Source organism: Molossus molossus, unplaced genomic scaffold (assembly GCF_014108415.1).
Source record: "Molossus molossus isolate mMolMol1 unplaced genomic scaffold, mMolMol1.p scaffold_m16_p_11, whole genome shotgun sequence".
Classification (NCBI taxonomy): domain Eukaryota; kingdom Metazoa; phylum Chordata; class Mammalia; order Chiroptera; family Molossidae; genus Molossus; species Molossus molossus.
Genome location: NW_023425346.1, coordinates 75,821,696 through 76,065,488, shown reverse-complemented (window position 1 = coordinate 76,065,488; position 243,793 = coordinate 75,821,696). Strand labels below are relative to the sequence as shown.

At 41.5% G+C, this 243,793-nt stretch overlaps 2 protein-coding genes and 1 pseudogene across 5 annotated transcripts; 2 read left to right on the top strand and 1 right to left on the bottom strand.

Annotated features, from left to right (window-relative positions):
* Positions 1-345: 345 nt before the first annotated feature.
* MAP3K20 (mitogen-activated protein kinase kinase kinase 20) lies at positions 346-156,720 on the top strand. Of its 3 annotated transcripts, XM_036253959.1 has the most exons (20): positions 451-506; positions 13,525-13,717; positions 67,807-67,894; positions 77,510-77,611; positions 81,616-81,681; positions 84,864-84,892; positions 85,007-85,144; positions 91,864-91,950; positions 97,422-97,496; positions 102,381-102,487; positions 109,745-109,880; positions 122,335-122,379; positions 124,450-124,480; positions 124,571-124,710; positions 128,940-129,002; positions 129,963-130,055; positions 145,635-145,751; positions 147,740-147,814; positions 150,787-150,937; positions 155,447-156,720. In XM_036253959.1, the coding sequence occupies exons 2-20, from the start codon at positions 13,559-13,561 to the stop codon at positions 156,145-156,147; spliced, it is 2,403 nt and encodes an 800-aa protein (XP_036109852.1). In that variant the 5' UTR covers positions 451-506; positions 13,525-13,558; the 3' UTR covers positions 156,148-156,720. The 3 variants fall into 3 exon arrangements, with proteins under 3 accessions (XP_036109850.1, XP_036109852.1, XP_036109851.1); XM_036253957.1 differs by lacking the exons at positions 122,335-122,379; positions 124,450-124,480; positions 124,571-124,710; ... (4 more) ...; positions 150,787-150,937; positions 155,447-156,720 and adding an exon at positions 113,384-113,805 and having other exon boundaries at positions 346-506; XM_036253958.1 differs by lacking the exons at positions 451-506; positions 122,335-122,379; positions 124,450-124,480; ... (5 more) ...; positions 150,787-150,937; positions 155,447-156,720 and adding exons at positions 13,206-13,351; positions 113,384-116,724.
* Positions 156,721-197,934: 41,214 nt separating this feature from the next.
* CDCA7 (cell division cycle associated 7) lies at positions 197,935-210,567 on the top strand. Of its 2 annotated transcripts, XM_036254110.1 has the most exons (10): positions 197,935-198,032; positions 200,733-200,858; positions 201,277-201,513; positions 204,436-204,672; positions 205,223-205,300; positions 206,151-206,351; positions 207,833-207,970; positions 208,543-208,692; positions 208,955-209,091; positions 209,465-210,567. In XM_036254110.1, the coding sequence occupies exons 1-10, from the start codon at positions 198,012-198,014 to the stop codon at positions 209,493-209,495; spliced, it is 1,356 nt and encodes a 451-aa protein (XP_036110003.1). In that variant the 5' UTR covers positions 197,935-198,011; the 3' UTR covers positions 209,496-210,567. The 2 variants fall into 2 exon arrangements, with proteins under 2 accessions (XP_036110003.1, XP_036110002.1); XM_036254109.1 differs by lacking the exon at positions 201,277-201,513.
* A 5,464-nt stretch (positions 210,568-216,031) lies between these two features.
* Positions 216,032-217,389, bottom strand: LOC118625039 (annotated as a pseudogene).
* Between the last annotated feature and the right edge of the window lie 26,404 nt (positions 217,390-243,793).

The window sequence follows — 243,793 nt, the reverse complement described above, 5'->3', positions numbered from 1 at the left end:
TGTGTTGTTTGTTGATAAGAACTGAGTTGACGGGACGGGTGGTGGTAACTTGTTCAACACAGATGAGAAGGTGCAAAGGGGCGCTGAGGCACAGGCCCTCTCCCCGCGCCCCCGCCACGGGGCAGGTGCCCCCGGCGGAGCGCCCCGGGGCGGCGGCCCGTTGCCTGGCGGGTCCCAGGGCTCCGGGGCGGGTGCCCCTCGGGGTGCAGGCCGGGGGCCCCGATCGCCGCCCCCGCCCCGCTCTCCGGGGAGTCCGAGCGGCGGCGAGGCCGCGGGCTTGCGGGGCGCGGGCGGAGGCCGGGCCGTTCCGCGCTCGGAGGTAGGTGGTGCTGTTGCCGCGACTGCCTTCCTCATTGGCGCGGGAAGCAGAGGCGGAATGTTCAACTCCTGACTGCGGCGGAAGCGTGGGAGCCGCGGGCCGCGTCCTCTCGCCCCGTCGCCGCCCCTGCCCTCGCCGCGGCGGGGCCTCGCCGCCCGGCTCTGCTCGCGTCCGGCCCGGGAGCCAGGTAAGGACCAGGCCGGGCCCGGGAGGGGCAGCGAGGGAGGCCCGTGCGCTCGCGCGTTGTCCCGGCGTCTCCGGCCGCGGCCCAGCCGGGTCGGGCCCGGGAGCCTGGCCGGCGTGCGGCCCCCACGGGGACCCCTCCCCGCCCCGGAGCCCCCCCGGGCGGCGGCGGGAGGAACGCCGGGCTCCCACGGATTCGGCGCCGGACCTCAGCCGCGCCCGCGAGCGGCTCGGGAACTTCGGGCCGGGCCCACGCAGAAGTTGGCGCCGGGAAGAGCGGGGCGCGACCCGGAGCGTCTCGGCTTTCTCGGCCCTGCGCGCGGCGCGAGCGTGGGGCGCGCCCCGGGCCGGTCAGGCAGCGCCGGAGCCCGGGCTCGCAGTGCGTGACCCGGGCCCCTCTCGGGAAACGAAACCCGAGTCTCCCAAATCACGGAGGGTGCAGGCCGCTTGCCAGCAGAGGTCTGTGCGTGCGAGGGAGAACCGCGAACTTCTGCTTTTCGGCCCGGCGGGGCACGGTTCGCCCACTCAGAGCGGCCGCTTCCTGGCCCGCCCTGGGCAGCGTGGAGCTGGCGCCCACCCGCACCCTGCAGCGCCCCCTTTTCCTTCGCGGAAGCCGAGGGTCACCCCTTTGCAAACTCTGGCGTCCCCGGGTTCGTGGGCTCTGAGACCAGCACCAGGCCCGGGGGGGGGGGGGGGGGCGCTAAGGCCGCCGCCACGCCTCGCTTGCCCCTGACAGCTTGCAGAGAAACTTTTACAGAACTGGCGAGAGGACATCGAATTGCCCCAAAAAAGGGAGCAGTTGGGCAATCATTGTTAGAGTGCTGAGAACGGTGTCTCTGATGCGCCTAGACACACTTGCATAAGCACTTGTTTATTGAGAGCTTAATGACTATTTTGTTAGTTTCTTTAATAATGAAAGTAATACAATTTAGTGGCACATTCCAAATAGTTTTACAATAAGCAGCTCTCTCAGTGATAATGGTGTATTAGAATCAACTTGTAGAATTAATTCGAGAATATTTGAGCCAGGGTGGCTGTAAAATATTCATATTTTAACCTTAATGTTTTAGGAGAGTCTTCTTGCTTTTCTGAAGTTAAATTGAATAGCCAGGATTCAGGGGATCTAAACCTACCAACACATTTAGAGACAATAATGAACAAGTGATTCAGGACAGTTAACATCTTCTTTGTAGCAGCCCCATCTCCACAGTGAAATTTCATGGTTTTGATTTTCAAAAAATATGTGATGGCTGCAGTTTGATTATGGTTTTGGTGGTGTGTAGAGCCTTTGTTTTAAATTCCTGCTACAATAGCAAGAGATTTGGGAGATTGCAAATGAATATGAATTTAGTTTGTTTGGAAAGAGAGAATTAAGATAAAGAAAAATGGTCTTTTTGAGCAATGTGTAATGTTTGTTTTAATCTTAAACAATTCCCATGATAACTTCTTTTGAAGTTGTTTTTTAACTGGAAAATATTATTGTTTAAATAAAAAGTTTAGTGGTAATAATTCCAGAGTAAATGACCATAATTTAACTTGGGGGGGGGGGTCTAGGACAACAAATAGGTGATTGATTTTTTTCTTATTCTTTTAGGCACACATAAGGACACAGTGAAGAGAGGGAGAGAGGGAAAGATGGAGAGAGGGAGAGAACGGGAGCCAGAGAGAGAAAGAAATAACCAAATATTAAGCATGAGGATTTGGATCTAAAAATGGATGGTCAAAGATCTTGGGAACTAAGGGACCTTCTTGCCAAATAAGGAAACTTGGCAAGCTGCACTGTGTATTTTAAGTTAGCACAAGAGTGAGTGTTATTGGCAATATATTGGCTGAGTGCCTATCTGGAATGAGCAGTGAAATTGACTTTGATAGGGCTACAAAAGTATAAACAATTATGACATTTATGAGGGGCATGGAGTGAATAATCTAGTCATCAGAGAAAACACTGGCGAAACTACAATGATGTTTCGTAAAAAGGGGTCAGACGTAGAATGAAGCTATTAGTGTGGTGTGAAAGAGAAAAATGGACAGTTGATTTTAGAGATGGATAGATTTGGAGAAAAGAGAGGAAGAAAAAGAAAGAGAAAAATCAATAATTTTTCTTTTTAAACCAGCAAAGGATGTTTGTGCCGATGTTGTACTTTTTGAATAAGACAGCCCGATGTCTACATCCAGAGATGTTGGAAATAAAAATCAATTTGGATCGTTTGTTTTTCATTTTATTTTACCGGGACAGATTGATAGGAAGGGTGCCATGTACTGCTGCAGGGAAGATTTCGGCTACATCTTTCGCAGCTATTAACCTTGCCCTGCCACACACAAATCAGCAGAGTTCCAGCTGTGAAAAGAAAACTGCACCTGTTAAGGAAAGAGAGCTATAAATACAAGAGGTTAGATTGGTTTGACTGATACATGGGTGCTTTTGTGTCAGACCCTCCTACTGGCAGCTCAAGCATCGATTATGCCCTAATAGCAGCTAAATAATCCCAGCATAATAGAAGATTCTGTGGGAACAAAGCAGCCACACATCTGACACCCTAACCCCAGAATCACGATTGTTAATAGGAAGTGAGAGCCTCAGATTGAACTTTAGGTGGATGGTAAGCAATCCAGTAATTACTATAATAAGAAAAAGGTCTGTTTAACGGAAAAAAGAAAAGGCAAATTAGAAGGAGGAAGAATGATAGAGTGGAAAAAAGACGTGGTTTGGTGGGGAAAGGAGTCAGACCCGAGTTTGAATCCCGGTTGTGTCACTTCTAAGTTAAAGTAGTTGGCTTGGGCAGCTTTCATACCCTTGATACTCAGTTTCCTCATATGAAAATTGGGGGCAGTAATACCTGTTTTATAAGCATATGAGACAGCACATGAAAATGCTTGAACCAGTGCCTGAAACTTCCGCTGCAATAACTGAATCATAGAGAAGGGTGTTTATTCACATTCTCAAGTGATACACAGAGATGCCTGTCTCACCTATCCCCAGCTCCCCAGCTAAGGCTTGCTCTTGGTAGCCAGCCCTGTTCCCAGATCACGCTCACATGTGTATGTGGGCTAGGCGGTTTTCATTGCTACTCTCCAGCTTTTTTTTTTTATCCTCACCCGAGGACTTTTTTTTTTCCATTTATCTTCAGATAGAGCCGGAGAGAGAGAGAAACATCAACATGAGAGAGACACGTCGAGTGGTCGCCACCCATACAACCCCAATTCGGGCCAGGGCAAACTGCAACTGAGGTACATGCCCTTAGCGGGAACTGAACCCGGGACTCTCCGGTCCACCGGTCGTCACTCTAACCGCTGAGCAAAACCGGCCAGGGCTCTCCTGCTTTTTGTATAAGGATTTCTAAAGCAGCTTTGTGTACCTCTGTTTATATATAGCTTTGCAATATTCTCAGGGGAGAATCTGAAAATTAATGCACTTAAATATCTATAAGCAGTTTGAAGAATTTGGGGGTTGCATGAATAAAGGAAGGTTATGACCTAGAGACCAAAACCAAAACCATCTAACAGCTAATAGCACAGCTTATCTCCAGGGACCAACGTTCTTTCTGGATTTCCCATATAGGAGAACCAAAGAGAGAAGGTAAGAATCACTGTCTAGCTCTGGCCGATTTGGCTGAGTGGTTACAGCATTGGCCCTTGAACCCAAGAATCGAGGGTGCGATTTTCGGTCAAGAACACATACCTGGGGGTTCGATCCCCAGCCCCAGTTGGGGTCGTGTGGGAGGCAACCAATTGTCTCTCTCACATCTATGTTCCTCCCTCCCTCCCTCCTTTCCTTTCCTTTCCCTTCCTTCCTTCCTTCCTTCCTTCCTTCCTTCCTTCCTTCCTTCCTTCCTTCCTTCCTTCCTTCCTTCCTCCTTGCCTCCCTCCCTTCCCCTCCATCTAAAAATCAATGAAAAAGTATCCTTGGACGAGGATTAACAAAACAAAACAAAAAGGAATCACTGTCTAAAGCTCATGGAGTAAATTTTTGCTTATTAAAATTTTGTACCAAAGTGTCCCATTGTGGGTGGAACAATATATTCCATCAGGGATTTAAATGTAGCCATAAATACCCCCAATGTAAACAAGCATTTTCTTTAAAATCTTGTATTTAATCATGAAAATTCATGTGAGTTTTGCATTCTCTTCTATATTGCTTGATTTTATTGTACAAACCAACACAGATACTAAACATGTTTGTTCCCCCTAGATCTTAAAGTAAAATCAGTGCTGTAGGACCTGTGTTTATTCGTACGCCTTCTGCACAGAACTGGGCACACCACCCCTGAGAATACCCATGTTGAAGGAGCGTGAGTCATTGGTGGGTTCTGATCATTGGTGCTGCGCCGTTAACCTTCACAGCCCAGCCCAATGCATGGGGTACTGCAATTCCATTTTGCTTAGAAAAGAATAGGGGTAGATCATCATCCAAAGAGTTTTCATTTTCTGTGGTTTTACTGTGGTTTTCAAGGTGAAAAGAGCTCTTTGCCTTGGAATTGGAGGGGAGAGGAGAGGCTGTTGTAGGATAGAAGTCTGGCCTGTGTCTTCCACCTTCCCAGCCAGTGTGGGAGGAGAACTTGAAAAGGATAACCCCGTCTTCTCCATTGTTTCCATCACTGATGTTAATCACTGTGCTCTTCCTGTCAGGTTCACTGTCCCTAAGAAGAGAAGAGAGACCATTCATACTCTGCAGCAGGTTAATTAGCCATTGCTTACTCAAAGGGTTGGAGTAGGTTTTAATAAAACATTCATTCTACTCTCTTAGGTGAAATGGGAGTGTCCTACTGTACATACCCACCTCCCATTGAACACTCTCAGCAATGGGGAACTCACTACTAAACAAGTTGGCATATTTTCTTGTTACGCAACTCTAATAACCAGAAATTATTTCCGTAGCTTTTGTCAGCAGGTAACTTTTCCTCTGGGTCAGTGGTGCATAATTTAGTCTTACTTTGGTCTTTTCTAGTTTTAAACCCCCTGTTTCCTTTCATTTCACATCAAGGTCACCATACTTTAACCCTCACATTGACCCTTCTCGGGGAACATTCATTCTAGGTATTAGTCCAAAAATTGTACCTGCTTGTTAGCAGTAACCGGGAAGGTCAGATGCTTTCTACTTGATAGAAAACCAGGTTCAAGGGTAGAAATGAAAGCTGAGTAGCAGCAGGGTCTAGGGAAGTGTGGGCCTACTGACTCCACCCAGACACCTTGGGTCCCTCTTCTCCCAGCGTAGGATGTGCCCTGAGTGCGCTTGTGCTTCATTCAGAGTCTGGCTCGCTGTGCCTCCTGCCTTGCGCCCTTTGCCACAGGAAGCCCCTGCAGGGCCCATGCCGTGGCCTGAGCCTACTTCTGTGCCCTGGTTGGGCCTGGGCTGGAGCACAGATACTTCCACACAGCATGCCTGTGGCACAAGTGCACCTCACATGGGCCTGGGCTGGAGCACAGACACTTCCACACAGCATGCCTGTGGCACAAGTGCACCTCACATTCCTGTCCGCCTGTGTTTTGCCTCTGGTAACGACATTTCTGGCAACGAGGTGTCCTGGAAGTCTGTTTTCATTCATCAAGATGGTAAACTACAAATATGACTGTTTCTTTTAACTAGCTGATTTTTAGTTTAAGCTTTGCTCTAACCAGAGAGCTGGTTACTTACCGAGTAAAGCACAGAAGAAGAAAAAAACAAAAACAATAGTTGTATTTTTAAGATTCTTCAAGCCGAATTCTCTCAGATAGCTGTGACCCAGGACCCTGTTCTCTGAGCCTGACCGGTTCCGGAGGGGGTGTGCTGCTTTCCTCCGCAGCAGCCTGGGAGGGGGGTGGGGGGGTACCTGGGGGAGACAGTGGAGGTGGTGCTAGACCCATACCTAGTCTCCTCGAACTAGTATAGATCGGATCTTTTGAGGGATTGCAAACAGAACCATAGTAGAACAGTAGTCCTGTTCAAGAATAGAAAATTTACATCTTTAACTGTGCTGTTAGAAACACCAAACCAAAGCTTTCCCCATTTTTTTTTTGAAGCTAAGACTCATAGGGAAAAAAATAACTGTGGAGCCATAATCCAAATGGTGTTTCACGACACATGATGATAAAGCACATTTTTATTAGATTATTCACTAATCTATGTTAAGGAGGCTGAAATAAGTATTAGGGCAGAGTCTCAAACATAAGTATTAGGATAGCAAGCTTGGCAAAAGAATTTGTCGAGGACTGTTTCTAAAGCCATTTTTTTTTTTGGTCATATTCAGGTCATAATAAAATTAGTATTTTTATATTGCATTAAAAGTAAATTTGTAACTCTTGTGAAGAAGGAAAAAGGAAAGTATAAATTAGGGATAGAAAAAGATAAAGGATCTGAATTCAGAAATAGGCCCATATAAACCTAAAAGATAGAAAAATCCAAAGACCTATTTTGTAGTAACGTTAATCCTTTTATAAAGTAGATTTAATTTTTTAAAAATTATGATTTGTAGGTACTTCATGAAGCTGGTTGCAGTTTCCTGAGTCTGATTGTTATGCGGTAGGTAAGATAAGAAGACAGTGGCCACCACTGAAAGTAGGTGTATTGCAGGTCCCTCCCAAAGCCAGTGATAATCGAATGAATAGGTCTAGAAACTCTAGTATCTAAAAAAATGTATTGTCTTTTAATAACTTTAATATTCTCCTTTTGAAAAAAAGTTTAAAAGAAAATTATAATTATTTACTAATAAGATAGATCTAGCAAAAATGGCCGAAAGTTAAAAGCAGCAAATAGAGGAGGGAAAAAAATACACAAAGAAACACAGATAGCCCTGGCCGGTTTGGCTCAGCGGTTAGAGTGTTGGCCTGCGGTCCTGAGAGACCCGGGTTTGGTTCCCGCTAAGGGCATGTACCTCGGTTGCAGTTTGTCCCCGGCCCTGGTCGGTTGTGTGGGTGGCAGCCACTCGATGTGTCCCTTTCACATCGATGTTTCTCTCTCTCTCTCTGCTCGTCTCTCTCCCTCCCACTCTACCTGAACAAAAAATGGAAAAATGTCCTCGGGTGAGGATAAAAAAAAAAAAAAAGAAAGAAACACAGATAAAAAGCATTTAGGGATCAATAGCTCATCTATCTATTAATAATTGCTCAGCAAAACTAATGGAGATATAATATAAAGCAATTCTGAAAACGAGAGAGGAAAGCATACCTGACTACAAAGGCTAAAGAAGTAGACGGCCACCTGTGATATCAAGACTTCCTAGAATAATTAGACTGTCATAATTTCCACTTGGTGAGGGTGTGTTGGACACTGTGCAAGGCCCTTTCCCAGCATCTCCCCTTCCCAAAACAGTGCAGAATGGGTGGTATTGCCAGAGAGAAGACTGAGGCCAGAGGGGCTCAGAGCCTTGTCCAAGGCCTAACAGCTCGTAAATGCAGACTTGCTACTAGATCTCTCCATCTGAAAGATTTATCAAGACGTCTAATCATACTGTGAAAACTTGATCACTTTTGGACTATCAATTTTGAGACATTTGATAACAGAATGGAAAAGATTTATAATTTCTTATTTATTGGTTCTGGAAATACCATGATCTGAGAAAAGGTAATTGGTTATTGAGAGGTAGAGGCAGAATTAAATACACATCCATCTAATTCTGAACCTTGTTGTGGTTTTTTTATGTTAGAACTTTTTGTTGTTTTTAGTTCCGAGCAAAAGTCCTTTTTTGGGGGACTAAAGGTTGAAAACTAAAAAGTAAAATAATACTCTCTTTAAGGTTTTGTACCTTCATCTAGTTTCACTCTTGATAATTAGCCAGTGGTGCTATGTTGTGTGTGTGTGTGTGTGTGTGTGCGTGTGTGCGTTCAGCAATTAATAGTTAAATTTTTTAAATTTTAATTTAAGGAAATTTTTAAAAATTAAAAAAAAATTGTCTTACTACAGTACTTGAATGATTGGAGTCAACCACCAAGTTAGTGGTTTTCAACATTTTCGGAGCTGTGACACCCTGTCAGGCTTCAGCTGTGCTCCGCCTCCTCAGCTCCCCTCCAGTGCTGTGGGTCAACATTTACTCATATTTAGAACAGCTCGGAGCGTTTACGAAACAAAAGTGAGAATGCTATAAAATTAGGACTGGGAATTGTTGCATGGAGGAAAATTGCCTTTTGTGTGTAAAAGCAATTATTTTAATATGGTGGGATAAGGACATAGTATTGGATATGCTATGTAAATACATGTGTATATATATGGCACTTTCCAACTTCTGGTGTATTCGCTGGAGAACATAATTTGGTCAGGTAGCAGTCTTCTCCGAGATGCTATAAGTATGATTAATCAGGAGCTCAGAGTTTTAATTCTTCTGGTCGTAAGTTGATCCTCTTAGGATAATGATTTCAAAATGAAAGGAGAGAAAGCTGAAGGGGAAAAATAGATGTATAGGGTCTGACACTCAGTTAGATGGCATGGGAATCTCGGTCTGGCTTTATAGCTAAATCCATGATGCTTTGCCCAGCTCGCTGGAGTTAAAACCTGTTCCCATACACTCCAAAATTGTTAGTCTCTTTGTTAATCAGATGGGACTTAATTTTGTATGGTCTCAGTACAACATTCACATAATTACACAGTTCCATTAATACATAGCCAGTTTCGAAATGGCAGGATGTATCACAAAATGAGTAATAGTGACTCTGGGAAGAACATGACTGGTGCCTCATCTGGGGCGGGGGGGGGGGGGGTGAAGATTGTGGAGATCTCTGCATCTCAGGAGCCCTTAGGCCAGTTTCAAGTGTGATGATCCTGCAGCAGCACTTCTTCCCTGGGCCTGCTCTGCTCCAGAGGGCGCAGGTTTATTCATAAGGCTCTCACCGTGGTTCAGAGCGCTGTGTTTATTTTATTTTTTTTAAAGGATTTCCCTTCGCCTCTCCTCCTTTTTTCTCCTTTGGGCTCAGAGACACCCAATTCTGGAGGTCCCAAACGTCCACCCTTCAGTCTCTCAAGAAGCCTAGGCAGCACGTTCCAAATCAGGATTTGCTTCAGAATCCTCTGGGGTGGGTGGGGGAAGAATTGATGAAAACTCAAGTTTCAGATTGTACTTAATCTGGTTTGAATCTTTTCAGTTGCAAAAGGTATAATGGAAGAGTCGCCAGAGACTGTTTGTTTATGTATTTGTTCATTCATGCATTTACCCAACAAAGATTTTTTAATGGAACAGGTGCAACGTGCCCGGCTGTGTACTAGGTACTGGAGATCCTGCTGTAAACAGAAATGACTTTGCCTTTAGGGAACTTACAGTGTGGGAGCTAAGGGGGCAATGAGGAATGAATCAAGAAAAGGCACAGCAGAAGGAAAATTTAACTGCTCATGAGGGTCAGAGCAGCTAGTTGTGGACAGGAGTTTGTTTTGGAAAAACGGGAGTTTTTCTAAGCAAAGACTCAAGCCTGTGCACAGGTATGAGATAGGAGAGAGAGCGGCGCGTGCTGGGAACTGCGTGTGGTTCCTTGTGTGTGTAGGGGGTGAGAAGACAAGAAGTCAAAGTGGCCGTCAGTGGTAAGGGAAGAACATGAGAAGATGTCCCAGAGCTAGAAGACAGGAGGTACAGACAGAGTTCACCGAGTGCCCTGCCAGTGAATGCAGAAGACTCACCCCTACGCATTTGTTATTAATTTCAGATTCCAGGGATGAATACACGATCCTAAAAGCTTTCAGAAAGGAAGAGATATGTGCAAAGGATTAGTAACCAGAGTGGCATCAGACTGCTCCGCAAACACATTAAAAACTAGACTGTGAAGTAATACTTCCGAAATTATAAGGCAGATTATTTTCTACCTAGAATTATATACCCAGCCAGGCTACCAGTCAAGACATATTAAGACACACAGGTTCTCAAAAAAATTATATTTGCGGCATTCTATTCAGGTGGCTAATGGGAGATGGGCACTGTCAGAACACGAAAGCAAACAGAGAGGGAAGCCAGGACGTCCGAGGACATGGCCCCTCACAGAGGAGGATGGGAGGGAAATCCTTGGGATAATGGTGAAGGGAAGTCCTTGTCCAAGTTGACCTCCAGAGCAACCCCTCCAGCCAGACTGAATCAAGATAAAGGGTCCAGGAGGACTGTCTCCAAGAAAAAAATAGAACAAAAAAATTACCTGATGTTTTTACTTTATTGAGAGTAATTTTGCAGTTCTTAGGAGAGTTGGATGAGGTCAATAAGTGTTTGGTGTATAAATAAGCTAAGCAAACAACAAAAACAAAACAACTAATAACTCTAGAAGAAGCAAAAAGTTCCCAAGAAAGGAAAAGTTATTGAATTCTGCATAGCACTCCTGGGAATAATATTTACTTTGTCAGACTACTGTAAACCCTGAATGCTGACTTAACTACGTGTTATAATGTAATTGGAAGCTCGGAGAACTAGGCGAGTGTGACCTACGGTATTCAAAGAGGTAAAGGGTGGTATGTGAGAACTAAATCCTTATCTTCCACAAGGAGAAATGAGCAGATAATTTCTAAAAGAGAACAACCAAGAAATAGCAATATAAACATTCTTTAGAAATGTGATAAATACCGGGCCCTGGCCAGTTTGGTCCAGCGGTTAGAGTGTCAGCCTGCGGTCCGGAGAGACCCGGGTTCGGTTCCCGCTAAGGGCACGTACTTCGGTTGCAGTTTGTCCCCGGCCCTGGTTGGTCGTGCGGGTGGCAGCCACTCGATGTGTCCCTTCACGTCAATGTTTCTCTCTCTCTCTCCCTTCCTCTCTCTCCCTCCCACTCTATCTGTACAAAAAATGGAAAAATATCCTCGGGTGAGGATAAAAAAAAAAAAGAAAGAAATGTGATAAATACCGGAAGAAAATGCTAAATGAGTTGAAATTAGTTCCCTCTACAGAGAGAATTCCCTCCCCCCCGGGGGGGGAGGGGGGGCAAGGGAGTTCTAATTGTATTCTACGCTTTGTAGTTCTGTTTTATTGTTTATACTTTGATAAAAATAAAAATGATTAATAAAAATACAGAACTAGCATCTGTAACACTGAGGGAATCTTGCAAGTGGTATTTTGCATTTTGTTGAACAAACTGTTTAGCTTGCATATTCTGTGTACCTACCTTGGGCACATTCCTAAATTTTATCCACACCTTTTTTTCTATGATTAACTAATTATGAATAGAAGAAAAGTCAGTAAGGTAAATTATTGACTCAAATATGTGTATGGGCTATACCTGGATACTATGGTTTTTTTTCGCCTGTGTTTTCATGTAGACCCTATGCCCTCTTTCCAACTTTAGAGGATAAAGTCTTCTCTCTTGCCTTTTCCCCAAAGTAGAGCTGAGCTTGACTTCATATAAGAAATCAGCATTCTTGCCCTGGCCGGTTTGGCTCAGTGGTTGGAGCATTGGCCTGGGGACCAGAGAGTCCCAGGTTCGGTTCCTGCAAGGAGCACATACCAAAAAAAAAAAAAAAAAAAAAAGAAATCAGCATTCTTCAGTGACCTGATGTTCCTAAAATGGGATTGCTAGTCAGCTGCACGTTGAGATCTCTGAGCCAACTGTTTACATCACTCAGCAAAGCTGCGTGCTGTTTATAAAGACATTTTGTCAATTTGAATAGATATAAACTGCCCTCTCCCCTTTTTTATTTTGAAAATAACCAAATCCCACAGAAAAATGACAAGTAGTAAAACACCCATAAACTTTCACCTAGATTTGCCAGTTCTTAACATGTTGCCACATTTGCTTCCCCTCTCTCTATACCCACACATTTGGGGGAGGAGGGAGTTGAATCATTTTAAATTAAGGTGTGGATATCACACTTTAGTATGTCTCCCAAGAACAAGTACATCCTCATATAAAACCAAAATACCATTATATTTGCCATAGAGAATATAATATTATCTGATATAAAGTAGATATTCAGATTTCCCTAAAATACCAATAGTACTTTCTGTAGAGTTTTTTTGATCCAGAGTCCAGTGATCACGCATTGCAGTTAGTCGTCATACTCCTTTAAGTCCTCCTTAGGCTAGAAGTTTCCCTGCGTTAAAAAAAAAATCTTTCATGACATGGACCATTGTGAGGAGCTCAGGCCAGCTGTTTTGTAGAGTGTCCTGTACACATGAATTTGTCTTTTGTAAGATGTCTCATTGGAAGATTCTGGTTTATAATTTTGGCAAGCATATGTATACAAACTTTCTTATCCACCTGCTTTTTATGCACGTTCAGAACTGTGGTGTTGTGATTTCTTGTTGGTATGTTTTTGTTTGAGTTTCCTGCTAATCTGTGGTTTGGCATGGGATGTGCAGGGAGGACACTACCTGGTGCATCGTAAACACCTGAGAGTGCAGAAAATGTCACTGTAATAATCTCTGGGAGGGGACATCTGTTCCTCTGGAAACAAGCATAATATTTTTTTAAACATTCTTGGCAGAGGTCTTTGGATGACTTAATATACTGTAATCAGGGCAAGTTTTCTACTCTTTAATTAAGTCTCTGCTACAGTATACAGTCCAGGGAGCCACTTCGGAAAACACTTGGCCAGCTTTCCTATCACCCCTAAGCTGAAGGTTTCTGCTCTTGGACTCCAAACACTGCCTGTGTGTTCAGCGTGCAGCCCCTTGGCTGTCCCTGGCCGGGATGCTCCGTTGCTTAGGTTATGTATATTTTGTGTGAAGTGAGCACAGCGCGGAGAGGTGGCATGCCGCACATGCCCGGCGAGCTATGCAAGCTGGCTGTTGGAGGCACGCTCCCGGCTGTCAGGGCTCCGCGATAGGAGACCTGGTGACACAGTAGCCTTCAGGCAGAGCTCCTGGGATGCGCAGGAAGTGCGGCTACAGGTTTTGTCGGGGGGAAATCTGAGCCATTTCTCTGTGGACAGCTGTGCTGCAGAGTCTGGGCAAGTTGCTGCTGAATTTTGCACGGGCTTCCAGGGTAAGTGTTTTCTTTTGATTTGTTTCTAGTCCTGGTTTTCCTCCTCCTGCGTCATCAAGGATCTTTCTGGAAGTTTCACAGGATTTCTTCTACATTATCTAGAGCAGGATTGATTCAGAGAATTCATTCCAGTACATTCGTAATCCAACTTTTCTTTCTCTTTCTCTCTGCAGAGTTTGTGGAAGTATAATACTTTGTCATTATGCGATGTCGTCTCTCGGTCCCTCCTTTGTGCAAATTAAATTTGATGACTTGCAGTTTTTTGAAAACTGCGGCGGAGGAAGTTTTGGGAGTGTTTATCGAGCCAAATGGATATCACAGGACAAGGAGGTGGCTGTGAAGAAGCTGCTGAAGATAGAGAAAGAGGTAAGGTCGTCTCCTGCTCTCAGAAGTGGTCACAGTGACACTTATGTAAGTTTTTCAAGCTAAAATCCGAGGCCACAGGGTGCCAGGGACCTAGCAGGGCCTTGGGGCTGATCCACAAGGCCCTTTCCCAATTTCCATTCCGGGAGCCCCATAAATAGAAATTAATGCCGCGTGTGCTGTAGGGTTGAGTTCTACTAGGGGTCACCTGAACTGGGAGGATTTCTTTCCGTGGCATGAAAGACCGAATGTTCTCTGAGCAGTCCTGGAGGGGAGGTAAGATTCCAGACCTTTTCCTTTCCCTACGCAGCCAAGAGGGGTCAGTAAAGAGTAATGTGTCAAGTTTGTGTCCCCTTTCCGTTTTCTGTCGTGGATTTGTGGTCCTCAGAAGTTGTCTTTTAATAAACAGAAAGCGTTTCCTACTGAAATATAAGCAATACCAGTTTTTTGGATTTCACCTCTGCTTGAAGCCAAAAGTGATGGACTTTGTTTAGCAAGGAATTAGCAGGTGCCAGACAGAGCTGCCCTACTTGTAAAACCAGAAAAGGCTCTCAGCGTCTGGGACATGTGCTGGTCCTCGTCACACTCAAAGCCCATAGGCCCTTCCTCTTTCTCAGGAATGTGCTGCAACAGCACCCCCAAATTCAGTGTGGTCCCTTGAGAGGAAGGCTGATGGGGGAGCCGGCCTGCAGGGGCTCAGTGGCATTGATACGTTTTAATAGCTGCCCTCTGGAGCTTGTTTTGGTCATTTCTATTTTTTTGTTTCTATTTCTATTAGTCCTGTTTTGACCAACTGTTGTTCTTTTCAGTGTCTTTTTGAAGTGAACTTTTCCATAAATATCTTTTAATCTCCCTGAATGATTTTCCTTCCGTTTTCGTTAATTGCTGCCAGAGAGCTGTGGCATTGCCCCCAGCAGGGCCGTGTGACCGTGTGATCACCAGCCGCGCTTCCAGCTGCGGAAGCCAGGTCAGAGGACCGAGGTGCCTCTGCCTCGGGGTGTCGCCGGGCTGTGGAAAGCGGAGGAAGCGAACACTTGTAGAGCTGACACGAGCGCGGGACAGAAAGGGGCTGTGCAGGACAAGTGTCCTCCTCCTCATTTCCTGATCAACACATTCTAAAACAGTAGCCAAATAATAAAACCACTTCTCACTGTGGACTGAACCTAGCTGCTTTTATCTAGTGAACCCTTAAAGCCATCGTAGGAAGCGTTGTTAGACCCTTTTATAGAGCGGGAGGTAGAGCTTAGAGAAATGTGCTGAGCCTCCCCCCAGGGCGGGCAAGTGACATCCAGGAGATCACATCTCCCGCTCTTTACTTTTCTTAACTCTGAAGCCTCTAGTTGACCAGGTTAAAGAATAGAAAATAGACCAATTCCATCAAATTTTAGTCAAGGAAGAATATAAGTGTGCTAATATTTTTATACATTAGGTCGTGCAACTTTATTACAACAAACACGTCTTTATATGATTGCTCGATGCGAGACTCGATGAGACGTGAAACAGATTTTGATAGGAAAACAATAATTGCAACCCATTCCCAACCCCCCCCCCCCAATCCGTACGTCACACCGTTTTTACTCCCTTTGAGAGAGCCAGGAAAGTGACAGGAAGGCCTGGGGGTGAAACCCGGAATTAGAACTGCCAGGTCCCACTGTGGGGTAGGTTTTGGTCTGGGTGCATAGCCTCTTGGAATTGCGTTGATTACAGTAAACTGCAAGAGCATAACTCATAAGTAACTCATAAACGTGTAAGGAGGGAAAATAGAAATTCTGTTTCTGCTTTGGAGCTTGGCTTAGTCAGTGATTGTCAGTGATAAGGAGAAATGGTAAATTACTGCAGGGCAATATTGCATCCCACACTTACTGAATCAACATGAATTTAAGATGTAGAAAATTTTTGCTAGGGGTTGGCAGTTATTGGAAAGGAAATATGCATTTCTTGTGTAAATATTTGTTATAATTTATGAACTAGGTATGGACTTGCTGGCTAGGTGTTTTCTAAGTGGTAAGATAAAGGTAATTAGCTCTGGGTTTTCTTTTAATTTATAGATTCTGTCTTATGTCACTGGTCATTTTTGCCAATGAGTTTTAGAAGCAGTAGAATAATTAATAATATGTTCATAGCTGATTCATGTAATTCTTTAAGAATGACCAGATTAAATGTATGTTTTGTGAATTTAGTAAAAGATGGAGAGAATATATTCCAAACTCTTGAACCTTGCTTATGAGAAAAGATAAAGACTATTTATTTTCACTTTTATTTGTAGTCCTCTTTTTTAATGAGCATGTATTACTTTCTTCTGCTTTAGTGTGTATGTATTACTTTTCTAATTTAGAAAATAATGAAAAGTGGCATTTACTTAGAATCTTGTTAGATTTTTAAAACTTTATTTTTTTAAAAACTTTTATACCTAGGGAAGAACTATAAGAACTGTACCATGAAGTCCAGCATATCCTTCCCCTAAAATCACCATTTGTTAACATTTTGCAACATTTACTTTTTATATATATTATTCTTTGATTTATACATATTCATATATTTTTTTTACTGAAACATAAGAGTAAATTGCAGATGCTGTGTCCATTTATACCTAAATACTTTAGCATCTTCTAAGAACATACCCATAATACAATGATCAAATTCAGAAAATTTAACATTGATTCAATAACAGTACCTATTATACAGTCTATATTCAAATTTTGCCAATTGTCCCAATAATGGCTTTTTATGATGATTATTTCCCAGCCCAGCATCTAACCCAGGATCCCATATTGCATTTAGTTGATCCGTTCAGTTTGCTTTAATCTGTGACACTTCCTCTACCTTCCTTCATCTTGTAACTTTTGATGTTTTGAAGAGTGCAGGCCAGTTTTGTAGACTTACCAGATTTTAAAACATTTTGGATATATCTGATTTTCCCTCCCTCTTGCCTAGTTGAAGGCTGTGTAGTTTTGGTAGGAATGTTACACAGGTCAAGTGTCCTTGTTGTATCTCAATGCAAGTCCACCCATGTCAGTTTGCCCCATTATTGGTGACATTAATTTTGAACCCTTGATTAAGGGGGCTCACCCAATTCATCCACAGTAAAAATATCTCTTTTCCCTTAGTAATTAATAATTAAACTGTGGGTAGATACTTTGAGGCTATGTAAACATCTTCCTTCAACAAACATCCCATGTTATTAGCATTTGTTGGTGATTCTTGTTTGAATCAAGTATTATTATGATAGTTACTGTGTAGAAAAAAAGTTCTAGCATAAATGAGTCTTCTTCCTCCCCTCCCTCCCTCCCTTCCTTTCCTTATTTATTCATCCATTTATTCATTTATTTTTTGTTTCATTGTAGCTGTCTGGATTCCTTTTCAAACTCAACATGTTGCAGCCCATTTTATTATTTTTCACTTTAATGATTAAATTGTCCTTGATTTAGCAAGTAAGAATCCCTTCATGTTGGCTTTTGTGTCTTTTTGATATGTCTTCATCATTTTTTTTTTAGCATTTCCTTACTTTTTGGCACAAAAAGATGTTCTGAGATCATCTAGTTCCTGCCCCTTTCCTGGGGTCAGCCATTTCTTTAAGAAGCCCTGAGTTGGGGTACATGATTTGGAAGTATGATATTTAGAAGCCAAGATTTGGATATTAGATTTTCTTATTGTAGTCTTTTAAAAAAAGAAGCCTTTATTCTTTTGAGAGAAAGAATGAGTATAGATAAGTTTTATTTATGGAAGCATTTAATTTAAAATTTAGTATCATACATCTAGATAGCTATGATCAGTGATACACTCCTGTTAGAAATATAAATTGGTAAACTTTTTGGAGAACAGTTTAGCAAAATGTATCAAAAAGTCTTAAAATATATAGTACCTTTGAGGGAGAAATTTTACTTCTGGGGCTTTATTCTAGGAAGTAGGTAATAATCAGAGATGTGCAGAAAAATGGATATAGACTGTTGTTCATCTTACATGTATGATGGTGAAGAACTAGAAACAACCCAAGTGCCCTGCAACAAGGTATCTTTCAAATTATGGTACATCTCACACACACAGAGAAGGCAAATACAGGAGGTGATGGATATGCTAATTAATTGTGGGAATCCCTTCACAATATATATGTATTTAACATCATTGTGTTGTACATTTTAAATATGTTACTATTTTATTTGTCAATAAAGCTGAAACAAATTATGCTACATTTGTTTAATGGAAATCCATTGCATTTGGAAGAATATTTAAAGAGTTAGGAAAATGCATATAATATACTGCTAAGTGGTAAAAGCAAGTTCCAAAACATTTTAATATGACCCCAAGTGTCTGTTTGGTGTCTGTATGGTGTTTTTATCTTTCTTATATTTCTTTTATTTTCAGTATTTTTCTATGATGGTCTCATATTTCTTCCATGCCCCCAACATTTTATTATGAAAATTTTCAAAAATAAAGTTGAAAGGGTTTTATAGTGAACATGTGTATATCTACCATCTAGGGTCTGTCATTAATATACATATTTGCTTTATCACATATATATCCAGCTATGTATCCTTCCATTCATCAATTCACTTTGATGCATTTCAAAATATTTTATAGGCATCAATACATTTCCCTTTAAATTTCTTGAAAGCATGCCTGTTATAACCAGAGTTCAGCATGTGTTTGCAGTTTTATTTTCCTTTGAGGTAAAATTAACATACAATGAAATGCACGTATCACTAAGTTTTGACAAATGTGAACACCATGTGATCCATATATTTACTTTTATAACCAGGAAAAATTCAACTAAAAAAAGTATAGTTCTGAAATCTGTGGTACTTTCTAAGGTTGTTCAAATGAGTTGAGTTTTATAAACCTCTTTTGTATGTCACAGATCACTAATTTTCCAATCTCAATATGCGCCTCTAAAATGTTTGGTGTCCACTTTGCCATTGCTTTTCCATAGCAGCACTACAGGGATGTCCATGGTAATTTAGCTTGTTTATGTTAGTTACAGATTTACTTATAGTGCACTATTTATTTTTGTTTTTAAAAAAGTTTTCAACAGGAAAAAAATACATGATGTGAAGAATATATACCAAAGATAAAAGAAGAAACTATTATTGTATCTTTTTTGGTACATTTCAGTTGAGCAGAGATCAAATCAAGTTGCTGAGGCAGAAACTGAAGCAAGGAGTGGCGAGGGCAAAGAAGGACATTGTGGATCACGGTGTCCCCTTCCAGCGACTGCTGACCGAGAGAACAGTCCCACACTGCAAGTGCTCACCAGCCTCACAGCGTGGGCTTCTAGCAAGGGCTGCACTCTGCCCTTGCGATATATTTGATAATATGTAGAAGCAGACCTGTCTGTCCATGGTATTTTTTTCTGTCTGAGAGATGGAAACCTGTGATCATTCGCATTAACTTGAGCTTTATTGATATTCAACTGATGGTAGGAAACCAGATTTAAGTATAAGATATGAAAGAAACAGAATTGCTTTTTGTTTCCTCAAAAGAATGGAAAGGAAGCAGAGTCCTCAAGAGGTAAAATATGAGGCTTTTTCTGCATGTGCCTTGCCTTTCACAAGGCACCACTCCCGTTATTCCAAAACATTTTTCCTTCCAAATTTGACTGTTGTGGAAATGTTGAAAGCCATATAAATTCATATCTCAGAACTGTCGCACATTGTAAATATTTATAGCTAAAGAGAGAAGATCAAAATGTCAGAACTGATCCTAAGAACAGAAGCTATCAGTCACTTTTTATATGAAGGAGGAAATAGCCATGTGCAGTAGAAAACACAAACTTAATATTGACACAAAACTAGGAAAGAACAAAAAGTAAAGGCTTTTGTTATATAAACTGTATCAATAGGATTGCAGTTAGAGCTTTCTAGAAGGCTAATTAATGTTCTTACCACTTTGTTGGTTCATAGGAGACCCTTTTTCCTCTTCTTTGTAGTTCTGTAGCTGATTTTTTATTAATAAATTATTTGCATTTGCTTTAATTGTAGGGATGCTGTTGTAATGTTTTCCCCTGCCCCTGAACACAGTGAAGAAGAATAATACCACACTTACCTTCTTTGTCAATCCTTGCTGCCTCACCTGGCTCACAGTACCGTGTCTGTTCCTCGATGCTTGGTATCATGTCACAGTGGACTTTCCTTTTGTTCTCATTCAGCAAAGCTCTCCTGTATTTAAGTACCTGCATTTCCTTCATTGACTCTGTTGAGCTGTGGAAAGGATAGAACACGTCTGTCCTTCCTGTGTCGCTGGTTGTGACGTGCATCCAGCTACGTAGAACAGAACTCTTGGTTAGTGCCTTTGCTTTACCTGGTGTTGGAGTTTTACAAATGCCCTTGCTTTTGTACCTCTTAGACTGGCATGCCGTTTCCACTTAAAAGAATTTTAAACATTTCCCTGTGCCAGGCTTTGACTCTGTGCTACATGTATGAAATCATCACTTGAATTAGAGAATAAGCAATTTAAAATGACAAGTAATTGCCCTGGCTGGGTGGCTCATTGGTTGGAGTGTCATCCTGTATACCAAAAAGTTGTGAGTTTGATTCCTGGTCAGGGCACATACCTAGGTTGTGGGTTCAATCCCCAGTTGGGGTGTGTACAGGAGGCAACTGATTAATGTTTCTCACATTGAAGTTTCTCTCTCTCTCTCAAAATCAATAAAAACTTATCCTCGGGTGAAGATTTTAAAAAATTAATAAATAATGAATTATTTTATTTGATAATGTATTTATTATACAGAAGTCTATAATGAACAGCTATCTGTCACTTAGCCCTTTTTTGGTTGTTAATCCTCACCCAAGGATATTTTTACACTGATGTTTAGAGAGAGTGGAAGGGAGGGAGGAGAGAGAGAGAGAAACATTGATGTGAAAGACACATTGATTGAATTCCTCCCACGTGACCTACGACTAGGGCCAGAGATCGAACCTACACCCCAAGTACATGCCTTTGACCAGGAATCAACCCACGACCCTTCAATCCATGGGCCAGCACTAACTGCTGAGCCAAACCAGTCAGGGCTACCACTCAGCTCTTTTTTTTTATGAGATATTTCTGTTACTGGGAGCTTATAATCTAAGACATTCCCAACGTGAACTGCTATAAAGAAATATAGAAAATTGGTGGTTACAAAATAGCCATGGGGATATAAAGTACAGCTTAGGGAGTATAGTCAATAATACTCTAATAACTGTGTATAGTGCCAGGTGGGTACTAGGGTTATCAAGGAAATCGCTCTGTAAATTATATAATTGTCGAACTACTATGCTGTATACCTGAAACTAATATAAAATCATACTGAATGTCAACTGTAATTGAAAAAACAAAATGTGAAAACAATAATAAAGTAAAAAAAGTAAAGAGACAGAAAATTGGACACACGTTGAACAACTATGTAAATTAAATGAGTAAGCATGTGTTACTCATATTTCTGAAGGTAACACAAACCTTATGGCAGAGGTTATGAGAAAGCCCTTCAGGAATGGTTTCTTCTGGGACCAAGGAGAGAAAATTACCTGAATTGTAAATAAAGTGCTTACCATGTTATGTGAAGTACAGTTATATTAAAACAGACTTCCCTCTATGGTATTCTTCAGATCGTTGATATGGCCATAAAAAGATTTTATTTGCAAGAGAAAGCCCCTATCCTTCTTATTTTTGCTCCTTAGTCATTTAAAAAATTTTAAATCCTTTCAAAACTTTGTTTAGGTTACTTGTTTACTTGTATGTGAAAGTTATTTTTGGCTTGTCCTATGAAGAACTTTATTGCAACTGTTATTTTAGCTTTCATTAAAGTAGTATTGATCTCGGTTTATTAAGCAATAAACATTTCAGTTAGTTAATATTTGTTCTTCAGCCATGCTCTAAATACTGTGCTGAAATGAAACCAATTAATGTATTGCAGTAAAACTGTTACAGCCTGGCTGACTGGCAGTATACAGCCAGGCTCTGGTTGCTGGGAGAGAAGTAGTGTGAAGCACAAAGTGCATTTCTGAGAAACTCAGAGCCTCACAGCAGACAGTTGAAAAATTGGAGGAGGGGAAGAGCCACCCATGAATACCTCTGATAGTTTCCAAATGGATAGGATTTGCTCTGGGCCTTCAGAATAGAATTACCTCACTTGTGTATTAAAAACGTACCAAGAATTTGCCTCTCTCCTTTCTGGTGTAGACAGGAAGTCACTGACATGACGTTACCCAAGATAGAGACCAGACCATCTTATCAACTTGTTTTCTTTCACGCTTGATTCCTGCTCCTGGTTAGGACACCCAGTTTCTGCTTGAACACTGCTATTGATAACATGTGAGACCAGGCTGTTCAATTTTGGAACAGTTTCATTCAGAGGCTGTTCTTTGCAATGTAGCTTTCAGCCATTGATACTGGTCTGGTCTTCAGGGCTACAACAGAACAAATCTTACCCTCTTCCTTAGGTGCGCTGCTTAGCACAGGGTATATGTGGTAATGACCCTTGTGTATTCTGAGTTCTGCGTTGTACCTGGCCCACCGTAAGCAATCAATAAATGCATAGGGCATAAACAAACAAAGTAATAAACACAGTAATAACCTTAACTTTCTCTTCTTTTGTACGATTTGTATATTGTTTTGCTTATCTGAATCTACAGGAGAGAAACCAGTTTGCCATTCCAAGTCTACTTCAGAGCTTTCTCTTCTCCACATTTGGCTGAAAAAAATTTTTATTTTTGAGTTCTTAATAAATTAGTTTATCTTTGAATGAAAGTTTCTATTCCATAGCAGCTGGGAAGGATTTTCCTGGCCATGTTTCTCAATCTGGTTTGTTTTTTTAATGTGTTTCCAAAAAAGGAATCTAAGATGCTTTTTCTTAGCTCTGTTAATATCAGATGTTCACTGATTCATGACCTGAGAAAAATTAAGGTGTCCTAAATGAAATGAGACTTCTGGAATTTTAATGACTTGAAAATATGACTCCTTTCCCTGATACTGTTCTTCAGAAAAACAGTGCTTGGTAAAATTAGCTACGTTAGAGCAGCTACACTGATAAGGATGAGCTGTCTGGGCAGTGTTTACGCAGGCTCTGTCTAAGGAGGAGGGGACTGGACGGCTGCTCTGCTGGAGAAGAGAGATTATATTAAGCGATTAATGTACAGAATCAGTTCAACTCACTGAACTTTAAAAGCAAGCAGAAGTGCTTCCTCTAGTGGGAAACTGAAGTCCTGTTATTGGAACTATGGTCATGGAGTCTACCTTTAAGGAATATGTGTACATTTTCATTTTAATCACTGGATGGCTGTTTTAAAATATAATGCGTAGTTTACTTAGCATCTAAACTAACTTCTCCAAGACTAGTTAGCTGCTGAGCAAATTTTTAGAATTGTAAAAGTAGAGAACATTTTCTCCTTAAAATTTCAGGAGAGTTTCTTAACCACAAAATAAGGCCTCTAACTGTAACCTACATTCTTCCATGGGACAAACTTTGTACTCAAAGAAATGAAGAGATTTTAGTAAGAGACCACGAAATCAGTGTTAACTGGATTGGGGGACACTATGACCTGACCAGATGACAAGGCAACCTCCTTTTCGGTGTTCGGCCATCCCGATTGGGGGACACTATGACCTGACCAGATGACAAGGCAACCTCCTTTTCGGTGTTCGGCCATCCCGATTGGGGGACACTATGACCTGACCAGATGACAAGGCAACCTCCTTTTCGGTGTTCGGCCATCCCGATTGGGGGACACTATGACCTGACCAGATGACAAGGCAACCTCCTTTTCGGTGTTCGGCCATCCCGATTGGGGGACACTATGACCTGACCAGATGACAAGGCAACCTCCTTTTCGGTGTTCGGCCGTCCCGCAAAGGTATTCCATGCCAGGCACATTCCTGACACTGGAGCCCCTTCGGGAAACAAAATAGACACAAATTCACGTCCTTGTAGAGCTTACCTACACATGTGGGGAATAAAAAAATTAAATGATGTTGTGAAGGCCCTTTCCTCTCTTAAATATGGGCTAAACTTCGTAACTGATGTCCAAAGACTAGCGTATAGAAAAGGAAGAGGCCCTGGCTGGTTTGGCTCAGCGGTTAGAGCGTTGGCTTGTGGTCCAGAGAGTCCCGGGTTTGGTTCCTGCTAAGGGCACGTACCTCGGTTGCAGTTTGTCCCCGGCCCTGGTTGGGTCGTGCGGGTGGCAGCCAGTCGATGTGTCCCTTTCACGTCGATGTTTCTCTCTCTCTTCCTCTCTCTCCCTCCCACTCTATCTGAACAAAAAATGGAAAAATGTCCTCAGGTGAGGATAAAAAAAAAAGAAGAAGAAGAGGTAGTGACTTGATAGCAGACAAACCTGGTGACCACCACCTTACCAAGCGAACAGGGTTACTATCACTAGTGATAAGTCATGTCGATGGCACATGTCCCGATGTGATATGATGAGAGAAGTACTTCATCTTTGTGGTGTTCTTCCCCAGCACCCAGACCCCAGTGTAGTCATGAGGACAACATCAGATATCCCAAACTGATGGGCATTCTACAAAGTACCTGGCCAGTACTCCTCAAGGCTGTTAAGGTCTTAAAAAACAAAAAAAGACTTGAGAAACTGTCATAGTCTAGAAGAGATTAAGGCGGCATGACCACCAAACACAGTGTGGGGTCCCGGATTTAGAGTCTAGAACAGAGAAAAGGACTTGGGTGGGAAAATGGTGAATCCGGATGAAGTCAGAGTTTAGTTCATAGTAATACCAATGCTGGTGTCTTAGTTTCGACAGATCTACCCTGGAAATGCAACAGGTTGACATTAGGGAAAACACGGTGAGAGGAACCATCTGCATGATCTTTTCAACTTTTCTGTAAAACTAAAGTTATTCCAAAATATAAAGTTTATCTTTTTAAAAGTGCAAGGAATAACATAGAGCAGAGTAAGGGAGATCAGGTGTGCCAGAATGGGGCTGGGTTTGCAAATTTAAATAGGTGAGTCAGTTATAGAGAAGGTGATATCTGGGTAAAAAGTTGAAGGGAGGAAGAGAGGGAGCCACACGCATCTGTGAGGGTAAAACATGCCAGGCATAGGGGCCAGGCAAGTGCCAGGTGGGAACAAGCATGTCTGGTGTGTTGGAGAAGCGTCCAGGAAGCCATGTACCGGAATGGAGTGCATGAGAGGAGGAGAAACAGAAAGTGGGACCAGAGACGTAACAAGACCAAATGATATAGGGCCTCGCAGGCAACCATAAGAGCTTCTGATTTAAATTGGGAGGAAATAGTGAGCAATCAAATGATTTGGAATAGAGAAGTGAAATTGTCTGTCTTACGTTTTAATGCGACCACTCTGGACACTGTTGAGAAAAGACTATCTGTGGCAGAAAGACCAGTTAGGATCAGAATCCAGATGAGAGATGTGTGTGGCTGGGGCCAGCCAGGTCGCAGAGGAGGCAGAAGGAAGTGACTGGCTTTGGGCTGTATTTTAAATGTAGAACTAGCCAGATATGCTCACTGGTTGGACATGCTCTGTGAAAGCAGCGGCAGGGAAGTCTCTCCAGGTTTGCCCCAGGAGATGGAAGGACAAATTTGCCATCACATGATACGAAATGGGGAAGAACATGGGTGGAGTAGGTTTGTGAGAATGATCAAGAGTTCATTGTTGATATAAACAATGAACAATTTGAATTAACCATCTAAAAAATACCATTTAGAATGCAACAAAAATATGAAATTGTTGGAAACAACCCAAATGTCCATCCGTGGATGGATGGATAGACAAAACATGGTATATGCTTATAATGATACACTCCAGTGTATGGACAGATCTTGAAAACAGTATGTGAGTGACAGAAGCCCAACACAAAAGGATACATACAGTATGATGTTACCTGTGGGAGGTGCCCAGAATAGGAAGATTCAGATGCAGAAGGTGGAATAGTGGTTGCCAGGACTGGGGGGACAGGGAGTTATTGTTTAATAGGCACAGGGTTTCTGTTTGCAACGATGAACAAATTCTGGAAACGGTGATGGTTGCACAACAACCTGAATGCACTTGATGCACAGTACACTTACAATGGTTTGAATGGTAAGTTTTACATGTACCACAAGTAAAACATAAAGTTTTATGTAAAAAAAAAAAAAAAGAAATACTAAGGGTTAAATTTAATGACTGTACAAAACTGTACACTGACATTGCTGAGAGAAATAAAAGAGGTCATTACTAACTGGAGAGATACTGTGTTCATGGGTCAGAATATACACTATTAAGATGTCAGTTCTGAACTTGTCAATTCAATACGATCCCAGTCATAACACCAGCCAATTTTTGGGGGGTAGAAATTGATAAGCAGATTGTAAAATAGATATGGAGACACAAAGAACCTAAAATAATGTTGAAAAAGAAGAACAGTGTTGGAGGACTGAGCAGTGAAGTAACAGCAGAACCGGAGAGCCGAGGATGGATGCAGGGAGGACTCTGTGGGGTGCCGTGGAGCTGAAGCTGGTGAAGAGGGAGTGGGTCTCAGGGAAGGGACGCGTGATCATAGGTCGAGGGATTGCTGGAGTTCAGGTACTAGAAGGAGGGAGCTGGAAACAGGAATCAGTGGTCAGTAAGTGGGCTGGATGGGTTTTGGATTATGGAGGGTGCCACTGTTGGTATTGCAGGTCTAGGGTGTGACCAAAGGAACGTGCAGCCAAGGTGTAGTGAAGGATTAGATTCAAGGACTTGAGAGGACAAGTGTCAGAGCTCATTTATATGCATGTAAATATTCCCACACTATGATGCAGGAATAGTAATTGGAAAAATAACAGCTAGGAGCTGAAATAATCAAGAAATGAAGAGGGTCCGGCCGGTGTTTCTAACTGGTTGAGCATCGACCTGTGTACCAAGAAGTCGCCAGTTCGATTCCTGGTCAGGGCACATGTCCAGGCTGTGGGCCAGATCTCAGTGGGGGCATGCAGGAGGCAGCCAGTCAGTGTTCTCTCTCATCAATGTCTCTATCTCTCCCTCTTCCTTCTTCTCTCTCTCAAATCAATATAGAAAAAATGTTTTTTTAAATGAAGAGGTAGATGTTGGCGGCCCGGCCTCAGGAGTTGGATGTGAGGGACACCTGTGGAGGAGCATGTTGGCTGTGAAAATCTGTTTAACCACAGCAGAGAGTTTCCTTAAATTTCAGGTTGTGTGATTTGTGTGATCTGGAGTTCGTCAGAAACTCTTAGCAGATAACTGGCTGAGGACAAGGCCATCCTAGAGAAACTAGGAAACAGAAAATGAGGAAAACGTTCCTGCCAGTATGTCCTTAAAGGGGAATCAATCTACTGGCAAAGATAGCAGTCAAAATATTTACGATGACTCTTCATTAGCAGGTTTGAATCAAAGTCTTCTGGCTTGTTGGAAGGGGAGGCCTTACTCCCTCTGATGCAGTGCACCTTGTGTGTGAGCTGGCACTAGCGTCGGGCAGTGCAGTCTCAGGTCCTGCCCCCAGGACTCGTCAGCTGGGTGGGCACATTCCTTAACCAGATCTTAGTTTCCTCTTCTACAAGACGTAGGTAAGAATAGGGACTGCTTCCTAAGGTTGTTGTGAGGACCAAGTGAAGTTATCCAAGTAAGTGCACTTAAAATGCTTCCTGGCACTCGGTCAGCTTTCCGTATGTGTGACCGTTGTTATTACTGTTATTTCAGCGACTTAGAGTCAGAGCACACCCAGTATTGAGACTCTCCTCTGTGGCTTGTTGGCGTGTATTTCAGCATGGCTTTCTCCCTCTCTCTCTTTTTTTTTTTTTCATCCTTACCCAAGGACATTTTTGCGTTTACCTTCAGACAGACAGACGGAGGAAGAGAGAGAGAGAAACATCAATGTGAGAGAGACACATGACTGATTGCCGCCCACAGGACTCTAACCAGGGCCGGGGACAAACTGCAACCAAGGTACGTGCCCTTAGCAGGAACCGAACCCGGGACTCTCTGGTCTGCAGGCTGACACTTCAACCGCTGAGCCAAACTGGACAGGGCATGGCTTTCTCTTTTTAACACTTTCGTATACTTTGCAATGGGCCACAATGCAGTGTGCAGATGATGTTTTGTGTTGTACACTTGAAACCTGTATGGTTTTGTGCACCAATGTCACCCTAATAAATTCAATAAAATAAAATAAAATATTTTAAAAATGCTTACAGATAACTAGCTACTTACATCATTCATATAGGATATGTCCCAGTCTTCTAAAATCCATGGTGTCTTTAATATTTTTTCATCTTATTTTTTATTTTCTCACCACCAACATTATTTTATCATAAAATTTACTGTATTTTGTGTTATGAAGTGGGACATGTTAACCTTTTTTAAAAATTTATTTATTTATTTATTTATCCTTACCCGAGGACATTTTTGCATTTATCTTTATATAGAGCAGGAGGGAGGAAGAGAGAGAGAGAAACATTGATGTGAGAGAGACATATCAACTGATTGCCGCCCACACGACTCCTTGGGGTCTGGGGACAAACTGCAACCGAGGTACGTGCCCTTAGCGGGAACCGAACCCGGGACTCTCTGGTCTGCGGGCTGATACTCTAACTGCTGAGCCAAACCAGCCAGGGTGATGTTAACCCTTTTTAAACTACACACGTCCCTTCCCCTTCCCCTGTCCTCTGGAAAGTGGTCTCTTCTCCCTGCTGGAGAATCCCTGTCCTGTAGGATCCTTATTTGCATAACAGAACAGCGTGGAGACATTTCCCAGGGATGAGACTGGCAGGTGTGGCGTCTCAGTGCGGTGAGGGGTGGAGCAGGGGCACAGTGGCTTTGGTCGATACTGGCAGCGGCAGCGGTGAAGGACAATGACTAGAGCAACCCAGTGACATGCATCAGTGTTTAAGGAGGAAGGACAGCGAGCTGAGTGGAAGCGGGGATGAGAAACAAGGGGGATGGCTTACTCAACTCCAGGCCCGGGGTGGCGGGGGCAGGTGCTGAAAGAGACACACCCGCTGCCACTGAGAAGGGACCTGTAGGGAAGTTTAGATTTTCAGTGGAAGTCTAAAATGGTAGAGTCTTTTGGAGGGCAGTTTGGGAGACTGACATGATTAAAATGAAATGCCATTTGACCCATCACCCTCACTTTAAAAAATTTTTTTCTAGGAAAATAATGGGAAAAATGAACATTCATACATATTAAGAGCTGTGTGTGGCCATGAAAAATCGGAGACAGTGAGCACACGCTACCTTCATAATCAGAAAACAGCAAAGCTGACCGAATGCATGGAATCTTACTTACAGCACATAGATGGGGAAACGTCTTTATAATTTGTCCGCTTCGTGTTCACGGGCAGTTGACCCTCTGTTTAGTTTGGAATCATGCAAAGTAGTTTGAAAGTATATTCATATGCTTTTGATATTTTCTGCTTCAACTCTCCTAGAATATCACTGATGGCCCAGAGTTTTAATCTTCCTATTTATCTTATTCCCCCCCCCCCTTAATTTCTTTGCTTTCACGAAGCTCTGCATACATGTGGTATAAAGTAAACATGAACTCATCTTGTCAACAGTTTCTCCAGGTCTTCGTTTTGTTAGCTGAAGAAACATCGCAGACATTTTAAGTTAAATGTAATTGCATTTCTCTGGGCACTTGGCACCTTCTTTTAGTGTTCTTTAGGAATACAAATAAAACATTTCATTACTAACCAATAATAAGGCTTTAGAATTTTGCCTTGGTTTCTAGCATGCGCTGCATCTGGTAATTAATTATACGAGAGAGAAATCTGCATTTGCTCTGTTGGTGAAAACCTATAAAGAACACCTAACCCAGTACTTGGGTGGTAATTGAAATAATGTCTTTTCCTTTACTTTGTTAGATTATTTGTTCTTTTGTTTGAGCAAACCCATAAAGACTCTGGAATGTTTACCCACAGCCATTTGTCGGGATGAGTTAGGGAGAAATATTCGTTTTTATGATCTGTATATAAATAGAGAAAAACATTTCACACCTGTTTATCTTAGCAGGGCCTGCAGAAGGGGGGGGTAGGTTCTCCATTAAGGCTTCCATTTAGAGAGGAGTTTAGAAGAGAGCACCCAGCGCCCCTGCGCCTTTTGGGTGAGGGCACTCAGAGCCAGAAGGAGGGCCCGCTGCTGTCTGCAGAAACTTCTCCCGAATTCCCCTTGAGCCCATCTGCAGTTCTCTCAGCTCACCTGGCTGAATTGTCTATGTTCGCAAGATGCTTCTATGATACGTTTTCAGAAACACACTTTAGGGTGTAGGGTTTTTTTCTTTAGTGACAACTACCTTTAGTTCTGGTCCCCATTTGAGACAGTAATGTCTGTCTCATCCTAGCCTATTAGAAAATCTAGTCGGAGGCACGACTGTGGATTTGTCTCCTCCAAAGGAATGTCTGATGACCTTCTTTTAAGATATTGTTAATTCAAACAAACAAACAAAAAAGATACTGTTAATTCAGTTCAGTAATAAGTTAGATGACATGAGTAAAATTAGTATCTTTTTTACTTTAAAAAGAAACAAAGTCTTTTTTATACAACTTCTGAATCAAAGTGAATGAATGGTGTCCTCTTTGACTGAATCAGTTCATAAGCCAGAAAAGAAAATTAGTCTGTTTTTTTATCACCACCCCTCATCACTGACTCTCTTCCCACACAGCTGCTTAGCCACAGGCTGCAGCCTCCTGTCTTCATCTTGCAGACATCCCACCTCCTTGACTTCAGTACGTGCCCCCGTTGTGATCTCCATCCTGCATGGATTTGGTGTCCACTTCAAGGACTCTGAGCTGCCTGCAGGCTGGTCTCCCTGCCACTTCTGTGACTTTCAGCTCCAGTTTCCTTCAGCCACTTCTGGGTAAAACCTTCAACATCTCATAGCTTAGACCTGTCCTACCTTCAGCATAGCAAGCCCGAGCGTCCTTGTCTGCGTCATTTATCTTACCCCGTCTTCCAGCAGCTTTGCCTTCTGCTTATCCCGGCATCTAGTTCTTATTCTCCACACTCAGCACTCACTCTGGATTCACTTGTCTCCAAGCCTAGAGGTGCCCCCCATGCACTCATTTCAGTGCTTACCTCTTAATCCTGTTAAACCCTTCTTGTCTCTTTGATCTTCTAGTCCTTGAGGACAAACGGTGGCTTTGTGCATCTGTTTATCACCTGGCTCAGGAGTCATTGTCTTTGTAATGGGCAAGTGAATGTAAACATATCTATTCACAGGTTTAGTTTTAATTATTTTTGTCTGTGTCAAAAATTGAACCAACCATCAGAGGACAAGTGTTTACAACACTAAGGAACCCAATTAATGGAATTACAGGGTCTCTGATTTTAACTCTGGGCTACAAACAGTCTGAAGGAGTCACGTCAACCAGGTATCATGCAGCGGGAAGTGGGAAGAACTGGGGGACGTGGAGAGGGCAGCCTGCACTGGGTACAGCTGTGGTCATTGTTCCAACGTGGCCCAGAGGGTAGCTCGTGCATGCAGACGTCTTCTGTCTGGTCCACACCGTATTTTAATTTTTAAAAATGTATCATCAACATTTAAAACTGTGATGATTTGCCCTGGCCGGTTTGGCTCAGTGGTTGGAGCGTCGGCCTGCGGTCCGGAGAGACCTGGGTTCGGTTTCCGCTGGAGACATGTATCTCAGTTGCGGTTTGTCCCCGGTCCTGGTTGGGTCATGTGGGTGGCAGCCACTCGATGTGTCCCTTTTGCGTCAATGTTTCTCTCTCTTCCTCTCTCTCCCTCCCACTCTATGTGAACAGAAAACGAAAAAACGTCCTCAGGTGAGGATAAAAAATAAATACGTGATGATTTTGCATGGAAATTCAGATTTTTAGCTTCCTTGAAAAAGAAGCACTCTGGATCCCCGTTGTTGAGTGGTAACATCTGACAAGACTTCATTATGAGAGCAAGGCTCCCTTGGAAGTATCCGTTTTAAAAGATCAATAGTATTATAATTTTATAATTATGTCTCATAATTTTATTAGTATTTAACAATGCAATCAATAAAATAAATAAAAGAATTGGTCTTTTAAAAAATTATCTGTGACGTATATTTGAAAGAGGAGGGAATATTACGCTGAATCTCTTAAGAGTGCCCAAAGAGTTCTTTTAATGAAGTAGGGTTATGTTCCTGTAAACTTTTAAACCTCCTCATTGATTTTATAATATGCCTAATAAAACTTACTGCAATTTATTCTTGGATGGGTTTTGGCACAAAAATTTTAAGTAGCAATACAAAAACACAGAACTTAAAAATGTTGAGCCGAAATGTATGTTTAAGCAAGAAGCAGATTTCCAAACTACAATGATTGTGTCCATTATTTCCTGAATTATTTCTGACTTGATAGCAGAAATAATTCAGGAAATTATTCTTCACTTCTGTTCATTTTCCCACAGTAGAGATATGGGTGATGATTTCTATGTGGTGAAAAGTTAATACTGTCATTCTTTTGTTCCAGCCTTACAGTGAAAGTAAAGGAATGAGCCAAAAACCAAGAACAGTGATAATGAAAAGATCATTGTCTCTTTTTCATTTTTTTTTCCCCCATGAGGCCCTCTCTTCTGTCCTCAATTTTCTCTGTGAGGAAAGCTACTCTAAAAAAAACAACTTTTTCTGAAAATTCTGGAATGATCAGGCTGTGCATATTCCTCGTTTTTACTTTTTTTTTTTTCCACTTCTCTGATAGCAAGAGAAATAAAGCATGTAACATTGAATACATAGTAGAAAGTTTTATTACAGACACTTGCATTTAAAGGCTTCTCCCATCGCCACCTCTTTTGGAGGCTCCCCCAAAGTATAAGAAATGTTAAGTGCATTGGCATATTTAATTTTTCATTTATTGAAGACAGAGGTTTTTTTTTTTAAATGATGAAGCTTGTAACAATAAAAAGATAAAATTCTAGATGAACTGATTCCTTGATGATTTACCAATAAATGAAAATCATACCAAGGCTCGTACATACTTCATCAATTTTGCTATTTATTTTCTTAATAAAATTTCACATTTTAGATGGTAACCTAAATATCCTTAATTGCACAAGAAGAATCGGATAGTAATTTCCAAGATTACACAACACAGAACAGAAGAAATGTTAGGATTCTGTAGAGGAGCGCTCATCTAGAAAATGCCTCTGGATGAGTCAAAGAGACATAAATAACTTGGCTACAGAAATTTTTGTTCTCTTCTGGCACTTCATACCAGAGATACTTTCCTCTTTCCACCTAAGGTGTGTTAGAAAAACACTTAAGTTGTATAAAGGCCCTCTCTGTTCGTTAGAGTGGTGTCCCAGGCATTTGTGGAGGGGAGGGGGGGAGGGCGGAGGGCTTGGGGAAGTGTGCGGAGAGCGTGGCAGGCCTGCCTCTCAGTGCCTCTAAGGCCGCGGCAGGGGACAGCCCGCGGCAGGGGACAGCCGCGCTGCTCTGTGCCTTCCAGTCGCAACCAGGCGAGCTGGACCCGAGGACGGTATCCGAGGCCAGCTGTTTGTGCGGCCGTTGTTCTTCAGATGGAGAAATCGAGCCATGTAGACGAATTTAAGATTGTGTTTCGTCTCTTTTCTATTTGTAATGTCATTTTCCTCCAATCAGAGTATTTCCTAGTTTATTGTGTTGTTTCCATTTTAGACAATTCTTTTAATAGATATGCCTGAAGGAATGAGATGTGACGTGAGTAAAATCAATTAGTCCAGTTGGGGGAGCGAGAACTGACCACAGAGTAATACGGACCTGATAATTTTTAAAAATTATTTTCAGGTTCTTATCTCTGTGTTAGCATTCGTGATGGGGGAGCAGTTTGGAAAAGCAGTGAGTAAAATAACGTAACATACGAAGATTTTATGTGTTGGTTACTTGCGTTCACTTGAGTGTGAAAACAGATATTTGACAGTGTAAAGCATGGAAAAGAGAACATATTGAACAAGGAGACTTACCTGGGTGCCCGGAAGGCGAGGGAGTCCCAGCTAGACTTCGGAGTCAGCAGTAACTATCAGCTCACCATCATTTTTTGCATCTACATCATCATGGTATATTGGACTTGATTTCCAACTGACTTCCTTCATTCAAGAAATTACAACTTCTTCCTGTTATTTCCTTAAAATATTATCAAAATAATGATTTTCGAAGTAGCTGCCATTGCGTTGGAAAGATAAACAGTTTGTACAGCTAGTGCATCCGGTCCGATGGGTACTAACCATGATTCAGAAGGTACTTCAGTACGAAGCTGTAGATTATGTTAGGGCCCATTCACGAGACAGGAACCACAGAAGTAATTTGAACAGTGAAAATTCAATATCGCCCTGGCCGGTTTGGCTCAGCGGTTAGAGCGTCGGCCTGCGGTCCAAAGAGACCCGGGTTCGGTTCCCACTAAGGGCACGTTCCTTGGTTGCAGTTTGTCCCCGGCCCTGGTTGGGTCGTGCGGGTGGCAGCCACTCGATGTGTCCCTTTCACGTCGATATTTCTCTCTCTCTCTCTCTCCCTCCTCACTCTATCTGAACAAAAAAATGGAAAAATGTCCTCGGGTGAGGATAACAACAACAACAAAAAATTCAATATAAAAATGATTAACTAGCAGAAGGTCAACTACTATTAACTAGTAAGAGCCTCTAATAGGAATAGCAAATGTAGAGGCAGCTCCCACCTCTAGAGCTTAGAATACAAAGGAAGGAAGACTTGGAAGAGGGCCCCAGGCTCCAGACTTCCCTGGAGAGCATGTGACTGCAGCCTCTGGAAGAGGGGTTTGCTGCGGTGTCACAGGGACTGGTCCACAAGGAGCCATCTGCTGGGGTTCCAGAGGAGTTCTCAGGGGTGCCGTGGGCTGGTGCTGGTGTGCGGGAAGCCACCTGCTGGGGTGCTGGCAGACTGAACAGACTGAAGCTGGTCCACAGGAATCTTCCCACTGAGGTGCCAGCAAAACACTTGCGGGTGAGTGGCATTGGGTCTCACACATGCTTTGGCAACCACAGCCACTTGGGGGGAAATCACACAGGAAACTGGAAGAGAAGTCTCCTCCTCTGCTGTGCCTTGCAGTGTCCCTCCTGTGCCCTTTGTTGACACAGCCTACTATTGTGCCAGCTGGCAAAGGGAACATGTTTATAATGTCTAGCTCCAGTTCACAAGGCAGGGCACAAAACAATAGAGAAGGTGCTAAGAGGCAACACCGTGTGGACTGGCACAGTTCACCCCTTTGCCTACTCACCGTTTGTATATACCCTCTACACGCTTTTGAACTCCCATATAATAAAGAAACCACTCTGCGCTTTTACCAGTCAGCACCAGCTAGCTGTCTCCCATACGATTGGAGAAGTTCTCACCCTGTCCCTAAAATGAGGAGAGGCACCATCCCAACAGTCATTGGGTTCATTGCTGGCTTTGTTCATCTCCCTTCAAATTCTGTTACCGCGCCACTGAATATTCTGTTACCTAAAGACTAAATCATAAAGTTCACCTCTAATAACTTGTATATAAAACATGGAGGAGCTAGTGATTTTTCCCCAAAGAAGATATGCAAACAGCCTCGTCGTCATTTTATGTACTTTGTGGAAGATGTGTTTGTTTAGTCCGCCTTTATATATATCTCTTGTAGAATCTCATGCACATTACCTCCTAAAGGAAGTACTTTCTCAGTGCAGTGAATTCTTATCCCTGTATTTTATTTTCAGATTGTGAATATAGCCATGCATCCTGGGGCAGCAGCTACAGCATGTACGCTGTCCCATGGCTTTCTGTCACCATGGAGCCCTCCTCACAGCACGAGGATCTCAGATTACGTTTAGAGCAGCCTCGCTTCCTGGTGTCTCTCTGCTTAGAGCCTCTGCCTCATAGTTTGAAAATAGAAAATGAAGTGAAATTTCAGATATGTCTTTGAAAACAGAACCTTGCATTATTGAATACAGTACTACTAGTATTTCTTGTCTAACTAAAAAAGTAGACTGAGGAGCGCAAGAGAAGGTGCATTTTATGCCAGAATTTTCTGAGGCTTTTTTGTTTATTTATTTCCTTTTAATTTCCTAAGTTGAGGGATATATACTTTGTATGCTTTTCCAATTCTGTTTTTCAGTAAACTGTACACTGTAAATGAACAGAAAATTATACCACTAGAATGATTCAAAGCAAGTGCTTTGCGGCAGTATAAATTTCTTTACTGAACTTTTTGAATTTTTCTTATTTTTTCCATCACCATTTATCCCCTCTCTGCCCTCTCCCCCCCCCCCCCAGAGATATAGATTTATAGATATAGATTGGAATGGCAGTAGAATTTGGGGTTTGCTCTATAGGTGAGACAGAGAAAAGGATGACCCGCACAGGGCAAGCGGACAGTGCTGTCGTATTCCAGCGGAGAGCTGGGGAGGGCGGCGTCTAGAGTAACAGCATGCTTCTTTACAAAGAGAATATTCATCTCCTTCTTCTTGTCAGTCCCGGGAGAAGGGGAGTGGGAACTGCTCAGTTTGCAGGATGCTCTCACCCTCTCTGGCAGCGAGGCTGTCTTAGAAAAGCAGGGTCGCTCGCACTCAGCGGGGCAGCCGCACACGTTGAACGCCGAGGCTGGCCACGGCAGCGAGCGCCAGGTGTGTTTTCTGGATTGTAGAGAATGAACTGGAGCCTGTAAACACTGTTCCCTTGTGGGACAGCCATGCGGTTTTAGAATGGACATTTATTTTCTCGCCAAACCACAGTCCTGTTTCAGTTGGTTTTGTGGTTTTCTTTGAACATGCAACCAGAAGTAGTGACTGGCGTTATGACTACACAGCACACGCCAGGATTTTCATCGCAAAGTGAATAAAACAAGGAATAAGAAAACCAGTTTCTGTTGCAAAGGACAACCCAGTGGTCCTTCCCCTCTCAATACCTCAGTGAGTTTAAGAAAGAACAAAAAGATGGACAGATAAATACTGACTACAGACTCTCTGAAGGGTAGGCTCCCATCCCATTTCCGACCTCATTTTAACCTTCGCTAATATTTACATAATGTAAATAATCGTTCACTATTTTCTCACCCCTTTTCTTCTTTCTTAAAAATCTTTACCTGAGGATATGTTTTCAAATTGATTTTAGAGACAGAGGAAGGGAGAGGAAGAGAAGAGGGAGAGAGAAACATCGATGTGAGAGAGAAAAGCATCCATCTGTTACTTCCTATACGTGCCCCGACTGGGCATCGAACCCACAACCTGTGTGTGTGCCCTGACAGGGAATCGAACCTGAGACCCTTCAGTGCACAGGTCGACACTCTAACCAGCTGAGCCACACAAGCTAGAGCTCACCCCTTTTCTTAAGACTTGTTCCGCTATCTGTAATGGGAAAAGAGACAAAAAAATACTCTTCTAAGCAGTTTGTTTAGAAAGAGCAAATTTAGGATCCCAAGTAAAAACAAACATGTTTACATCTTGAAGAGTTTTTGACAGAGAAGAAAGACGATGGGAACTGGCATGAGATACTAGAAAAAGCTAAAAGGCACTCCTTTTAGTTAACAACGCAGACCTTTCTTGGGAAAGCTTTTTTACAAATTGCCTAATTCCTGAATGAGATGGGTGTGGGGATGGGGAGGAAGGTGCTGATCCCTGAAATGTATGTGTTGATTTGGAATAATGTTAGTAAAGTGTATCCTAAATTAGGGCAAAAGAATAGATGAAGGCAGAGCCCTGTAATTTACACATGTCAACTAATAATAATGCCTGCAATCCTTTATCGAACTCTTCCCATGCGCCAGTGCTCTGTGTGCATAGGTAACACCCCAGTGAGTTGGGTATTATTACCAACACACAGGTGAAAAAATGGAGAGAAGTTACCTTCTGTGTCTACGGGCACATAGTAAGTGGTAGATGTAGAATCCACACCATCCCGGCTCCCATGTACACATTCTTTCAACAGCACCTCTGTGAACTGAAGCACATCTGGTTGAAGCCTTCCCAAGGTCTAGTTATACATTTCTTTGGACTCTAACAAGTGAAATGAAATGAATTAACTCTGAGACCAAACATTTGTGAAAATTATTAAAATGAGAAGAGAACGTTATTTTTTCTCTGGGACTAGGGTTGTCTCACATTCCTCCTGGACGCCTTCTTTGGTGTTTCTCATGGTAGTTTTCTAGTCACAGTTCCAGGAAGCTGCATTGGTTTGGGTTTATGCACCTGCAGAAGACCCTGCGACAGAGCAGCAGAGGGAAAACATGGTTACATTGACTTTAATTAAAAGTTTCCACACTGTTCTTTGCATTATTTCTCCCATAGCTATATGGAGATCATGATGTTATTGAGCTGATTCTTTCCTGGAAGTACAAAATAATAGATCACTTCCTGTTCAAATAGAATTTTCTTTAAATTCTGTTAAACAAGAGACTTTAAAAAAAATTCTCATGTGAGCCCTGGCCAGTTTTGCTCAGTGGTTAGAGCATCGGCCTGCAGTCCAGCGAGACCTGGGTTCGGTTCCCGCTAAGGGCACGTGCCTCGGTTGCAGTTTGTCCCCGGCCCTGGTTGGGTTGTACGGGTGGCAGCCACTTGATGTGTCCCGTTCACGTCGATGTTTCTCTCTCTCTCTCTTCCACTCTATCTGAACAAAATATCAAAAAATGTCTTCGGGTGAGGATTAAAAAAAAATTCTCATGTGAGGATATGCTCATTGATTTTAGAGGGAAGGGAGGGGGGCGGGGAGAGAGAAAGGAAGGGAGGAAGGAAAGAAAGAAAGAAAAGAAGAAAGGGAGGGAGGGAGGGAGGGAAACATTGATCCATTGTCTCCCAAACCAGGTATGTGCCCTGATGTGGAATGGAACCCTCAACCTTTTGGTGCATGGGACAGTGATCCAAGCAACTGACCATGCTGGCCAGGGCCAAGAACCTGTTTTTCCCTCATTGTGAAAAAATATTTTTTTTGGTTCCTATTATGGTTACTGTATGATTACTTACCACGTGTGTGTCCAAAAGAAGGGCAATCGCCATTTAATTTTTCAGGTATTCAAAATTTGACACAGTTCACCCAGAAGTTTCGAGTTTTGGTTTGTGTGTGGGGAGGGGGCTCTTTCTTTTATTTTTTTCCCATACCTTTCTATTAGTTCTTAGAATTGTTTCAGCAGACAGCAAAGAATTTCCTTCCACTGACACTTCTTTCATGGGCTTTCTAGAGCTTTGCTGGTAGGAGGGTCTTTCTTCATGTCTTTCTTTATTTCTCTTACCTGCTTTGCCTGTGGGCCCTTGGGCTTTGCAGTTCTGTTCCTGGAAGAGCATCTGGTGCGTGAAACGAGACTGGCGCTGAGAGGGAACCTCAGGCTGGTGCTTGTTACTGGTCCTAGAGTAATCATGTCAGGGTCAAGCAGAAACGAACTGCACCAGCATTCAGAGTTTGACGGTTTTAGAACCTGGCAAAATTCTACTGAAGCGTATGGCTGTGACTACAGGATGCTTTCAAAAACAGCTTTCGACTTGTCTCTCAGAACCTTTGAGCACAATATGCGTGTGAGCTCTTAGGTATTATGGTCACTTCACATGGTAGTGGCATTGGTGCAGAGCCTTTGTCTGCCTGGACAAACCCCTCGGCCAGGTCCTCTGACTGGGAGAAAACAGCAGAACCAGCAGCAGCCCAAGGTCTTAGATCATCTTTGGTATACAGTCATTTTGTTTTTCTATTATGGGTTTTATCCAGTAGAGGGGATAATGCATTATCTTCAGAGAATTTAGACTATCCTGTGTGCCTTATAGAATGTAAGGTAGCTTAGTTATACACGCGCATGTAAGGTTACATGTATAGTAATTGACATGAGGTGCTCCATGAAACAATGCAGTGCCACATGTACCAGTTCTTCAGGACATGTTGCCATGGATACCCAGTGTGATGGAGATGGGGAAAGAGTTGCCTAGGAATTCAGCCATTTTATTTTGAGACAGTGGAAAATACACTGTCCAGAAATAGGAACCATTAAACCATTCGTGTAAGGGATACAAATAGTTGTTTTCAAAATTGTCAATTAAAAGGAAAATGTTTCAAAATGAGTATTAATTAATGAAAGTTATTTTCTATTGTCTGTTGTTTTGTAAGCCAAAGGGGCTGTGCAGAATTCTTCCTTTTAGCTAGGAAATTATGTGGCATATAGATATGCTTAAGAAAAAATACTTTAATCAAAGATGAATAAAACCTAGAACATTCAGTGTAGGAACGCAGAAAGTCGAGAGCAGGACAGTAGGAGGCAGGTCCTCCAAGTGTCTGCTCACAGGCCTTCAGGGTTGGGAAGTTGGGAACCCTAAGGTAGAATTTGGATTGATAACAAAGCAAAGATTTGGGAAAGGAGCAAGTTTTAAGAATTAATAAGACTCGACAGAAGCAGTAGTAAGGATGGCAGCTAGTTTGATGTGATGTCACAGCCCCCCCTGTGCCTAGGAGTAGTTTGCAAACAGGACTAATTTCTAATTCTTCGATTTTCTGGGGCTATCCTTGACCTCACCCTCAACCCTCTTCAGTGAAATTCTCATCTCTAACCCAATGGATTCCAAAACAGGGTCCCCGGAATGGAAAGTGAGGACTCGTACGGAAACGGGTGTTCATCTAGCTGGATTCTCAACCACATAAATTTGGTTGGCAAGAGAAAGATGTTTAGAATTGGTACCCCTTTATCTTCATCTCTGCTTCTTGTCATTCACGTCATTATCATCTCTCCTCCTAGTAGCTGGCTATTTCCTCTTTTTGATCATCTGCCATATGTACAGCAACTTGAAAAAGAAAAAGAAAAACAGATCAGATCATGTAATCTCTACACCAGAAACTTGATAGTTTTCCATTATTACCTATTGAATACCTTCTAACTATAATAATGTATTAGACCCTTTAAACAAGTTTACCCCCAACAAAGCTTTGACCCTCTTCTCCTGCTACCTTTCCCTCATGAGAGGACGGAATCTTCTCCCAATGGGCAGCGTGCTTTCCTGCCTCCAGCCGAAATGCATTTCTACCAGCTCCCACAGGTCAGAAGGCTGTTGTCCTTAAAGTTCCCCTCCTCGGCCCTGGCCAGTGTGGCTTACTTGGTTGGAGCATCCAATGCACCAGAAGGTCATGGGTTCGATCCCAGTCAGGGCACCCACCTAGGTTGCCTTTGATTCTGCAGTTGGGGTGCATACGGGAGACAACCAATCAGTGTTTCTCTCTCCCTCTCTCTCTAATATCAATTTTTAAAATTTTAATTTAATTTAAAAATACCCCTCCTTAAAAGCTCTTCCAGCCCTCTGCCTCCCCCCCACCCCCGCAGTCACAGTGAAATGTTCCCTGTGTTTTCACAGACTGCATGTATACCTCTCTCGGTTGCTCTTGTGTAGTGTAGTGGTTAGAAGTCATGCTCAGCACAGCATTTAGCACAGTGCCTCGCACATAGTAAGCATTAAGCAAATGTTAGAAATACACACTGAGTATATTCTTTATCTCTTCTACTTCCCCGCTCCCAGCAGTGCTCACACACATGGCAGCTACACAAAAGTATTTATTGGTTAAACACTGGCTCATTTCTGTAGAGTCCTCAATAACTATTTCTCTACTAAAGCAGGTAATGAAGATATAAAAAATTTAGGGAGCAATATTTTTAAATGCTTTACCTAAATTTTTGTATATCTAAAGTGGGGAATCAAACAAGTGTTGGCGAGGGTGTGGAGAAAAGGGGACTCTAGTGCACTGCTGGTGGGAATGCAGACTGGTGCAGCCACTATGGAAAACAATATGGTGTTACCTCAAAAAGTTAAAAATTAAACTGCCATTTGACCCAGTGATCCCACTTCTAGGAATATACCCTAAGAAACCTGAAACACCAATCAGAAAGAATATAGGTACCCCCATGTTCTTAGCAGCACTATTTACAATAGCTAAGATGGAAACAACTCAAGTGTCCATCAGTAGATGAGTGGATTAAAAAGCTGTGGTACATGTACACATTGGAATACTATGCAGCTGTAAGAAAGAAAGATCTCTTAGCCTTTGAGACGACATGGAGGGACCTGGAGAGCATCAGGCTAAGCAAAACAAGCCAAGCAGAGAAAGACAAATATCACATGATCTCGTTTATTTGTGGAATATAATGAACTAAACAAACTGCTGAACAAAATTAACCCAGAGACATAGAGGTGGGGTACAGACTGACAAGCCTCAGAAGAGGGGGGAGTTTGTGGGGGAAGAGATAAACCACAGAACTTACTTGCATGTATGCATGACCAGTGAACACAGACAACAAAGCTGGGGATGGGGTGGGAGGGAAGGGGAGGAGAGTGTCAGTGGGGAAAAAATTAGGAACATCTGTAACGAAAACAAATTAATAAATAAAAAATTTTAAAAAATAAAGGGGAAATATGGTGAAGAATATCTATTTTATATGTGACCTGCATTTTAGAAGACAGTGTAGCAGCAAAGCAACATAAACTTCTGAGAGTCCTTTACCCACAGAGCTGACGTCATTGTTTTATCCATGGTAATAAAAGTGGACATGATCTGAAAACAGATTGGGTAACCAGAAGGAGATGACGCACAGTTTGGACACTGACTTTCTGGAAGCAGCTCTTTCCCAATAGCACACAGAAAGGACCCAGAGAGGGGAGAGCGAGGCCAGGCTGGATGTGGGGCGTGAGAGTTGTTCGGAACTGTGGCAGCTGTGGTGCTTTAGAATTTTAAATACGGCCATAAAAAGAAGAGACAACTGAGAGCATACCTTCATAAAACCGGAGACATTTCGAGTTGAAAAGGACCGACCTCACAAGTCCAGTTTTTCTCATTTTGGCCACTCATCAGAAAAGCCTGGTTTGTAAAAATGTACATCACCGGCCCAACTTCCACAGATTCAGACTTAGGAGTCCTGGATAGCATCTAGCACGAGTGTGTGCGTGCACATGTGTGTGCATATATATGCATTTTATCATTTATCCCTGATGTAGCAGGTCAGTCGACTGGCATTTAAGTACCAATGATCTACCCCAGCCAGAGATTCTAATATGGGATTCTTTTCAAAGTCGTCTGGTTGTCTGGACACTTGAATACCTCTGGTAATAGGAACCTTAAATAAAGACACCTTTTTCTTTTTGCGTTGCCCTCTTTAATTGGTTTTAGTTAGGATTTGCTATCCTTAAACTCTGCCCATTGGTTCTACTACTGGCCGCTGGAGCCACATAGATCGGGTCTCATACTTTCTCCATCTGGCAGCCTTCAGATATTTGGAGAAGCTTTGATGCCCTTATACCTTCTTTAATTAGGTTGTAGAGCGTTTTCTACCTTATTGTGCTGTGGTTTCCACTTAGTTCAGAAGCTATTTATTAAGGCCTCAATAGTGCCAGAACCGAGCTGGAGCTCGGAGGACCCACACGGATCTTACAGTTCAACTTGTAAATCATTATCTTCAGGACAGAGGCAGTGGTTTGAAGTGCGTGTTCTGTGCTGGAGTCCCTAACTCAGCCGCGTGGCCAGCCTGGTCGTTAGGCAAGCTCTTTGCACCCTGACAACGCCTTTCTAAGGTGACGATACGAACAGGACCTACAGCGGAGTGTCTTTGGGGGAATTACAGGTTTGCTGTGTGATGCTTGGCATACAGTAAGTGCTCACTACATTTGGGGCAAAAAATATACCAAAGTTTATAATAGTGTTAGGAACCAAAAAAGATGGATTACTATTTGGACAGCAACATTTATCTGGTATTGATAGAAAAATATTGAAATAAAGGTTCTGTGTACAAATTAAGTGAATTTGTACACATTTTTGCAAGTACCACAGAGCACTTAATTCTTGTGGAATTAAATAATTTTACTCATATTCTATTTAACACTTACATTAATAATTTAGGTAGCATCTGATCCAATTAATATGATAGTAGGAAAAATAGTTGACATGTCAAAAGGTACAATAAGAAGAAAAAAGAACCTGAAACGATTTCAGCAGATTAGAGCAATGAGCCAATAGATGGAAATGACAAACCTTGGACGCTGGAACCTAAGTGTAGGCAGAAGATGAGGAAGACACGGCTTACCAAAAGGACAGTTTATATTTGGCTTATTATGAGTTAAAATGCGATATACTTGTCAGGAAAGCCATGACTTTCCAGCTGTGATGAGAGAAATTTAGGATCCTGAATGAGGGAGATCACGTCCTGTTCGGCTCTGTTCAAAGTCTCAGTGTGTTTCTGCTTTGCTCTTTATTAACTGGGATGTTGGACACGTCTCTGGAACTTGGTTTCTTCCTCTACAAAATGGAGATAATTCCTGCCCAGTATGTCTCCCTTCTGAAATGTAAAGAGCAAATGTAATGTATGCAAGTGGTATTCACGGTTCAAAACCCTTTTTCCTTGATGTGACTGACATCACTAGTTTTTAGCCATCTAGAATTTTAATTAAGAGAAATTTAAATGAACTAAAATCCTAGAGATTGTAGCATAAAGATTATTTTTCATCTTGCCTTACGTTCAATAAAATGTGGGCATCAAAGTGGTTGATAAATGGTGAATTACTTTTGTGGGTATATTTATTTTTAGTTTGTATATTCCCTGACACGTCTGTGTGCACAGCTGACCCAGGTGCTTTGGAAGCTGTCCTGAAACCCCTCCCGCATCCGTGCTAGGTGGGCAGTGGCACAGGCAGCAAGGTCCACCTCATTGGCTAGGCCTGCGCTCACTTCCAGGGAAGAAGGTGCTCCAATACAGCAAAACGACAGTGGTAGTTTCTTTGACACTCTTTGCTGCTGGTGGCCTGTGCTTTGGGGAGGGAAGGAGGAGAAGTCTCCTTTTCCCAGCCCTGTTGGTCTCTGTCTGTCTGTCTCTTGCTTAATCAACTGTTCTAACAACAAAAATGCGTAATGTGGAGACCCAGATCCTGCAGACTACAGTTCTTTCCAAATATTTTTTAACGCCAAACATGAACATTAGAATCCCTTTACACACAGTGGGACAGTTTCCCGTGATCCTTAAATTGGCATTTTGGAATGTGTTCTCTGTAGTTACTGAGGAGCCTCAATGGAGAAGGAAAGAGACAGAGGGTGAGAAAGAAAGGGTGAGTCTAAATGACAGTCTCTTCCATAGTGTAAGTTCAATCCCTAAAACAAAAGGCAAAATCTCTTTTTCCCCTAAATAATGTGCTCTCCAGCTTCACCTCTCATCCTGAGAAACATGAAAGAGAAAGTAAAAGAGGTGACCCAAATCACAGAGTGCCTTTGATAGGAGAAATTCAGCTGTTTTGAACACTTACAATCAAAGGAAGTGGTTTCCCTAATTACATGAACTATGTGAAATCTCTGAGAATAGCTCTTCCACCCCAGGATCCCTTGCACTTTAGAAGTTTGCATAAAAGCTCACATGGAGAATCAGATGCAAAGTGTTTGATTCAGATTTTATTAGGCAGAAGCATGCCCACATCCGTCCTGCAGTTTGCCAGTTGCTCAGGTTAGGACCACTGGACCTGGTTTTGATGTTGGTGTCTTTCAGACCTGCAACATTAAGATCTTTGTTCTGTCCCTTTCTTGCAGGAGGCACGACTTTTCAGGAGTAGTCGCCATGAAAATATTCAGATTGGTCTTCCCAGTTTCTCTCTCAACCTTAAAGTGTGGACTTTGCATGGGAAAACATGATTTCCCGTGTTTGTTGTCAGACTGAATGAAGCTCTTCATTACGTGTTTTATAGTTTAAATATAATAATGATTTACCATAAAAAAATTGATATGCAGAGTTCCCCATTTACTATGAGAATCTGCCAAAACACTTGGCCTAAAGAATAATAGTGATTATGGCTGTATTCAGTCTTTTGTGCTTTGATAGTCATCTTGTTGCTGAGGCACAGAGTGCAGTGCAGGTGTGTGTAAAGAAGAGAATTATAAATATCTAAGTTTTCCAGGGAGGCAGGTGTCAGTATGAAGGCATAAGAGAAGGCAGAAGCATCCATTTCAATTAAAATGTCATATTGAGAAGATTTTTTTCAGGACAAGTAATTTTATATGTAAGGGAGGTTGTCTAGTAATCAGATATAACAGTAAAAAAAAAAAAGTGTGTGTGTTTCTTTTGTCTCTTTTTTCCTTTCTTTCAGTGAACAAGTATCTTGTTATTACATAGTATATTTTATATACTATGGAAAATGTGGGGTCCTGAGAAAGAAATGGGAATCTATGAGCAGAAACAGGAGATTTTAAATTGTAACCCACATAAAATTTCCTAACACCAGGACTATTGGCTCTTGGACAGCAAGATTTAAGAAATCTTGGTGCTCCTTCACCAAACCACCCTACAAAAACCTATTTAAACAATTACCTGCTGATTTTTTTCTATTTTAAAAATCCTCATTTATTCCTGATAAGTAGCTTATTTGAAAAGATACATAGATTAATACGTACTTGTGCCCTGGCTGGTGTGGCTCTGTTGGTCGGAGTGCCGTCGGTTGCAGATTTGATTCTCAGCGCACTTGCAGGAGGCAACCAACCAATGGATGTTTTTCTCTCTCCCCATCTCGCTTCCTCTCTCTCTAAAAATCAATAAAAACATACCCTCAGGTGAGGATTCAGAAAAATACTTGTAATTTTAGAAAGAACATGTAAAATATAAAAATGTTCATGATTATAAACTATGGGACTTTTTCTTTTGTGTGTTGTGAACTCCTAATTATGTATGGGTCAAGATTTGGCTATTTTGATATCAATATAATAAGAGAAAGGAGATTTGAAAAATGATAAAGAATTGATACGGTTGCCCGGCCAGTGTGGCTCAGTGGTTGAGCGTTGAGCCATGCACCAAGAGGTCACTGGTTTGATTTCTGGTCAGGGCACATGCCCAGGTTGTGGGCCTGATCCCCAGTGGAGGGCATGCAGGAGGTGACCAATCCATGTTCTCTCTCATCGATGTTTCTATCGCTCTCTCCCTTTCTGAAATCAATAAAGAAATAATATTACAAAAAAGAATTGGTACTATGGTAGGTGATTTCCTAAATGGATAGGTTTGTACATAATGATAAAAAGGTCTGTTATCTTAGAAATCTCATACAGTACTCAAAACTGAAATTTTAATAGCTATTTTAGTCCAACAATTCCAAACCCCCATTTAAAAAATTAATCATTTGAACTTCAGAGCAGGAACTTGGGTCGCGGTGAGCCCCGCTGCAGGGCCCAGGTCTGCGGTTTGCCAGTCTGCAGTCTTGTCAGGAGCACACTGGCAAGTCCCTGCTGCGTCTGTTATTTTTAAAATGACATTCGCTGCTACCCTAGGCTTGTTACAAGAGAGAGGTTAAACATGCTTGAATGATAGGCATTTGATAACATTTTAACATGAACGATAAAAGGTCCTTTTGCTTTTTTTCTTCATGGTATTTCTAGCAACTAGGGATAAAGTGTCACATAAATCACAATTCAGCTTCTTGATCTAGATCAAGATTCTATCTGAATCATCCCCAGGTCCTGAGAATTACACATTTCATGTTAAAATTCCACAGCCTCTCTGGAAAAACGGTCTCTATAATTCGTACCATTCAGAAGTCTGCTTAATGGCTGGCTTAAATAAATTCTGTTCAGGTTTTAACCCAGTAGCCTTTGCATTATCCTCAAATTATAATAAATAATATTCAGATAGTGTCTTTGCCATTTACAATGCACTGTTACTTGCATTATGTTCTTTACAAATGCTGAAACAGGTTCAGTACGATTCCCAAAATATACCAGAGAACCAGAGCTTCATCTTAGGTTTTCTGGCTCTGGGTCCAGGGCTCTTTGCCCTTAATAGAATCTCAGCTCTGGAAAAGACCCTAATTGACCACATTTCTGCTGCCTGCATCTCCTCTGCAGCATTCCTGCCGCAAATGGGCAGTTAGTTCCTGTTCGAATCCTAATTATTATTAATGATGGAGAACTCACTAACCTCCTGGAACAATCCATTTCATCTTTGAAAAACTATGATCATAAGAAAGTTCTTCTCCAAGTTATTCTGAGTCTATACCAAATGCCAACAGTACATCTTTGGCCAAGCATAAAAGGAATAATCTAATACTATAATGTGATTTTTTTAAAAACAACACTAAAATTATATTTCTCAGAAAACTTTTATCATATGACATTTATTAAGTGCCTAATTGTCCCCAACTCGTATATATAAGTAATATGATTCCACTATTGTAGCTTTTTAGTTTCTGTGAAATTTTTAAAGTTTTTTTCTTGCTTTTGGAATCTCTTCCTAGTATTAAAAGTGACGAGTTCTTCAGTAAAGGAACCTAATTTGGATATAGTATAGTAGTAATAGAAAAGTAGGTTTCTAAACATTATATTTTATTTTATACACTTCAGATCATGCTTCTTTCCAAGTCCACGTGTTCTCCGTGACCCTGCTGTACTTAAAACCAGATGGTTCCGTGTCACCTTTATTTTCCACATTTTATTTGTTTATATTATAAAAATGATACATGTTCAAACATTATAGCAGTGTGTAAAGTTAAATAAAAAAGCAAAAATTTGCTCCTCCCTGCAATCCTATACCCGAAAACAACAGTTTGTAAAACTTTTTAGATTGATCCTTTTCTCTGTACTTATAACTGTACCAATACTCCCCCTGCCCATAAAAAATGGATTGTGTAATAAGGATAACATGAGGGGAATTTGTGGTAGAACTGTCTGTATCTTCACTGGTGGTGATCACTTGAATACACATATGACAAAATTGTGTGGAACTAGACACACACACGTGCATGTAAAACTGGTGAAATCTGAATAATGTCTGTGGATTGTATCTGTGTCAGTTTCTTGATTATGAAATGGTAATATAGTTATGCAAGATGTTAACATTAGGGTAAACTGAGTAAAGATTATATGGGATCCCTGTATATTTCTTATAGCTGCATGTGAATCTACAGTTATCTTAAAACATTGGACCATGCTATTTTATATATGTATATATAAAATCTTGCATTTGTGTTTTTAACTTAGTATATTGAGGCACCATGTGACTACTTATAGAGCTTCATTGTTCCTTTTTATTGCTTTTACATTTTTGTGTTTAAATAGTATTTATTTGCCCTTAGTTTATTATACTAAATTATACTCTCGCCCAGTGTATGATAAAAAATTACTAGACATATATAGAAACATATGTTTCAAAACAAAATGTTTTGATGGAAACAGTGAGATGAACTGATGTGATTAGCAGACAAAGACTTTAAAGCAACTTTTATAAATATGTTCAAGAACTTAAAGGAAAACATAGCCTAATGAGAGAACAGAATGGGACATTCAGAGATATGGGAACTAAAAATTTTAAACCTGCAAAACTGCAGTCCTGAAATGTAAATTATTTAAATAGAGCTTAACAGCAGATTGTGGAAGACAAAAGGAAGTGTTTTGAATGTGAAGACAGACTAATAGAATATATCGAATCTGAGGAAAACACAAGGAAAAAAAGGCTGAAAAAATTGAATACTGAGTAATATGAGATAAAATGAATCGATCTAACATATGTATACTTGGAGTTCTAGAAGGAAAGGAGAGAGAGGATGTGACTTTGTACATTATAGTCAAAACAAATTTGAAGATGATGACTTAAAAGTCCCCAACTTTGATGGAAAACATACACTTATGGCTCCAAAGAGCTCAGCAAACCCCAGGCAAAATAAATTGAAAACAAGACACCCAGTCACATCATAGCTAAACTGATAAAAATAAAAGGTAAAGAGAAAAATATTAAAAACAGCCAGAAAAAAAAAACACAAAAAACAAACACATTATATAAAGGGGAAAAACAATACAAATTTCTGATAACTTCTCATCAGAAAAAATGGAGGCCAGAGACATCTTTAAAGTGCTTGGGGGACCCTGGCCAGTTTGGCTCAGCGGTTGGATTGTTGGCCCCGGACTGGAGAGTCCTGGGTTTGGTTGCCACTAAGGGTACCTTGGTTGTAGTTTGTCCCCAGCCCGGTTGGGGTCGTGTAGATGGCAACCAGTCAATGCATCTCTCTCACTTCGATGTTCTCTCTCTCTCCCTCCCACTCTATCTGAAGATAAAGGCAAAAATGTCCTCTGGTGAGGATCAAAAAAAAAGGTGCTTGAAGGTGAAAAAGAACTATTTACCATCTACAAGAGAGGTATTTTACATTTATACAGGAAACAAGTTGATTATATTTGTATATACTAGTAGCAAACAATTAAATCACAGAATTCAGAAAATAATTGTATTGCAATAGCAAAACAAAAAAAATACTTAGAAATAAATTTAACAAAAGATATGAAAAAACCTTTATGCTGAAAACTATAAAACATTGTTCAAAGAAATTAAAGATATAAATAATGGAAATATATATCATGTCCATGGATTATAAGATTCACTATTGCTAAGGTCACTTTCCTTGAAAAATTGATTGATAGGAAAACATAGTTGGAGGATTCATACTACTTGATGTCAAGACTTATTACAATGGTCCAATAACCTAGACAGCGTGGCATAGATCAATGAACAGAATTTCAGATTTAGATCCAAATATAGTACATTCAATTGAATTTTAACCAACATGCCAATACAATTACATGCAGAAAGGAAAATGTTACTAATAAATAGTTTGGAATAGTAGGATATAAGTACAAAATATTTACCTTGACTTCTGTACACCACACACAAAAATTTCTTCAAGATCCATTATAAACGTAAATGTAGAAGTTAAAACTGTAAAGCTTCTATAATAAAACAAAGGGAATATTCTATACTCTTATGGTAGCCAAATATTTCTTAGACACACCACAAAAGGTACTAATAATAAAAGCAAAAATTGATAACTAGAGCTTCATCAAATTTAAAATTTCTGCTCATGAAAAGAAATAGTTTAAAAAATAAAGAAGCAATCCATAGACTGGGAAAAAAATTGTTTATAATATATCTATCAAAGGACTTGTATCCAGAATATGTAAAGAACTCCTACAAATCAATATTAAAGAGATAAATGAAATTTTTAAATAGAAGAAGACATATGGATAATCAGTAAGCACGTGTGAAAGTGCTCAACAGCATTGGCTGCTTGGTGCAAATTAAAACCACAGTGAGGTCCATCTTACACCCACTAGAATGGCTAAAATTTTAAAAACCAATAGCACCAAATGTTGGTGAGAATGTGCATGAGCATGAGCACATTTTCATATGTTGTTTAGGGGAGTGTGAAATGACCACTTTGGGATGCTTTTTGGCAGTTTCTTAAAAAATAAACAAATACCTACCCTAGGATTTAGCAATTTAACTTACAGATATTTACCCAAATGGAATGAAAACGTATGTTCAGAAGATTGGTATAAGAATATTTTTATCTGGAGACAACCCAAGTGCCCATCAGTAGATGAGTGGATAAAAAAGCTGTAGGAGTCCGGCCAGTGTGGCTTACTGATTGAGTGTTGACCCAGGCACCAAGAGGTCACCGGTTCGAATCCCAGTCAGTACACATGCCCAGGTTGTGAGCCCGATCCCCAGTGGGGGGCATGCAGGAGGCGGCCAGTCAATGTTCTATCTCATTGATGTTTTTATCTCTCTTTCCCTCTCACTTCCTCTCTCTCTAAAATCAATAAAGGGAGAAAAAAAATTAAAAAAAAAAAAAAAAGCTGTGGTACATTTACACAATGGAATACTGTACAACTGTAAGAAAGAAAGATCTTCTATCTTTTTTTTTTTTTTTTTTATCCTCACCCGAGGACATTTTTCCATTTTTTGTTCAGGTAGAGTGGGAGGGGGAGAGAGGAACAGAGAGAGAGAGAGAAACATCGAAGTGAAAGGAACACATCGAGTGGCTGCCACCCACACGACCGACCAGGGCCAGGGACAAACTGCAACCGAGGTACGCGCCCTTAGCGGGAACCGAACCCGGGTCTCTCTGGACTGCAGGCCAACGCTCTAACCGCTGAGCCAACCCGGCCAGGGCTCTTCCTATCTTTTGAGATGACATGGAGGGACCTGGAGAGTATTATGCTGAGTGAAATAAGTTAGAGAAAGACAAGTACCACATGATCTCACATATTTATGGAACATCATGAACAGAATAAGCTGTTGATCAAAAATAGATCCAGACTCATGGAAGTAGGGAACAGACTGACAAACCTCAAAGGGATGGGAGGTGGAAGAGCTGGGAAGAGATAAACCAAAGAACTTATATTCATTTTGTACAACCAGTGGACACAGACATTAGGTTGAGGAAGGCAGAGGGTGGGGGTGGGAGCAGAGAGGAGGGGGTCAATGGGGGGGAGGGGAACATTTGTAATACTTTCAACAATGAAAATAATAATAATAATAATAAATATTTTAGCTTGTTCATTCATAATAGTAAAAACTTGGGAACAACCCAATGTTCATTAAAAGGAAAATAGATGATTTAAAAAAAATTTTTTTTTCTTTGTTGAATTTTAGAGAGAGAGGAAGGGAGGGATGAGAGAGATTGAACATCAGTGAGAGACAACATCGACTGGCCACCTCTTGCATGCCCCTGAGGATTGGACCTACAACCTGGGCATGTGCCCTGACCCAGAATCAAACCAAACTGGCGTCTTAGTGCACGATCAACGATCAACCACTGAGCCACACCAGCCGGGCAACGATATTATGTTTATAAAATAGAATTCAAATTAACAATAAAAAGAATGAACTACTGATAAATACAACAACATAGATGAATCTCAAAAAACATTATGTTGAGGGAAAAAAAAATCACACACACAGTACTATTCCATCTTTGTGAAGTTCAAGAAAAGAATGTAACTCAGGCCCTGGCTGGTTTGGCTCAGCGGTTAGAGCATCGGCCTGTGATCCAGAGAGATCCAGGTTCAGTTCCTGCTAAGGGCACGTACTTCAGTTGCAGTTTGTCCCCTGCCCTGGTTGGTTGTGCGGTGGCAGCCACTCGATGTGTCCCTTTCACGTGGATGTTTCTCTCTCTCTCTCTCTCTCTCTCTCCCCCTCCCTCCCACTCTGTCTAAATAAAAAATGGAAAAATGTCCCCAGGTGAGGATAAGAAAAAAAAATTGTGTGTGTGTGTGTGTGTGTGTACACACATATATACATATAAAAGAAAAGAATGTAACTCAGAAACAGCCTGATGGAAGAGCTGCATGGGCAGGAGACCTGGGAAGGGGCACTGAGTCCATGCCCTGTCCAGTCATGCTGCTCTCTCAGCACCTCCATGTGTTCTCCAACCCAGAACCTTTCTAACTCTTCCCCTCTGGGTTTTTATGGAGGTGTCATTACATAGGCACAACTGATAAATCCTTGGCCTGTTGGCAGTTGATTCAGCCTTAGCCCCTCTCCCCTCCCTGGAGGTCAGGGAGGTGGGACTGAAAATTCCAACCTTCTCACCGGGTTGGTTCTGCACGGTCAGCCCCCATTCCCAGGTGCTTTCCTAAAGTCGTCTCATTAACATAACAAAAGACCATTTTTATCACTTAGGAAATTCCAAGGGTTTTAGGAGCTTTGTGACAGAAACACGGACAAAGACCATCTGTGTATTTCCTATAAATCACAATATCACATACTTTATTCCTTTTTTATTACCAAACAATATTCTATTGTTTGTGTATACCACGCACATATTATTTACTCATTCATCAGTTGATAGACATTTAGATTGTTTCTAGTTTTGGACTATTATGAATAACACTGTTATGAATATTTGTGTACAGACACGTTTTTAATTTTCTTGGGTATATACCTAGGAGTAGAATTGCTGAATCACGTGGTAACTCTGTGTTTATTGTTCAAGTAACTGTCAGACTTTTCCAAAATGACTGTACCATACAAATCCCTTATCACATATATGATTTAGAAATATATTCCCCCATTCTGTGAGTTGTCTTTTCATTTTCTTTATAGTGTTGTTGAAGTACATAGTTAATTTTGATCAAGTCCAATTTATCTATTTTTCCTCTGTTGCTTGTACTTTGGTGACATATCTAAGAAGGCTTTGCCTATCCCAAGGCCAACAACATTTACTCCTATATTTTCTTCTAAGAGTTTTAGTTTCAGCTCCTTTATGTCTATAACCCATTTTTAGTTCATTTTTGAGTATGGTGTGAGGAAGGGATCCAGTGTAATTTTTCAATGTGAATAATAACTTCTTTTATCATAATAGCCAGAATTGTGTCCGGTGGCCACCTTTAGCTACAAGGTGGGTATGCAGGTGAAAGTTTTGGTTGGGGTCATTGCTACCCTAAACAGTGGCCATAGCATATATAGATTTTACTTTTGACTTAAACTAGTGTACCACCAAACTTCTTGAAGAATTATCCTAATTGCTCAGAAATATAAATTTGATCAAGAACCATTTTATAACTGGCTTCAAAAAAAGTTTTCTGGATTTTGTTCGTTAATATGGTTTTCTTGAAAATAATACTGAAAGCTGAAAGGGCTTGCTATTACAATTAAGAATTTATTTCCCTCTTTCTTATGCCTCCACTAAGCTATTTGCTCATCATCTTTCTCTCCACACATGCACAATGTACTTTTTATCAGCTAATGTTACATTATATTTAATGGGTTTGAAAAATATATCCTTAAGTGGACATGTCTCTACAGAAAAAAAAAAAAAACAAAAAAACCTCTTAGTATTCTCCCTGGTTTTGGGGTCATAAAAACTTTTGAACACTTAGTAAATTGTTATGCTATTGGAGTATTAGAAGCAGGGTGTTTAGTGACTTTCAGTACAGGTTCAGCTCCAGGGCTTTTCCTTCATTTTATTCTTCTAAAGCAACTTGGAATATGAGCACTATTTCCTGATCTTGTTAGGATGCGTTGTGTGAGTATCTGGATTCTGGTTGAGCTTTCTCCCGGGCAAGTTAACAAGGTCATGGAACTGAGGAATAAAGAAAAGCATCTCTTGGCTGCCTCTCCATCATCTAAGATGTGTACAGATTGTTTAGCAGGAAATGTGTAGATACTGGTTACTAGGCTGGTTTCTATGGAATAGTCCCCCTTGAATTGCACGATGTCCCTGTCTGTAGCTCTGAGACACAAGATTGATGTTAGATGATGAAGTGAAACCTGGGTGGCCTCTGGGGTTCCATTAATGCCTCTGCCAAAACTCGATCTTCTTGTCTTTCTTGCTTCCCTAGATTGAGCTGCTTTTACTGACTCATTTGGTTAAAGCAAGGTGTTTTTCAAGATTTGGTCAAAGACTAACTCTGTAAAGCTGACTACAGAGAAAATAAAGTCGATAGTTGTAGAATTCCGAACCCCAAGCAGCTGTCGAAGACGTAGACTTGGTCCTAATGTAGGATAGGTATAAATATTTATAACACTAATAACCAATAATTTGAGCTTAATGCATTCCAGGCAGTTTTCTTGGTGCTTTACAGGCATGAACTCATTTAATGCATAACAATAGTAAATTATATGCTAATGCTCCTTTTTATTTTATAAAGTGTTTTCACACTTACTTGATTCTTATCAAAATCCTTTGCTATGAGGTCGGAGGAGACTCAGGAGACATGACAACTCAGTGCCATGTGGTACCTGGAGTAGATGTTAGAACACAAAGAGGACATTATGGGGACACTAGTGAAATGCAAACCATGCCTGGAATTTCATTAACAGCAATGCACTGCAGTAGCACAAGATATTAACTGGGTGAGGACTGGACAGTCCTTTTAATCTAAAACCCAGCTTTTCTCTAAGTCTAAAAAGTATTTCAAAATAAATTAATTTTTTTTAAGTTCATTGAATAGTTTTTATTATCCCCATTGCACCTGTTTCTAATGAAAGACTAAGACTTGCATAGCATACAGGAGAGGCGGTGAAAACCGCAGCTGAAACCCCAGTCTGCAGTCCTCATTCAGTGCCTGCGTTCACTGCTGCCCCAGTAAGACCCATTGCCTTTCACGTCATCCTCCAATAGCCTTTTGAGATTTGGGAGATGATAGTCTCATTTAATAGGTAATAGATCATTGTGATCCATGTTCACTATTGGAAAAATAACTCAAAAATATTTTCTCATTGACTTCATGTCAGTAGTCCTTCTATATTAGAGTGGGCTCATATTTGAGGGCTCACTTGATTTAACCAATACAACAGAAACCTCATTATGATAAATGATAGCCAGGGCCAAAGGGAGTTGTTTTGAAGAAGAATGGTGGTGTGGTGTGGTGTGGTCCTCTGTGATCTCTGACCCAAAACTCTAAGAATGGGTAGGAAATAGAAAGGCAAGAGCTGCCCCATCAAATTCCGATTCCCCATCCAGTGCAATAATTGTGGGGCTCATGGGGAGCCAGGTTCCTTACCCTGCAAGTGGAAAAGAGAAATAAGGTTCACTTTTTTTTTTCAGCGTGGCACTTGATTTTAGAAATAGTGGGCCACATTAACAGGTCTATTTAGAAGTTTGAAGAAGCAGGCTTAACAACTATGGTCACCTGGTGTATTTTGATCTTTGAATTTAGAGACTTCCCCCAGCCTTGGTACCCCCTGAGTGTGCAGGATAAGACGGGCCTTCCCTCTTTCCCGATGCTGCGTTCAGTAGCTTCGCTCTGGTCTGTGGTCTGGTCCTGCCCAGACCTGCGTTTTGGAATCTTCTCGTCACCGTGCATTGTACTGTGCTCTTGCTGTCAGCCTTTGGATCTGTTTTCCAGCAGTTCATAGTTCTGAGGTTCTGTATATCTGAGTTCAGTTCTTTGTATCTTTCTAAAAATGTTTTCTTTGCTCACTCTAGGTACAGCTGCTAGCAGCTAACATTTATGGGGGGAAACCACGTGCCTAGCATGTACTTTCCATGTAAATAAATTTAGTTCTTATAGCTGTTTTAAGTAGATACTGGTTTTCTTATTTTATAGATGAAGAGTGAGTGAACTCCGTGACATTGAGACTTGCAAGGGCCACTCAGCTCGTACATAATAGAGCCGAAACAGCCCCAGGGTTGTCTGACTGCAGAGCAGCGAGGCTGCAGTTTAGCTGCCACACAGCCACTCCAGGCCAGCGGGGCTGAATCCTGGCTGCGCCTCACATTCACCTGGGAAGCTTCTAAGATGCTCCCAGGCCTGGGCCCCACCCCATACCAGTTAAGATTTAAGTCAGAATGTTAGAGTGGAAGAGACTTTTTAGATCACTCACTCTTTCATGTCTGCCTCCACATTTGGGTGGTTTATCAGTAGGTAAGCTGAGGCCCCCAACTCACGTAGCCATCAAGTGTCAGAACCAAGAGGAGGATGCAGGTCTCTTGATTCTGATTCTGGAGTCCCTTCCATACTGAGATCAAATAAACGTTAGAATGTTTGCTGTGTACAAAGTCTTAGGCGTGTGTATAGTCACGGGTGAGTTTGTTTATCTGTATGGAATATATAGAACTGTATGTGCATGTACATATGTGTGCGTGTATAGACATGTACGCCTATGTGATTTGAAAATCGATACTCATTTGTGAGAGGAGCAATATTGCATCATAGTTGAAATCATAGGCTTTATAGCCAGACTGCCTGGTTTGAATCTTGGCTTCACTGCTTCTTAGCTATCTGATCATGGGCAAATTGCTTTACTTTTCTGGTCTTTAGTTTCTTAGAGATAAATTGGGGATGATAATAATAGTGCTTACTTCATGGGTTAATGAGTTAATAATATGTGTAAAGTGATGAGACAGTGTTGAAACACAGGAAGGTCTCATCAGTGTTAGCTAATATATGAGTGAGGGTGTACTCAGCTTACAAGTTTTGAAATTCAGGAGTTACCACATTCATTGATTGCAAAAGAATGGTGATATTTATGTGGTCTGGTTCATCTGTATCAAATCCCTTTCTCCCAGCCTTAAGGACATCTGTATACCTTTCTGTAGGCCCGTAACAGGGTCTACACTCTCATTCATGCTTCATAGCCCACAATCTGTCCGTCTCCTAGAAAACATGCTGATGTTCTAATTTATGTTCTTCTTTATCTCTGAGCTCACTACTGGACCTCATTATTTAGTGAGACCCTTCTCTCTGGGCTCACTGTTACCTTCCAGCAGGATTCAGCAGTGACTGTCTGTGTGTTTTGTTAATAAATATGTGGGCTTCAGACACGTCACTGTGATGCTGGTTGGTATGTGGCACCAGCCATCTGCAGGCTTATATTTTTTTTACATGCAGAACGATTCTTGAGGGTCATAGGAGTTGACAAATGGTTTTGATAGAGAAAATCTTGAATTGTTTTCTCTGGGACTTTTAGTAATGGTGATAGTTGTGTGAGAAGAATTCCACCTAGAGAACTCAAAATAGAAACTGAGGCCTGTGTCTGATCTCTCCAGGGTTGCTGCATGAAATCAGAGGAATATGTTACACAGACACGAATGCAGTCAGCAGGCACAGAACAGACCCAGTAACGTTTTCATTAAGTACCATTCAGCAAATGCTGTTAAAGGGGCTTTTTTTCTTTCTTTCTGCTTATAAGTATGAAGGTGTTAAGTCGAGCTCACAGTCAAATTAAGGATACCCAATGACTCTTCAAGCAAACAGAAAAATGGGCATTTGGGGTGAGGCAGGGTTTGGAAACGAGATAAAAATCTGAGCTGAAATGGACGCAGCAAGCAAGATCGCATCAGGAACACAGGAAGTTACATAGGTCAACTCAAATAATTTGAGACAATAGAATGGGCTGTCTTGAAAAGTAGTTTCCTGCTATAGGAGATCTAAGACTCCCAAGGATACAGTGAAGGCACCTCCTAAGGAAAGCTGCCCGCTGCCCAGATAGGTCCCTGGTGTGGTCGCTTCTGCTCTCTGTGTTCAGAAATTTTGTCTTAAGAGTTCAGAGTTGAGTGAACTCAGGATGCTCATATATTTGATTTAAGACTGAAGAATAAAATCAACTTGCTAAATTTTAAACTTTCTATTTGTAGGTGAGTTATATGCAAAACAAACTTATAAAGAGATTGCTTCATGAGAGTGGATTCAGAATAAAAGGAGTTAGTGATGGGATTTGAATATGTTCTGATACTACATTCTGCCGATAATCTGATTAATCTACTCTTCACCGGGAGGACCTCACTGGGGAGGTTATTATGCCTTCAAACACCCCATCCCACCTCTTCTCCCCGCCAGTCCTTATTATTGCTTTATTTTTTACTCTAGGCCATAATGGCTGACCATCCCTAATCACCACTAAACACACATATGTGTGCGTGCATACACACACACACACACACACACACACACAACTTTACTAAATATGTTCATACTTTCGATCAAGTTATCTCCCATCCTCTAGATTATTTTTACTGTATATTTGTTAGGGTTTGCTACTTTTTAGAAATCGGTAGTCTGGCAAATGTCCCACACATGTCTTTGTCGTTAGCTATTGTTTGAGTATGCTGACAGAACCCAGAAATAGTAAAATCATTAATTTAGTTGAAGAATCCAGGTATTCAAGATCCTCTCTAATTGGAGTCTACAGGATGTTAAAGGACTTTTCAGACTATTTTAAAATTAAATTTGCGTGAATTCTTCTAAATGATTTTGCAGATTTCCATAATAGATGTAGCAAACATTTCTCTTATGGGATGTAAATAATCAAACTCTGTTGCACTGTAGAGTAATATTATAAAGCACTTAGCTAATCAGATTGTGAGAGTCGCTCGAAATCCCTAACCATGTAATTTTTGCTTAGAGAGAGGGCGCCTCATGCTGTGCAATTACCTGGTTTTATCAGCTGTAAACTCGGTTGCTGTTAGCTGGCCTATGGCCTGGGGACTATGGAGAATTAGACCCTGGTTCCTGACATGATCCTGGGCAGTTGCGTGCTAGGCAGGCAGGGCAGTCCTGCGGTGGGGGCGGTGGCTGCGGCCCGAAGGGGGGGTTGATGAGGAATTGTTTCTGATGTTCCTGTAACTAAAGGGAGCTTTGGAATTTTCAAGGCATATTGCTGTTTTAGGATGTTCTGTAAACTGACTTGCCACTCTGTATTCAAATTAGGTGTGAAAAGGAAGGTGGGATGGTTCAGTGGTTATAAGCAGGGCTTAGACATCACCTACCTGTGTTTAAAACCTGGCTTTGCCATTCGCTGTGCTCTTGGGCACGTTTTTAAATCTCTCCGGGCCCAGGGTTTTTTCCCTGTGAAAGGGAGATAATAGTAGACCCAAGCTCATGGTTTGCTGTGAGGATTTAAAGGGTCAATCTCCATGAAGTTCTTGGCCTTCCTGATAGTAGGCATTGAATAAATATTAGCTATTATTATAGAGGAGTCTGTAAATTGGAATCACTTTGAGCAAGGGAGGCTTTTAATAAAAAATGTGTAGATGAAAGGACTCATATTTTTATTGGAATTTTCCTTTAAAGAGAAGGGGGGAGGGGGGAGAGAACATATAAAAGAGGCAGAGATAGGAGACCTTGATTAAAATTTTATTACTCACATTTACTAAGCTCCTGCATAGTGAGCTTGAACAAATCAAATCAAAGACCTAGTTTTTAAAAATCTTATATATGATAAAATAACTTATTTGTGAAAGTCAACTAAAATAAGTGCTTTGGAATGTTAAAGTGCTATATTTAGGTTAAAAACACACACACACACACCATAAATAAACATAGAAGGTCAAATATAATAAATACACAAAGCTAATTAAAATAACCAAAACAGCTCGGCCGGTGTGGCCCAGTGGTTGAGCATCAACCCATGCACCACGAGTTTGCCAGTTCAATTCCCAGTCAGGGCACATGCCCAGGTTGTGGGCCAAATCCCCAGTGTGGGGGGGCATGCAGGAGGCGGCCAATCCATGTTCTCTCTCATCAATGTTTCTCTCTCTCTCTCTTTCTCCCTTCCTCTTTCTCTCAAATCAAGAAAGAAAAAAATTTTTTTTAATTAAATAAGCAAAGCATGAAGCTAGAATCCACTGCTAGAAGAGATCTGGATTTTCCCATAAGCTTGACTTCACTCTGAGTGATAAACTGATTATAAAAGAAGAGGTGAACTGTCAGAGAAAGGAATGGGGGTGGGCTGAGCACCTGGCATGTGCTGGGCACTGGAGTAGGATTACGGTCCCCATCTTACAGATGAGGAGACCGAGGCCCAAAGAGGTTAAATAACTTCCTCAAAGTCACCTAGCATGTAGAAGTGGCAGAGCTAAGACTCTTGCTGGAGCCTGTTTGACTCCAGAGGATATCCTAATGCACCAAGGTTCATTTTCTCAGTTCAGCTTATCAGATATTTACTGAGTACTCATTCTGTGTAAAGTACTGTTAATAATATATATATTTTTTACAGAAATGGATAGAAATGTAAAGCATAAAGGAATCTGGAAGACAATTTTATCCAACCAAGTCATTATCTAGGAAAACAAGGTCCAGAGTGACCAGGACCAGGCTTTAGGGTCATCTATTTTGGAACTAGAATTTAAATTTCCACTCAGTGTAGTTTAGTATTTGATTATATTGTGTTGCTATTCAGTTTTTGTAAAAGCTTAATCCTTCATTAGTTTATACTTTAGGACTAATTAACAGGCTTCCTTTGGGGAGGTTTTCCGTGTAATTTTAGCAAGTTATCTTTTTGACCAAGTTACCTAAGTTGTTTAGTGGAAGGCTGGGGTTTTGTGTATGCTTTTGTCACCCAGACTGAATACAGGTTGTTTACAACATATTTGACTTTTTCATATCATCACAGTGCCATTCTGTTGTGAGCATGAAGAATGTGAAATCTGTTAGCCTTTTGATGATTTGGAGATATCGCTCAAATCCCTGTTCTTAAATCTTTGCTATTTGTTTCATTCGGCTCTAGCCACGCTTCCATCCTGCCAGGCTAGTCTGCCCTGAGTTGGGCATGCACTTAACTAGAGAGCAGCCCGATTTCCTGGAGGGGAGCCCAGGCTGCTCGGGGTGACCACGTGCGGTGAGTTTGCTGCAGCCCACCAGGAAAACCACTGAGCACTAGAGACTTCCCAGCAGTGGGGATGTTCGTAATAAATCCCACATGGCTCCATCTCACTTGTTCATCAGGAGTGAACGGAATGACTGGTTTATTTTTTTCCTTAGCATTTCTAGCTGTTTTCCTTCCCTAAAAAAGTTTTCATGACATGAAACATATAGGCTGTTTTATATTTCAGAACCTGAATTCAGTTCATTTGTCCTTCATTTCCCTGAACACCTAATGGGCAGCATTTGAAAGAGGACCTACAGAATTGTGAGGGTTGCTGCTTGTCACGTGACCGTATTCGTGACTGGGTCTCATTAAGCCTAAAGTGACTCAAAGAGCATGACCTGTGTTTGACACTCTGGTGATTAAATACAGGATTGAAAATCAAGCCTACTTTTCAAGCTGTTCTTGTAGCACTGCATTTCTAGGAGGAGAAGGGCTGGTTTTCCATCTTGTCATACATGTAAGAATCAAGTTTTTATTTTAGAAAAATGCCCCTACCATGATACACTCGGGAGTAAAAACACAATGAATTAAATAGCCTTTTCTTGTTTTGATTCTGGTTTTTGTGATCTGGTACATATAAATCTTTTGATGACTGAGATTGAGCATTCTACCTCCATAATCTTTATAATCAGAGCCTGAAACAGAATGGAGGGGAAGGGAAGTTCTACCCACATCCTGCCTGAAAGAGCTAGGTGTTTTGGCCTTATAGATTTATAAACACTGTTTTAAATCAAAAATGTCCCCCTGTCCTTGATAATCCCGCTTCTAAGTGCAGTAGTTCTGGGCTCTGTGGTGACAAAGATAAGACACACTGTACTAGAAGACCTATTGCCTTTTGAACCTGTCCTGTTCATAAGAGGCCTAGTTCAGTTGCTGTGGACTTTTATGATACTGGCCCAGCTGTAGGCAGAGGGCTGTCGTAGTCCATTTGCACTGCTCGAACAGAATACTGAAGACGGGATGGCTTATAGACAACAAACATTTCTTCCTCACAGTTCTGGAGGCTGGGGAGTCCAAGATCAAGGCATTGGTTTCTGGTTCGAAACCCACTTCCTGATTCAGAGATGCTGTCTTCTTGCTGTTTCCTCGTGTGGTGGAAGAGGCTAGAGAGCAATCTGGGGTCTCTTATAAGAGCACTGATACCATTCATGGGGCTCCAGCCTCAAGATGTCCACCTCCCAGAGGCCCCAACTCCAGTACAATCCCATTGAGGCTTAGGTTTCAACATGTCCATTTTAGGGGAACACATTGAGCCTATAGCAAGGAGCCTGCTTTAAGTGTAGCCCCACTGCTGAGAATCAGGTCCTTTCTCAGTGCAGGGCAGAGGAGCACTGTCGCAGTGGGGATGACACTGTGGACTGACAATGGCTGGCTTACCTGCAGCGGTGATTTTGGAAATATATGCTAAAATATCCTGGGTGGAAAATTGGAAATGGAAGGTTTAAGCCAAAGCAATCCTCTGCATTCTGAATCTGAAAAAGTACAGTGCCAAGGCAAGGGCATGCTTGGAGAATAGCCAAAGCAGGAAAAGGCTGTCAAGAAACTGTGCTCATTTAATTGCCATGGACTGCAGCGCCTGCGGCAGGGAAAGGCTTCATTCTGAACGTTTAAATAGCGATGAGCTGGTGAGCACACATTTCAAATGTAGCGTCTACTGTGGTTATATAATTGGTTGACTGTCATTCTTATGAAGGAATGGCCTTAGTAACCCCTATGCATGTAAAAGAACAGAATGAATGCTGAAGCAAACCCACACCCAACAGCATTTCCTCTTCTCACTGCACTGTTCAGAGTAAACATCTGCTAACATGGCCCCCTATAGCAATTATGTCAACGCACTAAATATCATTATCATCAAATACTGTTTGTCCGTCCCTCCTTCAGAGAGTATTGAGTGCTGCCTGTATAGAAAGCACCTGACCTTTCTCTCGTGTGGTATTCACTCTGCACAATGAGAAAGTGGGAAAGGCCCCGGTCAAGGGCAGCAGGCCATAGGAGCAAATGTAAGGGAAGAGAACATCGTTTGCTACAACACTGAGCGGGCTGAGATCAATCTAGAGCGCACTCAGTTTCCAGCACCTGCAGCTCTGGTCTCGTGCCCCTGAGAACCTATGGCCTTCCCAAGAATAACCCAGGTGAGCACTACTTTGTTCTGGAACCGTGTCGGGAGAAACTCATAGCTCAGTGATGAACTAAACTCGTTTTTATGTGCCATGGGTAGTCCTGGGGCGGTAAGGAAAGAGTTTTGCTTCTTCCTGGTTCAGTCCTAGGGAAAATCAGAATTTCCATGCAATTAAATATTGTTAATTTTATATTTATGTATTCTAGTCATATTTATTAGATATATACAATCATGTGTTACTTTTTCTAATTAAAAAATTACATAGGCCCTGGCCAGGTAGCTGAGCTGGTTAAAGCATCATCCCAATATATCAAGGTTGCAGGTTCTAGCCCCAGCCAGGGCAGATGCAAGAATCAACCAGTGAATGCATAAATAAGTAGAACAACAAACCAATCTCTCCCTCTCTCTCTCTCTCTCTCAAATCAATAAAGTTTGTAAAAGTTTTTATAGGCTTGTTATAAGAATTTGGGAATATATAAACATTTAAAATCACTTATGATCTTTCTGCTACCTAGAGATAGCCACAATAAATATTTTGTTTTATTTCCTCCCAGTTTCTCGCCTATGTGTATAATTTTAACTTTTATAAAATGTGGGATCATCTCATATCTTCTTGAGCTTTTGGGGAATAGACTGACCCTGGCTCATATTGGTACTGTAGAGACAGAGCCGTCTTCGGAGAGGGCCTTCGACCTTGAATACCCAGTGTGATAGGAGACCGCTTCCTCTGGACGATGGCACGAGCCACTTGTCGTTCTTTTGCTCTCATATTCTCATGGAATCATAGAGTCTTGGAATCAGTAAGGACCTCAGAGATCAGGGTCCATGGAGTAGTGTTTTAAATAGCACACATACCAAAGGGCAAGGAGGAACATTTGATACTCGTGGGGAGTACAGGTGGACCATGGGTTTTAAGCTTACTGTCTTGGTCGTCAGCACCACGTCCCAGGCAGAAGCGTGGGCCCTGTGAGACAGAATCCTGTTGCTGTGTAGATGGCTGTAGACAACAAGGGAGAAAAGCTTTTTCCTAATATAAAATATGAATGGAGCCAGCCAGCCGACCAACAGGGATTTTCATAAACTATTGCTTTCATTCTGTAGTGATCAATAGTGCACTCAGTATCTTACTTTCTTTCACAAAAGGAAGTGAACTCAATTTTATTTTTAATATATTTATCACATTAATATAGACCGTATCAATGGAATATTAAAAAGTATAAAACAAGTTTTTAAAATCACAGAATCTTTAAGGATTCTATGGCAGCTCTCTAGAATTAAAGAAATTTTTTAATTGGGTATTAGGTTGAAAAGAGTTTTGAATTGAGGGAAAGGGGTTGCTCTAGGATGAAGATGCTAATTAATTTAAAATCTTATAAAACTGGTGAAAGTAATTTAAAGGAAGGGAATTAAAATTTCCCTTAAACTTAAATTGAGTTGGAGATACCACTTTTTTATTTGGTCTACCTCTGATTATTATTAGCCCGCTTCCATGAAACTAGTACAATAGTACTCTCAAGTTCTACGTTGTTTTCATGGTAGTAAATCAAATTCTTAGTTTATTAAATGAGAACCTGAAGTCTTATTCCATAAAAATGTCTTATGCTTGCAAATTATACTGGAAGAGTATAGTTTCTCATAACTGTAAAAAATTAAAATGTGAGCACAGCAATAAGACACGAGGGTTGTTATATTGACATTTACATAGTCCTACTCAAGAGCTGTTAGACTTGCTTACCAATACTTGAAAAGATCAATTCTGTCTCTCCAAGGTATCACTTGGCAATCTTAACTGTGTACATAGAAACAAGCTGGAATGCTGAAAGTCCTGTGTTATGGTGAATTTTAAAACCAGAAGTTCAGAATTCTTGTATTTACTCTTTATTGATAAAAATATTTTTTTGTCTTGTTTTGTTCTATTTTGTTTGTTAATCCTCACCGGAGGATATTTTTCCATTGATTTTTAGAGAGAGTGTGGAAGGGAAGGAGGGAGAAGAAGAAAGAAACATTGATGTGAGAGAGACACATTGATTGGTTGCTTCCTGCATGACCCCATCCAGGGCCAGGGATCAAACCTGCGACCCTCTGGTCCATGGGCTGACACTCTAACTGCTGAGTCAGACCAGCCAGGGTAATAAAAATGTTTTTAATGGTCACAGAATTTAGATAACCCAAAGAATATACCAAAATATACCAAAGGGTAACATTCCCCTATTTTGACAAATACTAGTCTAAAACTCTCATGCTTTACTCACAAAGAGTTATCAGCCACTAAAAGGGGGAGGGAGGGGTTATGATTTCCAAACTTTACACGAACTCTGCTTTTTTTGTTGTTGTTAATCCTCACCCAAATCCTAAAAAATAATTTTTCCATTAATTTTTAGATAGAGTAGGAGGGAGAGAGAAACATTGATGTGAGGGAGACATATCGATTGGTTGCCTCCTGCACGACCCCAGCCCGCAACCCAGGTACATGCCCTTGACCAAGAATTGAACCCGTGACCCTTCAGTCCAAGGGCCAACACTCTAACCACTGAGCCACACTGTCCAGGACAACTTGAACTCTGTTTTTTTACAACAAAATTCATTTACTGTTTCTTAATGAGAAATATAATTGCCACATGGATGAATAATTTTATTGCCCAATTAATGCATTTTCTTCCTCAAACTAAAGTATGAGAATAAGATTGCTTGATGAGCACAGAACCTCCACACACAATAAGCACTCAGTGAGTCTTAAGAAATCATTTTGATAGCCCCCCTCCACACCTATATTATTAAAAGAAAAGCATTGTCAAGCCTTCCTTGATAAATATCTCATCCAATCCATGGTAATTTTTTCCATATTGAACCCCTGTCTAAAGGGGAGTCTTCTTTCCGACCAAGTCTTCGTTTTCATTAATTGCCGACACTGTTCATGATCCCTTTTCTGGGGTGGGGACTTATAAATCTCCTATTTACTTACTGCCAACAACATGCCTTTCATTTTAAAATATTAAACATTTACTATATTTAACTTACATATGACTTTGTGCCCAATTGTTTATAATTCTTGATTAGCCATATTTTATCTCCACAAAAGAAAAAAATTTTAATAACTAAATGGGATTTAGTCAACCTAGAGAATGTCCTTCTATAGACATTAGCAGATATAAGTTGTACTATCTCGGTTTTTTCACTTCAGATATTAAGTTTAATACTTATAATTTATTTTTTACCATGTCACTCTGCAGTACAGTTTTCCAGTATTTAATACATTTCAAAATGTAAAGTATGGCTTCCCTATCAAGTCACCACTGTTAAGTCAGTAATCCACTTTTATATCCTTTATAGAACATTTGCATATAGTAGGAGAGAAATAACAGTTTTAAACATTCTTATTGATTGTAGAGAAGAAGAGAGAGAGAGAGAGAGAGAGAGAGAGAAACATGGATTTGTTGTTCTACTTAGTTTTATGCATTCATTGGTTGATTTGAACCCACAACCTTGGACTGTGGGGAAGACACTTTAACCAATTGAGCTACCTGGCAAGGGCCAGAAATGACATTTTTTGTTTTTAATCTTCACCTGAGGACATTTTTGCATTTATCTTGAGATAGAGCAAGAGGGAGAAAAGGAGGAAGAGAGAGAAACATTGATGTGAGAGAGACACATTGAATGGTTGCCACCCACATGACTCCAACCGGGGCTGGGGACAAACTGTAACCAAAGTACGTGCCCTTAGCAGGAACCGAACCGAGGACTCTCTGGTCCATAGGCCGATGCTCTAACCACTGAGCAAACCGGCCAGGGCCAGAAATAACATTTTTAACCAGTGATTAGATAAATAATGTAAATGGATATTACCTGAATCTATTCCATTAATAGATAAAAACCTCTGCCTTAATTTTATCATGACTACTCATCCAACTGTTAGAGTTCGGTCTTGCTGCAGCCTCCCAGAAAGGACATTATGCCGAAAAACTACATTTGACTATTAAGAAGAGGACTTTTACTCTAAGTAAATATGGTGTCTCCCCCTTCAGTGGCCCCCCTCCACTCGCAGTGGTGCTGGCCGGCAGGTAGGCACCTCTCTTATTGCCATTTCAACCTCATTTCAGTTTTAATTTTCAGAAAGCTTCCATAGACATTCTTAAACTTTCAGAAATGCTGCTAAAGACAGAGTTTTATCAGCATCACATACTTGTTGAGGTCATATATATATATCTTTGTAAATGTATGTAAAAGAAAATTAGGAAACCTATTTTATTACACATTTATAAATGTGAAATATTTTATATTTCCTTTTTATACAGGCGGAAATACTCAGTGTCCTCAGTCACAGAAACATCATCCAGTTTTATGGAGTAGTTCTTGAGCCTCCCAACTATGGCATCGTCACAGGTAGGAACTCATTATTTGGTTTTCTTTCCCTAGTTACCTAGCTTTAGGTTCCTTAATATGCTAAAATGTTTAATATTAGGTTCAGTCATGAATTGTGTGCTACTGTCAGATGTCACTTTTGTTGCTATAAAGCATTAATAAAACTGATTATATCAATATAATTAAGAATGGTGTTTCCACTTCTACCCATGTTTAATTGTGCTAATTATATCTGTGTAAATGCTATTTAAATGTGCTTGCAGCTGCAATACCAATATTTAAAGGTGCCGTTTAACTAAAATTTCATTTAATTAGTTGAAATGAGCGATGTTTTTTGTAACTCTGTGACCTTTTACAAATTAAGATTTCTTGAGCTATTCATGTTATAATTCTTTGCAAGGAATTTTATTCCCATTAGAGAATTTTTTCTTCAAGGTCTCTGACATGAGAACAATATTTCTCAGGTTTGGTCATCTGGGTTGGTAATAACCTTGCTCTAAATTATCACGTAATTTGAAACAGCAGTTTATAACGAATGGAAATGTCCTTCCCAAAAAGGAGCACGCAGAATATTTTGCCATGTAAAAACACAGACATATTCTTTAAGTACTTTATACTCATGTTTGTACAATCCAGTCAGCTGCTTTAGGTATATAATAAGTATAATGTTTAATTTTACAGTAAAATTACAGTTTGATCAGGTTTTTTATCATGGCATTTCTTTGATTAAAACAAAATAAACAAAAAAAACCTTAAAAGATCAGCCCTATCTTCTTTTATTGTAATGGTAAGAACTGGGATTCTCTTTATAGAAAATAACAACTAAACACCCTCAATAAAAAGAATTGGATTAGATACTTTCTTATAAATTATCTCATCTAATACAATAACCCTATGAGATACGTAAAATAATTTCTGATTTATAAATAAGAACCTAAAACTAACTTAAGTAACTTTCCCAAGGTCATCCAGCTAGTCTAGAACCAGAATGGTAGAAATTTCTCAGATTGATTTTGTACAGAGGTTCCTCTTGTATGCAAGCTATGATTATCCTGGTTCTTAAGCTCAAAGGGAGTGGTTGCTATTATTTCTATCTTCTGAGAGTGGGCATTTTAACATGCCTTTACTCTGATAAGTAGTACTTTTACCTAAGTTCTTAAATAGTGAGTACTTAATCCTCAATTAGCTATCTTAAGATCTATGCTTAAAATGAGGTATATATGGCAGTTTTTACCTTCAGCTTATATATTTCCTATTAACTTGAATACTCAGGAATGGGTTACATTGTTAGGGTCTAAAATATGCTTAACCTTTTAGGTCAGATTTTTATTTTAAACCCTGTCTCTGACCCAGTTCCCATATTGCTCCTTGTTTCCTAGTCCATTGTATTTACTTTTTACTGGTTGTGTTTACCTTATAAGTCTGACTCCAGTTTTCTGATCCTCAGTTGTAGTTTAATTTATTCTTATCTAGCAGATGAAAGTGTGATGTTCCAAAGAGGTTAGAGACTCTGCATCTTATCTTGTACCCTTTATGTTTAATGCTTTTGAGGATAAGGTTTTAACTTTAACTCATTCAGTGGACTATTCATGACATTTTCTAGTTCCTTTTGAGGTGAGGATGCAAAGTAGAAAAAAGAGACTTGGGTCATGATGTGAATTCTTTTTCCAAGAGTTTACTCTCCATCCCCAGGAGGATATGAAACATAGTCAGTTTTAGCCAGCAGATTCAAACTGGGTCTTCTCATCCAAAAGAGGGAGAAAGAATACAGGTGGTTGGGTGAATATGTTTGATTTTACGTATTGTATTGTATTGTATTGTATTGTATTGTATTGTATTGTATTGTATTGTATTGTATTGTATAGTATAGTATAGACAGACTAGACAGTCCTTTATTTTATACACCCTTCTAATAGTCTCTACTCATACCTATACCTACCCCAAATCTTTGGTTATCAGTGACTAGTTCTTTTTAGATCTATATTTATTTACCTATAAGGCCAATAAGTAACCTTAAATATTTCTTTTAAAACAGCACAATTTGCCCTGGCCGGTTTGGCTCAGCAGTTAGAGCGTCGGCCTGCGGTCCAGAGAGACCCGGGTTCGGTTCCTGCTAAGGGCACGTACCTCAGTTGCAGTTTGTCCCTGGCCCTGGTTGGCCGTGTGGGTGGCAACTGCTCGATGTGTCCCTTTCACATCAATGTTTCTCTCTCTCTATCCCTCCCACTCTATCTGAACAACAAAAAAAATAAAAACAGCACAAGTTTCAGAATTGTGAGGTAATAGTAAACTGGGTATTTATAGCTTTTTTTGTTGACCTGTGAGGTTGATTTTTTTTTTTTTTTTTTTGTATATGCCCCTAGCAGGAACCAAACCTGAGACTCTCTGGTCCACAGGCTGATGCTCCAACCGCTGAGCCAAACCAGCCAGAGCATGTGAGGTTGATTTTTAAAGATACCTCTTAAGCCAAGTTTTGATGTTTTAAAATGTATTGATTTGTCTTTGTTTTTAAAGATTCTAGTTTTAATTGTCTGTTTACAAGCGTCTACCAAAGAAATTTATGAACTTTTCAACCAACCTTCTGCATCTTTAGGATCAATCTATATTCTGTGCATGGGTTGCAGCACATAACTGAGCAGAGATGGGAGACTAGATCAGTTAGGGGATGATAGCATTTATCCTGCCTCTTTAAATGAACATATTGGCCCTGGCCGGTTTGGCTCAGCGGTTGGAGCGTCGGCCTGCGGTACAGAGAGACCCGGGTTCGGTTCCCGCTAAGGGCATGTACCTCGGTTGCAGTTTGTCCCCGGCCCTGGTTGGTCGTGCAGGTGGCAGCCACTCGATGTGTCCCTTTCACATCGATGTTTCTCTCTCTCTCTCTTCCTCTCTCTCCCTCCCGCTATATCTGAACAAAAAATGGAAAAATGTCCTCGGGTGAGGATAAGAAAAAAATAAAATAAAATAAATGAACATATTGGATTTAAAATACAAAAATATAACAGTATCAATGTGTTCAGAGAACCAAAAGAGACTGTTTAAAGAATTAAAGGAAAGTATGAAAACAATGAATCAAACAATAGGGAATCTCATCAAATGGACAGAAATTATTATTATTTTTTAAAAAGGACCCAGTGAGCCCTAACTGATTTGGCTCAGCAGTTAAAGCGTCAGCCCACAGACCAAAGGGTCATGGGTTTGATTCTTGGTCAAGGGCATGTACCTGAGTTGCAGGTTCAATCCCCGGCCCTAGTCAGGGTTATGCAGGAGGCGACTAATTGATGTGTCTCTCTCACATTGATATTTCTCTCCCTCTCTCTCTCTCTCTCTCTCTTTCTCTCTCTCCCTCCCTCCCTTTTACTCTCTCTTTAAAATATCAGTGGAAAAAATATCCTTGGGTAAGGGTTAACAGCAACAACAAAAAAGGACCCAGTGAAATTTTTGGAGTTGAAAAAGACAATAATTGAAATGTAAAATTCTCTAGAGTTGAGTTAACAGCATATTTGAGATAGCAGAAGAAAACAAATCAGTGAACTTAAAACTAGGTCAACAGAAATTATTTAATCTGAAAAAAAGAAAAACTATGAAGAAGAATAAACAGAACCTCAGAGACTATGGGACAACATCAAGTATACCAATTAATGTATAATATTAAAGAAAGAAGAGAAGAGGGGTATAAAAATAGAAAGAAAGAAAAAAGAAAAGAAAAATATTTGAAGAAATAATGGCCAAAATCTTTCTGAATACTTGAAAAACTTAATGAATTCCAAGTAGGATAAAGGCAAAAGAACTCACACCTAGACACATTATAGTCAAACTGTTGATAAAGTCAAAGTGAAAATTCTTGAAAGTAGCAAGAAAACAACTTCTCATGTACAAGGGAATGGCAATATGATTAATGATTGACTTCTCATCTACAACAATAGAGGCCAAAAGACAGTAGACATTTAAAGTGCTAAAAGAAAAAACTGTATCCAGCCAAATTATCTCTTAAAAATTAAATAAAAATAAAGGCACTCTTGGATAAATGATGAAAGAATCTCTTGCTAGCAGTCCTGCCTTACCAGAAATACTAATCCTTCAAGCTGAAAAAATGACAACAGTAATTTAAATTCATGCAAAGAAACAAAGGGTACTGGAAATGCCAAATATATGGGTTAATATAAAAGGCTTCATAATATATTTGCTCTCATTTCTTCTCTTTACATCATTCTCTTAACATAAGATTGTGTAAAGCAATAGTTATAACACTGTTCACTTTGAAGGATATATAGATATTTATTGCAGTAATAGCATAAGGAATGAAGGAAGGAAAGGAGCCAATTTAGATAAAAGTGATATATTTTGTTATAATTAAGAGTATTAATCTGCCTGGCTGGTGTGGCTCAGTGGTTGAGTATTGACCCATGCACCAAGAGGTTGCTGGTTCGATTCCCAGTCAGGACACATGTCCAGGTTGAGGGTTTGATCCCAAGTAGGGGGTGTGCAGGAAGCAGCTGATAAATGGTTCTCCCTCACATCAATGGTTCTCTTTCTCCTTCTCCCCTCCTCTCTCTCTCAAAAAAAATCAATAAAAATATATTTTTTTAAAAAGAATATTAATTAAACTAGATTGTGCTAAATTAAGATGCATTTTATAATTCCTTGAGCCACTAAGAAAGTCTACTGAAGAAATATTGTAAAAAATCAACTGAGAAATTAAAATGACAAATTAAAAATATTAATGCAGAAGAAGGAATAAAGGAGTGAGAAGGACATGAGGCATGTAGAAAACAAGATGGTATATATAAATCCAACAATATCAGTGGTTACATTAAATGTGAATGATCTAAACACCCCAATCAAGAGACAGAGATTATTAGACTGGATTTAAAAAAAAAAAAAAAAAAGCAAGATCCAACTATATACTCTCTACAAGAGACACATTTTAGACTCAAATACACCAATAATTTCCCTGGCTGGTGTTGTTCAGTGATTAGAGTGTCGGCCTATGCACCAAAGGGTCCTACCTTCAATTCCTGATCAAGGGTACGTACCTGGGTTGCAGGTTCAATCCCTGGCTCTAGTAAGGGTGCATGCGGGAAGCAACCAATCAATGTGTCTCTTTCACATTCATGTTTCTCTCTTTCTCTCTCTTCCCTACCCCTCACCTCCCTCCCTTTCACTCTCTAAAAATCCACGGAAAAAATATTCCCGGGTGAGGATTAACAACAACAACAAAAAGACACCAATCATTGAAAAGTAAGAGGATGGAAAAACCTATAGCATGCAAACAATATCCATGAGAAAAGTGGAATAACTATATTAATTTCAGACAAAATAGACTTAAAAAGAGAAATATTTCTAGAGACAAGTCATTGCATGATGAAAAAATTAACACACCAGGAAGATACTAGCAGTTGTAAATGTATATACTTAACAACAAGTCCTCAAAGTATATGAAGCAAAAACTGACAGAGTTTAAAGGAAAAATAGCAATTCAACTATTTTCAGTATCCTACTGTTAATAATTGATAGCACAACTAGACAAAAAATATCAGCAATGATATAGAAGACTTGACACTCAACCAACTTGAACCTAACTCACATACTCACATATATAGAACACACCACCCAGCAAAGAATACGTAATCTTTTCAAGTGCACGTGGAACAGTCTCCAAGATACATTATTAGTTAGGTCACAAAATAAATCTTATTACATCTAAAAGGATTGAAACAATGCAATATCTATTTTCCACCCATAATGTAATTATGTTAAAAATCAATAGCAGAAAGAAATCTGGAAAATCCCCAAATATTTGGAATTAAATAACACATTTCTAAATACCCAGTGAGTCAAAGAAGACATCGAAATTGATTTAAAGGTATTTGAACAAGAAAATGCAACATATTAAAATTATACAGTGCATACAAGAAAAGGAAATTTATAGCTTTACACATCTGTGTCAAAAAAGAAGAAAGTTCTGAAGTTGATCACTTTAAGAAACTAAAAAAGAACAAAATAAACCAAAGCAAACTAATGAAAGAAACTAAAAATTAGAGCAGAATGCAATAAAATAGAAAACATAAAAATAACAGAGAAAAACAGTGAAACTAAAAATTTGGTCTTTGAAAACATCAGTAAAACTGACAAACCTTTAGCTATATTAACCAAGACAAAAGAAAGAAAATACAAATTACCAAATCAGGAATGGCCCCTACAGAAATTTAAAAGGATTGTAAGGGAATGTTATGATCAACTTTATGCCAACAAATTGGACAATTTAAATACAATGAATGAATTTTTTAGATGATACAAAATTATTGAAACTGATTTAAGAAGAAACAAAATCTGAATAGACCTATAACAAATAAAGAAATTTGAATTTGTAATTTAACATTGTTTCCATAATAAAAGCCAAGACCCAGATGATTTCACTGATGATTTCTATCAAATGTTTATAGAAGAAAGAGGAAATAACACAAATATTCCTCATATTTTTTCAGAAAATAGAGGAGGAAGGAACAGTTACCAACTTATTCTAAAAGGCCAGTATCATCCTGATACCCAAAGCAGTCAAAAACATAAGAAAACAATAGACCAAATTTCCTCATGAACATAGATGCAAAATCCTTAATTACAGTCTTATTATCATCAGCAGCAAACTGAATTCAGCCACTCATAAAAAGGACTGTACATCATGACCAAATGGAATTTATTCCAAAAATGCAAGGTTGGTTTAACATCTGAAACCCATTAATATAAGGTAGTATAATAAATAATTAAATTAAAAAAATTTTTTGATATTCAACAACACCTATTAACAATAAGAAATCTAAATAGACTAGGAATAGAAGGGAATTTTCTCAAGCTGATTAATAGCATCTACAAAAACCCACAACTAACATCATACTTAATGGTGAAAATTTGAATGTTTTCCCCCTAAGATAAGGAACAAAGCATTGAGGTTCTGCTCTCACCACATCTGTTCAACATTGAAACCAGGCAAGAAGAAAATAAGTCATCCAGATTTGTAAGGAAAAAGTACAACTGTCTTAAATGACATGATTCTGTATGTAGGCAATTCCAAGGAATACACAAAAAACCTACTAAAACTTGTAAATATATTTAGCAAAATCAATATACAAAAATATATTATATTTCTATATGCTGGTAATGAATAATCTAAAAATTAAACAATTCCATTCACAGTAGTATCAAAAATAATAAAATATAGTTGGGCATAAATTTAACAAAAGAAGTGTAAGGTTTGTACAATGAAATATATAAAACATTGCTGAGAGAAAATAAATATCTAAATAAATGGAGAACCATCATGTGTTCATGGTTTGAAAGACTCAAAATTGTCAAGATGGTAATTCTCCCCAAATTGAGGCAATACATTCAAAATAATTCCTCTAGAAATCCCAGCAGACTATTTGTCAGAAATTGACAAGTTGATCATAAAATTCACATGGAAATGCAAAAGACCTAGAATAACCAAATCAGTTTGAAGAAAGAACTAAGTTTGAGTACTTAGACTGCTTCATTTCAAAACTTACTATAAATCCGCAGTAACTACATAGTTATTATTGGAACGATTATAGACATATAGATCAATGGAACAGAAATTAAGAATTTAAGGGGAAAATAAACTTACACTGATCATCAGTTGATTTTCAACAAAGGTGCCAAGACAATTTAATAGATAAGGGATAGTTTTTTCAACAAATTGTGCTGAAACAATTAGGTATTCACATGTAAAAATTATCTTAGACCCTCACCGCAAACTATACACAAAGACACACTCAAAATGGGTCATAGATTCCAGTGCAAGAGGTAAAACTAAAAAACTCTTAGAAGGAACAATGAAAGCCTTCATACCTTTGGGTCAGGCAAAGAGTTCTTAGAGATGACACAGAAGCACAATCCAGAAAAGAAAAGTTGATAAATTTGACAAAATGAATAAATTCTGTTTTTGAAAGATGATAAAAAAAAATGAAAAGACAAGTAACAGACTGAAAGAAAATACTTGCACATCATAAATCTGATAAATGACTTGCCCCCAGAATAATTAACGGACTTTTAGAATTCAATAAAACAACCCAATTTAAAAATGACGATGTAAATAGATATTTTGCCTATGAATATATACAAGGGGCTAATAGGCACATGAAACTGTGTTCAACTTCATTAGTCACTAGGAAAATGCAAATTAAAAATATGAGATAACATTAGAATTATACCCACTATAATGGCTGTAATAAAAAACACAGACTATACCCAAGAGAATGTGGAGAAACTGAACCCCTGATATGTTGCTAGTGGGGATATAAAATAACACAATTTCTTTAGAAAACAAACATTTGAGTTTCTTTAAAAGTTCAATTTACTATATGTCCCAGAATGTCACTCCTAGGAATCTACCCAAAAGAAATGAAAACATATTTTTACACAAAGATATTGACACAAATCTTCATAACAGTATTATTCATTGTAGCCAAAACCTGGGAACAATCCAAATGTCTATCAAGTGGTAATGAGTAAACAAAATGTTGTGAATCCATATGATGAAATATTATTCAGCAATAAGAAGGAATGTAGTGCTGATAACTTGCTACAGTATGAATGGACCTTGTAAGCATTCTGTGAAGAGAAAGAACACAAAGAGAAAGACCCAAAGGCCACATATTGTAGATTCCATTTATATGAACTATCTAGAAAAGGCACATAGAAAACAGACTGAAAGTGGTGAATAACTGAATGCACACAGGGAAATGTTTAGAATGATGATGGAAAGGTTCTAAAATTGCATTGTGGTTGTGATTGCTCAACTCTGTAAATTTACTAAAAATCATCAAATTGTATACTTGTAGTGAGTGCATTTTATGGTAGGTAATTTATACCTCAAAGCCATTTTTAAAGGCATTGTCTCATTTTCTTGGCCATTGTGCTTAATCTTAAGGGCTGTTCTACATTCTGGTGCAACAAGGTTGATTGTCATGTAAACTCTCTGATTTGTGTTTAATCTTATCTGTTGTATAAGAATAACAGTTTTTTGGTTGTTTTTTTTTTAATCCTCATCTGAGGACATTTTTCCATTTTTTGTTCAGATAGAGTAGAAGGGAGAAAAAGGTGGAGAGAGAGAGAGAGAGAGAAAAACATCGACGTGAAAGGGACACATCGAGTGGCTGCCACACGCACGACCCAACCAGGGCTGGGGACAAACTGCAACCGAGGTACATGCCCTTAGTGGGAACCGAACTCTGGTCTCTCTGGACCACAGGCCGACGCTCTAACCGCTGAGCCAAACCGACCAGGGCAAGAATAACAGTTTTTAAAGAAATACCTATTTACATGTCTGCCTTGGTTTCATATACATTCTTCCAACACATCTATGTTTCTGAGTTCCATCCAAATGGCTTTTGATTTTTTCTTTGTCTGAAGTGTTATCATTCATTCTGTTAGTGCTTGTCTTTGACAATTTTCTTTCCAGTATAGTACTAATTTTTAGAAACCACAACATGGAACAACTTTATATACTTTTGATGTCTCTTGTTAAGTTCTTCAATACAACCTCTTCCCAATGAAAATATAATCTTATTTATGAAATGTACCTGAGTTTTAATTATATGCTTATATTTCCATTAAAAATAGAATATGCCTCCCTGGGATCACTGTATGATTACATTAACAGTAACAAAAGTGAAGAGATGGACATGGAACACATTATGACCTGGGCCACTGATGTAGCCAAAGGTAATACTAATGTTTCGTGTATTCTTGCAGAATTGGTGGGAAGCATTTTCCCATCCTGACATGGTGATTTAAGTCAGAAGATTTGTTATTCTGTGTCTTTTAGATGTTCTTCTTTTTTTCAGAACAAAGGTAGCAAGAATTCTGCAACTTACTGTACAGATAATATTTTAGGTCATTGGCTTTCCACTCATGCATTCATTTTTCTCTCTTTACTTTTTTTACTTTATTTCTTTCCCTAAAATCAGTGGCTCCAGGGCAGCCATTTTTACCACATTTTGTGCCATTGTAATTGACCAGCTTGCTTGACACATTAAGTGGAAAGATCATATTCCTATTATTGTTCTGCAAGTCTCTACTTAGACTCAGTATCCAGAAAATGTGATTTATTGCAGGATTAGTTCTGCTCATTGTGTATACATAATAATATACTAAACATAGTAACCACTTGCAAAAAAAGTTTTATTTGTTCTGCCATGTACAAGCAATTCAAATTTTATTTTATATTTAATGTAAACTTGGAAATCACCCTTAGAAATGATATATTTTTAATATACAAAATCCCTAAACAAGGTGCCCAATTCTTTTTCCCTCATAAATTCCTGCATAGACTAATGCTTTCTGAAGCAATTTAAATTCCATTTATTTTTATCTTTTTTTTCCATTTTCTTAACTGAACATTTCTGAGTTTTATTTATAACTGTCAAAGTTGCTTTGGAAACAACATAATCTAAATAATGAACACTGATAGTTACATTTGTATTCTAGCAACCTCTAGAAAGCAAGTGTGTCCACATTTTACTGGGGCAATTAACTTCTTTGAGTTTTGCAATTCCAGATTCTATAAGCATCTCTTTAAAAAGCAAATAAAAGGACAGTTAACACTCAAGGAGGGCAGCTCCTACTTTGCATTCACTGGGAAGTCATACAGTAATAGTCTTTCCTTTGGGCAATTATCATGTCTGTTTTAAGTTTCAATAACACCTGCCAAATTCTTCAAATAAAGTGGGGAGAAAAAATTAAGTTTCATGCTAAATGCTGCTGCTGAATGATACTTCATTACCTTGTAAGAATAATATGCTGTACGTTTAGGATGGTGTACTTAAGGCTTTGGCTGTGTTAATTAACTTAATTGTGTATTCATAACATCAAGCCTCTCAGATGAGCCTTAAAACTTCCCATTCTTCCAGAGATTTTCATGTAACATCATAGTCACTTCTCTGCTTGTCAGTAGTACACCGGAACCACCTGCTTATAAGCAGGGTGATGTGCTATTATTGGGAACGGCCTGAAACACTGTGGAAATGCACAGACACAAATGTGAATACATATACAGGCAGTCCTTGACTTAAAACACTTCACCTTACAGACCTTTGCATTTTGGGTGCTCAGCCAGTAACACCTATATTGTTACTTAATGGCACTTAGGATGGATAGACAGCCAATAAGTCAGCTGACATCTGTCACTCTGCTGTGCACACTCTACTTAAGCCTGCCTGGCCCCCAGCCCCTAACCTCATCCCTCCGGGGCCCTTCCCCTGCATAGTCCCTGTCTGAGGGCTGGGCCCTTGACTCCAGGTCAGCTCAGTCATTCCTGGGGTGTTTTAAGACCGTTGGCTCTCTGTACCAGGAGGACAAAGAAGAGAAGGAACAGAACTAAGTAGCAAACTGGAACCAGAGGTAAAGAACAGGGATGGAGAGAAGGGATGTGGACCATGGGACAGTGTCTAAAACTACAAAGTAATAAGATCATGTTTTTGTGGCTGGTGAATTGATCCGAAAGGCCAGTTCTCATGTGTTTGGCCAAAGCTGAGTAGAATGAGGCAAAGAGGAGACTTGTTTGCTTACAGTTACAAGTAATACTTCTTATGTAAAGTGGCCTATACAAGGAAGAAGAAATTAATGCTATTGGAATGACTTCAGACCTCTCTGATAAAGCTCTGTGTCGAACTTGGAGATTAAATAGGAAGGCTTGATTTTCTCTGATTCCCTTACAAATTCAGCTATGTACCTTTCAGTTTGACCAGGATTGAAGCCACTATAGCATCAAGATGTTGAGAAATCAAAGAACAAATAACTCATTTTAAGTAAGAGTTGGTTCGTGCATTTTGACAGATAGTGCTTAACATCACTGAAGAAACAATACCTTCTCAAAACCAAAAAGATTCTCTTCTTTCTGGGTAGAGAGAGGAGTGGAGGAGACAGGCCAGCAGGTATATCTGAAATTTTTGCAAGTCAGTCAGCAAATATAAAGCAGATAAACCTGCATCCATTCTCAAAACGGTCATTGATTCCAAATCTCTTCTAGGTGACACCAGTGAAATCTTTTTTAGGAAACCTTGAATCTGATGAAGGTATTTTTAGCCTTCTTAATTGTTTGCAATAAAAATAAGGCAGAATTACAGATGGCTCTATAAAAACAAATTAAATAGAATTTTATATGATTGTGATTACTACTGTGTTTATGAACACTAAACATTCTGTGAGTGTATGCTGTGCATTTCATACAAATAATTTATGCTGCTTCTCATAATATCTGCCATGAGGAGAAAAGTGTCCATGTTTAAAGCTTTTGTACTTGAATGATTTTTTTTTTAATTCTTACTTATCACAAGTGTAGAAACTAACTATTCTACCTCTAAAAGTAACTAAAGCAGTTTTACCTGGAAAAAAAAAATCAGGAATTTGATTCTTAAATCAAGAGAGATATAACTATGAAATTCAGTCAAAAAATTATTAAAAGTTACCCAAATTGTAGCTATTGAGTTTTCACAGTTTATAGTATGCAGAACTTCATATTAGATTTCCATTATTCCTATTACATCTTGTTTAAGATCATTTAAATTACTAATACTTTTGTTAAGTTGACTCTTTTCAGGAATATCTTTACATGGCAGAAGTTAAATTTTTTTTATAGTCTTTGTTCTTTTATGAGTCTTCAATATGTAATAATCAGAATAGTAGAAAATAATAGATTATTTTTACGATTAGCTTTATAAAATTAAAGTTTTTTATGTACTTAAAAAAGAACCAAAGCCTAGTTATTAAATTATGTTTAACGGATAATTTATTTTAAAAAGGAGCCTAATTTGCAAGGGGGGAGCTATTCTATTACTTAGAAAAGGCAGTGTGAGAAGTAAAGGGAGAGAACATTTTCAGTAGAGATGTTCTTTTTCTTTATTCTAAGGAGGTAGTCAATCCACAAGTAAAAAAAAAAAAAAAAAAGAGTCAAACTATTAAAGGGTAAGTGTGAAATATGTGTCTTTCAATGTATAAGTTTTTATTCAAAACAATAAAACTCTACTTAGTATATGTGTATCAGTTTACTGAAGTAATTTGATTTATATTCTAAACATGTTGAAGAGGATTCTGGAGTGCCTATAAGTATAGATTATCTCAAAGGTTTATTCTTATAAAAAGAATAAAATATTTTCTAACTACTATATATTTTTTTCTGAGAATCATAAAATCCCTTAGCAACCACAGCTAATGCATCCAGCCAGTTGTCTGCCCAACCCCACCGCCACCCCCAGGGTCTCACTGGAATGAGCTCCGAGAAAATGAGCCAAGCTGGAACTAACTGGGTGACTGCAGACATCCAAATGAAAACGGAACACCTCGGTCAGAACTTACCGATTTAGAAGTTGGTAGTGGAATACCTTAGTCATTGGAACAATTCTTCCAGTTGTAACTGTGCTATTTTTGTGCAGACTCCAGAAAATAAGGTGTCCTTATTAGGCATTGTAAGAAGCTAGCTTTACCCACCATCAAATTTCAACTTCTGAGCGATCAAAGCACATATATTTTCCTTAGCATATACATTTGCCTTATGTAGATATATCTTGTCTCTCTTTTATCAGTCCTAATGTAGACACATCTTTGTCTCTATTTTATTGAATCCTTTGCAAAATATGAATGGTAATGCTGATGTTTAAAATAGAAAGGTAATATTGATATGATGTTGAAAAATAATATTAATAAGCCTTTCTTCCTTCTTGTATAAAAAGGAATGCACTATTTACATATGGAAGCTCCTGTCAAGGTCATTCACAGAGATCTCAAATCAAGAAATGGTAATGTAGTCATATGTTTTTATTTTACCTATTTTATTTCAAGATACATGCACCTGTGTATAGAAATAAGCATCATGCTTTCCATATCTTTTATAATCTGCTATTTTGACTAACCACTGATATGAAAATCTTCCCATTATTAATAAATATCAAACTTCTCCATATTATTTCAAGAGGCTATACAGTATTTCGCTGTATGAATAGTGCAGTGTGGAAATTCGGGCTGTTTACATTTTTTTCTATGACAAAAAATGTTGAGCTTAATACATTTCAGCAAAGTTTTTCAACACATCCTTAATTATTTTTTTAGAATCATTTTCTAAAGGTGGTATTACGGATCAAAGCACACACTCATGTATTTCTGGTCTCCTATTTTTAGATGGCTCTCTGTACTTAGCGGGTTTGGGTTTTGTTCTTGCTACTTCTGAATTATTTGGTGTAAAGTTTTTATGTCAGTCATATTACCTGGAGTAGTGCCCAGAAGTGATCAGCACATTTAGGAATTTGGAAATTAAAGCCTTTCTCTTTCTTTCTTCTCTCCTTCAGTACTTTCTACAGTTTGTTTATGATCCTGTATAACTTGGAGAGAGAGCATTTTAAGACAACTTGCAGGGTTAGATGTTGCCTTCTCCTGTTGTGTCACGTGACGGTTAATGGAGAAAAAGCAGTGGGATTATTTCGCTAGCCAGCACAAGCTGAAGTAAACATGGGAGTTCGCTCCTTTAAAAAAGCATCTTGCTATCAATTCAATTACATGTTTTAATTTAATTATTGACGTGCTTTCTAAGCGATTCTCCTAAGTAAGGGGGAAGAGAACTATTTATTTTTAGGAAATCTTTAAATCACTGCAGTTAAAATGGGTTGTACTAATAGTGCCATCCTTAGAATGGGTGGTCATGGTAAGTGCAGGGAGGTGGAGGAGAGGATTGGCCAGCTGCCCTTGCTCGGACTCCAGGACTGCGGGGTTTGTGGGGTTTGTGGGGTTTGTGGGGTTGGAGAAAGAGACGTTGTTGGCAACTGTCACTCATCAGTAGTCCAGGTGGTGCCACCAGCTTGACCTTGCCAGTCGGCTCTGGCTCATTGTTCTGTCCTTTTTCTAGGTCATCACTTATTCTCTGGCTGTTCTCAGACATAAACCTTCAGGAGCTAAACACTTTTGACATATAGCTGGCTAACAGGAAGTCATTTTAAAAGTCATCTGAATCTTGTAGGAAGTATTAGAGTTGTATGACTCTTAAAGTTTTAGTTGATGCTCAGAATTTCTATCTAAACAAGTTCTTTGACTTCTTTCCTTTTAATCTGCTTTATCTCTATATCCTGAATATCTCATGAGAGGAGAATGATTAAATTACAGGTTTTTTTCATGCTGTCACTATGAAAACTAAATAATAATGGAGACTGTCCCCATTTTTTAAAACTATAATTTGTGTAGTTATTTGATGGGAAAACACATCCACATTGAAACAATATAGACCTATTTTAACTTTTTTTTTCCTCAGAGGGGAAATAACAAGACTCTTATTTTCTGTGTTATATATATATTTATAATCTTAGGTATTTAAAAATGAACACTTTTAATCGTATAATGAGAAAAAAAGTAGTAGAGGGATTTTTTTAAATAACTGAGGATAGTATTATCAATATTTACATTTTTATTTCAAATAGTTGGTAGCTTTTATATAGTATCATGTTTACCCTTAGCCTATTTCTATACAGAGCATGCAAAGATTATTTCCCCCACTTATCAACGTCGTTAGTAACAGCTAATAAGTACTGATCATCTACTATGTCCAAGGCACCGTGTGACTTACAAAAGAAATGCCCAAAACAGTTAGTTCTTCAGGGTCCTTGTCCTTGCTTTATGTTTTTATTCTCTCTCCCATAAAAATTCCATATACATATTAACACTCCCAAACTTCGAAACTATAGATCTGTTTATTGGACATGCCACATAGGTATTTGATGTGACCCTAAATGTTTTGAGTCCAAGTTGATCTTTTCATCTTGTCTCTACCCCCTAAAAAAAGTATTTTTGCGTCCTCTTTCTCAGGAGTGGCAGCGACAGCCACTCAAGCCAGCACTGAGATGACTAGGAATTACCGTTTGATTCCACAGCTCCTGTTCTCACCATTACGCTTACTGCCTCCATATTTGACTTCATCCTTGAGCCCTTCGCCCCACATGGAGTCGTGCAGGCCCAGCTGATGCTGCCTGCTGTCTCCTGACTGTGGCCGCCCGGGCCTTTGCCGTCTCCTGAGCGGAGGCTGGCACGCAGCGGCCTGCTGGCCTCCGCGCTGCCCTTCGCTCCTGCGCTCGCCCCGCACATCTGAGCGCTCGCTCCCTGCCAGACACCCTTCGTCGGCTTTCCGGTTTGCACAGGCGCTCCTCTTGAGCTGGCCCCTCTCTTCCACAATTGCATGCCCGTTTCTCTGCTGAGCTGTTGTAAGGCTCTCCTGCCTAGAAAACGGCTCGTTCTCCGCCAGCTCGCCAAGTTCTGGTTACTCCCAGCTTGCTCTTCTGGTTTTAGGATACGTGTCATTTCCTCCAGGGAACTTCCTCTGACCCCCTTCGACTTAGATCCCTGCTCGTTGGTTCTGTGGCGCTCTCTAGGTCTCTCATCGTGGGGTTTACCCCCCAGTATTCCAGATGTTTTATTGTCTCGCACGTTAGACTGTAAGCTCCCAGAGCGGAGACCATGCCGGTGTTGCTCACCTTTTTGTTCCAGAATGTGGGACATGGCCTTGCTCAGCAATATTGGTCATGAATGTGTGAATAAGTGAATGAATGAATATTGTCCCTGCCTTTGAGAAAATTACTCTTCAGTTGTGAGGAAGAAACATATATACAATGAAGCAATAATGCTAATGACATCCTCAGTATTGTGTTGGCAAAACCCAAGAAAAAATTTGGTTCTCCTGGCTACTACTAACCTATTTTTTTTTTTTTTTGCTGGACCGTACTACATTTGATTTAAATAAATGTCTTGGAAGCCTATTTAAGCACCTCATGGAATTTGTTTTTGTTTTAATGTCAGCTCCTTTTTTCCAAAATCTTGCCACTTTGATTTTACCTGTCATGATGCCATATAGAAAGTAGAAATAGAACTTTATGATTTTTTTCAGTATAAGATACTCAAGTGAGGTAGATGATTGTCATAATTTTTCTTTTCTTTTTTTTTTTAGTTGTTATAGCTGCTGATGGGGTATTGAAGGTAGGATTATTTCTTTTCTTTAAAAAAATGTGTTAATATCAGATGTAGATTTTTATGACTGTATTTTTTATTAGCCATTAAATAGAAAGTTGATACTTATTTCTGTTTTCTCAGATCTGTGATTTTGGTGCCTCTCGGTTCCATAACCATACAACACACATGTCCTTGGTTGGAACGTTCCCGTGGATGGCTCCAGAAGTTATCCAGAGTCTCCCTGTGTCTGAGACTTGTGACACATATTCCTATGGTGTGGTGAGTTCATTTCTCATTTTTGGTTGCTAAAGGAAATACAAAAAGCAAAAAAAAAAAAGAGAGAGAGAGAGAGAAGAGGTGGGTTACAACTGTTGAACACAGCTTTAAGACAATGATGTTATTTCTGGTGGAATGCCTGGCACAGTGGGAACATTCTGCAGTTACTAGAATGTTTACTTTGATCACTTTTATGCATCTGAGCTATTTTGTCCTATGTTGAGAAGAAACCAATGCCACTTCTAAGAGGCCATTTAGACAGAACCTGTCTGGGCCTGATGCACCCCTGTGGACAGTGCTTTCCTGGATGGGCACGACTATAGGATATCTTGCTAAGTCGGTGGTGATGTGGATTATCTGGAATGAGACTTCATTATAATGAACTGCCAGTAGGTCTGCCAAATAGATCCTGTTGATTAACCGGAAATTTTTGAGTGCCAACTATGAAACTGATTAGTGAGTTTCTGGAAAGTACAGAAGAAAATGTACTGAGCATTTAGCACATGGCCTTGCTCATATCTGCTGCAGGTCTTATAAAGTAGTGCTGGCCGTCTGGAACATGAATCTAAGGTATCAAGAACAACAACAGAGCAGCACAGTTACAGGAATAGAATACTGTGAGGGCATAAGGAATGCTCAGGGAAGAGACCACAGGAATGAAGCGGTCACGGAGCACAAGCTCCTGGAGGGGTTTCAGATGGCTCATGCTTAAGGAATAAGTTATGTCTGAATTAGCAGAGAGAAAGAAGTGGGGGGAATAGAAGTAGTGAGGTGCTAGGGGAAGATGGGCAGGGTGGTTCTTTGGTGGTGGAAGAATTCATTTGTCGCCCTTTTTCGAGGATAAGTGTGTTATCCCTAAACATGCTGTGTAGCCTTTAAAACGTCCAAAACAGTATTTGGAACTCCCTGTCTTCCCATCTCACCTCCCAACTATGCTGCCTAAGAAGTAATAAAATCAATTGCTTTTTAAAAGGGTGTTTTCATAATAATGGGAAAAGATGCAGACTAATTTTGGCCCAAATCAACATGCCTCTTCTCCCTTAACTTCTCTTTGCAACTGAAGGTGATGGAGCTGGTGGTGCTCAAGGAGACCAACGTCAAACCCATTTCTTGTACTTGAGAGTTCGTCAGTCTCTAGTTATGACTGCTGGATTCATGACTTACGTTTTAGGCTTGTTTCAGTTTTCTGAATCACAGTATATCTGATGTATACCACATCAATTTAATATAGTGGAGATGAATTTGTTGGCAGTTGGAAAAAAATCATTTCAAGAATGAAATACATGTATTGAGCCAAAAGTTAGAACTGTAAAGGCTGGAAGACTAAATGTCTAATATAGGCTAAATATCTACTTTTCCTTAATTCTGTACGTTTTTAAGAATGAAGGCTTTAAACTGATAGACAGTGATAAAATAATTCTCATTGAAGGAAGGGGGGAGGGGGACCCACAAGTTCCAGAAAAGACTAGGTTCTAAAACTGTTCCCCAAGTCAAAAGTTTCTACGGTCTGACCATCCACTAATCACTGGCTAGGGAGTCTGAAAATGGGGGAATCTGTAGCAGTGTAAGACATTTCGTGACAACATTTTTTTATGAAGTTATGTTCCTTCATTTTTAAGCAAAAATCTATGTATGTGCCAGGCACTGTGCTAGTCATCAACTTAGGGTCATTAAAGTTGGACCTTGCTGCTTCTTGGAACTAGTATCTCATTCTGTGCAACAGGAGCCAGCAGACTTTGTCTGTAAAGGACAAGATAGTAAATATTTTAGATTTTGAGGGCCACTTATAGTCTTTATTGCATTTTCTTTTTAACAACGCTGTAAAAATGTTAGGAGCAGTCTCAATTCTGCTGCAGGCCACGGTGTGCAGGCCGCTCTGGAACGGGAGGGGTGGGAAGATGAGCACCGTGGCTGAAGAGCAAGCAGTTCAGAGCGATTGCACGAGACCCCGGTCTCACTGCTCTCACTTGCCCATGTGGATAAATATACGTCAGCATATTTAGGTGGCTATTGTGTCTCAGTGATTTTGCACATTTCCATGAGTTAAGACTATTGAGGTTCATGTCAGCACTCCACAAGTTCTCATGCACTGCTTTCATTTTCCCAGTGCTCCCCACATCTGGGAATTTCCTGAGCTCAGAAGTTGTTCACCTGAAAGACACAACTTTGAGTTATGTGTAGAGTGAACTTTTGGTTTTAGTATTATTTCACTTATGAAACAAAACTCCATGCACTGCCTCTGTCTAAACCCCTGCCGTGGCCAGGGGCTTTGGTATGAAATGTACCACCTTCTTCTTGGCTGAAGCAGACTTTTAGTCACAGTAGCCAAGAAAAACCAATCCCTTTTCACAGGAAACCATAAAGGATGCTGAGAGGTGACTTCTGTTTGCAGAGCTCAGGGTTTTTTCCTATACCATTTTAAAATCCCACCTGGCTGGTGTGGCTCACTGGTTGAGCATCGACCCATGCACCAAGGGGTCGCTGGTTCGATTCCCGGTCTGGGCATGTGCCCAGGTTGTGGGCCTGATCCCCAGTGGAGAGAACGTCGACCAGTTCTCTCTCATCAATGTTTATATATCTCTCTCTCCCACTTCCTCTTTCTCTCAAAATCAATGAAGAAAAAAATTTTTTATTTTTTGGTACGTGCCCCTAGCGGGAACCGAACCCGGGACTCTCTGGTCCGCAGGCCAATGCTCCAACCACTGAGCCAAACTGGCCAGGGCAAGAAAAAATATTTTTTGAAATAAAATAAAAGCCCTGTCACTCATTTCATTGACCGCTCATGTTAAACATAGTTTGACTCACCTTTCTGAAGCTGCAAATGTTTATTTAATTTAATTTAATTTAATTTAATTTATGTTCCTGTTAGAGTAGTCTTTTAACTGGTGAAGACAGAAATGCCTTTCCAGTGAATCTGTTTGTTTTAAAAACAGTTTCTGTTTTACTGTCTTGAAGAGAGTGCTAGTTATTCTTACCCCATAGCTGTATAGGCAGAATTCCATTTAGAAAAGGGTGCATATCCTAACTGAATAATAAATGGAAATTTAGGATTTTAAAAAATTCTGACCCCTTCTCACATTCTGTTCTGGATAAACACCATTAGTGAAGAAAAAAAGCACAAGGCCTGCTTTCCAGAGCCTTTCTGTTTAAATAATAACAATTAAAAAATAAAGTAAACGAAGAAGATATTATGTTCCAAGTGGGTATCACCTAAAAGAGCAGGAGAGGATACTTGTTAAGGAGGGACCATGTTGATTTCAGAAGTTTGTAGTATATAAACTTTGAAAATGACATCAAGCTAGGAAAGCAATGTGGTTATTTAGAATTTTTGACGTCCATTCAAAATAAGGCAAGTAGCTAGGACTCATTTCTCAGTAGGAGTATGTCTTTGCTTAAATCATCCCATAATTTATTAGACCTCTATTCTGTTCATTGAGCCCACACACACATCGCACTCTCAGACAAATGAATAAGACCATTTTTAAAAGTTGTCCTTTTTAGAAACCCACACCAAAAATCTCAATATATTTTTGCTTTTTATTATTTTTTTCCAGACTTGATGTAGGAATTTAGCCCCTAATATTATCCAAGTAAGTCCCTTGCCCTCCCCAGCTTGCTAATCCTGTTGCTTCTCAACACATGACAAGACTAACCAGCCCTAAAATAAATGGGCTGCGGATGCCAGGAATGGATCTTGTGATCCCTCCCTCTAAGCTGGTGCACTCTGCTAGGCAGTCAGTTGTTTCTCTCCGTTGTAGAAGACGGGATTTTTCCACCCCCTTCTGATGACTTCTCTTGAAGGACCAAACCCGGAGTGTTTAGAATGTTACCCCCACCACACACACACACACGCACGCACGCACACACACACGCGTAAGGAAAGCAAAAATCACTGAAAGAAGCCTTGTGAGAACACAGGCCCAGCCACTCTCCGAAAACAGGTCTGTCCTGAGGACAGAGCAGAAAGCATTACCTTTTTAGAAGCAGCTCAGCCCAGCCAGGTTTGCAACCAGAGTGGCTCCGGTTCCAGGACGGGCGGCTGGGGCGCTGGCTCCCCTTGTCCGGGAAAGAAGAGGCAGGCACAGTGCACCGCGCCTGGTCCGATTTCTCTTCTGCGAACTGAAAATAGGAAATGTCCTTGCGAACAGTGTAAACGTGAGGACGTCTCAATATAAAACAAGATGGAAAATATTTTCAGGGTGAAAGATCACAATGTTTGGCCTGCATCCCCATAACTGATATTCTCAGGCAGAGTTTAATATATTTTTAGACCTCCAGATGACTTCTCAACAAAGTTTCTTTTTGTGTGCCAAGTGTCATTGTGTTAGTGTAGAAAAAGTTCTTGTCCTGTCTCATGCCATCTACTTTTTGATACATTCCTGGATCTGGGGAGTTCATAGTAGGAAATCAGGTGTGCTGCTACTGGGATTAAACTGAAGACCTCATTTGGGCTTCGAAACCGAGCCATGAGTGACACCATCCCCGACGGCTATACCTCCATCAGGTGGCTCCCTCAGTTACAGCAGCTCTTTGGGGACATGGAGAGGACGTCACGTGAAACTGTCTTATTTTTCCAGTTAGAACTCTTAGAGGAATATAACCAGGATCTTATTAGATCTTGGACATTTTCCAACTGCATATTTTGGAATAAAGGAGGACATAAATCTTTTTCTGGTGTTATTCCCCAAGCTCTTGGTTTTGCACCTGCCCTCACAGAGCCCAGCCCGTCTTCATGTAGGACGTGCGCAATATATCGTGCGTGCGGGCCGGACTCCAGAAGGGGGGGGTGCAAGGCTGCTCACTGCAATGTTTTGGGTCTGGTGCATTTGATTTATTTGAGGCTGATTCACTATTCCCATTCTCCTCAGGAATGTCAAGTCCATTAATTTGCTTGCTCCTCACTTCCCTTCTCCCCTCCAACCCCAACACCAGGGGAGTGGTAAATGCAACAAATTGAGGGGCTTCATTTCCTGCTCTGCCCTCTCGATGCCCCGCCCCCTCCCCGGCAGGCAGCGTGTCAGGCGTGATTGCATACCTGCCTCGGCCTTCCTTTACTTACAGTGCTCGCCAGAATCGGCCCCTTCGGGGATGCCCTCACCTTTTCCTAATCTCTGCCGTTACTCACATAGAATTATTCAGTAGCTCCTCGAAAGAAGTACCTCACACACTTGATTAAAAGCCCAAAGAGGCTTCAGTGAATTTTTTTTCTCTTGCTTGAGCAACGTCTGCCAATTCCCCCGATTTTCCTGCTAATTATCTGCGTGTTAGCCAGAATTCATTGAACATGTTATGGCTTGAATAACGTGTATAGCTCGAATAGCACTGACTAAGGCAATACAGAGCTAAGAGTTTATAGGATTTGCTTGAGGACAGTCTATGTCTTCAGTCTACATTCTTATTTAGAAATGTTTTTTAGTTTCGTTTTGTGTCTGGAACCAGAGAAATCTAAATGAAAACTGCTGACTTTGTTTCTGCCATGGCCGCATACCTGAAATAGGGCATGTCACATTCTCCCTTGTGCTGGGCTTCTCCTTCTCTAGAGTTACATGGGGTCGAGAGCGTGACCTTCAGGGTGAGACAGCAAGTTCCTGTCCGAGCTCTGCCTCTTGATAACTGAGTGTCTTAGGGCAAGTTCATTTAACTTTCTTAAGCCTTTGTTTCCTCATCTATAAAATGAGGATTCTATCTCTCCAGTGGATTGATATTAATCTTGATAACATATAAAGGGTTTAACAGTACCTGGAACATAAACAATCATTGAATGATAGTGGCTGTTATGATTATTATTTTAAAAAATCATAATTGTTTTTGTACTTCACAAAGTATTGGTAGACTCAAATTTTGCTGCTCATTTGTATAAACAGAGAAAGTAACTGGGTGTAAAAATCTCCATTACTCAATGTTTAAAGTGAAACCAGAATCATTGGCTGTTTTCAGCCTTCCCAGAATCCATTTGCTTTCTTTGTGCCAGTGTAGAGTTATTAATCATGCCGACCTCAACGCCCCAGACCGATGGACACTCACATCAGTTCTCTCTCTCTCATACACACACTCGTCTGTGTATATATATATATATATATATATATATATATACATAAAGTAGTCATTACATTTTAGAACATAGTATTAACAAATTATGTTATAGGGGAATGAAAATGAATCCCTTAGACTAACTCATTTTGAGATATTTCTCCAAAATACAAAATCTGAATGTTACAAGTTTGCAAGTACATACCACTATGAGGTAAGTAGGTTAGCCAGGGATTTGAATTTGGGGCTTGATTGTTTTTTATGATGATACCATATTGAACCTTTTAAAATATGGTTGAATTTCTAGTTATTATTTATTTTATAGAGAAATTTATCAGAGATTGAAGGTGGAAAGAGTTTTGACTAACAAAATATAAAACCTAGTTTATGGGAATACATGAGAATTCTAATAACTTAAGATAAAGTTAAATCACTTTAGGCCCATTGGTTTCTTAAAATTTTAAGTCTGGCTCTAGATGTTCTAATTTCTAAACTGGAATTTCTTAATTTAAAAAATGTACATAATATATGGAAGGAGTCCTATGCATGAATATATACATTTTGCCCAAGTTTCTACAGATGGGATTGGTTGTGTCTGGTAATTGGATACAATTAAATGTTAGATAAAGTTTCAGTAATATGCCAAAAATATAAAGTACAAGAATAAAAATTCCATTTTCTTTTTGTTCCAGGTTCTCTGGGAGATGCTAACAAGGGAGGTCCCCTTTAAAGGTTTGGAAGGATTACAAGTAGCTTGGCTTGTAGTGGAAAAAAACGAGGTAAGACTACGATTCTCCATTCAGGTACATAGATCAGAAAACAGTATTGGGGTTTTGCAAAAGACTTTTTCATCTTCTTCAAATTGAAAGTAAGTTCACGCTTATGGAAAGATTAGCAGTAGGAGCTAACACAAAGGGTCAAAGTGATGTTATTCCTCATGAATGGACCCTTTACATCTAATTGTTGCAGCTTCACGTCGTGATGCTGTAGATCAAAAATTGTACAAGTACTGTACTAGTTTCTCAGTCTCAATTGTAAAACCTAGGGGTTTGTTCTTAGTGATGAAAGAAGCCATTGCGTCCAAGGTAGGGGAACAGTTTAACTCCATCTCCTGCGTTTAGGACATCTTTTTTACTGGCTGGGAGTTGATATATCTGTAAGAGACCTTCAGCTACTTCAACTTACCTCTCCCAGCAGGAGTCACTATAGTACAAGAAACTGTCGCTTAGATGAGAATTTCAAAAATAAAAGAAGAAAAAATAGTTTCAAAAAAGGGGAAAAATTACAGTTTTGCCACCTACGTTGAACACCACATTGAAGATGAGCCCCTCACTGGAACTGGCGAGGCACGGCGTAGCTGCTCGCTTCTTCATGCAGGGCCTTTCCATTTCAAAAGAACTTCAGTGGCGTAAACACCGTTTGTGCTGTGTCCCCAGCCTCGCTTTTCTTCTTCCCACAAATTGAGGCTTTCAGTTAGTTGGACCTATGAGCCTACATCAGAGAACATGGTACATTCATATCAAAGGGAGCAACTACGTTTTGAAAGGTTTAAAATTGTGACTGAAACGCACAGCCATGGAAATGTTCAGCATAAGGATGAAGCATCCGCTACCAGGGTATTAGGAGGACTTAGATCATGTCATGGAAGCATGCAGTTGTCTTTGCAATGCAAAACGACTTCATTTCACAAAACTTCATTTCCAGACCTTGTCTGTGCCCTCCAGAAAGGGTAAGAGTGTAACCTGAGGATAAAATAATTTGCAAAAGGTGAATATAAAGAGGGAGAGTCCCTTTTTAATGCTTTAAAAGAATTAGGTTGAGCTGCTCCCCATGTGAGTGCAGGAACAAACTAGATTAATCAAATAGCTGCTATTGACTAAGAGAAACCAAGTTTCCATGTTTTAGATCACATAATCCAGAGTTATTAATTTGTCCTCCTGAGCCATTGAGAATGGATGAAATGTTCATGACAGCTGAACTTGATAGGAGGGAGCTGCTGATTTAAGAAAAATGAAAAGGAGTTACATTCAAGAATGTGTCTTAGTCATTGTTTCACGGAGCTGCTCTGTTTTAATTAAATGTGAGAGTAATTCCTGGTGTGCTAGTACATCAGACCTCACATACAGGATAACTGACATTTTCCTGATATGAGAGCCCACTTGTTTCTGTTCGGTTTCTTTTGCCGATGGGATGATTAGATGCTTGGTTCTGGGTTCACAAATCAGAGTGTAGAAAATTGTTGACCTTCTGTTGACTTTGGAGCAGAATACTGTCCTTTTTTCCCTCTACTGTGTTTCAAGGTAAACTTTTTCCTAAAGCTAATTGGACCCTCCAAATATGTGCAAGACAGAGTAATTAATGTTTTTTAAGTAATATTTTATCTAAAGGATGGCAGAATAGGTATAAATTTAAAGCACTTTCAAAACATTGGAGCGTCTATCAAGGAATTTTAAAGCTGAAGAGAAAATGAATTTAGAAGGTGCCCTTGGATAGTTGACTTGAGGATTGGGAATCATCCGAAAATAACCTTCAGCATCTCCTCGACAAGTGTACAAGGAGGACATCTCCCTCCTCCTCCCCAGGGATTCCCAAAAGTAAAATGTGCTGTTTTGTCCATGGTGTGATCTTACGATCAGTTAATAACTGATGGAGACTGCTCAAATACATCCCATACTGTAGTTATTAAATATACTAGTAAGTTGGAAAAAACCCACATGGTGAAATAAGTTTTCTCAATTTCCTAATTAACTTCAGGAAAACTGGGTATTACAAGGATATTTATTTGTCTTCATTTTGCACAATATTTACTTGTGAAATTATGGAAATTCAGTGTAGAAGAAGTTTCCCCTATCATTCAAGAAGGTGTCTGGGGTTACTGACTTGAAAAGACAAAGCTGAATATATTTTTGAACAGGTCTCATTTAAACAAAGACTGGTATGTTTAAACTTCAGGGAGACATTTATTTGTTGTTGTTTTTTGTTGTCAATCCTCACCTGAAGATATTTTTTTCCATTGATTTTTTTTTTTCTTAGAGTTGAAGGGGGTTGGGGGAAGAGAGAGCAAAACATCTATGTGAAAGAAACACGTTGACTGGTTGCCTTCTGAGTGCGCCCAGACCAGGGCCGCGGAACGAATCTGCAACCCAGTTTGGTGCCTTTGACCTGGAATCGAATCCACAATCCCTCAGTCCGCAGCCCAACGCTCTGACAGCTGAGCCAAACCAGCCAGGGCTCAGGGAGACATTTAAAATGTGAACTAGTCACCCTAGATTGTACCTATAACCAATTATTAGGATTACTTTTTTTTGTTGTTAACGTTTTATTCTAAAGAAAGTATAGGCTCACAGGAAGTTGAAAAATATTATAAAGATTTTTGCATACTCTTCCCCCACCTTCCCCCACCGGTGACAGGTAGGTAGAGTATAATATCAAAACCTAGAATTGACATTGATACATTATTCTTAACGAGACTGTAAACCTTATTTGGTTTCACCATTTAAGATCGTTTTTTGCATCTGTAGGAAGATCAGTACTTTCTAAAAATTGTATCTGAAGGCCTTTGCTTTTAAACTCTAAATAATGAAATAAGATCTTTAAACAATACTTTTTCCTAATATTAAATCCTATTAAAACTAGGTACTTAAAGCACTGTTAAACTTTACAAAGCAAACAGTGAACCATTATAAAAGGCATGAAATTAAGATGGCATTAATAATAAATTTTTAACATGTAACAGATGTGTATATTTGCCTTTGTAATAAACATAAAACTCAATTAGTAGTCATTCAGAATGGTCTGATAGCATAATTTTTATCTTAATAAATACTAGATTCTCACATAAAATGTGTTTTATTCTAAGTAGGAAAACTACTATTCTTGATTAACATAGAAATCCTCAAAAAGCTGAATTGTTTTTGACTGTACTTTAGAAAAAGATAATAAACTTGACTTAAAAAAATTAATTTTTGCATCTTACATAGAAAATGGTGCAAAAGAAAATATGAACTTTAAAAAATGCCGTATCTAATGTAGTAGTTGGGAAATATTTTAATTTGAAATTTGAAACTTTATTTTTAAACATTTAAGTTTTAAGTCATATTGCAAACCTGGTGCTAATATCTGATTAATTCAGAATGTTTTCTAATACATTATATCTGATTAATTCAGAATGTTTTTAATGCACAAGTTATGTCATCAGGACTTAAATTTTTTGGATTGTATTTTAAGGTGCTTTTTAATGCACCAATATAATCCTTTACATAAAGTGTCTGAGTCTAGATTTAACTGATATATGACCATGTCAGATTATTTAAAATAATCGTCTCCTTGTACAGTGTCTCAGATATGGAATCTAAAAAGTTTGTCAGTAAGAAGAGATAATAGAAATGACCAATATCCATATTCATCCTAGTCACCTTTCAGTTCTTAGAGAAATGTTGAGATAAAGTTGTATTGCAAATGTTAGCCTTTATGAAAAATTATTTTTCATTACACGTGAGGTGCGTTTGGTTTCATAATTGCAATTACTGTCTGTTTTATTAGTTGCCACCCCCAACCATCTTTTTTTTTTAAGTAAATACCTGATTTTTCTTTTGACCTTTATCAAAAGATTCCAGTTCACATTACAGTAAAATAATAATACAGTTTATCACATTGTATGCTATCCTACGAAATCACAAGGCTAGAAGTTTTAAAATGTTTAGCATAGCCTCTTACTTGGAGAAGGGTTTTTGATTAAATGTTTTTATTGTTTTATTTTATTTTAAGGTTGTCTGTAATTCCAAATATAGATTGTCTTGTTTTCTTGCCAAGGCAACTGTTTTTCTAGTTTTACACACTGCCTCCCCTAAATCCAACTCAGTTCAGTTCTAAGTTTATTTGCAAAACTTCTTTGGCTAACGATACTGTGGGATAAATGTTCTCGGTACTTGCTAGTGCCGCAGCTCTCAACTCCAGCACAGCCCGTGCTCTTTTATAACAGCCGAGTTAACGCCCCTCCACGTCCCTGGAATGAAATTCAGAGGTAATACAACCTGCCCACACACAGTATGTTCTAAGCCAGTACAACGCTCTAATTGTAATATAAAAAAGAAATTAATGAAATCTGTATTGCAGTTGCAATGTGTAAATGCTCAGGCGTGGCCACCGGAGGTCATGCAGCAGTGTCTGGCACCGCACCTGTAGATAAACAGACTTCAGCAGCTACAGATGCGGAGCCGAGTTGGGCTCATGACTCCAGCACCGTGCGTGAGCAACACTGTTTGTTGTCTGTGACAGTTTCCAGAAATTTTAGTTAGGTTATGAATAATGCAAACCTCAACCAGCCCTTGACTTATTTTATTTGGTAGTTGAGTTCTTAGAAAGTTCAGTGCATTTAAAAACTGTTCAGAAAATACCTTTTGTTTATTTCAGAGTCAGAGTTAGATTCTAGGCTTAGAAAATTGTAAACCTCGTGGTTTGCTTGTTTTACTTACACGAATGCACATGGGGCATTTGAAGTTTGATGGACTATAGGCAGTTCTTAATCATGAAGGACTTGACTGTAAATGGAAGGATGGCTAGCATCCTTGACCTGCTCCAGGTGCGACCCACCTGTTTTTAAAACAAACAAAAATGCCTCCATAGATTTCTAAACAGCCTCTAGGAGCATTACATGCTCTTTGAGAACCACCACTGTAGAAGGTTGGAACAAGACCGATCCTCACATTATAATCTCTGTTGTATCAGGTCCTTACAGTTTATGAGTTTGACTAAAAGTAAGCCATAATAAATCATGCATTCAGAATGTCCTATTTACCAAAGGGAGAATGCGTACTCCATTAAAATGATCTCTGCGGTTATCTAGGGTGCAAATGTCGTCACAGTTGTCCATCCACTGCCAAAACTGAACTGGTTTCCGAGTTGCCTGGCCTGTTTGCATGTGTCACAGTTGCCTATAAAAGTACAGTGATAGTTTGGTGGTTTTAGATGTATTTAAGTTCAGACTTGCCCTCTCCTACCGTAGTTTCTTTTAGACTTGATTCTCCATCCACTGTGACTCCTCTTTAGAGGAAAAGTATAAGTATATTTAGAGATTAGATACTGTGAATCTAAACTTACCTGTCATATATTAATCAATGGATGATTTAAATATAATGCCTTGTTCATGCTCTTCAATTAATTATTTTATGACCCTTCAGTTAGTATTTGCTATTTTTAATAGCGAGTAAATCCTTGTGTTTAATTTTGTTTTGTTTTTACTTTATGGTAGAGATTGACCATTCCAAGCAGTTGCCCCAGAAGTTTTGCTGAACTGTTACATCAGTGTTGGGAAGCTGATGCCAAGGTATATATATGTGTGTGTATATATATATATATATTTATATATTTTGTTGCTGCTGTTGTTCAGAATTCTGACATTTCACCTGTTTATTTGGCTGAATTTTTAAATGGAGTGATAAAGTCTGTGACAAGGCAAAGCTCTTCCTGTTCCCAGACTGGCTGTTGACATCTGCTTACCTTGATCCCTATAAACTCAATCAAATGGGCTCTTGCTTACAGCACTTGGACATTCTTGACTCGATAAAGAGAAATTTGTTCCTTTCTTTTTCATCTTTAATGATAACTATTACACCTTCATGTTTTAAAGATGGCACACAGTGCTTATTATGTGTCAGGCACTGCCCCAAATACTTTATGTATGTTAACTCATTACCCCTCGCGATAGCTCTGTGAAATAGGTACTGTCATTATCCTCATTTTATAGATGGAGAATCAAGGCACACGGAGCTTAAGTAATGAGCCCAGGCAGTTTGACACGAGTCCCGGCTCTTAACCACTATCCTCTGTCACCTTTCTAACCAAAGGCTAGAAGTAGCACTTGGAGAGAATCTTGATATGTACTTCCTGTCCAGTTTCAGTGATGTTTTTTAGGCTATCACAATAGAGTTGGAGAAATTCCAAAACTTAGGCTTTCATGTGGTTATCACATTTGAGCATGAATGACCCATTTCCTTTCCCTACAAAGAGCATTTTAAAAGACTCTCACATACATGCGGAAATATTTATAGATAAAATGACAGGCTGGTCTTGGATTTGCTTCAAAATAAAGTGAAGGGAAATGGATGGATGGTATAAATGAAATAAGATCAGTCATGATAATCTTTGAAGCTGAGTGATAGGTATATGGAGTTTCATTATATTATTCTCTCTATCACTGTGTGTGCTCGGAATTTTCCATAATAAGAAGTTAAAAATAAAGACTCTCACAGATTAAACATTGTAATAAGAGAGAATTATACTCCAGAAAGGAACTAAAATTTTATGGTTTCAATTTGTCCAGAATTTCATGGAAATAGATCTGTTGTAACCCGACCTTTTCAATAGAGATCTAAAAATAAAAACTTGAGAATGGAATTTCTTCTTTAATTTAAACCCAGCTCCAGTCTGACCCTCAAGGAGAACGAATGATAACATACAGTCTGTTCTACATGTTCCTCTAGTGCAGCGGTTCTCCATCTGTGGGTCACGACCCCTTTGGGGGTCGAATGACCCTTTCACAGGGGTCGCCTAGGACCATCGGAAAACACATATTTCCGATGGTCTCAGGAACGGAGTCACCGCTCCTCTATCCGTCTCCAGGCGGGTCCGCCCACATGCAGATGCGCCCACATACAGCATGAGGAACTGTGTCAAAGGGTCCGGCCTTAGGAAGGTTGGGAACCACTGCTCTAGTGGAATAACTCATCAACAACTGGTGAGCATGGGAACTATGTTAGTAAAACTCAGGGTCCCCGGAGTCATATGTAAAGTCTCCCAGCGCGGGGTTCCGTTCCAGCCAGTGGGAACAGCTGAGCACCAGGGGCAGGAGTGGAGCCGGCAGTGCCGTAGGGCCCCTTCGCCCCCAAGTTCCCAGCTGGCTGGCAGCCTTAAGGGTTTGTGGCTGGTTCCCCCAGCCGTGAGCATTTACCCTTCCTCTCTAACAAACAGCCTCAATCTTTGCTTTTCCTCCTTTTCATCAAACTGCCTTCACCCTTTTTACAAAGAGCCCTATATTTACTCAGTATTGTTTTCATTAAAGAAGTAAAAGTTTTTAAACTGTGTTAGTATTGCTTTTATTAGTATTCTCTGACAGACTTGCATAGGTTTTGAGTGGTCAGCCCTATCCTTGTTTCAACCCTATTCTTTTAGAGTGTGACTTTGCAGAAGAGGGGATTTTTAAGCATTAAGAGAAATGCCTGCACTTGCAGTTAATCCACTAGAAACTCTAAGTGCCTATGCAAGCTTGTTCTAGAACATTTATTTAATACTGTTAACATGGTATCATATGACCCTTTTCATACTCTTTCTACCAGTTCTATGTCCATTGTGGCATATACAGAAATTTTGATAGTGTCTTCCTCTCTAACATTTAAATAATAATTTCACCTGAAATTATTTGCATTGACTTAGATTAGTGCAACTAGTTTTCTGTAATTGTGATTTTTATTTCAGTACACAAAGCAGGTTTTGAATTTCTTCATCAGAAACTGTGCTACCTGACTTATAATTCTGAGCATGTACATTTATGGTGCATTAGTGGAATGAGAGCATAAACACCGGCCGTGCAGGACATCGGGCCCCATGTTGTTGCCATGAAGCTGGCATGTCTTTCACATGTGCTAAGCTGAACTTCCTTAGCACCACAAGGAATCTTATGTTCTAGTCGTGTGAAGTATAAAGGAAGTTTGATTGATTTTTATTTCCTAAACTTATGACAATTTATGCTGCTAAAACGAAGGCATGGCCCCTGGAGTTGATCCAGCTCTAGGCTCAGCCGCAGCGCACATTCCCAGCTCTCACTGCTGAGCAGCTCCAGACGCTCCTCCGCACCGTCGCTGCCCACAGGCTCCCTTCCTTTCTTCCCGACCCCGGCTGCTTCATCATCAGCTTCCCTGGCTATTCTGCGTACCCCGGCCCATCACGAGTGTTTCTTTTCCTAAATCACAATCCGGGCTAGTGCCTTACCTTATACTGTTTGTTGTTAAAAATACCTTTTCTTCCTAAATTGATCGCAGGATCTGTACGGGAATAGAGCTAGTTTTGCCTTCCGTTTGCCTATACACTGAGCAAGCAGATGCCCAATTTGGGTTGACTGAAGTCGCCAGCCACGGTTTATTTCCTGAGAGGCACATGCTAGTTCCCTGGCTGGAAGTATATAGCATTCCAGCCGGAAGTTGGTGCCAGAACTATTCACGTATAATGGTATTTAAAGTATGTTTTTTTTCAGTGTGTAGACTTTAGAATATTAACACACAGATTAAAATAATCAGCTATAAAAATATGTTCTTTTGCAATGAGGAGGAAATAGATACAAGAGAAAGCTGATATTAGGTCAGTGTCAGGTCATCCCAATGGCTTGTACAGGTACTTAGAATATTTATTGAAGAAAAGAAGGAAGTAAAGGTAGATATTGGTTCAAGTTCTAAAGTGACATTTCTAAATAAGAAAAAAAATAACAGAGCCCTGAATTTGAAAGGAGGAAATATTTCACTCTCTCGTAATAAGGCATTTTGAAGCATTTATGTATATCATCCCTGGTTCCATGATTTGCTTCCTGTGTGGTACTGGGCACTGTATACTTTTCTGAGACTGATTTTCCTTATCTATAAAATGAAGGTAACTAAAGAAATACTGTGTGCAGATGCTTAATAAAGGACCCTAGTTGTGATTTTTAAGTACACAAAACCTCATTATACCTAAAAGGAAACTACGTTCCTTCGGAGGAGCTTACATAAGATCTTAGGCCAAATCTTGTCTTCTGCAATCAGAGTACACACAAAATAGTATTACCATGAAAGTCTGCATCGTTGTTGCTTTGTTAAATGTTCACTTTGATCATTCCTATCTGAGGGCATATTCTAATGATAAAATTCAGATTTTTTTCTAGGGGTACTTATTATCCAATTACAAAAGAGTTTTCACCTTATTTCAAGAATGTCTATGTAGAAAAATATTATTCTTTAAAACGTCATTAGTTCCTGCTGCTGCTTTTTAATGCAAAATGAAAATCCTATATTTATTATATAATTTGTTCCTGTGCAAATAATTAAAATATTTTTCTTTTGCAACCTGACACATAGTGGTAGAAATTAAAATGGGAACAAAGTCAAAAGAAGACAAATGATATTTTTAATTTCCTGCGTAAAGCATTTTGTTTTTTTATTATTAGGCTTGGTGTACATCAGTGACATTTTGCTATTCTTCCCCTCTTCTTACACACACGCACACACACCCTTAAAAGAACTCAGAATAAGTACCTCCGTTGTACACCTGGGAAATGGAAAACTGCCCTTCTTAATGTAGGAAGTGCTCAAGTCCTGGGAGCAGAGCAAGCACCTCAACATTTGTCCTTGTTTTTGTGATCCTAAACTAAAATGCATGTTTTAATTGCTGCAACTGTAATTTATTCAGAAATGGCATAACTTTGAGGCATGTTGAAGAGAGGATGTGCCTCATCCTTTTGTTGTCTTTCTCCATTTTTGTTTTCATCTTTTTCTCGACCTTGGCGTGAGTCTAAAGAGACAGGCAATGTCATTACTGCTGGCTGAAGAAATACACCCAACTACGGCATCTTCGGTTTCCAGTAAACAGTACCTGAGCACCAAAGCTGGTTACAATGCGGAATAAACATGGAGTTATAATGGCTTTAAAACTGGGGAATTTTTCTGAGCAACTAGTTTAGGAAATTTTTTTTAGTTCTGATAAATTGATAAGTAGATTTTACACCCCAACATTTTATTATAAAAAATTTCAAACATCCAGGAAAGTTGAAAGAATTTTACAGTGAACACTATTATACCTACCACCTAGACCCTACCATTAACTTTTAGATGCCTGCTTAATTACATAGAGTTTTAAAGGACTTAACTTTTGCCTTTTAGGAGTCCTTAATCATACCCAAAAGAGAGAATTAGTACTTTCCTTACCTGGAGAAAACTGTAATTATTCCCACTTAGGTCACACAATGGAAAAATGACATGAGTCTACTTTTATGAATAATTACATGAAAATAAGGAATACAGTTCCCTAAACCTGAGTGGTCTGACAGTTGTAAAATAATTAAATCAAGACATTACATCATATTTTATTTTGCTATGGTGAGTTGAGTTGAGTTTAGTGCTTATAGAATTTCTCTTGAAGATCTACTGTCTTAATTTCTAACAAGTGATGATTATTTTCTCTCTTTCAGAAACGGCCATCTTTCAAGCAGATCATTTCAATTCTGGAGTCCATGTCAAATGACACTAACCTTCCCGACCAGTGTAACTCATTCCTGCACAACAAGGCCGAGTGGAGGTAGGTGGGCCTCGTCCAGAGTCACCTGCCCTGGCTCTCAAGGACCATGACTAACTTAGGTGAAAGGGAGAAACAGAGACCAGATGACAGTTCTGATCTCCAAGTATAGCTTAGAAATTGGGGCTTTTTGTTTTGTTTTTGCTTTAAAATTTTCTGGAGATTTAATAAGTCCTCCATTTCATACGTAAACAGAAAAAACTGTTCTTCTAAGCTCGTGGCCTTATCCTATTGTGTGAGTATTTGGAAAGAATACTGAAATGATATCTTCTGAGACAAAAGACAGTTGCCAGACATATCTCTGTGTACACTCTGTGCTAGGAAGCTTTGGCCTCTGTCCAGTAAGAAATAAAAATACTGTTTGCCTGGAAATTTGCAGAGAGCACTATATGTTGATGGAGGAGGTAGGGAGACTATAAACACTTTAGAAAGAAAACTTTTGATGTTATAAATCCTATTAAATTGTGTCAAGTGTAAAACAAGTTTAGTAATGAGAAAATGGTATTGTGTGAGTGGAAGAAATAAGCCTGGGATGAGACATTTGAGCCAGGTCACATGATGCACGAATATAAATAGCATGTTTGGGAGCTGACATTCCTCCCTGACTCAGCAGAGATTTAAGTAACTGCAACTCTGCTCCTGAGATCCGAGGTGGTAATGTGACGCCTTGCGCCACCTGCTGATGCCAAATTAGTACTGCATGCACTTTGAAAAGGACAAGAGTTGTTTTCTCATTATTAGACATGCCTTTGAGCTGTTTGGTTGGTGTTTTACAATAACTTTATTTATTTTTATTCTTTTGAAATCTCTGTCAAAGGCCAGTGAGTTAAATGAACTTTTATTTGGGATACAAAAGTAATACTGTCTGCTATAGTCTAGGTATGAGGGACTTTGTTCTGAGCTGAAATAATGAACAAATAAGTAATATTTGTAAATAATACTTGTTTCCTGTAATAAGAGTTCATCACAAATCTAAACAGATCACTTCTTTAATCCATATAGGGGTTTCCATTACTCTAGGACAGAGGCCAAAATATTTAATAAGACTCATGAGACCCACTGTACTCTGGCCTCAGCAGCCTCCTCTGAAGACCATCAGTCTGTCCTTTGTTTCTGGCTTGTAGTCCCTCAGCAGGTGCATAGTTCTTCCTCACTCGGGGGTCTTGCGAAATGTAGTTCGTTCTGTTTAAAGCTCATCCCTGTTTAGAACATGCATAGTGTATCAGGTAGATAATATTGTTTTACCTATCGATAAGGTGAAGGTTAAAAAAGCACCGATAGTCCTCAAAGTCTGGACAGCGAGGCAGGCACCGTCACTCTGCTGGCGGGATTGCAACTGGCCCAGCCTTCCCAGAGAGCAGTTGGCATCAAGAGCCTTTAGAATTTTCATAACATTTGTCTGAGAAATCCCATCTCTAGGAACGTATTCTAAGGAAGTAAAGACGTGGACAAAGATATACGCCCAAAGGATTTTACGGTTAAAAATAAAAAGCATCTTCCAGGTCCAACATTAGAAAAATGGGAAATGGTTATAGAAGTGTTTCCTGGCCCCAGACTAGATGAGGCTCCACTTTATGTGCTTGGAGAGCATCTCCTTCATACCCCATTACTGCTGTTGGAATTCATAAGTAATTCTACAGTTTGTTTAATGTGTGTGTCACTGGCTAAAGTGTAATAAAGTCAGATCATCTCTTTGTTCATCACTGTACTTACACATCTAGAATGTGCCTTGACCACAACAGTTGTTCAATAAATATTTGGGGAAGGGAATGCTGTGGTGCTAATAATATAAAAAGACAATATGGTATTGCACTAGAGAATAGCAATATGCAAGTTAATTTGTTTGCCACAACAAATATGTTCCTACATGCCTTCATGCAGACATTCATTGAACTTCAGTGGGGGCAAGGTGCCCTTTCGGGTATTGGGGTTTGGTGATGAGCAGAACAGTCTCAACGCACTTGGAGTGCCCAGTGTTAGACTCCTAAGTACAAGTATGCAAATAATTATTTCATTACTATTTTGAGAAGATTATGTCAGTGAAGTGCTGGACATCTGAGAGCATATAACCATGAAATCTAATCTAGTCTGAGGATATAATTAAAGGATTCCCTGAGGAAATACTGTTTGATCTCTTATCCAAAGAATCTGTAGGATTTCAATGCTACTATTAATACCCTTGAGAAAGGGAGTCTTTTAAATTATATCAACAGAATTAGAAAACTAGGGGCAAGTTGGTAATTTTTCTATATAGAAATGTAAAAAATGTAAAACCTCCATATGGCCAAAAGCAGTATCATCCTTCATAAATACAATTCCAAAACAAAGGCCATGCTGCTATAACTTTTTTTCCCCATGGGATAGATCAGCAGTTCTAAAGATTTTGGTCTCAAGACTCCATGACACTCTGAAAAGTTATTGAGAAGGCCAAAGAGCTTTTGTTTAAATGTTGCATCTGCCAATAGTCATCACATTCAAAATTAGAACTGATAAAAGTACAAATATGTCTTTATTGATTCGTTTAAGGAATAGTAATAAATCCTGCTCCCGCACTCAGCTTATGGCACTGCCACACGTCCTGAAGCCCCGGGAGAGTCTCACACCCGCGACAGAGGGAGAGTAGCCAAAGCAAGTCATGTCTTAACGTTACTCTGCAAACCAAGTCAACCTCTAGGATTCTTTGAAAAGCTCTCATGGGTCCCTGGACTGCACTTTGAAAACCACTGTGATAGACAGAGTTACTGTTGAAAAGAACATTTTAAATAAAATATCATACTAAAGGACATGAAAAGGCATTTCACAAAAGGAGAAACCCAGTGGCCAAAAAACATATGAAATATAGTATTTATCCTCGCTTAGCAGTCAAATAAATAGAAGGGAACATAATTCATTTATCAGATTGGCAAAAGTTTATATTATGAAAATTTCCAGTGTGATAAATTTTCTCATACATTGCTGGTGAGAAAAATACCGCCTTCTAAATAAGGTATTCCTAAAAAGAAAGAAGGTTATACAGGATTGTAGGATCCATCTATCGTTAGAATTATAACTGGAAATGGCATAAAGTGTAATAAAAGGAGATTTGTTTTTATCTTTTGTGTGTGTGTGGTTTTAAAAAATTGATATCTCCATTCATAAAATCATATGGATCAATGAATGATAATAGAGATCTGATCAATTATTTTTTTAATATGTTTTCATTGATTTTTTTAGAAAGAGAGGAAGAGAGAGGGAGAGAGAGATAGAAACCCAGATGAGCTGCCTCCTGCACGCCCCCTACTGCAGACCGAGCCTGTAAACTGGGCATATGTCCTGACCAGGAATCGAACCCATGACCTCTTGGTGTATAGGATGACACTCAACCAACTGAGCTACACTGACTGGACTTGAGATCTGATAAATTATTTTAAAATAGAGGCTACAGTCCAGTATGTTTAGAGTGATTCCATTTTTGTAAAATCGACACACATTGATGTGTAGATGTACAGAGAAAAGTATCAAAAAGTTAGTGTAATCACTGGGTAATGAGATTATAGAAGGATGTTTACTATTTGTGTATCTTTATTTTTTTCTACAATAAACCTGGATTAGTTGAATAATAAATGTAATGTTTGAAATGCTTCAAGATGAAAAGATGAGAGTAATCAGCTCGTAAAACATTCATGTATTTTAGTAAAAGGTGAATAGTTGGGTGGGGCTGCCTCACTGGCTGTCTTTCCGGAACTAGTTAACCCGAGAGCTGAGAGAGAACAGGTCTTTACCCGAACCACCAAGCCACTGTTTGAGGAACAGCAGAGCTGTTTCATCTGAGCTTGGGCATTGGTTAAAAACATGGGGAGTGATAATATTTTAACTAGAATAACAATAATAAGCTCAGCTGTCATGTATTATATTCTTACCAGGTCTTAATATTCTTACCAGGTCTTAATCTTATTCAGATTATCATTTTTAATCCACGTAGCAACCCTGCCATCACAGATGCAAAAGCTGATGTGTGGACAGGTTGGGTGACCTGCCCGAGATGGTGGTGTGTAAGGCAGGGCCCAGGCGGGACCCAGCCGTCTGATCCCAGGCCTGCAGGGGCACACAGGCTGTGCAGTGCTGCTGCGGACGTGTGCCCGGGGCCACAGCCTTCGCTGTTAGCATGCAGTGTTCACCTGCCCAGGCCCCTTGGTCCCGAAGGGAAATATTACAGGGCGTCATTGTTTGAGGTTATGATTAAGGTAAAACAACTATCTCACTCACTATACCAAGTGTTTTGTCAGATCATCTGGATGTTTCACAAGACAACACATTCAGACTTTTTCTCTTTTCCCCCGACTTTGGTGTCTGAAACCATGTGGCTGTCGTCCAGGGTGTGTAGTACATGGAAGTCACAGTGGGTCGGGTTCCGGTCCTGCTCTGCTGTTTCTGGCAAATGCTTGTTTTCCGGTTGAGCTTCCTCTACACAAAGACCAGATGGAACATCTAGTTTTAGAAAAGTCAGTGATTATTCTGGAAATCCTTTTTAAAACTAGGTTATTAAAACCCACCTTAACTATGTTTTCCTTTGACCTAAGAAACTAGGAAAGAAACCTAGTGCCAGCCATCTCCTTGCTCATCACATCTTCCGCTGGTTTCTCCTCCTTTCGACTTACTAGCAGTAATGGCAGTGAGCATTCAGGACAAAAACAAAGATTTAAGAAAATAATCTTTGCAATTTGGATATTCGCACAAATCATTTAGTACATAAGACTAAGTATAATATACACATGATACACTTATCATGTAATATATATGTAATAAAGCTGTTTTTTATTTTTATTTTTTTCTTTATTGGTTTTTAGTGAGAGAGGAAGGGAGAAGGAGAGATAGAAACATTGATGAGAGAGAACATCGATTGGCCTCCCCTGCATGCCCCCCACTGGGGATCGGGCCCACAACCTGGGCATGTGTCCTGACTGGGAATCAGACTGGCGACCTCTTGGTGCATGGGTCCATGCTCAACCACTGAGCCACACCAGCTGGGCATAAAGCTGTTTTTCAGTAATTGACCTTTTATTCAAAGAAAGTGTCTAATAAAAGAAGATAATTATAGTTCATCACCTGTTTTTAGCATATGGAAAACTGATAGTAGTAGAAGTCAACCTTGATTAGATTTTAAGAATAGAGCTGTAATGTTCATCAATAAAAACATTTAAACTTTTTTACAACAGGGGTGATTATATAAATGCACCAATAAAAATGGAGAGCAGTGTCTTTGTTGCCCTGGGGTCTGCTCCCCTCTGTGGCACATGTCCTCGGTCACTGTCGGCTCCTGGGGCGTCTGGAAGAACAGGGTTTGGAAGCTGGGCCTGGGGAACAGGCTGAGGGAGAGAAGATTTGCTCAGTCTGTTTTTGTTTTTCTGCATCACAACTTTCGGCTTGCCTAACTGTTCATCTGTTTTCCAGAAGGGCGCAAAATCATGTGGGCTCCCCAAGCTAGAACCTGAGATGGATCCTTGGCTTAAATGACAAGTGACATGGAATGTTTGGCCATTTAAACTGGTCAAAATGAACATCAGTGAGCTGGGCCCCAGCAGGAGAGTGGGGATTGGCTTGGCGGAAGCCGCCGACACGCCCCTCCCCGTGGCCCCTCCCCGTGGCCCCTCTCTGTGGCCCCTCCCCGTGGCCCCTCCCCGTGGCCCCTCCTTCCCTCTCACTGACTGAAGATGGCTCTTTCTTTGTTATGAAAGTTGAACCTAAGGTTTTCCACATTGATGTTTCCCCCCCTCAATCCTCCATTTGAAAAGTAAAAGCAGATTTACTTATGAATAGGCATAATATTTATGTCTGAAATATCAGGGATAAAATTTGGATTTGATGATAGGTCATAACTCTGGAAGGTAGCTGATTTAGTGCCTTTCTTTAGGGACTGCAGTGTGACTTTACTGTATTGTTTTGTGATTTTCTAAGGGTGCCAGGGAAGTAAAGCATCCGACCCAAATCTAGACCCATCTCGGTAGCTGTCCCCTGAGTTGGGATTTGCCAGTGAACCCCCAGAATCACTTTGTTTTCCTCCATTTAGTTCTCATCTACAAGGGCATTGCGATAAGTTGCCCACTGATTCTGAGTTTCCCTGGAAATAAGAAAGGCGGGTTTTGATTGCATGTACTCACTGACTTAGATCCGGGGGCCCCACCTTCCCTAGACAAGGGCTCGGGGAGTGCCCGGTCCGCCTTGGGGTTGTCCGCCGCAGGGCTGTCGTGGGCCCGGAGCTGCCGGGCTGTCAGCCGGGTCCGCAGCTCACCTGTTTCCAGCCTTCCCGGCTCTCCCTCCCGCCACCTCCTCTCTCCTTTCTCATTACTGTTGCTTTTCTCACGGGCTCTTTAGAAACTCAAGGGAAACAGCTCCCAAAGCATGCAGTTGGACTTAAACGTGACAGCTGTGAAGGAGAAAAGTGTGCACTGAGCCATCTTACCAGTTTCATGTTCTGTGAAGGACGGTCTCTGTGACTGGACATGCCGTTCTGAGTGGGGAGGCCAGCGGCCTGTAGAGGTTAAGGAGGGGCTTGCTTTGAAACGTATTAGAGTTAAAAAGAACCTTAGCCTACATAGGGCCCAGGATGTCCTACACTTGCCTGATGGCAAAAAATTATCTGCATCTTTTAGTCAATAATGAAAATTCCTGGGCCCCATCCTGCCCTCCTGAACCACGAACTCTAAGGAAGGGTCTCTGGAATCTGAGTTTTGTTGTGTGGTTTTGTTTGTTTTTTAACAAGCTACTTGGGTAATTGTTAGGATCAGGTAAGTTGGGAATCCCTGATGTAAGATGACCACCACCCCTTACAACTGAGGAGTCGGGGTCAGCTTAATGGGTGGAGTTACTCAGCCAGGGAAGAGGCTGAAGTGAATTTACTAATGGTGTGATACTATCATTTTCCCATCTCCATATGAGATTAGCACCTGTTTCTTGGGACTGTTATGAAGATAAGATGAGATCATATATAATTGTCCTTGGAAATTGTAAGGAGCTAGATGGATGTCAGCATTTATTAAATGGCTGAACCGGAACACCAGCCCCAAAGCTTCGGCTCCACCCCAGGGACTCCTCGGTGCTTTGTTAAAGTATTTGAGCTTATTTTTCCAAATTAGAAACTACCCATTGATTTTGAAGGCTATGAAAGATTTGTTATAATCTGATAGTTTGCCGTTTGGTTCAAGAGCACACATTTTAGCCTTGTACCTTGATTAAGCATTCGGATGGACCACGTTGAGACTGAAACCAGTTATCCTTGTGCAGGTGCGAAATTGAAGCAACTCTTGAGAGGCTGAAGAAACTAGAGCGTGATCTCAGCTTTAAAGAGCAGGAGCTGAAAGAACGAGAAAGACGTCTGAAGATGTGGGAGCAAAAACTAACGGAGCAGTCCAACACCCCGGTGAGTGTGCCCGCCTGGTTAACCCGTCCCCCACTTAGAAGACATGGCTGAGCATGGCGCATGGCGACCCCTGCCTCCCTCTGCCACCCCCTCCCTTCCTGCCTAACACCGTGTATTAAAGGGCGCACACTTATGCTCAAGTAGAGTTCATATCTCACTTCAATTAACAGTGTCAGAAATTTAGAAGATTATCCTATCTCTGCTCTGTCCCTAAGAACTGTTGTTCTGTCAGTGTGTTCATATATTAGAATAACAAAAATAAAACCCAATGTATATTTCACACCATCTGCTAGAAGCCCAGAACATGTGTCTCAATGCTGCTTAACTCTTTAAAGTTCATGAATTAATTAATGTAACACCGAGGCAGCTAGTTGTCTAAGAAAGCCTGTGATGTGTCAGAACTTAACCAAGTTTTTCTTCTAAAAGAGAGCTAATTTAATGACAGATGAATGACGAGCACTAATGTTCCTTACTCAATTTAGCGGTATGATCATGGGCAGTAAAAGACTGGAAATGAACTTCTCTCCGGACAAGCTTCCAATATTTATTACAATTAGGAGATATCTCGGTTTATTCCGAGCCGTATAATTCAAGGACGATAAAAATTCTTTGTAAGGATTTTGCTATTTGTACACTTACCTTGAGCTTATATGTTGACATGATATATTGAAAGTCTAATCAAAATTCAGCATTCTTTTCTATTTTAAAAGATTTATCACTTTTGGAAATGAAGTATAAATTTATTATTAGTTTTTCCAGGGTTTTTAATGGGTCATATTTGTCCACTTGAAAATCACAAGTAAGGGTAAGATTAAAAATATATTTGTTATATATTTTAAATTTATTCTTGATAGCTAGTATGGCAACTATACAAAAAAACAAACAAACAAACAAAAACCTTAAATGCCCTTCACTTTGTGATCTTCAGAAAGCTTTTCTATTTTTAAAAGTCTTCATCTTCATTAAGCAGCCAGTGCCCAGTTGCAGAGTATTTCCCAGTGTCTAAAGAATAAAACAGTTTGCCTCCTTTTCCCATTTACGTGGAGAAGCAACCTGATACCCAAAAAAGGGGAAACACAATGAAGATAAATGTTTATGATCAGATTTAACTTTTCAGAAATGACTTTGGTTCCTCAAGGCATCCCAGAGTAAGAACTGAATTGCTATACATGACTATCATGGGTATTAAAAAGGTACCACATTTTATATAAATTCAGCGAATTTAACTTGGCTCCCAGGAAAGAAGTCGAGGGGAGTTTCCTGTCCTGGTGGAACTCAGCCCACAGGCAGCCCCAGAAAGTGTTCCCAGGGCCCCGGAAGGGAGCACTGCTTTCCCCAGCTCAGGAGAGGCAGGCATGTGGCCGTCTTCCTGAGTTGGTTTTGGGGTTTTTTCTGTGTGTGTGTTTTTTTAAATACATTGAAATCTTAAGCTCTAAAGCATTGCATGCTGGACCCTAAATGTAGCATTGTAAGGAAAACTTCAAACCACCTATTAGCGTTCGCTTTAGAACCTTCGGCTTGTTGGCATTCATTTTGCTAAGAAGTGATGGGCTGCCTGGCACACATTCTTGCTATTGTTAGTAACATAGTTGTGTCCTAAAGAGTGGAGCACTGTGCGTGCCCAGCGGGTTGTATGCTGCATGTCGACTGCAGAAACTTTCTGTAAAGGAGCTTCCCCGAGAGCAGCGGCCGCAGTGGGGCTCCTGCCCTCGCCTCTCACTGGGCTGCATGTTCACACGCTTGCTTTTCATGTCTCCTGCTCAGAGCTGGGATTCTGAAGGAGAGGAAGTTTGTGCGCAGGTGTTTTGTAAGTAGGTATTTTCTTTTAATCCTCACATCAGTTTCTAGATGACTTTCAATGAGGCTTCTGAGAGAAAGATAAAATAGACCTTTTGAAAAGGAAGTGGCTGGAGGTTTAAGTTACCTGTAGGTAACCTCGTCTTAATTATAGAAGTTTAACATCGACAGATGTCATTTAAAATTGTATTATTGGATTTATTTCAAGGAAGGACGTTATTTTCCTCCCTGAAATTAAAACATGAGTTAAAGATATTTGGGGAGATGAATTCTCCATACATAAATATGAACGTTTATTTTTTAATTATTATTGTAGCTTGGTGTAGAAAACATTTCTTTTAAGAGTAAAAGCTTATTTGAGAGACATTTATTGAGATCTTAACATACTGTGAGGAAGGACCTATGAGATAATAAAATAAATAAGCAACAAAGAGTTTCCCGAGAGCATCTAACAATTGAAAAACAAATTCGTGAAGCTGGGAAATAATGTCGAGTCTCCAGTGTTAGAGGATCTAAAGCAGTTTCTTTCTTCAATGGAGTTGGTACTTTTTTTAGCTGAACTAGGTGAAGTTCTTATTAACAACTTCAGAAGTCTTTTCTTAATAGAGTAGAATATTTTTAAAAACTCGGCTCCAGCTTTAATTTAAAAATTAGAAAATTGGCCCAAAAAGTATCTTTACACCCAGAATATAAAGGTCACCCCACAGTAATATATTTGTACAATGTTTGTCATAAATTTACCCATATTTAAACAACACCAAAAATATAAGCTTTAATTTGCTTATTTCCCAACAAAAGAGTTAGTCACGCTTTTCAGAGCCAGTTTTACTCCCAAAACTAATCTGACCAACATTTATGGAAATAGGCTGATTGTTCAAAATAATTACATAAGGTAGAAAATAAATGTCTGTATCCACTGTGAGAAGGAGAATTCCTAGAAATAAAATTATGCTGGAAGAAGAAAACTTATATAGTCGAGAATAGAGAATAACAATCTACATTAACAGTAGTTTCCTTTCCTCCCAATTTTCCCATGTATTTATGTATGTACTTGTTTAATATTAGAGACAGAATCTGGAATTTGTTCACAACTAAATTATTTCATAAATCAAATAACTAGTATTATATCTCATCTGGCTGTAATAAGTAACAAATGGAAACAAGTGACTTCTGGCCTCATTTTTAGTTTAGAGTCAGATACTAATCTAGCTAAAAAAAAAGTAATGAATGCCCACATTTTTTAGAACTATATTGACTGCTGAGCTGTTTTCACGCTTCCTCTAAGCTTTTCTTCTTTGGTACAAGGTTTCTTGATTTTTACTTGAGATTTCATCTCTACTTAATTCTTTTTTAATATGATCTGTGAAAGTGAAATTGGAAAAAATTAAGAGAAGTCCTAAAAACTATTTTGTTTTACGCAAAAAGAGGGCTTAAAGCTTGCAATTTCCTTCCCGTGTGAAATTTGGCTTGCTACAGTGCTTTGCAAACTTGTGGTTGTGATTTATTCTGTCATTTATGAATTATGGCAAATATCCTGGAGCCTGATGTGCCAATAAAGAAATTCTCACATAATTCCCTACATTCATTTATTTTCCCTCATCATTTACCTTCTGTGCAGTGCCCGCTAATTTTGTGGTATCTGTTTCCTTTATTTAAATTGGTCCTAATCTCTCTTTTTACTTCTGTCCTTTCTTCCCTTGTGATAGCTTCTCTTGCCTCTTGCTGCAAGAATGTCTGAGGAGTCTTACTTTGAATCTAAGACAGAGGAGTCAAACAGTGCAGAGATGTCATGTCAGATCACAGCAACAAGTAACGGGGAGGGCCATGGCATGAACCCAAGTCTGCAGGCCATGATGCTGATGGGCTTTGGGGATATCTTCTCAATGAACAAAGCAGGAGCTGTGCTGCATTCTGGGATGCAGATAAACATGCAAGCCAAGCAGAATTCTTCCAAAACCACATCTAAGAGAAAGGGGAAGAAGGTCAACATGGCCCTGGGGTTCAGTGATTTTGACTTGTCAGAAGGTGACGATGATGATGATGACGGTGATGAGGAGGATAATGACATGGATAATAATAGTGAATGAAAGCAGAAAGCAAAGTAATAAAATGGAAAATGTTTGGAAAAACAAAATAAACTTGTTATCTCAGTCTGTACAAAAACCAGGAAGGAGGTAGAAAACCAAGCATTGCGTTTGTAGGCCAATTACATTTATGTGACAGTCATTTCTTAATTGATTTTACTTTTGATTTGTTTTTGCTTACAGAAAAATGGGAGGGTCGGGGGAGGTCAAGCCAAAAGGTATACGAATCAGCAAATGTGGTGCCTGATTATAGAAATTTGTGATTCCATATACAATATAGTATTTTTAGCTAATGACGTGCTGGCTTTTTATTTAATGAATATTTTATAGCTTGTATTTGATTTGATTACTTGATTTCATTTATTCAGTTGCTTAAGAAAACTTACATTTTAAACAAGCACTCTTAACTCCTAATCTTCTTTGACACTTGATTTTCTTGTTACATACTACTTTTTTTTTATAGCAATACACTGTACTATCAGAAACGATTGATAGTGACTACAAAATCCAACAATTAAAAAAAATTGAGATGAAAGAAGGATGTCACAAATACTTCTTCAGAAGTACCTAAATGCCGAGAATTTTCAATATTTAATAGCGCAACCTTTCAAAGTGAGACCTGAGAGATGTTCTTCTCCATAGCACATTTGAAGGAGAGAGACTCTAATCTGAAAACAGCAGCAGATGTCACAGGCTTTCCAACCAGTGCTAGCCCTGGAAGCTTCTTAACAGCAACACACTGTCATCCAAGCCTTACCCCTTCCTTTATACAGGGAGAGATGTGGTCTGCGAGGGGACTTCGGCAGTGTGAGGTTTGCCACAGGCCCGCTCTGCACTTCCGGTGAGAGCACGTGTGTGTGTGTGTGTGTTTCAGAGAGGCCTGATGATCTTGGATTCTCAACATATGGATAGATTTTTTTTTAAGAAGGAAATAAATACTATAAAAGGACCGGCAAAGATAAGTTTTCATTACTTAGGCAAACGTACAAGACGAAGGGTCTTTTGATAGGAAATGTAGCCCTCCAGGCTGTCTCTTTTGAACCCTGACTAAGGATGCTGGAGCCAGAGGGAAGGAGGTGTGGGTGCTGCTGTAAAATCCTGGGCAGCCAGAGATGCTCCAAATGTTATCACATATTTGTCAAAGCTTGTCTAAACTATAAAACACCGTTTTTTAAAAAAATAACTACAGGACATTTGTAGTTATGAAAAAAGGCAAAAGAACAAAGACTTTTTTTCCAGCCTAAATTAGAGAACAGCACTGTTCATTTGACTAGTAAATCAAAGTCCTTTTGGTGATTCTTTTTATGGAAGATTTAAGAAAGGACATCATCATAGATAGTAATACTATTTTCAAGTATATTTGATCGTAAAAAGCCTCTTGGAATTTGAAGCATGGCGTGCCTCTAACCCTATTAAGAGCTGAAAAATACCCACAAAATGATCTGTGCACTGTTCCAGCTTTATTTGGAGAAAAATAACAAATAAATTTGGGCAAATGATTTAACCTCTTTGTGTCTGTTTGCTCATCTCTAACATGGGAATGATGATAGATCTACTTCAAAGAACTATTATGAAGATTATTACTATTATTATGACGATGAAGATGAAACAATACACAGAGAGCACTTCGGTGCCACGCCCATGTAAACAGTCAGTTAATGTTAGCTGCTGTGATGATGCCAGTGAAAAGACACTGAAAAATGAGTGGTTTCAGTAACCTTCTGGAAAAATAAACTAGCGACATCAAGTGATTATTTGTTTAGTATGAGATGAAATTAAAAGTTGATTGCTTTCAGGGAAGAGTGTGAGCAATAGATGAATTCTGTCGGCCTTTAAGGCTACCACCCACAGACTAAGTAGATACAGAAAGAGTAGGTAAGTCTTTCACTTAGAAAGGGGGTTCCTCACATACCCAATCTGATACATAGATACAGAGACACGCACACCACAATATAGTGCTGGTGACAAATTGACATACACTTAAATAAGCGTCCTGTCTACTCCCTGACTCAAGCCAGGCCACTCAAGCAGAAAAATCTCAGAGTAGAGCAGAAGGTTTGCACCTCTTGACTTCCCGGCATGCCCTGCGACACTATGGCTTAGCAGCCTGAAGGAAAGAGCTCAAGACGGTAGTTTAAAAGCCTCTTGCACATTTTACCAGGCAAAGATAAAGCCATTCATTCCACAAACATTCATTGAGCCCCTTCTCTGTGCCAGGTACTGTTTCAGGGAACAACTAGACAACAATCTTTGCACTGTGGAGATCAACACTAAACAAAACTAATATATTTTATGGAATGAAAACCTGGGATAAGTGTGTGCTGTCAAATGAAGGAGGGAGGGAGGAGAAGGCCCATAGGGAATGTTGAGGTGTTTTCATGTGTGGTTAGGAAAGGCCTCACTGATAAAGGAATCTCTGTGGGCTAATTTTGGGATCTGTGCATTTTATGTAAGAATGTAAACCTTGCCCCTCATTTAGGAATAATCAGCAATAAATTTAAAACAGACAGATGAACTTAATGAAACTGACATTTTCCCTTTACATATATATCTATTATGATTATACATAAAGTTTTGCTGCATTAATAAAAACAGCCAAATAGGGCCAAAAGAGAAGGTAGTAGGATTCTGTACCCAGGCCCAGATTTACCATTAACTAGATAATACTTCTGGAATATTTCCATCCCTGCCATTTCCCACCAATATTCCAGAGGTGATTATAATTCAATGTTCTGCCATCAAGGAACTATACAGATTTAGGATACAACGAATTGATAACCTCGGTGATAAACTTAAAACTGTTCTCTACCAAGAATTGGGCTGTAGTTCCCACAGGGCATCAGCTGTTTTACTCTCTGTTCCAAAGCAGTATCTTCTAGGGTTTTGAATATCCCTGAAACCTGAATCATAGAAACAGCATTTTATTTATTTATTTATTATTTTTTTGCGTCTTTGTTGACTTTTTTTTTAATGTATTTTTGTTACATGTTTCTCCTTTTTCCCCCATTGATACCCTCTTCCCGATCCCCGCCCCCAGCCCTGTCCCCAGCATTGTTGTCTATGTCCATGGTTACATATACATATATAGAAATGTCATTTTAAAGTGAATGAGACCAGTGTGAAGATTAGAAGACTTTGAACTCTATTATTAGTTTTATTAATTTTCAAAAGAAATGTTTATCATCCATATGCAGAAAAGCTCATGCTGATGTTAATTGTGCACCTTCCAATTCCTTTTTCAGATTAGTTTTTGGAATGGCAAATTATTGAATTTATTTCCAATTATTTGACTTACATTTATAAGAAAAGAGAAAGAAATAATGAAATTTGAAGATTCAAAATGAGAATTGAAACTCGAAATTGTAGTAATAATTGTCAGAGCCATAAAATTAAATATATACTACTTTTTCACTTTTTTTCTTTACTCATAAAGTTGATCATGTAAAATTTTTTCTATTTTTTTCTTCAATTTTTAATTTAATTTAATTTTTCCCATCACCTTTTATCCCCTCTATGCCCTCTTCCACCTCCACCCACCCCCTTCCACCCCTGCAATCGCCACACTGTTGTCTGTGTCCATGAGTTCTCTCTTTTTTTCTTCTTTGCTCAATCCCTCCACCCCCTGCCCCCCCAGCTGTGTGCCTGCTCTGTATCTGAGTGTGTCTCTCATTTACTTGGTAGTTCAGTTTGTTCATTAAATTCCACATGATCATGTAGAATTTGGTGGTACCCTACTAGTGGTTCTTAGCCAAGGTAGTGCTGTCACCTAATGGTGTTTGGGAGTGCTGGGGCATATTTTTGTTTGTCATGGTGACTGGGGGTGTATTTAGTGCCCAGTGCCAAAAATGGTAACATCCCGAATGTCAGGGACAGTTGCCCCTAATAGAGAATTCCATCCCAAATACCCATTGTTCCTTCTTCCACTGAGAAGCTTGCTAAACTTGGCAGTCTTAGAATTCCATATCTAGTTTTTCCCCCAAACAAAATCACCCAAGTCAAGAGATGCATTTTCAGAATTACACAATCTGAATTTTGTAGGTTTGTGGCATTTATCTTAAATCCCTACTTGTGGAAATGGGTTCTTTCCTCATAAGAATGCTGTGGAAACTTTATGAAACATCTAAGTTTACTCTCCTGTTATAACGATGCCACAATAACAAAAGAAAAGCATCACTGAGGTAGCTACAATTCTACAAAGTAGCCAGGTTCATTTAAAAGGGCCCTTTTCCTACCAATCATTGTCGTTTCGTTGGTTGGTTGGTTGGTAGGTGGTTTTTTTTGTTGTTGTTGTTGTTAGCAAAATTACGATGTAATATTTAACGCAAGTAACAATGGCAAGAAGTTGCAGGCTCATAGCACTCTTGTATTTGATGTTGTGGAACTGCTGAAGGTCGGGTTTTAGCCAGTGATTTTTAACATGCAGCAAATTAGACTTTCAGACCAGCTGAGAATTCACTTGATCGCCATTGAAATCAGGGAGGTGGGGGTGGGAGAAGGTTTGGGAGAGAGCAGAATGACTTCTGTACACTATGATATAGATAACTTTATTTTTAGAGTTTTCATTGGAGTGGTAAGAATTTTGTGAAAGATCATTTTAAAACATATTCCAAGTTAAATATGGATACTTTAAATATTTTTTATACACTAGACTTGTTGCAGCCATTTGAAATGAGCAGTCTCACCAAACCACATATATAACAGAGCGTACATTTTTCTATAATCAGGCACCTTTTGCTGCTTTTGAGTAAAATTGGTTTTCTGCTTAGATTGTAAGCATTGCCAGAGAGAAGAATCTATTCTGTTCTTTGGACTGTAGCATTGACAGCCTAGATGCTGCCTTTCTGTGATGGAAAATGAGTGTCTCCCAGGAAATCTGGAAGACGGGCCACGTTTCCTCTGGCTCCAGCTGATTTGCACTCTGTTGCCTGTGAGGAGCTTTCTGGCATGCGATTATTTACTTCAAAGTAGAGTTGCAAGCACCTACATTAATTATTTTACATTGTGTGCAGAATAATATATCTTTTTGTGTCAGATCCAATACACTGCACATATTGCTTTTACACTGTTTTAAAAATTTTGTACTAAATAATAGAAAATATTTATATTCTTTGAGTGTGATCTTTGAAGCTTTGAGTAGATGGCATTATCACTTTATTGTTTTGTTTTTTTTTTAAACAAAGTTTTTTCTCAATTATTCTATTGCGATGTTATTCTGAGCGAGTCCTATGCCAAAATCTTATGTAATGTTTGTATGGAAGATTAAATTTTACTCCTCTGTGGTAAGACGACTCAGTTACTGACTTCGTGGTTGGAATTTGATATTCCAGAGTCCACAGTGTATTCAGAAATCCAAGTTGGTGTCATGAATTTCATTTTGATGTGAACTTTGCTTTCCTTTGTTTTAAGACTCCATTTTACAATAAACATTTTGACAGTAAATCCCTTTGTTATGTGTTACTGTGTATATCACATCTTCATTAGGTTGGAATCCCCACGTGGTCTGAAGGAATCACTGTCACACACTTGCACGTGAGTGTGAGCTTTTCTCTCCTGAAATCGATTGGAGTGTATGAATGTGTAAAGGGACGGGGCAGTCACGACGTGGATTTTTTCTTATCCCCAAAGCGAGACAGAAAGGCTTAGAACTCACCCTGCAGCAGATACACTGATATGTTGACAAGGTACAGAAAACATAAAGGCAATGGTCAGCCGCTGTGTGGCTGGAGGTCATCAACCCTCACCCCCTGGCCTGCCCAATCCAAACCGTCTTGAAGCGGTGCCTCCCTCTCGCTGGTCTTAGGAGAGTCCTGCCAGAGCCGCCGGCGTGAGTATCACCCAGGACCGGAGGCCCTGCCCGGGGCAAGTGCGAGATAACTCTTCTCCCCTTTTGACATGAAAACCAAAGGTGTTGGTTTTGATTAGTTGTTTCATTTACAACCTTATTCTGATCAAGAAATACTTACCAATTTTCTTTAGCACAACATTTGGGAATGGTATAAAAATCAAAACACTGCCCATCCCTCTCCTCCCTCTAAAAGCCAGACCTGATGCAAGGAAATATTTCTGTAACTTCGTCTGTTGTCCTTGAACGAATCAGAGAAGTTTCCGACCTCACATGTTTCCGTGATGGGAACAGGAAATGACCTGCTTCTGCAGCTGGATCCAGCTGCCCCGTGAAGAAATAAAACTTCTCATGTATTTTCTTCGATGAGGTTCAGTTTCAGATCTTATTCCTCACATTGTTTTCCTTTCTGCATTATTACAGCAGGTGAGTGCATGGGACCATTCATTCCTACACACACCAGGCATTTCAGAGGAGGGAAGGGGCAATCCCGAGAGAATCGGAGCACGCGGGGGCAGCGAGTCCGCAGAGGGCACGCGGGGGTAGCGAGTACCTAAGAGTATGTGCGGGTAGCGGAGTCCGCAGAGGGCACGCGGGGGTAGCGAGTACCTAAGAGTATGGGGGGTAGCAGAGTCCGCAGAGGGCACGCGGGGGTAGCGAGTACCTAAGAGTATGGGGGGTAGCAGAGTCCGCAGAGGGCACGCGGGGGTAGCGAGTACCTAAGAGTATGGGGGGTAGCAGAGTCCGCAGAGGGCACGCGGGCGTAGCGAGTACCTAAGAGTATGTGGGGGTAGCAGAGTCCGCAGAGGGCACGCGGGGGTAGCGAGTACCTAAGAGTATGTGCAGGTAGCGGAGTCCGCAGAGGGCACGCGGGGGTAGCGAGTACCTAAGAGTATGTGGGGGTAGCAGAGTCCGCAGAGGGCACGCGGGGGTAGCGAGTACCTAAGAGTATGTGGGGGTAGCAGAGTCCGCAGAGGGCACGCGGGGGTAGCGAGTGCCTAAGAGTATGTGCGGGTAGCGGAGTCCGCAGAGGGCACGCGGGGGTAGCGAGTGCCTAAGAGTATGTGCGGGTAGCGGAGTCCGCAGAGGGCACGCGGGGGTAGCGAGTGCCTAAGAGTATGTGCGGGTAGCGGAGTCCGCAGAGGGCACGTGGGGTAGCCGAGTATGTAGAGAGTAGTAGCGAGTTATGCTATTGCAACTGACCTATAATACTCAAACTCTACACATTCAGGGCCATTGTAACCAGTGTTTTCTGTTGTTTTTATAAATTCTGCCTGGGCCCCCAGAGTCGGAGTCATTTCCCTCTACTCCTGGACACACACTGCACCTGGTGCCCTGGTTGGGCACCATGCACTGCCCGTCGCCTCTCCCCGCCTGCCACTGCCAGGTTTGCCCTGCTGCTTCTCCTCACCTGTTCTCACTCCCTGCAGTGCCCAGCTCAAGCCGCTGCGCTTCCATCCCCCATCCTAGTCAATGGACCCCCCCTTCTCCCTGGCACACCCATAGACACTGAACTCTCTACTGGAGAATTTAGCATTTTAGTAAATACATCCTTCAATTTTATTCATTCAACAAATCGTTTAACAAAAGTTTACCAGGTATTGTATGCCAGGCACTCTGCTAGGCACTAAGGAAACCAAAATTAAGGTTATCTTGGTTCTCCCTGTGTAATTCATACCTATTTTACCCCATTTTAATGAACAGCTCCTTGAGTGTGAGCAGGTGAGTTTAACCTACCTGCAGGTTACATTAACTCACCCACCCTCTGACTTTTACACTATTAAAAGTGACCAAATTCAGCTTTTTCCAACTCACCCACCAAAACACGTTATTTGTAACAGAGGTTAAACAGCACTTGGCCACAATTATTTCATGAGCCATTCAACCATATGGACACGTTAAGCTGGTTAGAACTAGTGACTAACAAACTCTAATTCAAGTCTCAGGACACCCAGGTCTTTTTCAAATGATGCAGGTGTTCATTATTTGGTCTATGGCTGTGGGGCACACACACCCTGAAGTAAGGAGCCGTTTGACTCTGAAAATGGTGCCAACTGAAGTCCTCTTGCAAAGCGACCTTTCACGTTCGTGCCCCTGACAGGAAGGAGTTTTGAGTTTGGTTTGGTTGTAGTGAGGGCCACTTGCCACCTGGGCTCCTTAGAACAGTCCTAGTGCCACTTGTCCCCCTTCATCCATGGGTCCTAGTATTGGGTTTTAAAAATATATTGCAAGCAAAACATTTAGTTAAATACTTAGAAATTCTCCTGTAAGAATGAGCACGAGTTGTCTGGTTACCAAATGGTTACTTCGGAATTTTCATTAAATAATCAAATGATCCTCGTGTTGACTGAGAATTCCGAAGGAGGCTCTGGTATCTGACCAATGCCAGGAATTCCTTGACTGCCAAGCCCTATCGGGGGATATGAAAGGACTCTTGGTGTGCCAAGTACGAAGAGGGAAAAATGTCAAGATGCGCTGAGTCTGGCTGCAGCAGCTCACCAAGGGCAATGAGCTGTTCTGAGAGGTGGACGCACATGATGGGCCTCTGTGGGCAAAAGCTCTTGGCGCGCTGAAACACGCCTCTTAAGGTCAGGAAACTTGTTTTCCATGCAGCTTCACCTACAGGAAGAACAAGCCAGAGCAGCAGCCGAGAGCTGAAATAGACAACGGGATAAACCGGAGGACAAGGATAATATACTTGTTTTTAATTCCATTCATATTTCCCATGCAGCTGCTGCCTTCCTTTGAGATTGGCTCGTGGACCGAAGATGATGTGGTAAGCTGCTTCTGCTACTGCCCCGTTTGACCTGGGCAGGTATTTCATAAATTTGCCCACAAGTTAAAAATGCAGCTGGAGGGGCTTGGGCCTTAGGAACTAACTAGAATTTGACAAATTCCATATTCTTCTATTTGTAATGCAGTGATGTTTAAAATAAGGCCTCAAAAGCAAAGCAAGTATCGCTTCAAATCATACAAGAAGATTTCACCTCCCTATTTGCTCTGAAGGCTGTTCTGGAATACAATAATGAATTCCAATGATGAAACTAAAGGGCTGGTCCAGGATACCAAATAAACACATGAAAAAAAAATGATCTTAAATTTTTCTAAAATGACTAGGGATGGACTCGAACTAGGCGGAGAAAGAGCTGGTAGTGGCAGGGCTAGACTGACTCCGCAGAACTGGGTTTCCTTCCGACCTCAGGCCGGTTCACAAGTGACAGGTTCCATTTCCCCGTCCTCACTCTGTCTCTCCCAAGGGGGAATGGCCATGAGCTCCCAGACATTGTCTGCAGTTGGAGCCAGAGAAACCCCATGTTTTTGAGAGAATGTGGGCAGAAGTCAAAAGGAAGCCCTGCACCCCACACTCGGGGGGAGACCCTGAAGGAAAATCCTACTTAGCCTGTTGTATCTCCGCATCTATTTCCATAGTGAAAAACAGGTCTGAGAATTCTTGATCAGAGACCTCAGGACCTTATGCTCAAGGTATCATTAAATGCAAAAGCAGGAAAACATTGGATGCCGGCCGTAGCAGGCCCCCAGCCAGGAAGTGGACCAGGTGCCATGGGGTACAGACACGCTACTGGAAGCTCTTGGGAAGGTCTGTTTACCTAACTCACCCTGGGTTCTGGGCCAAGGCATTACCCTTGCCGCCCTTTGTATTCTGGTGAAGTGAAATTGCTTCCAACTTTAGCTGACCTCTGGCTTCTCCAGGGAAAGGAAACAGCACTAGTTGCGTCTACATCATCCCATGTGCTGAGGCCCGGTGGTTCCCAGGTTCCTGCCTGCCCTGCTCAACAGGGAAGAGGACGAAGGATCTCCTTTATTCCCGGGCAGGAACAGAATCCCTTTATCCCCAGCTGCAAAATTGGCACATCTAATTTGAGAAGACATTTTTTAAAGGCTATTTTTAGTCTTTGCCCTGGGATTCAGTGGTTTTCAAACCATTTAAATAAAATTCTAGGATCAGGGTCTTCCCGGAGAACCGGTAAGACTGGGTCTGTCCTCCCTTCTATCTGCCTTGACCATGGTAATGTGAGAAGCTACCAGTAAACATGTGCTAAGTGACATTCAAGGACTGAAGGTCACTGGCTCCAACCTCGCTCTGTATAGGAAGCTCCTGAGTTAACTTGCATTGGGCCACGTAGCTACGCCGTGACCAGGCCGAGAACAGAGGACACTCTCTCCCCACGTCTCCGGCCACTGCTGTGTGCCCCTGCCACTCGTACAGTTGCTGGGTAAACCAGCGCCCCTCAACAGCCCCGGGGACACAAATGGAAAAATCATTGTAAGAACCTTCTTGAAAGGATTTTTAAATATCTCCTAAATAAGGAGGAAAACCAACGTCCCTCGTGTCCAAGATCCCCCAAAGAGAGGGATAGCTCCAATTTGAAAGCTTGAAGTTTTAAAATCATAAAACATTTTCTATTTTACCTTTGCAGTTGAGCCAGGATATTTTAGCCTCTTGAGAACTACAGGTTTTACTGTTAAGTCTGGCCACTGACCATGAATGAATCTTTTTTTTATTTATTTATTTATTGATTGATTTTTAGAGAGAGAGGAAGGGAGAGGGAGAGAGAGAAACATTATGAGAAAGAACATTGATTGGCCACCTCCTGCATGCCCCCCACTGGGGATCAGGCTCACAACCTGGGCATGTGTCCTGACCAGGAATCGAACCGGCGACCTCTTGGTGCATGGGTCAAAGCTCAACGACTGAGCCACACTGGCCAGGCACAATTATGTGAGATTTTGAATGTGGACTATTAAAATACTTAAGATATTGATTTAAGATTTGTAAAAGAGTATGAATGAATCTTCAAAACCCCGTATGTCCTCTCTTTCACAGTATCTTTGGGTTCAGCAGCTCGTCACAAAAGGCAAGTGGAATAATTTACCTTCTTCATTCATGGAGTTAACTTTGCCCTGGACATGATTTAGTCAGATCTTATTCTCGTCCCTTCCTTCAGGTGACTCCTCAGCAGAGATGAGCGTATATGCGAGCTTGTTCAAAGAAAATAACATCACAGGAAAGCGACTGCTGCTTCTGGAGGAAGAAGACTTCAAAGACATGGGCATTGTCTCCAAGGGGCATATCATTCACTTGAAGGTACCACAGAAAGGGAGAACCACCTACAGCGCCCCCGGAGCTCCCACGCGGTAGCAGCGCCCCCCGGAGCTCCCACGCGGTAGCAGCGCACGTGGTCTGCGGGTGGTTGGGACAGAACCGTGGCTGCCCTGCTTGTGCTGAGCTCCATCTATACCTGTAGGTTATTGGCTGCTGCCCCTATGGGAACTACTTCTTCCTCCCAGTCCAAGGGTTTCGCCTGGATGCACCTGAAGATCACCCCCAGGTCCTCAGGAAGTCCCTAGCCTAGTGTAGAAGATAGGTATTGATCACACAATAATGGTAAAATACAAATGTAAGAAATGCCACAAAGAAAAGATGAGGTTGGCCCTGGCCGGTTTGGCTTAGCGGTTGAAGCGTCGGCCTGCAGACCAGAGAGTCCCGAGTTCGGTTCCTGCTAAGGGCATGTACCAAAAAAAAAAAAAAAGATGAGGTTGGGGTGAGGAAGGGCTTCTGTGAAGAAGCTATAAGGAGTTAAGAGCTGAGGAACAAGTGGGTGTTGACCAGGTGAAGAGGAGAGAGGAAGAGGTGTTACAGAGGGGGAGCGAGCCGTGGAAAGACCCTGGTGGGAGAAAGCTGTGTGCCAGAGGACCTGGAAATGAGGTAGTGGGGTGCCTGAAGAACTGGCGTCCCACCCCAGAATAGCAGGACGCACCCTCCAGAGAGGCTCGATGGCCCTTAGGAACCCCTGGGGATGCCGGAACTTGACCGTGGCATGAAACCTCAGCCCCTGCAGGACCTCAGATGATGGGAATGAGCATTCATCTTGCAATCTTCATCATTTTGGCCTGCAGTAGACACCCTAGATGTGACCATGTGTGTATTCTAATATCCCTCATTTTCTCAGGAAATTCTAACATGGCCCCCAACACTTCTTGAACAATTTCAAAGCTCAACCTCTGTTTTGTTGTTGCTTTTTTGGTAGTTTAGCAATGAGATCTATTTGTTTGTTTGTTTTAGTTATTCAAACCAAATAAGAATTGCTGGCCTCTGTGTGACATTGTTATTAATCAGAGGTCTGTTTCAAGAGAAATCTTAGGATAAAATCAAGTTTGCTCCCCAAACCTCCTCAGCCCGAGTGTGGGTAGATGGAGGGGTGGACACAGGTTTGAAAACAGAAATAGAACGAGGAAGGAAATTTAGAAAATCAGCTTCCATCCAAATTCACATCTTTGCAAATCCTCAAAAAAATTCCAACTACTTTTCCCTTGACCTCAGTTAGAGCTCCCAACACTGGCCTTTCTTGGACAATCCCCCTGCAGTCCAAAGAGAACCCATCGACTTGCATTTTGTGGGCCCTGGATCCATGTAAGGGGCACCCTTACAGCCCTCATCACTCCTCGGATGATGGCTTAGCCTTAACCTGAATGTCCGTTTCCTCTCAGAAGATGGGCAGGAGACCTCATGTGTACACACATACCTCAAAGGCAGGCATTAAATTAAGCTTGACCTCTGGATGTTGGCAAGTCCACCCCCAGAAGTTATGCTGACTTAGATGAGTGACAGTAGGAAAGATTATTTTCTCTAGTTCAGAGAAGTATCAGCCTTCCAAGAGAGAAATCTAGTAAAGCTTATGTTACTTGGCAGCTGCCCAAGAAGATGCTCCCACCTCCCCTCCCCCTCTGCTGGCTTTGAGAAAGGCCCGTGTTCCTTAAGGAACAGTCAGGAAGAAAGGGGGTGGCAAGCTGTGACCCTCACCAACACCCAGACTTGGCCTAGGAAGGCCAAAGTGCCGTACATGGCAAGTTGGTATCATTAAGGCAAGCAATGTCCAAACGTATTGGTTATTGCTCAACAAATTCTGCTAATGCCTACTAATCGCAAGACTGGGCCTGAAAAGACACAAAGAAGAACCCTCTCCAAAGGAATTTATGTCCCGGAGAAGAGATCAGATGTGTACATACAACTTCTCCTAATGTAGGGTCTTGGCAGTTGGGAGGAAAGTTGCTGTTTCATTGCCTTCACTTGAGGGGGCGGCAGGGGAGCCAGAGGGAAAATGTCAGGGAATGGGTGGCCCTTGTGCTGGATCCTGAAGGAAGCAGAGACTGGGAATGAGACGGGAGTGGGAAAGGAAGGAACGCCGCTCTGGACAGAGAGAATACGGAGTGGAGAGAGCAAGAGAGCAGCAGGAGGGAATGTGGCGGAACAGTGTCTCTGTCCGAAGGAAGCCCAGGTGCCGAGGAGAACTCAGCATACATGTCGCCGGAGGGATGTGGACAGCGTCCGACTTCAGGCCTGGGGTCTGGGATTTGACCTGGGATCCGGGATCTGTGAGGAGTATTGGAAATTTTGAGAATTGACATGTTCACAACTTTGCTTCTGGAAGTTGTCGAGTGGATTAGAAAGAAAAGGCTGGATTTTGAGAGATCAGTTCAGAGGTTTTGATATAGAGAATAATAAGGCCTCACTAGTGTAGTGAAAACGTGAGTAGAGAGAAGGAAGGACAGCACAGGTAAGAGAGCTATTTGCAGCCCGGCTGGTGTGGCTCAGTGGTTGAGCGTCGACCCCATGCACCAAAAGGTCACCAGTTTGATTCCCGGTCAGGGCACATGCCCAGGTTGTGGCCTGATCCCCAGTGGGGTCACGCAGGAGGCAGCCAATTGATGTTCTTTCTTATCAATATTTCTCTCTCTCTCCCTTTCCCGTCCTCTCTCTCTAAAATTAATAAAGAAAAAAAGAGAGGGCTATTTGCAGGTAGGAAGTAGCACAGGGAGCACAGAATAGTGTCACAGAAGCCAAAGGTTGAAAAAGCTTTGTAGAAACGGTCCGTGCTGCAGAGAAACCCGGAACACACGCATAGAGAAAACGCCGTTGTGGAAGCTGCCAGGTGCGGTCAGTGCAGTGTCCTTTGCTCCGGAGCTCCAAAAGAGTGTGTGACCAGCATCCCTGGGGGACTTAAGACTCCCCGTAAGCTCCCAGATGAGCTGACATGCACACATAAGGACAGTTGGTTCTCAGGGGGGTGAGTCACAAAGGTCAGGCCTCTGGACCCTCCACCTAACTGCCGAAGCCATGCTGTATCAGAGTGGCCACCTAGTGGGGACTCGGCCCACCGGCGACACTCCATCAAACTTAATTACGCAGTGGGTAACTACGACAAGCTTATATGAGAGGGAAAATGAAGGAAAAAGAGTCATGGAAACTTCCTCTGGGAGGGTCCCACATCTACTCTTGGAGTACTGAGGATAAGCAATGTTTCAAGCTGGGCCTTTTGGGGTGGGGTGCTGGATGAGTACCTCCTGACTAGAGGAGCCCTCGTGGTACCTGTCAGAGGTGTTACACACACACACACACACACACACACACACACACACACACACACACACTGATGGGGAGATCGGGCCCTCATTCTCTGCTCTTTGACCGAGGAGGCACAGGCATTGTTGTATACCTTCCCACAGAGTCTCAGCCCTTAAACGGTGGGCCATGAAGCTGGCCACCGGAGTGGTGTTTCCACCTTCTCTCCTGCTACTCAGTGGCCCGTCTGAGCTGTCGTGGCTCCTCACCCTGCACCTGGCAGCCCTCATGTGGAGGGGCTGCGTGCAAGGAATGGGGCTGAGCATCCAATAAGTGTTCATTACATTGTCAAGTGTCAATAGCTTTCATTTCACTTTATAAAATGCATCTAATTTTTCTCACATTGGCACGTTTTTACTCTCTACGTGATATGTTCAGTTCACAGAAAAGCTGGATTATACCTGATGAGTATAAAAAGGAATCATAAATTAAATTGTCCTCCTTTCCTTTAAGAGTTCTTTATGCTTCATTGGGGAGGGAGTGTTGGACACATACCCATAGAAAAGCCCTCACAATGCAACAAACCCTTCGGTGAGATTTCAGCCTTAATGAAGGTCTCTGGTGATGTATTCATGTTCTTTGTTGTTTTTCCCAGTTACTCGGGGTGACAACTGCATTCTATACACTAGAACATTAACTTGTCACTACTATACCAGTGTTGGAAGAATGGTTTGATTTATTGTTTAGTCTGAGATTTAAATTCTTAAATATCTTCCCGTTCCATTAAATAATTACAAACTGCGTATAATACTGTGAACAGTTGGGTTTATTTTCAATAGATGCTGGATATTAACATCCCCAAGATATTTCATGAACTACATAAATAAAGAATGCCTTTATATGTGCACAATAATTTTAATCCTCTCAGCATTATCGGATCATTAATAAAGTCACGTGATTTTTTTTTTTAACAGTCAGCCATTGAGAAATTAACCCATGATTATCTAAACCTGTTTCACTTCCCACCACTGACTAAGGTAAGTAAGGTTTTTTTCTTACTGAGAATATGCTCGTTTATTGACATATGCACCTGCCACCTCCACACCTAAATTTGCCAATGTCAGGAACTGCTGTTTGAAGTGAATTTTATCATATCTGTCCAACAAAAGGCCCTTTGAGTAAAGCTTAGAACGTGCCTAAACGGAACTGAACACCCTTATTCCCTGCAAGTTGAAATATTAACAGTACGTTCATGATAAGAACCACTCATGTCACCTTAGTGGCTAGAGGATGGAAGTGCCAACCTCTGGCCTCCCGCCTGGCTCTGGAGCCCTTTGTCTAACCCGTAAGTCACTGAAGGAATCCACACACTAGCGCTTGGGATGGTTGCCTGCATTTTGGACTGGAGGGCTTATTATTTTAACACCATATTAGTATATATGACATATTCTTTTATAGACTAAAGGTATAAGGAATACTTTGTTATAAAATTAGCAGATACTTGCACTTAATACACAGAATTCTTCTCATTCAAAACAATTATGGTTTTCCATCTCTAAGCCCTAGACGGCTTGTTTGTCCTGCTTGATCCTCCATACCTGTGTGCTCTCGGAACGTGTAATTCCTCTTTGGGAATAGCTTGTAAATATTTTGAGTGTTGTGAAACTCTCCAGGCACAGTCTCTCGGTGCATCTCCAGGCGCTGAGAGCATTTCCAGGGTAAAAGTGCACAATGCAAGATGCACTGTGAAAATGTAAGCAGGTGACGTTCAGTCTGTAGTGCATGAGATAAATCATTTGGGAAAGTTCTCAAAAGCTTAAGACATCATATTTCTCTCACTTTAAGTAATTGTAATTTGCAGATTAATCCAAAAATAACCAAAAGTTAAACAGTAGATTAGAATGGAAAAACTAGTGCTGAGAAGTCTTTTTTTTTTTTTTTTTTTCACATGAGAAGTAAAAACTCTAGAGTAAGTGGTGTTTGGTTTTCTTTTTTAGGACTCAGTAGGTGAACCTGAAGAAAATGAGGAAAAACTAGTGAACCTTGAACTTGTTTTTGGTTTTCACTTGAAACCAGGAACTGGACCACAGGTAAATCATAGGTTAAGTCTCTTAGATGATGTTCAACCTAATTTATTCTTTTTCTCTCCTGGAATTCCATGACTTTGTACGCGCCCCCCACCCTGCGAAGCTGGTAACTTGATTCTGAGTAAATGTATAGACTTTATAAAATAGACGTTAGTTGACGTGCTGCAGCTGCCTCTGTGACCCAGCCTAGGCACCCTCCTCTCTCTCCACCCAGCCCTCAAGGAAACAGCAGGACGGGAGGGAGGCGGTGAGCACCGGAGCGAGGGTTTACGCTGCTTGACATCACTGTTTCCTGTTTCGTAAGGGGAACAATTGTTCCTATCGAGAGTAAAACGCTGAGAATGAAACAGTAGGCAATATGGAAACTCAGATTATCAGCTCTACACGGGGCAGCAGGACTTCTGACCAGGATTCACTCCGTCAGCCTTTCCCTCCATGTCGTATTTAGAGTTGGCATCATAGTAGGATTGTGTACTTTGGGTTACCATACGTAGCTAGTAACAGCGATAACGTCTAAGTGAGCATGTGTGACATTCCAGGCGTACAGCACTGAGGTGGTGGTGTTATTTTCACCCACTTACAAGTGAGGAAACTGGGGCTCTGGGAGTTTCAATAACTTGCCCAAGGGTCACATGGATGGCGAGCAGCAGAATAAGGATTCGAGGGCAGGCCTCTCGGACCCCAGAACCACGCTCTTACCTACTGCACAATGTGTATCTTTCCTTGGAGGCAGCCTGAGACCTTGCCTGTAGCCAGTTGCTCTGCTAGGGCTGGGGTCGGCTCAGCTGGCCCTCCGACCTCTCACTAATGAAAAGGGGCTGACCCAGGCCATTTGTGGAATGAGTGCTCGGGAATGAATGGAAGTTGTGGCAGGGGGTTGACTTTTCCCCTGGGATTTCCAGAGGTGCTGGGCACCTGACAGTATCTTTCCTTCACTGCCTTTGCTGAATGGAGGTCTTTACTTCCCGCGGTTTAGCCGCAGAACTTGGTTGAGTGAGAGCTGCTCTCATTCCGGGCTTCCCGTCTGTGAAAACTTCTCTTTTCCTCCTGCAGTGGGTCACTGTTCATGCCTGTTGACAGAAGCAGGCACAGAAAGAGGGCAGGACAGTAACCTCCTCTCTCTCCAGCAACAGGCACAGGCCCTTCTGACCCTGAGATTCTGTAGCTCCGGGCACCCTCCATGTCCATCTCATAGTAAACAAGTTACACATTTTAATTTGCCTTCCTTAGCATCCTCGACCCCGTGACACTTAGTACATGAGTACTCTGTGTTTAAACGTTTTTATAGTTTGTCGGTGACAAAAGAAGAGGAAAGAATTTTCTTGAAAGAGACTTGGTCAAGAGTAGTCTCAGCCAAGAAAATAATTTTCAACTGACAAATGATTTGTTAATGTAGAAAACTAAAATGTAAATTTTTTTGTAAATATTAGAAGCTATAAATGATATTTGATATCAAGTAGCATTAATTTTTTTTTTTCTTTATTGATTTTAGAGAGGAAGGGAGAGGGAGAGAGAGAGAAAGAGAAAAACATCGATGAGAGAGAACATGGATTGGCCGCCTCCTACACGCCCCACACTGGAGATCGGGTCCACAACCTCGGCATGTGCCCTGACTAGACATCAAACCAGTGACCTCTTGGTGCAAGGGTTGACGCTCAACCACTGAGCCACACCGGCCAGGCCCGAATAGCATTTTGTGCAGGTGTCTTGAGTCATCGGTTATCCACAAAGCCTAAAGTCTCCACAGCTCCCAATATCCTGCTGATCCTCGGTCACCTGTGCAGTGACCGTTTCACCCATTCATGCGGCACATGCCTCCTGGGGACCTCCTATGTGCCTAGCTCTATGCTAACTACTCAGAATGCAAAGTCAGAAAGTACAGTTGTGGCTTGCAAGGAACTCATAGCTTCTCAGCTGGGGCAGTGCCCAAGCACCATGGGTTCAAGGACACTCTGAGGTGGACCTGGTCAGACTTTGTCACTAGCTGGAAGTGGGTGGTGGTGGGGAGACGCCAGGAGGGTGCGGAGGCTCCTGGTGTGGCAGCCGGTGATGTTATGATGCAATAGGTCGAAGAGTGAAATACGTGATATGGGCGTAATGCCAAGGTGCTAGAAGTAGAAAGAAGCCGCTGAAATGGGTGACTTTAACCGGGAAAAGCTTTTTTGAAAGGGATGAATTTTGAAATGGGGCTTGAAGGGGTTCGTGATGTGTTGTCTGCAAATAATTTCCTAAACATAATGTTTGAAGCTTATGCTTAGAGAGTCCTCCTTTCTACAGAGTGTAGGTTATTTCATAAATGTCACCTCATGTACCCCCTCGGCGTTTCTGTGAGCGGATAAGGCGCAGTACTGTCACCGCTGGTTAGAAAACTGATAGAAAGAAGCGAATGTGCTACCAGCCTAAGCTGAGGCGAGGACAGAGCTGAGACCAGAAATCACATTTGTTATCCCCTCTGTACTCAACAAGTGCTCGCTCTCATTGTCTGACCCACGAGTTCCGAACCATTTGTAAAATTCCATGAAATCATCCTGGAATAAATCACTGTCCGGTTCAAAACCAGCCGGAAATGTTTTCTCACAAGTCGCTTTAAATTGAAATTCCGATTCCCCACATGAAAACCTTGTTACTCTGACCCTCGAGGAAGAAAGGCACCCTCAAAGTCCCACCAACCTGCGTTTTCAGACACCCATCTTCACAGAAAAGGTACCGCCTTTAGCCCTGTCTCCATGACCAGAGTTTGTGACGAGAGGACACTGGAGCTTTGGAAATTCTCTCCAAACCTGAGTTTGTATATCAGGGAGATTTGCTTGTCCATTTCACCTTTTTTTTTTTTTACAAATAAAATGAAAGATGAGTTCAGTAGATGGCCACTGGGAATAATGTATGACAGTGATTCTGTCATGGAAATAGCGGCTACCTTCTCCCACTGCATCTGAGAAGGATCACCAGCTAAATGCCACTTGAAATTGGCATGTCAGCTAAGTAACTGACCTACTCAGAGGAAACGATGAAAATATGACTTTATACACAAATGTATAAATATAGTAGAGGAAAAAGCCTTCCACTGAAAGACCTGCCAACCTTCTGGTCTAAGAAGTCAGACTGCACCCTGACCAGTTTGGCTCAGCGGTTGGAGTGTCGTCGGCCTGCGGACCAGAGAGTCCCGGGTTCAGTTTTTAGCCTCGTTTTACAACCAGATGAATTATGGCACCAAAGTGAGGCTGGTTTTGCCCACGAGCAAAGCCATCCACGTGCGAGAGCCTGCGCCCTGCCACTGTGGTCAAGAGCCACTGTGCTTGCTGTGGTCTCTGTCCCCACCGACAGCCCTCCGGGGAGCCAGGCCCTCCCCGGACCCCAGCACCATGGACCCGTCGAGGATTCTTCCACAGTGAAATGGCCATTTCCCTTTCCTCTCCTTCTTTGGGACTCCTGGCAGAGAAAATGATTGGACCAAAAGCTGTACTCACTGAAATTTTAAACTAAATAATTAGTGAAAATGAGTTTTAACTATTTACTTGGCCTATTTCTAAAGAGTATAATTAATTATCAATGTAAATAGCATTGTTGAAGCAGCCTTGAAGTCATGACAGTGGAATTGGCAGAAATGGGGTCTTTCTCAGCTGAAGTTATCTGTGCTGGGGGCTTGAAATGCTGATAATTATTCTTATTTTATACCTCTGAGAGACACTATGACAACTACTTTGCAAACATTTTCGCATGTAAGGTTGACAGCCCCCCAGCCCAGGGAACATGACCCCTGTTCCATCGGGGAGGAACCTTTGGAAGGGGAGGGTCGACTTCCTTACCCAGAGTCGCCCTCGTCAGGGGCAGATCAGCGCGAGGGCTGAACCGTGCCGTCATGCTGCCTCCTTTTGAAAAGTGCCGTTGTCCCCCAAGATAAGTGTGTTGGTAATAAAGCAAAAATTTCTGGTCAGTTAATACTAAATTACCACTCTGTTTTGTGTGGAACATGCCTTGTGTTCTATGATCTAAGGCCTTTGACTTGGCACAAAGGAGTAGAGCTGCCAGGGCCCCGGGCAGCTTCCTGGACTCCCCAGGGTGGCACCCACCCTTTTTCATTGAAGTATTCAGCTGCATAGAGTTTATTCTTATATCTCTAATACATTCACCAGTCAGGAATATTGATTCTCAGATTGCCAAGGAATAAGTTATTGAATCACCCAGTGGTTTTCTCACTGAGATCGTTTTGAGACTTGGTTGCATAAAAACTCAAGAGCAGAGTGATGAAGGAACTATTGGGGAAGCCTCACTCCTCGTTGAGTGCTGGGCGGTCACACCCTCTGTCCTCTTCCCCGTGAGGCACGGAGCCTGGCTGTCGCTGGGCTCCGGTGGGTGGCCTGCGATGACCTGCCGTGGAGAGGGGCGGGCTGGGGAGAAGCTTCGGCAACAGCCCGGCCTCTCCCGACTCCCTGGCTTCAGCAGGCCTTTGTAAGAGACAGGCTGCCCCATCCCCCTACCTCCCTCCAGATGGCCCTCACTTCCAAATTTTGAGCCATATTTTGAAGGAGCAAGTGAACGAAGAAGAGATCATAAGAGGAAGGTTTTGAACGAGGGGGAAGCAGAACGAATCGACCCATCGGAGTGAAGGCTTTTCCCGCCCAGCTGTCCCTCGGCCTCTTTGCAACCTGTCGTGTCCCTTTCTGCCGCTCTCCAAGCACAGAAATTCAGTCGTTCTGCCTCTCCTGTTGTTTCATCTATAGGTTAAAAGGCTGCCTTTTACAAATACTTTCCACTTACTATGGTGCCTTTAGGTCTTTATTAGATTGCTTATAAAATGTTGCATTTAATAAACTTAATTGAATCTCCAGGCCCTTTCTTAGAGCACTATAAATATAAAAAATGGTCCAACAGGGCTTTTTTTCCCCCTATTGTGTAATTTTTTATAAATGGATAAACATGAATAAAATAACAGGGCACAAAGAAAAGGATTTTGTAAGGAAGTAAAAAGCCAACACCTTTTGTAAATTTCAGGATAACTAAAACCAGCACTTTGCTCTTATATATCTTGCATTTATTAAAAATTCAGTACAGGGAAATGTACTTCCCATGTTGAGCTGTTTGGGGCGAGAGGGATATATGTGCACACATGTGTTTGTGAGACTGAGTACATAAGCTTGCAGTGGAAGGGTTCCATAGGAAATCAAGTTTTAATTGACAGCGGAGGAGCAAATGCGGTTCAGAATTTGACTACACGACTTGCTACTGGTTTCTAATTAGAGTGGAGACAGACTTCAAACTGTTTGGGCAGCGGTCTGTATAACTAGAGCTGACCTAGGAGAGGTGCTCACTACGTACTTGCTGATGGATTGACAGTGACGTGTGGAAATGGTGTGTCAGAAAATGTCCAACAACTGGAAACAGCAGCCCTGGCTTGTAGTGTTTGCAGATTTCCATGGTATAAATACTCCCACCAGGGCCAATTTCAAGTTACCACTCTGACATCACTGAACTTGAAGTTGGGAATGGGTGTGAGCACTCTTACCATGAGAGCTGGCTCCAGCACACTGTTGGATCAGTCTTAGTCTTCTTAATCAAGATGCTGAATCCCTTTTAAAATAGCTAATAGCAAGGAAGTATGCATGATAAAGCCTAGGTTTGAACAGATTACAAATGCATCATTGCTGGTTTCCAGTTATAATAATATGCATAGGTAGCTCAGAGGGAGCTCAAGCTTCACAATGAAGCCATTGTTGGCTTCGGTCTCCTTGAGTCACCCATGGCTCATACAAATGCACTTAACCATAGTGTATGAATCAAAGATTATGATTTGAGTTTGTAAAGAGTAAGAATATACTTATGGAAATAGAGAAACAAAATTTTAATTTGTGATTTTTTTTTTTCTTAAAATGTTGGAACAGTCATAGTTGTTGACTCCATGATATTGATAATAGTAGAGGAGATGTCTGCTTTTACAAGCAGCTTTCCACAGCCTCTGGGGATCGCTGTAAATTCTGCAGAGAGAAGACCTTGATAACTCACAGTGACCTATGTTTTCTGAACCAACAATTAGGTCTTGAAAATAATCAGCTATAAGAGGGAGAGATTATTTGAAATGAAATTAAAAGGTATTGTAAAAGCAAAGATGTATGATGACCACATCGATCGTGGACATTAGGATTTGGACTGAGAATCGCTCAACTGGTGAACAATGCCTACTAACTAGGCCAGTGTTTTTTTCAAAAATCGTATTTCTTGGAGTTACTGCTGGAGTTGTGGAAGGCAGAAGGAGAAATTAGTATGTACAAGAGCTGTTTTTATATTTTGAGGGTCCTGGGTAAAAGTTTGTTTGCATCCCATTTCTCAGTAATAAAAAAGAATCTGCCCTGGCCGGTTTGGCTCAGCGGTTAGAGCGTCGGCCTGTGGTCCAGAGAGACCCGGGTTCGGTTCCCGCTAAGGGCATGTGCCTCGGTTGCAGTTTGTCCCCGGCCCTGGTTGGTAGTGCGGGTGGCAGCCACTCGATGTGTCCCTTTCGCATCGATGTTTCTCTCTCTCTCTCTCTCGTCCTCTCTCTCCCTCCCACTCTATCTGAACAAAAAATGGAAAAGTGTCCTCGGGTGAGGATTAAAAAAAAAAAAAAAAGAATCTAAGCAGTAACCAGGTAAGCCAGGCCGCCTTCTATCTTGGTTGAAAAACTCAGTCTGAGATAGAATAGATTCTTAATTATTCAAAAAGCAGTAGCAAGACTTACTATTCTTCTTCTCCAAGATGAATACCGAGTACCTTTCAATTTCAAATACAGTTTTTAAAAAATAAAAAAGCCCTTCGAACATGTCAACTAACATCCAAACCATTTCAGGTAATCAAGTGTCTAATCCTTCATATGAAAGTATGCCTCACTTGATTTCAGTTTATCTTAACATCATCCCTAAAGCCCCCTATTCACACATAACTCAAATAACAACCCCCCAAAATGCAATATAACAACCTTATCTCCACTGGTGTCTAGTTGGCACCAATCTGCCCTGACCTTAGACACAAGCCATTGTTAAGGGTATAACGCATTTACATATTTTGCAATAAAACATCAGTTATTTGCATTACTGTGTCAAGTTTTATTTGATTCTTTCACCTAAAAATGACTCATTTTCCTTTCTTGTATTTTAAAAACCAACTACTCTAAGCTTGTTTGAGAATAATCAAAAATTGCCCATTTAGCTAGAAGTCATTTTCTTTTCAAAAGGCAAATGTTATTTAATCTTTCAGCTGTTCATTGTGCCATCATAAATACTTTCTTTTCAGCACAGTTGTGGGGACTGAAATGAGCCCACTAATTGCCTCCCATTTCGACTGACATGTGGTGGTTTAGTGGAAAGAGAACACAGCAGGGAGAAGGAAATAGGAGGCTGAGAAAATGAGAGCTAATTATTTTCACTGCCTCATGTCAGGCTCTGTGTCAGCCTTGTTTTTACAAACTGGAAGGTTTAGCACTAAATAAAACAAACTGGCGTCATGTTTTTATATACTGGCAGTGTCATGGAAGCAGCTGCACATCTCAAAGACAATATAATGCCTGCGTTCGCATGGACACCATCTGACAGACACTGTGAGCCACAGCTAATGAGGACATCACAGTGGTGCCAAGTGAAAGGTGCTGAATTATGTATGATTCTTCATCAGTACAGCAATAGTCCTGTACATCATTATGAGACATTGTTTTGCTGAAGAGATTAAAACATTCTTAGTTCCAGACCCTGCAACCTATATGCGCTGAAAGAGGTTATTAATGGAATTTTTAGGGAGAGTTTCTTGTGGATTTCTTTTTGGTGGAAAAACAAATCTCGTGGGACAAAGCTGTGATGGGTCACGACACTGTATAGATAAAGAAGAGAAGCAAATTAACCATACTTGCATTATCTTCCTTTTAAAGGCAGCATAATAAAATAGAGTGTAGCGGGGTGATACATAATGATAAATAACCCAGGTGCTATCAAGGGATGTCCCACTCTCCTGCCTTGAAAACAGCAGGTTTCAGCAGCTGAGCTAGATAATAGCAATGCATGTAAAGGCGCCTTCGGAGACCTAAATCATCAACATCTTACTACTTTTAATACCAGCATGACCAACATTTCTATCGTATTTTTATTTCATCTTGCGTTACTTCTTACATTTCGCAACAGTCACCTGCTATGAGACTGTTTCCCTTTTTTCCCCCCTCTTGAATCTTAATAAGTTTATTCCGACCTCTGTGTTTTATATATTTTAAAATGTTTCCTCGGTGCAGGCCTTTGTAAGGTGGAGGGGCCTCTTTGCTAGAATTCTGATTGTTCTCTGATTATTTTACTTTTCCTCCGTTCGTGGGGAGGAGGGGGGGCCAATGGGAACTTTAAACACCAATATCTCTACCATTAGACTGGGCGTGCCCAGGACTTAAATTCCAATTCCAGTGCAGCTCAGTGAACTTACTTGCAAACCTCTACCTTTTCTGAGCCTCAGGCTGCTCATCTGTGAAATGGTATCTATGAGAGGGTGAATCTGTGAGGATTAAATAATATGGCTTAATCTCAGAAACATTATGCCGTGTGGGAACCGCTGGATATATACAGTGCATACTGTAGATTTCAGTTTTGTGACATTCTAGAGCAGGCAAAACTAATCTCTGGTCAGAGAAATTGGAACAGTGGGTGCCTCTGGGTGCCGAAGGACCAGCTGGGAAAGGGCATGAGGGAACTTTCTAGAGTAGTGAAAATAACTTGCTTGTTTGGGTGGTTACATTGGTATATACATCTGTCAAAATTTATTAAACTATGAACTTAAAAATATGTGCATTTTATTATATACAAATTATATCTCAATTAAAAAAATACATCAAAAAGTTTTTGTCTGCAACCTTCAGGTAAAAGTGATCTGTAGGAGCTTGAAAAGCCTGATTTGGGGTCTGTTTTCTTCTGAAATGTCCTGAATGGCCTTCGGTTTTTAAAGATTTATCTGTAGTGTTCATATTTTCAACAAAAAATCAAGATTGAGATAAATTTTCCAAATAGGAAAAGAAATTGAAGGAAGCACACATATTAAACTTTAAATATTGTTTTAAATTCTGGACAACTTAGAATTGGGGCAGGGGGAGCAGGGATATCTCTGTTTGGCATCACTTGTACTAGCTTTGAACTCCAAAGACTTTTAAACAGCTTGCAGATAATGTAATAGTGATTTCTCAGTAAGAGAAATCTATAGCATTAACTAAGTGTTGTTTTATATTTTTGTCTTCACAGTGTTAAGAGATTTTGTTTTACTTGGCCAGTAATCTTAATTCAGAGAAAAAAATCACATATTGGCAGTGCTGAAGCAATTCAAAGAGAATGAATACGCTCTTGCCTTCCATTAGCCAGGCACTTGTCCCTAGAATTATCCAGGTATTTCAGCAGCTGTCCAGATGAGTGGTACATATCTTGGGCACCCAACAGAACTGTCACTTTTTCATCAGTTTCAAAAGCAAAAATTCCCCTCTCCTCAACAAAATTCCATGTTTCTTATAGATTTATTGGGAGGCTGATTGGCTAGCAGAAAGGTTTGGATAACTGTTTTTTGCTATTCAATGCCCTAACAGAACATCCCAGTGCCCAGCTCTGCTCCTGTCATGTCTTTTCCCTTGATTAGTAACTAGCATCCCCTAGAAATGTGTGCAAAGATGCAAATATGAACAGTGGAAATGTCCTCTTGTGTGGAATCTAGTTATGAGATTAAAATCCAAGGTAGTCAGGACCTGAACCATGATCTGCTTTTGCAACTAGATGGGACTGCGTTGTTTCTGGTCTGGAAAGTGGAAGCCCAGCCACAAAGCCTTTAAGCCAGCGCTGGAGGGAAGTGTGTTTGATTCCACATACTGGCCAGATCAGTCAGGAAGGAGCATACAGACCGTGGAATGGCACCATGTGCACGATGAACAATGATCTTTTTCAACAGTGGAGGGGATTGGCTATGTTGGACTTATTAGAGACTCAATATTTCAGTCTCTGCTATGGGGCCCTATAAAGGACTTCATTAAGATAATCTGGACTATGTGTTGACTTTGGAAGATAAAACTCTGTACTGTAGTTCTTACTTTTGTTAACCCCTAACAAGGATAGTTCGGGGTTCAGAGACAGGGGACACCTGTTCTCATGGCACCAGTAGGCCATCTTGGTTCAATTCTGAACTCTACGGCTTGCTGTCTTGGTCAGATACCTTGTCTCTCCATGCTTTAGTTTCCTTGTCTGAGGGAAGGCTCTGTCTGTCCATCACATCTCATAGTTATTGCACCTCCAGACGTCTGATGCTCCTATTGGGAGGGCTGCATCAGGAGCCGTTGACACAGGAAAGGGCAGAATTGGTGTTATATGATCTGTCTATGTAAGAAGATACAGGTTTCCTCCTTCTTCGATTTATTTCATAAAATCAGTCATTGTTATATTGCCACCTGGCTGCATCTTCTTCTTTTTTTTTGGTACAAGCCTCTTGCAGGAACTGAACTCGGGTCTCTCTGGTCCGCAGGCCGAAGCTCCAACCTCTGAGCCAAATTGGCCAGGGCTGCACCTTTTTCTTTTTTCCAGCCCTGATCATTCCCTGGCATTAGAGTTTTTTAGTGTCCTCTAGATCCCGAAGCTCATGCCCAAGTAAGATGCTCTGACCCAACCTGCCTGCTCTGGCCAGATCCCAAGTCTAGACACTCTTTGTACCTTCCTGCCTATGAAAGCTCACTACTTTCTGACCTGTCCCCTTAGACCACTGCTTGATGACGGGCTTGTTGGTCCAGTAACAAACTGGAGTTCTGTTGGTGACCAGTATTGGTAACAATAATAATTACTCCTTTTTGAGCTCCTTCTGTGGCTCTGGCACAGTGCTGGGAACTTTATTTACATTATCCTCACACAGCACAATGCATCATTTGTGAATAAAGAACACTAAGGCTTGGACAGGTCATATAACTTGACTAAGGTGGGGAGGGAAGAAAGTTGGGGGGATTCAAACTCATGCAGTTGGACTTTAGCCTTGTTTTCTTTCACTTCCTCCTTTTGCTGCTCCCCCAGAAATGGCTTAATGTATAATCCTTTTCTGTATTGTCTCCATTTTAATAAGAATCCTCAAACCAAATGAGTGAATAATAGGGCCATTTCAGACCACCAGGGGTGAAACAGTTTTTTGTTTGTTTGGTTGGTTGGTTTTTTTGGTACATGCCCCTAGCGGGAACCAAACCCGGGACTCTCTGGTCCACAGGCCATGCTCCAATCACTGAGCCAAACTGGCCAGGGCAGGGTGAAACAGTTTTGGAAAAGGAGTTCTTTGAGGCCCCGTGTGCTCTCTCAAAATACAGTTATCTGCTTTTGATTTCTGCCTATTGGGATTGAGAGTCGTTCTCACACGCCCAAAGTGACTCTTGACTGTTTCCGACTCAAAAATCAATCCCCACATTTCTGTCACTCACATCATGCCAGAATCAATAGTTCACCCTGGTAAATGTGAATGGTTTTTGAGACAGAGTCCTCATTCGCATGACCTGGTCCCTGTCACTACCAAGGGACTGAAAAGGTAGCAATTGTGCATGTAAACATCTAGATTAGGCTTATAAATATGTGGAATTGTTACTTTTAGTGCTATTACTGATGATTTAATTTATCTTGTTTGTATGAAAACCTTTGCGGTGATAGTTGGTTAAGAACTCATTACATGGCACTCCATGTAGAGTGGGGTCCTGTGGAATTCAGTAACTGGCTTAAATCCTGGTGGTTGGGGAGAATGCTCATCGATACCTTCTGACTCACTGGGTAGCAAAAGTACCAGGAATACCTTAAGGTAATATGAAATTGAGCAAGAGTTAAAGAATGTCATTACTTTGTGGATTCCTTTTCTTAACTAGACAACAATTTAATCATAGATGCCCTGAAAATACCTAAGAGTTATAGCAGGGCATTGACAGATTAAGTTAATAATTCAAGTGAACACTGCTTATTCGATTTCTCTCTCACCCAGCTTGGGAACAAGTAGTACCTACTTTGTCATGAATGGAGAATGCCACCCTTGTCTTATATCTGCCTTGATTAGACTTTTATTGCTTCTGCAGCTGTCTTCCTTTATGGTTCAGTTGACGGGCTTTCTTTCAGGTAAAAGAAGAAAGAGAATTGAGAAAGCGAAAGTCCGTAACCCTGTTATGTAGATCTTTGTTTCTCCAAGTTGGACTTTGGGGAACAAAGAAGCAGTTGCCACGGGGGAGGAACGATGGCCAACTTGATTTTTTTGGTTATATTAGCAAAAGATCCTCTGGTCCTTCTGCCTCCCGCCTGTGTCAATCGCTGGTCCCATTGTGGAGCTCCAGAACCCATCCAGCGGGTCGGACCCGCCGCCCTTCCCCCTCGTCCTTCCCCGTGGCCATCTCCAACTTTGGAGCCCGCCGCCTTGCGCTGCTATCAGCCCGCCTCCACCACGTACTGGCTAGGAAACTCTTGGAAAATTCTTGAATCTGTCTGAGCCCCATTTTTCTCACTCACCTATAATGGGTATCAAATAAAATAGGGCGGCCTTTAAGTCCCCAGCACCATGCCTCCAGCATGGAGAGACCCGCGGTTGGGTCCTTCGTGCCAGCCTGTCCCCGGGCGCTCCTCTGAGCTTGTGCACGTTGCGGGGACGGGCTGCCGGAGGAGTGCTTGGGTGGGGAGCCGGGGAGCCGAGCAGAGGGAATCGGAGATTTGCACACAGTTCAAGATCTTTTAACTGTGCTTTTGACTAACTTAATTCCAAAACTTGACAGGCAAAAGAAGCAGAACTAAATAAACTTGGCCCGTCGGAGGCTTTTTATTCCAGCTGCCTCCTTGCGTCTGTTTCAGAGAAGAGCAAGCAGGGCTCCCAAGGGTCCTTACCGCCCAGTTATCTCTGGGCCTTGTTGCCCGGCAGCAGTGGCTCCCAAACAAAGAAGTGCTGAGCGATTTGTCGATTCTGAGCAACTAGTTTGACTTATGTTAGCCAAGAGCTAGGTTTTCCCATCGTTGAATAGACCTTTTCCTTCTCTGATTGTCTCTCCGGTGGCTGGGGAAAGAGGGCTACTCCCCTCGGGTCTGGGCTCTTGGTTCTGCAATTCTTCTAGAAGCTTTTCTAAAAGCTTTCAGGCACTCCCAGCCTCCTGTTGAAGCCAACAGGTTTTCAACACCCTTTTCGTTCGTGCTCTTCCGTAATCATCCTGTCTGGGCTTGCTCAGGAAGCGTGCCAGTCCTAGCGCTCAGTGCCAGTCCTAGCGCTACGAGAGCATTTTCCAGTTCCGGCATGTAAGGTGCTTGGTACACCATCCTTCTCTCAGAATCCTTCATTCTTCAAAGAATATAAAAGAGAGGGTGAATTTTTAGTCCAGCGGCCAAATCTGATGCAAAGGCATGAGTTTATTTTTTCTTTTAATTGTACACAGGGTTTACTCCCCAACATATTTATTCTATTTTTCATATGGCGAAGTTGAAAAAGTTTACAGTAACCATCATACACCCACCTCCATGGCTGAACCATTAACGTTTTACTCCACTTATCACATATCTGTCCATCTATCTGTTAGCCATCTATCAATCCCTATTTTGTATGCATTTCAAAGTAATTTACAGACATCAGGACACTTCCTCCTCTATAGTTCAGTATGCTAGAGTTCAGTGAGAAGTGTGCACGTCTTAAGTATGCATTTGCTTATGTAATGCACTCACCTGTATAATCCAAGCCTCTATCAGGGACCATTAGTACTCCTAGAAATCCCCTCATGCCCCTTCCCACTCAATCCCCATCTGCAGAAGCAACCATGCTTCTGAATTTTTTCCACCATAGATTGGTTTGGTCTGTTCTAAAAAGTCATATAAATGGAATTCTTAGTATGTTTTTTAATAAGACTTTCACTCACTGTAATGTTTTTGCGATATATCCATGTCATAGCATGCATCAATAATAGTTTCTTTGCATTGCTGAGTAATAAATGTTTCATTCTATGAATATACCACTGTTTCTCCCTTCTCCTGTTGATGAACACTTGGCTTACTTCCAGCTTTTTGGCAATCATGAGAAAGCTGATCAGAACAATAGCGTACAAGCTTTTTGGATTTCTCTGGGGTAAACACCTAGGAATAGACTTTCTGGGTCATAGAATAGGTGGATGTTTAGTTTTATAATAAGTTGCCAGAACTTTTTTCCAAAGTGATTGCACCATTTACACTCCCACCAATAATCCAGTAGCTCCAAATCATGGCCAACATTTGATGTTCTCAGTCTGAGCCATCTGGTAGGAGTGTAGTGCTATCTAATTGTGGTTTTAATTTAATTCCCCTGGTGATTAATGGTGTAGAGCACTTTATCATTCCATGGTACTTTTACTGAAAATTCAACATATGCTATCATTTAAAAACTCAAGAGGTTTTGCCTGGCCAGTGTGGCTCAGCAGATTGAGCATTGTCCCATGGACTGAGAGGTCCCGGTTCGATTCCTAGTCAGGGCACATGCCCAGGTTGTGGGCTCGATCCCCTGTGGGTGCAGCTGATGGATGTTTCTCTCTCACATCAATGTTTTTTTTTTTGTTTTGTTTTGTTTTTATCCTCACCTGAGGACATTTTTCTATTTTTTGTTCAGGTAGAGTGGGAGGGGGAGAGAGGAAGAGAGAGAGAAACATCGATGTGAAAGGGACACATCAAGTAGCTGCCACCCACACGACCAACCAGGGCCGGGGACAAACTGCAACCAAGGTACGTGCCCTTAGCTGGAACCGAACCCGGGTCTCTCGGAACCGCAGGCCGACGCTCTAACCGCTGAGCCAAACAGGCCAGGGCTCTCACATCAATGTTTTTATTTCTCTCTCTCTTCCTCTCTAAAAAATCAATAAAAACATATTAAAAATCAAGTGGTTTCACATAAGAATCCAGATACCCAGCTTTTCATGAAACATTAAAGGACCTAGCAAGATTGGGCTTGTATTCCCACATGGGGACAATCAACAGTGGTGGCTGTCCTTTAGGGCAGCTGTCCTTAGTTCCCCAGAGTCCCTTACCCTTCCTATAACTCCCCAATATTTAGTAGGCCAATTATCAATTGTCATACATCATCACATTTGCAGTATTGTTTCCCTTCCTGTTAAGAGAAAAGTGAGCTCTTTCTTGAACCCATGTCATTATCAATATCACTAGAAAGTGAAAGGTAGATCAAGAGGGCCTTATATTTAAAAAAAAAAAAAAAAGAAAAGGAAGATCACATCCCTTTGTGTCGGTAAAAAAATACTCCTGCAGTGTTCAATATGTAAATTAAATGGGTCGATTTTGAAAGATTATAATTTAAGGCTCTATAATGAAACTGCCTGGCTTTACTCATTTTTATTATCTGCCTGCCCCTTTAGGATTTTGAGTTTGCAACTCCTATAATAGAACACTTAAATTGATAAATTATGTCTCAAGATTGCCCTAACTGGGGGTTATTTAGCTATATAAAGAGATCTAATTTCATGTCCTTTTATTGAATAAGGAGAAAAAAGAAACACTCCAATAATACTTCATTTAGAATACTTCATGTGTTATAAAACATTGAGACTAAAAAAATTTGTTTCATTTTTCTCAAATTCTATAATTTTGCTTTTAATTCCAGGACTGTAAATGGAAAATGTATATGGAGATGGATGGGGATGAAATTGCAATAACCTACATCAAAGATGTGACATTCAACACTAACCTACCTGATGCAGAGATTTTAAAGATGACAAAGGTAGGGTTCTATTTACGGCTTAAAAGCTTTTTTGAATTCACAGATATCAAACAAAGACATTAAAATACCCCAGCAGTGTGCTTTTGTGCTGTCGATGCTCACATCAGCTCAGCCTCAAGCTGGCTGTTGAAAGGCACATTTTATTTAGCAGATTGAAATCATAATAGATTTTTGTTAAAATTCCACTTATGCTGTGAGAACTAAAAAGTACTACAGAAAGTACTTATTTAATTTATTTTTATTTTTTCCTACATTTCTTTATGCTTCTTCTGTCATTAAAGGAAAGAAAATGCTAAAGAGGAAAATATTTACCTCGAATTTTGGGCCATTTTAAACTTTGAAAAACTTGGAAGGAGGAAGGTTTTCCTGGTTGTGTTCAGTTTCTTAAAGGACAGTGATGGGGTTAGTCTTGAGGCACGTGTGGAAGCCTTTAGGGCTTCCTGGAGCTCACACCTATGAATTCTTGGAGAGACCAGATAGCATGTTCCTACTTTAGGGTCAGTGGTAGAAACCTGCCCATTAAAACACTGAAGAAAGACTTAGAGAAATGCTTAGATTCCCCTCAAAAAAAAAAAAAAGGCTGACCCAATCACACTGAAAAAATACATTTGAGACTTCAATTTTTCGAAAGTCAATACTGCAGGTAAATAACCATGGCATCAACAGGACCGTCACCCTGACCTTCACACGAGCCATCACCTCTTGTACACTGTTAATTAAGCATGGTTTCAGTAACGAAAGTGGTGGGTAGCAAAGCAGAACTAGGACACTCCCACGTGGAGAAGTGAAAGAGTCTTCAAAGCCACATCATTAGACTTGCAAATGTGTCCCCTTCCCAGGCATAAAATCGCTCAACACCCAAGTCCTTTTAGTTTTTAAATGTGGGCATCAAGTAGATTGATTTGACATTCATTGTGGGATTTCCCTGAGTAATGGAGTTGTTTCATTCGTGTTATCGATCTGTAAGGGTTATGATCTGGTTGGAACTTTCCTTTGTTTTACTGGGACATGTGGTTGTAATGTCCTGAAGACTGGACAGGTACTTCCTCCTCCCGCCTGTCCTGTCTCTGGTTGCAGCAGCTGTCCACTGCTTCGACGTCCTTCAGAAGCAGGGTCCCAGCCATTGCCTGCTAAAGGAAGGTCCCAGCAGAATAGCAGGGTGGTGGTGTAAAACCCAATGCAGGTCTCTCTGCTACCTGCCGCATATGCATTCCCCAGGAATCACACGGTCTGCAAAAGCACACACCAGCATTAACAGGGCTTTCAGGGAAAAGGGGATCGGGGCAGACCACTCCAAATCTGTAGAACTTTTCAACACCAACAGAAGCAATAACAACTGTAATTACAACAACAAAACCAGACAGAAAAACTACTAGCCCAGTTAAATCTCAGCCGCACTGGCTTTGTACCCAGCTCACAGCCAGGAAGGGTTGGGGAGAGGACAGGAGAGACTCATTTCTAATAATGACCATTTTCATCAAAATTAAAATGGGATCCAAGGCACACACTTCTCCACTGGTCCTTTGTTCTAATAGAGCGGGGCAAGGCCTCCGTTGCACGGCTTTGCTGGAGAGGCTGATGCGGCGGGAAGCAGAGCGGGGGTTGAAGCCGCTGCTGGCCCTCAAAGAAGGCACCTCCGCGTTTCTTATATGGTGAGGCTTTCTCTTCGTTGTGAGAAAGCTTTCTGCTAATGCTTCAAGGTCTAAACATGAAGTAATGACCTAAGGACAGCATGGAGGGACGTTTCAGAAAAGAAGACCACAGGAGACCAGGCCTAGATGTTTGTAAATACATGAAGGATGTCTTCTGAAAACCCAAACCCCAAATGTGAGCACGCTGTAGGACTCACAGGCGAACCAACGCGACTTCCAGGAGAATCTGACATCATGCTTCTGTTTGCCGTGCATGGTGCAGCTGGCCCCAGAGGAACACACTGGAACGGGCAGGCTGGACCCTGGCCCTACACCGTCCTGACTTTTGTTTTTCAGCCCCCATTTGTGATGGAGAAGTGGCTCGTAGGAATAACGGAAAATCAGACTGTAGAATGTACTGTCACATATGAGGTAAGCTTGGGCGGAGTGGGTGGAGGGGCTGGCGACTTTACCACCAGTCTCTAAATAGGGATGTATTTGCTCCCTCGGAGTGCTTAAAACTTATTGGACGAGAAACTATTTAACCAACATGAATATGGGAAGATCAGTATAATTACTCTAACAAAGTGTTGGGAGGGAAAAAGGGTAAGATACATTTACCTAGATAGAGGCTGAAGCATTTATTCATTCATTCATCAGTTACTCATTCATTCATCACCTCCTGCATGCCACGTAATGTGTTAGGTAATGGGGATCCCAGTGACCAAAACAAGGTGCTTAGAATTTAGGGGTGAGGATGGATCAGTGATTCTTCACAAGGACAGACTCAACTTATACTACCACCTGGTGAGGAGGGGGGGGGTCTATTATCAAAAACATATTCCGTTCTGCCGGTTTGGCTCAGCGGTTAGAGCGTCGGCCTGCGGTCCAGAGACACCTGGGTTCGGTTCCCGCTAAGGGCATGTACTTAGGTTGCAGTTTGTCCCCAGCCCTGGTTGGGTCGTGCAGGTGGCAGCCACTCAATGTGTCCCTTTCACGTCGATATTTCTCTCTCTCTCTTCCTCTCTCTCCCTCCTGCTCTGTCTTAATAAAAAATAGAAAAAAGTCCTCAGGTGAGGATAAAAAAACACACACATATTTCATAGATTTTATATATGAAAAAATTATAAAAACTTACACTTAAAAAATATGCTATTGACATTAAAATTCATATATTTAGCAAATACCTACTGACAAATCCTGTTCTGTGATTAGGATAGACTAAATCTATACTCTTTTTTTTTTTTTTTTTTATCCTCACTCAAGGACTTTTTTTTCCATTTTTGTTCAGATAGAGAGGGAGAGAGAAACATTGATGTGAAAGGGGCACATCAAGTGGCTGCCACTCGCACAACCCAACCAGGGCCGGGAACAAACTGCATCCAAGGTACGTGCCCTTAGCGGGAACCGAACCAGGATCTCCTGGACTGCAGGCCAACGCTCTAACCGCTGAGCCAAACCGGCCAGGGCTAAATCTATACTCTTTTTAGAGGAGGGGGATAGATAATAAATTGGTAAGAAATAAATAAGTCGTGTCATGGAGTGGTAAGTGCTAACAAGAAAATAGTGAGACTCGGGGCATGGGATTTCATGACCAGGGAAGTCGTCTCTGAGGAGGAAGCAAGAAACAGCAGAGTAAAGGCAAGTGCAAATCCCTGAGGCAAGGAGGACAATGACAGAGCTAGAGAGATGGGTGGGGCTGGACCTCGGAGCCTCATGGCCAAGGGGAGGAGTTCAGATTTACTGTAAGCACGGTGGGGAGCCAAGTGCTTAAAATGCTCTGATTATGTTTTGAAAATCAGCAAGACTTTATGGCTGGTGGGACATACAAGGTAGAGAAACCCTGCGGGAATGGGACAGAGGGGACAGTTATAGCCTTGGCACACATGGAGATAATAGTATGCGTCTACCATTAAGGAATGCGTTTCATTCATTCATTGAATTATTCATTCAAGAAACATTCAGTAAGGATTTACCATGACCTAGGCACTATAAGAGGAGCTTACACTTGTTTGACCTCTTTGATCTTGTATAAACATGGAAAGATAGGTAGCATTATCCTCATTTGGCAGCTCGGGGAAACCGGCTGGAGAGATGAAAGGGAGCCCCTAGGTTTGGAGTAGTCAGTGTCGTGGTGGAGCCCCCCCAGGTTCTCTCACTGCAAATACAGCTTCTGCTCTTCCTCGCTGTCCCATCTCAGCAGAAGGACATAGGAAGTCAGCCTCAGATTGGACTCCATGCACTACCACATTGTGATGGTCTTCTGAGCCACCAGGGTTTGGCTTTTCAGCATTAGAATCCAAACCCTGGCCAGTTCACTTCCCCAGGCTGATCCGATGCTGGAAGCCAGTAGTATTAGAGCAGTTATTTATGCTCACCAGCCAAGGTGCTTAGTGTCTCAGGCATGAGGCACCTGAGAAATAGCAGTAATTGTCAAAGTATTGCTTGCAGGACTCAACATCTAAAAAAAAAAAAGGTTGATTGGTCTTGAGAAACTTGGAATCTAGACTATTCTGGAGCCTGTTGACCAGTCCCACCACCCAGGAAAAGCCCTCTTTTACTAACTAGTAAGCTGTCTTTTACTGACTAGGCAGTTAAACAGCCAGACTTCATCTCTGCCTTCCTTGGTCAGCCTGGGGACACAGTTCACCAAATTCTTCTCTTCTCCCTCTCGCTCCCCTTGCTCCTTCCCCTCCTCCTCTTCCTCAGTCTTCTCAGACTTCATGATGATAAGCCACTGGTGTCTGTAACTATCACTTCAGGACTCTTTAAACATATTTTTGTAACCTTATTAAATCCTGAGAGGCTCATTAAGCTACTCTGATTTGTGACACCTGGTAAGTAGGAAGGTTTCAGGACAAGAGAGAGATACGTGTTTTGATCTCGCTTCCTCTTCTTTTTCAAATCCTTATTCTAAACTATATCCTGTCTCACTTTGGCATCTGCTGCCCTGCACCCTCCGTGGGGTAATTAGCCCCACCAAGCCAACCAGTTACCCTGCTGATCAGAGGCAGTCTTGGGGAAAGTGGTGGTCAGGTTTTTACTTATTCAACAAAACATCAGTTTTCAAGTACTATAAACAGAAGAAATTGTTTTTCATTTCTTATTTAAAAAGAAGTAAGTTGAGATTTACCAAATATAATAACTTCTGGGAGAAGACAGCCACATTTTTAATGACTATAAACAATCAGCAATAAAGTGCTATCATCGGGAATAAAGTGGTTAAAATTTGCCTTTTAATCAAGTTACCATATTTAGGCAAGCTGTACAGATATTTCACCCAAAGCATGTATGATGTATTCTAAGGAGTTAAATTGAAGTGATAATGATAACCTGATTTTCTTTCCTTCCTATTTTATAAATGGGTGTATGTTTGGTCATGGGTTTCTCTATTTTTTTTACAGAGCGATGTTAGAGCTCCAAAAAGCACTAAACATGTTCATTCAGTTCAGTGGAGTCAAACAAAACCTCAGGATGAAGTGAAAGCCGTCCAACTTGCCATCCAGACGTTATTCCCCACCTCGGAGGGCAACTCTCGAAGCAGGTCCGACTCAAGTAAGTTAGACGTGCACTAGATTAGATTCGAACTCTTAACTGCCAAATTCTCATACCAGGGACAAGTGCCAGTCTGGAAATAGATATAGCTTTCTTCTATAGTCCTCTTCTATAGTCTTCTATAGTCCTCTTCTATTTTATGAATATTGGTTTTTTATAGTATTTATGGACTTATAGATATGAGCATATTATAGTAGATTTCAGTATTTGGATAATTATGATAAAAGATGAAAATTAATCATTATGTCATATTGGTAAATAAAATATGTATGTCTCTTTATATACTCTTTGTGTGTGTGTGTGTGTGTGTGTGTGTGTGTGTGTATTTAGTTTTCAAAATTGTAAATAAAGGTATGAATCCTCTTCTATGTCCAGCAAACATTCCTATGAAGCCAATGCTATTACTGGGGCTTTTAGAGGAGGGGGATAGATAATAAATAGGTAAGAAACTTCCTGAGTCCTTAACACCATGGATACATCAAAGCATAGGAATGACATGAGTAAAGAGTGAGGAAGAGAGAGAAGGATGGAAGGAGGAAGGAAAGGGAAAAATAAAGGTAAGGGAGGATAGAGAAAGAGAAAACATGAAATGCATATGATGGATAGGGATGATGATAATTATAGATGATATAAAGAAACAATTTAGAAATAACATGGAGGAAGGCTGGCTGACTTGATAAATTGGTCATCAATTGGTAGATTCAGGGAAGAGGGTCTAACTTTCACCTTTGTGGGTCCAGAAACTGAAATATAACCCAGAGTTAGGTTTTGCTAAAAGCACATGGGAGATGGATGCAGAAACCCGATGCAATTTCATTTTTATCATAAGAAATGTACCTGCAAACAAACTAGAAATACATGTTTTCTGATCAGTGCTTTTTTTTTTCCCCCAGTAAGAAAATATACCTTAGAAACCACATCAGAAGGTTTTTTTGTTGGCATGGAGACAAAAAGGCCTAATGCCTAGTGTCACCAAGCTACGAGAGCCTAGCTACATGTCCTCTACTGTAAGGACCGGCTTGCCACCCAGACCAGACATTTTTAAATATCCACCAGGCAGGAGGCACAGAATCCTGGACAGTACTCCAAACCCACCAACAAGTGATCTGACAGCATGCTGGAACGTGCCTTCCTCTGTCAACACGGTTGATTTGCTTATTTTCTTTCACAGTTAATCACAAGAAGATATGCTAACCACTATGACGGGGCTTGAGTTTTTACCAGCCTCTCAGCCACAGACACATCCTCAAACATCTCTTAGGGAAGCTTTCTCTACACATGATTAACTCGCAGAGCAGGAAGTGATCCTCACTAGGTTCTCCACAGAAGGCACAATGTTTCTAAGTTCTTTCATTTGCTAATTCAACAATCTTGCCTACTATCGTGCCTTTAAGGACTTCTTACTATAATCAATTTTGCCTTCCCAAATAATTAATATTTTAAGGCACTTTTTACTTCTGTAGGGCTTTTCATGATCCCATTTGATCCGTATAACACCTTTGATCCATACAACACCCCACCCTTGAAATCTGTGGGGATCTTCTCTCTCCACTTCTGCTGTATTTTTCTCTTTTACTAAAAGCTGGTATTCTGTTTCCCAATCCACATGACACAAAATAGCTGCCAACGGCTTCCGAGTTTGACATCACTCAAATCCCACCACTCTGAGAAGCACCAAAGAGATACTTTATCAGTCCCAATTCCAGATCCCCTGGGGTAAGATTTCTTGGTGCTATTTTTTTTTTTCAAGCATTCTCCTCTGGACCAATTAACTGTATCAACAGGCAGAAGTGGTGGTGGGTAGTGAGGACACACTGTGCAGGATACTGTAACCATGTGGGTGGAGACATTTCCAAAAGATGTCTGTCAATGGACAGCTGTCTAATAGTTGCCCTCTACTTCTCTTAAATCCAAATCTTTTGGGAGAAAGCAAATTATTTCTCTAAGCATGTACACAGGAATAGTCAGTACCCTTCGATCTCCCGGTGGAATGGCTTTGGATAAATCTTTTCCTCTGATTATTAACTGGAGAGGTTGCAGGATATAAGAGAGGATTGACCTCCCTGTGACTTACTCCAGTGTTAGCTAGTTTGCCTACCTTCCTCCTTCTAGTTCTTTTTCCCTTTTGATGTGAAAGCTCAGAAGATACCATCTGTTCAGTTAGAATATATTTTTCAGCTGCAAGTAACAGGAAATCTAACTTTAACTGAGTCCTTCCCAAAAGAACAAAGAGTGGTCCCAGGACCAGCAGCCTCAGGATCAAAGGGACTTGTTAGAAATGCAAATTCTCAAGCCCACCTCAGACCTGCTGAGTCAGAAACTACAGTTTAATAAACCCTCCAGGTGATGCAGAGGCATTCTAAAGTTCTCAAACCATGAGTTTTAACTACAATAAAATTTATCTTCCTTAAGAAGAAGTCTAAAGGTAGGCTGGGCTCCAGCTGCAATAAGATAAGCCAACTCAACCACATGAAGAACGAGGAAGGAACCTTTCCTTCTTTCCACTCTGCCATCCTTAGTATTGGCTTTGCCCTCGTCCTAGCTTTTCTCGTGTTCCCACTCATCACGTAAAGATATGGCAATGCGCAGAGGATAGGAGGTCGATCCCTTCTTGTTCTGACGTTTAGGAACGAGAAAGACTTGCTTAGAAATCCTCAGCTGACTACCCCCAGGTTACTTTGCCAGAACCGAGCCTCATGTTGTTGTAGACCAACGAGACAGACCAGACTCAGACTCCGAACTGAGTTCAGATTAAGAGAGCTTTATTAGCCGCGCGGCGACTGTCCCATCCTACTCAGAGGAGAGAGCAGCCCCGAGCTCAGGGGGAGGGTTGCTTATATAGTTGTCTTAGTCCCTGTTAAGGAATTTGGGTTAAGGGTATGCGAGCAAGCAAGCACGTACAGAAGCAGATATTTGCAGTTAGCTGTTATGCCTGAGGGAACAATCAGTTTCTGTGTACACAGAGCAATGGTTATCTATACAGTGCAGTGGTTATCTATTAGCAGATAGTTCTTGCCATTCCCTTAAAATCCAGGGGGCAAGGTCATGTGTTTGTCCTTTACAATGTCCATTCCTAAACATGACATTACTGCGTGTGGCTTGGTTTAATCAAAATCTGCCACTAGGGCCAGAAGGTGGTCAGCTTTCCCCAACACACGTGGCTCCGTGGAGGGAGCTGGACACCGAGCAAAATTAGGGCTTTGTTGGAGGCTGGAGGCCAGAGAAGTCAAGGTGAAAGAAAGAAGGCACTGTGGCTGGATGAAGGCTGTGAGCAGTGTCTGGACACAAGAGGTCCCCTGAATTGGACAGTCGCTGCAGAGGTGTGAGGCGCCTGTGCAGGGCAGTGAGGGAGGCTACTCCCCGGCAGGGAGAAGTGAGCATCCTCTGCTCTTCCCCAGAAGCTCCATCTGACAAGCAGGGCACAGGAGCTCAGGGCCACCAGGGAACTCAAGAATGTGGGCAACGTAGTTTGGGCCCCGGAGAAGGTGGAAAAGATCCTGGGGGTGAGGAACTTGCTTATTTACTGAAATAGAACTTATGAAATGGTTCTTGTTAAATGGTTCTTGACTGTTTTCTTTGACCATAACTTCTTCCTGTTTTCCATGAAGCTTCATTTTCCATGTAAAAAATTTTTTTTTCTTATTCCTGAACCTCAGGAATCTCTCCTCTGGAGACATGAACTGTTTATCTTCCAAACAATCTCTAGCTGTCTCAGCTGTTGGAATCCAGCTTCTTTTACCCGCAGAGTACTTGAGGATTTAAAGGTGCTCCCTGGAGCCCTGGCCAGTTTGGTTCAGTGGTTGGAGCACCGGCTAGAGGACCAAAAATTCATGGGTTCAGTTCTGGTCAATGGCACATACCTTGGTTTAGGTTCAGTTCCCAGGCCCTGGTCGGGTAATGCAGGAGGCAACCAATCAATGTATTTGTCTTCCTCCCCACCGCCCCTACCCCCTCCCCAGTCTACCTGAAGATAAATGGAAAAATATCCTCGGGTGAGGATTTTTTTTAAAAGTGTGCTCGCTGGCAAAAAGCCATTTGTTTTCTAAACGTGCCCCTGCCATCCAAACATCCTCAAACAGCATTTCAGAAGTGACAACATGGCTAAGTGGGCAGAAGATGAGATTTAAATGCAGAAGGATCTGAAATTATTAGCTGAGAGACCTTGGGCCAGTTACTTGTTTCCCAAACTTTCTCCTCTTTTATAGAATAAGATTATTAGTATTCCCCTGGGAAGATTAGTGAGAGGAGCAAATGAGATAATATAAGTAACGCATATGGAAAAATGCCGAGCATATAGCATATATATGTGTGTGTGTGTGTGAATAGTGTAAATGCCTCTATTATTTTAAGTATTGATAATAATAAAGGTAATGTCCGCACATCTGGCCTAGACTTTCTATGAGTGGGAGGGCGTGGAGCAGTCCCCGCGGCCGTGCAGTACCGGAGCCGGGTGCGCACTGGCGCGCCCCTCCGCCCAGGGAGAGACGCTCACTGCCCTGTCGCCCGCAGGTGCCGACTGCCAGTGGCTGGACACGCTGCGGCTGCGGCAGATCGCTTCCAACTCTTCGCTGCAGCGCTCGCAGAGCAACCCTATGCTGGGGTCACAGTTCTTCCCCTACTTCCACGACCAGGATTCCTACGCGGCTGCGGTGAGGCGCACCCAGGCGCCCCTCAAGCACCAACAGATCACACCCATAAACCAGTCCAGGAGCTCCTCTCCCACGCAGTACGGGCTGGCCAAGAACTTCTCCTCTTTGCACCTCAACTCCAAGGACAGCGGCTTTTCCAGTCTTCCTGCCGACAGCTCCTCGGAGAGGGCGCAGTACTCAGGCCGAAGTCGGAACAAATACGACCGGGGCAGTGTATCCCTCAGTTCATCTCCTAGAGGGAGGTACAGTGGGAAGAGCACGCACTCCACGCCTTCGAGAGAGAGATATTCTGGAAAATTCTACGGAGTTAATCAGTCTGCGTTCAATGCGCAGCAGTCGCCGGACTTCAAGCGCAGCCCGAATGACCGCCACCCACGCCGGGCCATCCCGGGGATGCCAGTGAAGCCCGAGGCGGACCCGGGAGCCGGCGAAGGCGAGAACAAAGTCAGCGAAGGCGGCTGGACAAAGGTGGAGTATCGGAAGAAGCCCCTCCGGCCCTCTCCGGCCAAGACGAACAGAGAGCGAGCCAGGGGCAGCTACCGCGGGCGGAGGAACTTCTGACGAATTGAACTGGATGGGTTTTCCTAGGCAGGCTTTTATTTGTTTTTGTTTTTTAATGCAGTGGATTTTGATAATATGGTGCCTACAGATAGAATTGACAAAAAGACAACTTTTCCATTTTGGGATTTGGGGGAAATCTTTATAATACAAACTACTGCCAAACCAGAACTAAAAGTATGGATGGATGTTGGTTGACCAATGATAGTCACTAGACTTAATAATAACTGTACCTATTTTGTCCACTGATTAACATTTTTAGAGGAGGGGCTATACCATCTTAGTGCCCTAACCATTGCTGGTCTGGTTAGCAGGGCTGGGACTAGAGTGAGATTAAGTGGAGCAGTCATCCATTAAGTGGAGATTTAGGTAAAATTTAAGGGAGAAAAAAAAATTTAAGGGAGTACCCAAAAGCTCACTAATCAAGAGAAATAATATGCTAATGCAATACTTAAATAAATGAAAATTAAAGCAAAAAAAATGTGATAAAGAAGGTCAAAATCCTAGATAAAGACAGGATCAATATTAATGATGTTTCTTTTTGTCTGAGGTTCCAGTATAGTTTGGCAAGGTACTGTTACTGATCCCTTCTTTATTTAAAATGTTGCTATTTTAGTTCATGGTGAATTTTTTGCATTAATTTTCCTTTTTAAAATATTGCATTAAAATATCTGAGGTGTTCAGTTATGAGGGGTTTGGGGAGGCTTTTTTGATGCCCCCTTAAATGTTGTGCCCAAGGCAGATGCCTCACTTGCCTAGTCCTGTTCTCAACACTGCTGGTTAGTATTTATTTTAGTGAGATATTTGGGGTTTTATTATGGTCAGAGCTGAACTGATTTAGCTGGTCATTTTTAGGCAATAAAATAATGTTATTGAATTTAATGTTGATTATGATACATATCTCATTCAAGACTCATCAGAAACCAAAGACCTAAACTGTCTAGATCGGTGGTCATTTCTTTTCCTAAGCAACCAGGGGCTTTTAAAAATTATTTTTTATATTTTACCAAAGGAAGAGCAAACAGGGAAACTTGACATGTCAGAAATCTAAAATCTGTAAGAAAACCAACATAGAGCAGGATAATAGTGTCAGAAGCTAAAAGCCAGAGAAATTTACAATTACCAACATCCTTGTTCCATCAAGACAGTAAACACTATCCTTGCGGCAAGAAAGCTCAGCGCAGCCGGGGGCAAAGAGGTAACTAACTGGTGCGGGTGCGAGAAATCTGCCTGCCGTTCAGGACGGGAGTTGTGGGATCCAACTTGTGAAATTCTTCATATTTTATAAACCCAAAAGGTGGAGGGCGACAGACTTATTACGTGTCAAATAAATAAATGCCACTTTCAATATATTCTGAGATTCTGTTCAACATTCACTCAGCCTGAACATCAAGTGTCCTTTGCCCTGCACAGGATTCACAATGCCCTGTAGAAATCCTGATGACACACTGGTAATTTCGTGGGGTTCAGTTCTCTTTTAATAGAAACCAGTCATCAAGTATGTGTGTACATTATTCCCAGAGTGCTTGGGCCCGGTGGGGAGACCTGTATTTGGGTAGCATTAGAGTCAAAGTTGTAGAAAATGACCTTTATTTACAAGGGAAGCTGGGATCTAAACATAGCATCAACAGCTTGATTGTATAAGTCTTTTGTTTGCTGCCTGCATTTACAGGCAAAAGTGATGGGAAATGGTGAAATCAAAGAGTTAGGTGCTATTTTCCACCTTGGATACCTTCTCTGAAGTTTTAACCTCCATTGTGATCCTTTCTCACTAAGTTTATATCAACCTGTTATTATTTTTTCCTTTTTAATTATTTTCTTCTTTTAGTCCTTTGTTAATGTTTACATTTAAAGAAAAGTGGACTGCCCTGGCCGGTTTGGCTCAGCGGTTAGAGCGTCAGCCTGTGGTCCAGAGAGACCCGGGTTCAGTTCCCGCTAAGGGCACGTACCTCGGTTGCAGTTTGTCCCTGGCCCTGGTTGGTCGTGCGGGTGGCAGCCACTCGATGTGTCCCTTTCACATCAATGTTTCTCTCTCTCCCTCCCTCTCTCTCTTTCTCCCACTCTATCTGAACCAAAAAATGGAAAAATGTCCTCAGGTGAGGATAAAAAAAATAATAATAAAGAAAAGTGGACTTAATCCAAAGTATTCTATCTTAATGGCATGCTACTTCCAAATGCAATAAAATATTTTCTTTGATTAGAATTTTTAGGTAAGTAGCTGAACACAGGGTCTTAACTGTTTCACTCTGAAAGGAACATAAAATATGACTTTTACTAGTAAACAAAAATGTGAATTCTGGGGAATTATGTAAGACTAATTTAAAAGGTGCTATGTAAACGATTGCTTGTTTCATGCTGTTTTCCCCTTCTTGCTTTCTTGGGCCATGAGTTAGACAAGCTGGTAGTAAAATAACTGAATGACTTCAGCCGTATTTAGTGTAGAAGCTGATCACAAAGAGGTTATTCCAACTGTCCACACAACTGGCACTTTGTAATATCTCATGAAAAAATACTTGTCAGCATTGATGCTCTTGGTCAAAACCAAAATAAGAACATCTAGAATCTGCTTCTTGGTTATAAAAATAATAATAATAATAATAAGAGAGTTTTCTTTTTTCTTTTTTTCCTTAATGGTGTGTATTTTTCAAAAGTTGCTTACCAGGTTGAAAAATGAATGTAAGTCAAGAACAAAACAAGTAACAGGAGTTTTTTTTTTCCCATCAAACTAAATCAGTTGCCAACAAGAGAAACAACTGTCCCAAAAAAATGTCCTTCCCTTCATCCTAGATGAATCCCACTCAGCACTCAAGGTGCAGCTGACATCCTGCTTCCACACAGTCTTCCCCACTAATTCCAGCCACTCTCTCCATTCTGTACTCCTCTGTACCATTACTTAACCCTTGCAGTCCCCCTCCTCGGAATGTTGTGAGCACAGTGCAGGGATGCCCCCAAAATTGACAATAAGAAAAATAAGACTAAGTCCCAAGAATGAACCGACGGAATGGCCTCAACTCTGCTGTGCCTCCCAGGCCTGAAGAACATGTCGGTAAATCAGACGGGAGATACGAGGCAGTCCAGAGGGAGCGTGGGTCTTTTAGGGGCAGTGGCAGGGTTACAGGTGGGTTTGGGGAGAGCCAGGAGTGATCGGCCTTGGTAGCCCAGAATAAGGTGATCTGCAATGGAAAAGGTTTGCTGTCCTATCCACACCAGGTCTTCCTGCAGGGCAGAGTCATGGAGGCCCATGTGCAGGACAGTATTATGCAGCAGAGCCCCTCCCAAACTGACTTGGGAATCTACCCAGTTGGAGAGAGATAAACCTATAGTGGAGATGGTCGTATGATCCATCTGCATCATATGATTTGCAGATGATTTCTGCATCTCCATTTGCTTCTCCCCATAGCAATCAAACACCACTGAGTTAGCTACCATGCTTTCTCTTGTCTTCAAAACTTTTACTCCCTCCATCCAGCTTCCCCCACATTGTCTGCTAAGTCATCCTTCAGCTCTCTGTTAAGACATCACTATCTCCAGGAAACCCTCCTTGATCCCCATCCAGGTCTGGGTCAGACCCTTCCTTATGTGTTCACATAGAACCTTTTGGTTTCTACCCCGGCCGGTGTGGCTCAGTGGTTGAGTGTCGACCCATGTACCAAGAGGTTGCTAGTTCAATTCTTAGTCAGGGCACATGTCCAGGTTGTAGGCCAAATCCCCAGTGGAGGGCATGCAAGAGGCAGCCAATTGATGTTCTCTCTCATTGATGTATTTATCTCTCTCTACCTCTCCCTTCCTCTCTCTAAAATCAGTAAAGAAAAAAAACATTTTAAAAATGAACCTTTTGGTTTTAATCATATGTATCCCCCTTCATTATAATTGTCACAAAATTTGCTTGTCTATCTTCCTCACTTGACTGTCAGCTCTATAAGGCAGGAACTCAAGCACATATTTGGTATTCAGTCTATTTCTGAATGAATGCATTAATTAACTGATTAACTTATTAATCAGGCTAACAAACCATCAAATCATCTAAATCCTTGTTCTAATCTCATGCTTATTAAGTGACCTTAACAGCCATTTCTAATCTACATTAGAGGTATATATTTCTAGTGTTAAAATAATTGCCATTTTATTTTATACATCAGTCTCCTGTGAGCTTTGTCAATGTGAGTTGGCCATTGGGCTCAGCTGTAAAACATACATTAAGTTTTGGGGCTTATCACTGAGAGCAGATTCTGGGTGTACCAAGGGCCCCAGTAGAAAGGTCAACCTGTTTTTTCCCAAAAAAGCAGCCTCTTGCATCATAGTGAACTTGTTTTCCATTTTGAATTTCTATACTTAGTGTAGCACTACAAATGCAGGCTCTCAATAAACACTTGTCTCAGGAATAAAAGACAATAGAAATACTATGTATGTCCAAAAAATTCACACATAGACGTTGTCCTTTTAGGTATTTACAGAATCTCACTATATCACTTTCCTCTCCAGGGGTCCAAAGTTCTAGGTTTTTTTTCATTGTTGTTGTTTTAATGAATATGTGGGGGAGGAAAAATAGTTTTCCCTGTATCTTTCTAGGATCTTAGCTGAGACCCTCCCCACCCCCATAATAAAAAAGAGGTTAACAGGAGAAAAACAGAAGTTTGATAACATATATACCTCTTGTATACAAGGAAGATACCCAGGGAAAAAGGAATAACTCCACCAAATGGCCCAAGCCATCTTAAATACCATCTCAAACTAAAGACAAAAGCAGTTGTTGGTGAGTGAGTGTGGGGAGCCAGTTAAGGGACTGATCCAGAAAAGCACAGTGCACAAGGGTAAGGTTTTAGGCAGATTGAAGTCATTGCCTTGTCCATTGGTGAGAGTTTCTAGAGATGTGGTCATCCTTCTCTCTTTACAGAAGAAGATTTCCCTTACAGCTTTTACAAACAAGCAACTTCCCTTGCTTTCTACTGTGTCTTCATTTTCTTAAAAATATCAGCCTGAAATAATCCTTATGACAAAGAGGCATATTTTGGGGCAACAAATTCTGGTGCCCCTCAGATAGCAATTGTTCTGAATCCTAGTGCCTTCTGCAGTCCTGCTGTGATGTCTTTTAAAGCTGAACTGAAAGTCTGACCTGGCTGTTTTCCCTGTTTGTACCCAGAACACCAGGCACCCTCCTGACGCCAGATGATGCCTGTTCTGCCTGAGACTAGGCGGAGACTTAGTGTTGGTTCAGGGACAATTCAAGATTTGTCAGCTGGTTGTGACTGATTATCAAGATGTCCAAACTGGCTCCTTTGCTATGTGTGAGCGATTTAATTTTGTGCCTAATTTTAATCTGCAGTGTACTGTATGTTTGCATCTGCTGCGTTAAAGCATTCATTAGCATTTAAAGGGGAGCTGATGGTATTGATCACTCTTATTAAAACCAAAAACAATCATGTGGCATTCTCTTCAGCCACTGAAGTCACAGCCAAAGTTTATGTACTCAAAACCCCAGCAGGAAGAGAAGATGCCATATGAAAGCAGGGATATTAAAGTGGCATCTGTCACAAGCATTTATGGTTTGGCACCGCTCACCCCACCCCCAGCTTCCCAGATTTGGAGCTTCTTGAAGATAGAAAACTTCACTTTTTTTCCTGAATTTCTACCATCGGGCACAGTGCCTGGCACCAATACGTTCTCAATAAATTTTCTGGTGAGTGAATAAATTAAGGAGTGAACATGAAACAACTTGTGCATGTTGTAAAAACATGTTTTTCTAATAGACACTGTAACAGCTAGACATTGCTATGTAACAACACCTAGTAGCTTAAAATAAGCATAAACATTTGCTATCTCGCACAGTTCCTGGGTTCAGGAACTCGGGGCTGGCGAGGCGACTCCCTGGCCTGGGTTTCCGATGAAGAGGCGCCCGGGTGCCTACTGACGCCACTTTCCTCCCAAGGCTGGACTGTGCTGGAGGGTCCGCTTCCAGGACAGTTCTCTCCGCGGGGCTGGTTGTTGGCAGGAGTCCTGGTTCCCCCCATACGGATCTGTCCACATGCTCAGTATCCCCGGGACATGGTGGCCAGGTTCCCCCAGAGTGATCTAAGAGGATAAAGTGAAGGCCACATGTCTTTTGTGACCGAGCCTCAGAAGTCACACATAGTCACTTCAGTAAATCCTATTGTCTGCACAGGGCAGCCCTGTTCAGTGTGGGAGGGGACGACACAGGTATGAATACCAGGAGGCAAGAATCGCTGGGGGTCATCTACCTCAGGCACCGCTGAAATCCCTGCACCCCTCAGTTGTCATTTGATGTCTTCTTTCCTGAACTTTGCATTTTCTGCTTATTTTACATTTTGAACTTGAGCACACTGCAATTGAGTGTTTGATCCAGAAGGCATCTTAAAGACCATCTCCAAAAGATCAGTGTCTTCATTTTACAGTAGGGAAAAACGAAGTCTGTAGGGGTGAAGCACCTGTCCCACCACCCAGTGGGTCCCAGGCAAAGGCAGAGCTCAAGGCCACCCAGCTCTTCCGTACACTGTTCTGGAAGCCCAGTGCTTTGTGAAATGTGTGATCACGTGAAATTGGTGTTCATGAGGTCTGGCAGCTCGAAGTTAACACTTATTTTATGTTGGTACAGTTGAGCCTTCTTGGGTCTCCATGGAGACTGGGAGAGTCTTTGTGGATTAGTCGGTGTGACTAAATGCTTCTGAAAACAAAACATCGAGGCAATTACCTTTCCTCTCTCTTTCATCAGGCCTGTGTTGGTTTCCTCTGGATTCTGTGGTGCTTTCAAGAGAGCACTTGTTTTATGGACTGAGTATTTCTAACCAAGTTGTCTGTAAAGTGCATTTCCTGCTCAATCCAGGCAGGCAAACAGTTGCTGAGCTCCTAGGGTGCGTGAGCCCTGGCCCTGCCTCCCACTGATTCCCACTGTTAATGCGCAAACAGGTCATACGGGTAGGGGATTCTGTTCCTGCAGACTACATTAGAAACTTGACAGAAAGAGACAGACACATAAAATGGAGAAAGAAAAATCATTTGTTTTATGGGACAGAAAACATTTCTCGTTCCTTTGCCAGTGCTCTGGTTTCTGCTGCATTCCTTTCCCGGACTTCCCGCGTCCCATTCTTGCCGGGGGGCCTGCGGCTCGGAATCGGAAGTTCTCTGGACTTAGCTCACCCAGCGCTTCTTTGTCTGTCTCTAGAAAAGTCCAAAAAAGCCTCAGTTCCTGTAGTTAATATAACACACTCAAGAATGATCTTCCCTTAAATTTGAATCACTATAGCAAATCACTGTCTTAATTTATCAGAGAATCAAAATGTGTGTATTACAAATGAGAGATCCGTCCTGGCTCAGCAGTTAGAGTGTCGACCCGCAGACCAAAGAGTCGCCAGTTCGATTCCCAGTCAGGGCACATGCCCAGGTTGTGGGCCAAATCCCCAGAGGAGGGCATGCAGGAGGTGGCCAATCAATGTTCTCTCTCATCGATGTTTCTATCTCTCTCTCCCTCTCCCTTCCTTTCTCTCTAAAATCAATGAAGGGAGAAAAAAAAAAAAATATATATAAATATATATATATATATATATAAAGCATTTATATAGAGAGAGAGAGCATTTATATATATATGAAGCATATATATATATATATATATATATATATATATATATATATAAAAGAAGCAGAGGCCCATTTTAGTTAGTTCAAACAGTTAAATTCAGTGTAATGTAATATAAAATATATCATGGAAGAAATACTTATGGTTAGAGTTAACATTTATTCCGTGATCACTGTATGCCAAGCCTGGTTCTAAGCCCTTCCTTCACTTAATCTCCACAATCAAGCCCATGAGGTAGATTCTATTATCACCTTCAGTTTACAGTTAAGGAAACTGAAGCCCAGAGAGGTGGGCTATTTGTCCAAGGTAACTCAAGAAACAGCACTGTAACAGGGTAGAACCTCACAAACACTGGTGCTAGAGGGCTGTCCTGAACTCAAGGTGGGCTAAAGGCCGGGCAGGGTCGCTTGGCACTCACCCCCATGCTCCACCGTTAACGTGGCTCAGCTACGCCTACAGGGCCGCTGCCCTCCGGCGTTCCAACCTGCACCAGAGCTTCCCACCCCGATGCTGCCGCGTGGACTTCAGCTGGAGTGCCCACCTTCACCTGGTAAGTTCCTTCCACGTTTCTTGTTTCAAATTCCCCAAAGAGGGAGAATTTACTTAGCACCATTCGTATTTTTGAGGCAGACCTGAGAAGTCACAAGTTGCCCAGAAGACCCTAGGTGGGGTGGGTGCCCTCCCTGGTCCCGGGGCCTGTGAGGATGGCAGCTGAGCGGGCGTGGCGGTCAGGGCTGCAAGCATTCCTCCAGGACAAGGCATGGGCATCCTTTCCAGCACATCTTTATCCTCTAATGTCTAATCTGCATCGTTTGCTAGAAGGGCAACACTGAACACACTTGCTGAATTTATAAATACTATTTGTGGCATTTATAAAAATTATACCAAGAAAAGAATGTAGATAAAAGTGTCTGCTTTTAAAAAAAAAAAAGGTTAGATTGTGAATAGGAACACCTACACTCCTGTGTTTCTTGTTTACTATCACATTCATAATAACATCAGATGTGTGGGCTTCCCCACCCCAAACAATTCTGTGACACCAGCTTGGTGTCCTACAATTTAACTCATTCCTGACACTACCTAACAGCAGCCTCAGATCCCACATGTTAAGGGCTCAATCCCACAAGACTACATGCAACCCTCAACACACACACCAGATGCCAATTGCAAGTTCAGGTTGTCGCCGTACTACTGACTGATCAGCTATCATTTGGAGATACCCATCACCCCTCCTCCGCTTCCATTTGTTTGCCAGAGCGGCTCACAGAATTCAGGAAACAGTTTACTTATTGTTTCCCAGATTATTATAAAATGATATCATAAAGAATACAGATGAACATCCAGATGGAAGAGATGCATAGGGCAAGGCATGTACCCTCTCTGGGCACATCACTCTCCCAGCTCTTCCATGTGTTCACCAACTGGGAAGTTCTCCAAACCCACATTTTGGGATTTTACCAAGACTTGATCACATAGGCATGATCAATTATTAACTCCATTCCCAGCTCTTCTTCCCTCTCTGGAGAATCGGGGTGGGGTGGGGCTGAAACTTCCAAGCTTCTAAACATGACTTGGTCTTTCTTGTGAGCAGCCCCCATCTAGGACCCTACCAAGAGTTGCCTCATTAAAACAAAAGACATTCCTACATCCCAAGAGATGTAGGAGCTTCGTCTCAGGAACCAGAGTCAAAGACCAAACATCAGAACAAAAGATGCTCCTTGCTATACATCCCTTAGGAAATTACAAGTGATTTGGGAGCTCTGTACCAAGAACTGGGAGTAAAGACCAATATATATTTTTCTATAATTTCACAAATTGAAAAGCTTTATATACCAAAGTATAATCGATTTAAACCAATATTTAATCAAGCACCTACTATGAGTAACATCAAGGACAAGTTTCTTAAGGGTAGGAATACAGTTTGTAGAATTTGAGACCCAGGAAGAACTTAAGGATCACCTGATGTTTCTCAAACTGGGGTTAGATGTATTCTAAAATGTCACACACCTTTTTTTTTTTTTTTTTAATTCTCACCCGAGGACATTTTTCCATTTTTTGTTCAGGTAGAGTGGGAGGGAGAGAGACGAAGAGAGAGAGAGAAACATCAACGTGAAAGGGACACATCGAGTGGCTGCCACCCACACGACCCAACCAGGGCCGGGGACAAACTGCAACCAAGGTACATGCCCTTAGCGGGAACCGAACTCGGGTCTCTCCAGACCACAGGCTGATGCTCCAACCGTGGAGCCAAACTGGCCAGGGCTAAAATGTCACACATTCTTTAAAAAAAGTTTTAAGTTTTGTACTTGTATTCCGATAATAATCTAAAAAATATATGAGCATATCTGGATCATCTGTACAGTCACCTCAAACTTAGCAATTTCAGTGTGTGAGTCTGTGTTTTTGTTGATGCTAAGTAGCATCAACCTGAATTTGGGTGGGCTAATGATAAAAGAGGAAAAGTTAATAATACACATTGTAGGGGCTCAAAACAAGTTTCCCCACATTGTGCTACCCTGGCATGTGGATTATTTTGAGTAAAAGGTAGGTAAGACCCAGAAAATTCAGGCAGAGCGTTTTACCTCCCCCTAACTGCCTACAAGAATATAGGTAGAGGGCCTGTTCCAGGACGAAAAGCTGTCGCCAGAGACAACTACAAAAATATGGGCTAGCTGAGATGGGGGCTCAGCAGGCATGCGGCTGTTTCCATGTCTTTGCTATTGTGAATGATGCTGCAGTAAGTGCGGGAGTGCAGATACCTTCAGTCTCCTGTTCTCCTTCCCTTTGGGCATACACCCACAAGTGGAACTGGTAGATCTATTTTTAATTTTTTGAGGAACTTCCATATCGTTGGCTTATGGTTTTCCAACTTTTCCCACCTGTTTTCTCTCCCATTCTTAGTAGCAGCAATAAATGTAACTACAATTTAACTGCAGCTTACGATGTGGCCAGTGCTTTCTCAACATTATTTTACTTAATGTTGAATTCGATTCCTCCTATCTTGAATTGTCTTCAGTCTGTTTTGTTTCCCGTGTCTTTTTGTCCTGCTGAAGACTTTCTTTAGCTAGGCAGCTGTTCAAGGTGAATGGCTCCTGAGTGTTCCTGAAGGGGGGTTCAACCTGAACCAGGCTATCGTGTTTCTTTACTGGAATCGTGAACTAATGCTACTTGTCCAGTCATTATCTTGAGAGCATTTTGTCGTCCTTCAAGAGAGACAGTTCACTTTGCTTGGGATGTGACTGTGGTTTGGTTCTCGATAAAAGACAGTTTGCATCGAGTGTTCTGCTGTGAGCTACTTTCCTTAGCAAGTTCCTTGAAAGAAAACACCCTTCCTCTCTCCTCTCCATCTATCATTTTTATGTAGACCAGTTTCTCAAACACAGACAGGAAACGTGGCAATACTTTTCCTTGATGCAGTGCTTAGCAACCAAGCCACAAATACCCGAGCCCCATAACCGGTTCCCCTAACCGTGCCACTGCGGTGAACACCCTTATCTCTGTTTTACAGAGGTGAAAAGATTTCCCTGCAGGTATGAGAAACATCTAGAGTGCTGTCCAAATTGAAATACAGAACTTAAGTTTAGCCCTTAATTTCACTCATTGTGGCCCATTCACAATACTGTTATGCAAGACTGATTCCAATCATAGCAACAGAAAAGAAAAAAAAAACATTGTAGTGCATGGAAAAGTTTTCCTTGGCCCTCTTAGGATCCCTGGCTGGGCCTGAAAATTAAACTGACAAAAACAGATTAACAGGAAAAAAGCATACAATTTATAATAATGGAAATGTTCCCCCCTTTAATTTTATGCATATCTTAAAAGAGAACTTCTCCAAAGAAATTCCCGTTGCCAGTCGCTTCTTATTATATGGGATGGGTATCTCAAATTGTGTTATTTACTAAAAAAGTGTAGGCATATCTAAAAGATACATTTGTTCTGCAACTCCCTAGTATAGATGTGATATCAAGATTGAAAAAAGGCCCAGCCAGTGTGGCTCAGTGGATTGAGCATCGTCCCATGAACCGAGAGGTCCCTGTTGGATTCCAGTCAGGGCACATGCCTGGCTTTCGGGCTTGATCCCCAGTAGGGAGCATGCAGGAGGTGGCTGATCAATGCTTCTTTCTCACATTGATGTTTCTAACTCTCCCTCCTGAAAAAATCAATACAAACATATTTTGTTTAAAAGCATAATGCCCTGGCTAGTTTGGCTCAGTGGTTAGAGTGTCAGCCTGTGGACCCAAGAGTCCCAGGTTCGATTCCTGCCAAAGCCACATATATCGGTTGCAGTTCATCCCTGGCCCAGATTGGGGGGGGGGGGGGGCAACCAATTGATGTATCTTTCTCACATCCATGTTTCTCTCTCTCTTCCTCCCTTCCTCCCTCCAGCTCTGTCTGAAGATAAATGGAAAAATATCCTCAAGTGAGGATAAAAAGAAAAATTACTACTAGCAAGCAGGAAAAGGAAAAGAAATCCCATCACTTCAACCCTTCCAGCGTTGGCAGATCAGGAATCTGCCGAAGGCGAGCTGGGTTGAGGGTAAGGAGCAGCTCCGCTTATCTCAGCCGCTTGTGGGCCTGCCACTCCGGTTCATTTACCAAAGTAAACAGAACTGAGAAGACTAAAACCAAACAAAATAAAGATGTTTAATTTTTTCAAAGGTCATTTTGGGGACAATTTTTCTTCTCCTTACCGAAGGATAGCTGAATATGCCACCCCAAAATACGCCTCTTTGGTACAAGGATTATTTTGAGCTCATTATTTTTAAGACACTGCAGATGCAGAAGCTCTGAAAACAGAACAGAAATCGCCCTTTTGTAAGGAAAATCTACTTTGCAAAGGAAATTTACATTAGAAAGGGGCCCACACCAGGAAGAGAGTTGCTCCCAGGTTCCTTTCTCACCTGAGGGACTGCCCTGTAAACTCTGTTCGCCAGGCACCCCTCTTCACACCTCCCTCTGCACTGCTCCCCCTTTGAAGTCCCAGCTCCCATCCTGGGCCTTAGCTCAGATGAATATAAATCTCACTCCGCTGGCCGCCTGTTGGGTCTCATTTTCTTGTGGGGTGCAATGTAATTAAAATTGTTTTATTTTTCTCCTGTTAATCTGAGATTACTAAAATTACTCCAAAAATAAGAGTTAAGTAAGTATCTTTAAAAGATGAAAAGAGAGCCTGGCCCTGTGACTCTGTTGGTTGAGTGGCCTCCCACGCACCAGGAGGTCACCGGTTAGATTCCCAGTCAGCGCGCATGCCTGGGTTTTAGGCTTGATTCCCCAGTAGGGGGCGTGCAAGAGGCAGCCAATCAATGTTTCTATCTTTCTGTCTCCCTCTCTCTGAAGTCAATAAAAACATATTTTTCAAAAAATAATGAAAAAATATATATGGAAACGACTCAGTTTAGAACTGGCTCCTGGCAGGAGGTCAATAAATTATAACTTTTATCACTATTGCTATTAGTATTTGATTTGATCTTACAACTCAAATTCATATGTCCAGACCTGAGAGAGAAAAGGTAAATCTCTCCTCTGCTATTACCCAGGTGAGCACATACACACTTGTTTCAGTCTGTTTGTTCATCTCTTTTGTATAAATCATTCTCCCAGCCCTTTTTGTTTATTTATTTTTGTTTTTATATTGCTTTAAGGATATGTGTTATTAGTGGATCAATTTTTAAATTCCTTACAATTTTATCATCTAGTCAGCGCCACCCCCCCAAATAAATATACCTATCGTCAGGAACTTGGTTGTATAAATTTGTATTTTCCTAAACACTAAATACCATGGTGGCTTGGTAAATTGAATAAAATTATGTAAATTTTTAATGGATCCCCAAGATTCCAATCTGATATTCTGACTTATTACATGAAAAAGTCAAGTTTAAAAAAAACACCAGATACGTTGAAAACAAAGCCTGGAAAGATATGCAGTAAAATATTAACTTTGTTTATCTCTGGGTGATGGGATAGAAGGTGCTTTGTATCTGTTCTCCTTGTTTTGTTTATTTGTTTAATACTTCAAAAATGAAGGTAAATTACTCGTAACATTTTTTTAGTTAGTTGAAAATGTACTTATGTTAGCCTACTAGAGAGAGCTTTCTATCTCCTTGGTTCAGTGGTTCTTTCTGTATCTCACTAGGCTCTGAAGGAATCACACCAGTTATTCACAATGTGTCCAGTTTGCTATCTGCACGCCTATTTCTAGCCAGGCATTTTCAAGGGGTAACCAACAAACCTTGGCGCAAATAGATACCACTTCCACTGAAAAAATTCTCTGAGCTCTTGTTCTATCAGATGTGAGCTGACATTTTCATTTTTGGGATTGAAACAGCCCTAAATTCTATTGTTGTTGGTAATTCTACCCGAGGATATTTTTCCATTGATCTTCTAGATAGAGTGGAAGGAAGGGAAGGAGAGAGAGAGAGAAACATCTATGTGAGACAGACACATTTATTGGCTGCCTCCCGCATGACCCCAACTGGACCTGGGAATCAAACCTGCAACTGAAGTACATGCCCTTGACCAGGAATCGAACCTGTGATCCTTTGGTCTGAGGGCCGACGCTCCAACCACTGAGCAAAACTGCCCAGAGCAAACAGCTCTAAATTTTAATCCGTCACTGAGGAGCTGCGACATGTTAGACACACGTTCCCCATCTATAAAATGGGTGCAAAGATCCTGACTTCACAGGAGAGTTGTATTAGGGATGAGTGTAAAACTCCAGAGTGCCTGGCAAGAATCAGCATTCAACACATGGTGATTCTTGTCATTCTTGTCTCTAGGTAAACCAGTCCTTTCCACCGCCTCCTAAATGTGAGTGTCTTTGAAAGGAAGGGCCTCCTCCACGCAGCCTCCCTGGTGAACTTCCAGCTGCACTCCTATGGTGTTGAAATGGTGAAGGTGCATGTAAAATCTTCAGATAATACTATTATATATATACACATACACACACACAATACACACACACATATATACATATTTTTCATATAGATAGATATATAGCTATCTAAAGTCTGTATTTAGCTCAGCTGGTTGCAGTGATTTGGCAGCTGATAAAATGACTACCAAATCACAAATGTTTTGCTATGCCCTGGATGATTTAGTGTTTGTCCTGCTTACACTTCTAATTTATTAACCACCTGTAATCTCCCTCTTTAAATAATTAAGTTGATAAAATACTTCTTGAGCAGGGTTCGTTTCAGATTTCTCGAGACCTCGGAATCTTTTAAATAAACAATTATCTTCTACGTCTTTATCTCTAAAACTCTTAAGGCTAAAGCCAGAGGCCTCTCCAAGTAGACTGCCTCAGCTCCAACGGCAGCTCCCCATTTCAAACTCTGTGACAAGTTACTTGACCCCACTGTTTCAGTTTCCTCCGCAGTAGAGCATCTCTCCTATCTAATAAGGTCAAGTGCTCAAAATGGTGAGAGCCCAGCATACAGTAAGTAGCTATTATTGTATGTGAAATAGACTTCACGGACCTTCGCAACGCCATCAGTCCATCAAGATGGCAACATGCCTACATGCATGATTCTGCTTCAAATGATAACCATTGTCAGAAACGCATGAAATATGCATACAGTTGTCCTAGCAAAGAGACCACAACATACACAGACAGTCTCAAGTAATTTCTGCATGACAGCTGTTCCGGACGGTGAGTGGCAGACCATGATTCTCTCCCGTGGAGAAACGTGGTTTGGGGGCTTCCGGGAAACCACAGTAATAACCAGTTAGTTGGCTCTGGCCCCAGTCGAGTTCAGTCATCTCAGATGTGTTTGAATGCTGAGTCCCTGATCATTTGTTTAATCCTGGTCCTACGCTCCTTTATTCCGGCCTCCCCCAGCAGATGTCCCCACGCGTGTGGAAGTACTTGAGAAAGACTAGCAGAAGCTAACCCCACAAGGGGACACATCAAAACGATCCCCTGGCCATTAGCTGGAAACTTGCTGAGCTGATTGAAGGGCACAAAGTTTCTCGGAAAGCCTTCGTTCCTCCCTCCTTCCAGCCGGTCACTCACAGCGAGGTTGTCCGCGCACCAGCCCCACCCAGGACAACTGTCGTCGGTGTAAGCGGTGCTGCTGAGGACCAGACCTCTGCCTTCTGAGCCTGCTTTCTGCAAACCCAACTCCCCTTTTGAATTTTTAACTCCATAGTGAAATGCCCTCTGACCTAATTACTATTATTACCCCAAGCTGGAAAAGACAAGTTGCTCTATTTAGTAATTGAGAGGAGAAAAAACAAAAACAAACAAAAAAACCCACCTGAGCCAGAAAGACCTCCTGACATTTTATATCAAATTGGAAGGAAAAACCCATGCTCCCCTGACATAAAAACTGGAGATCAGCAGAAATACCTGCTGACGGGCTACGTGCGACATGGAAGCATTTTTGTCTAATTTTTTAAAAAATAAGTGGGGCACAGGAATGTGGGTCTTTTATTATTTCTTTCTTTATTTATTTTTAAATCCTCACCCGAGGATATTTTTCCATTTATTTTCAGATAGAGTGGAAAAGAGAGAGAGACACATCGATGCGAGAAAGACACATCAATTGGTTGCCTCCTGAATGACACCGACCAGGGCCGGGGACCGAACCGAAACCCGAAGTGCATGCCCTTGACCGGAATCCAACCCTCGTCCACAGCAACCCCTGAGCCAAACCAGCCAGGACTGTCTAATTTTTTAATTCTTGTAAACTTCCAGAGCTCCGAGAGTCACTTCGGTGGCTGTGACAGGTTGGAGGTTATGCAGGAGGAGTTTTATGTCTAAAGTTAATAACAGTCTGTGGGATTATATTTAACCATGTGTAAACATCTGGTGTGGAAATACAGAACAGGCCCAGTGTTAGACCCAAATGAAAAGTACCAGGACGGTTTAGCTGAAGACTACAGTGGCAGCCCAATGTCCAGCTGCCTCTTCTGCAGATTCCCAGGGTAAGTGATTTCTCCCAAGTGACTTTCTAGCCTTCCTTGAGGATCCAGCTCACAGAGAGTTTGGTTTTCCTTTCTCAAAATTCCTACACTGCTTATGGTCTGGTGTTCACATTCTAACACTTGGTTTTAATATAGAATATGTAATAAGGTGTTAAAATTGTTTAACTGTTCCTATAGGTTGATCTTTTCTCACCACACAGTAGCTCTCTCCTCATCAGGGTGATTGATAATATCCTTTGAACATCCAGTAAGTCCACAAAGGTAATAGCCACAGAGACGCCGACACTATCACTTGACTGACATGACGCTGAATTCAGATAATAACACCAGCGTTCAGATGTCAGACCAGGCAGCCTACTTTTTCTTACCACATGTCAAAAGGCAAACAAAACATGTCCTTCTATAAGACAAAGTGTAATGAAATATTTAGACGTTTATATATTATTCTGGCATGGTAACCTGGTGACCTGGTTTACAATACCAGCTCTGCAGATTCTCTGTGTGATCTTGGGTAAATTACTTAACCTCTCTGTGTTACAGTTATTAGTTCAGTGAATCAGTCATTTAACAAATCTTTCACTATTATTTGATTTGTGCAGAACATGGTGATAGAAAGAGATACAAAGATAAGTAAGGTTTCCTCAACTCTATCTTCCAACACATATAATTGAAGTTTTCATTTCTGAACATTTATTTTTTTAGTTTGAAAAAAAGTTTTAGTTTCCTTTCGTTGTTATCTCAATATTCATTCCTTCTTTTTTTTGATCCTCACTGGAGAATATGTTTTCATTGATTTTGGAGAGAGAGAAACATCAATCAGAAGCCTAGGTATGTGCCCTGACCAGGAAGCGAACCCTAAACCTTTTGGTATATGGGGATGATGCTCCAACTGAGCCAACTGGCCAGGGATAGTCTTTATAGCACTCTATTCTTGTGGAATACCTTCTCATCCCTCTGAGGATATTAATGTCATTTTTTAAATGCTTATTTTTTCCTAAAGAGTCTGTTTTCACCAACTTGCTTTTTACCTATTTGTTTGTTTTCTGTCTGTCTTTCACATTATTTGCTTTCCTCCAATGTAATCTTTTACGACGAGGAAGAAAAGCTGATAGGAAGCTCAGAACACACAAGTGTAGCTTGTCACCTGTGATTTGGCCACAGCACAGTGGCTCTCAAAATGTTTTGACCACGTAAACAGTAAGAAATGCATTTTACATTAATAACCCTTTCTATGTGAACGTGTGTGTCTGAAATGAAAGTTTCACGATACTTCAGCAATTCATTATGGCTTACACTCTCATATTTTCTCTTTCTGTTTTATGAACACAACCTAGGCTGATTTCATGATGCAGTGATACGTTGTCACCACAGCTTGAAGAGCACTGGTGGAGGCAACTTACTGAGGCTGTTTTTCTGGTCAGACCTTCTGTCTTGTACTTACTGGACAAATTCCCAGAAGATACTTTTCTTTTTTCCTGTAAGGGGAGTTCATGCCTTGTGGCTAGAGGTCAAATAGGGGTGGACGCTGGGGGCCTGGATCCTTGATATTCCACAGCTGAACCGTCATCAATCACCGCTGTCAGGCGTGGCTTCATTCCAGAGGCCCTTGGTGTTGCCCCAGGCAGACTGTAAACCTCCCGGCTGGAGGGAGGGCCTGGGCTCCAACTGCTCCTTACTCTGAATTTCAATCATTCTTCTTGTTTGCAGCTCACCTGTACCCCTATTCAGAAAGGAATACCATGCTGCTGAGTCTTTGGGGAATTCTGCCCTGTGTAGGGGTTCAACACATGTCACCCCAAGATATGCCTTTGTTGTATGTGGATTGTGTTGAACTCAAGGCAACCAAGACCCTGTGGGCACCCTGTGTGGTTTGTCTCTGAGTTTGTAAGGTTGCCACACACACCTTCCCTGAGCTTTTCAGGTTTAGTATGTGGCCACTTTTTATCCATACCTAGTAGCTCAGCATGTCCCAATATGCCAACGTTGCAGGTTCGATCCCCAGTCGGGGAACATATACAGGAATCAACCAATGAATGCATAAAGAAGTTGAACAACAAGTCAGTGATTTTCCCTCACCCCCTTTCCCCTCTCTAAAACCTATAACTTCAAAATAAGTAAATAAATAAATAAAAACAAAGACAAAGACAAAGGAAACCCCTTTCACTGTGAGTTGTGTGGGGTTTGGGAAGGGAGCATAGCTAATTACTGGTATTAAAACCAACCTTAAGGCCTGGCCAGGTGGCTCCGTTGGTTGGAATGTCATCCTGTACAACAAAAAAGGAAAAAACGGCCCTGGCAGGTTTGGCTCAGCGGTTAGACCATGGCCCACGAACCAGAGAGTCCTGGGTTTGATTCCCGCTAAGCACATGTACCTCAGTTGCAGTTTGTCCCTGGCCCCTGTTGGGGTTGTGTGGGTGGAGACCAGTTGATGTGTCTCTCTCACAGTCAATGTTTCTTTCTCTCTCTTCTCCCCTCTCTCCTTCCCATTCTATCTGAGGATAAATGCAAAAATGGCCTCGGGTGAGGATAAAAAAAAGTTGTGGGTTCGATTCCTGGCGAGAGCACATACCTAGTTTGTGGTTTGATTCCAGGTAGGGGAGCATACAGGAGGCAACCAGTTGATTCTCTCTCATAAATGTTTCTCTCTCATATAGATGTTTCTCCCTCAAATCAATAAACATATATCGGGTGAGGATTAAAAAATTTTAAAACAAAACAAAACAATCTTTAAAAAAAAAACAACCTTTTCAATCAGCCTTTATAAATAATTTTATGTTTTCCTTAAAATTTTTTAAATTTAATATTATGGCATAATTCCCCCGTGTTATTAAAAACATGATAAACATCATTTTTTTAAATCCTCACCCGAGGACATTTTTGCATTTATCTTCAGACAGAGCGAGAGGGAGAGAGAGGGAAACATTGATGTGAGAGAGACACATCAAGTGGTTGTCACCCACATGACCCTAACCGGGGCCAGGGACAAACTGCAACCGAGGTGCATGCCCTTAATAGGAACCGAACCAGGGACTCTCTGGTCTGCAGCCCAATGCTCTAACTGGTTGCTGAGCCAAACCAGCCAGAGTGAACATCATTTTTAATTGCTGTTTATGTGCCATTGTTCTATCTTAGTAATTTCTCCCCATCATGGACATTGGGCTTGTTTCTAATTTTCCCCAGTTATAAATGAGGCAGGATAGTAAGAAGTTAGGAAAATCCCTTGGCAACTCAAATGGGGAACCGGACACAGCTGAACCAAATGACCAACAATTTACAGGCAGATGCAGAAGGTCACCTCCCTAGAGATAACATCTAGGTGTCAGTTGTATTTCAGCTCACAGGCCCAGACAAGCAGCAAAACCAGGGTAGGGTTGAGGGGGCGGCCATCCCAGGACCAGCTGCAATGACTAACGACCCTCTGTCCTGGCATTGACCAATCAGTAAAGACCAGGACCCTGAAACAGCCCACCTGGAAAACTGTTGAATATTCTGCTAAAACCCTCCCCTAAGATTCCTGGCTGAAAGAGAAAGATAAAACCCTCAAAAACCAAGCATGTGCTCTCCCCCTGAGGAGAGTTGCAACCAGGAGAGAAATGGGCAGGGGCAGCTCGTCCTGGACTAACCCCCTGAACCTGTCTCCAAGGCCCCTGTACACAAAAAAGACTTCCCAATGAGCTAAAGTGGCCCAGCCTAGAGTCTCCTGTTGCTTCTCTATGCTAAGTCCTTCCTTGTTTCACTGTCCCCAGCTTTAATAAATGTACTCTCATAGTTACCCGGATTTGTGTTGTGAAATTGTTCCTGCACAAAGTTAGGAACCCACACACTTGGCAGACCTGCTCAGGGCCAGGTCCTCTGCCTGGTAACATAAATAATACTGTAATAAACATCTTTTGTATGAAACCATGTCTTCATTTTATTATCACTTTTATGTTTCATCTTTTGTTAATTCTCACCCAAGGAGAGAGAGAGAGAGAAAGAGAGAGAGAGAGAGAAACACTGATGTGAGAAAAGAACATCGATTGGTTGCCTCCCACACATGCCTCAAATGGGCAGGAGATGGAACCTGCAACCCAGGTACATGCCCTTGCCCGGGAATCGAACCTGAGACCCTTCAGTGCATGGACCAACACTCTAACCACCAAGACACACCATCGAGGGCCCATGTCTTCATTTTAGATTATTATTTTTTTTAATCTTTACCCGAGGATATTTTTCTGTTTATCTTCAGATAGAGTGGGAGAGAGGAAGAGTGAGGGGGAGAGAGAGAGAAACATCGATGTGAGAGGGACACATCGACTGGTTGCCTCCTGCACAACCCTGACCAGGGCTGGGGACGAACCACAACCGAGGTACATGCCCTTGACCAGAATCGAACCCGTGACGCTTTGGTCCGCGGGCCGATGCTCTAACGACTGAGCCAAACCGGCCAGGGCTTCATTTTAGATTATTTCTTTAAGATAGATTTCCAGAAGGTGAAATATTATGTGAAAAAAGGGAGAATAAAGACAGATGGAAGAACAAGCAAGTCCTCAGAGCAGGAGGTCTACACCAGAGATTCTCAAACTTCAGTTGCCTCAGAACAGCCTGGAGGGCTTGTTACAACCACCTGCTGGGCCCATTCCTAGAGTGAAAGATTCAGCAAGTCTGGGGTGGAAACTGATGAGAATTTGCATTTTTAACGAGTTCCAAAGCCCCACTAAAGCTATGGGCCAGGAATCACACTCAGAGGACACTGATCTAAACCATAGACAGAGAAAAAGTGTCTTAACAACAAAAGACAAGGAGGCAAGTTAAGAACAGATGGAGCTGCATCGGTGTTTGTTAGGTGGAACCCAGGCAAGAAACTGCATCTTTATTTCCAACTGGAGTATGAGATGGCATCGTCAGCAAAAGAGAAGGTAAGAGGAGAGAGAGGGCGGATGGCTTCTGTAACGTGGGATTTAATCAAGGAACTGACCTGGAACCCTATAAAGCATTAATCAGTGGCATTGAGAATCCAGCTTATATCAGACATCATAAGTTTAGGATACTAGTCTTCATCATCATGATCTTCACAACAGTGCCCAGCTCCAGAGAAAGCCTGAGAGGAGCAACAGGATGGGTGAAGGAGCTGAGGCTTTTGCATGGAACTCAGAGACTAGTGAACTGAAGTCAGCCGTGGAGATCTAGGAGAATTCATACACCGTCTTCTTTAGTGTAGGCGTGGTGTGGGACGCTGATGGGTGTCACCTGGAGACTCTGGAGCTGGCCACGTGGTGGTGATGAGGGGCCTGATAGGCGTTCCAGGTACTGAAAGCTACATTCCTGTAGGGGCTGGCGGGTCGTAGGAGTTCTCACATGTTTTTGGTACACAAGAAACCTAGACATCGCTCAGCCAGGATGAAGACTCGAAGGAGAATGCACTGGTGTGACCATTAGTCCGTGACTTGATTCATTCCTAGAACGCTGGAGTTGAGCGGCTGAGGTCCCCCTCTGTTTCCCCAGGATCACCAGCAGTCAGTGCTGCAGGCGGCCACTGCCAATCTGTCAGCGTGTGTACTGAGAAATGAAACTCTCTTGCCATTCTTGTGTTAGGCAGCAGGAACACTAAGTCCTTATTCTCAAAGATATTAGTGATTGAGGTGAGGTTAGTCTTGAGGGGATGAAACAGTCTTCTTGATGGGGGCTCAGAAAAAGAACACTAAATGTGGCCGGCAGAGACGTCCAACCCTGGAGAATTTTTATAACTTTATTTGAGCAAAATTTCAAATGCCCTGGAGAGGAACAGTTTTGCAGTTTCTTTTATGCACTTGACATGAAGCAGAGAACATACAGAGGAGTGCATGGAGGTAGGAGAAAGCAAGGGGGGATTGGATTTCAGGATAGTTAAAATTATGTGCTCCTCTGAGGAGAGTTACAGCTTATTCCAAAGGTGTGTTAACCTAGATGCACCAAAACAATTGACAGGGCTTTCTTAAGGCAAAGAGAAACCTTTTACTAAAAAGTTATATGCCTAGGGCATGACTACTCACCATGGCCTGCCTAATTAGGTATTTCTCATCAGGTCACCCTGTGAGGTTACTTTCCAAAGGACCCCTTTTTGTCCACACTAATGAAATTGTTACTGGACTGAAGGGTGGCCTGTGTGCATCAAAGCCCAAATAAGACACGAACAGGAGTTTGCAGCCAAGAAAGTAAGGAATTATTAAGGCGGTGGCATCATGTCCATAGTCACAGGTGAGCCAAAGTTCAAAGACCTGGCTCCCTGATGACTTCCAGGGGTGGATCACATAGTGGGAAAAAGCACTGTGACTAAAGGAGTTAGGGTCCTGGTCTCTACCGATTGGTTGGTGCTAGAGCAGTGGGGAACTGAGCCTTGCATCTGGTCCTGATAGCAGCCATGGAGTTATTTCTGACTTTGCAAGGATTTCTTCAGTGAGATTGTTCCACTTTCCTGGATCTGGAGCTAAAATACAACTGAGGCCAAGTTATTATCTTTAGTTTGATTCAAAAATCTGTATCTGTAATCAATAAACCCAGGACCTTGTTTCTAAGACTACTGGATGCTGACCAGGGCCTCGCTGTCCTGAGGGCTTAATGATTGAGCAAGGGAGAGAGAAGTGGGGGAGAGAGAGGTGGGGGTGGGCGGAGATGGGGGAGAAAGAGGTGGGGAAGTCAGGGCGTTGAGTGAGGCCAGTTTGAGTCAAAGGAAAAAAGTCAAAATAAAAGGCCAGATGAAAGAGAAGGTTTCTGAGCTGTTACAAAGTCTAGAAAGTAAGATAGAAAATGCCCTCGAAGAGGAGGGGGAAGCGCTTTGAGACTAGTATTTCCAAGGAAGTTTCTCAATATGCAAATAAACCACTTAAGACAAAGAATATACATTGTTTCTCACTGGCTGCTATTTCTGGTCTATTTCCTGAGAAGAGTTAGCTTACCTAAGTAAAAGGGTTAGAGGGGCAAAGTGAGACATTTGTTACTGGGCTTGATAGTCTCTGGGGCCCACTGCAAAGACCTGAGGGGCCTTGCAAATTAAATTCTAGGGAGATCTAACTTGCAAGGGAAAAGGGTATAAACAAAGACACTGCTCTTGGGTGTCATTTACCCTCACTCTGCCTCTGAAATTATCTGCCCCCCTTTTAAAAATTAATTTATTTTCCAAATACAGTTGGCATACAATATTATATTAGTTTCAGGAGTACAATATAGTGATTAGGCATTTATTTAACTTACAAAGTGATCACCCTAATAACTCTAGTACCCATCTGACACCATACATAGTTAATACAATATTATTGACTCTATTTCCTACTTTACATCCCCGTGGATGTTTTTATAAATGGCAATTTATATTCTTAATCCCTTTCATCTTTTTCAAAATAATTTAGGAAGTCACTGGAGTATCCAGAGAGATGATAGTGGTTTAGCCTAGAACAATGCATTGTAGATGGAAAGAAGTGGATAGATTTGAGATATACTTGTGGAAGCAGAATTAGCAGTATTTGGTGATAGACTGGAGGTGATAAATAAGGGACAGAGAGAAATCAAGGATAACAGTTGAATTTTGGCTTGAGAAACTGGGTAAATAATAATAGTATGTACTGAGGTGGAAAGATTTGGATATGGACAGATTTTGAATCAAGAGATTCATTGTTGATATATTCAACATGACATTAAGTAGCTTGTTTAATATATAAGTTCAGAGGGAAAGTCTTGGCTAGAGATAAAATATTGGGCCTTATGGGATATCATAGCACCACTGCCCATGGGTTCACATTATCTGTTTCTCAAAAACAGTCTGATGAAGTCACATCTGTGCTAATTTAAGAACGTGTCATCCTTCATGCCATTTTTCAGTTAGTCTCCACATTCCACAAGCAATCAATGTTCTGGTTTCTATTTTCATCCATTCATTTTGACTGTTCTAATATTGTACCTTCATCATCATTTAGTTAAAAATATGTTTTCCTTTGGGAGTTTTTTTTTTTTCTTTGACTCATGGATTAATTAGGTGTGTGCTGTTTAATTTCCAAATAGTTCTAATTTAATTCTTTTATGGTCAGGGAACATACTATGTACAACTGCAATTTCTTTTGAAGTTTATTAAGACTTATTTCGCCCTGGTTGGTTTGGCCCAGCGGTTAGAGTGTTGGCCCGTGGACCAGAGAGACCAGGGTTCGTTTCTGCTAAGGCAGCAGTTCTCAACCTGTGGGTCACAACCCCTTTGGGGGGTTGAACAACCCTTTCACAGGGGTCACCTAAGACCATCGGAAAACACGTATTTCTGATGGCGATTCATAGCAGTAGCAAAATTACAGTTATGAAGTAGCAACAAAAATAATTTTATGGTTGGGGTCACCACAACATGAGGAACTGTATTAAAGGGTCGCAGGATTAGGAAGGTTGAGAACCACTGCACTAAGGGCATGTACCTCGGTTTCAGTTTGTCCCCGGCCTCAGTTGGTGTCGTGTGGGTGCCAGCTGGTTGATGGGTCTCTTTCACATCAATGTTTCTCTCTCTCTTCCCCCCTCTCTCCCTCCCGCTCTATCTGAAGACGAATGCAAAAAAAATGTCCTCGAGTAAGGATTAAATAAATAAATAAATAAATAAGACTTATTTCATGAGCTAGAATAAAGTGTATCTTGATGAATGTTCTGTTTGCTCTTGAAAAAACATATATTATGCTACTCTACAATTATTGAATGAAATGTTTAATGCATGTCAATTAAGAAACTAAGTAAAGTTATTTAATGGTGTTTTTCAAATTCTTTACGCTCTGGTTTTTGTTTTGAGTGGGGTGTTATTTTTGGTCTAATTTTATCAGTTTTTGAGATGGGATGTTAAAATCTCCAACTATGGTTATAAATTTCTATTTGTAGGAGAAATTTATATCTTTCCCTTTAGTTTTGTCAGATTTTTCTTAATGTTTTTTGAAGTTCTGCCATTAGGTTCATATACATTTAGGACTGATATGTCTTCCTGGTAAAATAATCCCTTTATCATATAAAATATTCCTCTTTATCTTTGGTAATTCATCCTGTTTTCAAGTTTAATTTGTCTCATATTAATAATATAGCCACTTCTAGCCTGGCCAGTGTGGCTCAATGGACTGAGCATTGCCCCATGGACTGAGAGGTCCTGGTTCGATTCCCGGTCAGGGCACATGCTCAAGTTTCAGGCTTGATCCCCAGTGGAGGGTGTGGAGGAGCAACTAATCGATGTATCTCTCCCACATCAATGTTTCTCTCTTTCTCCCCCTTCCTCTCTCTCCAAAAAAAAAAAAAAATATATATATATATATATATATATATTCACTTCTAAAGTGGGTCTTTTGTAGATAGCATGTAGCTAGGTCTTCCTGCCCTTATTCAGCCTTACAATCCCAGCCTTTCAATTGGTGTGTTAGGTTCATATATAACTGATGTAATTATTGATATGTTGAATTCAATTCTACTGTTTTGCTGTTCATTTTGGGTTTTGTTCCTCTATTTCTCCTTTCCATCCTTCTGTTTAGTCAATCAAATATTTTTTAGTACCCAGTCTTTTTTCCTCTGTTAGCTATTTCACTGGTCCCTCAAACCAATAAGCCTGCAGCTTTTTGCCTCAGCTCTTGGTGCTTCATGCTGCGTAGATGGGGATATCAGTATAAAGGTGGATCGTATCCAGTGTGTGTGGTCCCCTTCTTTTAAGGCTTGGAGTGCCCTTCAGTTTCTTCCTGCTTCTGGCCCTTTTCCAGTGTCTTCAAGTAGTTGTTTGGTTACATTTTGCCCTGAGTTTATAACTGTTGTGTGTTGGAGAGTTATTCTAGTACTGGCCGCTCTGCAATTGCTACACCATAACCCTGTTCTCTTTAAATTCTTTAAAAATCTCACATCAAGGAGAAAGTCTCAATCTGATGTTAATGTCAGATACTTTTGGTTTTATCCAAGAAGAAACAGGTCTCAGACTTTGGGGAACAAACCACCTAATTAGAATTTAATAATCATCTTTTATATATTTTATATATCATTTTATTGATGGCTAATTTTACTGCTTCTCCAGTTGTAGCTATGATTTTAAGTTTCATACAAGTAAAACAGTTGGATGTAAAGAATAACATGTAAAGACTATGTAAACATGAAATGTTCTTTTCAATGCGAAGAAAACTAGTAACTAATAGTACAAGGGATATACAGTTATGGCAAAACATGAGATGAGGGTGCTGGGATGACTGACGTTAGAAAAACACTGTTCAGTAACACACCTCCTCTGACCGTGGGACAGCAGTCTGGAGCTGGGAAGAGAAGTCAGGACAGGAAATATAGATTAGAAAATTCAAAGGCTTAAGACCTTCAGTCCACTGCCATTGTTAGCACCAGGTTTTATAACTTTAATGTAAAAGTTGTTGAGAATACGGCTATTCTGAGAGGTTCTATCTTTGGTTCCCTGAGATGTTTTTATCTTATAGGTTGTCAAATTTTGTAAGAATCAATATAACATGTTCAATTCCACTTCTGATTTATGTTTCTTATTTGATTTTTGCTTTCTATTTCCAACCACTGTGAAAGTCCCTTTAAAACACCTCTATAAATTCATTTGTTTGAATGTCTCTGATGAAACTTCAATTTCAGGAATATCTCTATAAAAGAATACCTTTCTTTTTTTCTACATTGATCTTGATCCTGAGGAGAGTTATAAATTTTTCTTTTAAGTCATCTGACTCTAGTCCTGGATCAAGTCAATATGACCTGAACAGTAACACTTTTGTTATCCAAAGAATATAAAGAAAATAAACCCCCAGGGAGACAGCCTTGACTAGAGATTAGAAGAACGGGCAGTCAGGATGATAATCCAATTAATCGGGTAGCCTTTTCTACGCTCTGCTACCGGCCCTTTCTACCCTGGCTTTTCAAGGGTTGGTATGACAACGTGGTGCAAATACTTATTTATATAATGAAGGCAAAATTTTACTTTCTTAAGTAACTAGGTGTTGGTCAGTCCACTGTGGAGTAACTGGTTTTTTGATCTATTTTGAAGGATGGGACTGAAGAAAAAAGTCCTGATAATTCTGTTCAGGGCCTGGTTTCTTGAACATGTGCCCTTGCTGTCTTTTTGGGCTGGTAGTATACTAAAATTAAATTGTACTAAAATACAGATTTTTGAAATACTTCAATAACAAATACGTTTGAAGAGAAGTCAATGGTCATTTGTATTGTATTCTGTATATAATGCATTTTTTAAAACTTGTTTTTAAGACTTTTCTCTTCATCTTTTGGTTTTCAGAAAATTTACCAAGGATATCAAAGATGTGATTTTCTTTGCATTTATCCTGCGTGGGGTTTGCTAAGCATCTTGAATCTATTAACTTGGGAAATTTTCGGCCATTATTCCTTCAAATAGTTTTTTCTGCCCCATTTTCTCACTGCTCTCCTCCAGAATTCTAATTACTTGAAGGTTAGAATGGTTTATGTTGTCCCATAGGTCACCAAGTCCCTGTTCTAATCTTTTCCCTTCTTCTCCCCAATCTTTTTTCCTCTCTGTTCTTCGGATGGGATAATTTCTAATCATCTATCTTTATGTCCATTTATTTCTATCTCATCTCTAGCCTGCTGTTCAGCCCATCCATTTGATATTTTACTTAGGTTACTTTATTTTTCAGGTCTACAATTCCCTTTTTGTTTTTTGTACTTTTGATTTTTGTACAATCTCTTATTTGTTTGTTAATTACAAGATATTATCCATTATGTCCTTGAGCATAATTTTAATAGCCATTTTACAATCTTTGTTTGCCAACTTCAACATCTGGGGGATATTGAGGTCAGTCTGCATTGATTGCCTATGAATCATGTTTTCCTTTGTTTCTCTATGTCTAGTGATTTTGGATTTTATTCAAGACAGTATAAATAATCATTGTAGAGACTATGGATTCTGTTCTATTCTTCCAAAGAGTCTTGATTGCTAGTTTCAACAGAAAGTTGATGAGGCCTGGTTCAAACTTTAAATTCAGACTCCTCTGCAGTTGGCAGCAGCTGAAATCTCTGCTTAGTTCTTTTAGCAATGGCTGAACTTCTTGGATCTGTCCTATAAAAGCATTATTTATTTATTTTTATATGTGTTTATTGATTTTTTAGAGAGAGAGAGAGAAACATCAATTGGCTGCCTCCTGCACATCCCCTACTAGGATCGAGCCCACAACCCAGGAATGTGCCCTAACTGGGAATCAAATTGGGACCTCTTAGTCCATGAGATGACACTCAATCCACTGAGCCACACTGGCTGGGCAACCGCTTCATTTTTAATTAAATTTTTAGTTTTCGAGATAAATGTAGATTCACATGCAGCTGTAAAAAAATAATAGAGACACCATATACCCTTTGCTGAGTTTCTCCCAATGGTAACTTCTTACAAAACTATAGTACAATATCTCAACCAGGATACTGACACTGATACAGTCAAGATACACACAGACACTGGCCAGTGTGCCTCAGTTGGTTGAGTGTCATCCTGTGCACCAAAAGGTGGTGATTTCAATTCCCAGTGAGGGCACATACCCAGGTTTCAGGTTCAATCCCTGGCTGGGGCACATGCAGGAGGTAACCGATCAATGTTTCTCTCTCATATCAAAGTTTCTCTCTCTCCCCCTTCCTCTCTCTCTCAAAACATCAATTAAAAAAACATATTTAAGAAAGAAAAGATACAGAACACTTCCATCACCACAATGATTCCTCATGTTGCCTTTTTATAGCCACGCTTACTCCTCTTCTGCTCTCATCCCATCCTTAACCCCTGGCCACCACGAATCTGTTCTCCATTTCTATAGTTTTGTCATTTAAAAAATAACGGGACTTATACAGCATGTAACTATTTGAGATTGGCTTTTGTTCACTCAGCATAATTCTCATAATTTATCTATGTTGATGTATGTATCCATAGTTTTTTCCTTTTTATTGCTAAGTAGTATTTCAGGGTATGGAGATACCATACATTGTTTAACTATTCAGCCATCAAAGGACATCTGATATCATCTATATTTCAATAAAAAATAAAACTAGTTCAAACAAACACCACAAGGCCTCACTGGGTCAGGTGAAAGACGGTAGAAGTGAGAAGGAGAACTACATCCCACCCCACCTTCTCCCAGATTTCCAGAGAGAAGAAATTACTGTTGGAAATGTGATAGAATTATTAATAGTCCATAATTAGCAGCTCCTTTTTGCTATATCCGTGTTTAATAATTACATCTTACTAAACCAAAATAACAATACTTTTCACTATCATGGCAAATAATTTCTACAGCCACAGACTGTACTCACTTCATGAGCCATCAGAAACAAATGAAAAGGAAGCCAGAATTGCCACCTGGCCCAGGGGGCACAGATCCGGCCTCAGAAGATCGGGCATCACTTCACCTAGTCATCACAAGCAAATGACTCTGATGGGTTACTCAGGCTAGGAGAAAACACTTGTGACGTTGGGCCTAAAGAGATGGGATGTTTTGGAGTGAACACAATGATGCCACTCAAATGGCCTCCCAATGGGCCTGGTGAAACTTGTCTCTCCTGAGTGGTAACAGACTGGGCTACTCCTTCTGTGATTTAATGAAAGACTTGTAAAAATGGGGGTGGGGGAGAGGCTTTTCCTGCTTTAGCAAGACCAGCATCTACAGCTACAAGTGCCACCAAACATCTGCATCAGCGACTGAGGGGAGGACGAGGTGTTGTGAGTAGAAATGCAAGGTGCTTTGTTGATTAGGACCACCAAGCAGGAAAGCAGGAAAGAAGCACTAGCAGGTGCAACAGGAATGATGTGATGAAGACAAAGGACATTACAGGGTCTCTTGGGCTAGAATTTGAATGGCCTAAGGAGTTTGGATTGTATCCTGAAGGCAATAGGGTTTTGAGCAAAGGAACAATATAATAAAATTTGCATTTTAGAAAAATCACTCTGGGAGCAAGAAAGCTGGATCTGGGGAAAGAGTTTGGAAGCTATTCCAGTCAAGAAAAGACGAGGGCCTCAATTAATGTTGTTCAGGTAGGGCTGGAGGAAAGGGAGAGCATAAAACTGGATATGAATAGTTAGCAGGTCATAGAGAGCAAGAATAAAACCAGTGGCAGAGGAGTGTAAGATGACAGGAGTAAAAAAGAGACTTAGAGTCATTAAAAGGAAGAGACTCTCATTGGTAGCCTCAAAAAGAAGCCAAACAGCTACATTCATAATACTGTGAAGGTTTATATATATATTATATATTTTTTAAACTATAAGGAAAGCTAAAAACCATGACTCCAATAATCAAAAGAAGCTATACGTAAAAGTACAACATTGGTAAGTGGTGGTGGAAAATAAATAAATAGATAGATAAATAAATAAAGAGTACAACATTGGTCTCCAGTTGAAACTATGTAATTACTGGGTGATAACAACATATAGTGTACTTGCTCTGTCTGTAGATATTTACCATGTACCAATGCTATACTAACATCCATTAACAGAACGTAGGAGAATGGGGGATCTAGTTTTCTTGGAGTAAGGCTCATAGTAAGCTTTTGATTCTCAGAAATTTATTTTTTTAAATTTCTCATTCATTTATTAGACACATATACTTAATAATATACTTAAATATTTTAATACTGTCACATATTTTAATATATAATACATATTTAATAAATACTATATCATCAATGCTGATGGTGGTTAAAGGTACCATTTATTCCAGAGGTTATAGAATGGCAAGAAAGGATTGTAGCAGAACCGGAGATGGGATGGATAGGAGGCTGTGAAATCTAAGACTGAGAGGCACCTTTAATATTGTCCCATGATATTGTCTCTAGGTACAGCAGCTATATATAATTTTAGGAACTTAAAAAAAAAAAAAAAAATATATATATATATATATATATATATATATACACACACACACACATACATACTTGGGAATAGGAATGTGAGTTTATGATTAGAAAAGTGATAATTGGAATCATGGAATCATGTTAGTCTAGCAAATCTTTGGAACGGCAGAAAGGGAAAATTCATGTATTTATCAGGCACAGTAATAGCTTAAACTTGTGAAAAATACCAGTTGATTTTGATAGGTTAAGTATGATAATGGAATACCTAGAGCAAACACTAATAAAGATATACAAAGAGAGACACTAAACAATATTATAAGCAAATCAAAACTGCATTTTAAAAATTTTCAAGTGAGCCCTGGCCAGTTTGGCTCAGCGGTTAGAGCGTCGGCCTGCGGTCCGGAGAGACCCGGGTTCGGTTCCCGCTAAGGGCATGTACTTCGGTTGCAGTTTGTCCCCGGCCCTGGTTGGTCGTGCGGGTGGCAGCCACTCGATGTGTCCCTTCACGTCGATGTTTCTCACTCTCTCTCCCTCCCACTCTATCTGTACAAAAAATGGAAAAATATCCTCGGGTGAGGATTAAAAAAAAAAAAAAAAAAAAAAAAATTTCAAGTGACCCTCGGGAAGGAAGAAAACAAACAAACAAACAAACAAAAACAGGGAAACAAAAAAAACTAAGAGAAAAAAGAAAAGATTATATGGCATAAATGGCAGATTAAAGCCTTGAAAACAGCTCAGACGTATTGAACACTTAACTATATGCCAAATATGTACTCATTTAATCCTCACACTTGGATTATTATCTCCATTATATAGATAAAAAAATACAACTGAGGTAGAGAGAAATTAACATGCCTGATATCATAAAACATGTAGTGGGTGGCAGAGATACTATTAGAACTTGGGTAGAACCCAAACCATTTATCATTATACTGTGCCAGACAGCACCCGAATACCCAGCCCCAGGTGCTTGCTTAAGCACCTCATTTGATACCACATGCAATGTCCCCCTGTTCTCAGCCACCACAGATTGGCCATCTGACATAGGTTCTGATAATTCTTGATACCTTAGGGGCCCCATATATAGATACACAAGATGAGTTTACACCAATCATTTTCTTTCTCTTGGTTTAGTTCATCTCTTGTTCATACCAAGACATATGCTGGTTGAAGGCAAATGGTTGCTCTGAGTCCATGGCACATCAAAGTTTGCTGTGAGTCAACGTTATGAAGCAGCAGGAGACCAAATGACCAGTGAGAAAGCTGGGTTGCTTAGAACAATATTAAGGAGAATTATCCAAAACTTGGAGAAATTAGAAACTGTAAAAACTGGCTGTTCAGGCTGCTATAGCAAATATACCATAGACGAGGTGGCTTAGACAACATTTATTTCTCACAGTTCTGGAGGCTGGATGTCCATGATCAGGTGCCAGTAGATCCTGTGTCTGGTGAGAGCCTGCCTCCTGGTTTGCAGATGGCTGGCCTTTCCTTGTATCCTCACATGTGAAGAGCAGAGAGAGGAAGCAAGCTCTCTCTGTCTCCTGTTGTAAGGGCACTAATCCCATTCATGAGGGCTCCACCCTCATGACCTAATCACTTCCAAACACCAGCTCGGTGATTAGATATTAACATATGAATTTGGGGGGCACACAAACATTCAGTCCATAGCCCTGGCTCTTAAGTCATGAATACTAGTCGGAAATTGGTAAAGCCTAGTTATTCAAGTTATTTTCTTCCAGAGTAAAGGTCTGAAAGATCTAGTCTAGTTTGTCACTGGAGTTGTAATGGCAGTCCCATCTCTAGGTAAGAGCCTGGTTGAGCTGCTTCTGTCTGGCTGCCATAAAAAATCATCACAAACTTGGTGGCTTAAAGTAATAGAAACTTAGTCTCTCACAGTTCTGGAGACCAGAAGTCTGAAATCAACTTATTGGCAGAACTGAGCTCCCTGCAGAAGCTTCAGGACAGTTTCTCTTCTAGCTTCTGGTGGCTGTCTTCATTCCTTGGCTAGTGGCTGCTCACTCCAATCTCTACCTCTATTTTCACATAAACATCTCGTCTGTCTCTCTCTCTCTCTTTTTAAAAAATTTTACTGATTTTTTTTTAAGAGAGAGATGGAAACATTGATGTGAGGAAGAAACATCAATTGGTTGCCTCCCACACGGCCCCACTGGGGAGTGGGCTCATAACCTGGGCATGTACCCTGACCAGGAATCAAATCAGGACTTCTCAGTCCATGCTCAGTCCATTGAGCCACACTGGCTGGGCATCCTCTGTGTCTTTTTTTTTTTTCTCTATTGATTTGAGGGAGAGAGGAAGGGAGGAGAGATAGAAACATTGATGAGAGAGGACATCGATTGGCTGCCCCCTGCATGCACCTGACTGGAGATTTGGCCCATAACCTGGGCACGTGCCTTGACTGAGAATTGAACCAATGACCTCTTGGTGCATGAGTTGATTCTCAACCACTGGGTCACACTGGCCGGCCACTCTGTGTCTCTCATAAGGATACTTATCATTGGGTTTAGGGCCTACTTGAGTAATCCATAATGGTCTCATCTCAAAATACTTTTTGGTGGGGTCCCCTCAGTGTCTCCATCTATTACCAGTAGAAGTGGAGTTCTTTTTTTTTTTTTTATCCTCACCCAAGGACTTTATTATTATTATTTTTTGCATTTATCTTCAGATACAGCAAGAGGGAGAGAGGGAGGAAGAGAGAGAGACACATCAATGTGAGAGAGACACATTGACTGGTTGCCACCCACACTCCTCCAACCGGGGCCAGGGACAAACTGCAGCTGAGGTACATGCCCTTAGTGGGAACCGAACCTGGGTCTCTCTGGTCCACGGGCCGACGCTCTAACCGCTGAGCCAAACCAGTCAGGGCAGAAGTGAAGTTCTTACAATGTCACAAGGAAAGGAATTTCTGGAGACTTGCATGGGAGGATGAGTGATCTTTATTTCTGTGGAATTAAATCCCTGGGTTCCCAATGTCCCATTTCCCTCTGTCCTGCCATGGAAAAAGTCCAATCCTGTCTTCAACAGGGCAAGAACTAAGGCCACTGCCAGAGTTCCTGTTCCATATTAAAGTCCAGTCCAGTCCAGCATCTGGCTAGCTTAGCTTGTGTTCCCAGATGTAGTCCATTTCATGTTTGGTCCACTTGGCCATGGGCCATGTGGCTGTTAAGGCCCCATGGCAGACTAGCACATGGCAAGTACAGGTCATGGAACAAGAGAGTGCTACAGCAAACGAGAGAGAGAGAGAGAGAGAGAGAGAGAGAGAGAGAGAGAGAGAGAGAACTCCTTGTCTGGGGATTATAACCAGGAGCTTAGCCAATGACCCCTTCAAGACTTCGCATGCTTTCCGTGGCTTCACCCTCCTAGCCAATTATCTTTTTCTCAAGTTGGACTGACAGGCAAGTATCTCCCCTATGTCACCCTGACTTCACTGTGCAGGTGTCTAGGATCTTCCCCTTTGTGGGATCATTTCCCCCACTGATCTGAAAGGAATGATCTGGTGGTTCCCTGGGGAGCGTGAAATCGCAGCTTTGTGGTGAAGCTGCCCGGATGAGGACACTTACACCGTCTGGCCTCTTCTCTGCTCTCTTCCGATTATTAATATTAATACGCTAGATAATTATGACAACAACAGTAACATTCAGAGTTTGGGAATTAGGACAAGTACATATATTTTTTGGGGGGCCACCATTCAACACACTCTGGCTGTTCTGGGCATGGTACCGACTTTTTCTGAAAGTCTAAGGGAAGGTAAAGTAGAGCAATAAGCTTCCTGGTTTCTGTCAGCGTTTCTTTTGTTTAGTAAATTCTGTGGGTCGGGGTAAAGGGAACTCCAGTGACTCGAGTGCTGCCTGTATGCTTTACATTTAAAGACCAGGGAAAGCTGCTTTTAAAAACAATTAGATTAGGATAAACCATTGCTATTCACAGAGTTATCTTTGGGGACTCCCAGAACGAGAAAATAAAGAAAAGGCTGAAATTCAGCCATTTGACCAGTTGAATTGATAGAGCACTTCTTGAGGACTGCTGGTAGACTGGTTTTGAATACTATAGGTAAATGTGCAGATGAGGCTCTTTCCTGGGGCGCCCACCAATATCTTAAATTTTGTTCACTCTAGAAATTAACCAATCTACAGACAATCCCTAAGTCTCTTTTCATTTTATTTTATTTTTTAAGGGTTGAAAATTTTATTTATTTATTTTCGAGACAGAGAAGGGAGAGGGACATCTGTTTGTTATTGCTCCATTATTTATGCATTCATTGGTTGATTCTTATATGTGCCCTGACAAGGAACCAAATCTACAACCTTGGAGTATCAGGACAACATTCTAACCAATTGAGCTACCCACCCACAGCCACCTAAGTCTCCTTTTAGCTAATAGTTAAACTTCCTCTCTCTGCAACAATTCTTTCCAAAGAGCTACTTAAAAGGAACAGATCTGAAGAAATCAAAGACCTAGAAAATTCACAACTAGGACAGCGTAAATAAGTTGTCTGTGCAACCAACAGAGATTTTTCACACTTGTTGGGGTGGGCGGCATACCCCAGTTGTTTCCAGGGGGGGAAGATGTTCAAATTAAAAACACACAAAAAGCTCTTGAGTGAAAACAAAAATCTTGCCGGATGGCTGTGCAGAGCCTGATCAGGGCAGCCCCGGGATAACTGGGAAGCACTTCACAGTTGGTTGCCCCCAGCAACAGGCCCTCACTTTCCCTGACCCCATCTTTCCCTCTTGCTCCCTCATCCACCTGCTCCCCCTAATCCTTCATCCTCTGCAAGTCACCTTAACTCACCTCAGCCTTTCTCCCCTTGCATTGTTTGTTTTTGTTATTTTAAGGACAGGGAGACACTCTTTTGTATTTTCTTCCTGGGTTTCAAAATCATGTGTGTTCATTCTAGAGAATTTGGAAAGAACAGGAAAGGGAAAACAAACAAAGAAATCACCTATAGCTTCCCCCATCCCAGAAGAAATCTCTCTAACATTTTTCCATGTATCTTTCTGGTATTTTTTTCCTCCTTAAATTGTATTTTTTAAAAGTTATTGTTACCTAGCTATCATCAAAAAGACAAGAGATAACAAGTGTTGGTGAGGGTGTGCAGAAAAGAGAACTCTTATACACTGTTGGTGGGAATATAAATTGGTACGCCACTATGAAAAACATGAACGTTTCTCAAAAAATTAAAAATATAACTACCATATGATCCAGCAACCCCACTTCTGGATATAAACCCAAAGTGAATGAAATCGTATCTGTACCCCAATAAAGAAAATCTTGCCAGATGCAAATGAAAAAAATGTTATGGAAGGAGAAGTTAGAGGGGAATTTTGGATGGTAAAATGTAGGTTGAGTTATAATTTAGCTTCCATAATGTTGGAATTGACTGTTTCAGTAATTAAAACTCAACTTCATCTCATCCAATCTTTATAATGCTTTAATACTAGCAGTCAAATATTTCACAACGGAAATTGATGATCCAGGAAAAAAGCAAACATGTCCTCTTATTCAAAATGGCCACATTTGCATTCATGTATCCATATTTCTTCCTCTAATCAAGTATCAGATGTCAGCAAACTGACCTACTTAAAAGAGTGTTGACATATGTCAAAAGCAAACATACCAATGTAGTTTGGAGAGGCTGGGCTTCTGCACTGACTGAACCAGGGTGGCAAAGGGCTGGGCCCTCCCACAGAGTGGCTGGGTAACTTGAGGCTTTTTAGGTTTCTTGCCTTTTTGCATCCTGAAAGCCTGCACTCAGGAGGTAAATCTATAATTAGGGGTTAATGAAAGCAGAGATTTGTGACCTGACAGACTGCAACCTGTCTGTATCCATAAACAGTGAACACTCTTTCCAGCTCTTTGTCTCCTGTCTCCCGGTGAGCATGGCCTGTTGAAGGTTACAGAGCTGCTTGGGCTCATGTTACACCTGTGAGAGAAGGAAGGGTGTGTGGGACTCAGAGCAGTACATCTGCTGGGACATGAACTTTGTTTTGAAATAGCATCATCTAAAAGTGATACATCTTATTTGTTTCATTCTTTATTCTAAAACCAATCATCTTGAGTTCAAGTTTGACTCTGGCTCCCCTCTTTATCCAAGTGCTGAGTGCTCTTGTGAGAACATGAGCACTCAGGGTCAAGTTTCAGACTTTATAATAGGAAATGGGATTTTTTGTGCAAGGTGAATAAAAGCTGCAGGACAACACACATGGATCCTTAAAGTTCCTAACAACCCAAGGAATTCAGAGCTCTTGAACAGGAGACTGGTATTTTAAAATGTTTTATGAATTTAAAATTCCATCTCAATCATTCTAGTTGGTAGTAAGTATTTACTGAGTACTATTGTATTTACAGCCTTCCTATCAAATACAGTGTGTATGTCAGGCATGTGCTCAGGAAATGTCTTTCCTTATTACCTGTTGCTGTGGCCTGGGCCCCCATCTTTCTCTGCACACTGCATTTCCACTCATATTCATTTTGTCTTTCATTCACAATTAACATTCATCAGCAAATGATTAACATAGTGACTTAAAACCTTTATGAGGGCCCTGGCCGGTTTGGCTGAGCGGTTAGAGCGTCGGCCTGCGGTCCGGAGAGACCCGGGTTCGGTTCCCGCTAAGGGCACGTACCTTGGTTGCAGTTTGTCCCCAGCCCTGGTTGGGTCATGTGGGTGGCAACCACTCGATGTGTCGCTTTCACGTCGATGTTTCTCTCTCTCTCTCCCACTCAATCTATCTGAACAAAATATCGAAAAATGTTCTCGGGTGAGGATAAAAAAAAAAAAAACAACCTTTATGAGGTACCTAACATTGTAAGACAAATTTGCATTCCCATTTATAGGACACTATAAAGGGACTATATATTTAACACTACAAATATATATAGATATCTTGATTGACAGGACAAATGTTTCAAAATTTAAAAAGGTTTGATTATAACATTACAGATATAAAAACAAAACAAAACATGGGGCGTAAAAATTTAAAAGACACTCATGTACCCACCACTCACATTTAACACTATATTGCTTTACACCATTTTTTTTAAAGCATTAATAAAAGAGTCGAGGACCATACCCTCCCCCCTTTCCTCCACCTTTCCCTCCCCAGAGTTTACCTCTACCCTACTGTTTGTTCATGTGTTTATCATTTCACAGCTTATGTATGTTTTGTGTTTTTAAAATCTGTATAAGGGATACACCTTACAGAAACATTTTCAATTTGCTTGTTCCTGCAACACTGTTAAGATTTATCTACACACTGTTTCCTTCCCTGCTGCTTAAAGATGGGCCACCATCAGGAGTGACACAGTCACTGTCCGGACCAGGAAGTACATGACCCACAAACGACTTCAGCGGAAACAAATGGTCATCGACCTTCTTCACCCTGGAAAGGTAACTGTGTACGTAGGATAGAAATTTGGGGAAAATCAGCCAAAATGTACATGCTGTTATCTTTGTGCTTAGATTCAGAACCCGTTTTGGTGGTGGCAAGACAACCGGCGGCATGATTTATGATTCTTTGAGCTACGAAAGAAAACGGAACCCAAACTCACATTTGCATGACATGGCCTGAATGAGAAGATCTCAAGAAAACAGAGAAAGGAACGCAAGGACAGAAGGAAAAAAGCCAGGGGACTGCAAAAAGAAGTAAAGGTTCTTCAGTGAATTTATCTGTGGTGACGATGTGGATTTTTCATGAAGGTTAACAAACTAAGAACATTAATGCAAGTAATTATGCCACTAATTCGAACTGTTCAAATTCCATTGCATGAATATACTACTATTCATGTATCCATTTCCCTTCTGAGGGGAATTTAGATTCTTTGCAATATTTTACTGATACACAATGCTACTTTGAATGAACCATCCATCTCTCAAATCTGATGAGCTCTGTCTTCAAAATAATATATCTTAAATCTTCTCCTGATCCCATAAGTACCCTAGTCCAAGCCATCATTTTCTCCTCCAGGAACTCCTAAGCCTCTCCAGCTTCCACTTTTGGTCCCCTTCAGTTTATATAGAGTTCACACAGCTCATGAGGTCAGATTGGGTCTTTTCTTCATCAAATCCTTCCCATCCTACCTGGGATAAAATTGAAAACTCTTCCGACGGCCAGGAAGACCCCACATCATCTAGCCGCTCTCCCTCTCTTTCCCTACCTCTCTATGGTCCAGCAGACTGGACTTCTGGTCACTGCCACAGAGCCTGTGACCCAGCTGCTCACTCTACCCCAAGCCAGCACAGTCTTCATTTCCCTCCCTTACTTTATTCAGGTTCTCGACCCAGCATGTTCCTCAGAGAAGTTTTTCCTGTTTCTTCTCTCAATTGGGACTTCTTTCATTTTCTATCCCCTTATCCTGCCTTTATGTTTCTCTTCAGAAGTTTTCACACTGAATTTACCTTAATTACTTCTGCTTTTCTAGCATGTAAACTGCCTGGTCTTTGTGTCCCCAGTACTCAGAATAGTGCCTGGTGTAATTGCCCTTTGGCAATCCTTGAGTGAAGGAGAGAACATCAGCACAAAACTCATCATGTACATTCTCCAGGATGGCAACTCAAGGACTCCGTTGATGGTGAAGTACAACATGAAATATACATTTCATACAGCATACACACAAACACACAAAAGTGACGCATATTTAGGGAGATAATACTCACTGCTCTTATTTTTTTATTTCAAAAAGAACCATAGAAGAAGAAAATATGCTAGTTGCCACCACTGAGTTGAAATTGTAGTGTGAAAAGCTTTTTTTGAGGGTATATGTCTGGAAGTGGTTTTGTTGAGTTTTACTAATCACTCTTGAGTTGCTCTCTACAAACATCATTGCCAGAATTTCCTCATATCCTTAGCCAACACCTGGTCTTATCTGGCTTTTAAATTTTTTTCCAATCTAAGTGAAACTGTCTCTCCTTGTTTTAATTTGCATTTGCCTGATTACTAAAAAGACTGTCAGAGATCTGATCTGATCCTTTAAAAAGTTTGTAAACCAAATCATTTTCTAGTGCTTCTAGAGGGCTAAGAATTTTCCTGTCAGAAACTTTCATAGGCAAAGTGACTTAATCATCTCCTCCTTCATATATTTCAGAATTTCAAATTCTCATATATTTAATTTAGTAGTACAAGACTGTATTTCCAAGGACACTGCATTAACAGTTTTCCCCCATTCACCATTCATAGAGTTGTTTACTTGCTCAACAAATATTTACTGAGGGTCCCCCCCTCCCCCCCGCTACTGCAGGCATTTCACCAGACAGACCGACAGCCTTTCCTGGCGCCTACCTTGCAGACAAGTGAGTTCTTTGTCCCTTCCCCCTGGCACAGCGACCATGGGTAGGCGTTTTTAAAAAGGTTGGCAGACTTGGCGACCAAGTTGCTTCCAATCCTTCCAATCCATTGTTCTCGAGCATTACTACTTGCTCCAAGTTTTTGTATGGATTGCATAGGAAGAGGAAGGCAATGCGTTCGCGCATGCTCTCTTACTGCAAAGAAATTATTCCAGAGAAAAGTTTTGAAGGGGGAAAAGGGAGTGTATTCATTTCAAGCACTTGTTTTAAATGAAAGATAACCAGTCTTTTAAAACAACCCATTTTGCATTTTCTTCTAAAAGCAACTTCCTCCCCTGCTCTTTTCAAAAATGTCTCACTTTATTTCTTGTCCACGTCAGATGTGAGTAGAAGAGCAAGCAGCAGCTCCCGCTCACCCTGAATTAGGTCATTTTAAATCCTGACCGGAGAAAAGATCTCCAAACCCCATGAATACTGTCCTTAGCTTCTATCCACCACAGATCATCCCGAAAGACGTTATTATCCCTTAGGTAAGTCTTAACTGCCCCGCCTTTTGCCTAATGTGAAAACCTCAAGTCTTAAGTAAAACAACTCGGCTTCCTGTGCCTTATTGTAAGAGAGATCCGGATTTAACACCTTTCCTTGCTTTAGATAATGGCGTGGCTACCAGATAAGCGCTATGCCCAGAGACAGTGATGCGCTAATAGAGTGGAGCTCGTGCTCGATTCTTTGATTTTTATTTTTAATACTATAAACTGCAGGCCGCAAGGCAGGGGCTGAGTGCAGAGACCCCCGGGACCCTTGCGGTGCTCTCCATTGCCCCATCTTCCCGAGTCGGCTCCCAGCCCCGGAATGCATGCAAATCAGCTTGCTCACCCTCCGGCAATACGAACCACTTTCCCGCCGTTCGCCCAGGACCGCGCAGCAACCTAAACAGAGAAGTCCTGGAGCCCTAAAAGCGCCACTTTTTCCAGGCGGATATTAGTGGACTCCAAGGCACTCACTTGAGTTCAGATTATTTGGGGAACCGCCTTTATTTCCGGGGCTGAGCGGGCAGGGCGCTCGGGCGGTGGTTACTACAGCTTGCAGGACCTGAGCTCCGTCTCGGGAAAGCAGGTCCAGCCCCGCCCTTCGGGCCCGGGTCTGCGCGCCCCGCCCGCCTGCTGCGGCTGCTCGGTGGGACGGCGGCGCGCACGGCTACTCCGCTCTCCGCTCTCTCCTTCCCGATCGCGGGTCTGGGCCCCGGCTGCCAGCATGGATGCTCGCCGCGTGCCGGTGAGGGCTTGGCGGGCAAACCCGAGGGGCGGGCACGGTGGGTGCGGGCCGACTCCCCTCAACTCCGAGGACCGAGTGTTACTCAATCAACTGGTGGCCGTCCTGGGCGGCTTCCGTCTAGGCAAGCCCAGGTTTTGTGCACTCGGGGGAATTTGGGGTCTGGGGCAGTCCCCGCCGGTTCGGAGATTTGAGAGAGTGGTAGGATGGTTGGCAGCGGTGGGGAGTCCGGGGCCACGTGTGCTCGAGGTGCATGCGGCGGACAGCGGCCGGTCTACCCATTGTGTCCGCCGTCTCCCCTCCGTCCGCGGGCCCGATCCCGGTGGAACGCAGAGGGGAGCCGCTCTCCCCGCTCCCCGGGAGTTCAGCCTGCAGCGCCCCCAGCCCTTGCGAGCAGTTAGCTCCGGGCGGGTGGGCTGCTCCAGCCACGCGAACTGCTGGGGACCCTGGCAAGCTCCCCGCCGCTTTTGCCTGGGCCACGGCACTTCTAACCGCTCCAGGTCGGTAGGTTTGAAGTTTAAAGGTCTTGCAGACACTGGTTGCTCACATGGTGAGGACGTGTTTCTAGTCCCAGGCGGGACTGGAAGGACCTGGTGACCCAAACTATTTCCAGCCATTCGTTGTTGTTTTTTTGCCCATTCCTTTCCCCAGCCCCCAACCCTCAAGCTGCAGGATGTTGCCTAAATGGAACGTTGCTTTTTGGTCGTAACGGAAACTCGAACGTAGGGTCTGCTCCCGAGAGGTTAGAAGGTGGGGGTTGGGTGAAAAGGAAGAGCGTGACATGCTTAAAATAAATATCGGGTGAAGCTCACAAATGGAGAGACTGGGGGCTGGGGAGAGCGTGTTGGGCACGTGGTTTCAGAGACATTGCTGGGATTAGGCTTTGGTTTTTAGGATGAAGAAAGCCATTTGTAGCTGAGCTTGGAATCTGGCATGCCTGTGGTTAATGTTATAGGCCATCGTGTGACTTGAGTAATCCATTTAACCTCTCTGAACCTCAGTTTCCCCATTTGTTAAGTGGGAATAATGCTGCACCTTATTGCAAGGAATCAATTATAATGTGAAAGTATACGTAGTGCCTGGCATGCAAAACACCTACTAAGCGCTATACTTTGTCTACCAAAAATGTTTATCTTAACCATAACTATTTGCTTGTTTCTTCCTTGTCTTTTCCTCCAAACATAACATTTGCCTGGTAACTTAACTCTTGGCATGTGCTGACTTGTTAAAAGCCCAGCATATATTTCCCTGACAGCTTCCAGTAGAATGCCGCTCTTGAATGTCTCCAGCCTCTGCTTGCAGATAGATTGATGAGTTAATGATGATATTTCCTGCAGTACTGCAAGAATGCTGCTGTTTTAGGAGATTGCAGTCTTGATATCTCTTTCCCAGCCCTATGATCTTGGACAATCTACTTCATCTCCCTGGAGCCTTGAATTCCTCTGGAAAATGGCGGGGAGTAGGTGTGGGTTTGAGATCTCCTTTGATAGGTAGTAGCTCTACTTTTTATCACATTTTCTTGCCTTTCTAAAGGACAAAAGACAAAAACTTACTAAGATGATTGAACGGAGTCTACTTAGAAGCATAGGGTGGTTGGGTACCATCATCATGAAAATAATTTTATTTGCAAGAGACTGCAATGAAATACATAATGTTAGGTATAGAAAGAAAGTCAAGAGTATTATGTTCACCAAACCTCTCACATCTTGGTGGGACCCATAGAGAGCTTGCCCTTTAAAAGCCTTCGGTGTAAGGAGTCACTTCTATTCCATTCTATTCTTAAATATGGCCATATTTAAGCCAATAAAAATATATGAACTAATAAAACATTAAGAAATATCATTACATTTTAAATGCCAGAAATGCTATCTTTTTTACATGAGATAGATGCCAGTTGCATTTTCTGATGAGCAGTGCCAGACTGGAAAGTGTTTATGAATGAAAGAAGCATTTTTATATCTACAAGTAATTTGTACCTTGTGAAAGGACTTCTAAAAACTTAAGACTTATAAGAGCTAAAAGGCCAGGCTGATAGAGTGCTGGAGTGGAATCAGGCACTCTACCTGGTTTTGGAGTGCTGTTTGACCTTTAACTTGGCTCCTTGAGCATTTGTTCACTGGGTTGATATATTTGATTTGTAAGGGCTTGTGCCGAAATCCCTGTATCCTGCTGATTGGAATGAGGCCTGTTTGAAAGCCTGCTATCTTGAAGTAGAAGTGCTGTCCAGTTTTGTAGTTTGGGAACTTCGCGTCACAGTACTTCGCAACAAAGCTTGCATAGAAAGACCTGAATAGCTTAATTTCAGCTGAGGGAGAGAAATCACTCTACCATTTTGTAGTTTTGAGGTACAGTTAAAAAATTTTTTCAAGGGCAAATTTTAGGAGTTTGGCATTAAACTCCTTGGGAGCTCAGCATAATGCTAAGAGGTTGGGGGCTCTTCAGGTGAGTAAAGGGGTAGCACTACCGATGTTTGATTAAATTGATAAATATCATTACAGTTTTCTCCCAGAGGGATCCCATTTTAAGATTTTCCCCTCGTTTTGAAAATTTTTTTGTAGCAATTGCAAATCCCCCTTTTTCTATATAGGGTATAAGAAATGGACATAACCGTGCTGTTTGAACTTACTAAACTAAAAAATGACATCTTTAGTTAGATACTATAGTGAGCATCCCACTTAACAGTATTGCCATTTCCATTTGCAGCAAAAGGATCGCAGAGTAAAGAAGAACTTCAAGAAATTCAGCTATGTGAAGTTGATTTCCATGGAAACCTCGTCATCCTCTGATGACAGTTGTGACAGCTTTGCTTCTGATAATTTTGCAAACACGGTAAGTGCTGCCTGAGAATAAACAGAATTGAGTCTGCAGTGCTCAAAATGCCCCAAGTGCTTTGTGCGTGATTAAAACTGCTTGCTTTTTGCCTACATTTCTATACAGCCGTTACGAAAATACAGTATGCACTGTAATTTCATTTCACTTTTTGCTGTGGTTCTAGGTAGTAATTGTTGGAGGTAGATTAGCTACTTATTCTATCCTTTTGAAATGTCGCCTAACCTAACATGCTTGATGATTTGCCATAACAACTCAGAAATCATTTGTAAACCTCTGAACCATTTTTCTTTGTAACAAAAGCTATTCTCTTGTAGTGCACTTGTGAATGTGATTTGCTCTCTGCACGGTTTATGGAAAATTGGTTCTTGAAAAAGGGGGAAAAATGCACAACCACATTTATTTATTTATTTTACAGAAACCTAAATTCAGGTCAGATATCAGTGAAGAACTGGCAAATGTTTTTTATGAGGACTCTGATAATGAATCTTTCTGCGGCTTTTCAGAAAGTGAGGTGCAAGATGTGTTAGACCATTGTGGATTTTTGCAGAAACCAAGGCCAGATGTCACTAACGAACTGGCCAGTATTTTTCACGCCGACTCTGACGATGAATCATTTTGCGGTTTCTCAGAAAGTGAGATACAAGATGGAATGGTGAGTTTGAGAATTTCACCAATATCAAAAAGTAAGGTACATTTTGAGGCGTGATAACATACTTGCTTTAAAAAGCTTTTTTTCTTGTAGTTTTCATTTTAGTCATGCCAGAGATTTTGTTGACAGTTTTAAATTTTAAGAGTATTTATGTAAAACAGTTTTTACTAAAGTAGTCCTACGTGTAAAGTCTGAACATTCTGTAGGCTCTGAAAATCTTGGAAACTGGTAAAATAAAATTGGCCAACCTCCAGATTTCTATTGCTACAGAAATCCAGCCTAATCAGAGAAAGCACACACGTCCTCCAGGTTAGTTAAGTTCAGGTGACCAGCCCAGTGCCTGGCATAGACCAAGCCTTTGGTAACTGTTTCCCTAGTGGATCTATTTATGTGGAAAACCTGTGATAACTCATGTGCAGGGGCTTGAGTGCAGATAATGACAATTAGGGCCCTTCCTGCTTACACTTTTGCTCCTTAGTCCTGCTTCTCCTCTGCACACTGCCTTACCTTTAACCTCTCCTCCTGCTCAGGCCACTGCTGCTGCCGCTGCTGCACCTTGGTCCCACTCTCCCTGAAAATACTGTTCAGTTCTGCAGATGCTTTCTTGGCAAAGGAAGCAGTGAGTTGATTTGCAGTCAGGTGCATGCTCTTCAGCTCAATGTGGTCTGACTGCCTGGGACCACACTTGAGTGACGCTGACATAAGTGAGAATGCCTGACCAGGGAATGTTTTTATTGCTGTCTAACTTCATGGTAATGTAATATTTCCTGTAATGAGTGGTGCCGGTCTAAATTAATGCATGGTTATTGCAAGGGCTGGTCTGCAAATCTGGATGTGACTCAAACATTGTCTACAGCCTGAATCACTTCTGAGTATTGTTTCAATTCTTTTGATGGTTGTTGCAATCAATAAAATACAAATCAATTAAAAATCTTCAGAACTCAAAAGTTGTTTTTTTTTTTTAATCATTTTGTAGTCTCAATTTGTGCACACTAAAAGTACATGAGAGTAGTAAAAACTGGGGATTTTAGAAACTTTTGAATTTAAAAATGGGTCTTCCCTTTCTGGGACTTCACGGGTTTTTTTTTTTTTTTCTTATTATTTTTTTGTTTATTTTTTCTCAACTATCATCACAATGTATTTTAGGATATTTTCATTACCCCAAAAAGAAACCCTGTACCCATTAATAGTTACGGTGGGTCCATTCCCAACACACTCAGTCCCTGGCAACTACCAATCTGTTCTCTATCATAGATTTACCTATTCTGGACATTTCATATAAATGGTATGTATGATATAATATGTGGTCCTTTGTGACTGGTTTGCTTCACTTAGGTTCTTCCATGTTGTGGCATGTGCCAGTACTTCGGCCCTTTTTGTTGCTGAAGAATATTCCATTGTGTGCAGATACCACTTTTTATTTACCCATTCATCAGTTGATGGATGTTTGTACCATTTGGCTATTACAGATAACACTGATAGGAACATTCATGTCCAGGTTTTTGTGTGGGCATATACTTTTTTTTTTTTTTATCCTCACCCTAGGACATTTTTGCATTTATCTTCAGATAGAGTGGGAAGGAGAGAGGGAGGAAGAAAGCAAGAGAAACATTGATGTGAGAGAGACACATTGATTGGTTGCTACCCACACGACCCCAACTGGGGCTGGGGACAAACCAACCGAGGTACGTGCCCTTAGCAGGAACTGAACCCAGGACTCTCTGGTCCGTGGGCCAACACTCTAACTGCTGAGCCAAACTGGCCAGGACATGGGCATATACTTTTGAGTATCTACCCTAGGAGTAGAATTGCTGGGTTGTGTAATAACGCTGTTTAACTTTTTGAGGACCTGACAGACTGTTTTCCAAAGTAGCCGTACCATTTTGCATTCTAACCATCAATCTATGTGGGTGTGAAGTGGTATTTTGTGATTCTAATTTGCATTTCCCCAGTGGCTAATCTTAATACATATTTAATGATGGAAATCTACGTTACTTTAAAATAGGAATTAAAATATTTTTTTTCTTTATTGATTATTGAGGGGGAGTGAGAGAGAGGGAGAAATATCGATGAGAGAGAACATCAATTGGCCACCTCCTGCATGCCCCCCACTGGGCCCTGACCGGGAATTAAACCAGCGACCTCTTCGTGCATTGGGTTGACGCTCAGCCACTAAGCCACACTGGCTGGGCTAAATATGAATTTTTTTTTAAGTTTTATAAAAAGTGGATTAGAGAGGTATGTAGAGTAGTCAGATTCATAGAGACAAAGTAGAAGGGTGCTTGCCAGGGGCTGCGGGAGGGAGTGGAAGTTGTTTAAAGGGTACAGAGTTTCCATTTGAAAAGATGAAAAGGTTCTGGAGATGATGATGGTGGTGGTGAGTGCACGACAATATGAATACATTTGATGCCAGTGAACTGTACACTTAGAAATGGTTAACATGGTATTTCTGTATGCTATGGATATTTTACCACAATTTTTCCAGAAGTAGAGCAAAGCCTTGAGACATCTTTAATATAGTTTAATATTACCATAAGCATTGAAACCATGTTTATGGGAGAACACATATTTATTCTTGTAGGAATTCTTTTAAAATACATAAGATCTATTTTTAAATTAAAAAGAATTGGGATTTTTATTTTTAAGAAATATGGCCCAGAACCATTGGACTAGGGGCTGTGAAGACAGCTTAATAATTGTGTATCCCAGATAGGCTACCTGAATTAAACTACACTCATATTGTTGCATTTATTTATAATTTCTGATTTTATTACCCAGAGCTGTCAATTAAAATGGACAATTAAAGTGGTCAATTAAAATTTATTTGTTGCAAGTGTCTTTTGTTCAGAAGGGATTTTGTAGTCATGCTGGTGCAGCCTGTTCACCAAACAAGTCATTAATGACTCCATTGTTCTGATTAACTAGAGATTACAGTCAGACCATGCAGGCTGTAGGACCCGCAGTCAAAGCAGACGTTCTGCACCTCTCCGGGTGGCCATGAAGTTTCCAACTCGAAACACCAGGGGAGCAGCCAGCAAAAGAGCAGCAGCCCCTGAACCCTCGGAGAAATCTGTGACTGATTCCAATCCTGATTCAGAAGATGAAAATGGCATGAATTTTTTAGAGAAAAGGGCTTTAAATATAAAGCAAAACAAAGCAATGGTAGGTATCTGACTTGGAAAGTGTTAGAATGGACTCTTCCAGCTTTTCTCTAAGCCACTTGTTGGTTATCTGTGTCAAGAATTGTTTTCACTGCAGCTATGAAGTCTTTACAATGTGTGCTTTCAAATGTGTTTCTTAAAAAATAGACCCAGAGACACAGAAGTAGGGTACAGACTGACAAACCTCAGAAGAGGGGGGAGGGGGTGGTGGAGAAGAGAGAAACCACAGAACTTATATGCATGTATGTGTAACCGATGGACACAGACAACAATGCTGGGGGGGCCCGGGCGGCGGGGGGGATGGGGAGGAGATTGTCGATGGGGGAAAAAGGAAAAACATCTGTAACAAAATTAATTAAATTTAAAAAATAATAAAATGTGTTTTTCCCTAAAGTAACTTTTCTTTTTTTTTTTAAATCTATTCAAGTCTTGGTAAATGTGTAGGAGAAATCAGAAACTCTTTGAGATGTACTACAGTAATTTCCAGAAGTTACTCGTTTTCAGCATTTATTCTAAATAAATAATTTCTGCTTCATTTCTTTCCCTTTTAGCTCGCAAAACTAATGTCGGAATTAGAAAGTTTCCCTGGCTCATTCCCTGGACGACATTGCCTCCCAGGCCCCAGATCGGTAAGTGCGATTCTTGTTCAGTAGTATTTTGGGCAGCTCTAAGGTGGATTTGTTAGGATACTTGAAAATCCAGTCTCCACATCTGTGTGGTCCTACAGACAGAGGAAACAGAGGACACCTTCTCATAGACCTGGGAGCCCTTCCTGTGGCCTCCCTGTGCCAGCTTGTGTGGTGCTCAAACCCCTAGTGATGGGTTGCTTCTCTTCTTTCCAACTAGACTAAACCCTAAAGGGCAAGGAATAAAGATAGGAAAATAATTGTTCTGTATTCCCAGCATTAGCACATTTCTTTTTCGTAGTAGATGCTTTTAACATCTGAGAAGGAAAAGAACTATTTCTTAACCAAGTCACGGCCTAATATATGTGATTATATTCTGAGGAACTAAGCTGGTGCCACTCAGGGGAATTTGATGCGTCTGCTGTGGTACAAAAGAAAAGACTTTTCTTTCCCCACCCCTCCTTGAGAAAGGGAAGAAGCGAGCAAGGAGTGGAAGAAGGAAAACCATACATGTGTTCTCTCTTGTGCAGTGTAGAAACAGTGAGTATGTGTCAGGGCTCAAGAGACGTGTACAGAAGAGGTTGTTTTGGAAACCAAGATTTGTTCTTATGTCTTTGTCATGTAGATGAATAAGTAAACTATTTCTCGGTTTGAGAGGAACTGGGCTTGGTGTTACAAAAGCAAAATTATAATGGCTGTATCGTGTTTTAGACTTGTTTTCCATGCGTTATAAAAAGGACAAAGATAATTAGAAAATGGAGCTCTCCATTCACTTAAACAAAAACATATAGGAGAAGGTGCCACTTCTTTTCATTCTGGAATAAGTGGGTTCTGCGATATGTGTTTTGTTTAGCAATCAAAGACACCCCGAAGGCGTACATTCCCAGGTGCCACTTCTAGGAGGAACCCCGATCGGAGAGCGCGGCCTCTCACCAGGTCAAGGTCCCGGGTCCTTGGGTCCCTTAGCGAGCTACCCACGGAGGAGGAGGAGGAGGAGGAGGAAGATAAGTACATGTTGGTGAGAAAGAGGAAGACCATGGACGGCTACATGAACGTGAGTTGTCCACATCTGTGCTTGCTCTTCTGGTTTGCATCTTCTGTAGGCCTAACACCAAATGATCTACATTAAATGTTCCTCTCAAACCATTCAGAATTGTTAATGTTGTACCAACTTATTTGATGATTGTTTTGTCATCAATAACAGTGCATTGGACCTTTCCACAGATTTACTTCCTTTATTGATATACAGCATTCTCATGAGTTTTAAATAATTTTAACTTTTAATTCTTAGAATTTAACATCTAACCTTGGTTAATTAATCTTCACAAGTAATATACATAGTGCCTCCAAGAATGAATTTTCTTGTGTTGATTGAGATAATTGATTAAACTTAATCCTCTTTATTGCGTTTGTAATGTTTCTGTCCAGCAGGAATTCTTTGGTGTATTCAGGTCATTGCTAAAGGTCTTGACACATTTATATGGTTTCCATCTTATGTGAATTCTGTCATGACCACAAAATTGTGTATTTTATAAAACTGGTCACACTCAACACCTTTGTAAGGTTTCTCCTTAGTAAGAATTCTGTGTTCCATGAGGTTTAAATTTTGGATAAGCCTCGCCATACATTTGTGTGGTTTCTCTCAAAGATGTATGTTATGCTATCAAGTGAGGTGTGAGCCCTGGTTATAGGCTTTGCCACATACATGAGTTTGATATGGTTTCTGTCCACGATGTAACATTGAGGATTGAGTAAGGCTTAAACACTGCAGAAGTTTTATCTCAGTTATACGTGTAAGGCTTTTTTTCTGTTTGAATTCTTTGATGAGCTCTGAAAAAAAGCATTGCTGCATAAATTAGGTTTCCAATGTTTCTTTCTATTCAGTATGTTCTGATGCCCATAAGGCTTGCAAATTGGGTGAAAACTGACACCTACACTTATGTTCATAAGGTTTCTCTCCAGTGTGGATTTTCTTATGTTGAGTAAGATTTGAACTCAGTCTAAAGGTTTTACCACACTCACCACATTTTTTAAAATTGATTTTTAGAGAGAGGAAGGAGAGAGCGAGAGAGAAAAACATTGGTGTGAGAGTGACACATCAGTCAGTTGCCTCCTGCACACCCCCTACCCGGGATCTGGCCCGGAACCAGGGCACAGGCCCCTGACCAGGAATTGAACCAGCAACCTTTCAGTGCACGGGATGATGCCCAACCAACTGAGCCACCCTGGCCAGGCCCACACTCACTACATTTCTTAGTTTTCTGTCCTGTATATGGATTCTGTTATGATCAAGTTGTGAATGTCTAGAATATTTTGAAGATTTTTGTTAGCTGGTGAGGGAATCAAAGTTTCTTTCTTCGTCATCTTTTCTTAGTTGTAGGAATTATTTCCATGATGGTGTCCTGTGAACTTCTTACTTTGTCTCCTCTCCATAAGCCTTAAGAATTTTAGGTTGAATTCTCTGTGAAGAAATCAGGTATCAGATTCGGAATTGGGGAGAGCCAGTAAGAACGCTGTCCCATGCTTATTGTGCAGGAAGGTGACATGCCCAGAAGCCGTCGCCCTGGGTCCATGACCCTGCCCCATGTAATTCGCCCAGTGGAAGACATCACAGAGGAGGAGTTGGAGAATATCTGCCACAACTCTCGAGAGAAGATATATAGCCGTTCACTGGTAAAAGCCTTCACCTTATGTCTGAAAATGTCAGCGTCCATGAGAGGAAGGATAGCTTCTATCCTAGGAGTTTTGCTAGTGTTCGAAACATCTTAGCATATGGGCTATATGCCTATGTGTGTGGGATTTTTTTTGTTTTTTGTTTTTTCATATAAGAAAAGAGACTTTTGTAGCATCCTTGGGATCTAGCCCTTTTAATAAGTCTTCAGTAGCATTAAATCTTTCCTCTTAATTTAGAAACTGATTCATCCAGCATGTGTTTCCTGTGTATCTATTATGTGTGTCTACATAGAGGGTGCTGGGGATATGGTGGTGTGCTAAAGATAGAAAAAGATTCTGCTCAAAGACCTTTATTTGAAGAAACATTTTGATAATATTGAATCTGCCAATTGAATGAAATCACCATGCGTGATTGGGATACTTTTCGTGCCCTAGCATATAGGTGTGTATGTAAGATACAAAACAAAAGATTCAAAATGTTGGACTGTACCCATAAGGAAGGCTGTTCTTTAAATATGCCATTTTTCTCTACGAAAAGCAGGGGTGATGTTTTTTATTTTACTTATTTGTAGGGATCTACTTGTCATCAGTGCCGCCAGAAAACCATTGATACCAAAACAAACTGCAGAAACCCAGAGTGCTGGGGTGTTCGAGGCCAGTTCTGCGGTCCCTGCCTTCGAAACCGTTACGGTGAAGAGGTCAAGGATGCTCTGCTGGATCCAGTAGGTGCCTGGACGGGGGTCCGGTGGGCTTTGAGTCTGCTCACCTCTGGGAATCGCTGTGTGACTTTCTGGGGTGGATTTCCGAAGGCAACATTAGGCATGACTAATGGATGTTAACCATGTGAAGATTTTTTTTTAATAAAAAAATAAAAGATCTAAAAGTAATTGATGATAGATAATCTTTTTATAGGTTAAATAGGAGTAGATAAGTAGGGAGGCAGAGGGAATAGGTTTGATTTAATTGTGCATTTTCACAATTCAGAACTGGCATTGCCCCCCTTGTCGAAGAATCTGCAATTGCAGTTTCTGTCGTCAGCGAGATGGGCGGTGTGCGACCGGGGTCCTTGTGTACTTAGCCAAATACCATGGCTTTGGGAATGTGCACGCCTACTTGAAAAGGTAACGTTGGTTTTTCTGTTTTCCACACAAATCTTACATGCACTGATGTGTCTTAATAAATGGATGGTAGAAGTCAGTAGTGGTTATCTCTGGGTGGGTGTGGGTGGGGGTGCGATACTGACCGGAAAGGGGCACATTGAGAGTCTTTTGGAATGTATGAAATTTACATCTTCATCTGGGTGGTGGAGGCCTGCGTGAGTGTGTGTGTGTGTGTGTGTGTGTGTGTGTGTAAAAAGTCAAATTGTACACTTAACATATGTTAAAGCATATACATTACAATTCAATAAAAACATCTCTAGAAGAGTGAATTAGGCTTTTAAGAGAATTCTTAATTTGAAATGATGCCCTGACGTGTTCCCTTTCCTGTTTTCAGTCTGAAGCAGGAGTTTGAGATGCAAGCATAGCGCCTGGAAGACCCTGCCTTCCCCGCACCCGGCAGTCTCCTTAGACGAGTTTCCGAGCATCCCAGAGGCCTGCCGCTGCTCTGCTCTGCCCTCTTGCCACTTCTTTGCTTCCCCTGCCCCTCACCCTGCACCGTCCCTCTCTATTTACAGTGGGTCTTTCTCACCATCTAGCTTCTGAATTCTTTTAAAATGACAGTTTTATGAAAGCCTGTTTGATTTCATTGGTGTTGAAACAGCCCTGGAATCCACCTCTGTAAAATCAAGCACTTGGGAATACAGTAGTGGTGTTAACTACATCAACTGAGACCAGCCCTCTAACTTGTTTACATAAAAACAATGGGTATGATTGTCACACTAGTTGACATTTTTAACCGAATCAAGGCACACAAATCTTAAAGTTGTTGGAAAGGGGTGTGTTACTTTGGAAGCCTCTGATGAGAATATTCCATGTATTTTGCTTAATGCTGACATATAGTTGCTGGTTTTTTTCACCATGAGTCTGGGTGGCACATCGTGCTCCCACCATCAGGATGCAAAGGACTGGGCGGTGCTGTATCTGCAGTCGCTATAGAAATGACCTCCTGGGGAACTAGGATGGGAGGCTTTGGAAACAGGCTGGTTTGAATTCCTGGTCTAAACTTTCAATATAATGGTAGTTTGCCAAGTTTATGTCAGTTCATAAATGTAAGGTGTTTCAAATTTTTGATCATTTTGCATGGAGAATTGATACTATTAGCCTAGAATTTGCAGTTTTTGTTTTCTTGAAATGAGCTAGGCACACAGTTTGTGGTCAGGTTTTAAGCACTTTTAGAACAATGAGAAGTGCCTTTTTGGAGATGGATGACTTTCCATTTTGTTGACTTAACATCTCTGCCAGTTTAGTTTCTGGGCAGATTTCATGTTTCGTCTCCCCGTCCCCCAAATTCTTTTGCATTAATCAGCCATTTGGTAGAGTTGGGATTGAGTGTGTCTCTGCTTCACTTGGCACGTGTGGCCTGCTGCTGTGCCCACTCGGGGTTTGATGCAGAAGTGGACCTGACTCAATAAATGTAAATAGAGCTTTTGATCTGTAATGCTTGTATACAAAGTTTTTATTTTGATAATAAAACATTTTGTTCTAGCTTGTCAGCTTTTTAAAATCTTTAATGCTCGATCTTACTGCACTGAATTTTAATTTTTTCCCCCTTGTATTTAAACAACAGAATATTTCTGCCTTTTCTAGAGTCTCCCTTTTGTGTTAAGTTTCTGAATGTCAAAGGCCAGCTCCTTTGAACAAGGTCTAGCTTGCTGATATGACTGATAGCTGTGATCAGAAAATCTACCAAGCCCTGGCTGTTTTAGCTCAGCGGTTAGAATGTCGGCCCACAGTCCAGAGAGACCCAGGTTCAGTTCCTGCTAAGGGCACTCACCTCAATTGCAGTCTGTCCCCGGCCGGGTTGGGTCATGCAGGAGGTGGCCACTTGATAGGTCTCTTTCACGTCAATGTTTCTCTCTGTCTCTTCCTCTCTCTCCCTCCCACTCTATCTGAACAACAACAAAAAGAGGAAATATGACCTCGGGTGAGGATAAAAAAAAATAAAGAAAATCTACCAAGACAGCTAGATCGCTGGGAAGAAAATAATCTGTGCCCATGAAGTTTTGCAATGTTTCCTCTACCATTTGCCAACCCACATGCTAACGGCAATTTCATAACACTAAGCTTGCTTGGATAAACCATTCAGTTATTTATTAAAGGCATGCTGCGCTTTGAAGCTTGTTCCAGGACTGAGAGTCAAGACAAAAGCATGGTCTGAAAGTTCTTAATAACCCAATTCTTTATAGACCAGGGTTGGCTAACGACAGCCTGTGCACCAGACCCTGCTGCAGCCTCTGTTCATGTGGCCCGTGAAATTCAGATGTTTTTTGTTTTTTTTTACATTTTTGGAGGGTTGTGAAAAATATTACAGGCAGTATAGCCTGCTCTAGATTGTAAGAGAAACCCTGTTTACCCTGTGTGTATTGATTACGGGGGGAAGACCAAGCTAAATGAAGATTTCTAACATATATGTAGATCCAAAACAAATGGGTATCTTCATGAACTGGAATCAACCCAAATTATAATCCAAAATTTTTAGGTGTGTAATTAGGGAGCTTAAGTTTTTAGAGTTATTTAAATTGGTGGTGGTTTGGAACATTGTGTTACCATATTTTACTATGAACTGATAGTGGTTTTTATTAAAACAATTGACTTCACAGTTGAGTCCCAAAACTTGACAAGGGTTTCCAATATAGTGAAGAAACAGACATACATCTATAAATAACCTGAGTAGGAATGAAGAGAGAAAAGGCAATTGACATTTTTTCATTACCAAGCATTTTATAACCGATAGGCCCATGGATTTCGTAATGACTTCCATCTGCCTAAAACCTCGGCTCAGCCTCCAGTCCCAGGCTTGGCTGTGGAGCCCACGCCTTCTTCCACATGCCCCACTGCAAAGATCACACTCTATCGAGTCGAGAGAACTCAAGTTTTGATGATTAGATGTGAGAAGTAGGGTTATTGCAGTCATGATCTAAATGAGCAAGAATAGCATTGATATTTTAGAGAGGAAGGGAGAGAAACATGGATAGGCTGCCTACTGCAAGCCCCTTACTGGTGTAAGCCCACAACCCCGCCTGTGCCCTGGCCAGGAATTGAACCGGGACCTCTCAGTCCATGGGTCACTCTGGGGGTGGGGACGGGGGAGGGCAAGAATTGCTTTTATATTTGTCTCTCTAACCTGATTATCTGAGGTTGAGATGGTGTCTACCTTTATGCCATTGCTAAGGGACTGAGAAATGAAATAGAAACTATAAAGGACTTAGGCGATTTCCTAATGAAGAGGGCAGAGGCAGTAGAGGGAGCTGTTGAAGGGGTTTATCTGTGGTTTATTTTTAGAACGGAAGTGAGAGGGGCCTGATGGCGCAGGGCCAGGTAGAAAATTGGGTTATTTGCAGACCAGAGGATTTCAGGAAGCGCAGCGCTTTGGAGTGGGGAAAATGATAGCAGACCCGGAGAATAAAAGGTGAGCAAATGTTCTTTTATGTTAATGTTAACCACACATTTGTAGGGAAATATCTCAAAGATGAGGAAGTAAACCCAGAGAAGGTGACAAAAGTGTCCCATGTCACATAGCTAAAGGGGCAGAGCTAGACTGGTGCATTTCGGTTTTATTAGGTTTCTGGTGGTTGTTTTTTTTTTTAATTTTTTTTCTTTATTAATTTTAGAGAGAGAGGAAGAAAGGGAGAGAGAGAGAGAGAAACATCAATGAAAACATCAGTTGGCTGCCTCCCGCATATCCCACTGGGGATTTGGCCCACAATCTGAGCACGTGCCCTAACCAGGAATCAAACTGGTGACCTCTTGGTGCATGGGTCTACACTCAACCAATGAGCCACACCAGTCAGGTGGTTTCTGTCTTTTAAACTAACCTGAACTCGCCTGCCTTAGGAGTCAGAAAAGCAGAGGAGGTGCTTAATCAGGTTCTGTCAGTGAGCATACGGGCATCTAGGGTGTGGAGCAAGCCTGGCTGAATGGCTTCTGCAGAAACGCTGTGGAGCAGAGAGACAGGCAGGGCTGGGAGGTGGCCAGGGCTGTGTGGTCAGGAGGGGCTGAGAGGGGGATGGTAGGAAACCAGGGGATTGGATCATTCAGCACGGATGTTGGAAACTCCTCAGGCTTTTAGCTGCAGGGCCTTTAAGTCCCATGGGTAGGAGAAGACTCTTAAAAGGTTAGGGAAGGAGGAAGCTAAGAGGAGGGCAAGAATTTCTAAGGTGGTGTTGCTGTGAGCCAATGGACGATGGACCATACCTTGGAGTGGCAGTGGGCAGCTGGGGATCTTTGCTTGGGAATGTGTCAGGAATGGATTGGTTGCAGAGAAACTGACATGTAGAGAACTTAATCCATGATCATATCCGGATGATGCAAGACCTGTTTGAAAAAGAGAGTCAGAAACAAAGGAGACACCATTTTAAGGCTAAAAGCCACTAACGTTTGGGTTTTGTCGATCTATCCTGCATTATGTTTTATATGGTAGGATTTATACTATATGTACAACGTCTTTAGCATGAAGAATGTCAAAACACTTTATTTTTTAAAATAATTTTTTCTTGATTGATTTTTAGAGAGATAGAAACATCAATGAGCGATAACATCTATTGGCCACTTCCTTCATACCCCCCACTGGGGATCGGGCCCACAACCTGGGCATGTGTCCTGACTGGGAATCGAACCAGCAACCTCTTGGTGCATGGGTCAGCGTTCAACCAGCCAGGCCCAAAACACTTTAAATGGCTATACAATATTTGTTTATATGGATGGTCCATAATTTACTTAAATAGTTTCCAATCTTGGGGTATCTGGATTGTTGACAATCTCTTGCTATCATGAGTAGTGCTGTAATTAGCATTGTTGTGCATAAATCCTGGGTTAAAATACATTTCTAGAAAGTTCAGTAACTCTTAATTACAGGGATGAAGGAAGGTAGGAATCGGGATTTTGCAGAGTGGGGCTGGTCTGTAGACCTCAGCTGCGCAGAGTTTTAGGTGAACTTGAGTGTGGTCCAACGGTGGAGGGAGAAAAAGTGAGCCGCTTAACTAGAAACCAAAATGGGAGGCAGGCTCACTGGAGGTGGCTCAAGATGGAAGACTGCAAATAAGAACATTGTTTTACGTAATCCCGTGACTTGAATTTGTAGGACTGTTCATTGTCAAATGAAAGTACCTGCTGATAATTCATGATTACAGCAGTGCTCAATCCAGTATTATCAATATTTGCCAACGGAGGGAAACAAGAGTTAGCTGGGCCCCTCATAGGCCCAGCACAGTGCTCAGTGCAGTATGTTGGTCCTCCATCAGGTACTGTAGAGATGAGATGACTCAATGTGGGTAAGTAATTGCTAATGACTCGAGCCCATGCATGTTCTCCTAGCCCGAGAAGAGAGATATTAGAGCCAAAAACTCTTCTGAGGACTTCTGATAGATCTGGCTGCATACCTTGACATGACACATGACTCCTGCGACCCATGGTTTATTTTAGTGTTTTTTGGTTTTTTTTAATCCTCACCCGAGGACATTTTTCCACTTTTTGTTCAGATAGAGTGGGAGGGGGAGAGAGAAGAGAGAGAGAGAGAGAGAAACATCGACGTGAAAGGGACACATCGAGTGGCTGCCACCGGCACGACCAACCAGGGCAGGGGACAAACCGCAACCGAGGTACGCGCCCTTAGCGGGAACCGAACCCGGGTCTCTCTGTACCGCAGGCCGACGCTCTAACCGCTGAGCCAAACTGGCCAGGGCTATTTTAGTGTTTTTTCCCTCAGTAGACCATGAAGTCCTTGAAAGCAAAACTATTTTGATCCAAGTACCCTATGTATATTAGATATTTATCAAAAGATAAGTTGAGTGTCCTGGATAGGAAAGTTACTGAGATTTGGGTAGAGAGCTAACATTATGGTGGAATACCAACATTAGAAGCATTAATTCTTTTTTTTTTTTTTTTAATCCTCACCCGAGGACATCTTTCCATTTTTTGCACAGATAGAGTGGGAGGGAGAGAGCGGAAGAGAGAGAGAGAGGGAAACATCGATGTGAAAGGGACACATTGAGTGGCTGCCACCCGCACAACCGACCAGGGCCGGGGACAAACTGCAACCGAGGTACATGCCCTTAGCGGGAACCGAACCTGGGTCTCTCAGGACCGCAGGCGGACGCTCCAACCGCTGAGCCAAACCGGCCAGGGCAGAAGCATTAATTCTTAAGGTGTAAACTTTGTAATCTAATGCTTAGCCTGCTGTGAAGCTGCCATGGTCAATTTATTAAAAATTATGTATTTCTGCCCTGGCTTGTTTGGCTAAGTGGTTAGAGAGCCAGCCCACAAACTGAAGAGTCACAGGTTTGATTATGATCAAGGACACGTACCTCGGTCCCCGGCCCTGGTTGGGGTTGTGCAGGAGGCAGCCAATCAATGCGTCTCTCTCACATCGATGTTTCTTTCTCTCTCTTCCTCACACTCTATCTGAGGATAAATAGAAGAATATCCTTGGGTGAGGATTTAAAAATCAATCAATAAAATTATGTATTTCTAATAATGTATTTTTCTATGGGAAAATATAATGTACTTCATCATACTAACTATAAAGGAATAGCTTTATTCTACTTAGAAAAAGCATTTATATTATTGAGCTAGAAATGAGCTACAGAAAGATAATTTTAGATATAGTAGCTCCAAGTGTTATCCATTTGTTGGGGAAATATTTTTGGTGGCAAAAGTTGAGTGTATAGAAGAACTTTTGTAAAAAAAAAAATTATTACCAACAGTTTAATTGCTTCTTATCTTAATAACTTTACAAATATAGAACTGCATGCCAGTCTGGGGTATTCTGCAGTGAGTCGTTATAAACTAGCACAAGCACAGCTTAATGTTGCTTTCATCCATCTAGGAGAGTCGGCGTGGTGGCCTCATCCATATGGATAACAGGGTCTTGGAAGAAGGCTAAGTGTAGCCAGGTGACTGGGCTTCAGGTCTGTGCAGCTGCTTCAGCAGCATGATGCTCATCCTCTGTCCTGTGTCTCCATGTATTTTTTAAAAATATATGTTTTTATTGTCCTGGCTGGTTTTGCTCAGTGGTTAGAGTGTCAGCTTGTGGTCCGGAGAGACCCAGGTTCAGTTCCTGTTAAAGGCATGTACCTTGGTTGCAGTTTGTCCCCAGCCCTGGTTGTGTCGTGTGGGTGGCAACCACTCGATGTGTCCCTTTCACGTCGATGTTTCTCTCTCTCTCTCCCTCCCACTCTATCTGAACAAAATATTGAAAAATGTCCTCGGGTGAGGATAAAAAAAATATATATATGTTTTTATTTATTTTTTAGAGAGAGAGGGAGGGGAGGGATGAAAGGAGAGAGGGATGGAAACATTGATGTGAGAAACACTGATCAGCCTCCTCCTGCACGCCCCCTACTGGGGATCGAGCCCACAACCCCGGCATGTGCCCTGATGGGGAATTGAACCGGGACCTCTCAGTCCATGGGATGGTGCTCAATCCACTGAGCCACACCGGCCGCGCATCTCCATGTACTTTTGCATCTTCTCAACCATTCAGGAGAGTAGGGCAGAGGATTTCGGCTCCTGGAACTTCAGGCCCAGGCATCCTCTGTAGTCGCTGCTGGCGGTGAGGTCCTGGCTGTCCTCCTCAATGAGGCAGGCCATCTTCCCCCTGTTGCCTGCCTGTGATGCTGCTCGGCCAGCCAGTGCCTGTCCTGGGTCAGCTGCATTCTTAAAGAGGTAGGGTGCTTGATGTAGATTCTCCATCCCCGAGACTTTGGGGAAAGTACCCCCCATCCTCAGGGCTTTGTTGGCTGGAGATCCCAACACAAAGGTGGTAGATTCATTCAGTCAAGTTGGGTCCCATTTGGGGCCTTCTCAGGGACTTGGTTCATAGGATTTTGGTTTCCATACCATGTGGTGGCTGCCCAGTTGTTTGACAGGATGTGTCCAGGTGACCCCTTCCTCTTTTGGGGCACATTCTCGTGGGTCAGTCTGGGTATAGCTTGTTCTCCATCTGAAAACGAGCCTGCTCCAGGCAGCTCGGCGGGCCCCCTGGATCAGCTGCTCTGCGCCCACGTCTTTCCCCGTTGTCTCACATCCAGCGCTGCTCTCTGGAAGAACTCCGCGTCCTTGAGGAAGATGGTCTGGGTCTCCCGACTGACGCGAGGCTGCAGCTCAGCTCGGAGGCGGTCCGTGGAGATGGCGGGTCTGTGAAACTCGTCAGCTCTGAGCAGTGGCCCCTTGCTGCACCGGCCGGCACTTCATCATTATGTTCCCAGTGTTCTTGAGAACTAGCTGCCTGGTGTGCCCGAGTCTCCCAGCTGGGGTCCCCATGGTGCCCATACCCCCACAACTCCAGCCCGACTCTGCCACTGGCCAGAAAGTGGCTCCAGAAGAATTTTTAAAACAAGAATAAAGCCTGTCCCCCTCCCCTCCCCTTCCCCACCCCCAGTCTTGTGTGCCAGTTACTGACTTTAGCAGTGGTCAACTCCTGGTCTGTCCTGTTTCATCTACACTCCTCTACTCCTCCTAACACACTAAATTATTTTAAAGAAAATCCCAGACATTATATGAAATTCATACACACTTCAGTATTTCTAAAAGATAATGACTCTTTTTCAAAAACCATAATCAAAACATCATTATTACACCTACTGAAATCGAAAAGAGCTCCTTAATATCATATATTCAGTCAGTATTCAAATTTTCACTATCCTACCCCTTCCCGCTCTTCCTTTATACAGATGGTTTATTTGAAATCAGGAGTCTTAACTCTTTTTTTATTTTAACTTTCTCTCTCTTTTTTTAATCCTCACTTGAGGATATTTTTCCATTTATCTTCAGATAGAGTGGGAGGGAGAAAGAGAGAGAAACATTGATGTGAGAGAGAGACATCGACTGGTTGCCTCCTGCAGAACCCTGGCCAGGACCGGGAACGAGCCCCAACCGAAGTACGTGCCCTTGACCGGAATCAAACCCAAGACTCTTTGGTCCACTGGCAGATGCTCTAACCACTGAGCAAAACCAGCCAGGGCTGTTTTAACTCTCTTTTAATTAATTGGTTTTCCTTCCAGTTTTTCCTCTTACAGTTTATTTGCTGAAAAACCAGTCATTTTTCCTGTAGAGCTTCCCACATTTTAGGAACTGCAGCCCCATGGTGTCACTGAACACATTCCTCTGTCTTGTCTGTTGGATCCGGAAGCTTGATCTGATTCAGATGCTGCAACCGCTCTTCCTGCACCGTGTTGTGTGCAGACAGCAGCGGACCTTACTACCCTCCTCTTTCTGTGATGTTAGTGGTCACTGAGGACCATTCCTGGAAATTCTCTTTCCTTTTTCCTTCATCAGCTGGGCACTTTCCCTCAACTGTTTACTTATCCTAGGCAGAGTTTGTACAGAAAAGACATATTAGGGACAGTTTTTTAAAACCAGTTTTCAGAATTAAAAAAGTCAGTTGTCTAGTATCTTTTAATGATGCCTACCAAGGTTTTTTTTCCTGAAGTACCATATTAACTCTTGGAGTTTTCAAATATTTGATGTGTTTCAGTCCATTGCAGTTGTTATTCTTATCGAGGCCCGATATTGGCCCAGCGGGAGTCTCTCCACGTAGTCTCTGGCATCCTTCTGATGTGACCCTAGTGGTCTTTGATAGTTTCCTTTGCTTTCTGGTAAGACAAAATGTTCCAGGCTCAGCTTATACATCTTCTGCCCCAACCTAGAATCAACCATTTCTCCAAAGCGTTTTGTTTTCAAAACACATTTTTTCATATCTATTATTTATCTTTATATTATATATACAACCTAAATGTGCTTCTATATAAGCAATTTTATATTAGTATTTATACATAAATGTATTAATATTATTTTATATGCATATATGTGTTTCAGAATAATAATAATACCAAGAATATTACTAAAAACAGTTTAGGATTTTTTGTTTTGGTCCTTAGTGTAAGTCCTTTGGTACAAATTACTGTTCCTAAAATGATTTCAGTTTTTTTTTTTTTATGTGGTTAAGTCATAAACTTGGTATGTTGTTAGGTTCATTTGTTTTATTTTGTATTTGATTTTAAAGACTGCTTTTTAAAAAAAAATTAGAATTTAATTTTGTTTTATAATGATGTAAAAGCAGTTAAATATTTCCAAAGTTAAGCTTACAAATAAGATGTTTTCAGAGAAGTCTCCATGCTGTCCCTGTCCTTCTAATCTGATCCTTCTCCCCTACACAGGTAAACTCTTTAAAAAAATATGACATACTTTGCTTTCCAAAACTAGAAACAAATATGTGTATATATTTGTATCCTCTTGCCTTAGATAAATCACTACATACTGCATACTTTTCTCTACTACGCCTTATTTTACTTAAGTCTATGCAGTATATGGGAGAGATAAACGTAGTTAATATGATCATACCAAAAATGATGAAATAAACTCACGTATATGAACATGGAACTAAGCTTTAAAGTTTCAGAGGAAAAGATACTGTGGAGAATGGTTTTCTCTCCTGCTCAAACATCCAAGGGCAGGCTGTTCTGTGAATTCATGCTAAGAGCTGAAATCTCTTTTCTTGCATGCTTAACAGGCAAGCCATATCAGCGGGGACCACTATTACACTTTGCTTTTATTTTTATTTGATTACACATTTTTTTAATAGGCTGATCGTCAAGTTTGTCTTCTAAATTGAATAGCTGTAAATGTTTCTCACTTCTTGGAGACCATCCAGTATGGCTTTTTAAAAAGTAATAATCACCACTGGAGCTAGCCTGAATTTCCAAGACATGGCCATTTTGAGTATCCATAGTGCTTAAGGAGGAAAAATATGTAAATAAAATTCCTTTATGCAAATGTTTCCTGCAGTTCTTATTGCCAGCCAAATTCTAGTAAATCATGGTAAACAGATGCTACTGAAATAAATGACTAAGTAAAATTATGGAGATAGATTCTATTTATCTTATCTTTCAGTGTTGGGGAGGGAGTAAAGGATATTAACTAAATTTTATCTGTCTGCATGATGATTAGGGCAGACACCAAGAACTCTATCAATTGATTGCGGCAAGGCGAGATGTGGGACTCCAGACCTGGAGAGTGTTCCGGGTGAGGGGAGTTTCTATGGCACCTTCGTTTGCTTTACCAAAGAACTGGGTTTTGCAAATAATCCAATGTCAAATTTGCTGGGTTTTTGCCTATTGTTTAGCTTTTTGAGGCTTTAACTTAAAAAAATTGAAGTAAAATGTACATAGCAAAATTTACAATATGTACAATTTGGTGGCTTCTGCTACAGTCACAAAATTGTGCAACTATTGCCACCATGTAGCCCGGAACATTTCATCACCTCCAAAAGAAGCCGGGTACTCATTAAATACTCCCCCTTTTTTCTCTCCTCTTGAGCCTTTGGAAATCCACCTGCTTTCTGTCTCTATGGATTTTCCTATTATGGACATTGGGGAACATACAGTGTGTGGCTGGTTTTTGTGTCTGGTTTCTTTCACTAAGCATCATATTTTCAAGGTTCATCCTTGTAGTAGGTACTTCAGTCCTTTTTATGGTCAAATAATATTCTTTTGTGGATATAGCACAATTTATCCATCATCAATTGATAGATAGTTCAGTTGTTTTCGCCTTTGGCTATTGTGAATAGTACTGTTATAAATATTTGCTTACAAGTTTTTGTTTGAACACCTGTCTTTAATCCTGTTAGGTCTATACCTAGGACTGGAATTGCTGGGTCACATAGTAACTATTTTTAATTGTTTGAGTAACTGCCAGACTGTCTTTTTACTTGCTTGATTGTCTCCTTTGATGAACAAAAGTTTATTTTAATAAAGTCTAATTTATCTATTATTTTACTGTTGCTTGTTTTTTTGGTGTTATATCCACGAATCCATTGCCAAATCCAACATCATGAAGATTTGTGCCCATGCTTTTCTTCTAAGAGTATTATAGTTTTAACTATTACATTTAAGTCAATGGTTAATTTTTAATTAATTTTTGTATAAGGTAAGGATCCAACCTCATTCTTTTGCATATGAAAATCCAGTTGTCCCAGCACCATTTGTTGAAAATACTCTTTTTTTCCATTGAATGATCTTGGCACCCTTGTTGAAAATCAATTAACCATAAAGTATAGGTTTATTTCTGGACACTCAATTCTAGTCCATTAATCTTTATGTCTATCCTTACACAAGTATCACACTGTTTTGATTATTAGTTTTTTAATAAGTTGTGAAATTGGGAAGTGTGATCCTTCCAACTTTCTTCTTTTTCAAGATTATTTTGACTATTCAGCATCCTTTGCAATTCCATATGAATTTTAGGATAAGCTTATGTATTTCTGCAAAAATGGAATTTGGAATTTTGAAAAGAATTGCAGTGAATATGTAGTTCAATTTGGGGAGTATTGACATAATATTAAGTCTTTTAACCCATGAATACAGGATATCTTTCCATTTGTTTAGGTCTTCAATTTCTTTTAACAATGTTTTGTATTTCCTAATGTACAAGTCTTACATCTCTCTAATTAAATTTACCCCCCCCCATTATTTTTGATGATACTGTAACTGAAATTATTTTTAAAATTTATTTTCAGATTATTTATTGCTTATATAGAGAAATACACTTATTTTTTGTATATTGAAGTTACTGTTATTTTTCAAGGAAACAGTTTTCCTACCAGTGAATCCTTGAGAATATTTTCTAATTCTCTGGGTTTATCCATCACTTTCTGATTCTCAGTCTTTCCAAATGCTAACGGATATTACCACCCTCAGTCTCACCCAACCTGACATGAGCATTTCAACACTTCCTTATTAACAAGAAGTTCCTGCTGTTAAATTAAACATAGATAATACTTCATTTGAAAATGCTGACTTAATTTAATTAAAATAAACAATAAATAATAAAAAGAAAACGCTGACTGAAATGTCGAGGAGGAGACAAAAGAGATGGTAAATAAGCTTATATTCATTATTTTAAAATTTATTCTTATGTATTTTATTTTTTGTTTGATATATTTTGATGGTTGTAAAATATTTTGATTGTTTATTATATGAAACTGGAATTTCATAATTAAAATCACCCATAATCCTTCCACTCACAGGTAACCACAGTTAAGAACTGGGTTACTCATCATTGCTGAGCAGAAATGTTATTAATATTACTAAGATTATACTTCCCATATAATTCATTCATTCCTTCCTTCCTTCCTCCCTCCCTCCCTCCCTCCCTCCCTCCCTCTCTCCCTCCCTCCCTCCCTCCTCACCCGAGGACACTTTTCCATTTTTTTGTTCAGATAGAGTGGGAGGGAGAGAGAGAGAGAGAAACATCGATGTGAAAGGGCCACATCAAATGGTCACCACCTGCACGACCAACCAGGGCCGGGGACAAACTGCAACGGAGGTACGTGCCCTCAGCGGAAACCGAACCCGGGTCTCTCTGGACCACAGGTCGATGCTCTAACCGCTGAGCCAAACCGGCCAGGGCTTTTTATTTACATCTAAATTATAATGACTCACTGTTAGAAAATAAAAATTTAAATACACTACAAAAATAAAAGTAATTTGTTTACGTTTATTTGGTACAGCCACCTTTAGCATATCTTTTTCCCTTTTTATATGTTTTATTGATTTTAGAAAGAGAAGAAAGGCGAGGGAGAGAGAGAGAAACGTGGATCGGCTGCCACATCCTGCACTCACCCCGACCAGGGATTGAACTGGCAACCGGGGCATGTGCCCTGACTGGGAATTGAACTGGCGACCTTTTGATGCATGGGACAATGCCCAACCAACTGAGCCACACTGGCCAGGGCTGGCATGACTTTTTTATGGGTCCTTCTTTTTCTTTTCAAAGTTAAGTAACGCGTGCATTTGATTTAAAACAATCAAATAGTTCTGAAGTATTCATAATCAAAGCAACGTCTTTCTCCACATCTGCAGGGGATAAACCTTTTAACTCAAGTTTTTATAACTTTTGAGGGATAATCTTCGTATCTCCAGTAATATTTTTATTTCCTGAAACTTCTTGATTTATTAACTTCAGACACAATCATTTGATCTCCTGGCCTCTTTCCCCCTACTTCTCATCACCCCTTCACACCTGAGTGAAGTAAGAACACTGGTCTCAAGTATCAAGAGCAACTAAAATGTCCTAAGCACTTACTATATGCCTGGCACTCTGCTCTAAAGTTGTCTTTTTTTAATCCTCACCTGAGGACATTCTTCCATCTATCTTCAGACAGAGTAAGAGGGAAGGAGAGAGAGAGAGAGAGAGAGAGAGAGAGAGAGAGAGAGAGAGAGAGAGAAACATCGATTGGATACCTCCTGCACGACCCCGCCCAGGGCCAGGGACCAAACTACAACTGAGGCACATGCCCTTGACCTGAATTGAACCCGAGACTCTTTGGTCCACGGGCAGATACTCTAACCGCTGAGCCAAACTGGCTAGGGCTCTAAAGTTGTCATTTTAATCTGTATAACAACCAAATGAGTCAGTTTACATTATTCTAATTTAAGAATGAGGAAACAGAGGTCCAAAGAGGTTAAGAAACTTGTCCAAGTGTGGCAGATAGGATTTTCCTTTTGCCACAACAATATTTCTTGTGCCACTTGCCTCTCCAGAACACTGCCATTGCCCCTTGCCTCGGAGGCTGTTTCCTTTCTCCCTGCACCTGGGCTGTCTTGCGACCGCCTCGACAAATAATATTGCTGCTGCATGACTCAGAAGGCTGGGTTTTAAAAGGTGGAACAGTCCGGCTGGTGTGGCTCAGTGGTCGAGTGTTGACCTGTGCACCAAGAGGTTGCCAGTTTGATTCCCGGTCAGGACACATGCCCAGGTTGTGGGCCTGATCCCCAGTGGGGGGCATGCAGGAGGCGGCCAATCGATGTTCTCTGTCATCGATGTTTCTATCTCTCTCTCCCTCTCCCTTCCTCTCTCTCTAAAATCAATAAAAAAGGAAAAACACAACAACAACAACAAGAAAAAGTGGAACAACTTCTTACTGTCTCTTTCCCTGTGGCTTCTCACTCTTGGAATACAACCCCATGTTGTGAGGAAGCCCAGGCTCCATGAGGAGGCCACATGTAGGTTTTCTGGCTAATAGCACCAACTTAGATCTCAGGCAGTCACTGGTAGCAATCGCCAGACATGTGTAAAAACAAGCCTTCTGGAGATTCTAGATTCCAGCTCTAGGGTCAGTCATTCTCCCAGTCTCCTAGGCCCCAGACATTTTATTTTTAAAAATATGTTTTTATTGATTTTTTAGAGAGAGAGGAAGGAGAGACAGAAACACCAATGTGAGAGATACAGCAATTGGCTGCCTCCTGCACACCTCCTACTGGGGTTTGAGCCTGCAACCCGGGCATGTGCCCTGACCAGGACCTCTCAGTCCACTCGTAGACACTCAACCCACTGAGCCACACTGGCAGGATTAGGCCCTAGACATTCTAGAACAGAGACGAATGGCCTCCATTATGCCCTGTCCAAATTCCTGACCCGCAAAATCTGTGAGTATGAGAAAGAGTTGTTTTATGCCACTAAATTTTGAGGTAATTTGATACATAGTGATAGGTCACCAGAACACCAAGGCATATACAGGGATGGGCAAATGTAGGTTTAGTTCGTATGAAAAAAGACATGCAGGTTATGATTATTACAAGAGCTTTATTTATTATTATTATTTAAAAAATTTTTCTTCATTGATTTTTAGAGAGAGAGGAAGGGAGAAGGAGAGAGAGATGGAAACATCAATGAGAGAGAATATTGATTGGCCGCCTCCTGCACGCCCCACTGGGGATTTGGCCCACAGCTTGGGCATGTGCCCTGACCAGGAATCGAACCGGTGACCTCTTGGTGCATGGGTCGATACTCAACTACTGAGCCACACCGGCCGGGCTATAATAGCTTTATTAACTCTGTGTTTCACGTACTCAAAATTGTAAACCTACGTTTGCCCACCCTGAGTATCTGGTAAGTGACAGACTTTGGGTTTGAACCTAGCTCTGTCTACCTTCAGAATCTGCTTTTAGTCACTAGGTTCTGCACTCTGTAAAGACTACTGTACTAGTGTGCTGGGGCTGCCATAACATGGTACCACAGACTGCCTGGGTGGTTCAGACAACAGAAATGTATTTTCTCACAATTCTGGAGACTAGAAGTCTGACATCAAGGCGATCGCAGGGCTGATTTCCCCGAGGCCTCTCTCCTGGACTTGCAGATGGCCATCTTCCCTCTTTGTCTTCACATGGTTTTCCCGTTGTGCCTGTCTGTGTCCTGATCTCTTCTTCTAATAAAGACGCCAGTCATATTGGATTAGAGAGCCCAATCATATGACCTCATTTTACCTTAATTACTTCTTTTTATTATTATTTTATTTTATCCTCACCTGAGGACATTTTTCCATTTTTGTTCAGACGGAGTGGGAGGGAGGGAGGAAGAGAGAGAGAGAGAGAGAGAGAGAGAGAAACATCGACGTGAAAGGAACATATCGAGTGGCTGCCTCCTGCACAACCCCAACCAGGGCCGGGGACAAACTGCAACCGAGGTACGTGCACTTAGCGGGAACCGAACTCCGGTCTCTCTGAACCGCAGGCTGATGCTCTAACCGCTGAGCCAAACCGGCCAGGGCTTAATTACTTCTTTTTAAAAATATATATTTTTATTAACTTTAGAGAGGGAGAGAGAGAGGGAAAGAGCGAGAGAAACATCAACATGAGAGAGAAAAACTGATCAGCTGCCTCCTGTACATGCCCCAACCAGGGCTTGAACCTGAAACCTGGGCATGTGCCCTGACCGGGAATCAAACCAGCAACCTTCTGGTACATAGGATAACACTCAACCAGTGGAGTTGGGCCAGGGCTTAATTACCACTAGAAAGGGTCTGTTTCCAAATACCGTCCTATTCTGAGGTACTGGGGGGTTAGGAATTCAACATGAATTTTGAGAGGACACTTCAGCCCGTATCCACAGGGCATTCTGGCTGTCCTGGGTGTGGAGCTTTCGCTCCTATATCACTCTCTAGCCCCTGACTTCATCTGCTTACCTGCAAGGTCTCACATTAGAATCATTTGGTGAGTTCAAAACAGAAGAGTTAGAGCTGAGCTCCACCCCAGATCAATTCCATCAGAACCTGTGGGGTGGGGCCGAAGCATCTGCATGTTTTAAAACTTTCTGCTCTGCCTCCAGGGTGAGGATGACTGCTCCAGGTGTAAGAGAGGTCTGAGGAGCCATGAGCCAGGAGTGAGGGTCAGCAAACTGCTGCTTCATTCGAGGAAGAGAAAGAAGCATCACAGAGAATCCCTTTACATTTCTTAGTAGCTTAGGTATGAAGAGGATGGAGTGCTAAGTGGAATAAAAAACAGAAGATGTAGGGAACTATCCATCTCACCAGGTAAGGGGTAAAAGTCCGTTATTGGACATTAGAAACCAAAAAAAGGAAAAGCGGGAAAACAAAATATTTAGTGGAAGTGAAGATACATAAGTGAATAACTCGGAGTCTCCTCTGTTATAGTCTGATTTTCATCTTTTTCTTTGGAGATTTGTAACTGAGCAAAATTTAGTGGCTCTATTTTACAACATGCAAAGAAATCTATTGCTGACGTTGTTCTGCCCGGGGCTCACTATCCACAGGCCAGGAGTCACAGGCTTGATCTCCGCTCACAACAAGAAGTCAGAACAGCACCAACCGGTCCCTACCTCGCCTCCCTTGGCCACAATCAGTAGACCTTTATTCCAGATAGATTATTCTTTCCTTCTGACTCCTAGCCTTCCCCTTCGGCTGTTTCTCGGGCTCTATGCCGCTTGCAAATTGACACCGGGGGATGTTGTCTATTCCTGAAGTCATTTATATTGGCATTACTACAGTAAATTCTTTATGAAATAAAAAATCAATAGTCACTGACATCCTGAGTAGTGAGGAAAATAATTGTTTATGGCACTCAGCTTAAGCTGTTCTGGTAATCACGTTGAAAAATACAATATTTATTCATTAGATCAAATTTAATGAGGCCTCCTGGCAGTAATTATAAAAATTACTGTAGCAGTAAATTACTAATGAGTTGTGATGTGCTTCCTACCTGTGAAAAAGGACTGGGGGTTGAAAAAGCCTGCTACCCAGATGAGGATGCAGGGAGGGAGCCCCACAGGCCCCGCACAGCTCTCTCACCCAGGCGGGAGAGGATCAGTGTCCCCAGACCGCAAATCAAACAAGAAAAAAGACCAAGGACAGGCAACCAGGGGGGATTCTTGCAGCCATCGGAACAGGATCAAGATTAGAGCAGTCTTTTCCCCAAAGGTGAGCATCATCTTAGCGCCTTGGAGTTGCTGGCGTGCGGGGGTCACAGAGAAACACGAATCCGATGCCTGGGAAGGACAGAGCTTCTTCTTAAGGCTGGGAAATGATTCCAGACACACGCCGCCCTTCAGGTCTGGGGGCTGGACTCTGAGGGCAGGTTGGCTCGCGCCGGGGAAACGGGGGCTGAGCGAGCCAGCCAGCGGACGTCTTCCCAGCCCCGGGGTTCCTTCCTCCGCTGGAGGCTCAGAACTGGCTAGAATTGTGCTCTTCTATTCATAGCATGGAGCTAAATTATTTTTTTCAAAGGATGCAGGTAATTAATTTTGATTGAGATCCTATATGTAAAAAAAGTCAGAAAATATACTGATCTGAGAGCAGGCAGAGTTAAAAAAAAAAATCTAACAGTGAGATGGTAACATTAAACCTGACAAGATACGATTCGACATGCCTTTATCCTGCAGTTTTCTGGATTGATATCATTGACAGTGGATATGAGCCTGACCCCATAACAGGGCTAGGGTGGCAGTTCATTCACCAGATAACCTTTGTTCCCCAGACAGAGCCAAGACCTGCAGAGGGCGGACCAGCCACTCCTGGTGAAGGCCTCCTGCCCACCAGCAGCTGCTATCTGGTCGCCAGCAGAAACACCACGGAAGCCTGGGCACAGCATCCCCCTCAGAGGCAACGCCTCTGAATAGCAGGCAGGCTGTCGTCTGAAGTGACAGCTATCTATTCAGGTAGTGGCTGCTATTGTCTTCTCACTTGTAACACCCAGAGGATTTTTGTTTAACTTCAAGAATTCTGACAGCATCTCAGAATGTCACATTCCAAATGGGTTCGACCCCTCCTCTCCTGGGGAGGGCGCAATGACATTGGAGTATACGTTTTTTTCTTTAAATTGCAGATGCCTTAAAATGAGATTGTCAGGTTTGTTGGCTTGTCAGACTAAAGTATCAAGATTGTCACAGTGTATTATATCACTATAATATGATCATTGTACACGAAACTAATGAGTAATATTGTACTTAGTGGTGGGACTGAGTCACATTAACGTTAAAAATGGTGAGCTGCCTTGCATTTTGCCAGGAGAATCTGGGGAAGATGGCTACCCTGTGGGATGTGGGACAGGAATTTCATCATCCAGGGACGGTCAACAGGGCTCTTTGGACGGTCAAGAGGCAGGTGTGGTGGTGAGCGGAGGGCTGCGCTGGGGAGACCAGAGCAGAAGGGAGGCGAGGGTTCCTTGGGGAGTCTGATTGAAGCTCTGATACCTGCTCAGAAAATGGTGTCTAAGGAAGGAGTAAATGATAATTGTGAGCTTTTTCTATAATTAACCTCACATGGGACTACACTAGAAGCAATTTGGAGACAGCACAATAAAGCTGCAGTGTTATTTTTAGTATCTGTCTTGTTTAAGCCTTCTTTGGCCATTCATTCATTTCTTCATTCATTCATTCATTCATTCATCAGATGTTAATAAGCCCTACTGTGTGCTGGGCATGTGCCAGGCTCCAGGTTCCAGTGTGAGTGCAGTACTGCAGACATTGAATAAATACGAGTGCAAACTACTACCCAGTGCCTGTGTGGGGTAAGTGCTGAGGAAGGAGAGACCTAACTTATTTCTTTCTCTATTTTTTGTTAATCCTCACCCAAGGATATTTTTTCCATTGATTTTTAGACAGGGTGGAAGGGAGAGAGACAGGGAGAGAGAAATATTGATGTGAGAGAGACACGTCAATCAGTTGCCTCCCATACATGCCCCAATGTGGGCAGGGATCAAACCTGCAACCCAGGTATGTGCCCTTGACCAGGAATCAAACCCGAAACCCTTCAGTGCAGGGGGGCCGACACTGTAACCACCGAGCCACACCGGCCAGGGTGAGACCTAACATTTTGAGGAAGTGGAAACTCCAAGGACAAGGAGGAGCAGGACGGAAAAGACGGGGGAAGGTGGGGTGGAGCATCTGAGGCACAGAAAGCTGCACTCCTGGGTAGGAGAGTGCTTAGAGCCCATGGAAGCTGGCGGAAGCTCAGAGGGAGTGGAGGGAAGCAGTGGCCCCACAGTCACTGCATAAAAGAAGGCAGCCTCTGGGGTCAGACAGGCCTGAGTGTGCACTTGGGCTAGTTCACCTCTCTGAGCTGTAGGGGACTAAATAATATCATCTGTACAGCCCTCAGCACAGGCCCTGGCATGTCGTGCACATGACAGAAATTCAGTGCATAGAAACAATCCTCACCGTCACCGGGGAGCAGCTGGTGAGCTTATTTCTGTGTGGCAATGTGGAGATGCCCAGTGCCCGTCCTGCGGTAGATGGACTTTGGAGCACAGGACAGACAAAGGTAAAGGCATGGCACTGCCCTTATGCCTGAGTTAGGGTGCAGAAGAGACCAGAAGAGCAAGTACTTGTACTGATTCAGGATAACAATATCCCAGAGTAAACAATCATCTTTGTTTGCGTCGGGCTACACCTCCACATATGGTAGATTAGCTGGCACTTTGTAGTTTATTTGTTCAGTACACAAACTACACAACCACATCCAGCAGGCTTGAGTCCCGCACTCGGTTCTCTGAATGCTGACCAAGTGGTCAATTTGAAGTCTGTGTTTTTCCAAGGGAGACCATGCCTGTGCCTACTATTACAGAAAGTCTGTTTCCTAAAACAGACAGGACTTACAGGGCTTACGTTTTCTGAAAGGTGCACGTGCGTTCCCCCTCACTAGTATTATTGCAAACTGCACGCATAGATAAAGGAGGGAATTTTCCCACAAAAAACTGCAAGAAAAATAGAAAATGTGTACCCAGAACCCTCCCAGAAGTCAAAGATACCGATGTTTAGAGTATGCAGAGTTGGCCGATCACCACCCCAAACTCAGCAGCAGCGCGGCGGCGTGAAGTGGCGAAGACTTTCCCCCTCGCTGCTCGTCCAGCTGCACACGGAAGGCTGGTTGAGGTTCATTTGGGTGGATGGGTTGTGAACACATTTATAAAAGATTAACCTGGGCCTGGTCTTCCAGGAAAGCGATTTGGTTAAATACGTATTTTATTCCACGTGTCTTTGTCATTGATATCTTCCCCTAGTTATTCTTGATATTTAGTCACTGTCACTGAGGGTACCGTGTACATCATTAGTATTCCCACTCGGTAAGACGCAGCTTCTTGCAACCTGTCCTTGCAGAAGATCATAAAGCTTTTATTTTCTGGGAATTTTTGTCCAGAGGCAAAGCATTCACTGCTGGGTTGACTGAGCTTAGTAACCCAAAAGGCTGAACAAATGAGATGTGGGAATTCTAAACTGACTTATCGCCTCAAAATGCAGCAACCAGGGAGTTCCGGGAGGGGAGGACGGGGAAAGACAGGGAAGAGGCCGGAGCAGAGCAGAAGCAGGCTGGAGACTCACCAGTCCTGCCAAGCACGGCTTTGTTGGGCCCAGACTGGCGGTGGAACGCCAGGGCGCACGCACGTGCCCACGCAGCTCCGCGCTCCGTGGCCTGCAAGCCCGCTGCCCCCGAGCCCTTTTTAGCGTGCGGGTCCCAGTGTGGCTGAAAGGGCCATCTGCAGAGCTGCTACCTCATGGTCAGCTCTTTGTGGAGGCTGCTTATTGGGGGTACGTTAGAACTCAGCCTCTTTGTCCCGCAAACAGCATACTTCTATTGGTTTTTCCCCCTAAATTGAGCCACTCCTGTCCCTAATTGTGTCACTCCTGCTGTCACCTCCTAGCCATCAGAGCCCGTGGCATGGTTCTGATTGTGTTGCAATGCGTCCTTGAAGCATTCTTTTTGTTGTGTTCAATGGCTCTCCTTCAGCTCACAACACAGTGGTCGCAATGGTTCCCTAGGGTCACCCATTCTCCACGGAGGACCAGCCCAGAAAAGCTCAGTCGTAATGAACGGGGCTTCAGACGGACAGACACATACGCAAGCTTGAGAGCCCTCCTGGCTTCGGCCACTCTAACAAGATTTTGTCATTTGTGGCTTTTGCACGTTGGAAAAACTTTCATCTCCGAGTTTCTATGGGCTATAAATACTTGGTAGGTTAAAAAGGAATCATTCAGAACATGAAATAAACATAACCTGGCACGTCCACAGCAACATACCTCAACGGAGCCCTTCAACTTGTAGGCCGGAGCTGCAGGAAGCTGAGACAGGGCTTCCTTCATCTCCGCTCGCATTCACTTCCCTCCCGGGCTGGACACTGCTCTGGTTTATGACCTCTTTTGGTTGGATATTTTCCTAATGAGGCAGGAGGATTAGGTCTCCATGTTACTTACACCTTTTAACCATGAAGTGAAAGCTGTTGATGTCGTTGGGATTGGGGACAATTTGTACAATGTATGGAAAACATGATTTAGATAATATATGTCTACTACAAATCGAGAAATGCGCCTCTTGATTCTGAAAAAAAATCACAATCCTGGTCTTTACAACTTTATTTGTTTTCTAAGTAACCACTTTATGGTATTTTTTCCCCCCAGATTGTAAAATAAATGTGTGATTGTTATAAAAACTTAATAGAGAAAGATAAACTAAGCAAAATACAAATCAGTCATATTTTGCAAAGATAGAATCATTAATAACTTGGTTCTATGCTTTTCTTTTTATTTATTTTTACATTGAAGTATAAAATACATATAGAAAAGTACACAGATCACAAGTGCACATCTAAACCTTTAAAAACAATTAAAATAGTATGCATCCACATACATGTCACCATAACCTATATCAGAGCATTTCTTGTACCACTACTGTCATGGTCCTCCTAGTCGATATCCTCCCAAAGGTCTCTCCCCAACATATATAATGTACATATCATAGCATTACACTTTTCTCTTTCTATATTACACCTTTTACACTTTGTTTTATGTATATCAGACGCTTTTACAAAAACGAATTGACCTCGTTATAGAATATTGCAATCTAATCTCACTTTATATAATACAATAAAATACAAATTTTATTATGTAATGTTTATATGATAAACATTTATATAATATCACTATATATAACATCACTAAAATCTCACATTTATATTATACGCAAATATGTATCACTTTATATAATATCTTTCTATGTCAATAAATATAAAACTATACCATCATTTGTAATGACTGCATTTCATTATTATGTGTAGCAAAATCTGTGAACTACTTTCCTATGATAGATATTTAGCATTGTTCCCTTGTAATTATATTTAAGAATGACCATTAAGACAACATCTCTGAGCAAATTTATTTCAAAGGTTTTGTAATCCTAGTTTAACTGTTTTTAAGTATGAGTATTCTTAAATACTTCTACATTTTTATATTTTCCATACTTGTTCCTTCTCTAGTAGGTACTCATCTTTCAGCACATGCTGGAGGACAGTGTGTGCATGCGTGTGTGCGTGCGTGCGTGCGTGTGTGTGTGTGTGCATATTCTGTGTTATTTTTGTGCTAGTAGTTCCCAATTCAGCCCAGTCTTGGAACAGGAGACAGACATTACATTTGGGTCCACATACCACACCATGAAGCTTTAAAAGCCATTTAAAAATTTTCATCAGATTTCATTTGATTTCTTCACAGATTATTCTATTCTTTCAATTCACAGGGGCAGAAACAAACAAACAAACAAAAAACCCTGCCTCTGACTCAAATGCTCTGATACATGCAAGTTGTAACGTCGCCTTTCCACGTGGCTGGAAAGCACCTCCACGAATGTTCACGGTGCGTTTCTGTCCTGGTCCGTGAATATCACTGCCCTTGTTGCTCAGCCTGATCCTCAGGCATTCTGTGTAATGCATCATGCTTTTTATTAGGAGTTAGATTCTCTTGTACGAAACTCCAATGCTGTAGGTTGGCATGTCTGCTGAATTTTCAAATCAGGGATTCATTTTCCAGGTCAGTTCTTTAATTCATTTTCAAAAGATATCTTATTTTCAGTTATAAAGACAAGTAAAAAATAATTCTTAGAGATAAGTATTTAAAGTAAAAGGGGTTTTTATTAGGATGTTTGTTCACATCTCTGCAGAATTCTTTCTAGTCTGGAAGCCACAGGGGTTATTATCTCTTTGTCATGGAATCCCTAGATCTTTATGGGAGGCCTAGGAAAACCTGTTTTTCTTCCATTTAAATAAATCCAATTCACTCGCATTGGTAGAGCACACCAAAATCTTAGTTTTCTCAGCCAAGGAGAGCAAAGTCTGCCTGGGAGTATTTTAAACCTGCATTTAAAAAAAAATTTTTTTTTATTATCCTAATTTTTTGGTGTGTATTCAGAAAAAAAAAAAAACATTTTCTTTCCAAAGCAATGGAGGCACAGGAAATTATGTATGGGTGAGAGAAGTAAACTATTTCTTATTGGCATAGAAAAAATAGGCAAGCAAATAAATTCTTGTTTTTAAAAAATTCAAACAAACAAACATCTAAAAAGTAAAAAGTGAAATTTTGCCTCTCATGGGCTCATTACCTCGGGGTTAATCTTTGTTAATAGCTGGTGTTTCTGTCATGCTTTAGGAATAAAAGCTGGGATTGCATGATCCATATCCTAACACAGAAAAGCCACTTCACTCCCGACGTAATAGACGCTGCTCTGTGGCAGAGCACAGAGCTCCACCTCATTCTCAATGGCAGCAGAATGTCCACAGTAAGAATCCCTATAACTTTTTAACCATTTTCTATCAATGGACATCTAGGTTTGCTACAGATTTTTTCTATTTAAAAACCTATGTATTGAATCTAAATATCTCACAGGTCCAGTTGTGATTTTAGTCACAGATCCTAGCCAGGATGGGGACAGTCACAATTGTTGGGTGGGGTTGTTTTTTTACCCATTTCTATTCTCAGAAAAGAAGGAATGGGGCAATGCACAGCCAGTGACTGGCCTGTTTATCCAGGACACACCTGTATATATAAAGCCTCTTCTTGTAATGACATTAGAGTTTTTGGATTCCGTAAGATAGAAATCGAGAGGAAACCCCAGAGAAATCTCCAGACAAATTTTATTAAGCTTTTGCTCGAGCACAAGGGAGGCAGGACAGAGGCAAGGGAGGCCCTCCGGACTGGCTGGGGCTGGCTCTGCTTGGGGACTTGCAAGGCAGGCTTGCAAAAAGGCGGGCTTGAGAAGGAGGGGAGTGGACTTTTCCATGTCGGGTGGAGTTACATCGTCCTCCTGTGGGGTTGCTTGCCAACTCCCTCGGGCCTTCCCTTTGGGGGCAAGATGGTGGTGTTGCCCATTACCACCACCTCAGGAAGGTCAGAGAGTGGCCCCGCCTTAATGGACCGTTCATGTGGGGCAGTGGTTTTAACACTGGCTACCTGGTCTTCAGTTGGCTTCTTGGCCACCTGGTACTTTTCTGTTCCCGGGTCCAAACCCCTATGTTGTCTCATTCTTCCTCCTTTTCCATCCAGCCTCCCCCAACTCCTCCCTCCTTCATGCTTTTCCCCTTCCTCCACCCATCAGATGGGAGAAAATGTTTCAAGAGAAAGTTTTGGACTTGAACGAGGCTGATGTACGCATACCCCTTTGGAGAAATGGCTGCATTGTGTTTTGCTCTTCCCAGATCCCTCTTTTTCCTGCAAGCTCTCTGGATTGTTTTGCATCTGGGAAGTGATGACTGTTGTCTATGAGAGAAATGATTTCCAGGGCCTGGAAGGTTACGGTGGGTGAAGTGACTTCCCAGTAATTTCCCACCGACCCCAGAATTCCTAATTCTAACAAGGTGCTCTTGAGCCAAACAGATGGTTTTTGAGTCTTCACATTTGTGCTCCGCCTCCGTCATCACTGAGAATGACAGAGTGTATCACCAAGCTGAAACTGCACCAGGAGGGCAGAGTTCTGTGTGCCGTGTTTGTACTGTCCACCCATAAAAACAGACAAGATTTAGGAGAAAAGGAAGGCTATTTACTGGAACAAAATACACGATGGTTCACGTTACATATTTTCTTGATGGACACCAGGTGACATCCACACCGACTGACTGTCGGCACGCGGTGATGGATCAGCCGGGCTCAGCAAGTGTCAGGTAGATTATCAGAAGACAGAGCTGTCTGCAGTTGTTCCCTTTCCGAAGAGATTGACAACTCACCCTAACAAAACATCAGTGTGCTATTTGCGTCTCTCCCGAAAGAGACTGTGATAAGATAAGGTGACAAATGGTGAGGTTGCCATAAAAACACATAAGGTAGCTAAATCACCAAGAGCAAAGAAAAACTCTGGCACAACTGATGAGGCTTGTTTATTTTAAGAAGGCAGCTGCTTGTAACCACAAAAGTGTCTGCAGGTATCTTAGATGACAGCGTCACTCTCTAACCCACGTTGTCAACAGCTTCAGGAGTCTGAAATATTACGTGTCTTCCTACCCTTGCGTTCCTTTCCCCTAGTTGCTTTACTGTGATAACTTGCACAAGAAGACACAGTGTACAGTGGAGCAAAAAGGAATTATGCAAAATCTACTCCTCCCATGAAATCCGGAGTGGGGTCTCGTCTGGCAGAGCCGCAGGAACGCCTTAGTATGTTGGACTCACAGGGAGTGTTTATTATGATCCTGAAACAAACCGGATGAACTTGAGTGTATCCAACTAGGAACCTTTCCCCCAGAGAGGCTTTTCCCACAACTGCAGCCACTGTCACCCTCGTTAATTGTGGGAATGGCACCGATTCCAAGTGTTTCCAATCATCGTTACAGGCTTTCTTTCAGAGCTAATATGTGGGAGTCGATGCGCGTTGAACAGGTTGCATTTGGAGATGAAAATGCTTTGACAGACAGCTATGTCCACATGGCACCCGCAGGGAGCAGCTATCTTTCTGCTTGCTGACCCTGCATTGGCACAGCATTCCCAGCCCCCCAGAGTGCCACTGGGGGTCTCCTGCCCGGGCAAACCAGACCACGTCTAGCAGGCGGGGAGGCTGCTCTGGCGCTGGCTGCGGTGGTTCTGGACTGCAAGGGCTGCTGCATTCGCTGAGCCAGGGCGCGGGCTGTCTCCTCCGGCTGCCCTCAGGGTCTGGGCCTGCAGTGGGTCCTCGGCAGATGCTGAACTTGGCTGAGCCAGAGGCACTGAGGGCTCCAGAGAGCTCTGTTCAATGTGCATCTCAAGACTAGGGTTCTGACAGTCTTCACTCTGCCCCAGTCAAGCCCAGGATCTCTGCCACTCACACAAGCTCTCTTTTGGCTTTTGGAGGCTACCTGGTAAATAAAGACAGGTTCTTTATTTTATTTTATTGATTTTTAGAAAGAGAGGAAGGGAGAGGGAGAGAGATAGAGACATCGATGAAAAGGAACATCTATTTGTTGCCTCCTGCACGCCCTCCACTGGGGATCAGGCCCACAACCTGGGCATGTGCCCTGACCGGGAATCGAACCGGTGACCTCTTGTTGCATGTGTCGATGCTCAACCACCGAGCCACACCGGCCGGCTCAAGACCTGTTCTTATATGTGCAGCTGAAAGGCCAGGTTCTGGGCGGGGCGGAGAAGAAAGCCGTCCGAGCTTTGTGTACTGGCAGCCATGTGAGCACCGGTTGGGTGGGAAAGAACATTCTGTTGGTAGAGAACACAGTCCATCTAAAATACCAGTGATGCCCTGGCCGGTCTGGCTCAGCGGTTGGAGCGTCGGCCTGTGGTACAGAGAGACCCGGGTTCGGTTCCCGCTAAGGGCACGTACCTCCGTTGCAGTTTGTCCCCGGCCCTGGTTGGTCATGTGGGTGGCAGCCACTTGATGTGTCCTCTCTCTCTCTCTCTCTCTCCCACTCTATCTGAACAAAAAAAATGGAAAAATGTCCTCGGGTGAGGAAAATAAATAAATAAATAAAATACCAGTTGTGCCCTGGCCAGTTTGGTTCAGCGGTTAGAGCCTTGGCCCGTGGACCAGAGAGTCCAGGGTTCGGTTCCCACTGAGGGCTCGTGCCTCGTTGCAGTTTGTCCCCAGCCCTGGTTGAGGTTGTGTGGGTGGCGACCACTCCATGTGTCTCTCTCACATCGATGTTTCCCTCTCTTCATCCTCCCTCACTCCCTCCCGCTCTTTCTGAAGATAAATGCAAAAGTGCCCTCTGGTGAGGATAAAAAAATAAATAAATAAAAATAAAAAATAAAATACCAGTCATAACTATAGGGAAGAGGGGCTCTCCAGTTTCTTAGGAAGTGTTTCTTCCTGCTCCGTGGGTGCTGGCCTCTATGATTACATCCTATTTGATGACCTACTTCTCTATGTTTTCAAAATGCCATACTTTCTCCTGAAGCCTAAAGCAATGTGAATCTTGGTGTGATTAACCTTTAAACCCTGGGTGGTTTTCATTTCACTTAAAGCTGTAATGTTAAGGATGACTGATGGGAGGCTGCAATGACCCTTTCACTCAGCGATGGGAGGGGCCACAGTGAACAATAAGATAAGCTCTTTCAGTGTGTCTTTGCTGGTCAGCGGGATGATGTGATTAGGTTATGCAGTTGCTAATCAGGAGCCTTCAAAGGCATTGGGAAGCCTTCACCAGCCCACAGAGGAGGGCGGACACAGTATGGGTCTCCCCGCATTTAGGTGACTTCTGGGATGAAAACGGACTCCTTCTCCTGGGGCCAGTCTTTAGCCTTTGAAGGCTTCTTGGACACGTCTGAACCCCAAGAGAACCCACGTCACAACGAGATCTTCTTGTTTGTTCTTGGTTTTATTCCTCTTTGTGACCATGGACAGCCCACTCTTCACATAAAACCCAACTGTGCCTGTCCTACCCCAGGCAGCGTCCTGATGCCATTGCAGGATGTGGGACCCTCAAGCCCCTGGGAGCAAGGAGGCAAACCAGCACATTTTCAGGAGGGCCCACATCTAAAGCAATTTAGAAACAGGTGGTTGAGGAAAATGGTGAATAAAGAGAAAGTCTGAGAAGAATGCTTTTGCAAAGATGGGGACAAAAGAGAGGCAAGCAAGCAAGCTAGAAAGAGGAATCAGGGGCACTGAAAGGAAAAGAGAGAAACTGTGTGTGTGTGTGTGTGTGTGTGTGTGTGTGTGTGTGAGTGTGTGTATTTTAGTGAGAACAGGGTCCTGCCCAAATGTTGTAAGGTCAGCAGCACTCACCAGTGATCTGACAATGAAACCAGGTGGCTGCTGAGACCACACAGAGGGGTTAGCTTAAATTATTAATTTTACCCTAAAAAGCTTTGCTTTATAAACCAGCCCTTAAACTGAAACAGAATTATAAGAAACCCAGCGATCAGGTCATCCAACTTCCTCATTTTACTGAGGACTCTGAGTCCTCAAATTTTCAAAACCAAACAACCAGTCTCCCAAACAAACAAAAAAACATAATCGAAGAGTACAGTCAGAGCACTCCATGAGTTCAGCATTTGTTGTTATTAATCTTTAAAAGAATAAAAATAAAACCTAACTTTTGGTCAGTAATGGGCAACTAATATAAAAACACAATTTATGATGATCTGGGCATTATATTTGAAAGATTCAGGCACACACAGGAGGTTACTGTACAATGCCAATCGTGAGGAAAAGTCTTCACACACACATACAGTTCCTTCTGACCTTAAACAGATTATTGAAGAGAAAGTACAGTTTGACAAGTATTGTTTTATATTCTGGAAAGGTACAGACAGCCATCTTCTATTGTAGGAGTAAAGCAGATATAGACCATGTGCTTTGGCCAGTTTTTAAAGAATATTATGCAGTAGAAGCATCAAATGCAAGAGAAAACAGGAATTCTGAATGTTTTCAGTGTTTTATATTATAAGTTAGAAAGCAGGGGTCTATTGTCCTTTATATCTGAATATGGTTTCATCTAAATTATACACCAAATGAAGCATTTAGATTAAAAAAAAAAAGTTGTGTTCATTGTTATAATGTGAGTCAGCAAATACTGGGCATGCAAAATGTTACCCTGTACGTTTATAAAGCAATTTGACTCTTGAAAATAAAAAATATTTTTATATGGAGGGAAATAAAGAAATGAAAGTATTTGAGGATATGTACAACTGATATGGTATATTAAAATCTGGCTCTCTAACAAAATTTCTTATATCGCTAAATCTTAAAATTATTGAAAATAAAGGAAAAAATCTTTATAAATTCCAGGAGTGGTTTATATATAGTCTGATTTGTTTAATTTTTATTATTAATTTAAAGCTATGAAGCCATTTCCTGCTTTGCTTTGGTCAAATTAAAGAAAAAAGAGAAATCAAACAAGAAAATAGCTACATTAAGTGATATTGACCATCAATGGACACACAAGCTTTGCCACTTTTGTGAACAATTTTCCATCTCTGCATCTTTACAGACCTTTCTTTCTGAGCATCTCTGTATTTACTAATTGCCTAAAATGTCCCCTCATCAATGATGGGCACCCAGGCTGTAGAAAAGTCTACCCAATGTCACCGTCAGGAAGTCAATCTGTACCTGAGGCTACAGGGCACGCAGGGTCGGCTATGATAGCCCTTTGAGAAGCCACCATGAAACAGGGTGGGGAGGGCAAGAACCCGTTGCCTGTCCAGCTCGCTTAGCAAAACCCCAGTTATTTTCATCATTGCTCGCAGTAGGTGCCCTGACCAGATGCACAAGCCAGAGATTGTGTTATAGCAGTCACGTTGATAATGACCCAACGTTTACAATGCGCCTGTGCACGGCTAAATGAACCCACATCATTAAAACAACATGCACAGAACTCAATTACGGATTCTTCATTGACAAACATTCTAACTGGGCTGCTGCTGGTTCTCTGAACCGTCTTTTAGCTGAATTGTTATTAAATACATGGCCTTTAAAAGAAAAAGAAAAAAAGATCACATGTTCCCTTTCTAATTTTTGAAGCACTGTCTCATGGCAAAACATTATTATTCCATTTGTGCCAAATCAAACAATTTAATATTTTAGAAAAATACTTTCCCTTATTTAAATAAAAGCAAGTAATGTAGTTAGCAAAGTAAAAGGCAAGGTTTCATCTTTTAGAAGAGAAAACATTAAAAGAGAGAAAGAAAGATGTGTATTGTCTATTTAACAATCAAAACACTCCAATCCAATCCAATCAAATCGTAATATAATAATGAGTCCTCTTTCAATGGTCTGCTCTGAACTAAGTTGTGTTCTTTATATAATAGAATGACAAATGGTTTAATTCAGTATCAAATATTCATGAGCTGCAAATGTGCTGCATCACCGGAACCGTTGCAAAATCATAAACACGGCGGCGGCGTGGACAGAGGGCAGCTCACCGAGGGAGCGTCGGCCCGGTTTCCACCGTCATTGTGGCTTTAACTCAGTGGGGGACACAGAGAAGTGGGGACACCCCCTTTCCTAATAATCCTGAAGTGCTGCCGTGGGAGGAATAAAAGGGGGAGAAAGGAACCTAGACATTGATTCTCATAGCTCTCAGACCAGAGGCTAAAAGCAGATGAGAGATGAGATCGCCATGCGACAAGAATTCCAGGGTAGTGTGTCTTTATTAGAAAAGACAAATGTGAACTCAATAGCGTTTTTCTTTTAAGATTAGAATTATCTCGAATTTAAACTTAAAAATGAAATGGATTCTGACCATTCAGGGAGCTAGATGAGAGATCATCTTACATATCACCCACTTGGTTATATTTTTTGCTTTTTACATGGCAGGACTTCATGGGAAGACAGGTCTGTGGAAGTAATGGAAGTTGCAATTCCCAAAACCAGCTCTATTCCGCAGGCTCAGAGAGACTTCATAGACCTCCCTGGAACAACTTGATTAATTTAGAATAATAGATTTCTTCTTTTAGCCTGAGCCAAATATTCTCAATGCCACACAAGTCTCTCTCTCTCTCTCTCCAGTGTTGTGCCTCACGCCAGTGGAGGGACAACGGTTTAGAAGGAGAGGAGAGTATGTCAGTCATCAAGGACAATGTGCAGAGTCCTTTTGCCTCACAGAGGCCAGACTCCACCATTTCCCAGCTGCCAAGTTCATATTTTCTAGAACTCACAAGTTCAGAAAAGGTTGCACACCACCCAGTGCGTGGGGCAGTCTGTTAGAAGAAGTCTATTCCCATCCCTGTAAGCACTCTTTAGAGTTGCCTAAGAAATCTCTGAGAACTCCACAAAATTGAAATCAACTCTCCCAAATGGCATGAAGGGTTTTTCTAACCATCTCCTGTTAGCTAAGCTCATTTGTTTTCCCTCCCGAGAGAAGAGCTCTTGCATCTAATCACACCTAATCTTTCTGCAAAGATGTTTTCCTAAAAAACCATGTAAATCAAGTTTTTGTAAATCTAATCATATGTTTTATGCATCAGGGGAACTTGGAATGTAAAGGAATCCCATGGTGCAGCCTTGTGTAAAATGAAGATTTGCTCCCTTATTATTCATTTTTGTAAATCTGAATAATTATTCATTGACTTGAAGGAGGTATGCTTTATTTAGGTTTTTGCAATTGGTGTCTTTCCATTTCTTATTTTCAATGGGCCCTCAAATAGGCACACATTTCGCCTTCAGAGGAAGGAAATAAAGCAAACATGTTCTCCGATTCGAAGGCCTTTAAGCCTCCAAATGCATGCCAATAAGGGGCCATCATCTGATCAAAAAACCAGCAGAAAACCATGCTCCTATCCCACACCATAAAGCCAGATAGGCATTTCAGACTACCCCCTCCTCCTTTCCCTTCATTTTCCCCTTTGGAAAAAAAAAAAAAAAAAAAAAAAAAGCAGCACAGAGTTCTCCATTTTAAATAGGATGGTGTCCATTAAAGCTTTATCTAGCAGGAATTCCCCAAATCGAGGATCATGAAATTACTCAGTCCCCAGGGAGCCTGGAGAGTCTGGTCTCTGAAGATGAAGTCAGAAATGAGAGAAGGTTTACTGTTTATTCTTCTGTTCGGCAGAAACCACAGGATCCTATAGCAAGGAAAGGCTTAGCAATCAGCGCAGAGCGAAATCAGACTCCCAGCGGCCGTGCTGTAGAGCTTGCTTCGAAGGGAAACTTTCTTGAGGTATTTTTCCGCCCTCCATCCCCGGGTCCCAGTTAAAGGAGACATTTTTTTTGGACATGTCTTTTTCCCATGATAGAGAAGCAGGATTCCTTCCCTCCCTCCCTTCCTCCCTCCTTCCCTTCCTCCCTCCCTCCCTCCCTCCCTCCCTCCCTCCCTCCCTCCCTCCCTCCCTCCCTCCCTCCCTCCCTCCCTCCCTTCCTTCCTTCCTTCCTTCCTTCCTTCCTTCCTTCCTTCCTTCCTTCCTTCCTTCCTTCCTTCCTTCCTTCCTTCCTTCATCTAGATGGGTAATGCAAAGGCTCTGATGTTTAAGAAATGTAACTTTATTACTGAGAAACTTGTCCTATAAGGACTTCCATGTTTTAATGTGGGAAATTGCCCAGACTTAAATTCCCAGCCCAGAGAAGTCCAATTCCATCTGGGCTGGGAACACTGGAGCATCTTTCAGCAAAAGGGAAATAGCCAAGAGGAAGTAAGAATACCAAGTGGCTGAACACTAATGTCAGCTCAAATCCTTGGAAAAAGCCAGTATTGGAGAATAAAGTGGTTGATCGAAAGCTCATTCAATTAGGGCTTCCTTCTCGCACTCTCGCAAGAATCAAGTTAATTCCCGGCAGGGTTACGAAGTGCTTGCTTGCCAGCAGGGGGAGCTCGAGCTCTGGAAACCCGTCAGTGGTTCAGCTGTTTACAGGGCCCAGCCCTGGCGGAGGGTTCCTGGCTCTGTGGTCCCAGAGGGCGGTTACAAGATCCACAGGTGATGTCGCTGAACCAAAAGCAGAGGTCTCCCTTAGCACGCTCCCTGGACGAGGAAAGCAGTTAACACCTTTATTGAACCCTGGCTGTATAACCAAAAGGGTCATTTTAGGAGTGAGTGACCAAAGTCTTCCAAAAACAGGAAAAAAAAAAAAAGGCCGTCGTCCTCCTCCGCTCCTGGGCACAGCTCTGCTCCTCCACTAGGGACTGCGGTCTGATAGGACCTCCGAGGATACAGTTACCAGGGGAGCAGCCCAGGCTGTGGAGTTGCCTGTGGTTGGGAGCGACCAGATTAATCAACGCCAGTCTCTGGTCCGCTTTGGGTTCCCAGGAAGGAGGAACAGAAAACCCTTAAGCAGTTACTCTATCAGGGCCCAAGAGACTCCACTTCCCATGTCTTCCGTGCTTCGTGCAGAGGGTTCTGCAGATAGAGGAAGGAAGCCCCACGAAACGCAGACATGTGCTGTGGAAACACTCCAGCCCGTGAGTACCCGAGAGGCCGCCCGGCTCCGGGCCGCGCGGGCCCAGCTGCGCTGCACGCGGCGTGGCCGTCCCCACGGCGCTCCCGGGAGCCCGGGACAGAAAGTTCTGCGGGCACACAGCGTGAGCCGCTGGACAGATTGTATCCATGCATTCCCCTTCCCTCACCGTTCGTGGCAAGAAAGCTTGTTACAAATCTCAGGAATGCTACAGTTCAAGCAAAACCCACTTTACTTGCTTTAACGCTGCATTTCCATAATTTACCTGACCATGAAATATTTCTTCCTCGCCAGGGAGCACCGACACCCCAGGCACTT

What these genes read in the sequence shown, in the direction of transcription:
- CDCA7 (XM_036254110.1), top strand. Translation starts at nt 198,012, where the DNA reads ATGGATGCTCGCCGCGTGCCG. An exon ending in GTGAGATACAAGATGGAATG is followed by an intron (nt 201,514 to 204,435) that starts GTGAGTTTGAGA and finishes CTGATTAACTAG; the next exon opens with AGATTACAGTCAGACCATGC. An exon ending in GTGCACGCCTACTTGAAAAG is followed by an intron (nt 209,092 to 209,464) that starts GTAACGTTGGTT and finishes TCCTGTTTTCAG; the next exon opens with TCTGAAGCAGGAGTTTGAGA.
- MAP3K20 (XM_036253959.1), top strand. Translation starts at nt 13,559, where the DNA reads ATGTCGTCTCTCGGTCCCTCCTTTGTGCAAATTAAATTTGATGACTTG. An exon ending in GGCCACTGATGTAGCCAAAG is followed by an intron (nt 77,612 to 81,615) that starts GTAATACTAATG and finishes TTGTATAAAAAG; the next exon opens with GAATGCACTATTTACATATG. An exon ending in CTGCTGATGGGGTATTGAAG is followed by an intron (nt 84,893 to 85,006) that starts GTAGGATTATTT and finishes CTGTTTTCTCAG; the next exon opens with ATCTGTGATTTTGGTGCCTC.